Below are 288358 nucleotides of genomic sequence, written 5' to 3' on the forward strand. Positions count from 1 at the left end.
TGAGGCCCCAAAGAGGGGAAGTAACGTGCTCAAGGTTAGGCAGTAAATTAGGGACAGGCCTTAAGGCTCTTCTCAAAGAACTGGGCAAGCACTTTTAAATGGTCACAGACACTTTCCATATCATATTGCCATGTTTACAGAGGGGAACATTGAAGCACAGAGAAGTTAAGTAACTTGCCCAGGGTTACCCAGGAAGTGTTTGGCAGAGCTGGCCTTGAATCCAGGTCTTCTGACTGGAAATCTAGTGTTCTTCTAACTTCACCATGCTCTCTCCAATGTGCTTAACAGAAAATCAATAAATAAATATTCCAGAACATTCCAAAGAGATGTTGGGGGAGACAAAAAATTAATATCCTCCATGATTACTTTTTTTTTCCTTGTTACTAAAGGCAGTCAATAGGCAATAAACTCAATAGAAGGAAAATTCTCTTTCTGGGAAGACAGGATATTAAGTCTTTGAAAAGAGCTTCCACACAGTCAAATACTGGTGCAGTTTATTTGAGTGCTTTCCCTTGAAAGAAAATCCCCTCCGATGACTGGGAGCTCCTACAGAATGGGGCTTTAATAACCAGAGAAATCCGTGTCTTGCAGTAGACTCTGCAGTCAATTTATAGTCTTTCCTGCTTTCCACCAAATTTCTCTTCGTGGTAATATTTTTGTCATTTTAATTTTAGACATGGGTGAGGAAGTAGGAGAGGACTTTTTTTTCACTGAAGTCTAACATATATATCACGAGAATCATATGTGGTCTTACCTACTTGCTTCTCTCACTCAGGGTATAAGAGATGGCTTTAAAAAGAAAAGATTGGGCAGGGTGTGAACCTCCTCTCCAATCCTAATGGCCACCTTCCTCATTGGGAATTGCCCTCTGCTTCCTTAAGCATGGGGTCCAAGAAAAAGGCAGGTTTGGGAATCCAATAGACCTGAGTTTAGGTCCCAGCTCTGTCCCTTACAAACTATGGGATCATGGCCAAGTTCCTTAACTTCTTTGAGGTTACAGAGACCTTAGGCATCCTTGTAATACAGATGAGGAACTGAGGCTTGATGAGGTGTGTAGGTCCACGCCCAAGATCCAAACCCGCAGACCCCAGGCTGCTGAAGCACAGCGCGTGAACTTAACCACTACGCCACCAGGCCGGCCCCCAATCCCGCTGGTTTTGACCTCAGATTTTATTATCCAGCTTCATCACCCTCTTGAGCTTGTTTTGAAAATCAAATCTTCCCTCTATGGGCAAGATATGCCACGACTGAAGAATTTCAAAAGATTAATGCGATGTACTTTAAAGGAAATGTCACAATTTCCAAGATTTCCAAGAACGACTGAATGACTTCAATGACATCTTCATGATGGCCCCCAAAAGGCTCTGGTCCCAAGTCGTGCCTCTAACTGGCCGCATGGCTTTGGGAACATTGTACCGCCTTTCTGTTCTGCTTCCTCTCTTGTAAAATGGTGAGATTGGACTAGATGATGTTTTAAGTCCCTTTCCATTTTGAGTCTACCGGGCTTTTTTTTTTTTTTTTTTTTTTTTTTGTGAGGAGGTCAGCCCTGTGCTAACATCTGCCAATCCTCCTCTTTTTTTGCTGAGGAAGACGGCCATGGGCTAACATCCGTGCCCATCTTCCTCCACTTTATATGGGACGCCGCCACAGCATGGCTTGCCAAGCAGTGCGTCGGTGCGCGCCCGGGATCCGAACCAGCGAACCCCAGGCCGCCGCAGCGGAGCGTGTGCACTTAACCGCTTGCGCCACCGGGCCGGCCCCCTACCGGGCATTTTGAAGAGGGTAACTGTTATTTGGTTGTCTAAGCTCAAGTTTGCTTATCAAAAAGTGAACTACCTTGCCTTCTAGTCATGCCTGATATATGTGAGTGGGCAAAAGTGCTGGTGGGTCCTCGTTTGGAAATAAATGTAACAACTTTACCAGCCCACCCATTTTTCATATTAGATTACTGCCTCATTTCCTCCTTTCAACCTAGGAGATACACAGTGTGCCAAAGATCGGAATGTACCATCTCCTTCCAACCAACATGTTCAGGGGCCTTGAACTACTTCCTTCCAGGACCTGGGCTCACTTCTCTTGATTTCTCCAATGTTATGCTAGCACTGTGAGTATCTTTCCCTAAATTCTGTCACTACAAAGGATGCCCCTTTGGAAAGCTCCTCCCCGACTTTTCCTCTACTGCTTCCCCAATGGGTTAGGCTGGAAAATTACCTTTTCTTCATCATTTGTAGGGAATTGTGAAGAAACTCAGGCCACAAGGAAAGCCTGTCACTGACCTGCACTCTTCTCCCCAGCAAGTTGGTGGGGGTCCCAGTGTTCAATCCTGGAGAAACAGCACCCCCCCACCACCTACTTCTAATGACCTGGTGATTAGATTTGAAAAGCTCAGTGGTTTACAAATCTGCTTCAGTTCACCTCCTTCTCTTCTCTTGATGAAGGACCAAATGACTCTGCCAGAAATTAATCCAAAAAGCAGGAACGCACAGCAGTGGTTTCAAGCATGGCCTCTGGAATGTGGGAGTTGGCTGCTCCCTGTTAGCTGTGTGGCCAAAGGAAGGTTGCCTTTTCTCTCTATCTCAGTTTCTCTAGCTGTAAAATGGGAATAACAGTAACGCTCAACTCATGGAGTTATCTGGAGGAGTAAAGGAGATGACACATGTTAAGGGCCAGCGCCCTTGAGTAAGTCCTCAGTATGTGTTAGCCATAGTCATTACCTCATAAGCAGTATTCAATACATGTCATGGCAAAAATGAATTGAAGACATGACTTAGATTTGTTTAAGCCTATCAAATCAATATTCATTCTACATACACTACAGAGTTTATCATCCTGCTGGCAAGGGCCCTCTCCAAGAGACTATGGGAAGGAGCTTAACAAGATCATAGGAAATGGAGAGCTCAGATTTGGGCTTTTTTGGTTACTCTGTTGTCTTTCAACAGAAGCAGGTTCTGTGAAGTGCCTGTCCACCCAAACACCTTCCTCCTCCCCCATCCACTTTTATTTTGGAAAACAAATAATACAATAACACAAATCCTACCACCACCTGCCCTTTCTGATTCCAGCCTTGCCTATTAGACTGTAACCTCCTGAGGGCAGAATTATTGTTTCTTTGATTGCATACTTCATCCAGTATGGAACCACGGGTACACTTGGATTTTTAACAAGGAAGCAGTGCAAACACCCCAAGGCTGGGGGTGGCCTCCTTACTTCTCAGAGATTTTGCAGAGCCCAAGCTGTTCAGAAAAGCAAAACACGTTGCCCACATTCAGGGATCTGCCATCCCTGCCAGTTCATGATTAATCAACAAGGAAGAAGGTTCCTTTAAGGAAAAGAAAAGAAATAGAGACTGGAAGGAAGAAAGCAGGGAGAGCTGTGGATCTGGGCTAGAGAGCTTGCTTAACACTTTCTCCCAGCCCTGCAGCCCTCTGTGACTCTTGGTCTCAGTATAATTATGCTAAATAATTATATTTATTATATAAATACATATATTTATATAATATAGCTAGCAACTGTCCCTGCAAGATGCAGCTGGATATCTTAGTGTCTGGCTAATAAATATGTGGCAAAGAGAAGAAATTACAGCTGGTAATGACTTCTGAATATTGAGGCACCCCTGGAACAACCTTTTCCAGCCTTCCTACAACTCTACTTCCTATCCCTAGACAAATGGAACAGAGAACACCCCACATGTCACCATTCCCCCAGCACAAGACATCCCTCACCCCAGGCTGGTGGACTGGAGCCTCTTAGCAAGGCCAAGGTAAACACACACATGCAGACTTGGGGGAGGAGGGGCGGAGTCTGCAGTCCACACCTGCCTCACCCAGAGCTTCTCTGCAAACCCCCTGGTCTTGTGAGCCGAATCCTAAAGGTTAAGAATAATCACAACAGGCAGCCTATCATTGCCTCGCGGTCTGGCTGAGAGGTTTACAACTGAAACTCATGGCAGAGGGAGAAATTGGCTCAATCACTTGGAGTAACGGTACATGGAGAGCCAGTTGGGCATGACTGCTATTTAACTCAAGGAAACCAGGCTGCTGCGCTTAATGTACGTACACACTAATAAACGCGTCATGCTATGAGGCGAAAATTAACGCCACCCCCTGCACTCCCCACCTTGCTCCCCATTTGCCTGTTTGCCTCATCCCAACCAAACAAATGGGACAAGACTGGGAGAATAGGGCATCAAACAGATGCTCACAGCTACAATGATGTCAATAATCCCAGGTCACCCTTCACTCTTTTAAAGAGATTTAAAATTTATTTATCACAAGATCTTACCCCAAATATTTATAATAAGTCATTTTGTAGGAGGAGGGTGGAAAGAAAGAGTACCTGACATCATCGCTAATAATAGCTGACATTTTCAGATCTTTGACTGTGGGCCAAGCATTCCTTGTGTACCTTCCTAGCAACTCCAGTGAGGTGGGTACCATTACTGTCCCCAGTTTACAAGGGAGGACAGTGCAACTCAGGGAGTTTAAGAAATTGATCCAAGATCACCCAGGACCTAGGAGGTAGGAGGGGGTATTTGAACACAGACCCATGTGAGTAAATCAGAGCCCAAGCTCTCAGCTTTTTGCTACACTGGGTATTTACAAGACAAAGGAGAAAGTGGAGGATGGGATCATTGGCTTGATGGTGTTCTCAACAGTCCTGCTTTTATTCCTTAAGGTCTTGGATGGGTCCACATTATGATGCCTTCCTATCTGCCCTTCCCGAGTAGTCATCCTGCTTTCCCGCCACAAACAAGAACTCACCTTTTACCATATGCCACGTACTGCAGATACAGAGGTAAGACCCACAATCATCCTTGTCTCATAGAACTCACAGTGTCGTGGAAGAGGCAGCTGAAGAAAAATATGTTCATAGGAAAAAGGGTGAACTACAAACTGTCAAGATATTTCCTAGTTTTCCCCTTGGCTCTGCCCATACAGGATGCTCTGTTCTCCAGATGGACCTGCCCTGTGTGTAACCTAATTGTCAAGAGGACCTGGGGGCAGCCCCTAGTCTCAGGCCAGAATCTCAGCTTGGGTGCTGTGGCCCTGCTGCTTCTGACAAACGAAATAAGATGTGTTAATTAAGGTAATGCTAGCTAATATAATAAACAAACTCCAAAATATATAATAGCTAAAGACTAGGGTAGCCAGATTTAGCCAAAAAAGACACCAATTTAAATTTGAATTTCAGATAATTTTTTTAGTATAACTATGTTCTGTGCAATAGTTGGGACATACTTATACTAAAAATGTATTCATTAATTATCTGAAATTCAAATTTAACTGGTGTCTTTTTTTGCTAGATCTCTGCATTGTATTTGGCAACCCTACTCAAGACATCGAAGGTTTATTTCTTATTTGTATATAAAGTCCACAGTGGGTGTTTTTGGTTGGCAGGCAGCTCCCCTCCAAGCTGTGATTCAGGGATCCAGGCTCTTTCCCTCCTGGCTCCGCCATACTCATCACTCAACTTCCAAGGTTTCTATATACTCATGGGGTCAAGTCACAGAAAGGGAAAGAGCATGGAGGATTCCATGTGGGAGTTCTTATGGGCCAGTCTGGTAGTGGCACAACGGACTTCTGCTCACAATCCATTTGTTGTCCAGAACTCAATCACATGGCCTGTACCTAACAGCAAGGTAAGCTGAAAAATGTAACCCAGTGTGTGCTCAGGAAGACATTTAGAGAACAGCTAGCCAGTCTCTGCCACACCTGGTAACAGCAGAGCTAACTGTCAGTACTTGTGGCTAATGCATGTCTCATATGCTAGTTCTGGATTCAGTCAGTAGTCCTACACCCTCTGGTGTCCCTAGCAGGAGATCAGATGCTCTCCTATAGCCCTGGCTGGTTAACTAATAGCTATTTGGGATTGGGAGTACAAGGCCATTGCAGGAATAATGAGTAGTGTTATTCAAATCAATTCATTTCACTTCAATGCAATCTAATAAATATTTATTAATGCCCCTAGGATAGCGAGAAAAGCTTGGTTCTAGGCCCCTGACAGAGACATAAACTGAAATAGAACCCACTTATACTCTCAAGGAGCTGTATACAATTAAACTCAACAGCTATCCTCAACCCTTATCTATATTTCATTGATTTTCCAAGGGTTAGTAAAAAACCCATAGCTACAAAGAATTCTGCCCTAAATGTTGAGATACAGAATGGTCCCTCCTCTCGCGAATTCCTAAAACACTTGGTGTTCATGCGTGTACGTATTCAATTAGTTCATTCACTAACCTGTCTGAGAACTACTCTTCTTGACAGTGTGCTAGGCTCTGAGGGTTGGGAATGGGAATACTGAGTTGAACAAGACAGAGACCTTGCCTTCCAGAAATTCACAATGGAGGGGGTGGTCAGAATGCACATAACTCAGTCAGATACAAGGCAGATAGTGGTAAATACTATGATAAATGTTCACACAGTGCTAAGGGACTTATGGATGAGGGAGAAATTAATTCCAGCTGGAGGGTGAGGTGAAGATTACTTGAAAGATCCAACAATGACTTCCCAAAGAGACAAATGAACTTGCCCTAGCAAGGGAGGCTGAGTCTGGCTCAGAGCCCACAATAGCCTTCGCCCATGGGGCATCCCCCAGACTGCCCCCGACTCAGCCCTAATGGGGAAAAGGCAGCGAGCTTTTCTCAAGGGAGAACTCCAAGGGAGTCTCGCATTTTATCTTAAAAATTCATACAGATTTTGAATTCCACTCCACAGGAGATCAATGTTTGTTTTGCTATAATAATTTTAATATAATTGGCTTAAATTACCTGCCATTTTATCATTTCATCTCGTGGCTTGTGCGTCCCTGACATACCACTTCTATTTGAAGGGTACCTTCTCCAGAAATTCAGCTTCTGAGAGTGAGTATATAAAAGGAAGTTCAGTCTCACTCATCTTATCACTTGTCTTTTCTGCTTGTCAGGATAAACGAAATATTCTGCTTTAAGGACTCTGAGTCCAGTCTTATGCTTTGTGAACAACAACCCAACAACCATGGATGAGGCCATATTAAATGAACAGAGTAGTTTTCATCCACTTCTCTCACGTCAGGGGAGAAATGTATAGAGTAATGCAACCTGAATATGAGTGGTATGTCTGGACCATGGGGCTTCTGGTGGCACCTTCAAGAAGCGTGCCCCTCCACCTGCATACCCTTCCAGGTTTTGTACATAACTATAGCGTTCCTATTGTAAAACAGCTGCCGTGGATTGAAGTCCATAACATTAAACACCTCCCAAGTTAAACAGTTGGCTATTTAAAGTTAAATAGCATAAGAAAATGTTACATATTTCCCCTCTTCCTGGCCTCCCCACAATAAAACACCGAAGTGTTAAAAAAGTCCCTGTTTGTGATGAGGACTTGGGGGTTAATTTTCAGCATGGTGCCTGGGGATTTAGCTGTGGGACTCCCATTATAAGTAATGGGAGTCCTGCTGCCTCATTCTACGCACACTACATGGAAACCGCACCCCTCGACCGCTACAAAATTTTAGTTTTGAAATTGAGGCCGTCTTTCTCAGAGCAAAGCAGATTTCCAGAAATACCAGAAACTACTCACTCATCTTATCCGGGCCTGGGGATATGTGTGTTTGTGCTGGCCCGGGGCCTGTGTGTTTGTGCTGATGTGTATCTAAAAGAGAGAGAATGCCTTTCTCTTAAGTACAGATGCCCCTTTCAAAGACAACAACATTAAAACATTATGCCCAATAGCTGACAGCGATAGTCGCTATGTCTCACCCCAAAGCTTTGTTAGGATCCCCATAAAACCTGGCACATGGTTGGTGACACCCACTGAAACACTGTGCTTTTTCCATAATAACCTGAGCCCTGCTGCCTGTCATTAAGGGACCTCTCTTATTAAGCATCTCTTTTTTAAATGGCTGCCATCATCTGGTCCCAGTGTACATTAAATCCCATTATAATTATAAACACACTTCCCCATAACATCCACTGCAGATTTCATCCACACTGCCTACCCCCTCAGGGCATCTTTGCACTAATAACAACTCAGATTTGCTATCTGAGTTGACAACATTAGGTCCCAACACCATTTGCAATATGCTGGGGGGAGAGAGAGAGAAGGAAAAGCTTTTCTCTTCCTCAATCACGAAGATCTTGGGGTCACAGTGACCCAAGGCCTCAGGGGCTGAAAGAAATAACTCTTCCTCTTCTTCATTTGAAAAGTCACTCTCTCTCTCCAGATGAGAGGAAGGGCATACTTAGTACCTGGAAGAGAAGCCCAAGTTTGTAAACACCACTAACCAGATCTCTACAGGGAAAAAGGATGGCAATTACTAATCAAAGAAGGCACTTTCTTTCTTGGTTTTCTGACCTTCAACTAATTAGAGCCAACATGTCACCTGATTATTTCCCCATCTGTTTTTTGGAGGGGACATCTAAGGAAGTGACATGAAAGAATTAAACTAAAAAAAAAAAACAAAAACACTATCAACATATGCATTGAGGGCAAATTCTACTCTGCTTAATTTTTTACATCATCTGTATTTATCTAGTAAATATCTACAATGATGACCTTGACACATTGTAAGATCCTTTGCCTCCAGAAAAGGACAGAATAGGCTTGCTGTGTCTTCCCCCTAAGAGTCCCCAGTGGGGTAAAGATCTGAGAGTACATGTCACAGCCTGGTGCATCCTCCAGTGGCAACCTGGAGTTCTCAATTGTGGAAGAGACAACTTTTTTCCAACTGGGGGGCTTCGCTGCCTGCATCACACCCTGAAAATGCTTCATTCCCCACTTATCACAAAGTAGCTTGGAGAAATGCAAAGTAGCTTCTTCTCCCCAAAAGCTAGGAGTCCTTGATTTATTTATCATGACAGGAAAGTTTACTTTTAAATTTTAAAACTATTTTCCTACTGAGGAATTGGAACAAAATGAGTTGCGACATTCCATTAACAATTGGAATACTCAAAACACCACTGTCACCTTCTTCCTAGGCACCTGTTTAGTCGAAGTTTTATTGTAACTCAAAACTCCCTCCTCAACTTTTGCCTGAGATATTGAGGGAGGAGGAGAAGTGCAGAGATGGTGGGGGATCTAGGTCTATTTACCTGGTGGCCTGATTCAGCCGAGAACTGTTTGGTGGCTGGATGCTGCATAGACCTTGGCCTCAGTGGAGAAAGAGGAGAAGGAAAATTAAAAGCCCTGTTTCCCTTTTCTATCTCACTAGAGACTGTATAATCTAGAAGTTAAGATCATGAGCTTTGCAGTCGGAGTGGTCTGATTTAAAGTCTCAGCTCTGATACTGAATAGCTCTACAGCCTTGGGGAAGGCACTTAACCTCTCTGAGCCTCAAGTTTCTCATCTGCAGAAATGGGGAAAATACTACTACCTGCATTAATAGGATTGTTATGAGGATTAAATAAAACAATATAGGTAATGTGTTAAGATTCATAGACAGTGCTCAGAATGAGTTGTTATTCCCACTGTCTCATTCCCATAAGATCACTTAGACCTGATCTACTCTCCTCTTCTACAAACTGAGCTCTGAAAGGCTGCTACCAGTGGGAGGTATGTTAGTAAAGGAGGAGACGAAGGCATAAGAAGATTTAACAATGGAATTCCATCCAAAGGTCAACTCATCTTTTTCCCTGTCTCCAGCATGACATCCTAGCAAGACTGAGGTCCCTTCTATTTTTAGGACCTATCAGAACTAATGTCCCAGCTTCCCTTACCACATCCTTCAAGAAAAAAAGTAAAAAAAAAAAAATTACTACAAATACATGAACATGAGAGAGAGAGAGAGAGAGAGAGAGAGAGAGAGAGAGAGAGAGAGAGATTTCTATTGTAATTTTCCATCCTGCTTGTTTTTAGGTGCTGCCATATGCAATCTCTGAACTGGGATTCTCCTCAGCCTTCTGGGGACCCAAGGACATAGCTCTGGCTATAAATGATGCCAGTTGTGGGGGGGGCAGCTGCTGCTGCTTTATCTGTGCCCAATAATCCTTATAACACTGCTGTGCGGCCAGCCTTTAGCGCTAAGTGGAAATGCTGGGAGCCCAATGCTGGCACTCAGCCCACAGCTCGCCTGCCTTCCTCCTTTTTGTTACCTTCTCCACCTCTTAAATTCAGGCATTAATCTCTCTTTAACACTTACTAACGAGGACTGGGCTTTTTAATGGGCAGAGTTTATGAAGCAAGGGAGATTTTCACGTACAGCGAATATGGCATGGGGTGGGGGTGTCCAGGGCCATGGAGGGATTGTTCTTTCTCTCCCATTGTTTCCAGGGAGTTTCTCTTTCTCTGATTTGAGGATGAATGGAGATTAGGATCGAGGGTTAATCTGGGTCTCTTCTGCTCCTGCACTCAGGAGGGGCCGGTAGGTGGAGTGGACAGCGAGGAGGCAGCAATCTTCAGCAGGCACCATTGAGGCAGAAGCTCAACAAGTTTACTGACTCTTCTTTTTCCCTTGTGAGGCATTAGGAGGGTCTTTTCTTACATCCCTTCCCTCTCGTTCTCCTTGCAGACCATTTATTTCTTAACTTTCTTTACATTCTTTTCCTCTTACAGATTGCAAAGACCTTAGCTAGGAAAACAATCTATAATAGGGATTGCTCTTCATTGTTAATCAAAATGAACACCCAGGGACTGGGCTTTTCTAGCAGCGGTTAGCTGTTGCTGTATTCGCTGCTATCAGAGGGTAACTGGCCCCTTTCCTTCACTTCCCAGCGCGCTTCTCTGCCCATCGTCTTCTTTCCCCTTACTCCTGAAGGTCTGAGCACTTTCCCTGTCAGTAGGAGACAGGAGCGACGCTTGCTGGGATGGAACTGCCCCTGTAGCAGCTTTTGTAACTCCACCGTCTGGCCTTCCGCGGCCGGAAGCGGATTTTTGCCTCTGGTTGGCTTCTGCCACCTTCCATGACCCTTCAGTTCTCGGGGCCTGACTCTCGGTCTGGCACAGTGCCAGAGGCACGCATCGGAATGTGACTGTACGTGAGTCGGGCGGAAAACCTTTGGCCCACTCGCGTCTCAGGGACAGAGTGTGGGGACTCAGAACTCTGTGCTTGAAGCCTCGCGCTGCTGAGATTGTATGACCTCCGGGGCTGACTGGCCTGAGACCCAGGGAGGGCGCTCTCCACCACCACCCTCACCCCAACGCTCCTGGACCTTAGTCAGCTGCCATGGCCTGTACTCAGAGGAGCGCTTCCCACCTCTTGTCCCCTACCTTCGCCAAGCTCCAGGGAAAGGGGGGAGAAAGGGACTCTCCATCACCTGAAGAGGGGCAGACTTCTGGTTGCTCTTACCCGGGTTTAGTGATCTCAACTCCACCCTCTAAAGTGGAGCGGCCAGCTGAGAGGACGAAGCACTTTTGTGGGACCTGGAGCTTCTTCAGGCTTTCACTCGCCCCCTGAAGACTTTGCGCTGAGCAGGGCGCAGTTCTCAGGAAATGTTTCCAGCCAGGTTCCCTGGGGGTCAAAGTCCAGGGGATGCTCAAGACTGGGAGGGAGTAAAGTTTCTCTCAGGCTTCGACCTCGGCCTCCAGGGATCCCGACAGCTAAAATTGGGTGTCTCCCCTCGACGATAGATCCCCGCGGAGCCTCTGGCACCTGGCTCACCAGGGCCCGCGAGCTCTGCGCCTGGAGACTTCTCGCAATCCGGCTGCTCAACGCCCAGAGGCGCAGAAGGCCTGGGCTTGGGCTGGGAAAGTGACCTTCTAAAACCGACGTCGGGGTACAGGGGATGTAGCCCCGAGCCCGGAGAAAAAGTGAAAGGCGAGAAAACACGCACTGAATCGGGGCAAACATTTGAAGCCGGGGACCAAACTCCGCGCCTGGAGCAGCAGGAGAAAACAAACCCCGTGTCCAGGGGAAATTAAAAACCAAGGGGTTGAAGGTGGGGGCTGCTTCTCGCCCCTCACCTCCATTGCCCCCACTAAGGGTTCCAAGCCCCTGGAACTCCTCTCCACGAGCTCCTTCTTTCCTCTCCGCTTGGCCGGTAAGCGGCGGCCGCCGGCGCCCCAGCAGCAGCTAGATGTCAGGCGAAGCCCGGAGCGCGGCGCGCGGGGAAGGGAGGGGAGGGGAAAGGAGGGGGGAGTGGGGCGGGGAGCGCGCGCGGGCTTGGCCAGTGCGGGGGGTGGGCGGGCTGAGCCCAGGGACGGCGCGGGAGGGGGGAGGGAAGGGGGGCAGCTGTGGGCAGGGAGCCGGGCTCGGCCGCCAGCACTAAAGATGGAGAGGCGCCGGGGCCTCGCAGGGGAGGGGGCTTGGCGTTGACGTGGGACGCGGCGGAGGCGCCGCAGCCGGTGGTGATTTGCTAACCTCACAGCAGAGAGGAGTTGAGGGCCATGAGAGCGGGTACTGCGAACTGCCGGGCGATGCCGCCGCTGCCGCCTTGATACCGAGAGCAACAGTTCCCCAGCAACACCCCTCCCCGACGCAGGCACACACCCCTCAAGAGGCACGCACACCCACCCTACAGCGCCTGGCTCGGCAGCGGTGAGTGGGGGGTCGGGGAGGGGCGCACCGCTCAGCAGTAGCCTTGCGCCAGGGCGCCCCAGGACTGGAGAGGTCTTGGGGGCGCGCTCGCTTCGGCCACTCGGCCGCTGGGCTTGTGTCTTATTTTATTCGGCTTGCTCCCTTCTTGCTGCTGCAGCCGTCGCCGCCGCCAGTTGGGGGGGGGTCGGCTAGAAGGGGGAGCCCCGGCTGTCAGCCTAGGCGAGCTGCCTCCCCAACCCTTCCGCTCCAGGGCACGGTCGGGGTGAGAGGTAGGGGGCAGAGCGGTCTACAGGGGCTGAGGGCGCGAGCGGAGGATTGGGGATCCGGAGGCTTTGTACCACCAGGGGCCGACAGTGGAGCCGGGGGCCGGTGGGTGCTCATATGTATGCGGACCGGTGCGCGGGCGCGAGATAGGGTTGTGGTTTATTTGTGTGTTTATTCGCCGGTCGGCTGGGAAGCTAGAATCGGAGGATCCGAGGAGTGGATCTGGAGGCGAAGGAGAGCAGGACTGGGACTCACTTGGGTTTTGTTTCTCTTTGAAAAACGTGGTGGGCCCTTTTTTCTTGATTGGACTTGATCCCCCCGTTTTGGGGGGGAGGGGCAGCCGTGGCGTAGCTCCGGAGGGTCTCCAGGGCTCCGGGCCCTCCTCGGCTCTCGGCGGAACCGGCCGTGGCGCCGGAGCTCGCTGTGCGCTCCCGACCGCTCTCGGTGGGTGCCCCGGCTCTGCACCTGATGCGTTCGGGATGCCTTTCCCATCCTGGCGCTCCGGCAGCTCGCTCGCACAGCCCCTCGAACACTCCCGCACGCGCTCGAAATGCGCACGATCTCTCTGGCCCGCGGACCCACCAGAACGCACAGACGCGCTCGGCACCGACTCACTCGCCCGCTCCCTGAGACGTTCGCAACGTGCCTGGGCCAGGCACGCCGGCTGCTGGCGCCGGAGGCCGGGGACCCTGCCCGTCACTCCCGGGGGTCACGGCCCTGGGTCGAAGAGGAAAGGCCGGCAGATCTTTTCTCGCCTTTCCTCCCACAACTCGCTGTCGGGCTTTTGTGCTTCCCCTTCGCCGCGGGGCGGGTCCGCCTCCTCGCGGCTCTCGCCAGGAGTCCAGCCAGCTCGGACTCTCGCTTTCCGCCCGGGTCTCTTTCGTTTTCCCTCTTCCCTAGCCCGGCTCCCTTTCTTTCTGCGGTCTGGCTCCCCGGGAAAAGTTGCTTCCCTAAGTTTGCTGAAGTCGTCTCCAAGTCTCTGTGGGGGTGGCTGGGAACTGGGGGTGTGTGAGAGCGCGATCGATCCCTGGAGCTCGAGCGGGTTAGCCCCGGCTTTCCCCCGCGGCGCCGGGCTGGGCGCCGCAGCCAGCGCCGGCCGGATCGTGGGCGCCGAGCCGCGGGTCGGGGGGACCGCTGACCGAGGGCACCCTGATTTCCCTCAGGACCCGAGGAGCTTGCTTTTGGGAAGGAATTGGGGTAGCCCAGCTTCCATTCTTTCGATTGCTCTCTTCTAGTTCTCCGAAACCCCGAAGTCTTCGGGAAGGCGCACGGTGGCGAGGCGCCGATGAATGGCTCTCCCATCCTTGACGGCCTCAGTCCCCACCCCAGGGTGGGCAGCAAAAGTGTCTCGATTAGCCGTCCTGTTAACCCTTTCTGCGTGGGATTTGTGGCTGTGGAGCCAATAGGGCTCCTTTTGGGGGCGGAGGCAAGCAGTGTTTCAGGAGTGAGGGAGAACCCTTGCTCTGCTTTGCTCCCAGTTCGTTTCACTGCAGTATTGGCCACAGCAGGGCAGAGGCTGGGGGTGACCTGGGCCTGGAGGTCTTTGTAACACTCTTTAAACCGAGTTTGGGCCTGCCAGAGCCCTGTTGTTGATCCCAAACAGCGCTTTGGGGAGAGGCCTTTGTCTCCCAGCCCTGTCCTCCCTTCATACTGGTTGTAACTAACACTGCAGATGCTGGTGCCAGTATCACTTCTAGCGCCTCAAAGCCGTGTCCAGCATCAATTGCTGCTCCTGGTCACAGGACTTGCCCACTCCTGGGAGCCTGTGGGACGCACTTGGAATTCATGTGCCCAGCATGTGCTCTCCTGGATGTAGGGGTGCATATTTCCTATGATCTCTTTCCGTAGATCTTTCATGACCTATTCTCCTACTTTTATAGATTCTCCCGTCCACTGGGCACTTGTGGGCAGGGGTAAGTGTGGCATCTTATATAAGTGTGCACATGTGTTAACTCTCGCTCCCTCTCTGGCTGGTGTGTGCACACACATGCACACACACAGTCCAGACTTTGGATTACATATAGTACAATAACTTGAGGCACCTATGGGTAGAAGTGAGCCAAGCCAGTGTGTGGGTTATGTGTGTGTGTTCCTGTTAGAGCCTAAGGAGGGAGTCAGGGCATGGGTCTGCCAGTCTTTTGCAGTCCTGAGAAGAGTGGAAGGACAGAGGCCCACGAAAGCACCATAGGTTTCTGTGGGCCAGGACTGTGGGCTGCTTGCCCCAGCTAGGCTTGACTTTGCTCCTGGGGCTACCACTGTGAGGCAGGATTTAGAAGAACTTTGTTTTGAAGATGAGGTTTGCTGCACAGGGGTTGAAAGTGAAATTGACCAAAGGAAGGGGTTAAATTCTTATTCATTTCAAGTAAGTGCTGGGCACCTCCTCATAATGAATGTTAGCCTTGCATAGGAGCCCCCTACTCTCAGACTTAAAGATAGCCCAGGACTCACAAGGCTCCACTGTAATTTTCATTTCACTTCATCTAATAGACATCATAGAGCAGTGAGTTAGGCATATGCTGTAGTAGAACCTTCTCTTGACTCTCATCATCTCTGGGCTTGTAAAGTCAGACATGTAAAATTCTAGGAAGAAGCCCCTCCTCTCCATTAAAATCTCCGAGGCTCTCTTGCTGGGGGATTGCTGTGTTGTGTTGTTTGAATTCTTACTTTTAAGGACAGTAACTAATCTACCTTTTGTGCTCTCATCTCTTTTGCCTCTGCCTGCCTTCTCCCGTCTAGCCCTCTCCATTGGCCCAGGAAACTCTCACTGCCCCACCACGCAGAGCCAGGAAGGAAAGAAAGCCTCATGCCTAAGCCGCGGGGAGCATTATGGATCTGACAAAGATGGGCATGATCCAGCTGCAGAACCCCAGCCACCCCACGGGGCTCCTGTGCAAGGCCAACCAGATGCGGCTGGCCGGGACGCTGTGTGATGTGGTCATCATGGTGGACAGCCAGGAGTTCCACGCCCACCGGACTGTGCTGGCCTGCACCAGCAAGATGTTTGAGATCCTCTTCCACCGCAATAGCCAGCACTATACTCTGGACTTCCTCTCGCCAAAGACCTTCCAGCAGATTCTGGAGTATGCATACACAGCCACGCTGCAAGCCAAGGCAGAAGACCTGGATGACCTGCTATATGCGGCCGAGATCTTGGAGATCGAGTACCTGGAGGAGCAGTGCCTGAAGATCCTGGAGACCATCCAGGCCTCAGATGATAATGACACGGAGGCCACTATGGCAGACGGTGGGGCCGAAGAGGAAGAGGACCGCAAGGCTCGGTACCTTAAGAACATCTTCATCTCGAAGCATTCCAGCGAGGAGAGTGGGTATGCCAGTGTGGCTGCACAGAGCCTCCCTGGGCCCCTGGTGGACCAGAGCCCTTCGGTCTCCACGTCATTTGGTCTTTCAGCCATGAGTCCCACCAAGGCTGCAGTGGACAGTTTGATGACCATAGGACAGTCTCTGCTGCAGGGAACTCTTCAGCCACCTGCAGGGCCTGAGGAGCCGACACTGGCTGGGGGTGGGAGGCCCCCTGCAGTGGCTGAGGTAAAGACGGAGATGATGCAGGTGGATGAGGTACCTGGCCAGGATAGCCCTGGGGCAGCCGAGTCCAGCATCTCAGGCGGGATGGGAGACAAGCTGGAGGAAAGGGGCAAAGAGGGGCCCGGGACCCCGACTCGGAGCAGCGTCATCACCAGTGCTAGGGAGCTGCACTACGGGCGTGAGGAGAGCGCTGAGCAGCTGCCGCCGCCAGCGGAGGCTGGCCAGGGCCCCCCGGGCCGAGCGGAGCACACTGCGCCTCCAGCTGAGAAACATCTGGGCATCTACTCCATGTTGCCCAACCATAAGGCTGACGCCGTGTTGAGCATGCCATCGTCGGTGACCTCTGGCCTCCACGTGCAGCCTGCCCTGGCCGTCTCCATGGACTTCAGCACCTATGGGGGTCTGCTACCCCAGGGCTTCATCCAGAGGGAGCTGTTCAGCAAGCTGGGTGAGCTGGCTGTGGGCATGAAGTCAGAGAGCCGGACCATCGGGGAGCAGTGCAGCGTGTGTGGGGTGGAGCTTCCTGACAACGAGGCTGTGGAGCAGCACAGGTAGGCCCCTCTCCAGTCCCGCACCCCACACCCCAACACCCCGACACCCTGCCTGCATTCCCAGCTACTCCTGAGTCCCGGGGCCTGGCTCCCCTGTCCTCCCTCCTATTGGTAAAAAACCACTTCTTTCGAAGTCCTGGGGGGCCACACTTTTCAAGTGTGGTGAGGGGCCTAGGGTCGTTCCAAGCATTGGGGAACTCATGGGCCCAGCTCCTTATTAGGCTCTTTCCTCTCTTTTTGCCTTTGGGCTCCCGTTGGCTTCTCTGCTCTTGGGTCTGCTCTCCTTTGCTGGAGTGACTGATAAAGTGGAGGGAGGGAGAAGAGAAAGTGACATTGAAAAGGAAGGTCTCCCATGGCCTGGATCTGGCCACATTGCTGGGTTGCAGGTACCCGGGTTCCCATGCGGTAGTTTCTGCCAAGGTAGGCTTGTCTGCAGCTCTGGAGGGTGGGACGGCCTGGGTGTTCCTCAGGCCACAAGAGCAGCTGCAGGTTCCGAATGTCATTCCTGGTGAACTTTCGTTGCCGGGAACGTTGCTTTCTCTCCCTTCTTGTTCTCTGTCCCTGCAAACATATGTGGAGGGAGTTGATTTAAATTCAAGGGGGAAGGATGGGTATGAGAGTCTTGGTTTTGCAGCCTGCAGAGCCTTATTCTTATCCCATCTCTGCTCACATTGAATTAAATGCCACTTCGGCCTGGCATTGGCTTCCCTCTGGCTTCTGTTTCCTTTTCTGTGAAATAACCATTCACTGAGTTCTTATGGTGTGCCTGGTTCAATACTAAGTGCTTTATGTGGAGTCACATTTTTGTAACCACAGCCCTCTGAGGTAGGTTCTTCTTTTACATAGGAAGATACTAAGACCTTTTCCCAGGGTCACATAGATAGTAAGAGGCAGAGCTGTGTTCAAATTCAGGTCTTAACCCCCTTGCACGTTGCTGCCTCTTGGAGTCATTCAGTCCTGAAGAGGATCGTGTCTACAGAACAGAGGGTTTTGAACATTGCTCATTAGAAGTAGAGTAAATACGGAGGGAATCAGTAGCGGGTATGGTGTTCACCTGTATCTGTTGTAACAATATGCCCATCATTTCACCCTCCGGTCTCTGGGTGTCAATAAGTGCAGTTTCTGTTGTCATTCATGATAACATTTCCCTGCACGCCCTCTGGCCTGCTGTTTTGCTGATCTTGGGTGGATTCTCTCGTCTCCCTCCACCCCATCCCTCTGTTGCTCATTCAGGTACAGGAAGGGATGTGAGGGAGACAGGGTGGGGGTGGAGGAGAAGGGGGAGGCGGATCTGATTACCACACGCTGAGCCGGAACCTGCTCCAGCACTGCTTAATCGGTGACAATTGGTGGCTCTGAGACTTACCTTGTGGAAAGTGCCACTGAGCTAAATGTAGCCGGTTTTTTTTTCCGGTGGGTGCGAAAAATAACCGCCACTGAGGTGTGTCTTGTTGATGCTTCTACCGCTCAGACATAGACCAGGGTTGTGTTTGTTTTCGCTCAAACTTTCCTAAAGAGGAAACCCCCCCATCAAACCAGATAGATTGACCATCTCCGGATGTGAATTATTTCAGTTACGTGCTATTAGAAATGGGGTATGGTGGAGAGTAACTTTTTTTTGAGGTATAATTGACATGTAACATTATATTAGTTTCGGGTGTACAACATAGTGATTCGACATTTGTATATATTGCAAAACAATCACCACAGTAAGTCTAGTTAACATCTGTCACCATACATAGTTATAGATTTTTTCTTCTTTTGATGAGAACTTTTAAGGTCTACTGTCTTAGCAACTTTCAAATATACAGTACAGTATTATTAACTATAGTCAGTGTGCTGTACATTACATCCCCAGGACTTATTTATTTTATAACTAGAAATTTGAATCTTTTGACCCCCTTCACCTATGTGGCCTACCTCCCACCCCCTGGAAAGTACATTTTTTTTGACTCCTGTTGGATCATTTTTGCTTCTCTTGACCTGAGAGGGCTACAAAAGAGATCACTCTCCCAGGAGTTCCAAGTTCCTGTTCTGCGGGACCCTCGCTTCTCTGGGGAGAGATGGAGGGCTGGCTGTGTTATACCCCACAGAGCCTGGGCGGTGGAACTAGCCATATCTAGCCGTGAGAGCTTGGGAAAGTCATGTAATCATTCTGAGCCTTGTTTTACTCTCTTTAAAGTGGAGGTGGTCAGCAGGGTGTGGGGCTGAATTAACGAAGTAACATTCAGAAATCCCTAGAGCTGTGCCTGGCACATAGTAATGATGAAGATGAAGAAGTGGCCCTACAATCCCCCATCTTGCTTAGGTCTCGTCTCTGCATCACCTTCTCAGCTCTGAGTTCTAGCGGGTAGTGTCCAAGGCACTGCCTTCTGCCGGGGTTGTGTTGGCTGTGAGGTGGTGCAGAGAATGACCCTGTCCTTGTGAGCTTGTGATGGTGGGGTGCTGGAATCCTTGGCATCACACTCTGGGCTGCTGACATGGAGAATGTGCTTTTGACTGACGGTGGAAAGTAAGCTGCTGCAGCCCAGGAAAGTGGAACCTAGGGCAGCGCCTTGTGTGGAAAGCTGTGGGCGTTTAAAGAAATCGAGGAGGGGAGAAAGTGTCCCTCGCTCTGACTGGCAGCCCCTTGGCTTCTGATCAGATGCGCTTGGGGAGGCTTTTTCCTCTCTGCTTCTCCCTCAAAGCTCCAGGATTAAGTGCGACTTCCCTGTTTCCAACTGTTTTCTGTTCCTCCCCCCACATCACAACTACCAGTACAAACAAAAAGGCAAGACAAAACAATCAGAGTGGGAGATTTGGATGTCAAGAGGCTGTGGAATTGGCTGTAAATACAACGGTGATGAACATGATGAAATAACAGGCTACAGGTTTTATTTTATTGTTAAGCCAGTAGGCGAGAGTGTTGGTCAGGGTTAAGCACCCAGCAGTTATTGTTGCTTTCCTTTCTGGGGGGCAGAAGGGCATGGAGAGGAAGGAAGGGGAGAGTGCTGGGAAGTGATGCAGGAGGGAGAGTTTGTGAAGGAATCCCATCAGTAGGTTTCCTCATGGCTTGGTCTCCAGCTAGTGAGAGGGGAGCCTATTGGCATGACAGACAGAAAGAATGAAACTTAGTGAAGTTGTGCTCCCCACGGTGCATGGCGAGATATAAAAGCAATGTCACATATAGTCATGGATTGATGGAAAGACTGCACAAAGACACTACTTGGGTAAATCAAATGGGGCTTCCTTACCTAAAGGATCCAGAAAGAAGTGAGGATAGTCAGAAGACTTGATAGATCAGCAGCATTCTCCAGGCAGATGCAGGAGCAAGCTCTGGACCCCCAAACCTTCCCCAGTGAGCCCACATTACAGAGGACAGTGTATGAGGGAGGGAGGCTCACATCAGGATTCTGGAAGATTGGACTCTCCTCTAGGCTCAGTGTCTTGTCTTGCTCTCTTTGAAAAGCTGAAGCTGTCCTGCGTGTAGCCTTGTCTGGATCTGATCTAGGGGCCGGCTTAACTGGTCTAGATGCAGCTTCTCGTTCTCAGAGTTATGTACATATGTGGTAGGGTTACAGGGGCAGTATGGTTGACTTGAGTGTCAGCACAGTCCTCATTTATAGCCCTTAGTCTCCCCAGGCCTGTACAACCTGGGCTTCATATGTTTCTGAATTTAGTGCTGCAGAATCAGAGTGCCGTCTGGTTTCCCAGGAGCCTCTGGATCTTCTACAGACCAGCCCTTAGACCAGCTACAGTGTGGATCCTCCACACACACAGTAGGAACTCTTGCCTGGTGCTTGAAGGGATGCTCAGGAACCACAAGTAACAGCCTCGGCCAGTTCCCTGCACTCGTGTGTGCAGCCCTTCTCCGTGGCTTCTTGAGGCCAGCTCTAGGGTGCATGAGCCACATAGCTGAGATGTTAGAGTTCTGCCTGGCCCTTTGCCTTGGTCTCGCAGGGGGCCAGCAGCTCTGTTTTCAGTGGCTGACCATGTAGAGGGCTAGTAGCAGTTGATCTTGTTTTAGGTCACTTTGGGGACTTTAGAACTTGCTCATAACTCTTGGTGCCCATTCATTATTCTGCTGGCTTTAGGCACCCATTTGTTCTGTTTGGAAAGAGTGCACTGTGCAATGATGATAGCATCAACAATAATATGAATGATGCCTTTTATCAGTTGTACCACTTTTTCCTTTGCACAGCACCTTTTTCCTATGACTTTATCTCTCTTAACCTCACAGCCTCCCCCAAGAGGGTTCAAGTCCATCATCCTGTATCTGTGATTATGAAGTCTGAAAAGCTCTGAAAGCTGAAAGGTTTTGTGTAAGTTTGCAGCAAACTCATTTAGTGGCAAAACCTGATCTGAACTGATGTGACGCTATATTTATCCCACCTGTTTTGAATATTCATATATTTTGCTGCAAAAATATTAATGTGTTTGATTACAGAGTGCTTCGCTAGACTCCTCTGGGACTGGTAAAGACGCTAGGCCCCATGGTACCTTTCTAAAATCTGAACAATTAGGATTTTGGAAGCACCCAACAGTTTTGGGTAAGGGATTGTGGGCCATCATCAGCCACAACTTTGAGATGAGGAGAATGAGCTTTGGAGGGAATAAGTGACACGCCCAAGGTCACAGAGCTATAAATGGCCAGAGCCAGGAGTTCAGCTCACGTTCTGATTCACAGTGCTGGGTGCCCTGCACCAAGCCATATAAGAACATCAGCACTGCATTTCTGGGTCGGATCCATCTGACCGAGTCTTTGGGTGCCAGCACCATCCCTCAGATACCACCATGGGAGGCTACAGCTATCTTCCTTGACGTCAATCCTAAAGGTCAGGTGCAGCCCAGCTTCTCTTAGTAGCTATTTATGGCAGCTCTGTCATTCACAGATTTGCTCAAATCCTTTCCGAAACCATTTCTATTTCCAGGAAGTATCCTTTTGGGGGTGATGAATGACTTAAGTTTATAACCTGGGCTCCTGGAAATCTAGTCTTTCGAGAGGTCATTGGTTGTGATGATAGGAAGATGGCAGAAGGCTTGGTGGCGTTGTGTCCAGCTCTTGCGGAGGCCGGGCCTCTAGACTCAGCTCTGCGCTTTTTTAGCTCTGCCACCTTTCACATCCCGAGCTTTAATTTCTTCATTTGTAAAACTAGGCGCTTGGATGAGCTGTTTCCGGATTGTTGAGCTCTTTAAAAAGTTCTTTTTTTACCCCTTATGCTCTCACTTCTGTCTTCATGAAGTCCTTTTGGTTAATTGAATTTTGCTCTGTTTTAGAATCTGGATTGGCAGTCAGCCAGCTAAAATAGGGGATCAGTTAGATTAGCTTCTGTCTGCTGTGATTTCGTTTTTAAATACTTCAACCTGCTTAGGGTTCCTGAGTCATCTGGGCTCTATACTGAACTCTTGGAAATTTTGAAGATGATTTCTTTTCTTTTATTTCCAAGGAGGAAAGTTGCCCGTTCTTTGGTCTCAGTGAGAAGTCCCATTTTAATCTGTCCCTGTTGGATGGAGCTGCTCATTGCTGGAGGGAGGGCGAAAAGCTATAGATCAGCAACACTTTTTCCTCCTGCTTGTTCTAGGAAAACTATTTATGAATCTTTAAAATAGTGATTATCCTGAACTGTTAAAATCAAACTCCATTCACAGCTCTTTGATTTCTTGCTAATTCAGGAGAAAAGCATTTCCAATCTCTTTGTTTTTTTGTTAATTAATGACTTTGAAACAAGTCTAACTTAAAGCCCACATGTGAGACTTGAGAGTCTTGCTAAATGAATACAGGTGTGCCTCAGCTTGTCCGTTGGAGGGTTCCTGAATTTTCCACGATAACTAAGGTTTTTCTTAGTCAAGTTCTATTTCGGTGCTGTTAAGTGAAAGCCCTTACTCAGCAGCAGTTATTTTGGTAGAAAGAAAAGTTTACTATGGCATCCTCACTGCCCCACCTCCAACCCCACGTTTTACACATAGAAAATGTGCATTTTCAGCAAATTAGACTATCTGGGTCAGAATCCTGATTTCACTACTGACCAGCTGTGTGACTGTGGTTACGTTACTTAACCTCTCTGTGCCTGTTTGCTCATTTGTAAATGGGAAAAGTAACAGTACCTACTCACTGGGTTGTTACAAGGATTAATCAGTAAATATTTGTCAAGTGCAAGGAATGGTGGCTCACAGTAAGTGCTCCATCCGTGTCTGCTATTGTATTTTTATTGCCGTTGTTGTAGTGAAGCGGGTCACCTGGCAGTGCAGGGTAAAAAATGTGTTTGTGTTGGTCGGGGTCCTGCTTTCCCCACAGGCATTGGTTCATACAGCGTGGTAAACACTGCTGCCTTGGGCGCCGCATGTTTGGGGCTGATACTCAGTAAGCATCTGCATTGTCCCCCAGACGCTGGTCACTTGTACTGTGGTGGCCAGGGTACTCTTTGTCCCATTGACCTGAGGCCTGATGAGTCATTCCAGTTCTCATTTAAATTTAGCTGGGCAGCACTCCACCATCATTGGTTCCAAATGCCGAGGCGGCTTATCCATGCGGTGTCCTATTGCCTGTGCACGTGGCTGGGTGGGTGATTTCACTGTGGTCGAGGCAGAGGTGAGGAGCACAGACACCCCCTTGCTGAGGGAACTCTAGGCTTGTGGATGCTGGGCGTGCCAGGGCTCCTTCCCTTTCCTGCCCCCAGTGCAGGATGCTTCTAAGAGCGCATTCAGCAAACACGGTTCTGAATGCTTGATCCATGTCAGGTTCTGTGCTAAGTGCATTCGTAGTCAGAATCTCCTCAAACCCTCTAGCCACCCTGTAAGGTGGATGTTGGTTTTGCATTCCCTGGTGGGCAGAGGTTAGTGGGCTTGTCCATGGTAAGACAGTAAAGTGTGGCGCCAGGGTTGGTGCCCCAGTCTTCTGGCTCCGTGTTCACTCTTCTTTCCATAACGTCCTGCTTGGACCTTCAGCCCCTGGTGGCATCAGAAGGGAAGGGAGAATACAGGAAGGAGCGGCTCCGTGTTCCCTGCAGCTCGTGTCCAGGAGGCTTACCTCTTGGCCAGCTCTGGGCTCCTAGCTTCCTCCGGTGGTTTGAGAGGAAGAAAGGAGTGAGGAGCTGCTTACTGGGAACGGTTCAGGTCTTTGGGGGGGCTGGGACCACACAGGTTCAAGGAGTAGCACATTGTACTACATCATCTCTTACCGACACAGAGATCAGCTTCTAGCAATAGAGGCCTTTTATGCTAACTCGAAAAAAACCAGAAAAAGGGAGCGAAAGAGAAACACACTTACAGAAGTAAAAATTCCATGCTGTTAATTTCATGCCAGCATAATCAGAAATTCCCCTTTCTACTGTTTCCCCTTAAAAGCCCCCGTGTCCTTATTATGCTGGCTCAGTCTGGAAAAACTGTGGTCGGGTTTTGCCTACGTGAGGCTTATCTCTGCAGCTGCAAGGAGGGATCCGGTACTTGATCGTCAGCACGGAAACTTCGGCTAGAAACTCGCAAAAATGTGCTTAATTCTAAATTCATAGCTCACTTTCGACTCTGTCCTCAAGACCTGATTTTCTTCAGCAGGAACAGATTGTGTTCAGCTTTGCATTAGGAAAAACCCAAATTCGATAAGAGAAGGAACTTCCTGAAACAGTGGGGCATTCCTGGTGAAGCTGTTAGAAGACTTGGTCACAGAAATGTGGATGAAGAGGAGAAGTTGTGGGCCACTTGGAAGTAGTTTTTGGAGTTCTCGCCTCTTTAGGGCCATTTAGATCCCCCAGAAATAATAAGAGGACACATACACGCAAGCAAACCACCACCACCAGGCATACCAAGAACAAGACATACGCACCACCAGACCATTGTCTTTGTGGGGGACAAGGTGTATAGTGCCCGGGCACAAAGATTGACGTTGGATAGACCTGGGTTTGATGCTAGCGCTGCATTGTGAATTTGGGCAAATGGCTTCACCTGTCTGAACTGTCAGGCCCCTCTCCTGTGAAGTGAGGTTAACCCCGTACCTCTCAATGTGGTTTTCAACATATTCACTGAGGTACCGGGTAACATAAAGCACACAGCAGGGACTCACATGTGAGGCCACCGCCCTGCTTCCCATTTCTCTCATGACCTCAACCTGACAAGGGAGCCTCTCGCTCGCTGAGCCCCCTGCCACCCTCACCCGCGTTGGTCTCTAAGTGGATTAGCTGAGCGTTGTGATCTTAATGCCATTAGGCCTGTTGGCACAACTCTCCTTGCCATAGTGAGAAGCAGATGTGGCCAATCATAATGGCCCTCGGTGATCCATCAGGCCTGGAGTGCTGGGGGAAACATTATGAGTGTTAATTTGGGGGAGTCTTTTATGGTAGCTGGGGGAAATGGGCAGGGATTTTTGGAAATGTATTTATTTAAGCCCTTCAGCAGGTTAGATGGTGCCCGGGTCTACTGTGGCTAACCCCCCTACTCACTCCACCCCTCTCTTTAAATAAGACCCCTCCCCACCCCCGAAGCCCAGGCCTGATTGCTTCCAGAGTTGGAGAGACAACTTAGCAGGGCTCTTGTTTCTTGCCGATGTACCTTATTAGTAGCACCTGGCATCATAACCCACTAATGGGAACCAGCGCTCTCCTCCTGCGTGGCCAGTGACAAGTAGCCTTGTCAGCCGGAGCTCGCCGTGCGAGGAAGTTCCTATTAGCTTTATGGTCAGGAGAACTTGTCCTGTTCAGGAAATGAATGTTGCCGCTAAAGGTCTGTGGCCCTGACCCTGGCGGCATAACCTGTGCGGGCCGGGGAGACCCTGCTCAGGATGCTTGGGATTTCAGCCCCTCTCTGGTTCTTGTCATATGTAAAGAGGGAATCATTGTGGTATGTTGCAGCCTTGAACTTTTGATTTATTCAGTGAGGGCGACTTAACTGTTTCCATGCCTGGATGGCTGTGTAGTGACAGAGCTGAGTGTGTGTGCCTAGATGTGTGCGTGGAGTCTGGGGGCTGAAGGAGGGACCCCCATATGCTCATAGGGGTTGTCTCCGGGAGGGGGGATTTCAAGGGATGATTGTTTGCTTGCTTTTGCGTTCCTGCAATGTCAAAATTTTCTGGAGTTGTTGGCGGTAGAATGGTGGGAAGTTGGGCAGCTGGTGTCTGTAGCTAGCTGAACCTGGATTTGAATTCATCCCGTGCCTCTTAGAAGCTCTGTGGCTCTGGCAAGATACCTAACCACCCGCTTCCTCCTCTGTGAGAGGAAGTTAATAAGATCTACTTCACGGTGTCGCCATGATATTGTTCATAGGACGATGCATATGGTGGAATATATGACCCTGCCCGGGGTCAGGTGTGTGGTATGGTCTCAGGGTATAATGTTTGAAAGGATGTGCGTATTTCTTCTTTTCTCGTCATAAACTTGTTTTAAAAAATTGAAAAGAACGGCATAGCCCCTTTTTTCCGTTTGTATGCGACTAGTTTTTCCTCATCATGGCCTTAGAATCGTTAAAGAAAAGCTACTTGTTTCTTCTTCTTTTTTTTTTTTTGGCCTGCAAGTAATGTTTCTAAATGTGATTCTTGCAGAGAACAGCAGTGTTTGACCTCATTCTTGAGGGAAACTTTTGCCCGACTCTTTTTGAGAAGAGATGTTTGTGAGCTGTCTGGCAAATGGATGCGTTACTTTTGCTGCTGTTGCTGCCGCTGCGGTTTTAAAGGCCCCTGGTGACAGAGGGGTGAACTGCATGTCCCAGCGAAGCATGCGGAGTCTTGCCCCGAAAACATGGGCCTGGGGGAGGAAGAGGGCGGTCTGAGATGATGCCTCCTAAAACATGTCTGTCCTTCTGTCTCAGGCTTTTATGGCATCGTTGACAGTAGTTCAAGGAAAAATAAAGTTCTTTTTTTTTTTTTTTAAAGATTTTATTTATTTATTTTTTTCCCTCCAAAGCCCCAGTAGATTGTTGCATGTCATAGTTGCACATCCTTCTAGTTGCTGTATGTGGGACGCGGCCTCAGCATGGCCAGAGAAGCGGTGCGTCGGCGCGCGCCCGGGATCCGAACCCAGGCCGCCAGCAGCGGAGCGCGCGCACTTAACCGCTAAGCCACGGGGCCGGCCCGGAAAAATAAAGTTCTTATCTGATTGTGGGGTTGGGTGCAAAGAAAAAGGACAGCGAGTTGAGCTGCTGGACCTGGAGGTTTAGAGAATGGGACACTGGCCCATTTCTGGGAACGCACAGTTGCAGGAGGCAAGTTCTCACTTCTTCTCAGCCGTCTCTTCATCCTGTACGTGAAAAACGGCTCCTGTCTCAAATAAAGAGCAGCTCTTGCCCCTCTGGGAGCAGGTGAAAGCTGCTTCGAAGGCGTTCGTCGAGTAGGGACTGGAAATGTTCAAGGCGAAAGCTGAATCGTGACAGTTGTCCCCTAAATGCTCTGCTAAATTAAGGCTCCGCTAAGATTTGCGAGTCTACCTCCCTGCCTACCCGCGCCCCCGTCCCCTTGGCAGAAGGGATAAAGATGCTACCTAAAAACAACGTGAAGTGGCTGCTAAATTGAGTGGCTCTAAAAACATTTTTCTTTCCCTGAAGTTGAGTGTGGAAAACCAGGGCTGGACTCGTGAGGGCTGCAGACCCATTTAGGGCCCATGTGCCTGGCCCCTTTCCTCCATTTCTAGCACAGTGTTTTTCATTGCTACCTCCCCCCCTCCTTTCCCCCTTCATAATTATCCAGTATTTTACTTTTTGTGTCCTGACAGCTACAAGAGGGGTTTTTGTTTTTGAGCTGAGTAGCTGCTAAATATTCCCCAGCAGTCGATTCAGTGGAGTGGGGGTGTGGGGTCGAGGGAATGGGCCAAACCTTGGCATCCCCTGTTGCAAAAGTGAAAAATATTTCTGTTTGCAGTTAATTTTAGTGGCAAGCAGATCATGTTAACTGGATGTAATTGCTTCCAGATATGGCCGAGGGTTTTGTGTGTTGAGATGAAGGGTCTGGTAAGTGCTTACTTCCTGTGTAAATTAGCCTATTCCATTCAGTCTTTCATTCTGGCCAGCCCTGGATTCTGTCATTCTCCCATTTTCTCCCTCCCCAGCCTGCAGCCTGGTGTGAGAAGCAGCTTGCCCTGTCCCTCCAAGTGTAATTCTTTTGTCACTTGGAGCCACTCACCTCTTGATGTGAGTTTGCCCTTAAAATAATGAGAAAGATTTGAAAAGATGCCACCTGGACCTGCTTCTTTCCACGCAAAGGCAGATCTGCAGAGCCCAAGGGCAGGTATCATCTCCTGGTCACGTGGATTGTCTCGGAACCCAGAACTCCTGGTTTTCTGTGGATCTTTTCCCTATTGACCTCTGACCCCCACTCCCACCTTGGAGAATACCTTTTTCTTCCTTTCTGCACAAAGCACGTTCCAGTGGGTCTGAAATCCTAGAAAAATGAAATGACTGCCACAAGGAGGAGAAGCTTGTGGTCACAGAAAGGAGTTATATTAGTCAGACATGAAGCCGCCGCTCTTCTTTGCAAAGCAGGTCAGACCTGCATACCCTCCTGCCCTTCCCTGCAAGAAAAGGAGAGGAAAATCCACCCGGAGAATATTCTCCAAGTTCCTGCGGGTTTGCAAGGTTGGAACCAAGGAAAACTGTTAAGATTGATGTTCTCCTAAATTCCGATTTTGTCCTGTGGCTGGTCCCACATTCTTAGCGCTATTTGCATAAGAGGTTGCTGTTTATCTTCCTGTATCAACTCTGCTGATAACCCCTGTGGTCTGTTTAACAATCTGTGAGGAGTAGATGACTTGATAAATGCCAGTTTTTCCAATATGCAAAGATAAACTGTTGGGGTCAGGGTGAGGGGTACAGTGTGTTAGGAGGGAGGGACCAGGTGGGGAGCCAGGACCCTCTTTCAGATCGGGGTGGAGATGTGTGAAGGCACCTGATAGAAGAAAACAGGTATCTTGTAAAACACAGCAGCTGCATTTATCACACAGTGTATCAGCTTCCTGCCCTCACCTACTTTTCTCCTCCTTCATGTGGACACGCAGAGTCTCTGAGAACGTTGCATTGAGTGGGAAAGCGTGTAGGTAATCTTTGCTTCTTTAGTTCCTATCTTTTCCTCCCTCAACCCTCTCTCACTCCCACCAGTTGTTGGCTGGTAAGTAATTTGTGCTTGCGAAAAATACGTAAATCTGAAATCTTCAATGGGTGAACTTTTCCCACCTGCCCTGAATTTGCTTTTTCAAGCCTAGTGCCCCATTCTGGAAGAGGCGAGGTGAAAACTTCTGACCCCATCACCTAGTCAATAAGCTGTCTGAGAATCAAACAAAAGAGTTTGGACTGGCTGCTAAAGCTAGGAACCCAACTGATAGCTTTGTTTTGATGTCCTTGTAATGTTTGCAGATCATGGAGGGTGCTATTTAGAGCAGGGGGTGTCTCCTGGGATAGACTTACTGGGAAGTTGAAACAGCCAGCACAAAGTCCATGAGATGTTGAAGATACTGAAATGCAGCCCAGGAATTGAGGGGGTGGTTCCTCAAGGAAGAGGCTTTCTGGGAGATGGTGGAGGAGGTGTTTTCTAGGGACAGTGTAGAATAATGAGAAGAACACAGGCTTTAGAGGGAGGTGTCCTGGATGAAAACCCAGGCTCCAGAATTTACTGTGTGCTTTGGACAAGTTACTTAGCCTTTCTGAGCCCCTGTTTCCTTGTTCTGTAAAAAATTATGTGGTTATTTGGATAAAATATGTGTAAAGTGCATAGGACAGTGAAGGTACTTTGTAAACAGGCACTATTAAGCTATAGAGCTAGGCTCTTAGAATCCTGCTGTTTTGGCCCAGGGGAGAAACTGTGAAAGGAACCAGTGAAATCTTTTGTTTTGGGCACTGCTAAATTGATGATAGTACTAACCCTGTACCAGCAGCCGGCAGATGAAATAATAGGTGAATAATGGAAGTCCGCTGTGCATATAAAGGTCTCCATTTATGAAGTGCCACTGCTGTGCTAAAGACACCTACATCGCTAATAAGTGATCACTTAATCCCATGATGTGGCCACGGCCCCAAACATTTTGGAAACCTTCTTTCAGAATTCTTTCCGAAGTTTGTGCCACGTTCTTTTGCCTCGTCCTTTGGGAGGATAGATTCGACTTTTGGAAATGGTCAAAATAATTCCGTGACCAATCTGGTGAATGTAGTGAGTGATGACATTGGGTGACTGTGTCTGACTCTGAGGGTGGATTCTGGAAAGAATGTGTAGAGACAGTTTGTCAGCTCAGCCCCAGGGTGAACGTTGGCCTCACCTCTTAGGTGGGAGGTGGGCAAGGCCAAGGGGCTGGAGATTTCCCGCCACTGTGGCTGGAAGGAATCACTGACACTGATTGCCTGGCCTGGGGCAGACTCCTCCTATTGCTGCAATGTTTCTGCATTTGTGGTTTGGCCTCCTGTGAGTCTGGGGTCCCGAGAGGCACTTTGTTGTTAAAAAAAATGTAGCCCACCACCAGTAGATACAGTTTGGGGTCAGAAAAAATGGATTGAGTTTTGACACACAGACTCTAAGGGAGTAGGTACAGAGGCCTGGGTTTAAATCCTGCCTCTGTCTCTTGGGAAAGCTCTGGAAGGTTAAACGAGCTTGTGTGTTAAAATCCTAGCCCAGCACCTGGCACATCGTCAGTGTATATTGGTCTCCTTTTCTAACAACCTTACTTGTCTGGATCACCTGGAGAGTGGAGGGGGGGGAATGTTTGCCTTCTTCTCCGTGGGAACCACCACCGGGCGGTCAGTCGAGCTCACATTCACCTTGGGATTGTCTGTCGGACCTGGCTCTTTTGTGACCCGGCTGCGCAGAGCCCCAGGGCTCAGTCACTCCGTCTCTCTTTCTGCATTATTTATAGTAAACCATATTAGAACAGAGTGTTAAAGAGGAAGGATGAGTCACCCCATTGAAACCATTGATGACATAAATAAAAGCAAGATGCTTACTATGTGTTTTCACAGTATTTAAGGCCAGGTTGTGCTAATTTGAACGCTCCCAAACTGGATCTGTGAAAGTATACATATGTGGGAAAAAATTCAGGTTTAACTAGAGGGAAGTGATTTATTGAAAATCCATTTCAGTATATCCTTCCTCTCTTTTATTTACTTCAGATCCATATTCAAATCATGGTTGTCATCCTTCCTAATGAGAGGGACTGACTGGCTTATTCACTGGCTCAGGTTTGTTTATTTCTTTTTGGAGGGTTGAGGACCAGTGCAAGGGGAGAAAATCAGCACCTCTGTCGTCATCCCTCTTCTTGCCACCTGTTGAGGAAGGCACTCGTGCTCTCCACCTGCTTTGCAGGTGTGGGTTCTCAAGGTGACCAAGAATATAGAATGTTAGAGCTGGAAGGGCCCAAAAATCGTTTATTTCAGCGTGCTCATTTAGGGCAGAACAAGTGGAGGTCCAGAGAGGCTCTGTGTTTTGCCCAAGGTCACACAGCAAGCTGGTGGCAAAATCAGGACTAGAACCCATGTTTCTTGTTCCCTGCCTGCTTTAATTCCTCCTTCACAGACTTGCCTATGACTACCCAGGTCTGCTCCCCACTCCCACCAAGGGGGAAGTAAGACTAGAATCTGACTGGAGAGCACTTGCACTTTCAAATCTTTGGATATGAGGGATGCTGGGTGGATTGTGGCATGGTGACTTGCCCCTAGGGATACTCATTAACCTCTCTGTTGCTCAGCCTCATTAGGCTAACGTACGCTGACTCCTTTAGATTTACAGGCAATGCATTGTGTTTGGCCTTGTAAGATATAAAGAATTAATAAGACAGAGGAGTCCTTCAGGAGCTTATAATTTGAGCAGAGGAGTTAAAATACTTAAAATGTGTATATTGATAACTATGATAGAAAGTAGAAAATGGAAAGATTATGGTAAATATACAAAAAAGCACAAGGAAATTCAGAGACGAAATGCCTTCCACCTGGAGGGATTCATTTTTCTTTTTTATTTTATTTTATTTTTTTGGTGAGGAAGATTGGCCCTGGGCTAACATCCGTGCCCATCTTCCTCCACTTTATACATGGGATGCGGCCACACCGTGGCCCGATAAGAGGTACATAGGTCTGCACCCAGGATCCGAACCCCTGGGCTGCTGAAGCGGAGCACATGAACTCAACCACCATGCCACCAGGCTGGCCCCTAGAGGGATTCATTTTTAATTAAAAAAAATTGGTGAACACTTACTGTGTGCTGGGCACCGGCTAGGCCCTGGGAATTCAGTGGTGAGCAAGACAGCAGAGCCTTTGCCCATGTGGGCTTTCCTAACGGGGGAGAGAGAGTTAGCTAGCAATCCTATGAAAAACTATAACAGTGCAATTGCAGTAAGTGCCAGGATCTCAGATAAAGTAACTTCCTTTGGCTGGAATGAGGGTGATTGATATGGAGTGGTGGGTTAGGGTCAGATGGAGGTGCCATAAATGCCAGGCCAGAGCAGAGAGGAGGCAGCACGGAGGAGTGGAGAGAGCAGGGGCGGACCTGAGTGCAGACGCTCATGCTGCCGCTTGCAAACTGTATGATCTTGCCCATGCGCCCAAGGCACTGTGAACCATGGTTTCCTCATCCCCTAAGTGGGGTTATTGTGTGGGATAGCGTGTGGGATAGACTGAAGATTTCAGATAATGCATTGAACACATCCTGCACCGTGCCTGGAGCAAGGTAGTTGCTCAATAAATGTAACAATTGTTCGTTTTTGGACTTTATTCTGGGGCATTAGGGAGCCTTGGAAGGCATTTGAGAAGGAGAGTGACTTGATCAGAGCTCTCTGCATTGATCTTGTCCACTCACCATATCCTGCTGCCCCCTGCTCCTCCTCTGCCTTCCAGTCATCTGAAAAGGAGTTTGGAGAGCCATCATCAGCCCTCTTTCTGTGTCTTGTACTTGGCATTCTACCAGGATTTGATGAAATGACGCGCAATGGACCCTTGCCTCCTCTTCTCGTTGGTTGGAGGGCCTGGGAGAGGGAGGTGGACTGGGGAGGAGGGCTTCAGCCATCAGGATCAGAGGAAGTGACACTATGAAGCTGGCCAACCGGACTGTTACCCGTCTCTCTGGCTCTCTTTTAATAGAAACCCAAATGTCTGAGTTCGGGCTAACCGCCCATACCCGCTCTTGCCTCCCTGATAGCTGGCAGAGCGACGGCTATCTCCCTCGGGCCAGTCTCGGCTGTGGTTGTAGCACTACGCAATGTCTGCAAACCGACAGTGGCACGGGGAGATAAGGCCGCGTTGTGTAACGAGGGGCATGGTCTGTTTGCCCGAGTGGCTCCCGGCCCCTGGTTAACTGCTAACCTCAACGGAGCGGCGGGCCCTTGCCTGGAAGGGCCGTTCCAGGGCCCCTCGCTGGTTCCACTGATGCCTTTTTGTGGTTGGATAAAGGAAGCTCATGTAGGCCGCCCACAGCACAGACATGGGCTTGGGCTACGGGTGTTTGGTTGTTTTGTTTTTCTCTTTTCTTTTGTCTTTCTTTAAAAAGAGAAGCTGAAAGGGGGACAGTCTTGCTTGGCACCTATCACCCGTAACCCAAAACAACATAAACAATTCCTCAGCGTAAGTTAAAATCGATGGGCAGTAGAAACGACCTCCTCCCTGCTTGATGCCCACTGGTCCCCAGAGGCCAGCTTTAAGAAATTGCTTTTGGGGATTCTGGGTCTTGAGTAGAAACTCCTGTTCTGGAACCTCAACACCACGCCAGCTTTTCTCACGTCCCAGGGAGCAGAGGCAGTGGATATACGGCACTTCACTTACCTTCTTCCTTCCATCTTCCCCGGATACTCACTATCTGTCAGGATGAATAGGTGAGCCACAGTCCTGGGCCCCTTGTCCTTTTAGGGGCCATGGAACCCAGTACCCTGGCTTCTGGTGTTGCCCTCTGGTGACGGGCCATGGGCTGAAAGGGACTTTTCTGGCCAGCCCCTGTTCTGAGCCTCGCATGTGCTCTGTGCCACCTAGCCTCTCCTTGGACCAGGAGAGCGATGTTACTGTTTGCTGAGCAGCTAATTCCATTTCCAGAAAGTTCTTAATGCCCCCCACTAATTCTGCTCTTTAGAGTCACGGAGACTCTGGACCCCAGCCCTTGAGATATTTGTAAGTTATCTGTGTGTCTTCCCTGTTTAGGCAGTGGTTTCCCCTCTACCATGATTTCACTCCCTCTCACCATTCTCATAGCTCTCTCTTTGTTTTTTTTTTTTTTTTGTGAGGAAGATCAGCCCTGAGCTAACATCCGTGCTGATCCTCCTCTTTTTGCTGAGGAAGGCCGGCTCTGAGCTAACATCTATTGCCAATCCTCCTCCTTTTTCTTCCCCCAAAGCCCCAGTAGATAGTTGTATGTCATAGTTGCACATCCTTCTAGTTGCTGTACGTGGGATGCGGCCTCAGCATGGCCAGAGAAGCGGTGCATCGGTGCGCGCCCAGGATACGAACCCGGGCCGCCAGTAGCGGAGCGCGCGCACTTAACCGCTGAGCCACGGGGCCGGCCCCTCATAGCTCTCTTTTAGATACTTCCAGATTTGCAAATTTTATATCACTGTTGGATCTGATCACATTAGGGTGATTATATACAGTGACATAACCAGGTGAGTTTGACCCATCTGGAGAATAACCAGACTCTCACTTCTGTTGTTTAAGATGTTATACTTCTATTAATATGTCTTCTGAGTGTCTCCCTTTTATTGTTTTCATCATATGCTCTGAGGTTGTTTCCCTTATTCTTGGCTGTCTGATTGCTCCCAGAGATTGTAGTGATTTTCTTGGGGGGGGGGGTGGAGGAAATTGGGGGGTGACAAGAATCAGGAGTTGGATGGGAGATGATCTCTCTTTGAATATTAGCTTTAATGGAGGGACATTTGCAGGCTTGGAGGTTGCTCCATACCTCCTGCAGGGGTCTGGCTCAGGGATGGTCGGAGAGGGAAGGTGGTGATTTAAAAGATTTGGAGGCGGTGGCTTATATTGATTTTAGCTTATCTGACCCTTTAGCTTGAGGATGCTCTTCCCTCAAAGTGTCTAACTAGCTGTAACTTAAAGCAACAGAGAAACGTATATCATCCCTTTCTTTGCATTAATTAGGGCTGGGAAATTCATTATTTGGAAGGATAAAAGCTCCTTAGGAGGGAGGCTTTTGAACTAGTTGAGAGATCTGTGGCCAGACTGTGTGATTCCCAGGGAGCAGGTGTTGGAGGGGGCGTTGATGAGAGGTGAGTGGTGGATAGGAGCGATGCCAGGATCAGGACGGTGAGGCAAGGGAGCATCACCCCAGTGCCCTGTGCAGCCAAGCCCAGATCAGATGCCCTTCTCCAAGGTCGGCCCCGAGTTAGCAATCCCCGGAGCAGGCTTCATCGCCCTGGATCTTCCAGGAATGTTGCTTTCTGGGTTTAAAATACAGTGTTTAGGTTAACTGCTGCTCAGGCATGTGGTCTGGTTAACCAAGGGTTAAATTCTACATTCCCCCTTAGTCATAAAGCTGGTTATGGATCTGCCTACCATGGAGCCATATGCCTTCCTGCCTTGGTAAGTGGAGTCTAGAGGACCTAGCAGAATGCTCAGTGAGTGAGGACTATTGTCCGAATTCCAGAACCCTTCCATAATGATGCTGTTCTGAAGCTGTGGAGGTGTCAGCAAATGAATGGAGTGTGTAGTCGTGACCGCCCTCCCCCGCCCCCCAGAATTCTTCGGAAGTTGTGTTTTGGATGAAACCTCTGATAACGTGTGTTTTTATTTGCTAGTTTATCCTAGAATGGAGGCTGTGGCCCACAGCGAATAGTACATTTTTCATCCTGACCCAGGGCACACACAAACATACCTCAACCCGAAGGTTCAGCAGAACTCTATTTATCTTTACTGTACGCTGCGGACTCTGATATTTTCTCTCTCCTATTTCGTTTAAAAATGTTAAGCAAGACCCGCTAATGGATTTATCACCTGTAGTTTGAAGAACGCCCCAATACAGTGAGGACTGTGCCATTGGTATTCAATTAAAAAATTGTACTGAGCACCTACTGTGTGCTAGGTCGTTGTGAAGTGCTGTAGGATAGTGCAGAGATGTTAATAAATTCCCTTAGGAGCTCACAGTGAAACATAAATGATAGCTATATATGTATATGGCTCTGTGTGTGTCTGTGTATCAGACTGTATGCTCAATTATTATATAGGTGAGCACAGGAGAGAAGTTGAACGATTCTGATTGAAGCTTCAGATGGGCTTCGTGGAAGAGGTGGCATCTGGCTAGTCCTTGGAGGATGGCTAGGCTTTGGACAAGTGGAGATAGGAGCTGTCATTTCTAGCTAGGAGGTGAGCAAAGCTATGGCAGTATATGAGTAGGGGCGGGGGGCTTACACACAGGTGCTGGAGTGGGGGGATGGGTGTGGGATGGGATGGGAGACCAAGCAGGAAAAGTGGATTGGGGCCAGGTCATGGAGCACTTTGAATGCTGTGCCAGCAATTCTGGGCATCTGCAAGGCTGAGTCGGTTGGAAGTTGGATAACTGTAGATTTTAGTAGAAGACAAACCTGGGGGAGGTGAGGCCATGCAGTCGCTCAGAACGCTAAACTCCTCTGTTACCAGCCAACCTTCTCTGAGTATTTGGGGGTAGGGTGGGGGGTGGTGTCAGAGCTTTGCAGGCAGGCTGGTTTGGGTGCTTGTTCTTTTTCTGAAGTTCTTTCCAGCCCCAACTCCTGCTCCCAGTCCACGCCCCACTTTTTGGGGAGAGAACCCCCTGTGGAGCCCCCTGGCCAGCGACACTGAATGGGGACACATTAGACTTGGTGCACACCTGTCCTTTTTCACATTCACGCTCTACCCTTTGCAAACATCACGCAACAGTGCCAACTCAGCCCTGGGCCTCCGAGAAGTCAGGTCACTTCCAGGAGAGCAGATTTGGAATGAAAGTACTTTTGTTTTGGCGTTCATGACTCCTCCCGCGCCCCACCCCCACCCCACCTGGATGGTCCTTCCCTTTCTCCTTGGTCTCCCATCCCATCCAGCTGTCAAGCCCTACTTCACGTCTTCTCTCTGTCTCGGTCCTCTGGCTTCTTCCTCATTTGTCTCCTGCAGCATTTATAGTGCACCATTTGATTATAAGCTCTGCTGCCTTGTTAGTAAACTGTTTGAACTTATGTTTTGTCTCCCTAACCACAACACGGGTTCTGTGAGTATAGCGATCGTGGTTTATCCATCCTCTCTCCCTACACTACCTGAGGCCATGCTGAACATGTAGTAGGTACCTAGTAAATAAGAGCTAACTGAGCATTCACTGTGCACTAAGCACTTCACTTGCGTTAATGCATTTCGTCCGCACAACCACCCATGAGGCAGGTACTATTACAAGGAATCCTTGGGTACTTACAGATTTATTCTCCCCAACTTTGGACGTTAGTACCATTTGCCCCAAGGAGCTCCTCAATCTGTTGCAATCTGCTTTTGTCAGGGTAACTATGTTGACACTTCTTTCAGAGGTCGCTTGTGACCTCCTAGTCCTTCAACACAGTGTCCCCTCCTGGACTCCAGCATTGCTCCCCTGCCCCTCTTCCCTGGTAGTTCCTGAAAGTCTCTCCCTAGAGGCAGTGTGGTCTGGGACACGGAGCTCTGCGGGCTGTGTGTGTGAATCCTGATGTCGCCTCTTTCTGAGCGGCCAACACTTTGGCCCCCATAGTCTGTTTCCTCATCTGCAAAATGCTGGTTGTGTTTCCTCTTCACAGGGACGGTGATGGGTTGTCAGTGTATCATTTGAAGCTGAATGTGACCCTCTCACCCCATAACGTAGGTGTTTTCTAAGAAGATGTCCTTATCATTTCTCGTCTTTCTCTCTAGTCTCTTTCTTGGCAATCTCATGGTTTCCGTGATCACTGCTCTGTGGATGACTTCCAGATCTCTATCTCTAGGTTTTTTTGGTCTTTCTTGTGTTGCACACATTCCCTTCCAGCTGCCTGCTGGGCCCAACACCAGTCCTGCCAGAAACTCGAACTTCGTGTGTGTCCGGCTGAGTTCAACACAGTTCCTCTCGAATCTTCCCCTTCTGTGTCCTCACGTTCTGCCAGAGGCTCTGCTCTCTTCTCCTCCTTTGGCATCCTCTGTGGCTCCTGCCTCTCCTCTGTCTTCTCCATCCGCCATTTGCCTCCCCAGCCCCATTTCCCCACTCTCACTTGATTAGATGGTTATCCCAGTCTCCTAACCAGCCTTCTTGCCATGCCCCCGACCGTGGCTTGTCACCACATCCTCCTGAAGTAGAGCTCTGATCATGTTGCCACCCTGCTCGAAAGCCTGCGGTGGCTCTCTATTATCTATTCTAGAGACTAATCTAGAGAATTCTTAGCTTGGCATTCCAAACCATCGCGGATCCTAGATTCCAGCTACTTTTCTACTCCTCCTCCCTTTCTCAGCATATGCCTTAGGATGTACACCCCTCAAGGGCAGGGACCATCTTTTTCATGTCTGTGTTACAACCTTTTAGCCATCATCCAGCATATGGCGGCTCAGTACGTGTTGCTGTTGAATTGAAGTCCTGTTCTATCCTTCGCTTGCCATATCCATCTCCACTCATCACCACAGGGCTAGAACTTTCAAGCCTCAAGCAGAGATGCTCTCTCCTTCTCAAAGCCTTTTGTAAAGCATTCCTCCCCTTTGCTTCCATTCGGAAATAATGTATCCCTCCTTTGAACTCCCATGCCAAAAGAGGTATAGGTAAAGCTTGATCTTTCATTATCGCTACTTCTGTTCATTTCTTCCCAAGGAACCTTAAGTTTTATGGGTAGGATCTGCGTCCTATTTAGTTACATAGCCATCCCCCTGCACTCCTCCTTCCCCAGAGTCCACGGCAGTGCCATGGACATCATAGGTGTTCCATAAATCTTGTTGGCTTAATGAATTGGAGGTTGTCTGATGGATAACAGTGTTACTGTGAAGCAGAGGTGGGCTGAGCATTCTGAGTCCCTGCAACATGCTGCTCACGGGTGAACCCCCAGGGCAAAGCTGGTAGTAAGGGGGACCAGAAAGCAGACCGAGGCTTGGGTATTGTCAAAGCAGAACCATCTTTGCTTTGGAGCTTTTTCTTTTTCTGCCTTTTTTTTGATCAGTGGCAGATTTGTCCTAATTGGCATCTTTATTACGGCAGGAATAGGCCAGGCAGGAGTGAAGGGCGGGGGCCGTGTGAATGCTGTGTGAAGGGAGGTGGCCAGGGGGCCGCACAGACAAGGCTACATTGTGCAGGTACAGGTATTAATGTTCCATAGTCTGTGTTTACCCACCGGGTGACAACAAGCAGGCTACCTGGGGCCAAGGGCCACGAGCCCAGCAACTGGATCGTCCTTCCCTTTCCTCGCCCTCCAGCATCCCCACCCAGCACCTACCCGATTGGGCCACATCCCTGTGAGAAACAGTCCTTGAGAAGAAGCCGCCAGGGAGAGCTTTGCTGGGAGGGGGCAGGGCTCAAGGGGTGAGCGTTTGCTGGTTGCACGGTCAAGGTTTTCCTGTGGATTAAGGGAATCTGCGAGGAGCAGCTCCTGAGGGCGAGGACATCTTGTTTGCACCTGCTCACTTGGTTAGTGCAGTTACTATACCACTGTATTTATTTGCATGCCATCTCTTCAGCACAATTGAGAGCCTTTGAGGGCAGGGACTGTGGCTTTTTCTTTTCTTTGTCCCAGTGCCCAACCTGGCAGATAGCACAGGGCAATGATCCATGGTTGGGCAGCCCCATGATCCGTGGGTTGAATTATAGATGGCACCTCTGATCCCCAAGATCTGGGGAGGGCATCTGCCCTCTCTATGCTCCTGGAAGATTCCCCTCTCAACTTGGGCTTGGATGGGGGGAGACAGAGGCTGCTGAGTTAGCTGGTGGGGAGGCAGAGGGGATGATGCTGTAACTACAATCCTAAAGGACTCACTGGGGACTCATCCTCTTGCATCCGTGCTTGCCAAAGTGCTCTGTGTTCTCTGCAGGGTTCGTGAACCTGGTACAGGTATGTGCTGGATCTGGAGACGAGAGGGACAGGGAGGCTGGGCTGTTCCTCCCCTTTTCCCTCCTTTAGACTTTGCAGGTAAATCCCAAAGTGTTTGCAGTGTAAAGGTTCAGGGGTTTTATAGGCATCCAGATGGCAGGTGCGGGTCTGTAATTCCGCTTGGGGCCTCCCTGGGGCGGCTGGCCAGGCTCAGGGCAGGAAGTGGCTAATTCTGGGTCACTTGGCTGCTCTTGTTTGCTGCTGAGATTGTTCCCATAATTAAGATCTTAGATCTGGAAGGGACATTAGGAGGTTATCTAGTTCAGCTCACGGCTTTCAGGCAAGAAAAGTAGCATTATTATTCTCATGCCCATTTCATGGACAAGTAACCAAGGCCCAGAGTGACAGGGTGGCTCCTCTAAGTCATTCAGTGTGGCTCCCTATGCTCTTCTCTTCCGTTTCCTGCCAGCACATGGCTGTGCATGTTTGCAGAAGGTATCACCTCACTAGTGAGGTGTATTTTCTGTGGGGTGAGGCCGTTCTTGTCACTTAGGTATCCGAGGCCTGAGAGGGTCAGGAGGAACGTTCTTGCTTTATTCCTTGGGGCCTAATGCAGGGAGGGTGGCAGGAAGACAGGGCGGCCTCTTGAGCTTTTGGGTTTCTCTATGTTGAGGCCTTGCCTGGCTAGCTGTGGGAAGCTCTTGGTGGCTTGGAAAGCAAAGTAGGGACACCTGGCCTAGCCAGAGAGCTCCCGGGCTCCCCTCCGCCAACCCCACATCACAGAAATGCCTGGACTTCCTGGTGGTGAGAAGATAGTTTAGGAGGGCCTCTGTGGCTGAGGCCTTGTCTGGGGGTCGTCTGAGGCCTGGGTAAGAACTTCCCAGTCCGTGGCTTAGGGACCCAGCCTTTTTGTCCCTCAATCCTGGGAAACTCATTTTAAAACTTAAAACATCACTTCATTGTCTTGGATGCTGCTTGGGCCAGCCCTGGGCTGTTTTCGAGAGAGGGTCGAGACTGCTTCTGCTTTCCCGACCACGAGAGTGTGTGTGCCCTGTAGGTGCCCTGCCCTTTTCATAAGATACTAATATCCCAACCAAACTCTCAGATTGTTTCTGCAGATTGTTTCGACAGATTGTTTCTGCAGATGGTATCTTTGTGGGAAATTTAAGAAAAATGTCGATGGCTTTGTTGTTTCTGCTTATTTGTTTTCTCCTCCAAGTTTCCGATTTCGTCCGCCCCCCACCCCTGCCCCGCCCTAAGTTGGTGTTAGTGAAAGTCACAGTGGGTGTCGTGGGGTGGTCAGAGGGCCATCTGTCCTCCTCCCTGGCTGCGGAGAGGACAGGCAGTGGACATTTCATAAAGACCCTTTCATCATATTCTCTTGTCTTTCCCTGCCACCCCTAAGCCCAACTGAACAGCTGATGGACATGAACCTTCAACCCTCAGCCTGTGCTTGCCCACGGCTGTAAGTGCCGGTGCTGAGTGGTTATGGTGGGTGGCTGAGCGGTCCCAGGGGGTTTGGCCTGTGTTTTCTCTACACATGTGAGCGTGGTTGCTACTTCTGCACTGCTCTGTGCCGTTCTTCTTTCCCCCCATCCTATCTTTCCTTCATTTTTTTTTAAAGTAGGTGGCTACTCCTAGTGTTGTATCATTCCTATCTGCTTCTCCAACCTGCTGGGACAGTGTCCTGTGGCTGCAATCAAGGGTGGACTCCAGTCTCTCAGCCCACTCTCCTCCTTGTTTTTGTCCAGTTGGCTGGACAAAGAGAACAAAACCAAATGGCCTCTACTCTCCCTCTCCTAACCCAGTCGAGCAGTGGCCTTCTGAGATGATTTTCCTGCAGCCATTTAAACACATGCTGAAGTGCTTACAAGTCACTGAGACTGACCAGGCCCATATACCCCTCCTCACAGACACCCCCAAACCAACCCGGGCCTCATCCTTTTGTCTTCCTGCCCTGTGATGCCCGCTGGGCGCAGGGTGGTGGGGCCGAGCAGAGCCTCTGAGGCTCTGATGACCAGCAGCTCCGTTACAGTAGAGAAGAAGGAGGTCTGGGGGCTGGAGGGGCAGGTCAGACAGGCCTCTTTTATTTACAGTACTCTCTTTCACGGCCCCAGTGAAACAGGAGCCCCGAGAGGCTCAGTGAAAGGGTACTGTGTTTGTGCATTCAGGCCTTCCAGGACCTGCTACAAAAGGTGGGGGTGCCCAGAGCACTGAACGGGGTTTTTGTCATTGGCCGTTTGGCTTGGGGTGGAAGAGAGGGCGAGAGTGCAGGGCCCGCCGCTGGCATTGTGAGCATGTGCGTGTTTAGACAGCTCTAAGCTGCTCCTTGAAACTAATTTTGTGGTCTGGGGCAGATCCTCTTATTTTGGAGCAAATGATTCCTTTCTCCCTAATGTTTCTCCTGATGGTCCAGTCGTCCTCACATGAGCTATGGTTGGCAGTAAAGAGGAGAGGGGACCCCGCTCTTCTCACCGCAGTCTCCTCTCTCCAAAGAGCAGTTTCATGCACAGCCATCAACTTCTGTGAGATCTTTGATCCTTGTAGCTGCCATTTCCTGATTCCTTTTCTCTCCATGTTATCTCCTTGAACCTTAGTTTGCCCACATCTAAAATGGTGAGAGTGATAGCACCTAGCTAATGTATAGGGTCGTTGTAGGCTTAGGTCAGATAACACGTGGGATTGGCTTACGCAGGGGTCTTTCCTTTCACACTGACCAGTGTGAAAGGACTCTTTATGAGTCCAAAGAGCCAAATTGGGGACCCCACTTTGTAGTGCCCCTAATCTTCCTTACATGCATCCCAGGCTCTTGGGGTTCTTCATACTTGTCACCCTCTGGTCTGCGTTACGTGATAAAAGGAAGAGAAGTTTTCCAGAAGATCATTCAAAGGATTAAAGTTTGAGGTTGTACAATTATGAAAACATATACCACATCACACCCAAAAATTGCCCTTTGAAAGAAGATAAAAAACTACCAGGGCTTGCTCTACGTTGGAGAATTCCGACAAGGCTGACAGTGCATTCTTCATTGACCTGCTCCGAATTCCAGTAGGTGAGTCCAGATGGTGGCATCTGGACTCAAGCATCAAGTGTTTCTGCCTTTGCCCTTTAATTATATCTTTGAGACCATATTTTCAGGACCAAAACTCAGGGCCACAGATTAGCATTGGCATAGACTGGTTAAATTCAAGCCTATCCTGGAGAGCCTTGGGCCATTTGGAAGCCCTGGGTGGTCCGTGCTGTGGGGAAGTGAACAGCTCATGGGTGGGAGTTGCTGTCCCCCAGCTACAGAGGGGCCGGTCTTCCTGTCAGCCTTTTGTTCTCTGGCTCCTCTCTCTTCCTCCCCTGTACTTAGCACCGCTGCTGCTCCCAAGGGGGCAGCCCCCTCTCTTGTCCTTGCGCATCTTCCAGAGAGGCAGCTAATAAACAGTGGAACAAATAGAAGAAAATGGACACCTGGAAGGAGATGAGCAAAGGCACGAAAAATGATGGAGCATTGGCTTGAAATGTAGCATTAGAAAGAGCCTCAGAAAATCCGTTTACCATGTACTCACCCCTCGGGTCATTTCTGCGTCCTGTCCCAGCAGCTGGAAGCAGCCAGAGCCTATAAAATGATTGGAAAGACACAGTGAAGGAAGTTTCCCCTGTTACCCAGCACAGATTTCTCTGCTGCCTAGTTTCGCTGAAGAACTAATCCGTAAGAAAAATATTTCTACCACTTAAACCATCTAGAAAATGGACATGAGTTAAGGAAAGGTATCATACTAGGTCTTTGGGACAATATCTCATACACAAGGATTGGTTCTGGATGGTTCATACATGATCAAGAGACACTTTTTCTTTCTGTGTTTGGAATAGTGATGATGTCATTGGTTCAGACTTTAAGCCCTTCTCTGGTTAAACTCTTCAATACAGGCCCTTAAAAATATTTTCTTTGGACTTTTCAGTAAAACAAAACCAAATTAGTCCACTGATAGTCTGGGATGCTGGTTCATTTTCACATTGGGATATAGAAACAAGCCACTTGGAAAGGTTTACTCTGCTTGTTGGTGAAGGCATGGGCCACCTCGTGGATTGCAATGCTGTGGCTGTTTGGGCACCTAGCTTCTGGGGGTCAATGGGAAACTTGGGCAGAGAGAGCTATTGCTGCTCAGGAAGTTTCTGTGTGGGCTGAAGCATGGCGGCTGGTAGTCCACACGGTGCTTTTGTGTGAATTAGAAAAGGTACCCCTTCTTGTGGGAGGATGTGGCTCCTACCAGCTCCATGGAAGGGGCTCAATTTCAGATCTGCTTGCCCCTCAATCAGGTACACAAGGTCCATGACCCAACGGGGCTTCAGTGGTTGGAGTGGTCCTGAAATGAAAGCTATTGTGGTGAGATGTTTTGAGCCATCAGCTCATGGAGCGTCTGGGGGGGGGGAAGCAAGAGTTTCCAAAGGCCGAGGCCCCCGGGGACCTATTTCACTGATCCTCAGCCAGTCTGTGTGTGCCATGAGCCTGGAGCCAGCCAGGGCACTGCCCCCTCCTGCAGCAGGCTGCAGGCCCCCTGGCTCAACTCCACAGGAGCAGGGGGGGCCTCTCTGCGCATTCTGGCATCCCTAAAGCTGCCAGAAACATCAGACGGGGTTTATGGCATCCTTTTAGCATGACTATTTCTTGTGACCAAGGCCAAGAAAAACAACACGAAGGGGTAAGAGTGGTGAAGAAGGACAACGTACGTGCACACAACTCCGCAATCAGTGTCACTGTAGTCTTTAGAGTTTAACTTGGAAAAGCACAGCATCTTACACAAACAGTTTCTTCGGCATAGATATGGAGCAGGGAGAAGGAGACCTGTTCATAAGGCCGAAATCAGCCCTTTGCAATAAAATCCCATTCTCCCACCCCTTTTCTCTTAGTTTTGCTCACCACGGAGGGGTCTTTTTAACGCCGCTGCTAAGCCTAGGCCTGAGGGGTGAGAGAAACTCTAGGTCCCTTTAGCCTGAGCACACTCAGGCACTATGTTGACAAGACTCTGAAGTGCCTATAGTAAGTAGACCAGGGCCTGAGAATAATTTCCATTTAGCTGATTATTATTCTTACTCCAATAGATTTGAAATCTGTTTAACTTGTTGGAGTCCCATAGCCTTTTAAATGTTTCAACTGTATTCTCTCTGATAGGTTACCTTTTCTCTCCCTGTAGGCTATAATTAGTGTCCTTTACACAAAATTGGCTTAGAATTGGATTTAGAGAAGATAAGAATCAAATTACCAGTATTTATCTTGTAAATTCCAAAAGATCTACTTAAGACGCTGTATTAAAAAAAAGTTTAGAAGAAAAGTTTATTCTATGAAAAAGAAAATTCCTCATGGTCTGAGCATCCCAGGGACATTTTAATATTAAAGCTGCAGACTCACCTTGGAGGAACTTAAAATTGCCTTTTCCCTTGTCTAAGTTTTTATCTTCAGTTGAGCTTCTGAAATATGTTGCCAGGCTTTGGATGGTGGAGAGCTGATGTGGTCTCGGTTTTCATTAAAATTTGGAGGGTTTGGATTATCTATTATTTCTGATTTGGGGTAAGATATAAACCTCTAAATGTGCCTATCTTAAAGACATACATGCAATTTTTATCTTGGCATTTTAAGTTATTAAGCTGTTGGGAGATGGGAGAGCAGATCTCTGTGGTCTCCTGCACATTTACATGTCCTAAAATGTCAGCGTGCTGGTTTTCCGTGCTGCCTAGTACAGTAAGTGCCCAGCAGGTCTAAATAAGGTCAGGTCAAAAAATATGCCTATGTTTTTAACACTGTTGGCTTGTAAAGGTCCAGGCAGTCATGGCGTATTCAGATAGTTCATTAAGATGTTTAGCTGCATTCCCTGTACCCCACAAATCCTTCCTTTTTAAGGCACGCTTCTGGTGTTGAACTCAAAACTCTCGCTCCCATCAAGCGAGGAAGGGAGGGGTCTCGGCAACAGACCCGGCTACACGGCAGGGGTAGCACTTTACGGGCACTTTTGTGACCAGGTATGCACTCTCTGCCTGGCTTTCTGCTTCAGCAACATTGTTGACTTTAGTTTTTCACCCTAATTCTGTCTTTTTTTCTTTTTTGGTTCTGATGAAGGTGTTGGATGCCAAAGCACAAACTATGGATTCCTTTTAAAGCAACAAAAATGTATTTTGTGAGCAATTCCACTTCTGGTATGTACCCCAAAGAATTGAAAGCAGGGACTTAAACAGATATGCACACCCATGTTCATAGCAGCATTATTCACAAGAACAAAAAGGTGAAAACAACCCAAATGTCCATCAACAGATGCATGGATAGGTAAAAATGTGGTAAATACATACAGTGGAATATTATTAAGCCTTAAAAAGGAATGAACTTCTGACACAGACACATGCTACAGCATAGATGAACTTTGAAGAGATTATGCTAATAAAATAAGCCAGACATAAAAGGATAAGTAGCATAGTGTTCCATTTATATGAGGTACCTACCTATGCTTATACGAACCAGATTCATAGAGACAGGACATAGAATAGAGGTTACTAGGGTCTGGGGAGAGGGCAGAATAGGGAATTATTGTTTAATGGGTACATCAATTTGGGATGATGAAAAAGTTCTTTGGATGATGGTGGTGATGGTTGCATAACAGTGTGAATATACTTAATGCCACTGAACTGTGCACTTAACAATGGTTAAAATAGTATATTTTGTTATGTCTATTTTATCACAATAAAAAAAGTATTTTATGTTAATTGCAATACCTGGCATCTGAGACAAAATATCTGTGAAAATACTTAGAACATCATACTGATAAAAACCCTTTGCTAAAATTTTAAAAAACAATTGCTTCTATTTAGTCTTGAGTATCAGTCATCAACCTAGCCTTACCCTCTAACCAACATTATTGTTATTAGCTAGATCAAGTAATTTTTATTAGATGCTGCCTCAGGTGGCATGATTACTTTTTGAGGCCCTGTGTTTTTATGACTCCTATAATTCTAGAAAAGTCTCCCCCTTTTTGGCTTTGAGTCTTTCTCTCGTTGACCTCTTCCCGGAGGGAAGTCAGAGGAAAATCTTCCACTCTGGGTTTTTTTTTTTTTTCCTTAATAATTAAAAAAATGTCTGTGGCTTTACAACACAGGGAGGTTTCAGTGAGGAAGGAAATTCATTCTAGGTTTGCAGAATTTCTGAAAATTGTGGAAGAGGTGTTTATGTTTTTAGACTTGGCACCTATGTGGTCAGGTTTTTCGAGGCTATCTGTGGTGTGCCTTGTCCCCCGCAACTGGTTGCAGACGCAGCCAGAGATGTTGTGAGCTTCCGCACAGAAACTTCTTCAGCTCCTCCTTCCCTTTCTCTTCCTTTGGTTTTTATTTAAATGAAAATTTAAAAGCTCCTAAGGAAATTCAAAGTGAAAATCTATGCCCAGATAAGTTAGCATCTCAAGATGAAAATATATGTTCTGGAAATGGAAGTTTCCTCTATCCCGTGGTGGCATCGGAGCCAGCAGCCTCGTTCTGTGCTTCTGAGGGTTTGATGGCCAGCATCTGAAGGTATGGGCTCACCATATATATAGTACCAGGCGTGTGGGCGCCTTGGCGCTGATCTGAGAAAGCTTAACTTTGGCATTTCTAGGTTTATTTTAAACCTACAACCTTTAACGCCACAGATCTTCTTTCCCACTTAATGTAACCATACATTGATTGCTTTTAATTAGTGTTGGATCTTTTTTGGTGTTTTGCAGCTTGGGATATATAAAAAGTCTGACTTAAATTAAAAAAAAAAAAAAAGCTAACTCCCAAATTTCTCCTGAGTCCTGTAGGAACCAGCACAGGAGCTTTTGAAATCCTAACCTCCCTGTCCTCTTTATTTGTATCTTGAGTCAGGTGGGCTGGGGAGCAAGTTGAAGAGTCCAATTTAACACACGTAATAGATGAAGGTAATTTCCTTGTACTGTTTTGGCAGAAATTAAGCATCTGTATTGAAATAAACAATGGTGAGCTGGATTTTCATCGCGTAAACAGAGTTGATGAAGATCGATAGTGCCAGAGTAATGGGTTCTTGGCTGAGGTGAGAGGGGTGGGGTCCGGCCTTTTCCTTCAACAGTTTGGAAATGCTCGTGGTCATTTGTGGTTTCCAACCCAGAATTCTTCCTATTTGCTTGCACATCGCCACCCCTCACGGGAAGCCTCCATGCCACTGCCAAATTCTCCAGTAAATATTTCAGACATCCTGGGCCCTGCTGTCCTTTCCCTGCAGTAAATTACATATTAAAGTAGCCTGGTAACTGAGCACCGGTTGCTGTGAGATAAGGGCTGGGAAATCAATATGTTTGCCATGTGGCTGCTTGTTTATGACACCTGCCTCTGGAACAGTTGAGCAATGTTCTGTTTGTTAAGGCTGCATTTCAGAAGCTTGTATCCTCCTAAAACAACCGTGGTCTTACTGAGGGAGAGAGAGGTGCTACAACAGATATTGATTTTAGTTTTTCTAAGTGTGGAATCGCTCTTCTAAACAGTGGTCTCACGGCCTATGATTTTTTTTCCTCTTGGGGAGGGGAGATAGAGACTCTGATACTCTGAACATATATATCATATGTCTATTTTATAATGTTTATGATGTGGTCAGTTCAGAGAAGGAGTGCAGCTTCTAGTAAGGAAGTGGAGGTATTGTTTAAATTTATCTCTTCTCCGGGTACCTGGCTCACACTGGTTCCGTTCTCTCCACACTCCTGATCCTCCCTGATGTATGCAACAACAACAAAAAGCAACAAGAGGGCCGACCCCGTGGCTTGGCGGTTGAGTGCGCGCGCTGTGCTGCCGGCGGCCCGGGTTCGGATCCCGGGTGCGCGCCGACGCGCCGCTCCTCTGGCCATGCTGAGGCCGCATCCCACGTGCGGCAGCTGGAAGGATGTGCAGCTATGGCAGACGGCTGTCTGCTGGGGCTTTGGGGGAAAAATAAATAAATAAAATCTTTAAAAAAAAAAAAAAAAGCAACAAGAACACAGCTCTAGCTGCTGGTAAATAAACATTTTAACCTAAGTCTCCAGTGGGGTTTTATTTTAACTAATGGATGATACTATTGTCTTGTGACCCAGCCTTCTGGTGAGTCAATGGGTCTTAGAGCTGTGCAGTGTCAACTCAAGTGAGTAAAAGAGTGTGTGTGTGTGTGTGTGTGTGTGTAAGTGTGTGATGGAGGGCGAGGGGATATGAGGTAGGCAGCTTTGGAGAGAGTGGGGAGATAGCCTGGATGCCTTTGCTTGGCCTTCCGTTTTGGAAAAAACCAGCAATGATACAGCCTCTTTCCTTGCTTTAGGGATTCAGTAGTGTAAAATTTTCAAACACGTTTGGATGTCAGGGTGTAAAACATGTCATGTGTTGGTGTACATGGGGGGGCCAATGGCACACACCCTCCTAGCATTCCTGCACCTTTCAAAGAAGTATTCAGCTGTCTCCACCCTGGTTAGTGTTCCGTGACTTCAAATGGACTTACTTGTAAACAGTCAGTTCTGCTTTGTTTTGCCAAAAAGTGAGTTAAAGGTTTCAAAAGAAACATGAGCTCCCTTACTGAGCACTCCAGAGGCAGCCATAGGTGAACTGCTGCCCTGCATTCGCATTCCCGCGGACTGGGGATATGATCTCTTAATGACACTAATATATTCTGAGACTTGATTTTTATTTGTGTGTTTTTTAACCCAAGTTGTCAGGTTCTCCTTAATCAATAGTGGCAAAATGTTGCTTTCCTTTCGATTTTCCACATGATGGTTAAGTGGCTTATCCAGTCATCTCTCTCTGCTCGTGTTCAGCCCAGGGTGACAGTTAAAATTGGACAGAGGTGGCCTGGAGGAGGACTTGGTGAGTTGAGCTATACCAGTCCAAACCCAGAGAAACTGAAGCTGTGTCTGTGCAGCTGATAGAAAGGCTGGCGATCCAGGGATTCAAGTCAAAAAATTGTTTTCCCCCACTCCCTTATTCCTCATGATAGTTGACTTATTTTGAGGAGGCTAGTACCTATTTGATATTTATTTAATTTGTGCAGTCCTGGCCTGGCTGGATGATAAAAAGGTTTAAACCAAGACTAATTCAGGCAAGTATTTCATCCTGCTTGTCAGGGGAGTCTGGTCATAGAGAAGTGTGTAAATTTGGGGGTGTTAGCAAGCTGGCCTCTTGTCTCTTAAATTTACATAGCCACAGATGGAAAAAAGTGAAACTCGACCCGGACCCTTCTCGTTATTTTAGTTTTCCAGGCAATTTTTAATCATCAGGCAGTACTGAGAACTGGAGCGACTCTGACCTTTCTGACAGACCCTTTTGTGAGATACGGCACATCTAGCTTTATGAAATTATTAACCTTTCATAAGACTGGGATAATTATAAACTATTATGAGTGAAGCCAGACAACGGCTGTTGGATTCCTCACTTTCAAAGATCAGGTATTTACTGCTTTCACAAAACTTAATGCTGGCTTGGGAATCCAGAAAGACCTCTGGAACGGTGGGTGACCTTGGAGTAGTTTTAATGAGGAGATATTCATGTGGGCTAGCATCTCGGGGGTCCAGAGGGACCCTTAAGGCCAGAACATTGCAAGCAGGGTTTTCTTGTTTTTTTGTTCGTGTTTATTTTGGACAGTTACCTCCTGTAAAGGGATTTAGAATATTCGCTCAGTTACAATCCAGCCCTTCCTATATTCTCCAGTTTAGTGTTGACATTCTTTGGGGCTATAGAGGCTATTTTCCTAGACTGACTAATTCATCTATTTAACCATATTTATTTGAAGGGTCAAAGGAAACTTGAGTGACTGAAGAGAGCAACATGATGTAGTGCAGTAGAAAGAGCCCACATTTTGGAGTCAAGATGGACCTAGATTAAGAGCTTGGCCACTTTTTAAATCATGTGTCCTCAGACATGTCACTAATACTTTCTGAGGCTCCTGTAAAATGGATTAAGTGAAAAAACATATATAGATCTCCTTGCTATTATTGTAGTGCCCAATAAAGGTGAGTTGCCTTATCCTCCTTTCTCTTCTTGAGAGCAGAGGACCTTCTTTTATGTCTTTGTATTTTTCATGTCACTGCACACAAGAGAGATACATTCATATATCTGTGGCTCATTTTTGTATATATCATGGTGGGATAAAGGAACTGGTGACACTCCAGATGGGGAGGGGGCAGGCAAGGTTTTATCAGTGGCTTTTAATTTCTTTTCCTTATGAAATTGGGGGCCACTCCAGGGAATAGAAGTCCCTAGTACAGCCCATTTTCCCTTGCCTTTGGCCTCTGCCTCAGAGTCCTCTTTCCTTTGGTTTGGTGGTCTGTGCCCAGCTCTGTGGTGGATCTTGTCTGGCATGTTGGGGTTGGTACTGAACCCATCAGTGATGGCTGGGATGTCCCCCTTCACAGACTTCTGAGTCATGTGCCTCAGCTGCTTTGCCCTGCAGATCTGCTCTCTGTTGCGATTTCTCTTTCCAGGAAAAAAAATCCATAAAAAATGCTTTGGGAAGGCTTTCTTATTGTGGCTGTAAGGCGCTGGTGCGTCATTGGCAGCCAAGTTTGGGTTTGACTCTCCCTGGGATTTGAGGCTGCTCAACTGCTATTCCTAACACGCTTTTGCCTTTTTATGCATAGACTGTCCTGGAGATCCTTGGTGAATTTTTCACTCTGGGGTTTTCAGGAGAAAGGTTTGTCATTCGTCATCACTCTCCTCATCCATCACAGCTGCAGTAAGAGTGGTTAGAGGGAAAAGGTAGAATCAGTTGTTCACATTTTTCTTTCTTCCAGGTAAGTATTTCCCCCCTGTCTTTCTGGAAGTGAACCAATTGGGAAATGCTTGGGCTGGTGTTTCTGGGATGATCTTAGCATACGTAGGAAGAGGGATACTTTTTGCTGATAGCCCTGGGATTGGTCCTGTGTTCCTGAGGTGTGGTTTAGCAAGAGGTGAAGTCATTTAATTATTTATTGGGTGCCTGGAGAATTTTATAGGCAAGAGAGCCTAGGGCACTTCCACAAAAAAAGGCCAATCCTGGAGCTTTTCATGCAGCTCCCTTCTTGGGCTTGAAGCCTTTGATGCTCCCCGACATTCATCATAGCCCCCAGTACCAACTAAGTGTCAGGCAGGGACAGTAGAGTCAGCTAAAGCTCTTTCTTTGCGTGCTCGCATGTTAACTGATCCAATCAAATGTGGGTGCCCTTCCAAACCATTGTGTCTTGTTCCTCTCAGCTGCTGGGAACATTAAAAGATCTTATTTGAAGGCAAACGTTACTGTATCAATGATGCTGAAACTGGAGGTCCGTAGAGTGGCACTTCGTTGCGTTGATAATTATTCCTGCTTTGAGCCAAAACACTGTGATTATTGAGGTTAAAATGTAGGGGCTGAGAGATCCTTGAGGCCATCGAAAGCATTCTCCTGCCTTCATGCCAGGCCCTGTGTTGAAGGAAGGAGGAAGAGTGGACTGTGCATGGAGGAAAATTCAATAGTGACTGGAATTCTGAAGGTAGACCTCTTCACCCCCCAGCCTGAGATCACAGCACAGTTTCACCGGGTGATGGGCACAGAGGGTAGAGACCACACCAGCACTGCGGGTTAGCAGAGCATTCTGCTTAAACACACTTTTTTTTTTTCGTTTCTTTTTTAGTGTGCACCGTCTGCTAAGACTAAAGAGATTTTGGTTGTTGTTTTTTTAACTTTGGGACATAGAAGTCTCTACTAGCGTTTGTGTTTTGGTAACCACATGTAACAGCCGGTGGAATCTTTCTTCTCTCTGCTTTCTCTGAACTTTCCAAAGAGTGGGCCCCTATCTCTCGGGGGATTAACTCCTTGTGGCCCCTGTGTCGTTGGTGCTCCCCCACCCTGGGTCAGCATCTAAAGCTCTGTACACAGGATGTTTTCTCGAGCGCTTATCAGATGGTGTAGGAGATGCGGGGTGGAGATAGAGGTAACGTTTAACCCATCCTGAATTCCTTTCATGAGTTGGGGCCTAAGATCAACTCAGCCTCAGAACAGAGGGAGGGTTTGGCTGGAGCAAACGCTGCTGGGCCTTCTGTCTCAAAGGGAGGTGTGGGCGCCTGTGGTGGGGGGCACAAAGGAACTTCATTTCGGCGGCTTATTTAACACCCCTCCCTGACACCAGTGTGTGGGTTTGGAGCCCGAGGAATCAAAGAGAAATTGAACAAACGATTCTTTCTTGTATATGGGCTGAATAATTGAATTTGTGGGTCATCCACGCCAGTTTGTTCTCTTTTCTCATCCTCGTTCCTTTCTCTCAGACCAGTATTTTGATCATGGTGCCCAGTTTGAGCTCCCTTGCTGAGGGTGAGTACGGAAAGGAGTGGAATCCCAATCGGGCACCTCTGCAGCAACGTGAGCTCTTTTCTGCCCTGTTGCATTTGGATTATGGGGAGGTTTTGATTTTCTGTTTTATCCCAGGTTGGACATGCCTAGAAAACTGGGAACTAACCAGGTTCTACCCCTCAGCCCTACAAGAGTTCCTACTTTGAAGGCAGAAAGGATGAAAGTAGAATAGGGAGTGGTTTAACATCGCTTTGTAAGTAAACAGCAAGCATGTGCTAGCCTGTAGACATGGCCTGCTCGCTGGGGACGGACACAGCTGGTGAAAGACATCAGCCTTGCTTCCGGCACCCAAGATTTAAGCATTTCTTACTCTTTCTGGGCCTGGCCATCTCTACTTTGCAGTTTCTTCCCACCTACCCCTTTTTCCTTAGCAGGAAGGGAAAGGAAAGTACCTTGGAACAGCTGGCAGTCAGCATGGTCCCTAGGAGGCTCTGTATTACCAGGGCGGAGGGTGAGCGGGGACCAGAGAGTGGATTGGTGCTGTTTTGTTGTGGTTTGCATGCATTCTCCAAAACCTTTTTGGGCATGACCGTCAGATTCAGTGAAGGGATGGACCTCCCAGAAGCCAAAAGGTAGGAGATCTTGTGGCCTGGGAATCAGGAGGCCTGGGCCCTGGGAGCCACTCACGGTGGGATTCAGCCCACCTAGCTTCTGAAACAGAGAACATCATTCTAGCTTCGGCATCATGTTTGCACTGGAAAACCGTTCTGTTGAATGGACGTTGACTAATTCATGCTTTTCTTCTTGCTGACACCAAAGAGAAAGGTAGTGCCTCTTATCATCAGGATATTCTTGTAGGGGCACCAGAGTAATCTCAACTACTTTGAGTAAGAGGATTAAGTCCGTTTGGGCATCAGAAGGGGAATTTGTCATTACTGTTTCGCCTGAGATCGACGTTGGTTATCACATTGGCCACCATGTTTGCCTTTTCCTGACCCGTTTTGCCAGGTGAGCTGGCAGCTTTCCTCATAGCCATCCACCCACCTGGGGAAGACACATTTGTAAAAAATTAGACCAGTTGGTGTTTTGGCATCTGCTAGATGGACGTAGCAGTACATTTAGGAAGTTCCTCCTTATAACTCATCTTAGTTTCTCCTTATAATCTGAATATACTTCTCTGATTTTTTTTCAGTTTTATTGAGAAATAATTGACATACATCACTGTATAAGCTTAAGGGGTACAGCATGATGGGTTGATTTACATATATTGTGAAATGATTACCACAATAGGTTCAGCTAACATCCATCTTCTTGTATAGATACAATAAAAAGAAAGCAAAGAAAAAAAGGGAAAAAAAATTTCTCCTTGTGATGAGAACTCTTAGGATTAACTCTTGTAACAACTGTCCTGTATGTCAGACAGCAGTGTTAGCTGTAGTCATCGTGGTGTGCATTACATCCCTCGTACTTACTTATCTTATAACTGGAAGTTTGGACCTTTTGACCCCCTTCCTCCTGTTTCTGTGATTTTTGCAACAAGCCTGTGAGCTGAGGCTGGCTGGACAGCCCAAAACTCTGAATTAAATCTCTTGGGTGATACCCTGGGTGTGGCTGTTTTTTTGGTGGAGGTGACAAAAAAGAGGTGGGGGATCTATTTAGGTTTCATGGGAGGCAGAGATCTGCCTCTCTCTGGGTTTCCTCGTTTGTTTATAAACTGTGCTTAAATGAGGTTTTTTCCTCCTCTCGCCATTCTCTCCTTCTCTTCTTATCCTAACAGTCTCACAGGTAAACTTAGAAGGAAGACAAATACTTCTCAAACTGTCACTGAGGGTGCCATAAAAGAGACATTTGGACAGTGGGGCTGGGAGATCCTTGTCTTTGCTCCATGTTAATACAAAGGGATTGGGGTAGCCCAGATCACCAGGGGAAGGCGGTTTTTCTTCATTTAGCTTTTAATTGCTTTCTTTCACTTTTATGTATAAAAGATTGTCCATTTAATTAACTCAAGAATGCAATTTCAAAAACACTAATGCTTTACACATGATGGCTTTTAAAATAAAAGTAGCATTCTAATATTGCATAATGTTTTCCTATCTCCTCAGTCTCCCCCTCTTCCACCCACCACCCACCACCCTCCAGTCTGTATTAACCTTTAACAGTGGAGGTTGTTAGGAGGAAAATGCTGGTCTTGATGGCGTGTCTGCCTCCACTTTCCACCAAGCGGGCGCTCTCAACAGCGATCCGGCGGCCGCTCCCTTCTGAAGTGTTCTGTCGCTTCTGTGAAGTGAAGGCAGCTCCTTCATGCTGCCTTGGCCCGATTCATGGCTGTTTTTATCCTCGTTGGGGTTCACGGGGCCCTACTCCTGTTATTGCCTTAAAAAATTATGATGGATTGTATGGGAAAATGAAAAAGAAAATAATACTTAACTTTGGTTTCCTTTGGACATTTCATTCGAAGAAGTATCAATTGGCTCAAGGGTTGATTTCACCGTCTTCTCTTTTCTGACTGAAAAGAAATCTAGCTCTTTCTCATTCCTTCTTATTTCCTTACGACTACCAACAATGTTGTGAATCCCCCCATGTCTTTGGTTCTGTCTGCTTTTTTGCTGGTGGTTCCTCAGATCCTTCACACCAGCTCTCATTGCCCAGTCCCCACTAGGTGAGTTTTTGAAAGCACAGTCATTTTGCCCAGTTTGATCTTCACCAGTTGGGCTTGGGAGGGCAGGAGTACCCATCCACGTGCCCCTGAGAAAGACAACCTGTGGCCGGTACAGCCATCCCAGCCATGAGGTGGAAGGGATCCTGGCCATCACTTTGATTTTGTAGATGAGGTGAGGGAATGGAGCCCCAGATGGGTCAGTGACTTGTCCATGGTCTCGCTGCCAACGAGGGTGGTAGCCTTAATGAGATCTGCTTGCCTGTGCTTTTGATGCCTTCTTGGATTTTCTCCAAGGTGCTGAAAGGGACCTCGGGAATCATGAGGCTCACACACCTGCCTTGAAGCCTGCTTGTGTGTGTGTCCCTCATATTTTGGTTCTGATGATGTCTGGAGAAGAGTTTATAGACCTTGTAACGTGCACTATAAGACACTGCATTTAGATCTAATTCAACTCTCTCAGATTAACCCTATTTTCATGCTCTGGGCCCCTGGCGATGAAACGCTTGGTCGTTTAGTGAACAAATCCCGTGAGTCTGCCGAGGGTTTCTCTGTGAAGCTGTGCAGGTCACTTTTCAAAGGGACCCTCTCTCCCGTGGTGTCTCTCCTCCAAAGAACGTTATTTTTGAGCCTATCAAAGCGATTGCAGTACTAAAAATTTCCACTCTGGAAGAACAATGTATATTTATTAGAGGTGACTAAAAGATGGTTTCTTTCCCTGTGATTGCGCGTGTAACACCAACTTTTTCTCAACTGTGCAATGTGGATATATACGTACGCATCTTGAGAGAACTGGATACTCTTCATTCCATAATATATTGGTAAAAATGTCCTTGGAGATAGATTGTTTTCAAAGAGGAACAGAGCTAGATGGAGGGGCCTGGCGCTTGGAGACAGCGTGCAGCACAACACTTTTTCTGTTTTCTGTCCTATTTGGGGAGAGAGGTTTTCAAATTAACCTGCAGTGAATAGAGAAGATAGTGGGAGATTTGGGACTAGATTTTTTTGTCTGGCTTCTTTGTAATGGGGTCCCTTTTCCACCTCCCACCTTTATTATTATTATTATTATTATTGGTTTGTACTTAGGAAGCATTCATTATAGAAGACGAAGCTGGGAGGGTTTGAGCGCTGCTTGTGCAAGGAGAAGCTGATGGGGACCATACGGCTTTATCATTCATTAATTCCATGTTCATTCATTGAGCTATTTAAACTTCCGTGTGTAAGACAACAGCCCCAGATGGTCTTTCGGTGCCAGCTTTAGCTCTGAGACCCCAGGCCCAACAAAAGAGGGCACAGACAGCAGCTGAGTGTACAAAATATTTGCAGCCATTAGTAAGCAGCTCCTGAGTCTTGTGGCTCAGGAGCTAGAACACCTATCATCTCCAGCATCTTAGGCATCTTTTTTCTTGTCTTTTCCCCTTTTTTAAAAAAGCCCAGTGTGAATCAGTGAGCCAGTTTCTATTATTGCAGAAGCAGTCACAGTATCTGATTTTTAGAGTGGAATTGATGTCCACGTGCTCATTCCCTGGTCTCCTCAGTCGTAGCTGTCTGCCTTCTTGTTTTGGAAAGAGTTCTCTTTAACATCATGGTGAAACTTTGACCTCACCTGCCTCCCTCCTTCCCTCTCACCCTCGCCTGCTCCACTCAACTCTCTAAAAGACACCTCAGCTATTAGGAATTTGCCAGTAGGGGTTGATGAGGGGAGATGGTGGTAGTAGCTGATTTCTTCCTTAGGCATGGGGGAGGTGGCTCTGTGGGTTGACCACCTACGGTGTGGCAGGCTCTGAGCTCAGCGTTGGTACACATTACCTCACTCAGTCCCCACGACAGGCCTTTGGCATCCTGCTGTTACAGATGAGAAACCTCATTTGTGCACATAAGAAGTTAAAAGAGGTTAGATATTTACCCGTGCCTTTAAGTTGGGTAACTGAAATCAAACCCAGGTCTGTCTAATTGCTAACCTATGCTCTTAATGCCTTCTTGGATTTTCTCTGCGGATATTGGGATAGGCTGGCTTCAGTGTTGATGGTTAGACAAGGGCACCCAGCCAGTTCACCACACTACGGTTATGCCTACCTCCTGTGTTTGCTTCTTCAGTGGGTCTGTCCTGTGTTGGGGCTGGGGATGGGGCATATGTGTCATCCTAACCCGTGACAGGCTTAATTGCACTGAGTCCTGGTGCCGTACCAGAGGAGGCTTTGTGGGGAGTCAGGCAGAGGAAGGGAAGAGGATGGGGCACGTCCCCATCACTGAGATGTCTATTTTTTCCTCTAGTGGAGCTCCCTTTGGCCTTTCAGTAGCTCTCCATTTGAATGTGGCAGTTGTCTAAGGAACTTTGTCTCAGTGTGGACCGACCTTCTGGAAGGTTCTGGTACCCCAGAAATAATAGCTGGTCTGCAGTGAGTGAGATTGGTTCTTTGTGTCTTGAGGTGGGACATCTTTGGTTAGACTAAAAATGTCTACAGCTTCCCTTGGCATCCCAGACCTTTGAAGCTAGGCCCTGTCCCCCATGTATTGTGCCACTTACTCTTGGAGAGACTGGAGGTGAATGCAGTTCCCAAGGCCGGGGTTGGGAGCACAGAGAGGCCCAGATGTTTTGCATAGTTTTTTCCATTGCCCCATCAGGAATGTGCTCCCTCAGGACGGGTTATGGCCTGGAAGTGAGCCTAATGTAAACATCCTTGCCACGGCCAGTCCCCTAATCGAATAGAAATGGTTGGGGATAAGCGGGCTTGGAGGTGGGGGAAGGGAGGAAAGGGCAGGAGGGGAGAGGAGAGATTTAGCTGAATTCAGACAAGGGGCTCTTCTCCAGTGGGTTCCCAGGTAGATGCAGGGCAGGAACTGGCTTCTGGAGTTGGTGTAGGGTAGACCCTGCTGGTTCTCTTAGGCAGTGTGGTATGTGGAGGGAAAGCCTGGAATTCATGCTTCTGTTGAACAGCTGAGCAGAGCGTGAGGGAAACTGAAGTGTGTGAGAAGAGCCAGGACTGGGGGAAGGAGTGGATGGGCGCCACTGGAGGACTTCTGGAGGGAGCCTACTAATTCAAGTATTTTAAAGACCTTCAACATCATATTCAAAATTGTACTAGTTTGAAACGCTCTATTTTGAGGTCACTAGACTCCCAGAGAAGGAGTATGAAGAATGGGGAGAATTATGTGTGTATGTGTACGTGCTTAGGCTCTTGGTGGGGACCCTCAGTGTCAGAGAGAGGCTGACCCTCTTCACTGTGCCCTCTTCCCCTTTTCCTCTCCCTTTGAGGGGCTCAGGCTTTCTGGGGGATTCTGGGTACTTCAGCCAGAGCCCAAGGGAGAAGATTGGGCATAAGGCGGTCTTCTGAGCAACCCAGACCCCACAAAGCAGTAACCTGGGGTCCCCGAGGACGGTTACATGTTACTGATCTGACCTGGATAGGTTTCTCTTTTGTAGGAGTGTCTAGGTGCACTCTAGGCAAAGCCACAGCAACCATTCTTGCTGGCTAGTGAAATTTTAGGGCTTTTGTGTGAGGCTGGTTTAAAAGAGTTGGCCGAGATGCCAAGACTGGTGTGTTGGTACAGATTCTAGGAATAAGGGTCAGGCATCAGGGGAGACCACAGGACCAGGGAGGTGGTAGAAGCCTTTCTATTCTGACAACTGGGAATCGTGGTGCTTGAGGTGCGCCAAGGAGAGGGAGGATATAAACTATTTAGTTTGCCTTCAGGGTGCAGGATCTAATCTAAACATGATTAAGCTGATTTGATTTTATAGATTGGAATTTCTAAGTGATAGAAACTGATGAGGTTAATGTGAAATATTTACTTAATAAAAAGCCTCATTACGTGATGCTGAAGGGTAGAGGAAAAAAAGATTCTTGGTAACGCGTCTGATCTTTTGGAAATGAAGTTAGGTTAAAGTTTTCTTGGTAAAAACTGAATTCTGTGATCTTGTTTTTACACATGCTGTGCTTAAATATTAACACCAATTGAGCAAATTGCCTTTTAACTGCCTTTATTTGCTTTCATTAACAGTATAATTTAAAAGCTCAATAATTTGCATGGAACCTGTTGTGCCTGTTGGGGGGGGGCAACTATTCATAAATTAATTAATCGTGAGACCATTATCGTTAAGGAAGGTCATGAAACACGAGCATGGTTTCCAAAAAGCAGTGACACGTTTTTGCTGTTTCTTGGGGACTTGATGTACTTTTAGCTTTGAGATCTGGGTTTGTGTGTGTGTGTGTGTGTGTGTGTGTGTTATAACTTGGCTGGATCAAGAAAAATTTTAATGACTGGACATGTTTTAGGTTAAGTTGAATGAACCTCATTACACTGTCGTTTCCAGAGAGCTGAAGGCAATACCACTGGTATTTAAGCACTAGTTTCAAAATTAAAACCAACCTATATAATTGGCTGTGCTCCTTAAATTGTTTATCTCTTCCCCTCTGAACACCCCCTCTCTTTCTCTCGCTCTCTTTCACTTCCACCAACAGGCGGAGAGAGAAACTGGCCAGTGCCGCTAACCACAAGACTGTTCTTCCAGTGGGTAACATTAACTGCATTGTCCTTTCATGAAATTACTCTCAATATGTGAAAAGTTTCCAGAATGGTTTCAGTGAAATCAGTTGCTTCTTTCTGGACAGATGGTTTTGTGGTTTTGAACTTCAGCCAAGGCAAACATTCCGAATGAGATGCAGAGACCACTGTGTCCTATGATGGGCTGAAAATTCCTTCGGGAGTTATTTTACACAAGCTCTTCTGACACCTCTGTTTTGACAGCCCTTCAACCTTTTCTTCTCCTTCCGTCTCCCTCTCCTGGTGCTATTGGTTTGTTGTGGGTGGTTTTCCTAATTAATTTAATCTGTAGTCTAGTTTTTCAGGGTCCACAGATGCCAGAATGTTGAATTTATTTATCTCTGGTGTTTTTATTGGCTACTGTTGAGACACATTTTTCCTCTTCCCTTTTCACCCTCTCTGCTCTTTTTTGAGACTTCCAGACCACTTCAGTAAAGAAAGAATTTCTCGTGAGTACTTGTCAGATGTGTTTTCTTGTGTGTCTGTGTGTGGGAAATATATGTTTTAAATAATATAATACATATTTTTAAAAGGTCATATACAAAACCCAAAGTATATAGAGGAAAGGATGGATAAACTTGACTACATCAAAAATTGAAAACATTTTGCTTGTTTTTCTATTGGGTTTTTGTCTTTTCCTTACAGGTTTGTTGGTTCTCTTTCTACATAAATCAGAACTCTTAATCACGTATCTGTTGAATGCATAGCAGATATTTTTCCCAGTCTATCATTTGTCCTACAATGCTGATTATGGTTCCCTTTATTGTATAACATTTTTATAATGTATTTAATTTTAAAATGTCACAATGATGTCTGCAGAATGGATAGTATACAGCCTTTACTGGTTGTGTTTTAGAATTTGGGTTTGGGAAGACTATTCAGATATTGAGAGAGAGAGAGAGAGAGGAAGGAGGGAGGAAGAGAAGAGAGAACCCATGATGTTAAAAAGTTGATTTTTTTTTTCCTGTAAAGAAATCCACTGTCTTCTGAGGACACCTTCTCTCTAAGGGGAATATGGTTCTGATGCTTTTAGCGTGTACTTGCAGCACAAAGATTTCCCTATTCTGAAGAGAGTCATCCTAAGAGTTGTCTGTCCACAGAAGGCAGCCTCATCGTGTCCTTTCTTCTAGTCCTACCCAGTCTTTAAGACCTAGTTGAAATGAATGCCGTAAAAGCCATCTCTATTTCCATACACTTCATTTTTACCTTCAAAGTACCTACTGTTTTCTTATTTATGGCAGAAATATTTCTGCATATCCAACCTTCGTTTTGAGAATTTCGCTTGAGAGCAAAGCAAAACTCATCTTTGAATTCTGCACTGTCTTTAGCATCAGTGTACAATAATGATTTATGAATAAGTAATTTACCAAACAGATCAACTCTCATCTATTCCTCTTTCCTATACACCCTTCTTAGACTGGTCCATTCTTCAAAAGAGGTGTTTGGGGCCTGGAAATCCAACATTGCATGCATTTTGCATAAATAAAGTTGAGGTATTGACTTGGAAGCTGCTTGGAGTTTTGGGAAGAAGAAAGGGGAGAGAACCAGGGAAGAAGGAATTCCAGAGCAGCTAGCATTGCTCTCAGGATCTTCCCAATCTAAAACCCATCTCCTCATGACCTTTTCCCAGAGGTGAGTTTGTGGCAGCTTAGTCAATGGATATTTTTGAGTACGTGGCAAGCGTTTTGCTTTGCATGAGATGATGTAGGACAAATAGAAATAAGTCATCATCTTTGCCCTTGTGAAGTATCCCATACTTTGGGATTTGTTCAGGAAAAGCGGTTAAAAAAATGCAGTTATTCTGTAGAAGACCTTTCCGTGTTATCCCTTGTTCTATTTTTAAAGTGCCTTGCAGCTTTTTTTTTCTTTCTTTTGTCAGGAAGATCAGCCCTGAGCTAACATCTGCCAATCCTCCTCTTTTTGCTGAGGAAGACTGGCCCTGAGCTAACATCTATTGCCAATCCTCCTCCTCCTATTTTTTTTCTTTTCCCTTTTTCTCCCCAAAGCCCCCTGGATAGTTGTACGTCATAGTTGCACATCCTTCTAGTTGCTGTATGTGGGATGCGGCCTCAGCATGGCCAGACAAGCGGTGCGTCGGTGCGCGCCCGGGATCCGAACCCGGGCCACCAGTAGCGGAGCGCGCTCTTAACAGATAAGCCACGGGGCCGGCCCCCCTTGCTCTATTTTGATTGCTCATCCTCTCATTTCCTCTTCCTAAATGAAGCTGGTTGGGACTGTCTTCTTCAAAACCAACCCTATTGAGGTCATTGGGGCGGCCATGAGTTAGCTTTCTAGTCATGCAGTTAAGTCTTCAACCGAGTCCTGGCATTCATTCTTTCATTTGTGTATTCATTTAGTTAGTCACGCAACAAAAAGTTGTTTAATAATTATTAGCTAGATTAGTCAAATTTTAAGTACATGAGGCGACTAAGTTCCTACTCTTTTTCTAATAGAAAGCTGATTTATTGTTCGTGGAAGTAATGGATGGTAGGGATAAAATTATGACCAAAATACTCATCCAATGGGCTGTCTTATAACCTCCAGGTGATTCAGTAGAACTAGTTCTGTCTCTCTGATATGTTTTCACGAAATAAGTAGACATACTGGAGTTCTTTTCTTAAAGGTCTAGAATAACCGGATATTCTAATTGGAGATGCTTTCTGGAGAATGTGTCCCTGACACTTGGCACAATGTCTCACAACGTAGGGGACCAATAAGTGTTTGTTGAAAAACAGAATAATGGATGAAGACTCAAGGTAGAAAATTGATGAGAAGTTACTTTGGGATAAGGGGGGACGGGAGAGAAATCTGTCTGGGGAGGGATGCACAGGAGGCTTCAGCATATATGGGTGATATCATTCTTTCAACCTTTTGAATGTCTGAAATATTTTCAAAATTTCTTACTATTCTCTCACCTGATTGATCTGCATCTTTGCTGCTGAGTTCAGCCTTAGTGCTATAGAGGGAGCATATTTAGGCTGTAGTGTTGGTAAAAATAAGTTTGCTTCAGTTCTTATCAGTGTAAGGAACATACAGGAACAGAACATACGTTACTTTTCAACGCACAGGACGGAAGTCAGGGTGGAAGTTAAGGTGTTCCCTGGAATGTTCCAATCCTGAGCTTATTTTCATAGAAAGTCCTATAGATCATTCCACATTGACAGGATGCAGGGGCACAGAAATAAAGACCTCAGGAGCATAGGTTGCTTCCTCCCTCCCTCTCCCCCATCCCTTCTTACCTTCCTCCTTCTTTCCGTCTTTTGTTAAGAGAGAGGTAGGAGAGGGTTGTCTAAGGATGGACTATTGCTGCAGACCTGTAGACCCTTTAATTTCTCTACCTCACCTGAGGAGCTGAAGCTTGTGTTACTGTCTCTGGGAACGAACTTCTAGAGAAAGGAACCACTGCTTTTATATGCGGATGTCACCAGACTGGGGAGAGCCTGTGTCCTCCAGCACAATTTAAAGTGTTTGGGGTCTGTCGCCTCTCTGGAGGTCAAAGGTGAGACAGACTTTTTGTTGGTGTTGTTTTCCTCCCCCCTCTTTTTTTTTTTTTTTTACTCCCTTTCCTTGTTATCTCAACTTCCAAACATCAGCTTTGATGTCTATTGTTGGGACTTCAAGAGGACTCTTAGCACATCGGCAGGTGTTGGTTTTAGTGAGCAGGCGAGAGTCCCACATTCTTCTAGGGCGAGGAGTGGGTCCCACACATTCCTTCCCGTGTGCTCCCCCTAGAGCGCCCCAGGCTGCACTCATTCCAGTGCGAGCAGGAGACCTCATGCGGCCACTGCCCGGCAGGCCCTCTCCCGATGGGGTGGTGGGTGTGCACCAGAACTTTCTCCCCTTCTTGTTAAAGCTGTCTGGAGGGATCTGTCTTCTTTCAGAGCGGCTGAGGCGAGGTTGTCTAACAGCCACGTATTAAGGTTTCATTAATCAAAGACACTTCCACTGCCCCTTTACAGAAACACAACTGCTTTGGCTGTCCTTTGCTGACAGCCCGCTAATTTGTCTTTCCTGGAGGAAGGGAGGGGAGAAGGACCGAGAGGCAGGTGGGTGTCAGCCTGCCCTGCGGAAGGGATCACCACTCCGGCCCCTAGTGTGCTTACGTGCGTTCACGGTGTTGGCTTTCACATTTCTGTTCAGAGCGGTGGGCTGCAGGCCGCATCCCCTCCCCACTCTGTCCACTCAGCAGAAGATCAGAACTATAGGAAATAGACACTGGAGATGAGTTTCCATGGTCTTCTTTTTTTATTTGCCAAGAAAATTTCACTTCCAACTGCCAGCCCCAATATTTGCTAAAATTGGGGGCAGAAAGTGCTAGAAGAAAGAAGTAAGAGTATGGATGTGTGTGTTTAATGGACGTTCTAGGTGAAGTGAGGGGTGATGGGGACGTTAACACCTGGGAGCCACTGACCTGAAATGGTACAGTCTTCCTTTTCAGCTTTGCTGAACTTCTCATTCTAAGGTTGGAATCTGACCTTCTGTAACCCTCAGCTCAGAAGATGGATTTTTGGGCATTTGGTGATTGAGCATTGTGTGTGTGTGTGTTTTAAAGCTAGGTCTCTACTGGGGAGTAGCTTTGAACTCACTTTATACAATTCATCAAATATTTAGTGAATACCTATTAGATGTGTTTGGCTCTGTTGGAGAAGTAATGGTGAGGCATAATCCTTTTCCTAGTTTTAATTTGGGTTAGAACTAGTACACAAATGGCTGTAATCAAAGATAGAATAAAACATGTTCCTTAAGACAATTAGAAAATCCATTGGAAGCCCCAAGAGGGGCATGGTCATGTCTGACTTATTCATACAACAAGTGTTTATTGAGTCCTACGATATACCAGACAGTGGGGACATAGAAATCCAAAGACATGGTCCTTGTCCCCAAGAATCTTATAAGCTAGTAGGGGGAGGCAAATACATAAGCACAACAGTACATTATAGTGTAATAAAGTAGTAATAAAATGAAGAACAAGAGATAGAGGGAATGGAGGCGAAGCAGTGACTGGCTGTGCTTTAGGAGGGGATGCAGGTAAGACTTTGCTGAGAAGGTGACATCTGAGCAGGGTTTTGAAAGACAGAGGACAATCACTGATTAGGCGAGAGGGAAAGGCATTCCAAGTAGAAGAAACAGCATGTGCAAAGGCCCAGGGGAGGGAAGGAGCAGAGGACTGCAGGCCATTTGGTTTCACTGGAGCTTGAGATGTGTGAAGAGGTAGGTAGAAGTGCTGGTCGGAGGAGATGTGGAGCCTATTATGAAGGTCTTGCTTGCTCAGCAAAGAGACCTAAACTTTATTCTGTAAGTTTGGGTCAAGGTGTTGAAATTTTTTAGTTAGGGGAGTGAAATAGCAGGAAATACATTTTAGAAAGAGCACTCGAGTGTGGCCTTGAAGATGGATATATGGGAGTTAGCTTAGGAACCTGTTGAGTCATCTGGATGAGAGCTAATGCAGGCTGAATGGTGGCAGCAGCAAAGGAAGTGGAGAGGGAAGGTAGATTGCAGGGGTAAAATGGATAGGTCTTGTTTGGGCAGGAGGATTATGAGGAGGGAGTTGAGAGAGACTCCTGAGTTATGGCTTGGATAACTGGTGTGTGGTGGGAATATGAAAGAAGTTCTAGGTGGAAAAATAATTAAGTTTATGTTTTTGACATGCTGTTTGAGGAGATCTTGGAAAAACTGTGTAGAGGTAGTCTGTGTATTTGTAATGGGTCTTGAAGGAAAGATATTTTGACAAGACGTTGTCTGTATACTAATTCAGCTCATTGACTTTTGATGATATTTTAGAGTGTATAAGGATCAGAACTATCTTAATTCCAGGGCAGGAAACAGTTTTTCTGGAGTCCCCTGAATAATGAGAAGTATTTTCATCATAGACCTTTATTCGTGTATGCGCTGACATCTGGAGAGCTGAGATAGATATTTTCCTTAGGTCTGGATGCCCGAGCCATGAGCTCTTCCCTCGCTCCTAATTAATCCTTTGTAGTTAGTGACTGATGAAATCATGACTCTATGAACTTTTAATCCTTGGCTGTATAGACACAACTGACTTTATCACAGGACCCCAGGTGTGTGTCTGAAATTAGTGTGTTGAATCTATTGCATATTTGATTACTTTATAAAATCCACAGGATCTGGAGAAAAGAGGCTAGAGTTTTGGGGAGGATTTTTTTTTTGATAGTCTTGACCAGTTTTCAGATGTAGATCGTGGCATCTTAGAACTTGGAGAGCACACAGTATCTTACCTGAGGAAACTGAGGCCCGAGAGTCAAAGTGACAGGAAGCTTGGCCTCCTGCTTCATACTCCATTTCTTCTCTCTCCCGCCTAGGAGAGCAGATAGAAGAGAATTAGCTAGAGTGAGGGGTTAGGAAGAGAATAATGCCACTAATGAAAGGAGGATGGGACGTATGTTTATGATGAGACAGAGAGTTCCAGCTTTTATAGTTTTACTTATCTCAAAGTAACCAACTCTGGATTGGAGCAGCAAAGAATAGGGGACGCACAAATCGCTCAGACAGCATCATTTCAGGGTGACTTTTGTGATGAAGAATTCAGGCGGTGTGTATGTGAGTGAGTGAGTATGTATGTGTATGTGTGTGTGTGAGAGTGTGTGAATGAGTGTGCATGTATGTGTGTACAGGTTCACTCTCCACCCCTGCCTTCCCCTTTGGTAACCCTGGACTTGCCTGTTGGACTTGCCTGTAGGAAATACCCTGGACTTGCCTGTAGGATTTCCTAGGACGGATTCCTGCGTGGGACCCGCTAATCCAGCATCCACTACTGTTCCAAATGACACTCAAGTCCCTCTCCCCGTGAAGCTAGAAAGAGATAACTTTGACGGGTGCTGTGTTTGTGTGAGGGGTGTGAGACCACAGAAGGTTTTGAGTTGGACAGCGTGGTGGAGGACTTCTGTCTGGTCTTACCTGGAGAGACAGAAAACTTCTGTGTGGATCTTTGCAGTGATGAGGGTGTGAGTCCTAACAACCTCCAGAGCAGCAGCTCTGCTCTGGTGAGCACCTCTGTGATGTCGGTCCTTGTGTTAGGTGCTTTAAAAGCCAGGTTTTATTTAATCCTCTCGACAGGCTTGAGGTAAGTGTCATTAAATCAGAGTACAGATAATAAATTGAAGCTCAGAGTGGTTAAATGCCTTGCCCAGCGTCACACAGCTAGGAAGGGGTGGAGCTGGGATCTTGACTCTGACACGCCATCTTTCCCCGCTGCCATGGCAGGCTGCTAGTGAGGAAAGCTCTTGTCACTGGGGGTTGTTTACTCCGGACTGAGAAGCACCTCTCTTTAGAGAAGGGATTTCTTGGAAGAAAGACTGCAGAGTCTTCTCTAACGATTACAAGAAGGGCAGAGTCCTGTGGACGCAGTTAGAGGGTCTTGTCTGGAGAGAAAAGAGCTAGGCAGCCTCTTGGAACCTATCCAGGAGGGAAGTCTCTAAGAAGAGAGGTGGGGCACTACGTACAGCCACTGAGAGGTGGTTGCCTGAGGCCAGCAAGAGTCTTTCTCTGCTTTCCCAGGGAGCAGAGAGGCAGTTGGAGCCACCCCCAGACCCCTCAGGCCTCTGTTTCCCAGATTCTCTCAGGACTCCAGAGGCAGAGCCAGCAGTTCCTAAAGAACAGGGACAAGGTACAGGACAGCAGGCTGGGAGCAGGTGATGAAGATGCTCTCCCCTTCCACCGGCCTTCATTTTGGCTCCCTACAGGTTCATTCCTCATGAACTTCCTTCTCCTCTGCGGTTTCATACTGTCTCCATTTTTTCAGTCTATTCTCTATCTCCTTCTTTAACACTGAATTCTCTTTGTATGTATAAGTTGCTGTCCTCTGAAATGGAAGAAAGTTTCTCTTCTAATTTGTCCCATTTTCGTTGTCTTGGTGCCCACTCCATATTCACCCCTGGAAAGCGCTGAGTTTGAGTTCCTCCACATGCTGTCTCTGCACCTCTTTGGATGCTTTATTTATTCAACTCGATCACAAGCTCTGAAGGGTGGCAGTGTCACAGTAGGAACTAAGTCAAGGCCTTCCCTGGGACCCGAGGGCCTTTGTCAGAGTCTGTAGATGATGATGGTAGTGGTTGGTCTGGAGTTGGGGTAAAGTGCTGGGGGTTGAACAAGAAAGATAAAAAGGGAAGGGCCAGCGTGGACCCTGGGGTCCCTGTCTCCGCATCAGACTTCAGCTCTAGATCTTCTGCTCGTCCTTCAGGACTCTTCTTTCCCTCTCCTGGGAACCCATGTAACCTTATCCTCTCCAAGATGGCACCTCCTTTGACACGGTCTTGTCAGGGAGCCAATCTCCATAGTTTAAAGTTAGGAAAAAATACTGGAGGGCCAATCAGGAATGCCCAGTTGCAGTTCCTGTGTCCTGTGAAATCCTGCCTGACCCATGTTCAGAGTAACCTTAAGGTTGTACAGAATCTTAGGTACTCAGAATGTCTTTGAGATTCTGCTTTCCTGGTGAAGAAGCTCTTCTGTTGATGTGCTGGGAAATGTTTAAGAAGAAATTCTCCAGGATGAAAAATCACCTGATTGGTAGCGTTTGCTGATTTCCATGGTGTAAATACTCCCACCATGGCTGATTTCAAGCTGTCAACGTGAAGTCATTGAAGGCAGAGTTGGGAAGAGACGCAAGCAGTGGTGCGAGCTGGCTCTGGAACACCACGGCTTCCGAACGCGAGCATTGACATAACCCTAGTCAGGCTCCAGAATGGAAGTCTAATCCTGGGTTGGGCTGCCGGTAAGATGAGGAGATTATTTCCTCACCAAATCAAAACATGGAATCCATGGCTCTGTTCTTGGTCTTTGCTATTCCCACGTCTGGTTCTTGATTCTGGCTAGCACAACAGATATTTAGTAAAAATACTGTGTACGTTGCTGCCATTAGTTGAATACTTATGTGCATTATCTCATTTAATCATTACAATAATCCCATGAAAGAGGGAATATTATTTATCTCCCTTTTACAGATGAGGAAACTGAGTCACAGAATGGCTAAGTAACTGGCTCAAGGTTGCATAGCCCCTAAGTGCTAGAGCTAGAATTTGAAACCAGAACTGTCTAATCCTGGATCCCAAACCTCACTCACTATATTATACTGCCAGTTTTATAGCATTTCACGGACGTCTTCAAATTTTGACTCTACTCCCAAGGGAGGATCCTCCAGCACAACCTTAGCTTCTGTTGGCAGCTTTTCAATTATGACTGTCAAGATAGATTCTTGGAGACGTGAGGTGTCATGACCCCATCTTCGGTCAGTTTGGTTGCAAGGTGCTGGCTGTCCTCTAAGACACTGAGCCTCAAGCCCACCCCTTTCACCAAGGGCTGAGATGGCTGCATTCTTCATAGACACTAGATTCGCCTGTTCCAAAAATGGTGATTTCTATAGCAACCATTTATTCTAGCAGATGTGTGCCTGGTATGGTTGGCAGAGGCTGGGATCAGAAATGGAAACGGCCTTTTTTTCTCCACTTGCTGAATGCACACCCTGTAGGTGAGGCCCAGAAGGGGGAAAACATGGCATCCTTCGAATCTGTACAAAATCTATGGCGCAGCAAAGAGGTAGTTGTTGTTGAAGACTGATTTTTATCTGGAGCTTGAGTTGGGCTGTATTCAGTTTCTGGTTCTTTAAGGAGTGTTTTTTGGCAGATGTACCTGTGGGTTTCAATTCAGTAGATGTTTGTCACTGGTTTCTGTAGAATGTGGACATTTACCATGGGGGGGGCGGGTAGGGCGGTTATATAAACATGGAGAGGACCCCACATTGGCTCTTAAAGATCTCAAAGTCTATGTTCATGTATGTTAGTTATGTTATGTTAGGGCTCTTTTGGTTGTAGGTAAAAAAAACCAATTTGTGCCAGCTTAAGCTAATCAAGAGGATTTGTGGTCCTAATACAGGAGTGTTTCATGGAGCCCAAGAGCAGGGATACAACCGCACCTTTGAAAGGCAAGTGAACTGAACTGAGACCCAGCTGTCAGAAACGTGGGCGGTATTCTCTTTCTCATCCTCATTTCAGTCTGTGCATCATTTCATTTTCATCTCTCTGCAGACAGAAGTGAGTCCAAAAATGATGACCCCAGGACTCCCAGGTTTGCATGTGACAAGACCTGATTGAACTTTCCCTGTCTGAATCCCAAATTCTAGAGAGGGAATCTGTCCAATGCTGCTTGTGTAGGTGTCTCCCGTTGGCCACTCACTCACTGAAGGCTTGGTGGTGAGGGTCCTTGTCTTAGTCTGCTCAGGCTGCCATAGAAAAATACCACAGACTGGGTGGCTGCAACAGCAGAATTTATTTTCTCACAGTTCTGGAGGCTAGAAAGTCCAAGATCAAGGCACACCTTCTTGCTGTGTCCTCACGTGGCAAAGAGTGAGAGAGAGAGCAAGCAAGCATGTGTGAACACAAGAGAATGAGCGCTCTCTGGTGTCTCTTCTTTTTTTTTTTTGGTGAGGAAGATTGGCCCTAAGCTAACATCCATTGCCAGTCTTCCTCTTTTTGCTGAGGAAGATTAGGCCTGAGCTAACATCTGTGCCCATCTTCCTCTATCTTGTTTGTGGGACGCTGCCACAGCATGGCCTGATGAGCGGTGTGTAGGTCTGTGCCTGGGAACCGAACCTGCAAACCCCGGGCTGCCGAAGTGGAGCACGTGAACTTAACCACTACGCAACCAGGCCGGCCCCTCTGCTGTCTCTTCTTCTAAGGACACTAATCCTATTGGATCAGGGACCCACCCTTATGACCTAATTTAATCTTAATTACCTCCTTATGAGTCCTGTCTCTAAATACAGTCAAATTTGGGGTAGGGCTTCAACGTATGAATTTTTGGGGGGACACAGTTCAGTCCATAGCAGTTGTGTAGTGTAGCATGACTTCTGGGATCCACCCTTAGGCCTTGTGCATTGGAAGGGGGTTTATCAGGCCCCCCAGAAGGAGACCACTATAGATGGGAAAGCTGGACACAATGTCAAGACAATGCTGCATGCCAGATTAGAAACTGAACCTCACTGTCAGTGCACTGCATTTGGGGTGAATGGCTCTACTGTGTATATATATGCATGCATGTATGTGTGTGTGTGTGAATATATATGGATATACGTATATATATATATATGTGAGACTAGAGAAGACTTGTCGGAGAAGGAATGAAAGAATGTTTGAGGATGGCCTTGGGTCCCCTGTTGGCTGTTAACACCCTGTAATGAGCTGCTCTCCATTTTGGTTTACACAGAGTTTGAAATTAAGTATAAATTCCCATTTCTCATGCTCATGGGTTCTCTGTCCTTCTGAGGAACTGTCAAGAAAGAGCTGGATTTACAGTTTGTGGTCTCTTAGTTCTACATTCCAGAGGAATTAAGCCTCTCTTATTGACAATGGCCTTAAAATAGGGTTTTTAATAAAATAAAAAGAGGCAATATGGGGCCATGCACTCCTGTCACCTATGGCTAGATGAATATATGGGCACTAGGCCGGTGCAGGGAGCCTTTTGTGGTGTATGCTCCCGAGCCAGTGGGATAGAGGCTGCTACAGAGACCAGATGATGAATATATTTTTAAACTTGGAACCCATGAACCACTTATTATTTCTGAATTAGGAATCAAAACATATGAATAATCTCAACAGGGTTTCAGCAGATGTATTCTGCTTTTAAGGTCACTTTTCTTTGGGGAGATGGTTGGGTGTGATGGGGAGAAAGTCCAGCTTGATTCTCTCTGTGGCTCTTAGGACATCCATGTCATGTTTGCTCAATTTACCAGTCACCATGTTATGTGCGGCACATCGCCGCAGGGTCAGGGTAACTCATGGAAGCAAACAGCCTTCTTTATTTTTTAATACATCAGTGTCACCAGTGCTTACAGCAGAGGCTGTGAGAAGATGGGCTCTGGGTGGCCGTGTTCATGGCTGTGATGACTGAAAAGGCAAAAGCCTGCAACAGAGTTCTCAGGTTTACCCCAAATGCTTCTCCCACCCTCTCCTGTCTCTCAGCATCGCTCCCTTCGTCTCTTCCCCCAACCGTCTACCAAACAAGGTCCGGAACTGAGGTGTTCTGGAATTCCACCCTTGCTAAGCTCAGGGATTAGGGCCGGTCATTTGGAAACAGGACGGTGGGAGAGGAAAAAATACCCAAACATTAACCCCTTGGGCCCATAGCACTGAGAGGCCTCACCATTTTGACCACTGGCAAATCAGCATCTCTTGGCCACATCCCTGAAACCTGAGCTTCACGCACCAGAAGGAGACAGTTAAGCCAAGCCAGGCTGATGAAAATCTCCCTGTCCTTAATGACTCTGCTGGGCACACCTGTTCCAGCCTCTCAGTCGCTCTCAGTCAGTCAGACACAGGTATTGAATGACCACCAAATGCAGAGTGTGGCTGGAGGGGGCTGTGGAAGAGAAGCCGTCATGAGCAAGAGAGAGGCAGTCTCCTGTCCTCAGGGAGCTTGCACTGTGACTGGGGGGCATGTTCATCTACGTGCTCACCCAGCGCTAAGGGCACAGGCCAAGGGGAGGGGGCAGGGGGGCACTGACCGTTACTGACTCTCTTCTCTGTGCCAGGCACAGATCCTAGACCCTCTGCCTTCCCCATCTACCTGTTTTCCTTTAAACTTTTGGAGTTAAAAAAAAAAAAACAAAACAGCAGTAACATACTCATTTTAAGAAATGAAGCAATACAAAGATATACAGAGAGTTAATATCCCTCATCTCCCCTGCATTTCAACCCTCCTCTAAGGCAACTAGTATGTGTTTTATTTTTATGAAATAATTTCAGACTTAGGGAAAAGTTTCGAGAATAATACAGAGAACTCCCATATCGCCTTTACCAATTGGGTGTTTACCAGTTTTTAACATTTTGCTGGGTTTCTCTCCTGACCTAATGTAACCACAGGGCAGCCTTTGCAGTAGGAGGTAGGTGGTATTGTTCTTTCCCATTTTAGACGAGGAAGCAGTGGCCCAAAGTTGTTGAGCAATGCGCCCAAGGTCACATAACTATCAAATGGCACGGCCAGGGTTCCCACAAGATTCTGCCATGATGTCACTTGTATTTTGATTTTTGTCTTTCCTCCTAGGACTTCTAGTAGAACTCACAGAAACAGAGAGTAGAAAAGTGGTCGCCACGGGCTGGCAGGTGGGGAAAATAGGGAGAGGTTGGTAAAAGGGTACAGACTTTCAGCTGTAAGGTGAATAAAATCTGAGGATTTAACGTAAAACATGGTGACTGTAGTTGATAACACTGTATTATATAATTGAAATTTGCTAAGAGAGTAGAATTTAAATGTTCTCACAAAGAAAAGATCAATATATGAGGTGATGGATGTGTTAACTAGCTAGGAGGAATCATTTCACAATGTATATCAAATCATCACGATGTACACTTTATATCTTACAATTTTATTGGTCAATTATACCTCAATAAAGCTGAAAAAAATAAAATAGCAAAAAAAAAAAAAAAAGAACTAAGCCACCTGCATAGTTGGACACTGGGATCTTTGAAATACTGGGAGACCGTGAATACATAATTGATATTTAATAAATATTGGTTGATTAAAAAAAAGATTGCAGAAGGCTCATCCATTTCCTTCGTAAGGAGGCGATGTTGACAGGAAAGTAGACGATGTAAGTCCTCCTGCCATTGTCCTCCCCAGACCAGTGACCTCCCCCTCCCCATTTTGGTTTTCCCTGGGGTGCAGGTGGGCTGGCAGCGGGGTGGGGGTCCACAGTGCCGCTGGTTGCAGGAGTGGCACCTTGCTTCAGACCGTTTTTGCTTTGGACAGCTAGATGAGCTCTTTTAGGGTCACACCCAACCCCCACGAAGGAAATTCACTTCACAAATGCATCTGTTTTTCCACGAAGAGGCCACAGAGAGAACAGAAAGAGCAAAGCGGCCCTTCTCACGGAGAGACGAAACTACCACTGCCTTTCCGCCGGGTCTGGGTTTTGCGCACTCAAACCCTCGGGACTGACATGTCGTCCTTTGTAAAAGGAGAGGACTGAGTGTATTGGTGTCGAGTCCTCAGTTATACCCCCAGCCTCCCACCCCTGCCAAATGTGTGCGCCTGGATGGGAAGGTTGGAACAAGCTGCGCCCAAAGCTTCTGCCATTTTAAGGATGTTTCTGGCTCTGACCCTTTTGCCTCTGTGATCTCTCATTGGAATCCATCCCTTTTGCCCAGGCATGGATCATGCTTTTATCTCATGCCAGCTCTGCCCCAGCTGGTCTTCAGATGAGGTGATCTGCTGCTCTGTGTTGAAATATCTAGAAGGGAGCCACTAAATAGGAGCCTCATGATCTCCTTCTCCCTGTTTTTTTTATCTATGCAGAGTTTTCCTGGCAGCTGTGCCCTTTGTCCTCGTTCCTCCCTCTGGGGACATGTCAGATTGTTGGGGTGGTAGTGGACTGGGGTGTAACATAGGTCTGGGCCAGCCTACTTAACTGGTGCTGTGGGGATGGTCCCAGGAAATCTGACCACAAAGAGGCTGGGCTGACGTGGTCTAGGACAGAGAAGGTGGTGAGGCCCCTCATGTCCAATTTGAGGGAGCTGAGTATTATTGTTGAAGGTGGCGTTGACCTTATCTTCATCAAGCGCGGGGTTGGGGACCTGGGCTGTAGTGACAGCTGTGGGATGAGAGCTGGGGCAGCGGTCAGACATCACTGCCTCTTGAGGGAGGTTCTGAAAGCTTATTCCCTGGAGACTTTCACAAACTGGAGTGAGGCCCTGTGTATGTCCTTGGCTGAGGCCAGAGGCCCAGATCATATGACCGTGGTAGGAGGGCCACTTCTGGCCTGAGGACCCAGTGGGCTCCTGTACCTGTGAGGGGCCACCCTGCTCTCTCCACCTCCCAATCCACAGCAGAGTCTCTGCTCCACAAAATTATTTTGAGACCAGCTGTGGTGTTCCCTGATTGTTCCGGGTGCAATAGCCTCATCTCCCTGAGCAGACACAAGCATCCTGAAGGCCAGGGCCTGTCCTTTCTTCTTCCAGTTAAGCAGAAATAGAGAATGCTGGCTCCTGGACCCCACCCTGGGGCGCTGGGCTAGCGCCCTCTGGCTCCTGAACCAGGGTTGCACTACATTTTCTTACCTGCTCCCCTCCCTGCACTCCCTGCCAAGGAATTCAGCCCACTCCCTTGGGTCACACAGGCTGGTGACAGCAGTGTCTCCCCAGGGTCAGATCCTATCTCAGAATGAAGGCAAGTGTGTGTGTGTGTGTGTGTGTGTGTGTGATGTGTGTGTATTTTAAAAGCCCTTCATATGTGATATGCCCTCCTGAGGCAGCTCCTATCATGAGAATCCCGACCCTAGATGGTTCTTCTCTTCTACTGCAGCCCGTAGATCAAGGGGTTCCCATGGTGACCTGCTGACCTACCTGCATTCAAACCCCACGGGACGCGTATTAAAATCTCTCTGCTCACGGGGATGGGCTGGACTCAGAATCCCTGGAGTGGGAGCAGAAAGCTGTATTAAATACTGCAGGCTCCTCAGATCATTCTACTGTGCTCTGAAGTTAGAGAGCAACTGTAATGGTCTGAGCGCCCCCCCCCCCCCCCCCCCCGCTCTCCCACCTCCATTAAACACACACACAAACACACAGAGTTAAATGGCCGCTTCTGCTGAGAATGCTCTGCCTTCTGGGTGTCTGTAGATGGGTGGGAAGTCGTGCCTGAGTATGGAATCAGATGGGCTCTCAACTGGCCTCATGTCAGGGGTTAGAGGAAGGAAGGATCGGAAGGGGGGTCCCTGACTGGGCTTCTTGGGGGCCTGCTGGGGAGGCAGAAGGGCTTAGGGAGGGGCCTACTCCATTGCTATGGAAGCCTGAAGCTGCCACCCACGTGGCCAGCCCGTGGCCATGCAGATCTCTGACTCTTATCAGATGTCACATGTGCCCTCTGGGCAGTCCTGAAGCGGGGCTTTGGGGGGGGGTCATGTGATTAATTTTGTGCCCTAGGGAATGCAGCTCAGCACGTGTCTTAGGATGGAGCTGCAGAATCTTGGTGCTGTCTCCTCGAAAGGCTGCAGACTGGGCACTGAGAGTAGGGAAGTCATCCCTCCATCCCCAGCCTCCCAACTGCATCACCCAGCTATGTGAGGCAAGTTAATAAAGATCCAGTGGGAAGGGTAAGGCTGAGAGTCAGGCGTGCCCAGAGCTAAGCTTTTCTTGCTTAGTTTTGATAGGACTTTGGGACATTTCTTTCCTTCTCTGGGAGCTCAGTCTCCCCTCCCCTTGTTCCCATCCCATCTGGCCTCTGGCTTTAGTGCAGTGTCCACGGCTACACCGAGGAGTGAGAAACCACTAGAGCTGTGTGGCTTCCTTAGGAAGGCCTGGAGGGATCCCGAGGTATTGGTGATTTGGAGGGCTGATACCCCTGAGTGACGCAGCATCAACTCACCTGCATACCTGCCCTGCGCCAGCATGAACACCCCGAAGCACCTCTTTGGGGGAACCTTCCTAGGCCGAGGCAGAGTAGTCAGCAACTTAGCCTGCTCTTTCTTTATCGGTGGGCAACCCAGATGCCTGCCAAGCAGACCCCCAGAGCTTCTGCAGAGGCCACGTGGAAGGTGGCTGAGCCCCAGTCCTGGAGAAGGGGGGATACCATCCACATGGGCACGGTGGGTCGGGCTGAAGATCTCAGCCTCTGGTATCAGATAGTATGGGTTTGAATCCTGACTAACACGTTCTAGCTGTAGAGTCTTGGACAAATTACTTAAACATCTGACCCTTAGGTTTCTTACCTGCAAAATGGGGGATTAAAGGAGCAACTAGCTCCTAGGGTGTGTTGGGAGGGCTTGGTGAGGTGAAGCCAATAAAACCCTATTAGCATCAGCACTGAATGAGCATTAGCAGCAGTTGTGATCCTGGGTGTGTTCTGAAGATACTCGTGATCTTGTCAAGTGAAGCTCGGCCCTCACAGACAAGCAGCATCTGGTTTGGAGTTCTGACCAGTGGAACTCTGGGCTGGTTTAGAAGGGGTCTAAGTTAGTGCAGCCAGTTTGCCTTCCCCAGAAGTGGGCATGCTTCTGTCCTCTGCCCCCTGATATGCCTCGTCTCCTACCCAAGCTCCCTTCATTGGCACTAGAGCAGTCAAGGGGAGGCTGACACCCAACACCGGGGACAAATAGAATCTGCAGGCACCTTGAGCCCTGGAGCAAGAAGGGAAGTGGGGAATGAACAGCACCAGGCCCGGCGTGGAGGCAGTGTGGACGAGGAGGCGAGGGCCGGGTCCCAGTGTGCATCCAGGTGCCAAGAATCTGTGCAGCAGCCTTTATTTTTAGCCTTGGGTCCGGGTGGGAGGTGGCGTGCTGCAGCCCAGGGCCCGTTCGGACCAGGTACATACAGTTCACACTCTTCAGGAGTATGAACTCCAGGAGCTACTTCTCTCTCCTTTTCTTCACTTTGAAAAGAGTCAGCAAAATCCTTATTTCCATAAGCATTTTTCTGGCTGTAAAAAGCTGAATCCCAAACCTGTTATTATAGCTGTTCATGCTATTTTAATCTGCTCTGTTTAGAGGTAAGAGGGTAGCAATGACTCTGCAATTACTGAGTACATTTGATCCACGGCACAGCTACGGGAGCCGGCGGAGAGCCCTCTGAGTGGGATGGTGCCGTGTGTGGCAAATCACTTTCAAATTTACTAAAAATATGCCCCTTTGCAGCCATGCAGATATCATCATTTTCCTCCCTGAGGCTTGTTGAAATTCCCGTTTGCTTCCTGCCATACGCTCGCTCCCAGCACGTGTCCCTGGGCCCTCCTGCCTGTTCCCTTTCATTCTTTGTCTTGGTCCTGTCTTGGCCAGATTCTGTCTGGTCTCTCTCACCCTCCGCCCCACCTCACCCCTTTTTTCTTCCTCCCTCTTCATTTCCTGCTCGAAAATATTTTCTGTTCTACTGACCAGCAGGCTAGTGAAACCATTTTTCATTTGCCATGGTCGGAGGAAAAATAGTTAGAATTCTGAATCTACCAACTATTTCACATTTAAACAAGCTGGCAAGCTGGACTGACGCTGAGCCTCCTACATACAGTAATTGTTGCATCCCCAGGCTCCCTTCTCTATCTCTGTTCCTATTTCATTCACTTTTCTATTTGCAGCCAGCACAGAATACGGGCTTCTCCCCCTCCCTCCCTCCTGCAGCCCGCCTTCTATCCATGACCTTGGCTTCCCTGAGCGCTGCACTGTAAATGAAATGTGGCGTGGCCACGTGTATCTTGATAAAATATATCAGTGGATGAATTGATTTTCATATTGATTTCCTTGGATGAGCAAGGTGTGTATAGAAATCAAGTGTCTCTTACTGATGGTCCTAGAGAGAGGCAGGATGCCTAGGGAAGAACAGGCTTTGTTTTTCTTTCACGTAGGGAAAGTTTCTGCTTGTTAGCTTGGGAGAGAGGCCTCTTTGCTTTGTCGGCTCACCCTCTTTGTGGGAGGAAAGAGCAAATGTCACAAGGGCCTGGACTGACCCCAGAGAGGGCTGTGCCATCCCAGGGACTGCCTGGGTCTTTGAGGAGAGCATGCATCTGGATGTCCCCAGCTACTTTGTCATTAGAGCTGAAAAACTCTCAAGCCTTATTGGAGGCCATGTGCACCCAGAGCGTGGAGGGTCTTGGATGGGGAGATGTATTTGCATGTGATCTTCATAGCCTCCCCCTGGCCACTTTCCACTGTCATGTGTCAGGTTAGTTGAGATGTGGCACTTATGAATCCAGGACTGATGCTGTGGCTCAAGGGAGCCTCGGGGCTCTGCTTGACCAGGTATGATTCATATGTGTCCCCATCAGTGCATGGGCGGGTATCGGTATGTGTGCTTGCAAGGACACGCATATAAAGATCTGTGTGAGCTTGTGTGTGGGTTGGGTGTGACTACAGGTAGACGACAGTCTCCAGGCTTGCAGTGGCTTTTATTAGTGAACTCTGGGCACGAAAGGACAGTATCCAGTGAGGTGATCAAAACTTCATTTTCTCTCCTCTGCAATTGCTTTCCCAATTCCCTCTCCCAATTGCTCCGAAATAAAATAGATGCTTTCAGCCCTCTATTCGATCCAAGAAGTGAGCTGATAGTTAAATCTTTTTATGAGGCTAAATAAGCATAGCTCAGAGTGGTGCTGTGCGTGTGTGGACGCTCATGTAATAAAGCACAGGTAACCGGGATATTTGGGGCTGAAGCTATGGTAATTCATTACATTTTCTGGCTAACTGAGGCTTAACTGGAAAATCCTTTTGGTTATCAGCTTTGCGGAAACGCTTTGCAAAACAGAATAGTATATTTTCCTGCTTTTGTAAGAACCGGGTAGTGAAGTAATTAAATCCTTTGACATTTTGTGATCTTGCAGCTCATGAGGGCTGGTATTCTGGCTCTCACTTCTGATTGCACAGGCCATATGAAAGGTGTAGGACTGGCTTGAATTAGTGTTTACCCTAAGAAGGTGGTTCTCAACCCGGGACAGTTTTGTCCCCCGGGCATATTTGGCAATGTCTGGAGACATTTTCGGTTGTCACAACTGAGGGAGGTTGTTACTGGTATATAGTGGGTAGAGGCCACAGATGCATCTAAACTCTGTACCATAAACAGGGCAGGTCCCCTCCCCACCCCCGCATTTAGACAATTATTTGGTCTAAGATGTCATTAGTGCTGAGACTGAGAAACCCTGAACTAGGACATATCTTAAAAAATTTTTACTAAATTCTTGCACACAAAATATTTTGTTTTCACTGGTCTGGTTTTTCATAAGAGTCGGGTGCTGGAAGTGTTCTGAATAATTGAAGCTTCTAATTCATTGACATTTATTGTTCCACAGAACAAATAGGGAAGACTGCCAGTTTGCAGATAGGCAGGCCTGTCCCGAGGTGGCCCGCCAGTGAATGCCTAGATTCATTGAATCATTTAGGACCATTAAAAACCATTAGGGCCACACTAACTTTAAATTGAACAAAGCAGAATAAATTATCCCGGAGGGGGCCAGAGTTTACCCTTTTCTCTTTCTCTTTTGTCTTTGTAACTCAAACTAAATTCTCAGAGACTTCCCGCAGAACTTTCTGATGATACAAGGTTTATTCTACTTATTGCAGGTCAGAGACAGTCTAGCATTGACACACTTAAAAGTGCTTCCAGAATATGTAGACGTGTTCATTGGTTTTGAGTGGCCCTAAGTGAGCCTTTGGCAGAATCCATCTGGTTTTGGAGTGATGTGTGTACCCAAGGGCAAATGGGAAGATTTTGCATATTCTGCATCTTCGACTGTCTGAAGACATCGTTGGACGTCAATGAATTTACATACTAAAAAAGTCTTTTAAGCAGAATCTAACTGGGTTTGGGGCAGTTATGAAGACTGAAGGGCCTCCTTTCTTAGAGTAAAGGAAAAGCTTTTACTGTGAACTTAATCTCAACTGAAACTTCAGTGCCAAATGTTCTGGAACTATTACGCATCATTTTATTAACCTACACCCTTTCTGTCGAAAAAGAATCTAATTAAATGAAGTGTCTGCATCTGTGTGTCTAGTGAATGCAGGTGAGTAGTTAGCGTTCAACGCTTGGTTTCATGTGCAAATTACCAACCCATGGTAACCTCTGGCAGGGGTTCGTTATTTCATGTAAACTAAAAAGGGAAAAACTGCCCCTGCAAGACTGACTGGTATTCCACATCAGTAAAAGAGGGCGGAGTCCTGCAGCCAAAGCATGGTTCATCTCTCAAGCTGTGTTTCGGAGTTTGCCTTACAGTGTGTATCAGTAGAGGCAGGAGCAGAGAAGGAAGACTGGAGGTGGAGGCAGATGGCCGAGGCTCTTGGCTCAGTTCTGCTGCCTCCTAGCTGTGTGACCTTGGACAAGTTGCTTAACCTCCCTTAGTTTCATGGGGACAACAGCACCCACCCTGCCCCCTGTGCAGGCTTGTTTTCAGGATCAAGGGCTGGGAGAGCACTCTGCAAATTGCAAAGAGCTGAGTAGATATCAAGCACTGCGGACATTGTTCCATTGTTAAGCAAGAATGGTACCATTTTTAAACCAGGTTTTGAGGACATCCCAAGCATCGTTTGGTAGAGGAGAGGAGCGGAGCTTCTCTGCATGCGCTCCTTTAAGAACTGATCACAGATCCCTCCATCTGCTGTTTTCTAGCTGAAATGCTAAATGGAGTTGTGGGTGTACCTGGGGTCTTTCTCCTTACGGTATAGGTTCTGAGGGGAGCTAGATGTGTCTCCCCTTCTTTCTCTTAGATGGAAGTGTCTTTATAGCCTAGTATAAATACAATCAGAAGGTTCCTATAAAACTCTGTTATTACTGCAGTACAAAGTTGGAAATGCTTGAGGTTTCGGCTTCTTGGCTCTTCTATGCGGCAATGAATATTTTATGGGAAAGGAAATACTTCGTGTCTGACTCTTTTTATAGTGCAGCTACTCACAGGGCTGGTAACCTTCCAGATCTCTCCAAAATCAAAATTGTTGCCTGTCCATCTCTACTCCTTTCTTCACAAAATCCATTGGTGCCGTGCCTTGCTGAGTTGTCCGTGTTCTCTTGGTGAATGAATCCATTTACAAAATATGTGGGGTACAGTTTCCAGTCCTAATTAATGCCCTAAACCAGAGGAGTTGGCTGCTTACCAGGTGCACCCCACCCCTTCTGGCACCTTGTGGTGCTGGTCAGCCCGGGAGAGGCGTGCTGGCAGAATGCCCTCTGGGTTCTCCACTTGGAGGTCTCCATCTGCATTTTCTACCATGCCTTCTTTGCTGAGTGCCCGGTAGCCACTGGAGGACATGGCCCAATCTCTCCAAAGTCTACTCTGATCTTGGAATTAAAAAAGCAGTAGGTGAGTCTGAGGTCCAGCAGAGCCCAAAGGGGCTTCTGTGTTTCGAGGCTTGAGCTTCGGGCTGCAGGCCTTACCCAGAACACCATCAGGGTTGATGAGATTTCCTTCTCAGCCTCACTTACTGTGGTCCTTTCGGTGACCCCACATGTAGGGTAGGAAAATGGGGCCTTAGCGGTCTTGGCCCTGGCTTGCAGGTCCAGGACTTTAAGTAGAGGAAATGGGTCTCCTGGCAGGTCAGCATCCATGGAAATTGCTCCTCTGGCAGCCTGAGACCATCGTGACACAGGTGTTCAGCTGGATTGGCCCAGTGGTCCTCAGAAACCTGTTCTGACTACAGCAGTATCAGAGACCAGGTTTACGGCCCCATTACCATGTCAAAGAACACCCTGCCTCAGGTAACCATCCCACGTGGCTCTCCTCAGAGGCTCCCACATACTGGCAAAATACTTAGGTCTCCTGTGGATGTGGACTAAGTGGCCTGGGTCTTTTACTAGTGCCCAGAGAGCCCCAGTGTGGAGATGGTGGCGAGCGTGAAGTGTAGCTTCTGAGACGCCCAGGAGCAAAGCTGGCTGTGCCTCAACACGGGCCTGAGACAGTTTTCTCTTAGCAAGGGTGGACCTGTGAAATGTGCCTCATGTAATCTGAATGTGGGTTCCACCCTTCGTTTAGTGGGACTCGGGAGCTCGAGGGTTTCACCGTATTTCCCTTCTGCTCTGCCCCTGGTGTTTGTCTTGGCGCCAAGGTCGGTATAGGGAAAAAGTCATTTGCAAGCCTCTGGCGGCTTTGGTTTGATCTCCCAACTCTGGTTGCGTTACCGCCAAACAGAGCCGCATTTCCTCACTGCAGCTTTGTACTGTCTTCCTCTGTCCTTTTTTCCCTCCTCCTTTCCTACTTTTTGGTCTTCAAACTCAGTGGTAGCGTGAGGCAGGGCGGGAGTAGAGGGCTTTTGGTCTTGTAGGCTTACAGGCTCAGTCATCTCTTCAGTCTGAAGGTGAGGAAAGGGTTATTTATTATTTTTCGTAAATGGAAGTGGGATCAGCTGATGGCTCGCTGCAGCAATGGAACACAGCATTTTATGCCTGGGATCAACTACGCAGAGTATTGAATACAGTTGACATTTAGGGTTCCTGTGACCACCAAGTTGCTGGGCGGAGTACAGTAAAGCTCGAAGAATTGAAAATCCTCAGGTGTCCTGAAAACTCTATTGTTGGTCCTTACTCATATTTTAACTAGCCCTCTCCATCAGTGAAGTAAACAATGAGAATGGATAAAAGAAAGGGAACCAGAAAGAGAAGAAATAGGAACAGCTTTTATTAAGTACCTATTGTATGAAAGACACTGCCATGTGCTTTTCAATAAATACCTTTCAGGTTAATTCCAAAGCTAACATTCAGTAATTCCCACGTTCTAGGACCTGGATAATCCATAGATCAGATTACTGGTCCTACAATGAGATAAGCCACCAGTACTGAGTGTCTCATTTGGTGTCTACAGTTGTGCCAGATTCCATGGGAGATTCAAGGATGTATATGCTATAGTTCCTTCTCTCAAGGGTTGAAACGACACACTGTATACACATGTGCATGTACACACACGTATGCACACACAGAGGTAGATACAGCTAGTGGATTCTGCCAGTGTGAGCTATACATGCCAGTGCTCCTGAAATTCACAGGGCTCTGTGACTTGGGGTATCAGGAAGGTGCCATGAGACACTCTACCTCTTTAGCACAGGCTTGTGGGCTGCCATGATAGAAAGTGTGGGCAGCCTCAGGGCATCAGGCAGAAGGTCAGGACAGAAAAACCTGCTCCTAAAGATGCACGGTTTAGTGAGTATGGTAGGCAGAATAGTGGCCCCCCTAAAGATGTCCACGTCCTAATCTCTGGAACCTGTATTAAGTTAAATGGCAAAGGGGAATTAAGATTGCTAATCAGGTGACTTTAAAATGGAGAGATTATCCTGGATTATCCAGGTGGGTCCAGTGTGATCATTGTAGTCACAGAGGTCTTTAAATGTGGAAGAGGCAGGCAAGAGAGTTGAGTGCCGTGAATTCACTTTGTGGGTGCGGAATCTCATGGTGGGGCTCTGGCTAAATAAGGGAAGAGAGTTGCTTGGAATTCAGTTGAAATCCTTCTGTCTTGGGGGACAGGGTAGACTTGGACCCTGGAGAGAGTGATGTCTGGGGTCCCGATGTCATTCCCCACCTTCTCGTGCTCAGGCCCTCCTTTTAACTTGTCTTCCTTGTGTGAACAACCTGGGTGAAGTTTTAAAAATAAGTAGATTTTCCCAGGAAGGGCTAAAAATAGCATTAGCCTTCAGGTACTGTCTTGGCGTTTCGTGAAGGTTATTTACCATGTTTGGAGGGTAAGGGTGCTCTGTGCAGGGCCACCCAAGAGCAGCTGTGGAAATGGGGTCTTGCTCCCATAAGGGGAGGGGCTTATAAGCTTATAGATCACAGATCTGTCCATAGACTGTCAGAGTCCGAAGGAACATCCTCATTTTACAGATGGGGAAACTGAGACCTAGAGAGCTCATGTGGTCTATGGAAGATCTTGCAAGTTCGTGACCATCTGAGAGCTTGTCCCCCTGCTGGAATGTTCTAAGGCTCTTGCCTTCTAGTATTGTCAGTTTGGGAGCTTTGGGTGAATTGTGGTGGGAGTTACAGAGATCAGCTTTCCAGTGTTCCCTGCAAGATATGAATGAAACTAATCATCAGGCAGAATGTTGCCTGCCAATGGGTTTGGTTTGGGAGATGTTACTTCCCATCATGGAACTTGAAAATAATGTCTACTGAGAATGACTTTGTCTTGGGCATTTCAGTTTTATTTTTAAGATTCAAGTATAGACTTCACTGAAGGGCATCAGCCCCCTTGAAGGTCATGTTATGCTTTGTCTGGGGTTTATGACTTAGCTCTTTTTGCTGGGTGACATGTCTTGTACTCTCTTATTGTCTGATTCTCCTACCCCCAGATCTCCACAATTGCTCCTTGTTTTGTGTGGCATTTCCTATCTGGAAGTCTTTAAAAATATTCTAGGTGATCTGTCTATAGTGCTTGAGTACATTTATTCCTGGATGCGTAGAAGGCCCAAGGACCTCCCAGGCTCTTGAAGCCCTCTGATTCTTAGTAGGTTAAACTATTATGGAAACAGACACTGCATCTGTGTCTTCTCTTATTTCTTGCATGCAAGGGTGACCTTTGGGGTACATTGTTCAGGAGACCAACTATTATCTACCATTTGAAGTCTGCTGGTCTCGTCTCTCTACCAAGAGAGAAACTAAACCTCATTGTCATGATTAAGGTCATAGCCAATAGCCAGTTAAAGAGCCACTGCTCCCTACTCACACTGCTTCCCCCTCCTCAGCTCTCCTGTGGTCTCTAAGATGCAGGTGTCTTGGGAAAGAAAAGGAATAGAGAGTAAATGAGAAAGAAGAAAAGGCTGCTGTGGTGCTCTCTCTCTCTCAGCCTCACTGGAGAAGGAACTTGGCCACACACTCATTGGGTGTACTAAAGTGATGCGATGTGGATGTTCAGGTGGCAATTAAGTATTTATATCACTAGATCCGAGGATTTCCAGGCCATGACACTTCCAAATCCTTCCAACTCGCTTGTAGAGAGAGGCCTGGAGGCTTCCAGCAAGACAATTAGTGTGTGAATTAGATTATGTCTTCTGGAAGGGAGATGAAGTTCCCTGCGCACTCTATTACAGTTTATTTCATTAAGGTTGACCGTGTTCTTCTCTTTGGGCAGAGAGAATAAGGATGGATTCCATGGAGAAAGCAATGGAGCACTACTCCACTGGAGGTAGGAAGCTTTCTGAGACCCTGAGGGAGTCTCCTTCCTCCTCCTGTGAATGCTGCAGAGTTGGAGGAAGGTCCTGCCCGGCTGCTCTGAGCACATCACCCTATTCTGGTGATGAATGTAGCGAGCCCCATGCTCTGCATTGGTGAAAGGTGGAGAGGGGACCGCTCAGCGGAGCGTTGCTCTCCAGGCTGGCTCATAAAGAAAGCAGTGAGCGAGGAGTGGGCTTTGGGGTGCTTGGGGAGGAGGCTGTCAGGGACCAGGATGAAAGGGTGCCTGGGAGCTGTTGATAGGCCCACCCACCTGTCCTTCATTCCCAAGCTGGAAAGAAAAGCAGGTGGCATGGGACGGCAGGAGGTGACTCTTAGGGCTGTTACGGGGTTTAAGGTTTTTAACCCTGGGGGCTGCCATTTTAGAGAAAAACAGGCCATGTGACTGAAGAGTGGATAAGATTAGTATTTCCAGCTTGATACAGACTTAGAATGTCGCAGCAGAGCCAGGAGAAGGTGGAAGGGCTGCAGGAGGGATGCATGGGGGCTTAGAGTGGGCTCTGGTGTTCCCAGACGGCAGTAACCCTTAGATGGAGAAGGGGCGTTTTTCTGCTTTGTTTCTTGGAGCCTACGTTCAAAACTCTTAGCCGTCTTCATCTAGCGTTTAGCCTTGCATCTCCCCTTGTCATGTGTTGTTAGCTGGCCCTGGTTCTTAATCTTTTACATGCATGTCTTGTGTTCCCCACGAAGTTTTAAGGTCCTTGAGGGTACCGCCTGTGCCTTGCATTTTTTTGAACCTTTCCACAGTGGCTAACCTCATGCTTTGCATTTAGTAGGCAATAAATATTTGTCAAGTTTGAGTGAATGGAACTGCCACTCCCTGTTCCCTTCCTGGTAGGGAGCTACTCATATCTCCTTGTCTCATTCCTCGCCTGGCCCCCAGCCCAGTTTTCTGTGTCAAAAAGAGGCTGACGCCAGCCCCTTCCTCCTCCAGAGGTGATTCTGTGAGGATTTATAAGATGAAAATCCTGGGATGCAAATAGACGTGTAGGATCGGAGGGTCCCTGGAACGTGGAGACCGTGCTCCTGCTGCTGCTGCCACTTTGCTTGGTGGATTTCCCATTGCTCATTGGTCAAGTGGCTCCTCAGTCCTGAGGGGGCAAAGGGGGGCTGCCTGTAACTCCTTGGCGTCTGACAACGCCCATTTGCCTCCAGTTGTTATTTTTATCAGACTTCCTTCCTTCCTGCTCCTCTCCATGGCTCCTTCGTTCGCCACCTCTGCCAGTTTGTTCAGTGTGATTGTTTCAGCTTTATTTGGAAAGTGGAAGCCTCATTTTACTATAATAGTTCCTTAATGATTTTCTAAATGAAACTTGCGTACTTCATCTGCTCCCCACTTTTCAGATATCAAACAAATATCTCTAAGAGGTTTCTTTTTTTTTTTTTTTTTTCCTTTTTTTCTCAGAGACCAACAGTTTGCTCAGCCAGATGGTAAGAGATGGGATGTGTGGTGGGTATGTGCCCGCTCCTCACATGTGTGTAGTAGCGGATTCTTAGAGAGGGTGTCTGTTTCTGTCTAGCATTTTCTTGCCTTGTTGGCATCCAGCTATGGAGCAAGACAGAGCACCCTGGCAAGTGACCAAACACAGAGCGGGCAGCAGGAAGGCCCCGTCGCCCCAATATTCCTGTGAGGAATGCACTCATCTGTGAATGGGAGGCTGTGGAGGAGGTCGGAGAGCAGGTACCTGGCCGGTCTCCAAGGCCAGATGTTCTTTAGTGCCATAAGTCATGATAGGATGGGTAGGCATTGAGGGCTTCTAGAGCATGTCAGACCTCTGCTTTTGAACCACCATAATCCTCGTGGCTCCCCTCCCCCCTCTGTCACGGACCTGCAATGGCTTCCTCTGTGCCTGCTTTTCAATTCCACCTTCTCCTCCATTAGCATTCTGGACTACACTCATTTCACACGACGCTACAATACTCACAGCTCCAGCTCACCTGTCTCTGGGTTGGCCACCCCTTGCTCAGGAATGATGCTGTTCTAGTGCCTGCTTTGCTCTCATCTGAAGTACCTTCTGTTATTCTCTGCCTGCTACATCCTTGGTGTCTTCTGAGCCCAGCCTCAAGCCCACTTCCACTGGAGGCGTCTGGGGTTTTGATTCCCACTGACTGGGGGTGTGGCGACTGTAGTCAGGACCTGACATTTGAACACATGACTAAGAACTGCTTTATGTATTGTCTTCTCTCTTCAACTAGATGGTAAGCTTTAGGGGGCAGGACGTTGTCTTATGCTTTTGTTGTATCTTTCACTATGCCCAGTAAATACCTAGTTGATTATCAACCTGTCTAGGCTCGTGAGGGAGAAAGGGGACCTGGATATTCCTGCTGCCCCGACCATGTTGAGTTGGTAACCAGCTCAAGATGACTAAGAGGAACAGGTAACACAAAGTAGCTCCTCCGCTGCACGTTTTTGTTGCCATCTGCGTTCTGATAGTTGATGATGGCCTGTTTAATTGGATGGATATTGCTGCCAGGTAGCAAACAGAAGCAGCAGGTCTTCTGAGTTCCCTGCCATGGTAACTTGTACTTCACGGAGCCAGGCACCTGTGTAGGCAATAGATAGAGATAGGTGCTTTGTTCCATACTCTCTTCTTGTGCATTCTTGGGGAACAGAAGGATCGTACAGATGCATGGCAGGGATATTGTGTTGGCATTTTGTTCTGGAAGGCTGACCTAATCACTGTCTTTGGAAATGTCCTCATTCTCAGTACAGAATTTGGGCACTTCTCTCTATCCCTCTCCTTCTATGGTCCCTGCCCACGCTGAGCCCTCTACTCCCAGCCAGTTCCATTGTTCCACGGAGGGTTTTGGTGGCTGCTCAATGATTGCAGAGCTGAGACTGAAGTCAGCCTCTGTCTTAGGCCTCTGCATAATCCAGCTCAGTCTAGATCTGTGTAAGTTTATCCCCACCCCCTTCTCCATCTGACCACTCTGGATAAGCCTGGCCGATCTCCCAAAGGCTTGTCCAGCGTGGCTTGCTCATTCCTAATGGCAAGTCTTGGCTCATGTGATCCCCCCATCACATGGAGTTCTCTCCCTTATCCGAGGCCTTGCCATTCTTAATATTTCCTAACATAGGTAGATATAGCCGTTCAGAGCTTAAAAAGCCCCTGAAAGAACCAGCTCAGTCTCACCATATCCTCAAGCCATCTCTAGTCACTCATTTTGGCACACCACCACCACATCCTCCTTTCAGGATTCTTTCTGAATCTTTCTCACCAGCGAGGTTATGAACTGGTCAGGAGACAAGGGTCTATCTTTCTTATTCTCCAGCCTTATGCTAGCTAATGTTTATTTAACACGTTATGTTCTCAACACTGTGCTAAATCTTTTTACATGCACAATCTCATTTTTGTACCCACTGAGGTAACAATATTATTATCCCACTTGACAGATGAGAAAACTGAGGCTTAGAAAACCCCAACGTCTTAAAGCTAGTAAGTTGTATACCTGGAATTTGCAATCGGGGTTGGTGTCTGAGTTCTTAAACTTTTTCCTCTACTAACTCAGTTTGTATCAGGCTCTGCTACTTACAAGCTTTAGGACCTTGGGCAAGTTGTCTACTTCCTTGTGCCTCAGTCTCCTCCTCAGCAAAACAAATAAAAATACCTGCCTCATAGGGTTGTTCTGAGGATTGGATGAGATAATGCATGAAAATGCACAGAATAGAGCCTGGCACACAGTAAGTGCTCATGTGTCTTGTACACAATTGTTCTTCTAGTTCTTCTTCATTATCGACATCATTTTAATATTGTTTGCATTACTATTATCACCTCTCATGTCTCTGGCATCATCTTAGCACCTAAGACAATGTTAGGCACATGGCTCGTGCTCAGGAAAAGCTTAATTAATGAACGAGAAGGCACTTGGGCTTTCAGAGGTGACTCGGTGACAAATACTTGAGATGATGATGTCTTTGTGGCAGATGCTGATTATGAGGTTGTCTTTGCCAGTGTACAGTCTTGGCAGGTGCTTGCAGTGGTGGTGGTGGTGGTTGGGGGGTAAGGCATTGTAGGGTGTGATGGACGCTGCAGTCGAGAACCTTCCTGTAGCCTAAAAACTTTTTTTCCTTCCCGCCCCCTTCCCCAGTAGCTCTAAGCCCTGCCAAGTCTGTGCACAAGCCTTGAAATGACAAAGTACCCTTTAGTTAATTGCACAACGGATTGCCTAGAGTTAAAAGTTCTGATTTATATGACTATAGCTCTAACTGCTCAATAACACAGGCCTGTAATCTACTTTCATTTCAAACAGAACGGTGATTTATAGGGCAGCATGCCGCTTTAGCTCAGAAATGAGGTGTTCAACATATGCTCTGTTGACATAAATTTGGAATTTATCGCTGTTGTCAAAACTGCCTGTTGGACAAAGGTGGGTATTAAGGCAATAAATGGCTCCGAATAGTTTTCTGTCACATTTCCTAACCATTGTATTCAGTCTATTTGAGGCAAAAAATATATACTTAAAAGTAATCAAATGTCCAAAATCCATGCATCTTGTTTTGAATGGTGAGAAGGGAGGATGCAGGGAGGATGGAGGGACCCGAGGTCTTGAGGAGGGGCGGGGATGAGTTGGGGGTATTGTCAAAGAGAAAGCTTTTCATGAAGTTATGGCCCATTTTAAAAAGATTCCACTTTGCTTCCTCTCCCCCATCCCCATTAGGAGGTGGGCTTTCCTTTCTCATTTACAAAGAAGGGGAGGAAAATGAAAGCTCATTAAATAAAAATAGTAAAGGACATTTTTATGTGTGGGCTTAAAGCCAGCAATGTCAGGGAGGAGTTAGTGAGTGGGGCTGTGAAGGAGGCAGAGCAGGATTTTGTTTATGGGGAAATAAAGCCACCGGCCAGCCTCGCTTTCTTTGCTGCCTTGATGAGCTTGGGCTTCCTTCCACCTTCCCTCTGCAGGCCCGGGGCCTCCTGCAGGCCGCATAGACTGCCTGATGAGGGTGAGGAACAGTTGGTTCCCCGGCTCCATGCAATATGCTGCAATATCCAGGTCCTTACTTTTGGTACCCACAGTATGGTCAAGACGTACCACCCACCCACTTACCCAAAACATGTCTTGGGCACCCACTGATGCCATGCTCTCTGCTAGGCTTGAGAATACAGAGAAATGAGGTCAAGCTCTGTCTTCAGGTAGTTTTCCATCCAGTTGGAGAGACAGACAAGCAAGCAGATGCAGCCCCAGTGCCATCAGTGCAACAATGGACGTGTCCGCAGAAGATGGGGGTAAAATGGAGCACCCACTTTGGGAGTGGAAGGACCAGGGGAGCCCCCTAGGAATAATATTAGCTCTCTGCCTGGTGAAATGTCCCTTTGTGGGTATTAGGTCTCTGCAGAGAGAATACAGAAAAAAAATACACTACTGATAGGCTTTTTTCTTTTTTAAAGTGTGCCATGTTGTGGTCAGGTGATCACCGATGTGTGTGTCAGTGTGGGTTGTCTGTGTCATGTATTATAAGAGCGAGGCCAGAGTCCCTATGCCTTGAGGCTGCCCCTCCATTCTCATGTGCATCAGCTCCACGCCGTGGACTGGTCTTTGCATCCCCTGAGCGCAGGGGCACCAGGCAGGTAGCACGGAGGATTTAGCGAATGCGGTCAGAGTCAAGGTGAAGGATCTCTGTCTTTTCTCCATACTCTGTTTTAAGATAAGATAGCTTGCGGTCTGTTGTCGCTAAGTATGTGTCTCTGTGAGATGGAAAGTACTACATGCATATCCAGAGGGCCGCTGTGCCTTGGCTGTCACTGGGCCCGGAGTCGTCGGTATTATGCATTTCCTGCACACGAGGCTCTGCTCGGCAGGCTCACAAGTTAGGAGCCAGAGGAGCACGCAAGCCGCCTGGTACTTCTCTCCGTGAAAATGGGGCCCAGCAGGGGAAGAGAATGCGTATTTGTTGCTTTACATATTTAATGCGTATTTGTTATTTTATTTTTCCTTTTATCTCCATGCCCACACGCTTGGAGCGTCTCAGCGTTCATAAATGTGCACACACACACAGAGACACACACACCTACTACCTCCCTTTCTCTCACCCGTGTGCATGCCATACACACATGCACGTGTACACACACCCACGCAGGCTGGTGCACACCGGGCACGGACACCAGTTGTCAGCCTCCTCTGTGTGGCTCACCCTCCTTTTGCCACCAACTCCTGTCCTTTTCACACAAAGCTCCCCATTGGGAAAACTCATAATTTTTACACCACACAGTCTTGACTGGCCATTGCTGGAATTACTGTCTCTTTGAAGTGCTTTCTACTGGGGCATTTACAGGCCGTTTTAATTACCTGCAGCTTGCGAGGGGCCGTGCTCTGTCCCAGCCTTTGTTTGTTTGTTCTTTGCAAGGAGTCTGTGCAGAAAGGAATACGGCTGCCGCCTCTTACGAAGAAAGAAAAGGGGGAAAAAAGAAGTTGGGGAACCCTTCTCAGAGCTTCTCCCCACAGCATGCTCCGCACTCCCTTCCCCTCCAGCGAGCTCAGGGAGAGAAGCAGCCCTTGCCCCTGGCTCGCCCATGTTCTCAGCAGGTTCCAGCTCTGTGGGTCCCTCTCCTAGAGCTTGCCTGGGATATTTTTGTTTGTGTGTGTGTTTTGGTTTTAAATATTATTAAGTATATTTTCAAACTTCTTGTCACAGACAGCAGGGCTGTCAAATAAAGCTCCTCTCATTGCTGACCAAATCAGAGTCAGCTGCAGGTGAGCTGGGATCCTGCTCATATTTTTTTCACCTAAATCTGTTTAAGGAGTGTGGGTTATTAAATTATTGAGTCTGGACAGTGGGTGGAGGGTGGGGGTTGAAATCACGTGTGGAGGTAGGACCCACTTTGAGCTGTCTGGATTTTACTTTCCTTGTCTTTATTTTTCATTTGATTCTCTCTCTAGAATGAACTAAATATAAATAGCCTTCTTTGGGGTTTTTCTTAAACACGAGTGTGGCATGTCATATCTGCAGATTAAGATGCTAGCTTACCAGAGGAGCCTTGGAAATTTATCCCCTTCTCTGCGAGCTCCTACAGCAGAAGGAATCTTCATTCATTTTTTCATTTAGTCCAAAAATGTACTGAGAAATCAGAAACCTCATACATTGCTGATGGGCATGTAAAATGGTACAGCTGCCTTGGAAAACAGTCTGGCAGTTCCTCCAAAGGTTAAACATAGAGTTACCATTGACCTAGCAATGCCACTCCTAGGCATATACGCAGGAGAAGTGAAAGCATTTGTCCACAGAAAAAGTTGTATACAAATGTTCATAGCAGTGTATTCATAGTAGCCAAAAGGTGTAAACAACCAGATGTCCAATGACTGATGAATGGATAAATTAAATGTGGTATATCTGTACAAGGGAATATTATTCCACAAAAAAAAGAAATGAATTACTGATAGATGCTACAACATGGATGAATCTTGAAAACATGCTCAGTGAAAGCAGCCAGACACAAAAGGCCACATATTGTATAATTGCATTTATATGAAATGTTCAGAATAGGCAAATCCATAGAGGAAGATAGGTTAGTGGTTGCCAGAGACTGGGGGATGAGGGGAATGGGGAGTGACTGCTGATAGGTATGGGGTTTCTGTTTGTGGTGATGCAATATTCTGGCATTAGATAGTGGTGATGGTTGCACAGCTTTGTGAATATGCTAAAGACCACCAAATGGTATACTTTAAAGGGTGAATTTTATAGTATGTGGATAATATCTCAATAATGGTACTTAAAAAAAAAAGTGTTGAAGGCCTACTCTGTACCAGGCTCTGTGCCAGACTCTCAGAACACAGCAGATGGTTTCTGCCTTCATGTAGCTTACAGTCTGGGAGAGGTAAAGAATACCAGTAAAAAACCCAATATAGACCTATAAATTGTGTTACGTGCTATAAAGGCAATCACTAAAGTGCAATAATGGAGAATAGTGATGTGGAACCTACCTAGATGACTGAGGTTCAAAAGCAGCCTTACTTTCCCAGAGCCTGGCACAGAGTAGGTGTTTAACAGATACAGAGTACTTAGCAGTCGAGGACGAGGCAGTGTGCCTTCCCTGAGGTCCTTCCTGTTGGAAGCTATAAAGTCCCTCGAGACCCAGCCTGTCTGTGGACTCTGGGTGCCATCATTCTGCTTACCTGTTCTGTTAGCGGCTCCTGTGTTCTTGTCTCTCCCTGAGTAGGGTCGGGTGAATCCTGGACATGCTCTCTGTGTATCCTGTCTTGCTGGTGGTTTTCCTGTAGGGGGAGGCTCTGGGAGGACATTATGGGGGGGCAGATGGTCTCTCCTCAGCTAGGTAAATGTGAATATGGATCCTGATGTGAGAAATCTGGAGACTTCCACCTGCTTACCTGGGAAACTAAGTCACTTAGCCTCAGATTCCTTATCCACAAAATGGGTACAGCACTCTCTTCCCAAGCACAGGGTACTTGAGATGTACCTTAGCAAGCCTTTCAGTCAGATGTGATAAATGAATGCTTTAGCATTATTATTATAAAACCTCAGTTGACTACATTTTGGTTTTTTTGCATTTTTCCGGAAGAAGGGAAAAAAGCACCAGCAACAAAGTGGATATCTATTTGGTTTTTGCCTTTTCCTTCATTAACATGACAATAGCTTTCACAATGTGATTCCGTGTCCGTACAGGTTAATCTGCCCCACCTCTTATCTGTGTTCATCACTGATGTTTAGCATGATGGCTCTATAGCTCCGAATCCTCATAGAAAAGTAATTTAATTTGCAGTGTACTAAAGCAGAAAGAATGAGGCAATATACATTACGAAGATTTTCAGAAGCATTTAATTCCAGAGGAACTTTTTTCTTAGGCTCTTAATAAACCTCATCTGTTTTCAACAGTCTTGGAGGATCCGGGGCTGATCTGTGGGATATGAAGGTGGCAGCTTCCTGGCTAAAGTGAGACCATATAAAAATGAGCCTAGATAACCAGGAGATGACGTTTCTTCCACACACTCAGGCAAAACAGCGAGATAAAGGAGGAATCTGTAGCTTTTTGAAAACTTTTCCCAGAAATTGGCTATTTGTGCTGGTTGAAAGCCTCATATGGGAATGAGAGAGAAAAAGCAAAACCCCTGCTCATCCATAACCATAGTTCAATTCCCTTATAGGGCCTTTTAGGATCTGGAGAGAATATTTTGGATTTATTTTTGTTTCCCTTGGGCTGACATCATCAAGCATGCATCATGGTGCCCTGTTTTGGATTTGGAAAAAGCTGTAAGAAGCTATAAATCTTAAGGCATTTTACTGTTTTTTTCCTCTTCCCTTTTTTAAAAGCACAACTTTTCTGGTTTTGTTAAAGAAAAAAAAAAGGAAAGAAAAAGAAAGAAAACTACAAAAGTGTGTATTGATCCCCTTCACTCAGATCTTAACTGCCCAGGCTGTAATACCTTGCTTACATCTGCCAGGTTTTTGTGCAGTTTTGCAACATCTCCTTAATCCAGTGAGCATAAATAGAACATTTCAATCATATTTGGCTACCAGGAACTTTGCAGATAAGCACGCTAAGACCTTGTTGAAAGGGACTCTATGAGATTGTGTGCGATAAGATCATCCTATAGCCTGACGCACAAATGAAAAACTTTTGTTCTTGGTGAAATTTGTTGATAGAGATATTTCAAATAAATGACTTTGGAGAACTCGGTCTTTTAAAACAAAGGGCCAGTTACGTAACAGCCAGAAGCCCAGGCCTCCTGGTGCTCAGCAGCCGTGAGGATCCGTCTTTGAGCAGTTGCTGTGGGGAGATTAGCATGCCCTTTGTCATTTCTGACATCATATTTTAACACTCAGGCAGCCTTATCTGAAAGCACTGTACTTGGTGTGGTTATGGCCGTGGGGAATGCCATTGTCCTGCCTCGTATTTTCAAGGCTCAGGACAGCTCCTTCCACTCTTCGGTCAGCTCCAGGTTGGCCTTGATCCCAGGCCAAGGCAGGATGCATGGCTTTCTTTCTAAGAACCCCATGGAGGCCTTCTCTTTTGGACAATAGGGACAACTGTTCTTGTTCTTGATTTTTGTGTGTGTGTGTGTGTGTCTGTGTGTGTAGAGGGGGTGGGTTTTTTTACCTCTCTGTTTTTCTCTTCAAATTCCCTTTCATGTTTGTTTGTTCATTCATTCAACAAAAATGCACTGAGTCCCTCCTATGTTCTGGGCTCGATGACAGAGGTTGAGGGGATGAAACTGGTATGGATCCTTCATGAAGGAGGTTATAGTCCAACTAGCAGGACCCTGTCAGCCCCACAGCCTTTCAGTGTCATAAACCTGATTGGAAAGGACCTAAGAAATCATCTAACTCAACTTTTGTATTGTTGCCAAGGTGTGAAGTGAAATCAAGAAGAGCGTAAGTGGTTTGATCAAGGTCATTTGATAGTTCCTGGCAGAGCTGGAGTGAGCACCAGATCTCCTGCCCCTAGTCCAGTATTTCAGTCAATATACCACACTTATAATCTAGGTTCTTAAGAAAATGTGCCTTCTTTGACATTCTCTCCTCTTGCCTTTAAAAGGCTTTGATACAACCAAATGGCCACCATCTTCCATAGCTCCACTGGTCTGGATTCCCAGCTTGCTATATGCCCCCCACCACTCCCCCACCCCCATCCTGTAGCACGGAAGGTGTTAACTAGCACTCTGTTAGTTCTTGGTTGTTTTTTTTAATCTGTTTGAAATCTTTGCCTTTTATTGGTATATTTACTTTATGGCATACATAAAGAGCCATATTAAAAAATAAATTGTGTTGTAAAAGCGTTCGGTAATGTTTATTAATATTGACTAGTCAGGGAGCAACGAACTCTATTGCTAGAAGGATAATTTGTGGTAATACCAGCTAAGCATTCACGGCTTGTCAAATTACTGTCTAATCTCAACATTAAGAAAAATGCGGGTAAAAGGATAATTTCTCTTATGCCTTGAGAAAATGAAAGTGACCCATTCCCTAGCCAAGGGTAGAACTCTCCCTTCTTTTTCTCCCTGGGGGTACCAGGCCTCCTTTCTGATTCCACACAGTCCCAGGGCTGGATTTCAGTGGTCAGGTATCCCTTTGTCTTAGGGTGGTTGGGAGTGCTTCACTAGAAATTAGCTTCTCATGTGTCTGCTTTGGCTGCCTGCATCTGTGCTGAGGGCCTTGGATGTGGAAATAGAGACATGGTTCCTGTCCTCCAGGGGCTTATAGTTTCGAAGAACTTATGAATGGCTTAGTCCTGAATCACGGACTTGATATTTTGAGAAAGTACATAAGGAGAAGGACACGGGTGCAACTAATGGACTAGACTGGAATATGTCCCTACTGGTAGCATTAAGAGACATTCCTTGGGAAGATATAATGTCACCCTTAGAAGGTAAGGAACATTCCTTGAGCATCCCAGACGTTCTGTTAATGACATGCTCCGGAGGCCTCTAGTAGAACAGGCTCTGTGCAGAGTATTCCTTCCCCACAAAAGACACGTGGAGAAGGTACAGGAGATTGGACTGCAGATGGAAACACCTGCAATCTCCATGGAAGTTGCTTTTGGGAGTAAATCCCTGATAGCCTAATAACTTTTCATTCATTCCTTCCTCTTAAAAGTAGAGCCCGGAATGCTGTTGACTGTTTGGCCTTCCTCTTGTCATTTGAATTAAAGGTAAATGGACATTGAAGATACGTTTTGAATTTAAGAGTCTGGTGGAAAAAGAGTAAACCCACGGCTGAAGTAGATAGAGTTATCTCTCTCTCTCAGTTCTGTTTCTGCTTGGAGGGGTGAGCAAGGCCAGAGTGAGGTTCTCTTACTACTTGGTTTGGGAGTCATTTGTTTCTTTTGAGACTGAGAACATTGGCAGAACCCCGTGAAGGGACCTGCCTCACACCATGCCCACCTGGGAGACACGGCAGCAAGTCAACGCCAGTTGGCCAGGTCCTGCTCAAGAGAGGAGCAGGAGGTTTGCATGGTGGCTGGGTTCTGTAGAGAGATTGTGATAGCAGGATTTGTCCAGGATCGTAACACAAGTTAATGGCTGAGTCAGGGTGAGGATCTAGGTCTTCTGGCTGCTCGCCTGGCATTTTTCCATGTACCCTGCTACCTCTGTAATAAAGGGCAAAGGTGCATTACCTCTCATGCCACACCAATCCATTTGGCCAAGAAAGCTACTTGCAACAATTGCCAGGCACATCCACTGGCATCTAGAAAAAAGGCAGTGAGGTTACCCAGAAAGCATTCATCATGGTGAGAGACTTGATCTGGAACCTACAGGGAGAAGAGATGAGAATCCAGGGGCGGAGTTGGGGATGCTTATCCTGGTGGTGGCTGCTGAAACCTGAAGACTGGTCACTCCAGAGTCCTTTTGAAAAACAAATCAGAATGGGTGTTTTTCTTCCTGTTCCTCCTGACAGCCGCCTCTTGAGAGGTGGACACCCCTGGAAGCTAAGAAATCGCTAGTGAAGAGAGGATGAAAAGGAATAACACCGAAACTGATACGCTGCCATCCACCAGACCTGACCATGAATGTGTGCAAGAGGTTCATTTGCTGAACCACTTGTGAATAGAGCTTTTGCCACTCCATGGACCATCTCTTAGAAAAGCAAACATCTGTCACGCCCCGGCAAGTGACAGGAATACTCAGTTATCGTGTGTGTGTGAGTGCAAACACACTCATATGCCTGGGTATCTATTTAAAAACTGCTTTGCCCAGAATGCTGTTGGGACATGTCCCAGTGCCCAGCATTGTGAAATATATTTAGAGTTAAGAATGTTCAGTTAAAATGTTCTGTACTGTTACTATTTCTCAATTGGGATGGATCAGCCGTGCCCAGGAGTAAGATTACATGGGGGTAGGGTGCACTACAGTGTCATGGATGAGGGTGTGTGAGCGTGTGTGTGTGTGTGTGTGTGTGTGTGTGATTGAGAAATCATTTGTTGTCTTTGGCAAGGGGGTAGAGGAAAAGCGAGCAAACAAAACTGTGATTGAGAAAGAGTTCTGTGAAGAGGACTGGGCGTGATCGCTATCGGAGGCTGCACGCACTGGGCACTGTCTGCTGTCTTCAGGCCACTCTGGCCCCTAGACTGTGGCACTGAGGAGGCTCATCTGGGGTCCCGCATGGTTTTGGCACACTGCTGGCCAGGTTCTCATTACGGGATTTGGAAGGTGGTGGCAGTGGGTGGCTGGGTTTAGCTGTCATGATCTGGGCACTGAGGCCCAGATCCGGGTCCTGCTGGCCTGAGGGTGTAATACTCCCTCTCCCCACCTGTGGTTGTGTCAGTATCAGTACCAGCAGCTCTCCAGCCTTTGACTGTGGTCTTAACACGTCAACATTCTGATTGCAATGGGTTGTTGGCTCTAAGGGGGCCTTGAATGCTCTCCTGCCTGTCCCACCACCCTCAGCTCTTGCCTCTGGCTGCCATTGCCTGCCCTGTTATACCTCAGGGCCCAGGCCCCTGCGGACGTGGCAGGCAAAGCACAGAAATGGGGGTGGAGGTGGATCCTGGGAACAGGGTCTGAGAACAGGAGTGTGGGTGGGAGGAAAGTCAGTGTTCCGGGCCAGATGGCCCACACGCCAGCCGGCAGCTCAGAGCCTCGGCCAGGCTACACATAGACCCTCTTCCCAGTGCCTACCTCCCCACTAGCCCGCCTGCTTCCCTGCATCTTATCGGCTCCATTGCTGGCTCCTGCCTTAGCAGCGAGGTCTGGTGGGAAAGGCCCATGGTAGGAGTCGGCATTGGAGCACTGTTACAGGCTGGGCCTGTGACCAGTTGTTCCTGGGGCCTCTGTCTTCCTGGGGTGATCATACATGCCAGGCCCTCCTTACAGAGCTGCAGTGATGGGAAAATGAGATAAACATGCATGAAACCAGTTTGGAAAGTCAAAAACGATGACTACCACCTTACATTCACAGAATGATGTTATCTGGTTTCTTGAAACCTTTCTTTCTGTCAGGGCTCAACCCCTGGCAAAAAATAGAGGAAGACAGTTCAAAAGCTGGGCCTTAGCTGGAAGGCTTTGCATGTTGGGGAGTGACTGCAGTTCTAAGGACCTCTGGATGCCCCAAGAGGAGCATCTTGTATCCATAAAGGCATCAAATCATTAATAAGCTTATTCAGAGCCCACTCTGTGCCAGGCACTGCAGCGGGAGTGGGGATACGAGAGAGAAAAGGTACAGATGCAGCCCCCCTAAGTTTAAAGGTCTCGCAGAGGAGCCAGGCACCTGCACAATTGCAGTGCAGTGAGGGCAGTGCTGTGACCAAGGTAAGCAAAGGCCCGGTGGCCTCCCAGTGTGGTCTGTGATAGTTTGACCGTGAGCATTATGTCTGTCTGACTGTTCTGGCGCTGAAATTGGATCTGACTTTTTTTCTTGGTCTACGTGCCAGTGAGTAAAGCAATAGGAAGTGCCCTGTTCTTCTGGCCCTTGGACAAGCCCAGGAATAGATGCTTCCTTGGCAGTGGTCCGTGGGAAAAGGGGGCTCTCTAGGCTGTCTGAGGATCCAGGGATATGTCTCCATCAGTGCCCATCTCCAGCTCCCATTCCCTCCATCTCCCTTCCTCTTGTTCATCTGCCGGAGGGATGACTGCACAGCCCCAGGTAGGGGTGGGCCTGCCTTCTGTCCAGCCAGAGCAGCAACCTATCTTTTCCTTTCCCCTACAGGAAGCTGCACAGTGGGATGAAGACGTACGGGTGTGAGCTCTGCGGAAAGCGGTTCCTGGATAGTTTGCGACTGAGAATGCACTTACTGGCTCATTCAGGTAGGCAAGGATGCCCCAACTGGCCCCTTGGAGCACAGGCAGCCACCTCCTGCCCGCCTGCCCCCCGACTCAGAGCACAGTGTCCCCACTGTCAGCCGGGATCTTGGTCCAGCTTGTCCCGTGGATGCTCCCTCCAGTTTCATGGAGCAGAAAGTCCATCCTGATGGTCTGACCCTCTGGATGAACCCAACCTCATGCTCTCTTAGGTTTCCCAGGGCATTGTTAGCACCCAGGGCCCTGTGTGGTCTACCTTCCAAAGTAGACTGTGGTTTCATTAGCAAAACAGTTGTGGAATTAGGTTCTCGCTGTCTAATGAATCCGACTATTGGGTTCACATTATACAGGAGCCTTTAATTAAATAGATATGGAAAGGTTGGGACACAAAGCTAGTTAGAGCGTGCTGTCTTTTGCAAGTAAATTTTATTCAGTTCAAGTGGGGTCGACTATGTGGCTGCTGGTATTTTTGCTCATGTTTGGGTAAAGCTACTCTGCCCCACAAGGTGTGGAAAGGAGAGAGGCACCTGACATCCAGTGTGCCTGGTGTTCTTGGTGGAGCGAAGGATATAGCAGGTCTGATGCTGCTGCTTTGAACCTGGCTTCGGTTGTAAAGGCCTCCACGCTTCCCTGCCAGGGCCAGTGCTCTATTCCCTCTGATTCCCTTGCCTTTCAACCTTGGAGTCACGTTGTGGGGGAGAGGAGAGGGCTAGTTTCTTATTTGGTCTTACTCTCCCCTCTTATCATCAGCTGTCAGCGTCTGCTGGTTCCTTCCCCATATTGCCTCCAGCATCTGGCCTTCCGGGCAGTTTAGCATTTGTGAAATGAGCCTGGGCTTTGGGGCTGGGCAGATGAAGGTTCAGATCTTGTCTGTGATATGTGCTAACTGTGTGACCTGGGGCGGATTTGCCTTCTGAACCCCAGTTTCTGCATCTGTAAAGTATAGGTGTTGCTAACTTCTATCATTTTTTTTTTTTTTTTTTTTTTTTAGTATTAGGTGACAGAATATATGTTAAAGGCATCTGTAGTCCACTTCCTGGGATACAGTTGATGTTTAATAAATGTCAGTTGCTTCTGCTTCCACCTTCCTCCCTTTTCCACAGTTCTGAAGCTACCATTCTGCGGCACGGTTCCATCACCGTACTCCAGAGCTTCCAGTCTGGCTGGCTGTTTGCAGTCTCTCCCTGCTTCCTCCCTCACCTGTACAGTTGTGTAAATGCTATTTGGTAGCTTTTTACGCTTCAGCTCACCACGGCTTTGCTGCAGAGCCCGTGCAACTCCACAGTACGTTGGATGCTGTCTCTCTGGCCTTCATGGCCCTTCCTAAGGTGCCCTAACTTCTTGCTTCCCTTTCTTCCCTCTTCCAGATCCAGGGTTGGGCCATGCTAGGTGGCTGTCTATCTCAGCATGCCCACTCTGTCCCCCTGTCTTTGTGTGTGCCATTCCTCCTTCGGGTGGGGCTTCCCCACCCGACACCTGGCTCCACTGAACCATCCTCGTCCCGCCCACCTGTCCCACCTTGGCCTGGAGTCCTGAGTCCAGGCGTTCCTGCGTTCAGCGTCTGCTTGATACTCATGTCTCTTTTTGTTCTCTTTTTATAACTTGCACCTTGTGTCTTCTTGCTCCTTTTAGCTTTATATGCTGTGGGGTTTCGTGAGCTGTCTGCCAACCAGGTGCCCCCCACCACCAAATGCAGAGTTCTGGTCTTCTGTTTCATTTGCTTCCCGCTCCAGGCCCCCTTGTGGTCTCTAACTATGTGATGTTGGACACTTCTGTGCGGGTAACACACTTTTCAGCCTATGGTTAAAGCTTCCTCCCTGCTCTGTAACTGGCCCAATAAGCATCCCCACTTCTTACTTTTTCCTCCCGTCCAGTGGACTTGTCTACTTGTTGGTTTGCTTTATGTGCTTTCTGAGCCCTGTGGTTTTGTTCACCCTGTTCCCTCTGCTCAGAAGAACCCTTCCCAGTCTTCCCAGATCTTCAAGGTCCCTTCCACAATGCCATCCTCTACTTTCCCCACCTCCAGCCGGAAGCAATCAGGCCTTCTTCTGGGTGTCCATATTTCTTTATCTGAAGTATCTTTGGGCACAATCTTTCTTCTTTATGTTATAGTTATTTATGAACTTGCCTTATGTCCCCTACTTGGGAGCCAGTGTTAGGAATTTCGGCACCTACCTCCTGACCATGTGACGTTGGGCAAGAAATATGAATCTTCTGAGCCTCCGTATCCTCAGCTGTAAGATGAGAGTACCTCTCCCTGCCTCAGAGAAGTGCAGAGGCTCACATCAGACACTTAGCACCATGCCTGACAGGTGATAGGCTCTTGGGGAATGTAATTTCCTTTCCCTCTGTTCCTCTGATGTAAGCTACCTGGGGACAGGGCCTGTCTCCAGTATGTGCGGCACATTGGAGCCTATAGATAGTGGTTGAATGAATGAGTACAGCCTGGGAGGCCTAAGGGCAGCTCAGGGAACGTCCAGTCTCTCTCTGCTCTCTCCTGCACTTGAAGCTGTTCAGACTGCGTGCCAGGGGTGCATGGAGCAGGGCAGCCAGGAGCCCTCTGGCCCGTATTGTCCAAGTGTGAATTAGCTGCTGTTTCTGCTGTGAAACACACTTCAGCAGTGTTGGTGGGGCCAGTGGGAGAGGCAGAAAGGGGAGAAGCTGCTTACACACTTTCAGGTGGGCCTGGAGCCCCCACTTCAGATAAGATGAGAGACTCTGCATCACCCCTCTGGAGCCAGCACTTCCCTGGGGACGTGCACTCCCTTCCTGACTGAGATGCTACTTCAAGGTTCCATGGTCTCAAAAGGCTGCCCCAGAAGCTTTGGGAGCTGAGTCCTGTTTTCCTCTCTGTGCCTGAAGTCTGATTGTGCAAATGATTTGTCTCTCTGAAATTCACTTGCCAATGCCCTTGTAAAGGAGGATTTGGTGATGGGTCGTAATATGCTTTAATTCACCCTTACAGATAGCTCATAGCCTGCTTCGACTCTGACATTTCTAGTCTCTGTTTTTTCTTTCTGTCGTCCAATATACCTCTCACTCCTAAGCTGGGATGTCTTGAAATTAAAATTGCAACAAGGGCTTAGTGAGGCTTGACCACTTCCTGAATTGTTTGCCCCTGCCCTGGTTAAACAGTGAAGGCTCCGGGGCCTCTGAGAGCCTTGGCCTTGTCAGGGAGTTGGGGTTGGAGGGCTAGGCTGGTGGTGCCAGCTCATCTCTCAGATTCCAGTGGCAGAAGTCAGGTTTTACATGTTCTGACTCCTCCCCAAGTTACATGATAACAGAATGTGTGATGTTTTAGAGGAGGCGTTTAATTAGATAACATGAGGTTTTCTTGCTGCTCTGTTTTGAAGGCTCCGTGCAGGGAGCCAACACCAAGAATGGCCCCTAAGGATCTGTAGTGCAGACCCACTTTACAGAAGATCACCAATGGTTGGAGCAGCAGTGCAGAGCCTAGAAGAACAATAGTTGCTCCAAAACCCTGGGGACCATTTTTTAAAACGGAACAGGCCGTGGAGAAGTGAGTCTGGGATCTGGGTCAGGGTCACAGTGCTCCTGGCTTCCCCTGAATGTTGTTGCTGCCCTTGCACAGGCACATTCCTGCTGTTTTCTCCTGCTCAGCGGAGCTCAACGGTGCTCAGACGCTCAGTTCCTCGCTGGCTCCCTCTGCGTGCTAGCTGCCCCCACCCCCTCTTGGCGAGCGTGGCCCGTGTTTGTTATTGTAGTTCTGGCGCTGGGCCAGGCCTGGCTGGGAGCCAGCCTTGTGGGTACAGTGTGTACAGTGAGTGCTGAGCCAAGTTGTCATCATACACGATTAATTTTTTTTCTAATCTGGTAGGGATGGGGTGAAGGAGGAGGCAAGAAAAGAGTTTCTCTGATTCTTGAGAACAGGCTGCACTGAATTCTGCAGAGATGTCATTGATGAAAGGATGCAACACTCGCTCTTGTTTTCCTTCTCTCTTTTTTTCTTTTTCCTCCTTTCTCATCTTCCTCTCTCCTCTGCATGTCCCTATCTTAGGAAATCAGCCTGAGATCGACAATGTGAGGTCTTATTTTCAGTGACTAGAATACTAAATTTACACTCCTAAATCAGTTTTCGTTGTGTTGAAATTGACAATTTGTTTAATTAGAAGTTTGCCCTGTAGGAGGCCCTTCTTAGAGACAGTTCTTTCTTTTTCTCTCTCTCTTTTTTTTCTTTTTTAAGGCCCTAAATGGTAGTAGTGAATGTTCAGTTTAATTGAAGTTTTTGTTTCGATTTGAATGCGTTAACTAATCAAGTGTTTATGAGATATACCTGATGATAACAATACGTTTAAATTAACAAACAATAACCTAACTCATTAACTAATGAGATTGATCTGGCCAGGCCCTGCATTCTCAGAGGTGGTTTTGTGATCAGGAGGGTTTGTGTGTTGGGAAAGAGGCTCAGGGTGAGAAGAGTGACCATCGATACTTTGCAAAGCTGTTCCTTCTGGAGCGTGCATCTTGTGGTGGAGGATGGTGGCAGTGAGCAGGGGAGGAATCCCAGCCCCTCTGCAGCCCAGGATCACTCTGCAGTCTCCCTCTCCACCCTTTGCTGCTCCATCCCTTGTGGGGATCGGGCCCTGAAGCATCTACAGACTGGACCTCTGTGCTGTGTGCTTTGCTACTCCTTGTTCTCACTTAAGAGGTGATTCCTAGCTCTGGGATGTCCACGCAGAGACCACAGACTCGGGCAGTGACTCAGTTGGTTCTGTGATTTGCTAGTATAAGGTTTCCCATTAGGTAGTATTTCCCACAGCTTGGCTTAACATACTGGTGGATTAGAAGTGAGCACACCCAGAACTGTTTGCCCCTATTTTTGACTTGGCTGCATCCTATTTAGAGGTTTGCATGTTTCTGTGGCCTGCTGCCACTCTGGGAGTGTCATTCATTTTTGGAGCCAGCAGATGTTTCCTGAGCGCTAATTACATGGTGGGCTCTGTGCACTTAACGCTGGAGAGTGCCACAGCATCCCTGTCCTCAAGGAGCTCCAGTCTAGTCGGAGAGACGTTTGACTGTCAAGTAATGATAAAAGAAGGCAGTGTGTGCAAAGTGCCAAGAACGAGTTCTAGGAGGAATTCAAAGGAGGAGGGTGTTCCTTCTAGAGGATGGTAGAACTTAAATGGAGGGTGAGAATGAATTCCGAAAGGAACCTGGTGGGGAGGAAGCCCAAACCACCTGTGGTGATGTGCAGTTGGGGGGGTGGGGGGAGAGGGCAGGGTTTAGAAGGGAGGGACGGGGCAAGACTGTGGAGGGCCTTGAGTAGCAAAATGATTTGCATTTTACCTACAGCACTGAAAAGCCACTGAAAGATTGAATGAGGGAGTGACACTTTTTTTCTCTGGAATAGAAAGGCCTGTTGGGTTGTTTGATGTACACTAGGTTGAAATATAGGATTTATAAGACCCCGTGGAGAAATGGCAATTGTGATGATCTTGGGGCGTGGCTGGAGTGTAGAGAGGCCTGTGCCTCTCACACGGGTTAGGGGCACTCAGCCTTTCTTTGGGAGTCAGGTCCTGCCAGGGGGACCGTCCCCTGCACTCACTCCCCCTTGCCCTTCCCCGGGCACTGTGAGCCACGGCTATTGAGAAACCTCCCCTGACAGCAGACTCCTCCCCAGAGTTAGAGCCACCAGGGGAGAATATGGTCTCTGACTGGTAGATCTTCTGATTCCGGCAGCAGCATGGGGTGGCCAGAGCATATCGTCTGGGGCCTGGGTGATCTGTCTGGCAGGGAAACGGGCTGGAGAGGTTGGGGCCAGAAACCAGACTGGTTCTCTTGTGCTTTCCCCTGTCCTGATCGGATGGAAGGAAAAAAAATTATGAGATGTCCAAGATCTGTGGATTGTGCTTGTTCCTTTTTTTTTTTTTTTCTTTTTGAAACACTTAGTTTGGGGTTCAGGGTCCCACTTCCCAAAGACAGAGGAGGTGGGGGCAGCGAGGTAGCTGGAAAATTCCTTGTGATTGCGAGGTAAGGGTATGAGCTGGTCCCCACGCTGATGATGGGAGAGGCGTCTTTGGATTCAAAGATGGCTTCTAGGACGTGCAGCTTCCATCTCTTTGATCTCTTCCCAGATTAGGTGTCTGCTAAGAGCGGGAGATTGGGGCTTATCCAGGCAGGTCTGAACCCATGGTCAGTTGATTCCCTGCCTGCCCGCTCCCCAGTGAATGTCAACGCTCCCCTCTTCTGGTTAGCTTTCTGCCATCACGGCAAAACCAGGAGATAACCGAGAAGAAACTGCTCAGCCCTTTAACTCTCTCTGCATGCCTTTGGAGGTGGGCACCATCGAGGGTTTGGCTTAATAGCACAGCACAGGGAAGATCAGACGTGAGTGGCTCCAAGGCCCACCACCTTCCCTTTGGTCCGTGAGGGCGATGGGGGTCCGTGCAGAAAGAGGAAGGAGCCAAGAGAAGCCACTTTGCCCGGCTTTCTTGAACATGCTTCTGCCTCTCTCCCTCCCTACTCTGAATTTGGCCTGCTTCCCGAACTTTTTCCCAGAGTGGTGTCGTCACTGGCCTGCGGCAGGTCTGGATGTTCTGCCAGCATTCCAGAGAGTTTATGATCGCTCGCAGATGTGCCTCCAAGAACACACTGTACCCAAAGCAGAAATTAATGCAGGCTTGACTGCTGTCCAAGCCCATACACGGGAGAGAGGAAAAAGAAAACAAAAACTGTTTAATGCTGTTTATAAATTATACACTGGCTGATGAAAAATACATTTCTTCCCCCCTGCTCCCCCCTTCCTCATGGCCCCTCCACCCCCGCCCCTTCTCGTTTTCTGCCTCAAGAGCCTAAACTGAGACCAGAAGAATATGGTTTTGCTTTTTAGCTCCTGTTTTGGCTGGGATCCGAAACCTTGCTGCTGATTCACAGCCAGAGTATTTTTCCCCTTTACCTGATGAAATATACTGATTTTTCCAGCCCAGATGGGGTGTTTTGGGTTTTGTTGTCTGGGTTTTGTTGTTTTTTTTTTTTAACTTTTTTTGGCCAGGGATTTTGTTGACTATAAGTGACGGGTCCTGGGATGGCGCTGGGTGCGATGCTGGCCCCAGGGCACATAAAACCTTACCTCTGTCCACCGCAGTGCTGCTGGGTCCCCCGGCCCCGGAGACTTCACGTCAGGCCAGCTGAACAGAGAAAGTTCGGAAAGTTCACGGCAGGTCATTGTATTAAACAGTGTTTTCTTCACTTCTCTCCCGCCCCTTCACCTACAGCCCCTGTGTGAAGAGGGGGTTCGCATACCCTCCCCCCAAATACACGTCTCTACCTCCATATGGTGCCTTAGCAGGGGTTTGGGAAGTTTGTCACATCTACCCCTCTGGATCCCAGCCTCCCCCCCACACTCAAGTCCCCCATCCCAATTTATTCTATAAATTCGTTTCCACATTATGTCTATCCATTTACATGGCTTTTGTGTTTTTTAATACTGCTAATGTTTATCATTTGCCCAACAGGCTCGACAGATTTTGCTTCCTGTAGAGCATCGAGGCTTCAGAGCCCCCTGGTTGCTAAGTAGCAGTCTCCCTGTACTGTAATGGGCTGATTTTGTATTCCGTTCAGTGCTGTATCTTATTTTTGTATGCAAGACAAAGTGTTTTGATGGAGGACGATTGCGGCAGTGTCTGGAGGCTGTTTGGAGTTTTATGGGCTGTACAGTACACTGTGTGCTCTCCGAACAGAACACAGGCTGTTGAATTTTGGATTGGATTTGTCATTTTTCCCCCCTCAGAGAGGAGGCTGTCAGATAGAACATTACTTTAAGGGTGGAGGGAAGAAAGTGGAAATTATGTAATAACCTTCTTGCTCTCTCTGTCTTTCTCTCTCTCTGTCTGTCTCTCTCTGATTTTTCTATCCCAAAATAGGGTGCTTTCTCCCCCACACGCCCCCTTTCCTACCACCATATGATTTTGTCGAGCTGGATGATGACGTTCCTATCAGGAAACGAATGGCCCTAGAGAGATGGATGCCGGGACATCCTGTCTGTCTGCTGTTTATTCTCATTCTCTCCCTTCCTCTCCCTTGCTCCTTCCATCTTTCGTAAGTTCTGGGCTGCTTTGCTGGCCCTTGCTTTTGTCTGAGGATGAATGGATAGTGGGGCTGTAGGGCAGGATGTTGTGTGGGATCCACCCAAAGGCAATTTTCTTATTTCCAGGGCCTTTTCACCTCCTTTTTGTGCCCCAGACATGCACCCTGTCAGATTCTTAGGTGGTCCTCTGTTGTTTCTTTCTCCCCTTGGTCCTCATGCCCTAGTCCTCTAACCAGGCTGTGCCCGGGTCCCAGGATCCAGGGCGGTGCCCGAGGGACCAGATTCCCCCACATCCACGTGCCACACTGTTGTGGACTGTCGTTTTCGGTGCTGTCTTCTGAGTTTGCTGTGCTGGCGGGAGTTGATTTCCAGCTTTGCTCTTCTCCTCTCCTTCCATTTTTTCCCAGTGTCCTTTCATCTGCGTCTGTCTCTTTGTCCCTGTACTTGTGTCTGTGTTGGCCTCAGCCTCTTCTTGATGCTCCTGTGTGTTTTCTATCTTCCTGTCTTTGTCTCCATCCGTCTTGGTTGGTCTTCTCTCTCTCTCCCACCCCTCAAAGTTTCTTAGCTTGGAAGTTGGGTGGTGGTTGGGATGGGGAACAAAATGTCAGGCTGGCCCAGAAGGCCTGGGGAGGACTCTGAGCGAGTGCCCCGAGAGTGCTCCCAGTACCTGGAACCTTGTGTGCTCCTGTCCCTTGCCACTCGAGGACCAGAGTGGGGCTTCTCTTGCTTGGCTTCTGTTTTTCCCAGGTTGCTGGATGTTTTCTTAAGTTGAGCTGAGCATGGGCAAGTGGGAGAGCACGGTTAGGGGTTGCAAGGTCCTTACTGGACTTGCCTGCTAAAAAGCACGTCTTCCCGGCACTGTGTTGCAGAGGTCTGTACCATGCACCTGAGTGCAGAGCCCACCCAGCACCTTGTGTTTTGTGCTCCCTCACATAGCCATGGCCTGGCAGAGTGCCTGGCACATAGAAGGCTTTTTGATAAGTTTTTGTTGAATAAGTGAATAATACCCTATTACTAAATTGTTTGTATTTCTGGGGCAGATCTGGGTTTGGTGGGGCCTGAGACTTACACAATTTTGAGTGCAGTCTTTCAGAAAAAGATTATGAATATCAAGTGTTACAGCCCCTCCCAGGGAATGGGCCAGTGCAAGGGAGGGGCCCGAAGCTTCAACTTGATTAGCTTCAGGGAGAACAGGCCTCTGTGAACCACTGGGAGGAGCTGCTGGTTGAGGGCCCCACAGTTGGAGCAACTGAGTGGGGAGATTCAAAGATAAGGATAGGATGGTGACATCTGCTCAGCTCTGGGGACCCTCAGAGAGTGGGGCAGCCATGTCCATGGGGCTCAGATCTGCATTCTACAACGGTTGGGACAAATCATGCCACTTTTGGTAAACTGCCGCTGGTCACTGTGGACCTGGAATACTCTTTTTATTTCATACTCTTTTTCTCAACAAGGCCGGTTGGTAAGGATAGACCCTAAGTTCCATCTCACCCAGAGCCACCAAGTGGATCGAAACACATGGTAGCATCCTGACCTCCAGACCGACTGCCAGTGACTTAGTGAAATGACATGACATCCACCCCCTTGCTGGGTGCTCCATCGGCCTGGGCCTATGGCTTTGGTTCTCCTCTTCCTGGGGCAGAGCACTGGTCCTCTCATGGGGAGTGTGTGTGTCTTGGAGAGGAACCATGAGAGTGAGGGATCCTGGAGGTGATGGGAAGTGTATGTAGACGTCTAAGGGTCTGTTCTGTGGAGCTTCCAGACTCATCCTTAATTAGAGTCAGTGGAGGAGTTAGGATTGGACAATTCTTTTGGAAGGACGCTACTTACTCCTTGGAAGGTGTGGAAAAGCTGCAGTTATGTTCCCAGAGATGAGAGGCAGCTGTGTGTGTGCGTGTATGTGTTTGTGTGTGAGAAAAAAGAGATCGAGGAGAAGCATTTACATGAAATACTCAAAATTGTTCCATTGCTGTAATGGCCCCGCACAGACCATTACCTTGCAGATTTAAAAACTAAATGAGCTCATCATATCTAGTGACTTCCACCGACATTCATGCTTGATTGCAAAGCCTGCCTTACCTCTGAATTTCAACTTCGTTGTTTGTTATTAATTCTCGGATGTTGATGGTGCGTCTCCCCTCTTGGATTGAACCTTGAACACGTTGATTTTGTATGATGGACGGGAATGTTCCTCAGCAGGACCCCACTGATGGTTCGGTTTAAAAATAGCCCCCTGACCTCTAGGGCAGAGTCTGGAGTTTCCGAGGAATCCAGTGGGCTGAGGCGGGCCAGGGGTTGACTTTGGAGGGGGCTGAGGTTTTGCATTTTGTAATTTAAGAATTTGAGTTTCCTATGAATGATTCTGCGTTCCGGGCGATACTCTGCATTTTCATAACTGTCTCTTCCACTCTGGGGAAAGGAAGGGAGGGAAGAAATAACAGCAGCAGCATTCTGTGGGCAAAGGAAGAAAACAAGAGATTGGGGCAGAGAACAGGCTAAATTTAAAATTGTAATTGGCTGACTTCCACTGGCTTGCGGGTGTTTTAATGACTCATAATAACTTCATTTAAAACCAGCTGAGCAGAAAATAGATTGGAGAGGAGCCTCGGGCCATTATGGATTTGTTTTTTTTGACAAGCTCGGTTTTCAGCAGCCAGGAAGGCTCTCAGAGAGGGCTTGGCTATGTTCTCTCTCTCTCTCTCTCTGAGGGTTGGTGGTCTGCCCGGGAGAGATTGTATAGAAACCTGGGCTGCTTTTTTTTTTTTTTCACTCCCCCCCTCTTTTTTAACTGATTAAAAATAGATGCCTTGAGGTATTATTTTAGCATCAGTAGGATTTTTTTTTTACTTTTGATGTGGTAAATGGAACATAAATAAAATTGTTTTTGAAATTACTGAATTAATTAGGTAGTAAAGCAACTACAATACATAAACTGCCGGCTGCCCTGATCCATATTTGGGGGGCGTTCCCCCTTTTCTTCCAGTCACCTCCTCCTCTCCCCCACCAGCCCCGCCCTCCACCCACTGTGGACCCTCCCTTTGAATGGCAAGGTTCTTTTATCATCCTGGCCACAGCTAAATGATTTTTTAAAAGATCTGTAGGATTTTGACAGGATTGGTTCTGTCCAGCTCCCCAGTGGGCTCGAGGAAGCACGAGTTTTGGGAATTGCCAGAAAAGGCTCTAACCTGCCTCAGTCGTTTTAAATAGATCCTGCCTGTCTCCTGTGCTAGGAACGGTGCCAGCCCGGCGAGTGTTCCTTTCTCTCTTCTCTTTTTAAAGTCAGCTGGCTCAGCCATAGGATGCGTCTGTCTGGGCAGGACAAGGGGCCGCCCCCCATCTGATTGCTCATGGCCATTTATCTGCCCCCTCTTATGGCATCTGTCACCTTCTTTGTATCATAGCTATTTATTTGCTTGTCCTTTTTCGCCTACTAGACTCGAAGCTTCTTCAGAACATGTGATTTATTTCCACATCCCCCGTACTACCTAGCAGAGTAACCTACATGGTGGTTATAACTCAGTGGTTTTCTGAATAAACTAATGGGTGAGTGGGTGAGTGTGTGGCTAGGCGCTTGGGAGGACCTAGCGCCAAAGCACTCCCCTGCTTCCCTCCAGGCCCGGGAGTCAGCGGTCTGGAGCAGGAGACAAGGAATGGAGGAAGGACCTTATCGGTACTGTGCTCTGTTGCATCCCCACAGCCTAACACATAGCAGGCTCTCAGAAAATATCTGTAGAATAAATGAATGGCTCAGGATGGACAGTAGAGATCAGGGAAGGAGAGAAAGGCACATACATTTATTGGATACCTACTGTGTTCCAGGCACGGTGCTTGGTGCTCTGCGTGTCTGAACTCAATCTTACGTTGACCTTGGAAGGTGGATATGTTGATTCCATTTTGCAGGTGAGGACACTAAGGCTTAACGAGGTGAAGTAACTTGCATAAGGTGAGACAGCCAGGACGTGGCAAAGCTGGATTCGTGGCCAGGACTCTCTGCCCCGACGCTCTTGCTTTTCTGCTGTACCTGGCCCAGATGCTTGCTTTTCTGTGTGTAGAGATAACCGATGTCTCAGAAACTGCAGAGCTGAGACAGGGAGAGCAGGGCAGGCCCTGTCCCCAGGGGTCCTGGGCGTGGGGTGGGTGACCCAGTAATTGGCTGCTGTTCAGGGCTTTGCACGTGGGCCACCAGGAACAGGTGTGTCGCTCATTGGCCTCTTGCTGGAGCCACATGTACCTGCCATTGTGGCCATTACTTTTTCCCGTCGCCTTGTAGGGCTGGGGTAGAGTGGTTCCAGAGCATTGCTGGGGGGTCTGTGGATGAGTATGTGGCTCTCCCAGCCGGATGAGAGCTTGACTGTGTTATTCTCCCTACTCTCCACCACGTCCCACACAAAGAGAACGGGCAGGACCAGAATGCTGCCTGTGGTCCCTCCTGCGTGGTGACCCAGCTGGGTGCTGTGCTCCTGGGGGGAGGCCCTCTGTGATGCTGAGTCAGGAGTGAAGGGGGCAGCTGACCAGTGCTGTGTCCCAGAAACATGGGAGCTGTGGCTACTTGGGTTGTCACTAGCTCCTTAGATGTCCAGTGCCTTGGAGTGTGACACATCAGGAAGATTGCGGCTGCCCTGACCTTTCAGATTCTGTCCAGTGAGGCTGGGCCACTTGGCATGAGGCTGGTTATGTCTATTCTCCAGCCACCTCATCTTCCCCAGGCACGCGCTGAGGATGCTGGAAGCCTTCTCTGGGGACCGAAACATCAACCAAATGGGAACCAGATGGTGATGGCTGGGCAGCAGAGTAACCTCGGTGACTATTCTGGGTCACTACATGTGGCCTCTTTTGAGGAGAAATTGTTCATGAATGAATTCATCAGTTAGCAATTATGAGCTGAGGGCCAGTGGAGTGCAGAGCCAGGCAGGATGGACAGAGGGGCTGCAGCCAGGGTCCTTACCTGCAAGGGGCTGTAGGTCTGGCTGAGAGGATGGCGTGAGCCCCTGGGAAGGGAAAGTTGCATGCAAGGCTGAGTGCACTCACTGTCTCCACAAGGGCGGAAGGGTAAGTGTGGGAGAGTTTACAGGGGGGTGAAACTCCTAAGGACCAGGGTCACGAGGAACGGCTTCAGTGATGGGCTCTTTCCTGCTGGAATGTCCAGATGGAGCTTCATGGCGGGAAATAGACTTGCTTTTCTGGAGAAGAGGAAGCAAGAACCTCTGTGAGCTGGAGCCAGCCAGGAAGGCGTCTCTTCCCTCTTCTTTCTTTCCGTCTGCGCACAGCAGCCTTGAAGAGGCCTAGAGCCCAGTTTCTCCTACTTGAGAATCCTCAGAGCTCTGAGGATGTTATGACCCTCCTCGGCCTGCAGGTTGAGAAACACTGCATTAAAAATTAAAAGCTGCCAACTGCGGGGGTCCCTCCGTTTTGAGATGTCCACAAAAACAAATGCAAGTGTGAAAGTGGGGTTTAAAATTGGACGCAGATTAGAGTATTGCATATTTCTCATATAAGACTTGATGAACCCCAAAATATATCTTGAGTGTCCAGGGATCGATGAAGCCCTGGTTGAGAACACATAGCTTAGAGGGCTGTGCCTTGGTGAGGCTAAAGACAGACTTGGCTGTCCTGGAGGGAAATGGAGGAACGAGGGAGTCTGTCTTAGGCTGAGGCACCCAGGGCCGCAGCCCACCTTCTCAGACCACACAGGTGAAGCCCCTGTGTATGCCTTCCGTGAAGGTGGAGGTGGCTCTGCCCATAGGTGGGAAGTCAGTGGGAGAGAGGGGTGGTGCTTCTGTAGTGAGCTCTTGGTTGGACCCTCTCCAGGATTCAACCTGACCGAGACATCTTTTCTAGACTTTTCTCCATTAGTTAACATGCTCCCTCCTCCTTCCCCTCAACCATCCCATTTTGTTTGGAATTCTTTCACTTGGAAAAGAAAAACTAAAAGCAAGTTCTAAACTTTTCATTAGGTAGTTGGGATGAGAAGTCTTCTGGGGTAGTTGCATTAAACCTCAGCAGCTCTCTCACTGACTATTACAAGCTAATTGAGCACCGGGAGCTCTTTGGCGGCGGCAATGAGCATTTTGCTGGAGTAATTATGCAAGGCCATAGTCGTTTTCAGTAACAAGGTAACTCCAGGTAAGGAGAGAAACCCTTGAAACTTTGGATTTGCTGGAGTCTTCATTAACATGAGCCCAGGACAGACAACGGCCCAGAGACCGGATCTTTTGGGAGGCTGCTATCCATCAGGGATTTCTGCCTGAACAGCCCAGATCTCTTGGTCCGTGTGTTGGGGCCTGAGGGGAACAGCTCGGCACATCTGGGAGAGCCCTGCTGGGTTTGCATTGCTGGTGATTTGGGTCCAGAGTCACGTGCTGTGGACTATAGGATGAAGAAGGACAGTTGCAGGCTTTGGAAGCCTGGGGACAGCTGACCAGGGAGCAGGGAGACTCACAGGCCAGCATCTTCATTACTGACCTGTGCACTGAGATCAGGGCCTGACTGCAAGTAAGAAGGCCCAAATTGTACCTGCTGTCATTTTTGGGTCTGTCTGTCCTGGGTGGGTGAGGTGTGGGCCTGAATAAATGGGACCAGTGCAGCAGCACCTGGGGGTCTTTTGTATCCCATAAGATTCTTTATGGTGAAACTTGCTTAGACATATGGCCCTCCTCCCACACCCCACCGCAGCCAGAATCGTAATCGGGAGGTAGGAGCCTGAGCCTGCCATCCACGGGTCCTAGGCTAGATGGGCTGGGTAAGCATCTCTCAGTGCCTTTTGGCTGGGGCCCTGGGCTTTGCCAAGCCGAATATGTCCTCTGGGTGGCCCTGCCCAGCCTCTGGCCTGCCACCCATCAGCATTGAATCATGCCCCTCAGAGGACAGCATGTCACTTTGCTTCCAGATATAGCCCCCGGCCCTCCGGCGGGGGGAGAGGAAGAGTCATTGTCACCAGGGTACTCCATCTTTCTGACACCACATGCCCCACATGGCTTTCTTCCTCACTTGTCAGCCGTGCACAGCCTAGAATTCTATTCTGGAGCAGACATAGAGCTGTTTAAAAAAACATTTGTGACCCTTTGATTTTTTTCCTATTCTCCATTTCCCACTTTAGTTTTCAGGACTCTACCTTCAGTCTTTGGCCTGGACTGTCTGCTTTCTCCATCTCACAGTTATAAAAGTTTGTCACAGTCAGAGGCTGGCTGCATCGAGGCAGGAATGTGGTGTTTGGTTAAATTGTAAAATTAGCTAGGAAAGTTAATGAGGCATCTCGCCTCTGCCTTCCGAAGAGCAGGAAGTTTATGAAGGTGCTTCGAGTACCTTGCCTAAGAAGGAAAGAAAGGGAGAAAGGCCAGGAATGTGGAAGAGCCTCATCCAGGTGAGTTTGCAGACCTAGGACCCGGCTGTGGCCTGCTTAGCTGGAAGGGACCTGAGGGGTCATCCCCTGAGAGCTTCTGCTTTGGGACAGACTCCATCAACCATTTATGTCCAAGGACATCCCAAAACTGCACACAACTGGCTACGGTTAGCCATTCTAGCGCCAAATTCCTTTTTTGTCTTGTGCAAGGCTGAAGAGACGAAGACCAAACACTTCGTCTTAGGAGGCACCCACAGCAGAAAGGAGAAGACCAAAGGCAACAATTATAATGGCAGCTAACATTTACTGAGGGCCAGCCGGGGCTAGGTTCTGTGCCAGACGCTCGACTCCATGATCTCATTTAATCCTCACAAGACCCCTATGAGGTTGGTACTACTATAATGTCCATTTTACAGGTGAGGAAACTGAGTTTACTTGCCCAAGATCAGCCGGCGAGTAAGAGGCAGGGTTGGGCTATAAACCCAGGTCTGAAGTCCCTGGTCTTTACCTCTGGGGCAAAGTTGTTTCCACTCCTTTTCCAGGCTGCCCATTTCTCCCAGCCCAGAGTTCACATGGCACAGATTGCACGCTTGCAAATGCTCACCCTAAAGCTTTAGAAGTCACGGTCTCAAAGGTGCGTGCAGAAGAGCTGCCAACAGTCTATTTTCTGCACACACCAAATTCTCAGGTCCTCTAATTACACCAAACAAATTTTCCTGTTTTCAAGCAGCAATTCGATGTCATTTTAGTCATCAGATGCACTTTGATAATGGTACAGGCTTAACATGGAAAATAGCTAGCCCACCCGGACCTTTGGCATGAGATCCGCCAGAAAAGGCGAGTTGTTATTTTTTGGGGGGTGGGATAGTTCATATTAAGAATGGGCGTTAAGTGTGATGGGCAATATTTCTGTTTTGAAAAGCGTGGAGCCTTAAGGCTTCTGAATTTTGAGCCTGAAAATGTCCGTGCTGTATTTGTAATGTAACACCTCAATTATGGTGCAGGGGGTGAGCAAGACAGACTCGGAAACCTGCACGGTTCTTTAGATCCACAGCCTGAGCCACAATTAAGGTTTCAGAAACACCAAAGGCAAGCCAATGAGTGTCATTTTTAACCAGTTTGAACATTTTACTACTTCCGAACATCAGAAGCACCCGGGCTGGAGAGCCTGCTTCTCGTCCTCAATAAAGTGATTAAGCTGAATGGGTGTTGGGGAGTATTATTAGGCTGAGAAGGGCTAAAAATAGAAATGCTCTGTTTTCTGAAAGCCACAGCAGGCCTGGAGAGACGGGCAGCCTTGAGGTGCCACTGAGAGGCTGAGCACGGGTTGGGAGAGTGGCAGTTGCTGGGCCCCGGGTCTGAGATGAGGTCGTGGGTGTTGTGACAGGCAAGCTAGGTGGCCGGGCTCTTTCCCAGCTGTCATGGAGAACAGAATAACAGGGGAAGCTGTGGATTGCTTTCTTCTGCCTTGGTGTGGAGAAACCCCCGTGTATGTGTATTAAGAAACTAAGATAACTGACAACACTGGAGTCTAGGATGGACACCTCGGCCTAAAATTTACATATGCAGCCCCCAAATAATTGGATTTACCTGCTGTTCTTGGAGGGAAGGGGTCCAATTTGGGCAGTGAGTAAGGGCAAGTTATAAGGGGCACATGCAGAGAGAGATGGGGAAGGGAAGAGACCCTCAGAGCCAAGAGTAGGCATCTACTTTGTAAAGCCCTGATAACTAGGAGGCTCGGGGAGGTGGAATAAGGGACTTTTGGTTAACTGAAGGCCAACTGAGAAAACTTTGTCTATTTCAGTCTTTGTAGTTTACTGTCGTTCGTCAATGTAAGAGTCCGTTTTCTACTTTAAGTGACAACGATTGATTGTTTTTTATGATAGAATGTCTTGATGCTTAGAAGTCAAAGGAAAATGCCCAGGAAGGGTGTCAATCATGGAGAGAGGTTCCTAATTGGGGTTTTATTGTCAGTCAGTCTTGAAGATCGGTTGTACATTTTCTTGTAAAGCCCTACACATTTTCATGTCCTTGAACTCGTTCCTCTCCATAACAGCTTTAGGTGGCAGGGAGGGGCTCAGAGCATGACGTCCATTATACAGATGGAGAAACTGAGCCCAAGTAAATCAGGATTATAGAATACAGCAAAGTCCACAGCAGAGCCTGATCTAGACCCTGGTGCTCCTGGCTCCCAGTCCAGACTCTCTTTGATGGACAGTGGTGTTACTTTCCTGGACCAAGAGGTGAGGGTTGTCTTAACAGGAAAAGTGCTCAGAGAAGAGGGTATGAACTGAGGAGAGTGGCCTCAGAACTTGTGGGAAAGATCCCCTAACTCCAGGGAGTGAGCTGGAGTGTGCAGAATAGCAGAGGACTCAAGCACACTGCCTTTGGGACCTTTTTCTGCTCCCCTTAATATGAACTTCTTACTCGTGAACCTTTTATGTAATCAAAGGCCCTCCTAGTTCGGTGGGCTTCCCTTGCTGCCACCCTGATTGAGTTAGTTTCTCTTTCTTTGACACTTACTAGCTATAAGACTTGGAACAAGTGAGCTAAACTTTTCGAAGTTCAATTTTCACATCTGTACAATGGGGATAATCTTAGAATTAATGGGAGAATTAAATGGTATATGGCACGTATGTATGGTACTTAGTTCATAATAAATGTTCAATAAATGTTAGTTGTTGATATTATTATTACCATCAATGCGGAGCAGCATTACTGCTCCTCATTGCAGGGCAGCCCTTGCAGGACCCCTAGGATCCTGGGAAGAGAAGAGTTAGGGTGCAGTTTCCAAGCACCAGTTACCGTTGGTAGGCACCTTCAGGTGCATCATCTCATTTAAACCTCCTACCAACCTTGTGGCTCATTTCTGAGTGAATGGTGCCCCCTGGAGTTGTGCAACTACAAAGTCCCACTTGTAGGATAGGACAGATGTATCATATCTCTTTAGCAGGTGAGGAAATCGAGGCTCAGAGAGGTTAGACTGCTGGTGCTCTTGATATAGCAGGTGGGTACCTGAGCTGAAGTCTCGGATCTGTCGACATCAAAGCCAGGGATTGGCTTGGACAGTGAGGCTCCTCTGCTGACTGAATCCTGCCTCTTCTGTGCAGTCTGGCCTGGGTGTCTGGGAGGGCTGTGGTAGGGCTTCCTCATGGAGCTCCCAGAAGAGAAGCTTCCATCTGCAAGGGAGCCAAGGGAAGGGTCAACAGACACTTGTATGCAGAACCCTGCCCACTGGTTTGTGCAGCGGTTATCACACTTGTGACAGCATTTGAAGCCCTCTGAAATGCTTTGTTTCTTGTCACTTATTGAAATGTGATGACCTAAGAGTATTTTAACTTAAAAACAAAGTACACACACACGCACACAAAGTTGCAAGTGCAACTGGGGAGAGATGCTAGGAGTAGGGAGAGAATGGGGGATTCTGAGAAGAGAGAGGAGGTGGGAATTATCACTGTGGGGATCCCAAAGAGACCCCAATGTTGTGAGAGGGCTTGGCATACTTCAGCGGGAAAAGAGGGAGGAAGGATCCTGCTAGGACAAAGGGAGGGAGGACCAGAATGCAATTAGGGCTGGGGAAGTCTCCCCTCCCTTCCCTCTGAAAATACCTCAAGTGAAAATTTAATTGGAGGGAGTGTCAGGGGATGTTGGGGGACCAGGTTAGTGGCAGACGTCACTTGAGATTTTGTGGGTAGGCAGGGTTTAGATTCTGGCCATCACCCGAGAGCGGCTTGGCTGTGCTTTTCTCCATTGTGCAGGCAATACTCATGAATCTTATGCTGGGGAGGTGTGTGGGGCGGGGACCGCCCTACCAGATTTCGGGTGAAGGTCTGTGATGGAGGACTCTGGAGGTGCTTCAGTAGAATGGAGCAAGGTAATTGAGGTTGAGAGGAGGGGGCCAAAGGCTCAGGTAACAAACAGCTTTGAGGCTGCTAGATGCCAGCAGAAGCCCCTCTTTGTGTTCTGAAGATCCCACCTGATAATCCTTTTTATTGAGCAGTTACTGCATTTATTCTCAGTTACTGAGAATCCTCAGGTGGGACCAGGGAGGAAGCTGATTGTTGGTATCTAAGGGTTGAGGGGTTAGCCCATAAAATCATGGCGGAAATCCCTACTGGAGTATCTCTGGCCTTTTTGCCTAGCCTCTTAAAAATGCCAAGACTGCTGGGCTACCTCTTTCAAACAAAACAAAGCTGTGAACACCTGAAAGCTTCAGTGTTCCCTGGAACTCAGGGGTCAAGCCTCGGCCTCGGCCTCATTGGCTGAGCCCGACTCTGTCTGGCTAATGATTCTCTCGGCGTCTGCACTCCCTGTTGTGCCTTGCCCACCTGATGGAGCAAGGTATTCCTCTTGAGAAGGAGTTCCCCTGGCTGAAGCAGGGAACACAGCCCCAGCTTGCTTGGTCCAGCCAGCACCTTTCCATCACCAAGGGATGTAAGCATTTGAGCTCCCTATTACAGCCACGTTTAGCTTTCTTTGCCATATGCTTCCAGCTTCTTCTCACATAACACCTGTTCATCTTTTCTTCTCCTAACAGAGAAGAAGACTAGAGATGTCCCAATTTAAAACTTGTCATTTATAGATGGAGAGATGAAGTGACTCACCCAAGGCCACGCAACTCGGGCAGGACAGTGAGGACTCTGCATCCATTTCTCTTTGCGGTCCTTCAGGAAGGCTTGGGTGCTCCTTGCCAGCAGACCCCTCCTTGAGCCAGTTATCCACCTGCCTCATCTAGTGGTGGCCCCTTCTCTCATCGCGAACAACTGAGTACCATGCATACAAGAGCCCCAGAGAATGCAGTGTCGCACCTCTCTCGGCCACTTATTCACTGGGGATTACCCAAAGGAACGGTGGGGCTGGAGTTCCTGAAGCCTCAGGCCAGAGGCTGGCCTCCTGGAGCTCAACTTGATGGAGAGAAATTGGTCTATACTCATAATAACTATTTGGGCACCTACCGTGTGCCAGGTACTTCATATAGGTTCTTGTTCAAACTATCTTGAGAGGATTAATAACCCCATTTTAAGGAGGGAGGTGACGCTGCAAAGTTGATGCCAGGACCATACTGCCAATGAGTGGAAGCACCCCAAAGCTACGTCTGGCCACTAGCTGCTGTAGAACTCTACCTTGGGGACATCTCCGAGTTGTCACGGTGTGTCTGGAAGTCTAGTCCATCACATCAGGGGTTGACATTCCCTTCCCATGGTAAGAGAGGGTTTTGTGCTACTGCATCGATTACCACCATTTCTTGATTACCAGTCATGGAAGTTGCTGGGGGAAGAAATAGGTTAAAGGCAGTGTTGAGTTAAACCCCCAAATCAGTACTCTCAGACTTCAGGAAGATTTGTATGTTGTTGTTGTTTTCACTGCAACAAATTTCCGTTCCTACTTGTATTTTATTTAAAATAATTCACCTTACATAGGTTTGCACTCATCTCAGCAGGAGGATGATAATGCCGTCAAAACTTGGCCATGAGTGACGGGAGTCGACAGGAGAGGGGGCATTTCTTTGCTCTTCTCCCAGGGAAAGGTAATCGGCCCTCTCTTGACTGTACATTCTTGGTTATAGGGATTTCTTGGGGTGCACATTCGCTAGTATCATCTGCCTTTCCTTTATCTTCCACTTCCTTCCTTCCCACTCTCCTGACAACTTGTCCAGAGTGGGTGTCTTTCCTTCCTTCTTTTTCTGTTTGTGTTTTGGCAGGGGTGTAAGAATATTTTAAATGTTATAGTGTTGATTGCATGCATTTGATGTCTGTGTGGGTCCCAGACATTGACACTGGGGGAAAAAGTAACGGTAATAATGACGATGTTGTTGTTAATGACAACTAGCGTTTATTGAGCAGTTACTGCATGCCAGGCATGGTGTTAAAGATTTTACATATGCTATTTAAGTTAGTCTTTACTCAGCCCTGTGAAATAGATACTCTGTGCCCAATTTTACAGGTGAAGAAACAGGCCCAGAGAAGATAATTAACTTGCCCAGGGTGGTAGCTAGAAATGGTAGGACCCAGGACTTGAACCCAGGTTTGTTTGATTCCAGAGCGAGGGTTCTTCACTTCTCTGCTGTGCAGCTATGTATTGAGCGTATGTGTTTGTACTGGCCATGGGCTGTGTTTCTAAGCCTATTGGGTTACCTACTTGTGCTAAAAGTGGTGACAAAGGAGCTTTCCAAGACTCTCTGGGCTGAGAATTGAGTTGCAGGGATAAGGGACAAGGTGGACCTCTGTTTTCTCTATCAGACATGAGAGCAGGACCACAGAATCTCAATGAAGGCCAAGGGCACCAGGGTGCCACAGAACCTCCTGGTAGGATGACGTTCATTAGGTGCCTAGGAAATGTTCTCTTAGACTAGAGACGCTTCAGCATTTCCTTTTGACCCATTCCAAGGTCTCATCTTCTACAGAGTGGACATTTAGCCACCTGTGAGGTATCTGGCCACCTACCAAGTCATTGATGGGAAATTGACTTCTAGAGATCTGAAACCCTACCGCCTGCAATCGTGTCATTCCTCTATCTCTGTGCCCAGCCTCGGACGCTTTCCTGGTGGCTTTCTCAATCCTACCTTTGACTGGGGCCCCGTATCATTAGTTCATTCACCCTTCCGTCCTGCAGTGAGACCAGGTCCCGAGGACCTTTCTCCCACTTCGTTGTTAGGTAGAACTACCCTTGAACCATATCCTGCGCCAATCGATAGAGCTGGTGGTTTTCCATTCTGCCCACATCTGCCCACTTGCCTTCCCTTTTCCCTCTCCTCTGACTCTGTGTACCTTTCAGAGATGCTGGTTCTGTATCACATTTTGTTTTGTTGATAAAAGAGAAAGAGCGAGAGAGAGCTGGAGAGAGAGCACGCCTTCCAGCTCCTCTTGGGGAGTACACATCTCCTTGAGTGAAAGAACACGCAGTGCTGGCCTCTGGAATTGGCAGCCAGTGTACTGTTCTCTGTCTGATAAGAGGTACTGTAAATAAAACTGTACACCATGGTCCGTTGTAAAATGCCCCGCGTCTGTACTCATTGTTCTGACAGCTTATGCTTTTTTTGGGTCTGCTGTTTTGGTACACTCTGTACTTCCTTATGTAAGCAGGCATGCATATCTCATCAGAACATTCAAGATGTTTATTTTAAAATCTCAAGGAATTAAAAGAAAAAGGACACTGCTCAACATTAGTTGCTGGCAAACGTTAGGTGTTTTTTCAGTGGTTCCTTTTTTTTTTTTTCTTTCCCCTTCTCATTAGCATGGGGGTTGGAGAGCTTTTGGAGAGGGAGGATTTTAAATGTTTTTTCTTCTCTCATTGGCTTCTGCCTTTATTTATTTCAGAGAGACACCAGCTCACATCTGATTGCATTCAGCATCTTCTACTCCCTTCTTAGATGCTTGGGACCCCCAGCCCCATTTCTGGTCAGGAAGGCCAGTGGGGAGCAAGGCTCTATACTTTGCCAAGTGGGAGAGGCCAGAGGTGGTGGGGGGAGGGAGCTGCGGGAGCCTGACGCACTTCTGCCTTTCAGCTCTGTTGTCATTGGAATGCTGGGCATTTATAGAAAGCTTTATGGTTTTGAAAGTGCTTTCCTGGGGTGTCCCTCCTTTGATTCCTGTGAGTTGGGGTGATCCTTAGCACAGAGTGAAGGCAGCTCCCACACAAGGAGGCCTCAGACCAGCTCCAGCTCCCTGTGGGCTGTGGCCGCTGCCTCCTTTCTTTTCACCCAAGCTCAACCTGCTTTGAAGCATCCTCCTTCCTCTAGCCCCTATCTAACCTGCTGGAAGTCAGGGAGAAAGGGGAGAAGTAAGGGTCTGGAAAATTCAGAATCGTCTGGCAGCTCCTGCTCCTCCAGTGTAGCACTTAAGGCATGCTTGAACCCTCATCTGCAGCAGCCTTGGGAGACTGGCAGGGGCAAGGATGTCTGTCTGCCTGTCTCTTTAACACTGACTCTCAGATAAATTCAGTACCTGGACTGGAAGTGGCAATCACTCAGCAGATCTCTGCTAGCCAGTCAAGGGTCTACCCTGGCCATCGGAGGCCTTCTTGGACAGGAGGCTCCTGTGTATGCTGGAGGGAGGGGCTGCTTGTTTGCTGCGGGGTGTGAGTCCGGGGTGGCTGGGCGGGGAGCAGAGGGCTGATGAAAGGGAGATCTTGCTCCAGAGGAAGCAGACAGACCCACTTCCTAACATTTCCTTTCTTCTCCCCGGAACTGCCTGAGTTCCAGCCAGAGAACATGTCCTTGAGTTTTGAAAAAGGGGCAGTAGAGAACCCAGAGTGGGTGGAATAAGGACTCTGCCACCCCCTAGGGGACAGCCTGGCAGTGCTCTGAATGGCCACTGCCCCCTTCTCAAGCCGGTTCTGCACCCGGGAACCTGCCTGAAGGTTTCTTTGTTTATCAGGTGTTTAGTGAGCACAAACTGCACGTCAGGTATGGAGCAGGGCTTGGGGGAGACAGCAGGGAACAAGACAGATGCTAGCCCTGCTCGCACAGAGCTTACAGTCGGCTGGGGAGGACGGAAAAGAGCCCGGCAGCACAGGACATGTGAGTGGGGCTCCTGGGGCTCATCCGGGAGGATTTAAGAGCTGGATGTGAATAGCTGCCAATACTGACATGTTGGTCCTATGACAGATGATCCTGCTCCCCTCAACAAGACAATCACTCACCTTCAAATTAGAGGGACAAGGGTTGTGTGTGTGCTTATAATGAAATATGTCTTTACAGATGTGAGACTCACTTTACACAAGATAAATGGCCCCCAAATCACTGTGCACTGAATTTCAGTAAAATCAAGCATACTTTGCACAAAGGAGTTCTTTAAAGGAATTTTCATCTGACTGGTGATGCTGATGGTTACTACTTACTGGGTCTGTGTATCTGCACCCCAGGTATAGGTATAGGAGCACTTTACCCACCTTGTCACAGCCCTCTGAGGGACTTCCGCTCATTCCCATTTTACAGATAAGGCGACAGACTCACTGAGATTAGGCAGCTTGCTGAGAGTCAGGATCGTGACTAGCTTGGCTGGGATTTGAACTCCGATCTGTCTGACCTGAATCTCTACTGCCTCCCAAGGTCTAAATATCATTAGTGAGCTCTTCTATCCACAGAGCGCTTGGTGATGAACAGAGTTTTGTATTCATTAATATCCATTGTCTCCTTGGAGCCTCATAACAGCCTCAAGTGAGGGGGACAGACGTGGTTTCCCCATTTTACAGACTGGGAAACAGGTTCATCGAGGTGTGATGTACACAGCAGTGAGTGGCCTAGGACCCAGATCCCTCCACTCCGGATCTCACTGTTCTGTCCCTTGGTCCACTCAGATCTGTAATTGCTAGGGAGGAGAGCGGGGGACTAGCCCACTTTATCTTCTGGCTCTTCTGCCTCTTGGCTACTTAATTTCTCTCCCTGCGATCTGTCCCCTTACTTGACCCCATCTTTCCCTCTCCCCTCACTGACTCCATTCCAACCAGCTGGCCTCCCTGCTCTTCCTTTGCCTGGACTGGGCATCCCCATACAGTGATGTGGCTTCTCCCTCACCATCTTCAATTCTCCCCTCTGATGTCAGCTCGTCAGGGAGGTCTTCCCTGACCACCCCATATAAAATAGCAGCCCCTGGCCCTCTCTATCCCTCTTCACTTAATTTATTTCTCTTTTTATCACTTAGCATCACCTATGTTATATTTATTGTCACTCGCCAAATAGTGACATTTCGGTCAACAATGGACTGCATATATGATGTACCCATAAAATAAGTACCATATAGCCTAGATGTGTAGTAGGCTGAACCATCTAGGTGTGTGTAACTACACTCCATGATGTTCACACAATGATGAAATAGCCTAACGACGCATTTCTCAGAACATATCCCCGTCGTTAAGCGACACACAGCTGTACTTGATTTCTGAAGACATGCCCTCCCCTCTAGAATGTAAGCTTCCTGAGGGCAGAAATTTTTTGTCTCTTTTGTTCATTTACGGTAATCCATCTCTTGGTGTATACTTAACGGACATCCAAAAAACATCCCCCGTTTGCAGGAAGGCTATGACAAGGCATGGCCATCCCTGAGCTGTGCCCTGGCATTCTCCCCACTCCAAGATGAGCCCCAGGAAATTTGGTAGGGGGTAAATGCTGCCGATATGTCCATATGCACCCATTGTGTTCAACTGGCATGACCTCCCTCCTTCCCCATCACTTCCTCGCACTGATGCTTTATAAATGTATCAGCGGCTGAATGATGTCACCATAATGCATTTTGGGAATAGCCATGTGGTTTGTACACACTTGAATTGCTTTGAATGCAAACCTGACATCATACTGAAGGCAGCAGCGAACAGCATATGCACAGTAAACAGGCAGGGACTATCTTATTGATTAACAGATGAGGCCTCTATTATCGATCAAAGCCTGGCGAGGAAATTTATCACTTTTAATTTCAGGGCTGCCAAATATTTCTGCCTCTGAGCCAGCCATTACAGAGACAATTTAAAGGCACATGCCTCCTTGGGAGAGGGGGTTTCTGCCTCTCTCTGCTTGGCTCTTGTGTCCTGGAACTGCCTGGCTTTGCTGTTGGGCTCACCCTGGGGAGTTGGGGGGAGTCTGGCCTGGGGGTGGGAGGGGTGGAGCAGTCATGGGGCTTCATGAATGGGGGATGGTGGTGGGAGCCAACATTTGTGGTATCCGTGTGTAATGAGGGTTCTGACCCAGAGTCACTGAGGACAGGGGGCTTTCACACACTCAGCTCAGTTTCGTGACTTTAGGAAGGCAAGGGTGGAGAGGGGAGGACTTTGAGGGCAACCAGAGGTGGTCAGACTTGGCCCAGCCAGCAGCCTTGACTAGATCATGTGTGCTAATCTGTTTTTATCTTCATCTGAACTCGTCTGATGGCACACATCCGGCCTGCATTTCCTCCCTGCCCTCCTTCCTTTCTCTCTGCTGCTCAGTCATTAAAGCAGACGCTATTACAGCCGCACGGGTGGCTGTTTTCTAAGAACCCTCCATACCACATCCCTTTGAAGCTGCAGCACGGGAGGGCTCCTCACCGGTCGCAGGGCTCCGGCACGATGGGGACTGCGAGCCCACAGGGCGCCCTCCGCTTTCCCATCCCTGCTCCCCTCCTCCGGCCTCCCCTTCCCCTTTCTTCTTTAGGGAGCCGTGAGAACTGACAGAACCAAAGAAATGCAATTAAAATCAGATCCCTTACAGATGCGCAGAAAATCATTGCTGGCTAATGATTTGCGACTGGGGGCAGTTTCTCTTTGTGGGGGCTATGGCTCCAGCCACCCCAGTCTTTCCACCCTGGCCTGCTCTGCTCTTTGGGGCACTTGCTGCATCTCCAGTATAAAGGGATGAAAAGTGGTCCTGGCTGCCACCCCACACATTGTGACCACTTGCCCGTCAAGCTTCTGGGCTCTCTCTTGGAAGCTCTGTAAGCCGAGTACAAGTCCTTGGCCTGAGGACGCCCTGCAGCTTGAAGGGATACCCAGAGGTGATCATGGTATCCTCCCTGCCTCTAGGCAAATTCAACTCCAGCCACCTAAGACAAAAGACAATGTTTACTTTTAAAGCTCTTAAGGAAAAGTGACCTCATATCTTTCCTGGGGCACTTTATCACTCGTTTATTCAGTCAGTCAACTAACATTTATTGAGCACCTAGTAGAGGGTATATCCTGCTGGTCATTAGGAATCTAGACCAGGTCAGTGCCCTCACAGGACCTGACTCTAGGATCATGATACCCTTCATTGTCAGGAATTATGTATAGGTGTTTAAGTCTATACCAGTACAATTTGTATTCTAGTTCTGTTCCTTAAGTATATGCTATTACTCCAAGGCAGAGGTTTTAAAACTTTAAAAAAAGTAGTGGAACATTTTTCCAAATAGAATTTTGGATTTTCAAAACTGATTATAAAAGCAATACATTAGATTTTCATTTTTTTGATTTGGAGGAAGGAAGCCCAGACCCCCCCTTATCCCTGAAGCATCTTTGCAGATGGAACCCTAGGGAGGCTGAAGGCACAGGGATTAAGAGCAGAGGCTCTGAAGGCAGACTGCCTGGGTTTGAATCCACCTCTACTATTACCTACTGTGTGACATTGGCCAAGCCACTTAACCTCTGTGAGCTTCAGTTTCCTCATCTGCTAAATGGGGGTAATAATAGTATGTACTTTTAAAAGTACATACTTTTGGGATCAAATGAAATGATATATCTTATTAAACACTTAGTATCATGCCTGGCATAAAGCCTCAGGAAATCTGAGAAGGTTTAAAAATGGTACTAGACTGTTTTCTACTACAAATGTGTGTAAGAAGTAGTTCTGCCTCTTGGGAGACTAATACAAAACTAAAACACAGGCACACTTAAAGAAGTGCTAAGATGAGGAGAAAGGAACAGAGGAGTGGGACCTGGCATTGCTCGAGCACAGAGACTCAGGGGGGTCGAGTGCTGCCCAGTGAGGGCTAGTAAAGACAACTCCCTGTGGAGATGGAGGGCTAACTGGGTCAGGTTATGGAAGACCTTGAAGCCAAAATTCAGAATCAGTGCAAATTGTGAGCCACTGTATCTTCTTGAGCACGGAAGTGAGGAATCAAGTGGCCTTCAGGGAACCTGCATCTGTTGGGTGGATCAGAGTGTGGCCGGTGGTGTGGCATCCATCCTTGAGAGTTCCTTCCAGAGTTCAAGGCACAATCCAACAAGGGCCTGGATGGTGGCAGTGATGATCGACATGCAGTGGAAGAGATGTATCTAGAAGACATTTTGAAGGAAAACCACCAAGGCTTGTGACAGGTGCCCCCTGGATGAGATAACATATTAGAGCCTTGAAGACTGTTAGCGAATGGTAAAAAGTCCCGTTTCTCTTGACATTGTCTCTTTGAGCCTGGTAAATAATGGTTCTAAAAACGTTTATCAAATTGAATTGCACTGAATTGATTTTGTTTATTCCACAAATATGTACAGTAATAGGTTCCCACTGTGTGTCAGGCAGATGCAACTGTGCGTGAGATGACATGCTCCCTCCCTTGGGGAGCTTATAGTGTGGCAGAAGATAGAGACGGGTCCACAGGCGTTTGGAAGAGAGCAAAGTGAGGCTGTGACGTGGAACATACAGGGTGCTATGGGAGCATAAAGAAGGGCTACCTCACCCAGACACGGGGGCCAGAGTATTGAAGCTGATGCATACGTGATGAATAGGGGCTAGTATACTCTGGGGCTGGGAAGAGGGGCAAGAATGTCAGAGACAGAGGAGGTGTAGAAAGATGCACAGAGACCTTGTGATGAGGAAGAACATGGCTCCTGCAGGGAATCAGAGCAGCTGAGAAGGGCTGGAGACTAGGGAGCAAGAGTGTGTAGTGAGAGACGAAGCAGGAAAGATAAGCACGTCGAGAAGTGCTTTGTGAGTCATGGTAAGGAGTTTGGACTTTATCCTGTACACACATCTAGGTATTTTAAATGGTCATATGCAGGGGTAGACAGCAAGTTTAGTTTTGGACACGTTGAGTTAGTTTATCCAAGGAGAGGTATGTCAGCAATTCCTACTTTCCCATAAAGTATAATCTAGGTAACAGGGCATGTTTCCCCTCATGGTCTTGTTTACTCCTTTCCATCTGTCGCCTGGAGCCAGCCCCCGAGGATCCCCCTTCTGCTGGGGGCATCTGATCTGGACACCATCTCTGTTTGTCTTGGTTGTTCTGATTTTGTTCTCTCATCTCTCTGGGGGAGCCCTAGATGGGGCATTTGGAGCTCAGCTGGGTGGATGGTCACATCTTGGAGGAGGGGCTGGGCTGGCTGCTGGGGCCATGGATTATTCCCGACTTGGGATCTTCACAGGTGTCTGACGCCTCCCTCAGTGTCCACTTGCAGGATTTTGGCCCAGGACCCCGCTCCTAAGGGCATTTCACTCTGATGGTAACTGCCTGCCCTTTCTTCTGCAGCCGGTGCCAAAGCCTTTGTCTGTGATCAGTGCGGTGCCCAGTTTTCGAAGGAGGATGCCCTGGAGACACACAGGCAGACACATACAGGTGAGTTGACTTGGATTCCCGTGCTCCGGGTCCTCCACAATGTGACAGCGTGTGGAGACGAGGTATCCTGGCGGCACCCTCTTTCAGCAAACGTGACATCCAGTCATTTCCTGGGGGAGCTGTGAGTAGGGATGGCTTGTGCCACGGCCAGCAACTCCTGCTTGTGAGGCTGGCTGGGCAGGAGTTTACAAGGGTGACTTTGCACCGTAAGAACAGCTGCCCTGGATTACGCCAAGATCTCTGTCTCTAACGGGCCACCAAGATCCCGTCTTCACAGAGACTTCTTGTACGCTCTTGTCAAGGCCTTAGAAAGTCCGTGATGTTATCTAAGCATCCCCTTCCTTTGGTGAATGAACAGTTAGGAAACTCGCACACCCCATCTGACTAACTCTGAAACCCTCGTGTGGCCACAGTGGGCTGGTCCCCACTCCGTGAGAGTCGAATCCTTGTCTAAAAGAAAGCAATCTGTACACAGGGTGCGTTTGAACAATGTTAACTGACAACGATATCGCTTTATTTGATTTCAAAGCATTGGTCTCACAGCATCAGCATCATCTCATCATTGTAATCAACATCGTCATCACTGGTGTAGCCCACACTTATCAAACGCTCACAGTGTGCCAGGCTCTGTTCTCAGTGCTTTACCTGATCTCACCTGGCTGGTCTTTCAGTAACTCTGAAAGGTAGGAGGCTACACCCATGTCATAGGTGAGGAAACTGAGGCCCAAAGGAGGGAAGGTGACTGGCTGAGGTGAATGGGGGGATGGGAGCGACAAGGTTTAGACTGCCTGGGTATCCTCTTGCTCTTTGTGAGACCATGGATAAGTCGCCTAAACTCTTAATTTGGGTTTCCTCGTCTGTTAGAAAGGTGGAGTATTAATAGTGCTAACCTCATAGCATAGGGTTGTTGGGGGATTAAAAAAGATATTTCATTTGAAGTGCTTTGTGGAGTGTTTGGCTCATAGTTAAGTGTTCAGTGAGTGGTAGTAAGTGTATTTAAAATTTAATAAATATTTATTGATTTCCCACAACGTGCCCAGCCCTGTTGGGGCATTTAAGTCACAATAACGTGGCAACAGACAGCATTCCTGCCCTTTGTGGACTGAGATTCTCATGGGAGACAGTATAGCCAAATATATATAATGTATATGTATCTATGATATATGTAAAGTATGTATAATACAATGTCGGGTTATAATAAGTGCTAGTAAGAAAAAGTAAAGCACGATAAGGAGTAGAGAGCAATGGGGAGAATGTGGTATTTTAGATCAAATGGTCAGAGAAGACCTCGCTGAGGTGACATCTGAGCAGAGTCCTAAAGTGAGGGAGTGAGACACTCAAAGCTTTCAGGAAGAAGGTCTAGGCAGAGGGAACAAGCTCTTACAGAAGCCCTGAGGCTGGGTTGAACTTGACAAGTTCAAGGAACAGCGTGAAGAGCAGTGTGCTGGGGGGCAGGGAGTAAGGTGCAGAGAGTGGGAGATGAGGTCTGACATAAGGAATTTAGATTTTATTCTGTATGTGCTAAGGGTCCATTGGAGGGGGATAAAACATTTGCAAATCATACATCTGATAAAAGACTTAGAAAATATAAAGGACTCTTATGACTCAATCATAAAAATACAAATAACCAAAATTAAAAAGGGGCAAAGGATCTGAATAGACATTTCTTCAAAAATAGACAGTCAATGAGCACGTGAAAAGATGCTTGACACCATTAGCCGTCAGGGAAATACAAATCAAAATCACAATGAGATAGTCCTTCACACTCATTAGGATGTGGCTATAATAAAAAATAGTAAGAAGGGTTGTCGAGGATGTGGAGAAATCAGAACCCTCATACACTGCTGGTGGGACTGTAAGATGGTGCAGCCACTTTGGAAAAGAGTCTGGAAGTTCCTCAAAAGGTTAAACATAGAGTTACCATATGGCACAACAGTTCCCCTCCTGGGTATCTACCAAGAGAAATGAAAACATACACCTATACAAAAACTTGCACATGAATGTTCATAGCAGAATTATTTATAATAACCAAAAAGTGGCGATAACCTAATGTCCACTCACTGATCAATGGATAAACAAAATGAAGTTTATGCATACAATGGAATATTGTTTGACTATGAAAAGGAATGAAGTACTGATATGTTGTACAACATAGATGGACCTTAAAAACATTATGCTGAGTGAAAGAAGCCAGTCACAAAAGGCCACATGTTGTATGATTCCATTTATATGAAACATCCAGAATAGGCAAATCTGTAGAGACAGAAAGTAAATTAGTAGCTACCACAGGTGGTTGAGTTGGGGGGAAGTGGGGAGTGACTGCTAAATGGGTATAGGGATTCTTTTTGGGGTGACGAAAATATTCGAAAATTGATTGTGGTGGTAGTTACATAACTCTGAATATATTAAAAACTATTGAACTGTACAGTTTAAATGCATTAATTGTATGTTGTATGGTGTATGAATTATATCTCAGTAAAGCTGCATACACACACACACGCACTCCCCGTGCCACACTCCCCGCCACACACATGCGCTCGTGCGCACACATTCATAGAGAAGGGGAAAAAAATAGTCCATTGGAGGGTTTTGAATGGGAAAATGACACGACTTGATTTATGTGTTTAAAAGATCATTTTGGCTCCTATGTTGAGAATTGACCGTGACTGTTTCAGTTAGTAAGTGCTGTGTAATGAACCACTCCAGCAGTAGATTAAAGCAACAGAGTGTTAGTATCTCTGACAGGTCTGTGGGTTGACTGGTCTCTGCTGGGCGGTTTTCACTCAGGGTCTCTCATTGGTGGCGATCAGGTAATGTCTGGGTCTGGAGTTGTCTGCAGACTTGGCTGGGCTGGATGTCCAAGATGGCTTCCTCACGAACATATCTGACCCTCAGTGCTCCTCCCCGGGGCATCTCTCTACAGCAGAGTAGCCTGGACTTCTTACATGACAGCTCAGGGCTCCATGAGTCCAGAAGCAGAAGCTGCCAGCCTCTTCAAAGCTAGGCTGGAAACATGCACCATCGCTTCTGCCATATTTTATTGGTCAGAGCCGTCCCAGGTCAGCCCTAGATTCAAGGGGTGGAAGACTAGACTCTCCTTCTCAAGGGGGAGTGACAAACACATACAGGGAGAGAGGAATGGATGGCAGCCATCTGTGGAGACGAGCTACCCAGCTCCTATGGGGGCCTAGAGTGGAAGAAGGAAGTCCAGTCAGTGACTTTTTGAATGATTGTCATCAGTAGTTCCTTGTCCTTCCACCTCACAAAGTCTGCTTCTCCTGAGTGAAAAGCACACCTTCTAGCACTGGTGTCATCGGCTTTGGACTGCTGCTGCCCTGGCCTGTGGCAGTGGGAGAAGAGCTTTCTAGGTAAGCTGTCATTCCAGTCAGCATTTCCTTGGCTCAGTTATAAAGAAGGTGATTTGGCTAGATGATTTTGCCCAGGGTTCCAGAGCTGGTAATCTTGAAAGCCAGGGGAGGACCCCAGTCTGGTCCCAGCCAGTTTCTTATTGCTAGACCACATGTAACCGAGAATCCCACTCGGAGGATTCCAACTCGGGGCTGAGGAGACTGGGCTGTGAGCCAGCTTTGCCAAGCAGCTTAAGTCTGTCCATCCAGATTAAATGTACAGCAGCAGGGAGCCAGCTGCCCCCTCAGCCAGGGCCAGCGGAAGAGGCTGAGTCCCTGAGGGGTGAGCAGACGGGGAGATTGTTCACAAGCAGACCCCACATGCTTATTGAGCACCTTCTGTGTGCCTGACACCCATGGGGAATATAGTAGTGATCACCACAGACATGCTCCCTGTCCCTTTTTTTTTTAAACAGCTTCATTGAGATATAATTCATATACCATACAATTTACCTGTTTAAAGTATACAATTCAATGGTTTTTGGTATATTACGCTACTAATTTTTATTAAAATTTAATTTATTAAAATTAAAATAATATATTTTATTTATAATAAAATTAAAATATATATAACAAAATTTGCCATTTTAACCATTTTTAAGTGTACAATTCAGTGGTATTAATGACATTCCAGCCTGTTTTTAGAGTCTAGGTATTGATTCAGCTTTGAAAATCAGGAAGCATCTTAGGACCAATGCCTTTCTAGGATTTATGAAGTCAGTAGAAACTTGAAAGTGGTCGCCACTTTCCAGAAAAGGAGATTTGTTGCAAGTATGATTGGAAAGAGTCTGGAGTTTGAGTCAGAAGCCTAGGATGGGTTTCTAACTCCGCTGTCTCCTAGGTGAATAAGCTTGATTTGTTACTCGTCCTTTCTGTCCTTCAAGTCTCCCCACCTACAAAAAGCATATGGTGCCAGTCCTTCCTATAGCAGCCGTGGGGCCCAGCCATTCAGCCTTACTTTTGCGTTATCTCCAGGTTGAGTAAAGGGAGCTCTTGAAAGGGGAGAGGAATGGAGAAAATGAATCCGAATTAGGGATGAGAGAGCAAGGCGGATGCTTTGAGAAAGGCTCCCTCCCCACCTGGGTGTGAGCTACGGGCAAACTCCCTCAGTGGTGAGGGGCATTTGGCCACTTCCTAGTGCAGGGCAGGCTGGGCTCAGTGAGGACAGATGCAGTAGCGCCTTATCCTCAGTGTAGGCTTGGCACCGGGATGGCTCTTCCTGACACGTGGCAGAGCTCCTTTATCTCTTATTGTGCTGTTTCCTGCAGAACCCAGATAGATCCTCACACTCCTTTAATAATATTGAAATCTTGAAATAACTTGAAATCTAGTTGTCATCTCCATTCTAAGAAAGGGGGCCCATGAGGAAGGGAGAGGCCTAATTATAAAGAATGCTGAAAGTAATGGGGCTCAAATTACGGGACTGGGAAAAGCCAGCAGGGCACCACGTATGGTTGGAGAGCCAACAGGAGAGCAGGGGGGGAGAGCTCTGAAAAGGAAAAGGAATGGAAACTGTGGGAGAGTAGAGTAATGGTAATGCCACCTTATATTTCTGACTGCCTTAGTTTATAAAACACTTTCCTCTATTATACTCATTTAACAGATGAGAAAGTAAGGCCTAGAAGCCACCCACTAGGAAGTGGAGAGCGGGAAGTTGACCCATCGTTGCTACCACTCCCCGGCTTCCTACACACACACTGACTTCCTGTAGTCCGTGGGTATATGGCTGAATGTTTAGGGAGAGCCTGTCAGAGATGATTTAGCTCATGGCCCTGTCCTGAGCAGGGCTTTTTTGGATCCCTGTGACCCATTTTTAACTAAGAATCCTCAATGCCCTGATGCCCATGTCCCCCTCCTGAGATAGGATACAACTTGGCTGAAACAGATTGGGTTGGGGTGTTCCGTGTGCAAGGCCACCACGTGGGGAATTCACAGAGCTAGCATGTGGAGTTGCCTCAGGTGGGTGGTGTGTGGTCTTACAGGTATCCTTGCTGCTGAAAAATGAATTTAGTAGAAAGTATTTCCAATTCCAGTTTAGCTGAACGAATGTCATCTTCACGTCTCACCCTTTTGACCCCACTTCAACCTGGATTTCCATCCTGGTATGTGTGACCCCTCCTTGTCCCCTGCCTCCAAGATCTTGGTGGGCTCCCGCTGGTGCTCTGGGAGGCCACATTCTGGTTGGGCTGGGCTCAGGCTTTGTTGTCACACTTGAGTTCTCTGTTTCGGCACAGCAAAGATTTCGAGGAGATAAACAGAGAGCACTTGACACCTTTTATATTATGACAAATACATATTGCAAAACACTGCTGCTTCCAAAATGTTTGGGTTGCAGAGCAGTGAGGAATTAACAGCTCTGCAGCTCCCTGAGACGCTTGTGCTTCATTTACACATCAGAATCTTTTTTACACTGTTCAGTAAAATAAAAAGTGAGAAAACACACGTACACTCATGTACACACTCACATGCACGCTGGGCGCACCACTTGGGTTCTATATCAGGAATGTCTTAAATTAGTAAGTAGTTCTTTAAGTCCAGATAAACTGATAAATACCATTAATGGCTTAATTTATACTCTGGGTTTGAAATTTGACACATGGACACTATCTTGGCTCGGGAAACACAAGTGGTTTTGTGCCAGAGGTTTTAATGACCGATCAGTAATATAAATTGCTGCATCACTGAACAGAAATAGCTTCTCCATGTCATTTGATCTGGAAACTTCTCCGGCCAGGCAGCAGTTAATAAATTTAAAAATAATTACCCTCTTTATTCAAAGTCAAACTAATTAGGAGTGGGTTTTACAAATCATAATGTTGTTCAAGCCACTGTACATCCCCATTTGGGACTTGAACGGGCCTGGGGGCAACAGACAGGATCCGATGGCGTTCATTAGAGGGCAGGGGAGATACCGAGGCTGCTGAGCTGAAGGCGAGGGGTTTGGGACAGTCTTCATCCTGCCCTGTGGGGGAAGGAGGAGGTCTCAGTGAGGAGGCCTTGGGGGTGAGCTGTAGGAACCTTCAACTCTTTTAATCCATATGTGGGGAACTCAGAGCAGCTGCCTACCTATGATCTGAGCCTGGAGGAGATGGGGCCATTGCTGGTGTTTGTGGGCCAGGCCAGAGAGACTATGAGAGCCCAAGGAACAGGAAAGGCAGGTCCAGATAAATTGGCACATGGCTACTTGGGGAGGATGGACCTGCCCAAAGGCAGGGGAGTGGATAGGGTGATCTCTCAAGGGCTCTACTCACTAGGCAAGTTTGGGCCCTGATGGGTGGCTCAGGTTTGTCTTGCAGGCTTCAGGGAAGAGGGACCTGTGGAGAGTGAAGTGAGAATGTGAAGTTCAGGGTATTCAGTGCATAGTGACACCCAGAACTTGGGATGTTGTGTCACACTGCCTGGATTCAAATGCTAGCCCCATCACTTCTAAGTTTTATGATCTTGGGCAGATTGCTTAACTTCTCTAAGCCTCAGTTTCCTCCTTCGTAACATAAGGGTAATGATGGCATCTATCATTGTGGCGCCATTGTGATGGGTGTTGTGAGGATTTAATTGGATAATCCACGTAAAGCACTCAGCACAGGCTTTGCAGAGAGTAAACTCTTAGTAAGTGGTGGTGGTGGTGGTGACTATCTTTGCATCATCAGGATCTTCATCAGAGGCCTTGGAGGGCACCCATTCCCCCACTGGGTAGGTGAGAGGGGAAGTGTCAGGTTGATGGTAATGGTGGTGGAGGAATAGGAGTGGTGTGCAGCTGCTTTGCTAAGGTGGAGGTGGGATCTTCCAGGATCCCTGACTTGTCCTTTGGCCAAGAGGCTGTTTCCAGTGTGCCCACTGAGCTAACAGCCACTGGAGCCCTCTGAGTGCAGTTGGGAGAGGTGAGGGCAGAATGAATTCCACGTGTTGAACAATATCACAGAGCAGATTTGGTGGATCGTATTTAAGGCCCTGTTGCCTGGAATGCCCAAAGCTGCCCAGGGGGACCACCCCCTACCAATATCTAAACAGATGACATATAAACCTAGGCCAGACAAGCTGCAGAGCTGGGATAGGCACTAAGCAGACGTTCCACCCCCCAGGAGCACCAGGAACATGCCCTGCCACATCTTAGAGGGGACCTCGTTGGTTGGTGCCCTTGAAGGCTCAGGAATCTTGAATCTCCTGCTGGTGTCCTGGGCCATGTCTTTACCATCAGGAACCTCAGTATTCTGCATCTCCTGTCTTCCTCAAGTAAGACCTTCTATGTCATCCCACCTACGCCCACCTAGTGCCCTGGAAAAGAAAAGAGGAAAAGAGGCCAGACACAAGATGGCTGAAGTCATTCCTAGCTTTAGGTGTTGTAGGGCTAGGAATCTTGCGGGAAGCCTCAGAGGCCCAGGATACTAGGTTGAACTAGATCTCTAGACTTGCCCTGAAGCAACTCAGCTTCCTCCTCCAGTCCCCAACCTGCCCCAGCAGGTCTGCCAGGTTAGTGACTTGGGTCTGCTGCAGATCAGAGTAGCCTATGCAGCTGGTTCATCCCATCATTCCTTCATTCACTTATTCTCTGAGTTTTATAGTACCTACTGTGCGCCAGGGGCTTTGTGGACCCACTACCTAATGGTGAACAAAACTTGGTCCCTGCCTTCCTGAAGGTTACAATGTTGTGAAGAAAATGAACAAATAGGGTGAACTTGCCTTGGGTGCAGATAGTATAATATTATACTATATTGGGTATTATATATCCAATAGCTATACTCTATTGGATACTTTGGAATTATAATTTTACTAAGCCCTCACTACAGTCCTAAAACATAAATATTTTCCTCCCTATTCTTTGCTGGAGAAAAGTAAGACCTGGAAAGGTTAAGGAAGACCAGTCCAGGGTTGAGCTAGAACATGTGCCTTGGGCTCCTGCACCCAGAGCCCATGTTTTAACACTGCTTTCCCTCCCCATGGGGGCCTGGCATCAAACCCAAATTGCAGACCAGGAGGTCAGCTCTGCCTGTTCAACAGCCTGGAAACCAGGGCTCAGAAGCCCATATTTGAGAAAGGGGGTCAGTTAAGAACAAATAAACCAAACTAGAATTAGGACCCACGAGGTCTTGTTTCCAGTCCAAGGTTCTCTCCACTCTGACTACAAAATAAGGACTTTCTTTTACTGGCCTAGAAAAAGTTGCTAGTTTCCACATTCCTGTGTTACACAGGAAGCCACTCAAGCAGATGCAAATGTTGAGATGCTGGTTCTCATCCTCTCTGTGTTGGCTGCAAGAGGGTCCTGTGGTCCAGAAACAGTGAACACACCTGGTGGCCAAGGGCAGTTGTGCTGCTGGCTCTGCTCTCCTCTGATAGCAGGGAGCAGGCGCTGGAGGGAGCCCCGCCCCACAGTGCTCCCCCTTTCAGTGTGAAGGAGGCTAGCAGGCACCTTGACAGAGCTTTGGAAGGAGGAAGCAGCAAGGACACTGAACACCTCCTTTGAAGGTGCAGAGCTGCACCCCACCTTGGTGTTGTTGGCTATCTGCTTACACTGGCCCCGCTCTCACTCCTGATACATGAGTGATGCTTGGAGAAAGCTTCAGGGACAGTCTCTGGCTCTGAACTTCAGAGTAGAAAATGAAGTCCTTGTTTGGAGGACTTTCTGTGGTGGTGAGCATGGGAGGGGCGGCAGGAGTCGCAGGCGGGACAGAGGATTTAAAAGGGTGAGCAGCAACATTCCTTCCCTCAGGGTGGCTGCCAGCCTCGCCCCTCTCCTGCCCCGGGCCTGGCACAAGGGGCGGTGCTGGGCGCTGAGGAGCCGCGTCAGGGTGGCTGGCCCCTGTCCGACAGCAGTAGGAAAACCAGCAACTGTTCTGGCTCCTCCTCCCAAGGGCAGCCTCCGGGTGCCTGGCCCCAGAGGAGGGGCGAAGGGAGAAGGGCCAGATGACGAGAAACAACTTAATCTACCTAAAACTTGACATGAGAAAAAAGGCAGAGCAAGCCTCAAACCCCTGCCCAAGCTGGAGGGCATAGGAGAGGACAGGGCAGGGGGTCATCGGATGGACACGTGGACGCCATGCAGGGTGGTGTGACCTCCCCATTGAAAACATAATAGCATTCGACTTTTATAAATATCAGGGGTGATTTGTATAGCATTTCACATGGTGTGCCAAGGAACTGAACACGAGAAAGCTCGAGCTCGGAACGGCTGCGGAACGTCATAGGCACCTCAGGAGGGAGAGTCATGTGCTGCCGTCTGTACAGTCGGCGCACCAGCATAGACTTACTCTTGACCTCATTTCATGCTGTTACTATACAGGCATGTTTGATGCCTAATATAGAGCTTTATTTTCCAAGCATAGGCTCTCGGCTTGGTTGGAGCTGCCTGCTGTGGAGTAGGGAAGGACAACTCAGCTGTCACCTGCTGCCCCAGACAAGCCATCCTTCTCTGTTCGTCACCCTAGTGGCTCCTGGGCCCCTCTGGCCACCTTCAGGAGGGACCCCCAATGCTTTTTTTGTTAGCTCAGGATTCACCCTGAGCTAACGTCTGTTGCCAATCTTCCTTTTTTTTTTCCTCCCCAAAGCCCCAGTGCATAGTTGCATATTCTGGTTGTAAGTCCTTGTTCTTCTGTGTGAGCCATTGCCACAGCATGGCTACTGACAGGCGAGTGGTGTGGTTCTATGACTGGGAACCGAACCTGGGCCGCTGAAGTGGTGAGAGCACCAAACTTTAACCACTAGGCCATTAGAGCTGGCTCCCCCATGCTTTTTTTAAATTAATAAACTTTATGTTTTAGAGCAATTTTAGGTTTACAACAAAATTGAGTGAAAAGTACAGAGAGTTCCCATATACCCCTGCCCCCACACATGCACGGCCCCCTCCACTGTTACATCCCCCTACATTGTTACAGTGGACACCTACACTGACACATGATCACCCCAAGTCTGTTGTTTACATTATGGTTCACTCTTGGTGTTGTACATTCTGTGGGTTTAGATAAATGTATGATGATATGTATCCACTATTGTTGCATCATGCATAATAGTTTCATTGCCCTAAAAATCCTCTGTGCTCTGCCCATCCGTCACTCCAATACTTGTTATGTGAAGCATCACAGCTTTGGGTAGCGCTTTGAGGGGACTCACGGTGTTTGGCTCCCTTGGGATTGGAGGAGAAAAATTGACCCGAGGCAGATTTGGGTTAAAAAAGGTTGAAGTCATTCACTCAGGAGACATCTTGAGCATCTGCCTTATGCCAGACATTTATGCTGGGCCCTGGGATGGGGATACAGCAGTGAACAGGACTCACATGGTCCCTGCCTTCTCCAGCCTCCCATCACAGAAATGATGAGCATTGTTATCGTCGGGGGGGAGGGGGCAGACTGGATTTTGGAATCAATAATGAATTAGGAGAAAGGAAAACTGAGTTCTTATCCTGGCTCTGTCACAAGCTTGCTTTATGACATGGTACAAATTGCTTTGTTTCTCTGCCTTTTTCAAATGTTGGGTGTGGGAATTGGGCAAGAAAAATTGCTGCTTTGGGGGTTCTGTGGTTCCCAGGACAGCCTAAGATTCTGATCTTGTAGTGACGGTCTACATTTTTCTCAATCTTAGTTTTCACATTTGTAAACTATGATTAATAATATATGGTTGTTGTAAGGACTAAATAAAATAATACATATCAAGCGCTCAGCCCAGCGACTGGAATGGAGAACACGCCTTAAGTGCGGCTGCTCTCGATTATTATTTTTAGATGTCCACACTTTCTGTCCCTCACCAGTAGACAAGTATTTCTTTTAACCTCATTTAGAAGCTTAGTCAATAAAAATTTAAGTGCGTACTGTGTCTGAAGAAGGGATTAAAGATGAAGATCTCTTGCCTTTTAAAAACTGTTCTGGAAATTTGAGGAGAATGATTGAATTTGGTCTGTGGGGACTGTTGTTCAGAACTTGGACTGTGCCTAGCACTGCTGCTCTTTATATTTTGTCTAATATAGCCATCACAGCGTCACTAAGAGGCCACTTTACTGCCTGTGTCGCTGATGAGGAGCCACAGGCTCAGAGAGGCTTAAGTAATATGTCTTGTTCAGCGGAAGGGCTGGGATTCAAGTTTAGGGGCCCCGGTGGTGAGTCTGATGGGAGTTTTGGGGCACCCATCGTCCTGTTGTTCAGAGTGGCTCCCTTTCTTTCAGCATCATCCTTACACCAGAGGCCTGATTACCAGCCTCAGCCCCCAACTCCGGTTCCCACTCGCCTCTCCTCGCTCCCATCCCCGGTTCCGCCGTGTTTATCCTTTCTCCTTCCACTCCGCTCTCCAGCTCCTACCCTTTCCTCTCTGACTGCTCTCCCTCCGCCCTCATGACTCCACTGCTGCCTGACGACAGAAAGGAGTTAATAAAAACCAATGTGTAACTGAAACTTGAAAAGCCATAAATCGCCTTGTTTTTTCTAGGATGTTGGTAGCATTTTGATTTAATAGTTGGACAAACACAAGGGCCTATTTTATTCAGAGTTTACAGGCCTCAAGGCTGTTATTCCTCCAAATTTAATAGCATTGAAATTGCAGGGTTTGCTATAATTTGCCTATCGCTTTCTGCTCCACCATTGATGTTTATTGTCAGCGGGATGGAATCTCAATCCGACTCTCTTAGATAACATGTCTGTTAAACATTTAGATAATTGTACCATCATTAACTTGTCACATTATTTTAGAGATTCAAAACAGAAGCAGGGTAAGTAGAGGTACCAAAGAGAGGTGGAGGTGGGGGAGAGGAAGAAGAGAAAACCTCTCCTGAGTTAAACAACCAGGAGATGAGAGCTGGTTTCACACTCTCGACCTTTCATCAGAGGTGTCTGTGTTAGGGCGGTGTGTGCTGCAGAGCTGTGCCAACCCTGGGACACTGTAGCTGACGCTCAGAAACCCTCAGTATTTTCCTCCTCCCCAGCTTTGGCCTTCATGTACCAAAGATCAATTTTTTAGCTTCCTCTAGGGATGCTTATTGCAAACATTATATGTAATTACAGAGCATTGAGAAGAACCGAAATGTCCAAAGGTAAGGAGTCTGTTAGTTATGATACCTGGCATGGAAAGATATCCACGATAAAAGCCAGATAGAGAAAACAGGTTGTATAGTGTGATCCCATTTAATATGACATACAGAAGCCATCCTGTTGTAAGATTCTATAGGGCTCTATACATAGTTAACAGTGATTATCTTTAGAGAACGGGATTACAGAGCCAAGAGCATTTTGCTTTCTGCTTTATCTATTTCTAAATAATAATTATTATATATATTTTATTTATTATTGTATAATTATTATTATTTACAGGCATGTACCATTTATGTAATTTTAAAAATTAAGGTCACATTATAAATAAGAAAAATATTGGCTTTGAGTCTCATTCTTTCCATGGAGGAGGACTTCTTAAAAGAAAAGGCAACAAGTGTCAGTAATGGGTTTTGAGAGAGATGCGGAACGTTAATATCTCAGCTACACTGGTAGGTGCCTCAGTTTCCCACCATTAGGACAGATCAGTGGAGATGAGGCCAGATGGAGAACTCAGTACCCTGGGAAGAAGGGACCTATGCCAGTGCTCACAGCTCACAGCTGCTGTGCCTGTTCACCGAGGGCCTGACAGAGGAAGTGGGCAGCAAGAGAGATGCTCATTACACCTGAGGCCAGGGATCACTCCTGGAGGGGTGCCCGAGGCCAGGGATAAATAGGAATGAGTCCCCATTCAGCAGAATGGGAGATTCTGGGAGCAGCTAAATGTCAGCAATAGTGGGAGCTTGGCATCCAAAACTGTCCCCCAGAAATTCTTTGTATGTGGTCCCCTGGTCCTGCAGGGGTGGCGGGTGTGACTGTGGTTCTGTCTGTCTGGCTTTGGACAGCATGTTATCTCCTGTGTCCCCAGGGCTGCTCTGTGACTTGGGCAAGAGAACGCACTGTTGTCTCTCACAGCTTGTGCATACCCAGTGACACAGGGTGCAGGGAAAAAATGCACAAGTCAAAAACGAGGGTTGATGTTTCCCTGATTGTCCTGTAAATAATGCAGATATTTGGGGGGTGGGAGGGACAAACAATGTAAATATTTTATAGACTGTAGGCTAAATAATGTATATATTTAGAAAAGCGGCTTAAATATTTCATATGCTGCAGCACGGATTCCTGCTTAGAGGATGAAAGGGGCTGGTGAGGCCGGTGGGGTAAGGATGGGGGTACTGTGGTGCCGGGAGAGCGGCAGAGGAGCTGCAGTAAACGTGTGTGTATGAGTTTGGGGCATAACAAGGAAGGCAACTCACCTACTTGGAACCCTTTTTTAAACCATCCTTTAAATATCCTATACTCTTTTTCTTTTTTTTTTTTAAATGTGGGAGAGAGACAAATGACAACCTAATAACAAGAATTTATTTTTAGGGCCGGCCCTGTGGCTTGGTGGTTAAGTGCGCGCGCTGCGATGCTGGTGGCCCGGGTTCGGATCCCGGGTGCGCATCGAGGCACCGCTTCTCCGTTCATCCTGAGGCCGAGTCCCACATACAGCAACTAGAAGGATGTGCAGCTATGACATACAACTATCCACTGGGGTTTTGGGGGGAAAAAATAAAATAAATAAAATCTTAAAAAAAAAAAAAAAAAGAATTTATTTTTAAAGTAACTTCCAACCCAAGAGAATTGAAAACATACGTCCCCACAAAAACTCATACATGAATGTTCATAGCAGCATTATTCACAATAGTCAAAAAATAGAAACTACCGGAATGTCCATCAACTGATGAACGGATAAACAAAATGTGGGAGGTCTGCACAGTGGAATATTGTTTAGCCATAAAAAGGAATGAAGTACTGATACATGCTACAACATGGATGAATGTTGAAACCAACGTGAAAGAGACACAGAAGGCTGCGTATTGTATGATTCCATTTATGGGAACTGTTCAGAATAGGCAAATCTATAGAAACAAAGCAGATTAGTAGTTGCCAGGGGCTGAGGGGAGTGACAACTAATGGGTATGGCGTTTCTTTTGGGTGATGAAAGTATTCTGGAATTAGTTTTGGTCATGGTTGTGTAATTTTGTGAGTACATTCAAAACCGTTGAATTGTATACTTTAAAAGGGTTTATTTTATGCTTTGTGATTTATATCTCAACTAAAATAAAAAGCAACTTCCAGGTATGTTGTTGGTTTTTATAGACTCAGCTCAGTTTCCTCTACCTGCTGCATCACAGGACTTTCTAGACAGGTAGCAGTTTGCATAATAGTGACCATTTAGACAATGCAAGAGGCTGTGGCACTTTGGGAATCATTCTTTTCACAGAAGGCAGCAGCGAGTAGGGTGGCTCAGAGACTCCTCCTTCCCCTCTTCATTCCTCCATTTTCAGAACTGGGAGGGAAGAAAGAACAAAACAGGGTCAGGACCCTTCAACAGGAGAAGGATGTGAATCTGATGTCCACAAAGTCAGGAGGAGACTGGGGAGTTGCCTTGAGTGTGAATCTCAAGGAGAGAAGCCAGCCCTTATCTTGCCTGGGAGGCAGCACTCTTGCCAAAGGCAGGACAGGGACGGGATGGACCCAGGCAGCCCGTTGTAAGAATCACACGAATAATATGTGCTCAGTGTGTGGAAATTAGAAAATACATGTAAACAAGAGAAATGTGTCTCCTGTAATCCCACCATCTTTTTCTCTTTTCTTTTAAACAAAAATGGGGTGATAATATGCAATGCATGCTGTTTTATAATCTGTTACTTGCATGCTAACAAACCTGTATCTCGATGATCATTTTAATCGTTTCCTAGTATTCTTCCCTACGCCCATTCATTTTTTCTGCAGGCCCTGGTGTGCCTTACTGGTGCGCTGGGACACCCCTTGCCCTCCGTGCTTTGGTGGGAGGACCAGGCCCCACATCCGAAGGACCTTGCAGGGACTGCAGGTGGGAGAAGTGACTAACAGAGATGCCGCACATTATCACCTCTTACCCGTTGCTGCTTCTGTCAACAAGATAAACTGGACCCGCCAGGCACTTTTGCAGCAGCTGTTTACTTGGCCATTCCAGGCAAGCTTGAGATGCTGGGAACATATTCAGTGCTCGCATTCGATCTTCTTAGTAGCTGTTTGCCTTTGGTTTTCTCCAGCCTTGCAAATGGCCACTCGCCCTGGGCAGGATCTGGGCAGGTAATTTACCTCCTCTACTAACTTAACAAACGGCACTGCCGGGGCCTGGGCAGACCAAGGAAACTATATGCATCGATTTATTTGCCAGGTTAAAACCCAGAGTTAAGTAGCAAGTTAAGCATCTCTGTATGTTAAGTGTCCCAGGCCCAACTAGAGAAGATTTCCTGGAGAAGAGCCCAAAACAGGTGTTAGGAAAAAGCCTTTTCTTTTGGAATTTCCTTCTCTGAACGTTAGGAAAAGTTACCTAAGGGAGGGATTCGGGTTTAGGTCAGATGAAATGTTCCCCGCCCCCACCAGGAGCAGATCCATTACAGATTGGAAATGACTTTGTCTCTAAGTGCCTATTGTCAGATGGGATGCACATTCCCCTCAACCAAACAAATATAAAATGCTTCCAGCCTCTGCCTCGGATTTTCTATTACTGTTTCACAGGACTCCAGAGAGTTTTAAGATAGCAATTTGATTAAGCTTATGGGGAAGATCCCATCAGATAACATTCTTTTTCTGCAGGTAGAGATAATGTGTTCAAGTATTAAGTATGTTTTAAAGGTAATTATCTTTTCCATATTCATTTTAGTTACAGGAATTGAAAAGGGGGAGACTTTGCATCTGAAAGCTGCCCCTTGGGCCCCAGAGTGGCTCTGACTTCTCTCCTCTGGGAAACACACTTGAGGTTTTTGACAAATGAATGAGCACTGAGCGTTTTTCTATTTTGAAATGACTTGGGATCCCTGTCTCCAGAGAGGTGGTCCAGAAGGCGAGGTCTTGGCCACTGACCTCCTCAGGCTCCCTAGCTTGAATTCCCTGTTCTGGCATGCTCTGGGCTCCCCATCTTCTGCTCCTGGAGGCCAGGAGGGGGCCTGGCTGCTGCTTAGAAGGACAACTTGCCTCACCCGAGGGTGAGTCGTGGTGCCACATCTCCCAACTTCCAGAAGTAGAACCTGGAATTACCATTTACATATACTACGCCCAATGTTGGAGTGTATTCATATCGGGAGAGGCTAATTCGAGGTCTAGAATTCTAACAATGTAGACTCCTAGACTTCAGAACTGGAGCAAGGGGCATTAGGGAGGGTGATCCTGAGCCTCAGAGAGGTTCATTGATTTGCCCAGGATCACACAGCAAGTTAAGGGTACATTGTGGGCTAGAACCCAAGAGTCCTGGTCTTGGACCACTTCTCCAGTCCCCCAGCATACCTACAATTCTGCCGTCTCCAGAAAATAATCCTCTTCCCGTTTCTTCGAAATCTCCAGAATGGGAAGACTAATGGACGGCCCTCCTTGGCAGTCCATTAGTCAACGTCTGCGCCGAGAGCTTTCAGGGCCCCACAGGGGCCTGGGGAGCCCAGAGCAAGCACAGTGCTGATGCCCTGGAGCCCTCAGCCCTCATTTGCTACCAGTTGTGCTGCTCTAAGTACTCTGTGAATTTTTGCAAAATAGAAAAATCAGGCCCAAATCCTGCCTCCACAGAGCTAACCATTGCTAGGGAGGAAAAAACAGACCTATCTAAAAGATAATTAACGATACGAGGCAATTGAATATGATGTGTGCTGTGAGGGTTTAGGGGTGGTGTTTGTAGTGTCTCGCATCCCTTTGCCTGAAATCCTTTCTCCTGAGGCCAGAAACCCATAATTCCTGCACACGGTGTTTCCCTGTGTTACATCTCCACCTGATCGCCTGAGCACTCGATTAGATGGGCTACAGCTTGTTGGTCTGCAAGCAGCTGACTCTGGGAAAGGACACCAGGTGACAGGTTTATCATTGCAGCCCCCAGGATGGTGGCATGCACCAAGGTGGCAGGGGAGGGGTGGACGCCAAGTGGGTGGATCCAGCCTGGGTTTAGTGCTCCATCTCATGCATTTCATCCTAAGTAAGAATGGCTCTGGCATCTAAAATGCGCACCCGATGTTGCCTCTCCCATGCTGATCCTTCAAAAGATCCTCACTGTCTTACCCCAGCTACATGTTAAAATCATTTGGGGGAGCTTTTACAAAAAAGACCAAGCAAGGGCTCCCACCCCAAATCAATTGAATTGGAATCTCCAGCATGGGGCCCAGACATGGATGTTTTTACAGCTCCCCAGAGATTCACATGTATGGCCAGGGTTGAGAACTTCTGGATGGGATAAGATCAGACTCCAGTGCATGGCCCAGAAAGTGCCTCACGATCAGAGTCTCGGGCCTCATCTCTTGCCATCCCCTACAGTGTGCTCATACTGAGCCATGTACAATTTCCCATCCTCTCCTTGTTGTTTTTCTCCTCCAGGTACACTCATGTATCACTTAGCGATGGAGACACATTTTGAGAAATGCGTCGTTAGGCTATTTCATCATTCTGCAAACATCATAAAGTATACTGAAGGGGAACAAAATTTCCCACCCCAAAATGTGTCTCTTTACCATGAGGATTATTTTAGGCTGACTATTTTTAAGAAACAAAAGACTCGGAAAGTTTTTCTTGTTTCCTCTCCCTTAACTGCCTAAAAGAATTCAGATTAAAAAACCTGTCTCAGGGAGTGAGCTATCACCTTAGCATAACATGAACTAGGTGGTAGACAGGGAGGAACCTAGAAAAGCCTGTTTGTTGGCCTCCCCTCTGTGTTCTTCTGTTTCTGTGTGGCCAAACACTTGTTTTCTGAACTTTTGTTCCTTTTCACTCACCTGTGAATTGCCTTCTTTCCCTTTGAAGTCCCTCCTCTCCCCACCCCCAACATCTTCTTTTTTTTTTTTTTTTTTAATTTTTTGTTTATTGCAGTAACATTGGTTTATAACATTGTAAAAATTTCAGGTGTACATCATTGTACTTCTATTTCTGCATGGACTACATCATGTTCACCACCAAAATACTAATTACAACCCATCACCACACACATGTGCCGAATTATCCCTTTCACCCTCCTCCCTCCCCCCTTCCCCTCTGGTAACCACCAATCCACTCTCTGTCCCTATGTGTTTGTTTATTGTTGTTATTATCTACTACTTAATGAAGGAAATCATACGGTATTTGACCTTCTCCCTCTGACTTATTTCACTTTGCATTATACCCTCAATGTCCATCCATGTTGTCACAAATGGCTGGATTTCATCGTTTCTTATGGCTGAGTAGTATTCCATTGTGTATAGATACCACAGCTTCTTTATCCATTCGTCCTTTGATGGGCACTTAGGTTGCTTCCAAGTCTTGGCTATTGTGAATAACGCTGCAATGAACACAGGGGTGCATGTACCTTTGCAAATTGGTGTTTTCAAGTTCTTTGGATAAATACCCAGCAGTGGAATAGCTGGATCATATGGTAGTTCTATCCTTGATTTTTTGAGGAATCTCCATACTGTTTTCCATAGTGGCTGCACCAGTTTGCACTCCCACCAGCAGTGTATGAGAGTTCCCTTTTCTCCACATCCTCTCCAACACATAGTGTTTCCTGTCTTCCAACATCTTCTTTTGTCTTGAGCTGAGGATGGTATTTAAGGTGAGGGCTTCAGCCATTTTGGTGAGTTATTCGGTTTTCCTGGGTTTCTCCCATTTATACATGTTATTAAGCTTTTGTTTGTTTCTCTCCTATTAATCTGTCTCATCTCAATTTAATTCTTAGACCAGTCAGAAGAACCTAGAAGGGTAGAGGAAAATTTCTTCCTTCCCTAAAGTACTTACAGAAACCTAGATGGTATAGCCTACTACACACCTAGGCTATATGGTGTGTAATCTTATGGGACCACCATCATATATGTGGTCCATTGTTGACTGAAATGTCGCTATGCAATGTGTGGCTATATCTTCCTCTGTCTCCCACATTCTCACGTGTCTTGACTGCCTGACATATTTCTTCTCAGCTCAGTTGTGTCTGTTATATACTGAATGTTTGTGTCTCCCCCACCACTCTGACCACTCCCGATTCGTATGTTAAAGCCCTAACTTCCAATGTGATGGTATTTGGAAGTGGGGCCTTTGGACAGGTTTAGATGAGGTCATGAGGGTGGAGCCCTCATGATAGGATTAGTGTCCTTATAAGAAGAGGAAGAGGCTGGCGTTCTCTCTCTTTCCACCACGTGAGAACACAGCTGGAAGCTGGCCATCTGCAAGCCAGGAAGAGGGCCCTCACCAAGAAGCCAGTCGTGCTGGAACCATGATCTCAGACTTCCAGCCTCCAGAACTGTGAGAAATAAATGTCTGTTGTTTAAGTCACCCATCGTGGTATTTTGTTACAGCATCCTGAGCAAACTAAGACAGTATCCTTCTCTGTCACACGGTTCCCCCAGCTAAGCAGTGGAAAGTGCTTCCTCCTTTTGGTCTTCTGTACCGTGGACGTACCCCACTTGCAGCGCTTGGCCATCTTGCTTCTCCGTGAGTTACAGGTGATGTCTGAACCCTCTTTGGGTCCCTGGGCCCCTGTACTGTGTTAGAACATGTAGTCCCTCAGTAAATATTTGTTGTGTGGTTAATCAAAAGCAGTAAAGGGAGCTTCCTGGTTAGAAGTGGAAAAGGGGAATCGGTTTTTGTCCAAATTCAGATTTTTGCTCTTCACTTGCCAGCTGTATGGCCTTGGACAAGTCACTCAACCTTGGCAAGTGTCAGATTCCTTATCTGAAAAATTAAAACACCATACTTACCCTATATACCTCAGAGGTGGATGTGAGGACGAGAATGACCTTAGAAAGAAGTAGTGTCTTTGTAAGGTGTCAAGTATAATTCAAATTTGAGGTATTGTTATAATTGTGACATCTCTAGACACCTTCAGTGGCTTTGGATTCAGAGTGCCCTGAAGGTACCCCCAGTCTCTGCCCTCTGTACCATCTCCCATCCCAGCCCTTCCAGGCCTTTCTTCCCTTGGCTTCCTCTAATGCACCTGCCGTGCTCTCTCCTGCACATACAGTGCATGTTGTATGAAAGCAAGCCAACTGCTTTTTTAATATATTAATATATCTCGAATTATAGAGAAAATGATGAGGGAAGCAAGCTGGTCCATTTAGTAATTAAGTATTCAGTGTCACATGGTGGACAGAAGTTAGGAGAAGTATCCTAGGATTTTTGACTGAATATGACCTACATGGGTCAATGAGACAGATCCCACATGCAAGCCATTCCAGATCTGTAACCTCTAGTGTGGAGAAAGATTCAGAAGGAAGATTCCCCAGACTCTCATTCCTTCCTCATTCATCAGCTGTGATTTGAGCACCAACTACGGGCATACACGTCAGCATCCAAAGACGGCCTGCCTTGCCTGCCCTCCAGGAGCTCGCAGACAAGAAGAGGGCTGTGATAGAGGAGTGCATGCGAGAAGGGCAGGTGCCTGCCCTGATGGGGGCCGTGGGCAGGAAGACTTGGAGGCAGGAGGAGACGCTCCGACTGAATTTTCTTCTCTCTCTCGTCTCTCCCGTGTTAGGGTAAACACTTTGTGAGGATGGTGAATGATTTGCTCACTGTGTCTCGTAGAATAAACCTTTGTGTGTCTGCATGTGTGTGGAGGCTGTTACTAATCCCCTTCCTTTCTTGGTCTCCTGTTTCTGAGGCTAGTGGTGTCTGGGATTTTCGGAGGGAGGAAGGATATAAAAGGGCAAGACAGGAGACCCTGGTGCCTGGATTCAGAGCCTCTGCATTCCGGAGACCCCCCAGAGGCCCCTCTCCCTGGACCCTTCAGCTCGAGAAAGCCATTGTGCTCCGTCCTGGCCTCTGACCCCGAGGCTCTGGGAAGCAGCAGGTTGTTGACACTTGGACAATCATTTCTTGCAAGGCGACTGCCTCCCTCGGGAGCTCCCCTCTCTGCCTTGGGGTGGTGACTGTTCCCCCAACTAGGAAGGGGGGGCAGCGAAGGAGGAGGGAAATTGGCTCTCAGTTGGAGTGGGAGGCAAGGAGGGGGCTCCTCAATTTCAGGCCCCCCCGGCAGCTTCCGAGTGGTCTCCACAGCTCACTCCTGTCTCACCTGCCCGTTCAGAAGCACCCTCTCCCCGGGGTTAAGCTTCGGGAAAATGGGTTCAGGAGACACGTTTCTGGCCCAGAATTCCTTCTGGCCTTCTTGTGGGTCTCGTGTTTGTCGAGGATCCCCGTATGTCTTCATGGAGGATGCCTCTGTGTCTCCTACAGGCACAGGAACAGAGAATATTTCTAGTCCCGGCGCTGCTACTGATTAGGAGTCAGACTTTGGGCAAATCACTTGTCCTTTTAGAAGTTCAATTTCCATGGGCCGGCCCCGTGGCTTAGCGGTTGGGTGCACGCGCTCCGCTGCTGTCAGCCCGGGTTCGATCCCGGGCGCACACCGACGCACTGCTTCTCCTCCTTTGCTGAGGCCACGTCCCACATACGGCAACTAGAAGGTTGTGCAGCTATGACCTACAACTATCTGCTGGGGCTTTGGGGGAAAAAATAAATAAATAAAAGTAAAAAAAAAAATTAAAAGAAAAAAAAAAGTTCAATTTCCTGATTGGTAGAATGGGGTCAAAAACCCCCACTTACCTAATGGGGCTGCTCTGAAGCTCAAATGACACAATATGTATGCAAGCACTTTAGCCTCTCTGAAGCAAGTGTACGGTTTGGTCCTGATGGCTTCTCTATAGCCCACACTGGCATTGTGTGTGTGATTCTTACAGTTTCTGAGTGTGGAGTTCCCGAGCATTTCCACCTCCCTTCTTTCTAGGGCATTTCAGGAAGCATTATTCAGGAGGGGATGGGGTGGGACAGAGGGACTCTTAAATTTTTTAAGTGCCACTTTGCATTCCTTTCTCCTCAGTCTTAATAATAAATAACTCTAACTGCGCAGCCAGGAGCTGGGATGTTCTGTCCAAACGAAGGCAAGAATGTGTCTCCAACAGCCAGGTGTCACCATTCCGTGGGCTTGCCCAGTACCATTTCTCCAGCAATGAGAAAAGCCCTCTTGCTAAGCTACAGAAAAGTCTCCCTTGTGCTTTAATTCTGAAAGAAGCGGATTAGTGTGGCCATATTTAACCTTTGACGCTGACACAAAAGCATTATCAAAATTAGTTACCAAGAGGCTCTGTCTTCCTCTCCCCACTGCCACGTCCCTGTTTGCAGGGGCTGGTTTAGGATCTTGGTATACTTCTTCAGAGCAAGAGCAAAGGTTCAGAAGACCACTAGTGCCTTAAGGAGACATTCGGGCCTGGTGCTCGCTGCCAGAGCTCTCGGGGTCTAAAGTGGATAAAGGGCAAAGATGAAATCTTGCACTACAGTGGGGGGTCAGAATTTATAGGCTGGATTTAAAATCCTTTTCCCCTGACACCAGCCTAGTTCTTGGTTATCTTGGACATTTGACTCTATTCAGATGATATATTGATTTTTAGACCCATATTCATCAGAACTTTCTTTAATGCTCCTTCTACCCGCCTGTTATGTGACCTAAAAGTACTATTTGATCCGAAGGATTGATTTCCAACATCTTCTCCTTCCAGGCAGAAATCCACAGACTTGGGGGACGGAGTGGGGCTGTATCTAGACCTGAGTCATTTCTCTGGCTCTCAGTCCCATCCTCCCTGTCATTTAGTCATTGTGACCTTGGGCAGATTATTTGAACTCTGAGCCCCAGCTTCCTCTTCTGTAAAGTGGGCATAGCAGTAACAGTGGCTACCTCCTGGAGTTATTTTTGAGGATAGATAACAGGATACACATGAAGTGCTGAGACTGGTGTAATGCACTTACTAAGTGTTTAGCAACTATTAGGTGCCATTATCACTCTTGTTGTCATTATCATCCATATCATCATTACTGATTCTTCATCACTTCTCCAGGTCCTGGCTGGCTCCTGCCCCACACACCCATCCCTACCAGTCCCCCCACTGGGGTTTTATTGGTGACCTGCTCCATTCCTTGTTCCTTCTCTTTTCTAGCTTTCTTTGCCATCATTTTCAGAGTCCCATCTTGGATTGGGGGGGTATGCGGGGGGAGGATTGGCTTCATTTCGTACCAGAAGTCCAACTTGCAGTGGAGGACTGGGAGGGAAAAGCGCTTTATAAGCTCGCGATGAAAGCTGTAAAACGAGATGGTCAAGGATCTGGCCAGGCCTGGTTCAGGATTATGGCCGGCCCCTGGAATGCAGAGGGGGCCTCTCTTGAGAAGCCAGTGTCTATTTACAGTGCATCTCTCATAAACCCCAACGCCGGGGCGAGGGCAGGGGGACTCGCCCTCCTGGCATGTGATTGATTATCTGGTATTTATGCCATTGAGGACTTGTCAGCGGTTCGGGGTCAAAGGGTCATCTCATGTGTCTTGCCGCAGTCCACCTCCTTTTGTACAGTGCGGACCGGGTGAGCTGTGCACAAAACAGCTTTTTCTTTTCCTTGGGAAAAGGGGGAGGATGTGGGGGTAGTGTCAATGAAATTTTTTTTCAACCTTTTCTGAATAGTGTCCTTTTAATTCCAAAGAACTTTTAATTAAAAGTAGCAGGAAAATTCATCTCGAGAAGGTTTAACTTACCTTAACAGATACTTTTGTGTCCCAAGAAGCTGGGAGTGACTTTCAGAAAAAGAAAGTAAGTGAGGATCTTTGTCGTGTCTCCCCCCCTCCCCAGACATCCTCACAGTTCCCTGGAGTTCCCTCCCTCCCACTCGCTGACTGAGTGTGGACCCTGCTTGGGAAAGCAGGAAGGAAAGAGGTCGTCCTTTGACTGTAATATAACCATAAACATTTAGAAAGGGATTTCGGTCCTTCTGGTCCAGCTTTATCTTCTTACGACGGATGGAGAAACGGAGCCTCGGCAGGTGAGCAGACTCAACCAGGGTCACACAGCCGGTCGGCTGCAGAGTTAGGCGCTGGGATCTGCTCTCCTGACCCTCCTTCTGGTGCTCATTTTAGCACACTGAATTGCTTCCTGAAGTTCAGGATGCCAAGTGAAGATAAACGTGATGTTCCTGTTGTTTTTAAGTCCTGGATATTTGAGACTTGGGAACCACTCCTGAGGGACCACCCAGCTCCTTCCCCCTTCCTCTGAGCACTCAGTCTGCACTCACACGACCCAGAGGAACTGCTCTGTGCCCCTTCCTCAAAATCTGCAGAGAGAGAGGCTCCAAGTCCTCTGCTTGGTAGAAAATACCAGCACCCCTCCCCCAAATCCTTGTCACTGCACAGTCTGGATGTCCTTCTGAACAGTTAACTCAGTTTCCTCCTGCTGCAGCTCCGCAGTGGCCCAAGTGGAAGCCGTCTCTGTCCACCTGTGTGCCAACAGGGGACCTCCTGCAGCTGGGACAGGTGGGGACACCTCATTCTGCGGGGCTGCTCCACTGTGGCCTCGCTCCTGCAGGAGAGCCTTTACCCTCCAAAACCTCACCCAGGCTCCTTGCCTGGTGATGCCCCAGGATGGGGAAGTGAGACGCTGATGGACGCTCTGCCAGGGCTCTCAGCTCAGCAAACAATGGTGAAAACCCAGGCAGGGAAATTATTTGCCTAGAGTTAGTTGTTTGTGGGAGTCACATGAAACTCATGTTCCCCATATTCCTGCTTTTGTCCTTCCCACCCCCACCCCCACTTTAAAAAAATGCAATACGAAGAATTGTTTTCTAAAGAGTAGCTTTAGAAATCCTAATTCCGTTCTATTCCCTCCATTCCCATTCAAGTTAAATTAGTGAATGCTGATTTAGGCTGTTGGGACACCACTGTAAGGAAGATACTAAAATTGTGTAAGATCTGGTTCTTGCTCATAAGCAGGGAAACCAGTATTTGCTGAATTCTTAGGGAATTTTCTGGGTGCCATGCACTGTGCTAGTGCTTTGTTTAGATCATGTTACTTAGTCCTTATATCCACTTGTCAAGGTGAACATTCTTATTTCCAGATGAGGAAGACATGAACAGCTTTCCCTGGGGTATATGTATGATAACCATTATAGCTAATATTTATTGAACGTTTGTTTTTTTGCTAATGGTACTAAACATTTTAACCCCATGATCTCCTTGAATCCACATAAAATCCCTGTAAGGCAGGTATTGTTATTATCCTGGTTTTACAGAGGATGACATAGGCACAGAGGAGTTAGGTAACTTGCCTGAGGTCACACAGCAGGAATAAGTGGCCAGGCTGGATCTGAGCCACAGTGAGTGACTGCGGAGTTCACACTTCCACTACATTACCATGCTGCCTCTTTAGGTTTCAGAGCTGGGCTGGAACCCACAGCGTCCTGATGCCGGTGCTTATGTTATTATCTTTTCCACTATCCTAACATAAATTTGCTGGGAGACACTATATATAGACATATATAAATCAACCAGAGACCAGCAAAAGGTCACTGTGTAATCAGATGCCAGCCCGGGTGGTGCATGGAGAGGAATTTAGAGGAGGAACATGTTAACAAGGACAGTACTCTCATCACTGGACTCCCATAGTGAGGGCGCAGGGCCTTACTCATCCCTCCATCCCCAGGACCTACCCCAGGGCCTGGTACACAGGAGATGTTCCATAAACACGGATTAAATTACGAGGAAAGATTTAGTGGCGAGGTGGGGTTAAAATGAATTTCAGTTTTAGGAAAATGATGTTGATAACCATCTCCCTTTTATTGCGTGCTGACCAGGTGCCAGGTACTCAGCCAAGTATATTATTTATGCTGTACTGAACCGTCACAACTGCCCTATGGCTATTATTATCCCCAGAGTAAACTGAGGCTGAAGAGAGGTTCTGTATCCTGCCCAAGTTTTCAAAACCTTTTTTTTCCCCTGACTTCAAAATCCATTTCCTTTCCCAAAGCAGAGGAGAAGGCATGAGTGAAGGGAAGGAGTAGAAGTGAGCCAGGCCTGCAGAGAGACCTGGAATGCCGGGGGAGGAGCGCGTCCTCTTTTTTCCGCTCTTGGTCGGGAATTGCCTCTCTGATATAAGGATTTCTGGATCTATGAAGTTAACTGTGTCCAGTTAATTGAATTTATAATTCAGCACCAAAATGCTGAAAAGAGTTGTCTTTTATGTCCCTTAATGAGTGCTATAAAAACAAGTGGTGAATCTAATTTTATGAATGATCCTTTATGACTTACCTGATAACTAGTCGTTGTTCAACACAAAGGACTCGTAACTCAGTCTGGACCGTCGCTGGCTGCCTGCAGTAAAAGAACGTGTTTTAAAGTTGCCATCTTGCTCCTCTTGAGTGGCCCCTGGATTCACGTGCTCCTTTCTCTGCTGTCTCGTCTGGCAGAGGATGAGGCTCAGGCTCCTCATTCTGGGTGATAGTGGAGAAGCGTCACCTGACTTGCCAGCCCAGGATGACCAAGAACTCACCTCTCAGAATTGGCTCTTACCAAGAAGGGGAATGCAAAAACATGGCTACTCATTCCAGGCTCTCTCTGATGGAAGATATTGATTCTACCTAGATGTGGTCAGCTGAGCCAGAGAAGAGAAGAGAAACATAAGGAAAGATGTACAAGGGATGTAAGGAAGAATTCCTTTTATCTTTACCCTACAACAAGAGGCAATGAGCTTTAAAAAAAAAAGAAGAGAGAAGCTTAGGTTAGATGCTGTTAAGAATTTCCTGAGTTGACAGGGTGTTCCTAAGAGAGACTGAGGAATCTCTGTCTCTAGAGCTGCTTCTCCTGAATGTGTGCACATACGTGTACCCTTAGCTTTTGACAGTTTTTCATCATTTTTTATTTTTTAGATGTTGAATTTGAATGATTTTGTGGTTACAAATCTTAGAAGTAATAGATGTTGGCCATAAAATTCAACCATCTTCCATGAATACGATTTAAGAAATGTTGGCTACTCTCATCTGGGAAGTCAAAGGCAGGGGGCTGGACTCAGTGGCCAGGGCTCTGTCCATGGTGCCAACCCAGAAAGGAAGGGCTTTTGGCAGAGGGAAGCCCTTGAACAGAGCGGCATGGTGGGGGTATGGGAGCTTCGAGGAAGGAAGGCCAAAATAAGGCTGTAGTTTCCATTTATTGTCTCCTTTTCCACTTTATCTCGGGTAAGAACATGTCCTGCAGCCCTGAGCGAACCTTTCCGTGGGGCTGCTGAGCTGTGAAGAGAACAGTCACGGACACACCACCCTCTCCTCCCAGTGCCCCCTCTCCCTAATACACACTGCACCTGGAAAGGCTCCTGCTTTGGTATATTGGGTGGGTGGGGACAAATGCAAAGTCCCCGATCTGGGTGCTGATTACTTCCCAGCAGAGCTGGGGGTGGGCTGGGACATTTGTCGCCCATGATTTGAGCCTTGCTTCAGCTGGCCTTGTGCCTGGACTGGTTGGTGGACCTTCCTCTCCCTCATCCCACCTTCACCAGGCTGATGAATTGTTGTTCGAGTCAATAGAGGCTCTGACTTGGCTGTTATCTTTGGTCGGAAGGAGGCTGGGTGACAAGGACAGGGAGAAGGACTGCAGCTCCAGCCTGGCATTTGGAGACTGATGAACTTTTGCAGGGGAATGCCCACCCAGCTGGTCTGGAAAAACCTGCTGGGCCCCAGAGAAACTTGACAAAACTTGGTGCTATCAGCCTAAAAACATCTACCCTGAAGGCAGCCTGTAGCACACACACACGTTCCCTTGGCTTATGAAGGGCTGAGAGGGAGGGCACGTGGGAGCCCAGAGGAAGGGTACACAGTAGATACCCAGGGGACAGATAAGGCTTCCTGGAGAAGAAGGCACCATAAGGTTTTAAAGAAGAAGTGGAAATCAGCCAAGATGAAGGGAGAGCTAGGCAGAAGAAACAGACCTGTGTGTGTTTGGAAACGGTGGTGCTATGGCTTAAGTATCATGTCTGAGACAAATGTGGCAGATGAGGTTGGAGGGGTGGGCAGGCCCAGACCACAGAGCTCTTGTTAGGCCGTCCAAGGAGCCTCCATTATATCCAGAGGTGATGAGGAGTCCTAGGAAGCCTTTAAAAGGAAGTTACGAGATCAGATCAATTTCTGATAGGCCACTTTGGTGGTGGTGTTTGGGTCAGATTTGAGGGAGATGAGCCGTGTTGAGGAGCCTTTCGTAGGAATCCTGGTGAGGGACGCTGGCCGCTTGGACGAGGCAGTGTCTTCCTGGAATGAGAAGGAAGTGCACGTATGGGAAGTACTTAGGAAATAAAAACTTAGCCAGATTGGGATGTGTGGGGATGGAGGACAAGAGGCCTCCGGGATGACCCCAGCATCTAGCTTGGGTGACAGAGTAGATGTTAGTGCTAACAACTGAGACAGAGATCCAGGAAGGGGAGTGGATTTGGGAACAGAAGATGTGGGTTTCAGGTTTGGCCACGTTGAGTATTAGGTGCCTGTGGACCATCCAGGGGGCGCTTGGATTTGTGGATTTTGTGCTCAGAAGAGATCTCCAGGCTGGAGGTGTGATTATGAGCCTGAGAGTAGTCACTGACACCATGAGAGTAGAATTTTCCTGGGAAAGATAATGGAGGCGGGAAGCATAGTGGGTAGAACACTGTGGGAGCAAAAGGCTCTGTTCAGCAGAGGAGGGCCTCAGCCCCAGTCGGCTCCTCAGTCTTCACAGGCCTCGTGTGCAGAGGGCTTCTCGCTGGAGGAACCTCAAAGCCTGGCCTGGTGCAGGGATTCCCACAGACAGATGGGGGATCTGCAGGGTGAGGAGGTGCTCTACCGTCTCAGCTCCTGACATTCTCGACACCCCGGGATCTCCTTTGACCAGTGCCGTGGCCTGGGGTGGGAGAGAAGAGGCTGACAGGCTGGAGGAATGATCTCAGAACTGCTGGCTCCTTAAGGGCTTACAGGTCTACCCTCCTGCTTCCAGGGGAGTGGATGGTCAGTCCTCCATGCGGTTCTGGAAAAGTTCTTAGAGAAGGACCTGCCCCTCTGCACAGACCTTCCTGGAAGTCTGGCCCAGGTAAACCCTTCGTGCTGGTCCTGTTGCCCCACAAACCATCCCTTTGCACATGTGTCTCTTTTCTGAGGTTTATTATGCTTGATTCTGTCTCATTTTCTGCAGGGAATATAAGCACCCTGATTCCTTCAAAGAAAGCGGAGAATAGGGCTCCGGGCCCTGTTACATTTGGGTTTTACTTTCCCTAAAACCCCTTCTTCTGCTTTCCCTCTCCCACACTGATCCCTAAGTGAACACTTCATCTGGGACGTGTGTTCCACTCTCCCTCTACGCCCTCCTCCAGTGGCTTGGCATTCTGGGACCAGCTGCCGGAATGACTGACATAAAGCCAATCTATAAATAAAGTCTTTTTCTTTTCTCATAAAGACTTTGTGGTTGAGTTTGCCTTCAAGGTCAAGATCAGACCTTTCTAAATAAACACATATCAAAGGATCATTAGCAAAGCAGCACTGTTAAATTGAGATATTAACTTCTGTCAACTGCTTGTTTCTTTTTTGTTCTGTAACTCATGACTGCAGTAGGGTTTTATTATTTTGTCCTTAGGCAGTAGCATCTGGCTTCTGTAGAGACTGTAAAAATTAAAAAGCCACACAAATCATTGCAAGAGAAAAGCAGTAAATTCAATGATAAGAATTTAAAATTAAAATGTTTCAGTGCTTTTATATTCTGCAAAACATGAAATGAATGAATTTGCTGCCTGTTGCCATAAACCTAACCTAGCTAATTGTCTGCCTGAGTTTTTTCCTGTCTCCTTCACTCATCACCATCAATTCTGTCTTGGCACGACGTGAGACATAAAGTGAAAGCCGTGTGTGTGTGTGTTTAGTGGGGTTGGGGCTGAGTGGCAGATGCATTGAGACCCACCTCATTTGAATGGAGGGGACAACAACGGGGTGCGTCTGGTAGGAGCCAGGGTGGGGAAGGGAGGTTGAAGATCAGCACATCCCCATGGATCAGAATTCTCTTTTTTCTTTGCTCTTTCTAGTTAAGCACTAAAAACAAAACAACAACAACAAAAACCCACAGGTCACAAACAAACAGCAACTTGTAGCATCCAGGTGAAATTCTGAAAAGGAATTTCCTGAGCAGGTGTCTGATGCTAGATTAAGGGTCTGAGCAGGTGCTGGTTCCTTCCCATCCCAGAGAAACCCAGGCCTTTGGGTAGAGTGCTGGGGAGTGGGATGAAGCAGCGTTTTAAACTCTTTGCTCCAGCCAGAAGGTTCAGGGTTTCTATGTTGGGGTCATTCGTGCTTACTGCAAAATCGAATTGTGATGTTGGATCTAGCTATGTGCTAGGCCATAAGGGAGATAAAAGTGGAAGATGGTTTTTCTTCTTTGCTTTAGAGAAACTGTAGCTTGAATAAAAAATAGATATGATGTTCCAAATAAAAAATAGATACGATGCTCCCTATGTTAAACAGCTAGAAGACAATTTAAGGCAGATGTGAATAAGGATGTGATGGTGGTGTACTGGCCATACACAGAAGTACTAGAGAGTGTATAGGGTCAGAGTGGAGTGAGGCTAGTGCAAGGAGAGCGTTTAGGACATGCATTGCCTTGAGCTAATTCCAGTCCATCTAGCTTGGGGCCTGGAAGTCCTGGGAAGCCTGGGGTTAGCATTGTCTGGGGGAGTTTATCCCCATGTCCAAACAGGGCAGTGGGGGCCAGGAGTGGTGGGGGGCTGCAGGTCCCTTTTCAGGCAGCCTGTCCCAGTTTGACTGCGCGACCCACAGGCATGAGGGCAGAGCTCTTTGTCCCTGACGAACTTCTCCATCCCAGGGAGAGGTGAGAAAAGAGAGCCGGTCCTTGGCCTCCGTCAAAGGGAATGAAGGAAAGTGTGAAGATTAGGGGACAGAGGGGTCGAGTTAAGAGGGTATGACTAATACAGCCGGTCATTCAGATAGGAGAGCACATTGTTCTCTACACCCAGATGGTCCTTGGAATAAATCAGCTCAGGCAGAAGCAGACTTCCAGTACAAGGAAGTTTGGGCAACTGCTTGCCTGCTCTTCTATAATGACATAAACCAGGCCCTGGCCCTGAATAGCAGCCATTCATGTCTCCACTGTGGGTGTTGGAATGGGGCATGTGTGTGCATGCACATGCATGGGTGGGTGTGTGTGTGTGTGTGTGTGTGTAAATGTGTCATTTTATAGCCTCTTGAAGAGTGTATGAGTTTATGTTGTGAAGCGTGGGCATAGGGACACTTAACTTGGAGCCTGACCCCTTCTCAACTTGAGAATTCCGACCTTGAGAGTGTTATAAGTAGTCATTTGTTTAAGTCTGTCTCCGTTGGTGGACGGCAAACTCCCCCAGGGCAGGGACTGTGTCTGTCTGATTCCTCAGCATGTCCCCAGGCCCATAGAGCACAGTGGCGGGTTCATACAAGGTGCCTAATAAATATAAATGGGAGGGAAGCTCTAACAACATTCTTATTTTTCTCTATTGCCTCATGGTAACCACCCATTAATTAATTAAACTAATAATTAGTGCATAAGTAAATCAGTCAATCAATAATACAGCTATTCCTCATGTGGTTCCCATCTGGGGGCAGTAATGAGGACTGAATGAGATTGGGTGGGGATACCCACCAGAGCAGTCACTTAGAAAGTTTTCGGTTGTGTAGGACTTTCTCTTGTAAACCTTTTCCGGGTAGATGTCTTCCCTAGTGTCCCCGGTTGAAGATTTGCAGGCATACATAGGACATAGAATGTATGTAAGCATCACAATGCTTTGTGGAAGCTTTTATACACACGCAACAGAAGAATCAACCAACTCCCCTTTCTTGCCCTATAGTCTCCATCCAAAGGCTGCACCGTTTCCTTTTCCCTTACAGAATCCATTCAGACTCCTTAGGAGTGAGGGGAGGGAATAACCAAGCAGCAAAATCATTGAGTAGATAAGAATAATCAAACAGATACTCCCTGGAGAGTCTTCTTTCTATGAAGATGTTAATTAATATGAATGCTCTGTCCTCACATTCAGAGGCAGCTTTTCTGTGCAGACTGTACAGGACTGCCCATCCAGCTTTGAGTAAATTTTATCCTCGAGGTCTTCATCCTTTGGAGAAGGAGCTTCTTTGAGGGGAGTCAAGCCAGATCCTGCCTGTTCAGAGATCAAAGAATTGCTTTGTCTAAAATTAAGTGCATATTAAACAAATGACAGTGGAGGAAGCAAAAGACACCTCAGGCCCGGATGCAGCTGAGTCAGGAAATGAGGCAGGGACTCCACATGTGTCCCCTTTCACCAGCCACCCTCCTCCCAGGCCATCCTGCTTTTCTACCACCCTCACTGCGTGTCAGAAGACCCCAAGCTCACAAGCTGCCGGAGTGTCATAGTTGGCAGATTCGAGGGTTGTTTCTCTCCCATCCGTATCTGAGGCCTGTACAGTCCTCATGGCCATTTCTTGAGTGCTTTATTCTGCAGGCCCCTCCATGAAGAGGTGGCCTCTAGCATTCTCTGACTGTGCTGGGATTACTAGGAAACTACAGTCCCCTCTCAATGGGCCATTGCTTCAGAAAAACAACTACAACTCAGTGACAGAGGAGGAGGAAGGAAAGGGGAAGGAGAGGGAAGTGTTTGGAGAATGGAGGAGCCAAGGAGAATAAGGAATTATAAGTGCAAGGGGAGACTCATGTCATGAAAAGTGGCCGTGACCACAAGATGTCCATCCAGGGTTGTCTCTGATGTTCCCTGCATGGAAAACCCTCCTGAAACAAGACAGTCCTGGGTGAGGGTGGTGGGCAACCATCCTTGATGTAGACATCTTTGGAAGGATAGGATCTTTCTTTCTTGCCTTTTCACTGATCCTGGAGGCTTTGAAAACTCCACAGTGCTTCTGTCTGGGCTTAAATGGAAACGTTTTGAAGATTCCTCACTCCTTTCAATGACTTTTGCCCAAATCCTCCAAACCTACAATTACTGTAACCTGAATGAACAGAAAGTGTCATCAATGTTTTCTGATTATCCATGGCCCCTTGTCCTAGCCCAAAAAATCACAGCTCTCCACCCCCCAAAAAAAGTTAGGAAAGAGGCATGAAGATGATTGAGTAAACATTGCTTATCTCTCTCATTTTTAAGAGTTCTCAGAACTTGAGAGGTGGGGAATCAGGAAGGAGGAGTGAGCACAGTGTCTGGACAAGGAAGGGACCTGAATGGATACAGGCTGGGCCAGGGCACCTTTACCTGGGAGCTAGTAAATCCTGGGGTGACCTGTGTTGTCACATTTGCTTACAAGGATGCCTGGCACTGCATTCACCACTGACCAGTCATCCCTAGAGCCACAAGAACCAAGGTCTTTGACCAGGGTTGAGAGCAACAGTGGACTGAAATCTGATAAAACCCTGTTCAACTCTTTAAGAAAAATCAATCTTTATTTTCCTAGCAGGATGGTATTGGAGGTCACAATTTATGTGCATGTTAGTGACACGGCTTTTGACATTTCCATTAGCAGCTCTGTTTTAGGGGTTTTCCATCTGCTGTAGAAATCGAATCTCAGAATAGTATATTATACGTAATCACCATCTGAAAAGGGATGAAAACCCACAAAGAGTGTGATTTTGAGGAGCCCCTGCACACTGGGGCTAGCCTGTGTGCAGCTCAAAGCAGGCCTTGCAGGGAGAGCTGAGGGCCTACTATGGTCTTAGAGGAGAAAGAGGTAGGAAGTGTGCACCAGGGGCATCTGCATAAGCCTTGGGTCCGTGTTCTGCCAGTGGCCAGGAGGAGGTGCCGGGTTTGACTTTAGGTCCCAAACTGTGGTGCTTGTTGGCTGCCAGCTCACAGCTTGGGCCATCGAGTAATATCTTGTAACTCCATTCTGCAGCCCTCCCATTAAAAGACTTGGATCCTCCATTAATGTGAATGACTCTCCGTGTTGAAGAGATGTCTGGATAGTTCTGCACTGAGTACCACGTGAATGAGTCCTTCCAGGTTGGGAGGAGAAACCAAGCTCAGAAGAGCCCATGCTCTGATTCTAAAGCATGTGGATACGAGTGCACACCTAACAGTCATACCTGTTAAAGATATAGGAACACACAGGCCGGAAGCCTGCGACTCACAGGGAATCTGGGCTGGTGGTGGGGTGGCTGCAGCGGGTAAGGAGGCATGTTTACTTGAAGTTGGTAAGTCTGATATGAATGGCTTGGGCTCTATAAATCATAACTTGCTAAGGACTGTGGCCCAAGACCGTAGAGGTATTAGGTGGTTAAACTTCTATGTAGTCATTTGTTTATTTATCCATTCAGTAAATATTTATTGAACACCCATTATGTACCTACTAGTATATTAGGCTCTGGGAATACAGTGGTAAGCAAAACCAAATCCCTGTCCTCAGGGGGCTCATGCCTTATAAGGAGACAGATAAGTAAGTAAGCAAGTCATGTAGAGGACACATATTGTTATATTGGAGACATAAGATGTTATAAGAGCACATGTGAAGGCCTCCCAACTTGCATGGGGAATTGGGGAGGCCTCCCAGAGATGATGTCCTCTAAGTTGTCATCTGAAGGGTGAGAAGAAGCTATTAAGTGAAGAAGATGGGGGTAGTGGGGAGAAAGGGAAGAAGGGCAGGCTGAGGTCAACATGGGTAAATGTCCAGAGTTGGGCGAGAATAAGACAAGTTCATGGAACTGAAAATGGGAGTGGGGAAGAGGGCCAAGACCTAAGGTTGGAGAGGTAAATGGGCATTAAATGTGAAGGGACCCTGAAAACGACTTTAAGTAGTTCTGCCTTCTTCCTGAGGGCAACAGGGAGTCATTAAGGGGTCTTAGTCAGGAGAGTGACATCAGATTATGTTTTAGAAAATGACTTTGACTACACGAGGAGAAGCAGGACTTTCTTGTTGCTCTTGTTAAGATAATGTTTTGATATTACAATAGTAAGGCGTGTGTGACCTCCAAGGGGGAGATATCCAGGAGGCATTAGGATGTACGGGTATGTCTGGAATTCAGAAGAGAGACTCGCTGGACTTTTGGAGTCATCAGCATATAAACGATCCTTGAAGCCCTGGAAGTGGGCGAGCTTACAAACAAGAGTGTATAGAAAGAGAATAGAGCTTAGAAAGGATGCAGAGGAACCCCAACATATTATGCTCCTCCAGAACAATCACAACCTACAATGGAGACTGAAAAGTAGTCGCTGGAAGAAATAGGAGGGACACCAGGAGAGTGTGGTGTCATGGAAGCTAAAGGAAAAGGTTTCAAAAAGGAGAAGTAGTCATCAGTCTTAAAGCTGCTGAGAAGTCCCCTAAGAGGAAGACTAGAAAATCTCCATTGGATTTAGTGACATATGGGGATTATTGGTTATCAGAGGGGAACAGTTGTGGTCTTAGTGGAATGATGGGAGCAGGCATGCGATCATGGTGGGTTGAGGAGTTAATGAGCGCTCGGAAAGTAGAATCAGTGTGTGTAGGCAGCTCTAGGAGTGGAGAAGGGGGATGAGTTAGACTGATCCAAGGTCAGGGTTTGGCAGGGTGAGTCCCATGGAAGGATAATGGGCAAGAGAGTTCGGGAATTGGCAAGGAGGCAGCTGGTAGTTGAACCGTGGGCCTCAAAGTGTGGACTGAATGGAGAAAGAAAGAAGGAAGCACATGCTCAGGAGATATTTGGAAATCAAAGAATGGTTCTGGTGAGGGTAACTGGATGGGAGAACTTGAAGGGAAGGAGGTTTAAATTTAACACTTCAAAGGAATAGCTCTTATTGGTGATGAAAGCCCCAGAGTGTTCTCTATAAGCACCTCCTGGAGGGGGCCTGTTCAGTTCGTGGTACCTAACTTAAAACACCAAGTCCACTCATTTACCTACCTATCTCCCCACGGCCCTCACCCAGTCTACTGGATCGCTATTCTAAACAGCGACCATTTCTCAATTCTCTACCATCTGGCACTGAGGTAGACACTTCTCATATGTTATCTCTAATCCTCCCAGGAACCTTACATGGTGAGTATTATGACTCTAATACAGATGAAGAAACCAAGACCCAGAGATATTAGGAAATTTGCATATGATTACATATCTGGTAAATAAATGGCAGAGCCAGGATTTGAACCCAGGTTTCGTCTGACTTCCAGATCCAGACTTTTTGCTCTACGCTTTTAGAGTGTAAGCTTCTTGGGGGCAATAAGTGTCTTCTTAGCATTTGAGCCTTGGTATCTGAAGCCTACGCAGAATTGGAACTCTAGAAATGCAGGTGCGTGAGTGAGTGAGTAAATGTAAATGCGTGAATGGTGCTAAAAGCGACTCTCCAATACTGTCTCCCAGGGAAATAAAAGTGCTACCAGCCAAAGAGAGGAATGGAGATGATTGGAAGGGGAAGGGGAATAACAAGGTAGGAAGACTTGGCAATCAAGTGACACCAGTGTGGGATAGATAAAAGAGAGGTGTCTCTTCTGGCCACTGATTCTGCCTGGGGTGCTGGACACCTGGCCGTGGCATGAGAGATCAGCCATAAGGTTTCCCATCTGCTCTGGGGCCAACCTCAGGCTCCAGTCCTGTCGGGGAGTGGCCCAGAAACTCTAGAAGAGGAACTGAAAGGGGAGGTACCTGGGGAACAGGACCTACATGGGAGGAAAGAAGAACCCCAAACCGCTAAGTGACATTTAACTTTGCATTTCCGTTTTAGAATCTGAGGCTGGGGTTTCTCCACAGACCTTCCTTCAGAATGTCAAGGGGTGTGTGTGTTCGTGCATGTGCGTGTGCATGTGCGTGTGAGGGTGTGAGAGGGGAGGACCGGCTTGCCCATCAGTTGTCTGAGGAGCACGCACACCACCTAACACAGCCTGGAGGCCCAGGCACATGTCTGCCACATGCTCCTTCTCCTTTCCCTGGGCTAGATTCAGTGAGTCAGGAACGCAGCCTGCTTGGAAGGAGGGTAGTTCCAGATTTGGGGGAAGTGGCATCAGCTGGTGGACAATGTGTTTTGTTTTGTTTTTTTTCTTGACTATAATCAAATTCCTCTGCCACCCTCCCTGAATAGCAAAGAAGACAATCTCCTCCTCCTTCTAGGCTTTAAAAGCCACGCATCCACCTGACATCACGTAAAAGCCTCTTCCTCAGGCCTCTGTGGCTCCCTCACATCACTTGTCTGTTCAGCAAGTCTTCAGATTCACTGTCCTCCCTCTCACCATCATCACCAGCCCATTTCCTCTCTGGGTGGCAGGGCATGAGGCCTAGTGGTCCAGGGCAGGGCCATCCCTGAGGCCAAGGGAAAGCCCTGGGGCCCCAGGGCAGTGGCCGTCATCCTCAGTATTCCACATCAGACAAGCTCCTGGCATAGCCTGTTCCCCACCTTTCCGCACACACCACCCAGTGTCTACTTCCCAGGGCTACACACTGTGGGGCAAAGATGTGGGCAGTAGATAGAGGAGCATGGTGAGCAGATGGAGCCCTTTGGGACTGGAGGAGCTTTAAAGGATCACAGAGCCTATCCTCTTCATATCACAGATAAGACTGAGGTCCAGAGAGGAAATTCATTTGTTTAAACATTTATGCACCCATTCGTCCTTCCCTCCATCCAATAAATATTCATCAAACACCTGGCAGGTCCAAGAGATGCAGGAGTGTATAAGAGAAATCAGGTCTCTGCTCTCAGGCGGCTTTTCTTCTGATGGGGAGAGGGAGACAGAACCTTGAACTTGAAGCCACTCGCCCAAGGCTAGTTGGTGTCAGAGCTGAGAAGGGAGCCAGGACCTCCTGCCGCGTCTTTTCCAGGACCCATACACGATAGCTCCCCGCCGCCTGGGAGCCTGAGCATTCCGTTCTGGTCTACACTGCAGATGGAGAAGTTTAGAAGGAATGAGATTGGATTTTAGTCTCGATACTTCTGGGCAGCTGAGCGGTTGTAGAGGTACAAGTAAATTTGACCGATCTAGACTAAGGATTCTTTTTTTTATATTTTGGTAAAATATACATAAAACAGAATTTACCATTTTAACCATTTTTAAGTGTACAGTTCAGTGGCATTAAAGACAGATATCAAAATACTTTTTAAAAAACCATTTGTAATCTAGTAGATGTGTGATTCTTTGTTATCAGGCTTAAGCAGTGGTTGAGTATCTACCGCATTTTTGCAGGAGTGGTTTGCATAAACATTTCGAGATAATTGCCACACTTCTAATGTGGTGTGAAAATGTCTCCACTGTCTATCAGTGACCAAGTCACAGGGACAGCTAATACGACGGGTTTGTTGCTTTCATTCCCCATTGAAGGAACTGCTAAATTTCAGTTAGAGGTTGGTGACAATAAAGATGTCACTTTTTTCCTCTCCAAGCTCACCAGCCTCCTGAGTTCTATCCCTGGACTGCTGGGGGTTTCGTGGACTTCAGGTTAAGAAGTCCTGCCAAGACAGAATTAGCCCCACCTTTTCTACCCTTCTAGAAGGGCAGTGCATGGGGCCAGGCGTGTGCTGATGGACATGGTGACAGAATCCCTCCCTGTGCCTGGGCCTTTGAAGGAGAGAAGGCAGGAGCATCACAGGAACCCAGCCAATGGGGGAAAGGTGCCCCCATTCTCCCCAAGCCGCCAGCCTGCTGTCTGAGGTGGGCGGGGCCCGTGCCCCCTGGAAGTGTGCCTTCTGGCAGCTTCCCTGCCCCCCTTCCACCCCCTTGTCCAAAGGCTCAATGCAGAAGGGAGCCAGCCATATGGTCCTTTGTGGACACATTTGCCCTAGTACAGTATCTTCCCGGTGTGAATGCAGGGCCTGGCTCCCCAGTGTCAGCTGTCCCTCCGCTCCCCCACCACCCCATCCCCCACAGCCAGCCCAGAGAGTGGCAGGTTGTGGGGGGCAAGCTCCCGGAGTAGGGGAGCCCTGCAGAATCGGGGTGACTGAGGAGTTTTTCAGTAACACCCACACACACACTCACACAGAAAACTGTTGAAGTGAAGTCAAATGTCTCAAAGTCAGATCCCTTTTTAGTATGAATTTGCTGTGTCTCATTCTGAGCACTAATTCCAATTTAATTGCAAGTGGCCTGAAGCCTCTTCAATAGGAGTAACAAATGGTTTGATTTTGTAAACTTCATCAGACTGCATTTTAAATGCGACACAGTAGCCCAACTCGAATGCCAATGAGGCACTGGAGTAGCTCTCTGTTTACTAATTATCCGTTTTTACTCCAAGCCACGCTGGCTGGCTTGTCTGATTAAATCGGATTTGTGGGATAGAGAACAGCTAGCAGAGTTTTCTCTATAGTAAACGAGATTGAAACTATGGGCCGCCTGGCTGCACACTGTAAATTATATTTCCTTTTAAAGGGGACGTGTCTCTTTTATTTCTGTGTCGTCCCTCCTGCATATTAAACTTGACGGAACAAAAGTGTCCCCGGCTGCTTCTAAATCCAGCCTCTTGCCCTCCACCTGGTAGCCAGCTCACTTCGGTTGCTTTCCATCTTTCTCTCTGAAGCGCTGGAAACGAAATTGGTAGCTACATCCCGTGTGCCCACCGCCCCCTCCCTCCCCCGCCTTTCTTTCGTAATCCTTTCTTTTCTCGCCTTTATCCTGGGGTGAGTTTTCATTATTCCATTATTCTAAAAGGTACCTGTGATGATGTGAGTTCTTAGAATCCATTTTGAGTTGGCTAAAAGAGAGTTCTAGCAATAAAATTGACTGAGTTGCAACACGGACTGGCCTTTCAGAAAGACTTGAGTATTGGTGGCATCGGGCTGGGCGGGCAGGGGTTGGGCATGAGTTGGCAGTGACAGTGTGGACATGAAGAAAGAGTCAATTTCTGAAAAATTAAATTTATTCTTTTAGTCCACCCTGGAATGAATCCTTTCCTCTGACCAGAGTGAAATTCAGATCACCTGGTTTCTACCTGTGGCCCAGCAGAGAAGGCTGTGGCGCAGGTACTGGAGGGGTGAACATTGGTGGACTGGTGCCCACAGGTGAAGCCCAGGTTGGGAGCACTGATGTCCTCCCCCCACTCCCTGGGGTCTGAGGTGTGGCCTAGAGGTCCTGCGCTCTCTCAGTTGTTTATTCCTCTCTAGGAAAGCCACCTCCACCCATCATCCTTCCTGCACCATACACACACACTATGATACATAAAACAAATGTAAGGCAGCCTTGCATAAGGTGTAATCAGGCTGTACTTAAACTCTGCTGTTGCTGAGACTTTAACTCCATGAGCTTGACCTGCCCTGCCCTCCCTCTTGGTATCTATCCTTGTGCTGGGAGCTTTTTATATTTTAATTTGTTTCTGAATGTCCTGCAAAATTAACGGTGTGCGCATGTTTCCCTTCTTGGCCATTGTGTGCGGTACAGTTTGGGAAGGCTGGCAGTGCCTCCGATAGCCCGGTTACCGTGGGAATGAATGGCCGCGGCACTCTCAGACTCGCAGCCCCCCTTTTAATTGTTGACAGTAAAAAGCATTTAAATGCTGCTTAATTTGTAATCATCTTCTGGGGGGGAAAGGAGAGGACCCATTAAAATGTCAGTAAAATGAATACGTTCTCCCTTTTTTTTGGTTTGGTTTTGTTTATTTATGTAGGGTAGTTTTTCTTTTCATTACCCAATGTTTGTCAGGTATTTAAATGGCTCTGAAACAATCAGTATTGCATTTTATTTTGAATTTCTGGCTCCCCCAACCTTACTCCCCTCCCTGCCCCATTCTGTCTCTCTGAGTCTTTGTCTTGCCTCTGTCTGTCTGTCTCCCCTTTCTGTCCCTTCTCTTCTCTCTGGACCTCCTCCTGCCTCCACCTCACCATCTCTGGAATACGTTGGGGTTTACAGGACATTTTAAATAAGACCGCAGCTGAGTTGGGTTTTTTTTCCTCCAAAGATGCCTCTTCTGGGCCTCGCTTCCTCCCCTGGGGCCTCAGGATGACTCTGGAGATGCCTGGAACTGGAGTGACTCTCTACAGAAAATGTCTTGTACACTTGAGCAATACAAGAGATGAAAGAGACCGGCAATAACTTATTGTCCAAATAAGGAAATGGGGTGTCATCTTCGGGAGACTCTCCAGGCCCTCCCAGGAAGCTCTAGACACGCTGCTCAGAATTTAAGTGCCTACTATGCATTGGGCATTGTGCTGAGGAATGAGACCACTGGATTCAGAGGGTCTGGTTCTCTGACTGACCGTCTGTGCGGGGTCGTTCGGTTGTCTTTCTGTCACCCTGGCACTGGGGGCGTGGGAGTGCCCACCCCACTTCTCCCTCCCCTACCCCATCAGCCAGGTCCTCCCCCAGCACAGGGATATATGCAGGTACCCTCAGACCTAGTGACCTTCTGGGTGTATGGCCAGTTCTGGGAGGTACTAGCAGGTAACTGGTGATCCCTTGAGAGCAAGGACCTAGCAGGTTCTCTCAAGTCTTGCTTTCCCCATCTTCCTAAACATCTCTGTCCCACAGGGCTGCTTCAGAGGGTTCAGAGTGATAGACCTGGACTGGCCCCTAGCAAATGCTCAGTCAAGATCAGGTCTTTTCTCTGCCTCGCCTGTGACTGTCCCTCTGTGGTTCCCAGTGAAGCCTCGAGATTCTGTTTAACTAAAAGAAGGCTGTCAAGGCTGACTTGGAAGGAGAAATGACTGAAATACATCTCAATAGGAGAAGGTCCCTTTCAGTCTTACAGCACCGTCTTCAATAGGCCTGGGATCATTGGCTGTTAGAGTAGGGGGAAAACCCTTTAAGGATCATTTACTTCCACCTCATTTTTCCGATGAGGAAACTGAGGTCCAGAGGGGTCTAGTCACCTACCCGAGAGTGCACAGTGAGTTGGTCATAGCCAGGACTTGAGGACATGCCTTCCAGCTGAAGACTCCAGTGCTTCCACTCTTCCAACCCCTCTTCATGTGGGAGTCTCCAGTGAAAGTCACAGGAAAGGGTAGGGCAAGAGGACAAGGGCGGGAGGATTCCCCTGGCCTGTCCTTTCCCATGCCATCTTGACTTCCCACCACACACTTCAGGGGTTCTTTTCCCGGAAGCCTCCAGGACCAGACGAGTAAGAAACGGAGGGACCTTAGCTTCTTACACTCCAGCTCTCAACGCAGCCTTGCAGAGAGCTACAGGCCTCCCGCAGGGCCACAGGCAGAGGGCACAGAGGTGAATACACGCCAGGGAGGATGGACTGAGGAAGGAACTTATTGCAGCTCTGTGTTTATTCGCTACCCACCTACCCCCAAATGAGCGAAGTAAGGAGCTCTTTGGCTTTGGAAACCCAAAGGGTAGACAAGGACCTGTCTCTCTCCTTTGACCTTTCTTCCCACAGAACAAGCAGTGTAGAGAAACTGAGGAAGGCATCTCTTCTCTGCATCTTGGGAGGAAAAGCTGGGCACACGGGTCCCTCAAGGCAGCATGATGCCCGCCTGCCCCACCCCCCTGTCCACCTTCTCCCAGACTGGTCCCATCTCAAAGGCCAAAATGGGCAGTACCTGAGAGAAGCTTCCAGTCCTCAGGCCCTGCAGGGCTGGGCTAGGTTACAGGACTCTGGGCCGCCCCTCTCCTCTCACGACTGTTGAAATGGGTCCAATTTTTCAATCGTGGGCCAATTAGTTTCACAAATGGGGGCCCCCGTGGTGCCAGGGCACATTTGTTCCAGGCCTGCGCACTGGCCGAGCCCCATTGTCCTGCCTTGCACCCCCGTGTGGGCCCATTGTCCTCACCCCCAGCGGGTGCTGCTTACGGCTGATTTATACGGGCAGGCGTCCTGCGGGCTCCAGGCTGCACTGCCACAGCTGGCGGAGGTGCTTAAGGCCTCGGACCCCGTGACCTTTGCCCCAGTCCTGCTGTCATTTTGAAAGTTACAGACTAGAGGGCTGCATACCTCTCCGGATTTACTTCCCACCCCAACCCCCCCCCCACCACCACTACACACATACACACTGACTGCCTTTCCTTCTTTCTCCCATTGCTCTTGTGGTGGACGTTTGGAGTCATTCTGGAATGTCTGGAAGGGTCCAGGAACTGGACTATGAAGGGACTGCCAGTGGGAGGTACCAGGAGAGGCAACTAGTCGCTTCTGATTGGAGGAGGCTGCTTCTTCCCCTCGTGTGGCGTTTAATCCTCAGATTCTTGAGTTCCACATCCGATGCAGGGGCAGGAGGATTGAGAGTGTGTCCCCGTCGGTGTGGCACTGCCAGGGATCCAGGACTTGGTTTGGCATCTGGCAATTGTGTTTGCCCTTGGCACCTTTTCACCCTAGAAAGGGCGGCCCAGCATGAGGTAGATCGAACAGGGAGGCGGTCATGTAACAGGCAGCAAAGCGCAGATCTAGCCCCATTTTAAGTCGTTGACTATCTCTTGCAAACCAAACTCCATGTTCATCCTCCTTGTTACCTCTTTTCCTTTCTTTTCCACCCCTTTTCTTGTCCGCCTCCCCCAGGTGCTCCCCCTCTTCGGCTCGTTTGTTGGAGTGATTGACGAAATTAGTAAATCCATGCATGTTACTTTTATTGTGCAGGTCTCAATAAATCCCCCGTGTCTGGGGTGCACCTTAATGAGCTAGTGAGCTGACAAATTTGTTTACTGTAGCTGGAGGTGCCGCGTAATGAAATGCACTTGTGTCTGCAGCTCACTGCTAAACAAATACATGATTTTCTGGGAGCCAGCATTGCTAGCCGCTGCTGCCTGAGGATGCGGCCACATTCCCCAAGAGACCAAGAGGGTTTTTGTGTGTGTCTGTGTGTGCGTGCCTGCACGTGTGTGTGCTTTGAGACATGTAATCACTCACCCATCCATGGCTTAGTTTTTTTTTCTCTCTTATTTATTCTTTTTTTTGCCCCCAAAGCCCCAGTAGATAGTTGTATGTCATAGTTGCACATCCTTCTAGTTGCTGTATGTGGGACGCGGCCTCAGCATGACCGGAGAAGCGGTGCGTCGGTGTGCGCCCGGGATCCAAACCCGGGCCGCCAGCAGCGGAGCACGCGCACTTAACCGCTACATGGCTTAGTTTTAAAACAAATTTGATTCAGCTGCTCCAGCTCCTCCCCCTGGTTATTGGTTATTTGATTGTTCATTGAGAACTCTGCATCCTGGACTAATAATATGAAACCATAACAGTCGCCCTTTCCCTTGTGGAAAAGGAAGGTTATATAGATGTATATGTGTCTTCCAAGATTCTAATCAGATAAGAAAGAAAGGAAAAAGGGATAGGGAGGGCTGGATAAGGAGACTGGAATTGACAAGGCTGAAATTGACAAGTAGGCTAGGTGCTAAGGTTTTTAGCCTCTGGCTTGGTTTAGGAAGATGTCACTAAGTGGATGATTAAAGGTGCCCAGCAGTAGGTGACTCTGTATTCAGGAGACAAGCACCCATGCACAGGCTTGCAGCTAATTTGGTTGGAGGCAAGACTTCCAAGATGTTTTCCCGGCCTTCTCTACTTCTGGGAGAGAGGCCATAGGCAGTAAACAGTCGGACTTTCTCCGACTTAATAGCGGCTGTCGTTCCCAGGGGTCAGTGGGCTGACACTTTCCTCGACTGGGCAGACTGAGCGCTCATTGCACACATAGCTAGCCTTCTGTGGAAGGGTGGGAGTTCAGGAGCTCATCCCAAGTGATCCTGCAACTTATGCCCAAGAGGAAAACTCGAGAGGGAGCTCTTGGCTCTTTCTCCAGTGGATCCCTTAAAAAGGAGCAAAGCCTTAAATGAGGGCACAGGGGGAGTCAAAAGGGAGGCACCCCTGCAGATGTCATGGGCTGAGTTTTGTTTCCTTCCTGTCTGCTCCCCATCCTTCCCTCCCACACCTCTAGTATCTCTATCCTTTGAGAGACACGCAGAGCCTTCCTGCCTTTGGTGTGAGTCAGCCTTGGACTGCTGGTCTCTGTCTTTTTCTCTTGATGGTGGATCTACCATCTTCTTTAGCAGTGACCTGGGGGTGGGGGAGAGAAAGACGGGGAAGGAGAAAAGGTGGCGGTTTCAGTGATGGTTTTGGTGTGTGGTTACAGGGCTGCCCATGGCTGGAGACGGCATCTTGGAAAATAGTAATCCTGGGGGTCAGAGGAAGGAGAACGTGTCTGAAGGATTTGGGGGTGGGAGTGAGGAGTGGGAGACGGTTCCAGCTTAAATGAAGATTTTTACACCCCCTAAATTTGATATTTTCTTGTTCGGAGAATAAGCTGCTGGGGGTGCCAGGGGAAACAGCTTTTCCTTTGTTGCGTGAGGTTGGGTGGGGTTAGACACGAGAAGCCGATCCGTGGTCCATGTGCGTGTACACACACGCAGGCGTGCACACACTCCGCACACGCACATGTGGCAGTCACAGCCGGCTTACCAAAAAAAGCCAGAGTATATTTAGACCCCTCTGCTCTTTTGATTAAGAAACTGCTTATAGCTGGAGATAATAAGAGCCTTGCTCCAAGAAGGTGTAGCACCTAAACATCTTCTCCAGCTGCGTACCCCTCTGATCCTGTTCCTTCCTTTCTATTAAAGAGCTAATTGGTATGGAAATGGCACAGGTGTAAACATGAGGGTTTTTGTGTCTCATAATTTCAGACCCAGTCATCACCTGGGTGAATGTCACCCCTCCTGCCTCCTGTTCCACCCTGGCCTTGGCTTTCTCCCATTTTTTTGGCTAAAATTAAACTTGTTTTAAATTTGGAGTCTGTGAGTCGTCCATGCCCTGCACAGGACTGGCTGTGCTGCCCTTGGGGGTGGGGGTGGGGGTGGTGTGGATCACTATCTCCAGAGATAGAATTGATGCAAATGGGGGCCCAAATATTTGCATGGACCCTGCCCACATTACCCAGAACCAGGCTTTTCATTCAGCCTTGTCACACCCATTCCCTCTTCTAGTTCAGATTTCCTTTAGGCAGATACCCTTGGAGTCCAGCCTAAGCCTGAGCCCCATTCATTCTCGAGGAGAGCAGAGGAGGTGCTGATTCTTTGACCCGATAAATTATTTCCCTGGGCTAAGGCTAATTTATGTATCTGATTTACACTGAAATTTACAGATTGATAGAACACAATACATTTGTAAGATTTACGTACTCAAAAACATTTGTCAGTTGCCTCATAACACCACTGTGAACTTGGTATTGGAAACGGCAGGTTAGTTATGAATGCCATTTCCTTGAGGAAGAAATGAGGCCAAGGGCAGCGGCTACCTGGCCCAGGGCCACAAAGCCAGGAACGGCTGCACTTCTGGGGAACTGGGGTCTTCTGACTGTTTCACTGTGTGACATGGTGAAACTGGTCCTTCTATGGTCTGGGTCTTTGTTTCTGAGCAATAGAGTTCAGACATGGAACAAGAACTGAGGAGTCCTCTCCAGCCCATTAGACAGACATGAGCAGCCCCAAAGAGCTCAGCTGTCTGGGGGTCACTTGGTGTTGTTAATTTCCAAGGAGAGCCTTGATGGAAACTCTCAGTAAGGGCTTCATTGGGTCTGAGCGTTCCCCAGTTCTACCCATCTGTCTGTACCATGACTCCCCCTGCCCTGTGTCCACCGTCTGCCCTTCGTGACTATCCTACAACTCCTAATTTACTCTTTAATGCACTGTGCAGTTATTGAGTGCCTGCTCGCTGCAGGACCCTGTGCTCCGTGTTGGGGGATGTAAAGATGAAGAGAATAGTTCCTGCTTTGAAGAGCTTACAATCTAGTAGGCAGAGTTGAATGACAAAAATAAAGGCAACAAGGGGTTTTACGTGCTATCATCGTGAGGGCTCAGAGGAAGATGTTGTTCTTGGCCCCGAGTCCTAAATGATGTAACTCATCCAAGATGCCTTCTCCAGGGTCGGCTTCCTAGAAGAAGCAGCCCAGAGTCGATGAAACAACTCAGGCTGGTGTATTGTGCAGGACTGCATGATCTGCATCCAGGGTGTTCAGTGCAGGAGGATGCCCAGCTGAGGGGCAGATGGAGGCTGGATCCAGCCCTCTTTGCTTGCCAGAGCTGTGCTCCCAGGCAAGGATCTGCGTCTGCCCAGAGGAAGAGGCATCATTTTCTAATTCAGACAAAGGCATCATCTTGGCTTGCATTGGCTCTGCCACAACTTTTTAGTTATAAAGCTTTTTCACATGGGTATCTCATTTGATCCTCTCAACAACCACAGACAAGGTGGCAAAGAATGAGCAAACTCTGGTCCAGAAGTTCAGTGACTTGCTCAGGATCACCAGGCAAGGAAGTGGCAGAGCCAGGACCCCTGTGCTTCTTTTGTCTCCCTTGTGTCATGCTGACCACATGATTTCTGAAGGTCTTTTGCAACCAGTGGAGGCTCCTCCCCTCGCCCCAGTGGTATCAGGCACAAGGTCTCCCCATAGCAGAGGAAGGAGCAGCAGGTAACTCAGGAGCTCATGGATTGAAGGGAGCAGAGTGTTCTAGCTGCCAGGCCCTCTTGTCCTGCCACACATCTCGCTGCAGCTAATGAATTGCTAATACAATTTTCTAGATAATTTTATTTCCATAGTCCCACATTTTAATGTGTTTCCAAAAGCTAGCATTTATTTGCTTAATCTCCCAGTGTAATAGAATCTGCCCTGACTCATCATACATGCGAACAATCAGCTAGGCAGAAACTACAGCAAATTGTTTAATAACTCAAATCTAGCCTCTAGATTTTTAACTTGCATGCACCAATAGCTTTCCTTGTGTCTCATCTGCTTCTCCCCCCACCCTTTCCTTTTTTCTTTTTAAATATTTTTCCATCCTCCCAGCTGTTGGTCTCCAAACAGAAGAATGAGGAGAGTGGATGTGGGGCCTCTGAGCCCCGTTCTCTTCTCCTATGAGCCTTGGCCAGTGTATTGGGGGCCAGAGAGAGCCCCTGCACTTTGTGGGATGTCCCAGGAAGGGGAGAGAGACCATTGTAAGGACGTTGTAGCATTTTCTTTCCACGTAGTGACCGTATAACTTTAAACCTGTCACCAAGGTGAGGAGCTGGCTGTCTGGGACTTCAGGTGCACTGCACTTCCCGACTTGAGCCCAGGCCCCAGGTCCTATCGTATCACCTTCCTGGATTTCATTTCTCCGCTCCTTCTCCTGTCCTCACAACTCCTACCCAGTCTGTCCCCACCCTCCTCCAGTGGTAGCACAAAAGCAGTCAGCTCTCTCCCTGTTTCCAGCCACTTGCCACTGCCGTCAGTCCTCATGCTGCCTCCAGGGGCATTGCTGTCACATATAGGTTGCATCCTGCCAGCACCCCCTTATCCTTTCATGGTACAAATTGCCTGTAGAATGAAGTCTAATCTCTCCCACCTACGAAACAGCCCTCTGTGATTTGACCCCCAGAACCTTCCCTGCTCATCTCCATCCTCAGGGCCTGTTCTCTAGCCTCACCTGCTCTGAAATGGGCTTGTGATTCCTTGGCCTGCCTCCTGTGCCCCACTTCCTGGTCCTCAGCTTCTCAATATTCTTCATTTCTCAAAGCCTAACTCAGAATCTTCTCTAAAGCCTTCTTGGAGTCACCCTGTCTCATCATATGACTGGTCATTGACTTGTCTGAGTCCTCAGCCAGTTTGGGACCCTGTATCTCTGGTTGATCTCAGCATCCCCCTTGTCACCTAGCACAGTGCCTCCACTTGGTAATGCTCGCTGGGTCGGCTGAGTGGACATGAAGTGGGTTCAGGCCATCCTGAAGAGTAGCGACAGCACAGGGGGGCAGCACTGAGGACCTTGGGAAGACCAAGGGGCAGAGTGCTGTAGGACTGTCAGTTGGCCCTGCCGGTGGGATTGCCCTTGGAGGTCCTTTGGCCTGGCCTTTTAGGCTCGGCTGTCCTACTGGGAATGTTGTTCATGTTCCTTCTGACCTACGCTTCTTCCATGCTGGGGGTTTCAGGGGATGCATAAGGAGAAACCTGGGCTCTTCAAGGGCATGGCTTGCCCAGGAAGCCTGTTCCGTCTTACCGATTTAAGGCAGCTGTTTGACATCTGGCTTTTAGGGACAGAGTGGGTGGTGCTGGGGGACCTCAGGATGAAGCAGCCAGGGAAGCCATGTCACAGAATGTGTTGTAGACGGACTCCACTCCTGGGCAATGGTGACCTGTCTGGGCTGGAATTTGATGACTCACTGTTAACCCTTGGTCTGCCTCTGCCTAGAGCCCCCTCAATCAAGTGGAGCCAAGCACCCCACTACCTCCCAGACATCTTGCTGGCTCCCAGCGGGGTTGGAAGGATTCAGAGAGCTATACCCATGACTCTGCTTCCAGCCCACTCCTCCTGGCCCGGGTTCTCTAGCTGTTGCTGGAGGAGGCCCGCAATGCACTGGGGCTCCTGAACCAGCCACGTTGGAGGTGGCTTGCTGGTGTCGTTATCTGCCTCTTCCAGGAGAAGCCCAGACAGACAGGTGGCAGACCCAGAGCTAGACATGGGCCCAGCCCTGTGGTTTCTGAGATCAGACAAACCCAGGCTTTTTCAAATCCCAACTCTGCCTCTTTCTCACTGTGTGACCTGAGGCAAGGTATTTCCTCGCTTGGTTTTCCCGTTTGTAGAAAGGGGATGAGAATGGCTGCCTTGCGGGGTTGCCAGTTTCGAATGAGATGACAACACAGATAAGCACCTAGAGCAAGGCCTGTGTTAGTTTCCTTCCCTTCTGCTCTTTGGGGCCAGGAGCAAACCCATGCCCTAGCTTGTATCCAGTCTCCCCTGCTCAGCATGCCCAGACCTGGCCTCAGCAACGACTGCTGGCAGGATGGAGCCTGACTGCAGGGACCTAGGCACCAGAGTGTCTGCAGTGGAGGCTGTGAGGAGTGGAGGAGAAGGGGGCAGTGAGAGGTCTTGCCTTCCCACTAGTCCATCCCAAACACAGCCATGAATGGGACTGAGGCGTGAGCATAGATCTCCCACTTGCCATCTCCACTGATGGACCAGGGAGGCAGCAAGGCTCTTTATGCTGTCCTTCTCTTCACCTCACTTTCCACCAGGAGCTCCCTGATTCCACACTGAGCAGCCCACGACTCCCAGAAGCCAAAGCTCTGCCCCTCCCTCCACTCTGGGCTGGGTGGACAGACGCTAGACCTGCCCACCTTTCCTGCTTGTGTCCCTCATACAGGAGAAGGGAGTGCAGGGCTGAGCACAGATGCCTAGATGCCAGAAGAGAGAGGCGAGCAGATGGGCTTCCCGGGGGAGCTGATGTACTTAGGGAAATGGAATCCAAAATGGTGGGCAGTGAGCCACCAGTTAGGACTCTGATGGGGGGACCTTCCTCATGTGGTGCTGTACCCAGACAGGCCATGGCTCCAGAACAGCATCAGGAAGGGGGATGATAACAAACAGAAAATGGCAGCCTATCTTTGTAGGGTACCATGGGCTACCTGCCTGTGCTTCTGATCAGCACAGGGAATGACTGGACAGAATTAAATGGAAATCTCATGTCACTCATTAGCTTCAAGTCCTTTGACAATTGCCCATTGGTCTTGGAATAAAGCCTAAAGCTCTTAACATGGTTTTCAAGACCCCGCATGACCTGGCCCCTGTCTACTCCGTTGGCCTTCCCTTCCACTCCTCCCTGCTCACCAGCTGTGCTGTTCTTCTGTCTGATCCACCGACTCAGCACACTTCTTTCCAGCCCAGAGTGTTCACAGATACTGTTCCGTCTTCCCCCACTGGCCCAGTGTGCTGGGTAATGTCTATCATGAGAGCAGGGACTTTGTATAGTTTTACATGGTTACATCCCCAGTGCCAAAAAGACAGTCTACTTGTAGAAGGTACTAAAATAACGTTCGTTGAATGAATGGACACTTAAGATGTGTGCTTTCATGAATGGAGAAGTGGTTAAAAGAACAGGGTTTGTAGCTGGCATCAGGAAAGGATTCAAATCCAGGCTGTCTGGGCTTGAATACCGGCTCTTCTGCTTATGAACTCTATGGAGCTTTGGACAAGTTATTCAGTCCTTCTGTGCCTCATTTTCCTTATCTGAAAGCTGAGGATGGAGAGGTACCCTTTGGAGATGTGATTTTAAATTAGTCACATTTGCACAATGGCTGGCACATGTTATCTTCATTATTGTGACTCCTCACAGAGGCCACCCTGACTTACCCGCTCCTGCCCCAGACTTCAGAAAGTCCCTCTGATATGTGCCATCAGGGTACCCTGCCTTTGACACGGCACTCCACACCATTGCAGACTCACACTTGCTGCTGCGACAGATTTGCTTAATGTCTCTCTTTCTCCTTCTAGACTTTAGGCTCCATGAGGGCAGGAAGTAAGTTGGTTTTGTCCACCATGGAGCCATATACTAGGTGCTCCATCAACACTGCATGGCCTGGGCCGCTCCTGGGTTTGCCCCCAGCATGGAGGCTTGGGGGCACTAGTCCCGACGCTGGCTCTGCCTGGATGGGTAAAGATGGGCCTGTGTTCCACCCTCCTGAGGCTCTCCCGCTCCTGTCTCCTGCAGGCACTGACATGGCAGTCTTCTGTCTGCTGTGCGGCAAGCGTTTCCAGGCGCAGAGCGCGCTGCAGCAGCACATGGAGGTCCACGCGGGCGTGCGCAGCTACATCTGCAGCGAGTGCAACCGCACCTTCCCCAGCCACACGGCCCTCAAGCGCCACCTGCGCTCACACACAGGTACGACATCCAGGTGATGGGCGGATCAGGTCTCTGCAAACCCACGTCTGGACTTACCTCCAAAAACAGGCAGTGGAAGTACCTGGTGTATCAGCTGTCAGCCCTTCTTTGCTCAAGAGTTGGGCATGAAGGGGTTTCCATAGTGCAGGTGAATGTTGACAGGGCTCCTCCCAGTCCCATTTTGTGGACCGTTGCTTCTCATCTCTCTGTGATTGACAGAGAGTGCTCATTAAAAATGCAGACTCTTCTCCCACCCTCAGAAAATTTGACTCAGTGAGTCTGGGATGGAATCCAAGACTCAACGTTATTAATAAATATTCCCAAGGGATTCTGATGCAGGTGGACCCCCAAATGCATTTTGATAAAAACCAACCTGCAAGGTCTCTAACTTGTTTTTCTAACGCCCAGTGCCTCCCACTGCCCCTATAATGTACACACAGTCCTGAAGTCAGCTTCGGGCTCTTAAAGGAATGTTGCAGAAGTGGTCCTACTTGCTCCACAATAGCAGAAGCAAATTTTCTATACTTGGGCCTTAACCTTACTAAGGGGAGACAATGAGGGTCTTTAAACCAATGAGTCATGAAATATCCCTGCTTGGCCAGTTCTAGATGATGGAAGAAGAGAGGGATTATGAGTCATGGGGGCTAGGCCAGGTGCCCAGGTACTGGCAGTCCCTGCCACCATCTTTTAGGTTTGGGGCGTGGGATGCCTGGTCCCTGAGGTCCAGGGGGCATTTGCTTCCTTGCAGCAGCCCCTGATCCTCTAGCAAGAGAACAGATGACTGAAATTCTTTCCTTTCTCTAAGGCAAAATGGGGTCTTTGCTGACTGTCCATGGAAAAGGAATGCCCATTTCTGAGTCTGCATGTGTCTCTGCTTGTATGTGTTCTGTCCTGGGTTTGGGGTGAGAGTGGGCAAGAGGGTAGGGCCAGGGAGACAGACAGGCAGACTCTCTATCTGGGTTTGTAACAGGGTGTATCCTCATGTCTGTTGGAGAGGGTATAAAAAACTCTGTGTGCCTCAAGACAGGAATGGCAGGACCCTTTCTGTCCTCATTCTTGAGTCTTGTCACAGGTCTGGAATTAAGTCCGCAGGCCAGGCTTTTCATGAATAGCAGACTCTGCTGAATAAGGGAGGGGGCTTTATTTATCACAGACTGAGTGGGCCTGTCCTGCCAGCAGTCGGCATCCTCACCAAGGAGCCTACTAGGCTCTCACTTCTGGATGCCATTCTATTCAGAGGAGCATACTGCCTTAGCACCACCAGATTTGCTTACGACTATTTAGATTTGCTGGCATAGGGCAAGGGGAGGTCTCAGATGGTAGGGCCCTACAAGAAAGGCTAAGGAGGAAGGGATGCCAACAAGGACTTTCTCTATAATGACTATATACGCATCCCTGCAGGTATATGCACCATCCTGTCCACACCTCCCCACTGGGTCCCCAAGTTCAGCCTTATCAAAGATGGCCAATTACCTTTCAGCCATTTCTGAGCATGTTGCTGGGTCACATCAGTCGGCTTCATGTGACTTAAGTGATCCCAGTCCTGCTGAGTCCACCCAGGATATGCCCTGCTGTGCCCGTGCCACCTTCTGAGAGCTCAGATATCAAAATGTCACGTGCCCCTGTGTCCATCATGGCTCAGATCCATGGCGAGGGGCTATTTCCAGACATAATTTGGGAGAAGTGCTTGCTTAATCTAGGAAACGAGGAGCATGTGCGCTGCCCGTGCACACACACACACAAACACCCATCGAGTTTCCCACCAGTGGGGCTCTGTGCACACCAGCTGTACCCAGGGCGAGCACACCCCCCACACAATGCCTCATCAATATTCCGTTGTTCTTGGCCCATTTGCTGCTGGGGCTGGGTGTTTAGCATCGGCAGCTGTGTTTGGTGGGTTAGTCCAGCCACGCTGTTGGCATTGATGGATCCCTGATTCACACGGCCCATCATACAATAAACTCTCAGCTGTGCTGAAGGGAGGGGACCGAGGAGCTGATGGGGTGGGGCTGGGGTGGGGAGGGCGACACTGGGCCTGGGCGGTGCCAGGGAAGCCACCAGGTAAGGACAGACCTCCAGGGTCACAGGTGCACTGGGCAGGCCAGAGGGGGCTCTAATTAGTCTCGTTTGTCCTGCACTTAATGTCAAGCTCATTAAAGAGGCTACAGAGTTAATCAACATACCACAAATTGGATTTTGAGTTCAGCCGCCAGTTTTGTGCGCATTATGGCAACACTGACACAATTAACACTCAGGGTGAGGATTTTAGGCCAGGTATTTGCCATGCGTCAGAATCTGTGTGTGTGCGTGTGTTGACGTCTTTCTTTTTTTCTTCTAAGTTCTTTTTATTCGCTTCCCTGGGCTGACTCGGTAGATTTCCTATTTAAACTCATTTAACATGTGATCCACTTCATAATTAAATTCATAAAACTCTGATCAAACAAACCTCTCTGCCTTAACCCTTTGTTTTTTAAACTCTCAGGGCCCCCCCTCCGGAGAAGAAGGGCACAGACGGTGGCCCCCCCCCACCCCGTCGCAGCCGGGTGGCTGCCGATGTACGTTTTAATTACTGGCTCTGGCTGAAGTCTCACGTGGCCCTTGCTTTATTTATTTATTTATGCCTTAATGAGGATACTGAATCCTTGATTAAAGTTGTAATCGTTGCCGATTCGGTAAGGAGGGGGAGTTGGATGTCAGACGGGGCTGTGTGCGCAAACGTCTACACAGAGAGAGTGGCATGCGGGCCCAGGCACTTACAGACTGACCCTCTCTGTGTTAGATACACAACTAATTAGGACCAGGGTCTGCATGGGCCTCTACTCCCCTTGGGTTGGGTGGGGCTGGTGGCTGGAGACCCGCCCTGGCAGCGAGAGGATGGGCAGGTGCTGAGAACCCCAGGACTCGCTCCATCCCCAGATCTGCATGGGAGGGACTTGCTGGCGGTGCTTCTGAGCCCTGGCAGTGCCCCATAGATTGGTGAGAACTGGTGTCATGGGATGGCTCTGCTCTTCGAGCTTCTCCTGTCCAGCTCCTTGAGGGAAGTGCTGCACCCACCCCTCTACACCCTCAGAGCTTCTTGCAAATCTTCTACCCACGAGACAGCCCGCCAGTGAGCAGACCCCAGCATCCACTCCCCACAGAGCCTTAAAAACCCTTCAGAGCCATCAGAAGAGATGAGAATTTATGTGGGTACAGGGGCCTGCCTTCGAGAGGGGGGAGGTTTGGTTAGCGGCCGGCGGAGGGGAGAGAGAGCAGAGTAAAATATCATTTTAAAGAGGAAGTGAACGCACAGGCATGCGAGTCTATAACGAGAAGGACAATTTATGCCCAGGCACGAGCGCAGTTTGACATGGGGATAATGAAAAAACGTAGGTCATTGTGGATGACTTAAACCTTCAGCAGCTGAAGAAAATGTATGAAATGCAGAGGACATTACACGGTTGGCAGCCCCGCACATCTGCAGAGGGACAAGTGAAATACAGTGGGCCATTCTTTACCATAAACTGTGGTTGTTGGAGATGCAGCCCAGAGAAATTGTAATTACAGTGACAAGACGAATCAGTGATATTTAAATATTCATGAACAAAGTCTGGGGTGATCAATCTATCTTTATTGTCTGTGCCTTCATTCCTGTAATAAATAAGTGGCTGAAGTCTTCACCTTTCATCCCTCTAAGCCCCCACTTTGGGTACAAAGTGAAAGATGGTTAATCCCCACACCCCAACCTCTCGCCCTCCAGGGGACTTAAGAGTGGAATGCACAAAAAGGAGGCTGATGGGCATAGATTCCAAGCCAAGGAAAGTCAGTTCTCCCCCAGTTTCATAAACTCTGCATTTCCCGAGTGATGCTCTGGGTCGTCCCTCTGCCACATACTGAGGCTACGAGCATGAACAAGGCTCCATGCTTACCCTGGAGGTGCTTCCATTCTACAAGCATGGTGGCCGTGACAGGAGGTAGGGCACAGCCTGTCAGTTAGCAATCTGATAATTCTCCAGTGTCCAGACTCTGGAACCAGACCGGAGTCTGAATCCTGACTCAGCTACTTACTATTTGACCATGGGGACCATGTAAAAGCATCTCATTTTTCTCATCTGTAAAATGAGAATGATAGTATCTTTCTTATAAGGTTTTTGTGACGATGACGTGATATGATCCTGTGAAGTTCTTGGCACAGTAGTAAGCATGCAACAAGTGTGGGCCATTTAAATTAGAAAGTGCCGTAAAAATTATACTACTACTACTAAAAGAACGAAATGCTGGACATTTCTTCTCTTTGGGGACAGAGAAGAAAGTGTGACTCATTTTATCTGGGAGACTAAAGGGAAGCTTCAAAATAGCGGTGACATATGAGCTGGGCCTAGAAGGATGACTAGGAGTTCACCGGAGAGAGAGCAGGAGAGGAGAAAGAGAATCAAGCAGACAGAACAGCTACGTAAAACTGGGGAGGAGGGAAAGAGCAGAAGGTATTTGGGGGACAATGAGAAGTTCTCCAAATTGGAGGGATTTTTTTATTGACATATGATATTGTATTAGTTTTAGGTGTACAATATAATGATTTGATATATGTATATATTGCAAAATGATTGCCACAGTAAGTTTAGATAACATCTGTCACCTCACATAGTTACAAATTTTTTTCTTGTGATGAGCACTTTTAAGATCTGATCTCTTAGCAACTTTCAAATATATAATACAGTATTGCTAACTATAGTCACCATGCTGTACATTACATCCCCAGGACTTAGCTTATAACTGGAAATTTGTACCTGTTGGCCCCCTTCACCCATTTTACCCACCCCCTACCCCCCACCTCTGGCAACCACCAATCTGTCTCCGTATCTGTATAAGTTCAGTGTTTTTTAGATTCCACATATCAGTGAGATCATATGGTATTTGTCTTTCTCTGACTTACTTCATTAGCATAATGCCCTCAGGATCCATCCATGTTGTCACAAATGGCAAGATTTCCTTCGTTTTTATGAATGAATAATATTCCATATTGTGTGTGTATGTGTATGTGTGTGTGTATATATATATCATATTTTCTTTATCCATTCATCCATCAGTGGACGCTTAGGTTGTTTCCATGTCTTGGCTATTGTAAATAATGCTTCACTGAACATGAGGGATGGTGCGTATATCTTTGGAGGGATTTTTTCTGAGGGTAGAGGAGTCAGGCTGGAGTGGCTTTTGCCCCTGACCTAGAGGAAGGGAAGAGAAGATAGCATGGGAAGCTGGGGGGCAAGGTCTCAAAGTCCCCAGGTCTGTTCTACCCTCGTGGGCGCCTGCTTTCTGGGGACTGTTATTCATCTATAAACCAAATGGGCTCTCTTTTCCCTAGACTGCCCCTTGACCCATGGATGACCGCTGGGCCACAGGAAAGTATGGACGTATGGGCACACATTTGCTCCCTATTTATGCTCTGGGGGCCGGCAGAGGCTGGGGGTCCTTAAGTCATCTTTGGAGGTGTTGAATGCAGCAGTCTCATCCTCCTGGTGCATTGAACATGCCCTACTGTCCCCTAAAGATGGGGCAGGGGGAGGCAAGGACCTGATCCAGCCCCTTGTCCCCACAGGCGACCATCCATATGAGTGTGAGTTCTGTGGCAGCTGCTTCCGGGATGAGAGCACACTCAAGAGCCACAAACGCATCCACACGGGCGAGAAACCCTACGAGTGCAATGGCTGCGGCAAGAAGTTCAGCCTCAAGCACCAGCTGGAGACGCACTATAGGGTGCACACAGGTACTGAGGGCCAGTGAAGGTGCCTGGGCTGGCTCTGGGCCCTGGGTGGGAGTGGGGGACAGATGGTTCCCCAGAGAAGCCCAGGTGAAGATAGTCCAAGGCTGCACTACAGAGTAGGACAGCTTCTGCTAAGGGTTAGTTTGGTGGCCTGAGAGCCACTGCCCCTTCTCCAGACTGAGGCAGACATTGCTCATTGATCACAGCACACTTTCCATGAGCCCAGACTAGCACTCCAGGCGGGCATACCAATAGATCACAGATGATGTGCAAGGTGACAGCTGTTGGTGAATCCCAAATTAGGGTCAAGTTGGCCCAATTAGCTGAAAGTGAGGGTTGGGGTGGTTTTATGTTACTTGAGGGTTAGAGTAAGAGTTAGGGGCATTGAGTTAGGTTATGATGAAGGTTGGGAAATTGTAAGTTAGAGTTAGGTTCTGCAATTAGAGGAGCAGATGGATTTAATAAGCCCTCTACGTGTATGGTGTTTCACCGTTTCAAAGGGCCTTCACGTTCCTTTTTTCGTAAAAGAAATGTGAGCTACTGTTTTACCTGGGATCTGAGGACAGTGGTCCTGATGTCCAGAATTGCCAGAGTTGGGGGCAGTGGAATGCTGGAGCTGGCCCGCACCTGCTTGTGAAAGCCAGTTTTGCACGTCTTTTCCCAGCTCCAAGTTCAGTGATATCGCCTTGGTTGCTTAAAATCAGTGGGAGTATTCACAACGTGGACATCGGCAAATGCCACAAACCAGGGCTTTTTGGAGAGCCAGTTGTTACACATTTAACACCAGTACACTGCTGGTTGGGGGGAAGGTAGACATTCAGAAAGACTTCCTCTGAGGATAAGAGGTAGTGGAGGGTAGTGGAATCTGGCAAACTAGGAAGCCTCCTCTAATCAAGGGAGACAGCTGTCCTGCGCAGAGGAAGGGAGAGGTGACCTCAGGCAGGTCCTGCTGGCCTAGGGGAGAGCATGCTCCCGTGGGAGGGGAGAGAGAGAGGATCAGTGAGAGAGGGTGTGTGTTGTGATAGCTCTGCTCTCTTGCCTCAAGCATGGGCCACAAGGAGAGGATGGGGTGCTCATTGCTGACAACTGGAGAGACCTAGAGGATTCCCCAGAGCCCTGGGGCTTCTTAGCCCCTTGTTGGGGATGTGACCTGGCAGGCGGATCATTAAATGCATTGGCAGTGACTATTCTAAATAGCCAGTCAATAGTTAGATCACTTTGGTTGTTCATTACTTCATTATTTGCTGGGGCCTCTGCATGGAGGAGTATCGATAGCGAGATGGCTAGCCAGTTAATTACTGTATTGAAACAAGGTTCCCTCACATCCTCTGCTCAGCTCCAGGGGGCTGTAACCTCCCAGAGGGGAGGTCGGCTAGCAGTGAGGGTATGGCCATGCACTCCCAGGTTCTCTGTCCCTCCCCCATTCTAGCCCCAGAGTGGAAGGCAGGGTCCAGCAGAGGTTCTTAGAGCCTTAGAGGACTGGACATGCCCAGATGCAGATGTTTGAAGGAGAGGTCCCCTTAGTTTCACTCCACCCCTACTCCCTACCATCTGTAGCCCTGAAAGGACTCCATCCACTTGCTCCCCTAGAAGGAACTGTGTGCTGAAGAGCCATCCCCTGAGAGCATCCCCTCCCACGGGAGCATGCTCTCCCCTAGGCCAGCAGGACCTGCCTGAGGTCACCTCTCCCTTCCTCTGCGCAGGACAGCTGTCTCCCTTGATTAGAGGAGGCTTCCTAGTTTGCCAGATTCCACTACCTCTTATCCTCAGAGGAAGTCTTTCTGAATGTCTACCTTCCCCCCAACCAGCAGCATCCATTTAGGGCCCTCACTGCCCCTTTTCTAGACCTCCATTTCCTTTCTTAAGGAAGGGAAGAGTCTGTGTCTTTGGGAGAGTTAAGAAGAGGAAGGCAAGGAGCTGGAGCTATGCTGAATGGTATCATAGCCACGAGCTACATGTGGCTGTTTAAGTTAGTTACAGTGAAGTAAAACTAAAAATGTAGTGCCCGGTCACACCAGCCACATTTCATCTGTAATTAGTGGCTACCATATTGGTAGCATCCATCATCATGGAAAGTTCTAGTGGAAAGTGCTAAACTATTCAACAAGCCTGAGGGAGGCAGGAGGGCCCAGAGCATCCCTGTGGAGGCCCTCACGGCCCCTCCCCGTGTCCTGGCTTTCTCCTGCCCTTCCCTCACAGGTGAGAAGCCCTTTGAGTGTAAGCTGTGCCACCAGCGCTCCCGGGACTACTCGGCCATGATCAAGCACCTGAGAACGCACAATGGCGCCTCGCCCTACCAGTGCACCATCTGCACGGAATACTGCCCCAGCCTGTCCTCCATGCAGAAGCACATGAAGGGCCACAAGCCCGAGGAGATCCCGCCCGACTGGAGGATAGAGAAGACTTACCTCTACCTCTGCTACGTGTGAGGCGAGGCCCGCTGCAGTGGCGGAGGAGCGGGGAGCGAGAGAAGAAGAGTGAGGGAGGGTGAGGTCAAGGAAGGACTGTGCAAAAAAAAAAGAAAAGAAAAAAGAAAGAAAAAAAAGAGGAGAAAAAGGAAACCTGAGAGCTGTCTGGCTTTGGATTCTCTCTGGGGCTCCGGGTGCCCTGGATGCCTGGCCACTGCCCCTTCCCCGGGGGTCTCCAACCCACCTCTCCTGGCTGGAGGTTGGCCTGGTTTTCTTGGGTGGGGGTGGTGGGGGTTTTGCTCAGCTCAGATATTGGCATATTTTTCTCTTCCCTTCATCCAGACCCCCCTTTTTGTCCAGAAATGGAGGCTAGGGAGGGGGTGAGGGGTCCTCTGGTCAGAGCCAAACAGTCTCTGCCTGCTCTCACTGACTCCTCAGAAGATGGGGGCTGGGTGGGGAGGGAGAAAGGGGGGCCTGCCGATGGTGTGGGTGGGTGGGTCACTGGTTGACGCTCAAAATGGCAGCTTTAGTTTGGTGGGGGCAGAGTGGTGTGTGGGGGGCTCTCCTTCCCTTCCACTACTCGGTTCTTCTGTTGCTTTCCTCCGCTCTGCTGCATCTGGATGGCCCCTCGTGGTCTTCAGGAGCCTCATAACTCTTGCCCCCTCCCCTAGCTCCTTGCTCCCTGCCTCCTCTTGACTCCTGCCCCCTAAGTCCAGGGGCGCCCAGCCCCTCATGGATCAGCGGCCTCTGCCACCTCCTCCAGCTCCCTAGTGGGGAAGCTGATTCCAGAGCCCCCTCTCCCACCCCTAGCTTTCTGAGAACCTGAGACAAAATAAATGGAAGCCCCCCCCCCCCCCGTCAGGCCCTGTCGTGAGTGAGATCCTGCTGAGCTGCTTTTGCTTCCAAAGTGGAAAAACGTAACAGCTACGTACATACAATCCCACCAAACTAACAAACACAACCCCTAACGCCCCCTGTCGCAGCCCTTGGAGAAAGGATCCATGAAAGGGCTCATTGTCCAAGGGAAGGATGGGGATGTCCTTCTCCAGATGTGCCCCACACCTGGACGAGGGGACACCCTGCCCCAGGGTCGGGGTAGCTGCCAGAGGAGGGAGTTGTTGAGTTGTCCTGGGGACCCTTTGAACATAGGGGCCCAGGGGCCCCCAAACCTGGTGAGCTCAGCGGGAAAAGCCAGGTGCAGAGAGCTGCAGAGAATTCCCGGCTCCCAGGGCCCCCCAGACCACAGGGGGAGGAGGAGGAGTGGAAAACGCTTTGGCCTTCTGTTCTGTTTTGCTTCTTTTCTGTGTCCCCTGTTCCCCTGTTAGCACATTGTACTTGAATTACCTCAGTTTTTTGTGACCTCATGAGCTTTTTTAACCCCTGTATCTCTTTTTTGGTTGGGGGTTGGAGGAATGGGGAGGGTGTTCTTTTCTGTTTCTTGTGTAAATTAATAGTTGGTTTAATAGACTTCAGCTGGCCCAGGCCCTCCCATCCCCTAGCGCCTAGCCTCCAGCTGGAAGGAGCTGTCCAGAAGGAGCTGAGTACTCAGGATCTGAACGTGAGAGCCGGGGGTCAGCAGAAGGTGGGTGGAGGGGTGGTGTATTGGGGACACTCTGGAGTCACCATTGGCTCTGCCCTGGGCATGAATCATCCGTGCCCAGCATCGATTTAGCCTAGAATGCTCTGGAGAAGATCCCACCTTTCTTAGAATTTGCTGGGTCATTTGGGCCTGGGGGACCTGTATTATTCAGATCCTTGCAACTGTGTGGTCCCACCTCTGTGTGCATGATCATTGCCAAAACTGGTCTATTTTCACGGCTGGCGTGGGGATGAGCCAGCCTGTGTTGTGTTGCTTTGGGGTGGGGGTATTGTTTTTCCGAAAGCTACCTCTTATGTTTGTCCAGTTGTTCTTCTGTTCCCTTCACGCCTCCCGTTCTGCTGCGCTGCGCCCCCCTCCTTCTCCCCAGCCTCCCCGCCCCGGATTTTGGAAAGCACATTTGCAATATTTGTGTTCACTTTGGGATGGGCCCTCTGTTTCATCTCATGCTTTATTTGTTAAGAGTTGTGTTTTTTTTTCTTTCCTTTCTCTCTCTGAGAAAGTTGTGGCTGCGTTTGTATTTTAGGTTTTAAAAAGTGGTTTAGGGAAGCGGTTTGGGGAGAAGGGTTGTGAGGAATATAGGGAAGCCGGAGGGATGGGTGCTGCTGTGACCACCCCCCTGTCCCTCGGCCCCACCCCTCCGGCCCTCCCCTGCAATCTCGCCCACCACATCTGAAGGCCTTAAAAATTGTGTGTTGGGGGGATATGAGCTGGGGGGACTGTGTCACTAGACTGTTGATTGGGGATGATAAGGTAGAGAGGATGCTATTTTGCAACTATAATAATGACTTAGTGCTTTGGAAAGGAAAAAAAATGTTAAACTTGAATATGTGACTAGAGCAGTTGTGTTTATAATGTGAAAAGAGTGAAGTTGTTGGGGGAGGAGCAGTCTGTAAGAAATCATTATGCACTATTGCTTCCTCCCCCAATCTGGGAAGAAGGGGAGACTGGCTGGCCCTCAGGGGATCTGTAAATCCCAGAAAACAGTATTGTAACAGCAAGATGTCATTCAACTTTGGTGGGGAAGGAAAGAAAATCCAGCTATTCCATAGACCTAGCTGACACCTCTTGTTCTCCCCCACCCTCTCCCGCAGCCTGGGTCTCCTCCCCTATTCATCAAAGCTGAGAGGGTTGAGCTAATATTTACAAATTGTAATATTTTTGTAATGTTTGTTAGTTGACCTTCGTCAGTTCTACAGAAACTTGCCCTTTTCTTTTGTAATGTGAATAGGAAAAAAAAAAGATAAAAAAAAAATCCACCACCACCAACAAAATATCCCTTTGTACATGTGTGTGCGTGCGTGCGTGTGCTTTTTGTGTGTGGTTGTGTGTTAAGTCACGCAGTATTGTTGTGATCTGGTGTTGCAGCACTGGATGGTACTCAATCAGCACCCGCCCGCCCCCACCATCCCTAGTAGGAGGGGATGCTCCTAGGGAGGTAGAGAGAGCCGGTCAGGGCACGCGCTCTGAAGGATACGTACGGGATAGGGAGAGGTCTGTCGTTTTTGCTCTCCCCTCCTCCCCCATGAAGCCCCAGACACCCTCAACAGAGTCCAACATGCCTCTTTCCCAGCTTCTGACTCACAAAGATGGAAGAAGTCTGGCCTTGCCAAGGCCTTCTTGACAGGACCTGATGAGGGTCCGAAGTTATCTGGAGGCTTTAGATGTGTCTGGATAAAGGGGGCTGGGGAGACTAGGCGGGTGGAGGTTGCTGTCTCCCCAGCTGAGATCTGAATGTTTTCACTTGCCTCTTCTTTCTGCCATCTAGCCCCTTGGCCACCCCGCTGCCTTTAGCTGTGGTACTGCTGACAACCTTACTCGCTGCTGCCTTATCCAGCAGAGCAGAGCTTCTCCAGCCTGGAACGTCCAAGTTGGTTAATAGTCCTTTCCTATGTTCAGCTCCTACAGGCGTGTCCCTTAATGCTTTTGGTGACACTTCCCCCCTCACTCATGTGCTCTTTCCCTGTTCACTCCTTCACTCATTCAAAGCATTAAAATCCTATGTGTATATAGGATAGACAAATATATAGAGAGAGATATATATAGCAAGAGAGAGATATAAAATAGTAAATATCATTGCTGCTTTGGGCTGCTTTGGAGGAGGCCACGGATATGGGGAAGGTAGATCTGGGGTGCGGGGGTGGGTTGGGAGGCTGGGGGACCCAGTGATTCAGTACAATCCAGGGATGCAACGCGGGCTTGTTTAATCTTTGTGCCTGAACGGTTTTTCCATGTTTAGAAAAAAAAAAAAAAACTGCTGCAATTTTTCACAAGTGTATGGTACCCTTCTGGATGCTGTTGGTGCAGCCGGCTGCAGGGGTGTCAAGGCCCCAGAGGGAGAGGGCCATCGGCTTACCGCAGTGGGGGCGGCCTTTGGACTCTGTCCAGGAGGGGTGGTGGGGGGAGATTTGTGACCAGTTCCCTGCAAGCCCAACAAGAGTGGAAGCTGGGGGTACTGGACAGAAGACAGAAAAGGAGAAAAAGATCAAACTCTGTTTGTTCACTTTTCCTAGGCCTCTGTTGTCTCTTTTTTCCTCTCCCATCTTGTCTCCTCCTTCCTGGAGCTTCATGGCGGCACTTACCTGGATATTTCAGTAGGAGGAAAAAAAGCCAGACTAACCCAACACGGTGGGACTGATAGGTGGAGGAAAAAGGCAGAGCCGGCCAGGAGCGGGGTGCAAGACAACGCAGGGAGCTGGGGCAGGGGAGAAGAGTGGGGAGAGAAGGGTGCAGGCCTGCGGGCCTGTTTGCCAGCAGCCCTGCCTCCCTGAGTCCTCGGCGTCTCGCTTTGCAGACAGGGTACCAGCCTCCTGGTGTGTGTCATAGAATTTGTTCACATAGTATTATGCATGATCTTTGTAAGGTTAAGAAGCCGTGGTGGTGCACCATGACATCCGACCCATATATATAAAGATAAATATATATATATATGTATGTAAATTATAGCACTGAGGGCTCTGCCGCCCTGCTGGACCAAGCGAAACTAAGCCTTTTGGTTTGGGTATTATGTTTTGTTTTGTTATTTGTTTGTTTTTGTGGCTTGTCTTCTGTCGTGACAGCACAAGTGCCAGTCCGATTGTTCTGTATTACAGAATGGTGTTTTTAATTAATTGATGTTCTAGTTCATGTCTACCTCAGCACCTCCTCTTAGCCTAATTTTAGGAGGTTGCCCGATTTTGTTTCTTCAATTTACCGGTTACTTTTTTGTACAAATCAATCTCTCTTTCCTTCTCCCTCCCGCCCCCCGTCTCTCTTCCCTGCCCTCCCCTCGCCTTTCTGGTTGTTCCATTCTCTCTCTCTCCCTCCTTCCTCCTGCCCCTGACCCAGCACCCGACCCCCACGCTGTGCTCTCCCATCCTGTCTGTTCTAGTCCAGAAGCAGTTCACTCAAAGTTGTGCGTCCTGATTGCAGCTTTCCGCATCGGCCTCCGTTTCGTGTAGATTGATGCGTTTCTTTGTAATTTCAGTGTTTCTGACAAGATTTAAAAAGAAAAAAAAGAAAACATGAATTTACTGCTGCAGGTTTTTTTTCTCTCTCCATGTGTCACTAAGTGAAGTTTGTGCCTTCTATAGCAAAGAGAATATTTTTTACATCCTACTAACAGTAGATTTTTTTGTAGTGAACATTTTTTGTATTTTTATTTATAAGTCTCATAAGAAAAATAGCAATGTTCAGTTGTATACCTTGAATCTGCAGTTAGAAGAGAATAAAGTTAATTCAGTTGTCTCTGGCTCGACATGTCCCCCCTTTTTTTTAACGTGTTTTGTCTTTTCTGCCTCTTGTTGGGTGGGAAAGACCAGAGAGGAACTAAGATTGCTGTCTGGGGATAGGGGAAGAGAAAGCTCTGGATTATACACATTCGGCCTTATATATGTGGCACTTTTATGTCATACTTACAAGGCACATACCCACTCCATAACATACTTTTCAGCTTAAAAAATAGCACTAAATACACTACTATCATTTGATCCTTGGTACAATGTACAAAGTAGGCAGTTGCTCATTCACTCCTTCAACATAGGCGATTCGTCCAGTCACGTGCACCAGTTACTGTTGAAGGCCTTGGGAATGGGCGGGAACAGAACAGACAAGCCCCTGCCCCCAGGGAGCTGACCTTCTAGTGAGTTGGAGTCCGTTTGCTTATGTTATAATTTGCCCAGGACACACAGCTGGTGAGTGGCAGAGTCAGAACTTGCATCCAGATCTGATACCAAATCCGGTTCATTTTTCCCAGGACTCCAGAGGCAGGGGTCTCTAGTCTGGTCTTTATTATAGAGACATTTTCAACTTTTCCTAGCAGCTAAGCAAGCTTCATAAATTTCTCAAAAAGAAGCTGCCACCCAATTAAAGACCCCTGGGTCTGTGGCAGCCACGCCCCGTGGAGAAAGCAGATTGGAGCAGGTGGCCGTGTGCAGGGAGGGAACTGACCGGAGGTGGGGGCAAACCCAGCATCACCACTAGCAGAATAAAGCATTTCCACAAAACTCCAGGAGTACAGCTCCCTCCCGCCTCCTCTCCCTGTCTCTGAGCCAGTGCTTCTTATCTAGGCCTTTCTTCTGTCCTCTGACTGGGGGTTGGACGTAGCCCTGGTCATCTGTAGCTGTAAAACCAATTCCACCCAATCCTAGGCACTCTGGTTCAGCACCTCTTCCCCAGGCCACCCTACACGCTCAGCTCCAACCAAAATAACCCGTCTCCTCACCAGGACACAGCAGTGATTGCTACAGTGCCCCATCCAAGGTGTGACACCAATGCCAAGCCTCAGGGGCTGCCTGTCCCCCAGCGTTGTTGGGAGGCACTGGGAGCATTGCTCTGCGTAATACCCTCCCAGCCTGCAGCCTGCGTGGAAGGCCTGATTCATTGGCTAACCAGCCTGCTCGTGTCGTGGATCAGAAGAGTGGCCTTCCAGCCCCGGCGCTCCTGGCCTGGGGTCTGTGTGGCCCTGGGGTTGTGGGTCTGAGAACTACCTGGAGCTCTGCTTACCTCCCTGACGACCTTCCCAGGAAGAGGAAGGGACAACAGGGCGCTCTCCCAGCCCCTCTGCGAGCTGGCGGCTCTGTCTGCGCTTTCTTCTCTGCTGCCTTTCTCTCCGCTCTGCTCTGCTCTGGCATTTTTTCCTTCCCCTCATCTCGCATTTTTCCTCTCACCCAATTCTCCTTCTCCCTCGCCACTCCTCTCCCCTTCTGTCTCTCTCATTATTTCTCCTGGGGTTTCTTTTTGCCTTTGTGTGTCTGTCCCACAGTCTTTTTCCTCCCCCCTTATTTCTCATCTTGGAAAACAATCCTTTGCCAAAAACATATGTGGTTTGATTTTTGAGCCTCTGCCCCCATTCCTCCAAGCTCTCCGTCCCTCCCTTTCTTCTCTGGGTCCTGCTCAGTCCCCAGGCCTCACCCCCCCACATGCTCTCCCTCCCCCAACAGGCCTCCCGCCCCTCCCCCACGCTCCCTCTCCCCTCCAGCCTCAGCTTTCCCTTGACAGATGGGAGGGCAGTGAGCACTCCCTCTTTAAAACAACATTTAATCGCTGTTTTCTGTTCTTGGACATCAAAGCTGGGGCTTAGGCGCTGCGCTGGGGTCGCGGTGGCGCGGGCTCTGGGGGAGAGGAGGTGAGTGAATAGGGGCTGGGCTGAATGGGCTTTGTGTGGCCGCTGGGGTCTGCCTGCTTTACATGCTCTTTGACCCAGATATGATCTCATGGAGAGAAAGGGGCCCCGGCCGGGCCAGCCTGAGAACGCTCCATGGCCTGACTCAGACCCCCTCCCTCCCTCCCTGGGGCAGGCGGCCGGCGCCCACCCCCTGCCCGCCCCCTGCCAGCCCAGGCCGCAGCTGCCCTCTGCCCCAGCCCTGCAGCAGTGGGCAACCTCCGCCAGGACAGGGCTGGCCACGAGGGCGCTCTGCTGGGGTCAGAAGAGGGGCCAGGCAGCCGAGGGAGGGGCTACATTCCTCCTGAATGAGTCTCCAAGGATATTAGGTGGGAGCTCCCTACACACACACACACAATATCCCTTCCTGGCCAAGGCTGCTCGGGTTCAGGTGGCCACTTGGTCACATCCTAGCAGCCTTAACAGCTCTCCTTCCAGCCGCTCTGTGGGGCTCCTCTCCTGCCAAAGGTGGGAGAGCAGAGGACCAGAGCCAGCAGAGACTTGCTAACGACTCCAGCAAGTTGTGGCAGGTGAGATGAGAGAGATGTGGAGCTAAGTCCAAGGCCACGGCCTTCTCCATCCAGCTCAACGTTGCCCAGCGCCCCCACCTGGCTGTATGGGGAGCCCCGCGTTGCCCCCACCAGGAAGGGGAGAGGGCTGGGGGGTACGGACCCCAGGTGCTCTGCCTCCCTCTGTTCCATCCTCTGCTTTGCTTTGTGGCAGCCAGAGGGATTTTCCCAAAAATGCAAATAGCATCGTGTCACCGCTTTGATTAAAGTCTCTGGTGGCTCCTCATTACTCTTAGGATGAAATTCAAATTCCTTAACAAGGCTTACAAGACCCTCAGTGATAGAGGCCCTGTGCTCGCCCCCCAGCCTCGTCTCGGGATCTCCCCCACATCCCTTGGCCACCCCCTACTCTATGCTCCAGACAACTGGACCACCGATGGTTTCTGGAAGACACCGAGCCCTGTCCCCCTGTGGGCCTTTGCACATGGGGACTGCACCAACACACACACTCATCTCCCGTCTGCCTGGCTATCTCAACTTCTCGTTATTCAGGTCTCAGCTCAAACCTTACCTCTCTCAGGAAACCTTCCCCGGCCAGTGAGGCTGAATTTGGTGTCCTCCTGTGCAGAGCCTCTGTGGTTCCATCTGCTGTAGTGCACCGTAACCCCACTTTCTTAACTGTCACCATTAACCCAACTGTAAGTTCCTTAAGGGCAGGAATTGTGTGTTGTGTATCTTTGTATTCCCAGAGCCTGACACACGGTAGATATCCAGTAAATCTTTGTTGAATAAACGGATGAATGAAAGAAGGGAGAAGGAGGGAAGGAGAGAGGCAGTTAGCATCCGTGGCTGAGGTTATAGTGGCCAGGGACAGGTGAAACCAGATTAGTAGGTGCCCATCATGTGCCCGCCTAGGCACCTCCACGTGCATGCACGTCACAGGCTGCATCAAGGCCTCAGCAGAGGCGCTCCTGCTCCGCCTCACATGTGCCTGTATCAGCTCACAGAGACACCTGTACTGTGTGTGCTGTGTGCAAAGGGAGGAGCAGCCAGCACAGGACAGTGGCACATCAAAGGCAGGGAACTGCCTGGGCATCGCTAGGTCTGTGTGTGTGTGTCTGTGTGTGTGTATGCACATGCGTGTGAAGACACCTGGTCCCTGGCCAAGATGGGGGCCATCCCCCAGCTCTCTCTGCGGTTCTGGGCCTAGCCACCAGCCCCACTCCCAGCCCCTGCCTCTCGTGGGCTGGCGGGAGGGCAGGCTCCTCTCTGGGCTGTGTTTGCTGCTCTCTGGGGGGTGCCTCAGTGAAAGTGAACTCACTCATTTAAACCTGACTCTGCAGCCCTGCCGCCCCCCGCAGCGCTAATTACCCTGTAGTTCTAAGCTGATTGCTGTACACTAAGCTGAAGCCCTCCTTTATTTATTTACTGACTACATTAATAGCAAAGCCGCTGCTTTCAGTCGCTCCTAACTGTACGCTGACTGGCTGCACCCTCTTCCTCTGCATCTCCCTAGGAAGGTGGGGTGCAGAGATACAGCCTGGCACCAAGCCCCCAAATCTGCTACCCTCACAGAATCCCTGGGACCAGACGACAATGAGAAAATCACTGCCTTCATCCATACACACTCTCAGACCCAAGGCAGGGGGCTCCTTCTCTGATTCTGACTCTTCAATAGAGTGGGGAGCACACAGCACACCCCAGCTCACCCGCCAGAGGGGTCTTCTAGTTCAGGACACTCGGAAGCTTCCCTTCAGCTTTCACAACTCCTGTGGGGTGCCGAGCACTGGCCGCATTTTACAGATGGGTAAACTGAGACTGTAACTCTACAGCTGTGGGTGGTGAGAGTGGGACTTGAAGCCACGACTTCTCTATTCCAACAGCTCTGTCTTTCCTCTCCGCCATGCTGCCTGTCAAGGAGATGTCCTCCCCTCTCCTGGCCCCCACCCACCCAGGCCTGACAATTTCCTTTTAGTTGTATATTCTCATAGCTCCCACTCTTTGCCATGAGGAAGGAAGTCCTGTGTTGAATCAAAACCTCTATCTCCCAGTTTTTTCTGCCTCATTCACATGCTCGCCCAGAATTTGCTGGAAATCCAGGTACTGGAGCCTTTCCTTCATTCTCTGTAGCTTCTCCCAGGGCAAATCTAAGTCAAATCTTAGCCACACCCCACCTCCTTCCACCACTCACACCTGGGCAGGTCTGGGGTGTGGATGCCAGCTGCGGGCTTCCGTGGGATAGTGTCCTGGCTGTTCTCCCATTCCTGGGCACAGTAGAGCCCATAACCATGCTGGCTGGTGCTGCCTGCTTCTCCGAGTGCCCTCAAGTCCCATGAGGCCAAGCTGGGCCTGGCTTTGGGGCATGGCAGCATTCTGAAGACCAGATGGGCACCATCAGGGTGCAGTATATGGACCCATGGAATCAAGCACCCAGGCTCTATTCTGATTAGAAATAGCATGGTAGCTGCAGTGCCAACCTAAGAAAGGGGGGCAGCCGTGATCTGGCAGAAAGAACCTGGGATTCAGAGTCAAGAGGACCTGGGTCTGAGGCCAGCTCTGCCATTCACTGTGTGACTGATTGCAACTCGAAACTACTCTGAGTTTCCATGTCCTCAACTGTAAAAGGAGGTACAGGAGTGCCTGCCCCTTCTACCCTCAGGACAATCGTCAACTGAAGTAAGGCAGGTGAATCAGCTTTCTAAACACCACAGTGCTATAAAAATGAATGTTATAAATGATTCGTGGGCTCAGGGCTGGCCTAGGAGGGGAGCTGGTGGCCTAGACAGTCATTTCCAGGGTAGGGGCCCCCATAGCCAGGACACAGGAGCCTGGGGGTCTGGAGTGGATGGGTCCTCTGCAGGCATCACCGGGATTCTGTCGCCACCTAGTGGGCACTGGCTTCCACTGCTCAGGGGGTCTGGAAAATGACTGGGAAAGCATGTCCCCTTGTAAGAGGCTTTGGTTCCCTTGGGTGGCCTGCTATACCAGGTCGGGCTGTGTAAGGAAAGAATGTGGCCCAGATTTACGCCAGAGAAGAAACGCCTTAAACTACTTGGGAGAGAGTTTAATTGGACTTTCCAGAAGTTCTTCTGAGTCACTATTTCTATCCTGACCCTTTTTCTCCCACCTTTTCCCCCACTGACCAACTGGCCATGTCAAATCCAACACCTCCCATCCCTAACAGGCTGGTGTGGAAGCTGCTGTCAGCCAGCCCAAACCCCGGGGATCCGTGGGCCTCATCTTACACTGAGTGAAGATCACCCTCAGATCACAATCCAGCTCCCCTAAAGCTTTGTTACTGGGAGATAAGCAGGCAGGCCAAGGAAGGGTTGCGCAAGGAGCTCCAAGTGCCCCAGGCCTGGCTCACTGAGAGCCTGAGAGGTGACAGCAGGAGGCTGAGGACAATGGGACAAACTCTCACTTCCTGAGAACCTTCAGGGAGCCTGGAAAAGCCATCATGGTAAGTTGCTGAAGTCAGCTCCTGACTCTAAAGAAAACCGCCCTTCTAATGCAGCAAGTGAGCCTGTGTCATCCCCCAAACCCTCCACAGCCCCGCTCTGGCTGGTTAACACCTGAATTCTCAAGTTCACACCTGAGCTCTCTGGGAGACAGCAGACTATCCAATTCCCTTGGACATTTGTGTCTACAGATGATTTGATTGGAGGTAATCTTAGGCTGGATCATTTTGTCTCTCTCCTTGCCTCTTGGCCCCTCCAGCCATCTCAGATGAACGCAACCAAAGGGTTTGGAAGACCTCTCCCAACACTGAACTTCTAAGATTCTATGACTCTTGCCAGCTGTAAAGATCCTCAGGGCAAAGGATACCTCTGCCTCCATATCACCTGTTAGCACTTCTTTAAAAAGCGGCATTTCACATGGAGTTTCTCCCTCCACCTAGATCAGCATGGTCTTCAGCTTAGAGTGAGCTTCTAGTGACACCAGGTGGTGAGAAAGGGGAAACGCATGCATGATGGTGGGTCTGACGGGTAGAATAAGGAAACTGCTTTCCCTAATAAATCCCTGTTTGGGAAGGGAGGGAGTCACAAAATGGCGGGCAGGGATGGGGGGAGGGAGGCTGGAATTCACAAGTTTGACTTGACTGATTCCCACCTTTTTTTCAGAAATCTCTTGCCAATTAGCATTCCTCCTTGACGCCCTATCCCAACCACTGGTACTTGACCTTTCCCTTAATTCCCAGAGCACAGCTGAGACCAGGCTGAAACATTAAAATTAGATTCTCCGAAGTCTCAAGGACACCAAAAGAAAATAAGCACCAAGAACAGCATAGTATTAGCCCAGCTCTCTGCCTGCCTGCTTTCAGGAGACAGGGGCCATCTTTAATCCCTACCACCAAGAAGTCCAACAAAGTGAGGGCCAGAGTAACATGTCTAAGGGATTACGTGTCCGTCCTCATATCAAAGGTCACTCCCCTTCTTGGGCTCTGGGTCTCATCCTCTCTGTCTTTCCAAGTTCTTTGCTCTTCACTTTTCTCTCTGCTGTATCCGTTTCTCCCTCTCAACCAGATTATTACCATCAGCATACAAATATCTCCCATTTGAATAAACCTTTCCCTGACCCCATGTCTCCCTTTGGTTACCATCCAAATCCTCCTTGTCTGAACAGCAAAATTCTAGAGATAGCTGTGTGTAGACACTGTCTTCTTCATTTTTGTTATGAAAGCTTCTGATCTAAGTTTTATCTTTCTTACTTCCTTAAAATTATCTTGCCATGCTCATCAGGGGCTCCATTTTCCAACATACAATGGCCACTTTGTTGTCTTCATCTTACTTATCTCTCCGCAGCTTTCTACATAACTGGCTCCTTTTGGAAACACTCTCCTGGTTTTTCTCTACCCCACAAGCTGCTGCTTCTCAGGCTCATTGGCTACGTCCTTCTTCTTCCTCTGCTGGAACTTGCATATTATGTTAGACTAGCTCTGAATGCTTCCTTGACCCTCTCACCTTGTCTATCTACTCCCCCCACTGGCGTCTCATCTACTTCTGTCGCTTTTCGTATGTTCTCATGACTCCCAAATTTTAGTTTAGGAGTCTTGAATTTTCCATTGAGTTTCAGACTCAAATGCTTAGTTGACACATACATTTCAATGTCTAACAGGCATGTCACACTTAACATGCTCTCATCAGAAGCTTTGTCTGCATATATGTATGCCTGTCTCTTCCATTGGGTACAGTATTATTAATTTTTTTCATCCTCAAATCCAAGCTTCCTTATCAACTTCTTGTTAGCTATCTTGGGGCCATCTGAAAGAGTCAGCTTGGATGGGAAAGGCAACCCTCTTAATTTGATGTTTGCCACACGACTGAATCCCTTTGTAAGAGAATTTTTAATAATGAGCCTTTATTGCTTGAAGCTTTTTCCAGTCTTATTTGCTGTAATTTAGGGCATTGAAGTAGTCAGCTTACCCATATCCAAGGAAACACAAATTTCTGGATTCCTTCTGTTTTCTTTCATTTCTTCTTGAAAACTTGTCATTTTTTTCCTGAACTCATCTCTTAATAATAATATCTTGCTACAAACACTGGAGAACAACCAACATACGCTAACATTCTGGTTCTGTCCCCACAGTTTCTCTTACAGCTATAGGGAGTATATACTTGGTCTGCCTTTCAAGTTATTGCAGGCAAGAGTTTTCCTACATATATTATTCCTGCCTACCTTGGGGCTCTGTTTTTCTAGCCGAGCACTGCTTGCTGCCAGCAAATGTCCTAAATAACCTGACCACTGTCTACTTCTCTGACTCATCTCCTCCACTTTCCTTCTACCACTGTACCCGGCCTCACTGCCTTCCATCTTCCCCTAGATAGGACAGGTCTTTGTATATGCTGTTCCCTCTGCCAAGAGTCTCTGCCCCCTAAATCTTTTCCTGGCTGCCTCCTTCACACATAATTCAGGTCTTAGCTCAAATATTGTCTCTTAGTGGGGTCTTCCCTGACCATCCCATCTAAAGGTTTTTTTCCATAGCATTTACCACCATCTGATATTTTCTTCATTTGTTTACTTGTCATGGTCCATGTCCCATTCCCCCTGCAGGTAGCTTCTGTGAGAGCCAGGATCCTGTTGGCCTCATCTGCCACTGTATCCTTGGTGTTTAGAATGGTACTTCCCACACAATTGGTATGACAACAAATGCCAATACTTATATAATGCCATGTGCCAGACACAATTTTAGTTCTTTGTTGAAAACTTTTTTTTAATGAAACATTTCAAATATACACAAAGATACACAAAAGTAGACTAATATGATGATCCCTCATAAAACCCACCACTCAGATTCAACATTATCAAGCTTTTGCCGCGCTTGCCTCCTCTATCCTTCTTTCTTTTTCTTTCATTTTTCTTTCCTTTGTTTCTGCTGAAATATGTTAAAGAAAATCCCAGGCATCATTTCACTTCCCCCCGACATACTTCAATGTATGCATTTTTAAAACAGATTTTTCTTATATAACTTCAATGGCATTCATACGCTTTCAAAAATTAGCAACGATTCCTTAGTATCATCACTCAGTTCTTATTCAGATTTTCCTGATTGCCTCAGAAATAACTTTTTAAAGTTGATCTGTTTGAATTAGGAGCCAAACTAGGTCCACACACTGCATCTATTTGTTATTTTCATTAAATCTCCTCCTGCCCTGGGCTGTTGACTTGTTGAAGAAAGGGGTGATTATTATTAAGTATTCAGTTGTGAGACAATGAGGGCTCCAAATGGGACTGGGTAGCAGGGATGAAAAAGAGGCAATGGTCTGAAGAGACCGTGTGGAGTAGAGTCGTCTGGTCGACCTGCTGTAGCTCAGTGAGTGGTGACACCACTGACTCTCTGAGGCATCAGGAGCTCCGAGAGCAACAGTGGCCTTGCTCCCTCTTACAGGGTCTCTGGTGTGACAGCTGAGAGCAACCCTCAGATCAGCTAATCGTAGCTATTGTTTTAGTCCCTTGCCCAGCCTCCTCCAGCTGGGCAGAACATCTGTACAATCCTCCCACTTCTTCACAAAAATTCCCTCTTTATCTTGCTTCCTCTGAAGCTGTTAGGAGAAGGTCCATCCCTATGCACTGTACTTACCACGGTTCCCAGACCAGCTGTGCACCAAAACTCATAGAGTTTTGTTCTGCTCCTTAAAAATATGCTGAAGTATCTGGTTTCCTACCCCAGACCTTCTGAATCAGAACCTGTGGGCATGGTACCTGGGAATCTATATTTTTAGACCACTTTCTAGATGATGTAGCCAATTCACAGACCCTCATCAGAAACCTTGTAGAATACACCAATAGAGTGAGTCTTAAGATAAAATTGGTTAAGCAATTTCTGCCAGCAGAGTTACAATTCCTTTGGGGTCAGCCGTCTTCCACCTTTTTTGTTTGTGCACCCTTTTCATTAAGAGTTTGAACATGTACCCCAATATTTGTGTCTTTATTTATGCATTATACACATGTACCACTGTACTACCATATTAAGTGTAAAACACACTGAAATAAAATTTTTTAAAAGATTTAACAAGTAACTAAAAATAGAAGTTCTAATATTTGCTTCTTGCAGCCCAGTGGTTTTTCTTGGACTCCCATCTGTGGACTACTCCTCTGGGGTATGTTCAGCCTGTCCTTTGCCCAAGGCTTCCCAAGGGAGTCCAGTGTGAAGAGCTTCCAGATACCATGAAAGCTCCTTTCTCCTATAACATTCTTTACCATAACCTCTAATCCTGCTTGGAGAGAAGTTTGTCTGGTTCACTTGGGTTGAATTTTTTGTCTGCAATGTGACAAGAGGAACCTTCCCAGATTAGTTGCTGCGCAAGCAAACACGTTACGTCAGCAGTCCCAGTTTAGTTTGGGCCCAAGTCTTCCCTTCTTTCCGTGGCCCTCTTGGATCTCTGACGGCTTGGGAGGCAAAAATTTCCTAACGGATGTATTTAAGGCTGCAGAGGGAGAAAAGGTGATTGAAGGCCTAGAGGAAGCAGAAGGAAAATTGAGATAAGGAAGCCTAGAACTTGCCATTTCTAGGGTTCTTCTTTCCTTCCTATAGATCTGAGTTGCCATCGGGTATCATTTTCCTTTAGCCTGAAAAGCTTCAGAGGATGTATTTCTTGTAGTGCAGGTGTATTGGTAACAAATTCTCTCAGTTTTCCTTTATCTGAAAATATCTTCATTTCCTCCTCTTTTTGAAGGGTATTTTTGCTCAATATGGAATTCTGGGTTGACAGTTATTTTGTTTGTTTAGAGCTCTAAGGATGTCATCCTTTATCTCCTGGCCTCCACTGTTCCTGATGGGAACACAGCCGTTATTTGTGTCCCTATTCTCCTGTATGTAACATGTCATTTTTTCTGGATGATTTCCGTTTTCAGAAGTTTAACTATGATGTGCCTTGGTGTGATTTTTCTTTGCTTGGGGGTTTGCTGAGTTTCTTGGATCTGTAGGTTGACGTTTTTCACCAAATTTGGGGAAGTTTTGACCTTTTTTCTTCATATATGTGTTTCTACCCCGTTCTCTCCCTCCTTTCCTTCCGGGATTCTAATCACATATATGTTCAACAGCTTTGCGTTTTCCCACAGGTTACTGAGGCTCTGTTCATTTTGTTTCAATCTTTTTTCTCTCCCTCTTCTTCAGATTGGGCAATTTTTATGGCTCTGTCTTCAAGTTCATGGACTCTTATTTCTCCCATCACCAATCTGATGTTAAAACCACCCAGTGAATTCTTCACTTCAGATCTTGTATTTTCAGTCTAGAATTTCCTTAAAAAAAAAAGCGTTCCATTTCTCTGCTGAGATTCCCTGTTTGCTGCTCATTAAGACTATATTTTTCTTTAATTCCTTGAACACATTTATTATAACTGCTTTAAAGTCCTGGTCTGCTAATTTCAACATCTAGATCACTTCAGAGTCTGTTTCCATTGATTCCTTTTATTTTCATGGGTAACATTTTTCTGCTTCTTGGCATATCTAGCAATTTTTTATTATAGGCTAGTTATTGTGGGTGATCTATCAGGGAGTCTGGATTATGTTGTTTTCCTTTATAGAGTGTTGTTTTTTGTTTTGGCAGCAAATTAATTTATCAGGAGCTTTCCTTGCCCCTGTCAAGGCTTGGTTTGAGGCTTTGTTAGGGTGACTCTAAAGCGGCCTTTATTCTAGGGCGTGATCCTTCTTCCCAAAGCATAACTTCTCTGGTGTCTCAGCTGAGTGCTGAGACAATACATGCTGCAACAAGATCTCTCCACTCTGGCTGGGGCCATGACCCCCAGCACCATGTGACCTCTAGTATTTCCATTCTGCTCTCAACTCCATAGCAGGCAGTCTCTTACAAAGTCTCAACCTGTGCGCGTGCAGCCCACTTCTTGACCAAAACCCAACAGGGAACCTGTTATAGGTTAAATTGTGTTCTCCCCGAAAGATACATTGACGTCCTAACCCCCAATATTTCAGAATGTGACCTTTATTTGGAAATAAGGTCTTTACCTAGATAATTAAATTAAAATGAGGTCATTAAGGTGGGTCCTAATCCAATATAACTGGTGTCCTTATAAAAAGGGAAAACTGCAAACAGAAACACGTACACAGAGAGAAAGCCATGTGAAGATGAAGGGAGAGATCAAGGTGTTGAGTCTACAAGCCAAGGAATGTCAAAGATTGACAGCAGACTCAGACGGCAGGCGAGAGGCCTGGAACAGATTCTCCCTCACAGCTCTCAGAAGAAACCGACCCTGCTGACACCTTGATTTCAGACTTCAGGCCTCCACAATTGTCAGAGAACAAATTTCTGTTGTTTAAGCCACCCAGTTTGTGGTACTTTGCCACAGCAGGTCTGGCAAATGAGTACATGCCCACACAGACTTTTGGGGCCCCCTCTACATGACTCCCTCTTCCCTGGCAGCCAGCCCTACAAGTTCCATTTGCTTTAGAGCTCCAAACTCTGATCTCTGCTTCCTGGGCTCAGCAGGACTGCTGGACTCTTCTTGGGTTCCATCTTCCTGTGCTGTGTCAGGATGTTGTCCCCAGGCAGACAGCTGGTGACTGCTGGGCTCACTTTATGAGTTTTCCTTCTCTCAGGGATTGCAGCTGTGCACTGCCTGTGGTCCAGTGCCTTGAAACAGTTGTGTCATGCATTTTGTCCAGTTTTGTAGTTGTCAATGGTGAAAGGCAATTCCAGTGTTTGTTACTCTGTTATGGCAAGAGGTGAAGTTTCTGTTCTAAATTCTTTATTTGAATGAACTCATTTAATCCTCTCAACAACTCTGTGATGGAGGTTATTATCCTCACGTGTTCCAGATAAAAAACCAAGGCAAAACAATATTAAATAACTTGTCCAAGGATATATCTTATAAACGGTGGAGCTAGATTTTGAATCTAGGCAGTTCAGCTGCAGAGTCTATGTTCTTAGACATTAACCTATTATCTTCCATAATAGGTGCTCAATGAATGCATTTTGAATAAATGAGGAGATGGTGGTCTCTTCTACCTTTGTTGCCATTTACCTTCTGATCCACCTGCCCAGGAAAATCCCAACATTACATCAATCCAATATCTTTACTCTCTTGCACCCAGACTTTTAGCACGCTGGAGAAAATCATACTTCTGGGCAGACTGAACTCCTACCAAGTTATCTGGGCCTTTGACAATACCTAATGATTCTGTGTTCCCCTAGTCTTTGGCTTCCATCTGCTGTGGGTTCTCGCCTCAAATCTCAAGCCCCTCTACCTCCCTATTCATTATTTTCAGGAAAAACACAATTTCGAGCTGTGAACTCTCAGTTTCCTACTCATTTGTATAAATTCGACTTGTATTGTCACTCATTCTGGCCTTTTCCTCTACTGCCAAAATATTTAGTGTTTCTGTATCTAAGGCTCATCTGCTTGTAGCTGCCTCCTGATGTCTTTCCTCCCTTTCACAGCCAAGCTGTGGAGGTGCTGGTTACATTCTCTGTCTGCACTGCCTCCTCTCTCTCACCTCCAGCTCATGTCACCACTCCAGTCTGGCTTCTGTACTCATACTTCATTCATTTGTTAATGCTGGCCTTTATTTTTATTAATTTAAACCTTAGGCTTTCTTTAAATATATGTTATTCTTTGTTAACGTCTTGATTTGGATGATTAATTCATTATTTTTTCTGTTTATTAATATAAGTATTTAAGATCATAAATCTTCCTCTATGTTATTTTTATCTTATAGATTCCTATCTGTAGGATTTTTTTCTATATATTTTTTTATTTTGTTTTGGTTTCCTCATTGATCCAGAAGTGTTTAAGAGAAAAATTTTAAAATTTCTGTGTGGTAGGGTCTCTTGTTTTCTGGTTTTGTAATTAATATCTATTTTATTGCATTTTGATCAGAGTGTTATTTCATATTATTTCTACTTTAGAGAAATTTTATAATTTCTCTGTGGTTTTATACACAGTCAATTTTTGAATGTTCCATGATGGCTTTAAAAAAAGGTATACCTTCTGTTTTTAGATTACAGAATATAATATATAAATTGACCACATTTGTATTATTACTTACATTTTTATTTCTTCTCTATCCTTATTTGTTTAGGAAACTGTGAACATAGGAAACCTGTGCCCCTCCCCTGAATATGGGGTAGGAAGTATCGAGACCTCAGACTTGTCCTTATGCTCAACTTGGTGCTGGAGCAGAAGAAATGTTACTGGGGTTGTTTTGCAGCCAAGAGTATCCTGAGGAGTGGGAGAGTGATTTTCCTGGCTCCTGAGTGGGGGATGGAAATAGGGCAAAGGGAGAGATACAGGCATGGAGGTTGGGTAAAGGGGATGTTGCAACCCTTGTTAATCAGTGATCTGGGACTAGATTATACAATGTCACCTCAGTAGGTGCCAGCAGCATGAACAAATGCCAGCCCCCATGCCTGGCACCAAGTAAGCTCCCAACCCCTACCCGGGTGAAGGAAGACTCTAGGTGACTGAGATTTAATGTCTACCACCCACTTGAATGGGACTCCAATAAGAACTTCAGTTCAGCTGTGGAAAAAGTATTTTTGTACACTCAGCCCACATCATCTGTAGCTCCAGCTCAGACCTCTCTGTGAGTTCTACACTTGTATCTGGGTTAGATTAGATTTTTTCAGCCTCAAGCAGAGCATGCTCAAAACTACCCCATTTCTTCTCATCTTCTCCTCACCTCTCAAGTCAAACCTGTTCTTCTTGTCTTCCCTGTTTTACTCAATATTATCAACAGCCATTCAAATATTATCAACCCATACCATTATCAACCAGGGTATTGTGTTGGGGAGTATCTTCAGAAAACACTGAAGATTAAAAACCAACTAAGGCATCTCCATCCTATTATCATTCATATATACTGGGGGTTCACAGGGGATCTAGTTTAAAAATTAGGCATGCTTTTTTTTTTTCTTTTTTCTTTTTTCTAAAGATTTTATTTATTTATTTTTCCCCCCAAAGCCCTAGTAGATAGTTGTATGTCACAGTTGCACATCCATCTAGTTGCTGTATGTGGGACGCGGCCTCAGCGTGGCCGGAGAAGCAGTGTGTCGGTGCCCGCCCGGGATGCGAACCCGGGCCGCCAGCAGCGGAGCGCGTGCACTTAACCGCTAAGCCACGGGGCCGGCCCCAGGCATGCTTTTTAAATAGTTTAAAAAACCACTGTAGAAAAGGATGCAATATAGTGGAGCAGAAGAGACTAGAAACACTTCCATACAAGCCAAAGCCACTGAAAACCCGAGGGCCAGGGTAGGGGTAGAGGGTGGTGTCTGTTGCTGAAGGAGGGACCTGGAGAGGCGGACGGGAGGAGGCGAGTGTGACAGAGGTGAATGGCCAAAGGGAGAAGGGTTCAGGAAACGTCCTTCATTGGCTGTCTTGTCTTCATCCGAGTGTTTGAGGGCAGGGGGAGTGACTAAGCCTGAGCTTTATCAGGAAGGGCCAGGGTCCAGGGCTCCTTCCTGGACAAAGCTCACTGCTCTCCATGGCTCTTCAGGAATCCATGGTGCCCAATGTCTATCAGGTGAATTTTGAACCCACAGCCTCCCTGGACTACTTCAAGTTTGGCCAGAATCCCGCGGGTGATGAACGCCTCCATTTCCTGCTAAAACACTATAACGCCACTTTTAAATCAGGTGCTGATCTCTTTCAACCCTGGGGGAGGTTGGGTGGCCATGCAAGTCTTAAATCAGATGCTGGTCTTTTTCAACCGTGGGGCAGGTTTTGGGTGGGGATGGGGGAGGGTGGCCAGATAATTGACAAGAACTTTGGGCCATCAGAGTGTGTGGAACTGCCTTATAGGAAGATTTTACATATACTTGATGCATGGTAAAATGGTGGGATGCCCTCAAAGTTTCTGAGGTCTCTGAGGTCAAGATTTTCTCCTCCTACAAAGTCTAAGAGCTGTGGTCTTTTTTTTTTTTCTTTTGTGAGGAGCTCAGCCCTGTGCTAACATCTGCCAATCCTCCTCTTTTTTTGCTGAGGAAGACTGGCCCTGGGCTGACATCTGTGCCCATCTTCCTCCACTCTATATGGGACGCTGCCACAGCGTGGCTTGCCAAGCAGTGCGTCGGTGCGCTCCCGGGATCCAAACCGGTGAATTCCGGGCCACCGCAGCAGAGCGCGCTCACCCAACCGCTTGCGCCACCGGGCCGGGCCCAGAGCTGTGGTCTTTGACAGTCCTGAGCAGGCCCGTCTTCTCCCTGTCACTGACAAAAGAAGCTACATGGGCATCACGAAGTGTAGGAAGCTTGCTCCAAAGTCAGGGTGGCCTTCACTCTTCTGCCTGATTAGCACTGTGGTCTGCGAAAACATCTTGGGTGAGTGGCTCTCAGATTTGCCCCTGGGGAAGAATGGGCTAGGCAGGCTGGACCCTTAAATCAAATAATGGGTATCTTTTCATGATTTACATGAGAAGAAAACATAGCTGCACAGCTAGAATTTTCCCAGTTAAAGACTTTGTGCCATAAAATTTTCTTAAACTCGGTGCCTGCCTCAATTCATCTGTGACCATACCCTATGGATAAAGCAAATGACAGGGAACAAACAGAAGGTAGCAGCAGCACCCAGGAGCAAATGAGCAGGCTAAGTCAGTAGGTAGTTAGGACCCCTGGGTCCAGCTAATTTTCTCTCCTTGCTGCTTTGATGTTTATCTTGAAAGCCCTTTGCCACCTTATCTTTTGTGTCAACCCAGTCTCTCCCTGGCTGGAGAGAAGGCAGGATACGGAGGAGAGACCTGGGGCTCCGTGAGCAAGACCTATATTCTCCTTTTAGTCCCCACACTTGCAAGCAAGTTTCTGGGAATACAGTTGGTGCTCCATAAATGTTTGCTGATTGATCTTTGGAATGTTATAGATGGTCTCAGGGGGAGCACAGGGCCCTTCAGCGAAGAGGCAAACCAGTGTCCTCAGAAACATGACCAGATTTCTTCTGTGAACACTTATTTACAGGGTGACTTGGCAGTTGAAATGACAAAGCTGATTCTCTACTAATTGTGCCCCCCACCGCCCCCAAACAAACTCTCCTGCTCCTCACTCTCCCCTCCTACCAAAACTATCCATGCTCAGTGCTGGGGACTGTGCTACGTGGTGCCCAAGGCTGTCAGTGCAGGCAAGATTCCTAATCCTGGAGTTTACATTCCCAAATGGTCAACTCCTTGCAGCCTCTCCAAATAGGGTACAGAGAGGGGAGCCTTTGGGGCAGGGTGGACCTCAGAGCCATGCTTTGGTACTGACGATTTAGAATGTTCCTGTTCTAAAGCAGGTAGGCTGAAAGGAAAACTCCTGATTGACATTGGCTCTGGGCCCACCATCTATCAGCTCCTCTCTGCCTGCGAGTCTTTTAAGGAGATCATTACCACCGACTACCTGACTACGTGGACAAGAACTGCCTGGAGCTGGAGAAGTGGCTGAAGAAGATGCCTGGGGCGTTTGATTGGTCTCCGGTGGTGAAATAGGTGTGTGAGCTTGAGGGGAACAGGTAAGGGGTTTGTTGCTTATTTTTGGATCTCCATGATACCAGGAGCTTCACTTAGCTCTCTGAATCAAGAATTTTCCATAGGGCTCACATAGAAAGGGCAAGGCAGATGGAGACTAAGAAGCAAGGAAGTCAGTGGGGCCCCAAGAAGAAAGGAGGAAGAGTGAGATATGAGTCCTATAAAGACCAAAAGAGGGAACAGAAATAGATGGCTGGAGACAAACCTGGAGCCAAAAAGAAACTGTCATGAAAGCCTACCCAGAATGCCAAGGTATGAGGCCAAGCAGCTGTAGAAAGCCAGGCAGCTGCCAGCTGGTTGTTTATGGCAGGCACCCATTCTGATTGGCCAGGGCCCGTGTTGTTCCAATTCCAACCTCCAGGTGGCTCCAAGCTCGTGGAATTTTTCTGTGGATCACATGACATGGGGGATAGAATTAAGACCAATCCTGCACACAGGTGGAACAGAATTTATTTACCTTGTGTAATTTTAGGGCACCAGGAAGGGCCACCTCCACTCCCAAAATATGACCCTCCTTAGGTAAGGTAGTCAAAATTGTACATTGGATTCTTATTCCTTTTGCTTAAGACTATGACTTTTTTAAAATACAGAACTGGAAAGAGTAAACCTTTTAATTGCTAGCCCTTATTCATACCTCAACGTGAGTGAGCCCCACATCCTGAGAACAGGTACATGTGAGAAGAGAATGTGTGAGGCAATGAGGAGGTTGAGCGAAGTGGCTGAGAGACCTGGGGAGAAAGGTAATGGAGCGACAGGAGGTCCCCAACCAAGTCTACCAAGCTCACTTTGCAGTTCTGCTCAGCTGATTCCAGGCAGACTTTCCATTTCTTGTTGCATTTGCCTGAGTTGTGCTAAGCATGGACCTAGCGGAAAGAGAACAGGCTAACTGCCCGGAGTACACTGAGGGAGAGGGCCTGCAGGTGGAAGGAGCATTGACCACAGGGTCAGCAAGTCCTAGACTTCACTTTGTCAACAGCTGGCTTCATGACCCCGTCTCCCTCTGGGACTCAGTTTCTTCGTCTGTAAAACTGGTGACCTGATATTCTGGGAGTCTGTGTGAATGGCAGGGAATCTCCAGGAGTTATGCATGCATCTCACACGATGAGCATGACCCAGCTGGCCACTCTTTCCTCTTCCCTCCACTCTAGAGACAAGTGGGCTGAGAAGGAGGAGCGGCTAGGGAGAGCTGTCCGCCAGGTTCTCAAGTGTGACATTCTCAAAGAACGGCCCCTGGAACCTGCAGTCCTGCCCTGGCCAACTGCCTCATTTCCTCTCTGTGCCTTGAGGCTGCCTGCCCCACCCTGGGGGCCTGCCGGGAAATCCTACGCCACCTCAGGACCCTGCTCTGGCCAGGGGCCATCTGGTGCTGAGCGGGGACTAGGACCACTTTCTACATGGTGGGGGACAAGAGGTTCTCCACACTGCCCCTAGAGGAGAAATTCCTGCTTGAGGCCCTGCAGGAGACTGGCTTCACCACTGACAAGCTGGAGAAGGCTCAGCAGGCCGCTGAGGGCTTAGATGACCTCTCAGACTACATGGGGATGTTCTTCCTCGTGGCCCAGAGAAGAGACTGATGCGGCAGACCAGGAAGGAGCTGGGAGCGTGCAGGGGCGAACTTCCAACTGTCATTCTGCCACCTCATTTGCTTCCCTCTTTATTTAGCCAGTTTTATTTAGAACTCTTACCAGCAAATGCTTTTAGAGTCCTATTGTACATGATTGCCAGGTAAATAAGGACGTTTATCTCAAACAGAGAGGTTTATTATTATCAACTCTACTGATGGCCAGGGTTGGGGAAAAGCATTGGACCAGAGAAGTAAAGCTATGCCTCCCCTAGTTTTGAGGGCTCTTCAGGGTTGCATAGGGTTAAGAGGGTGGAGTCCCTCACAGTCTCCTGTTTTAGGTAATTTGGGACTGCATAGCTTCTGAGCTCATTCACCACCTGTGTCTTCGTCCCTACTATGGCTGCAGCCCCACCCCAGGAGAGGAAAAGACCACAAGTTGGCAGAACACATGGATTTTGATACTTGGCTCTCTGGCTTACTTGCTCTTGTCACTTCAGGTGGATCACTAATATCTCAGAGCCTCAGGTTGCCCATCTCTGAAATGGAAATAATAACACCCCTCCCCAGGGTTATTGTGAGACCCCAAAGATATAACGTAAATGCACTTGGTAAAGAATTACATGAGCACTGTGTGTGTATAGGTTTTGGCTGACCCCATATACGTGTATCATAAGCAGTTCTAAAACGAGCTGGAGAAGTTGTTTTCCCTCTTTGTCCGGTGGAACCCACCTACTCCAGTTCGGGACAGGGATGGGGCACTTGGGAAACACTTTTTGAAGGAAGTAGCAGCAGATCAGAGAGATCTAAAAGGTGACCAAGAGTAAGCCAGCTGGAGGAAGGGGAGTGAAGAGCAAAAAGTCCTGGGAGCTTGTGCCGAGACCCAGAGGGAAATAACATACTGTGTTTGGTGAACTTCAAGAAAAACTGAAGACACTTGGTACAAAGCTTAGGGCCCTGTCCCTCGAGGGCGCTGTTAACACACTGGGCACCTGGCCTGGTAGAACAGGCCAGGCTTCGAGTGGGCAGAGAAGTGCCAAAGCAGTGACAGTTGATAGGGGGCGGGAGGCGGGCAAGCAAGTAATTTACTCATTCAACAAATATTTGTAGAGTGCCTAAGTAGAGCTAGGCACTGGGCTACATGTCAGCACCTTTGCCCCGGTCTGGGCCTCACACTAAACATGGTTGCAACATCCAAGGGCTTGATCACATTCTACCCCATGAGTATATCTGTGTGCATTTTTGTGTGTATATGTGCATGTGTGTGTGTGTGTGTGTGTGTCTGTGTGTGTGTGCACGCACACACACTGACGATGGTAGTTGAGGGTGGGTCACCCTATCCATGGTGGCACCACATGAGTGATAGGTGAGCCTGACTCCCGAAGGCTGGGTTCACATCAGGAGTTAGCTACCAGCAGAACATTACAGTAGGTGGACCCAGAGGCTGAGTGCTAATGCCCTGTCCAAGGAGAGCTCCAAGCATACATTGGAGTGTGTGGCCAGAAAGCTGGGCTGGGCCGGGAAAGCAGAAGGCAAAGAGCAAGGTGGCCAGGCACATGGGAGGGTGTCCAGGGCAGGTGCTCTCAGCAGGACTCAGCTGCCCAATGCTCCACCTCACTGCGTGAAGTGTGGATGTGCCCCCTGGGGTAGGTTCATCTGGGGTCCTGATGTTAGTTACATAGGCATTCACATCAGGGAGCTATTAGCTCCTGTACATGATACTCAAGTTACCACATATGCTTTATGGGCCTACTATGAGTAAGCATTGTGTTTGGCTTCATGGGAGATAAAGAGATACCAATACGTGCAAGACGTGGCTAGTGACCGGAAAGGGTTTACAATTCACTGAAATAACAAGCAACACACTTTTTTGTGTGTGTGTGAGGAAGATCAGCCCTGAGTTAACATCCGATGCCAATCCTCCTCTTTTTTGCTGAGGAAGATTGGCCCTGGGCTAACATCCCTGCCCATCTTCCTCTACTTTATATGGGGTGCCACCACAGCATGGCTTGACAAGCGGTGCGTTGGTGCGCGCAGAGGATCCGAACCTGCAAACCCCAGGCCGCCGAAGCGGAGTGCACGCACCCAACCGCTGCACCACTGGGCCGGCCCCAACAAGCAACACACTTTTGTTAAGCACCCATTGAGTAGGCATGGGACTCTACTGCAAGGCAGAATTTGGTTGGGAGAGGGACGACAAAGCGAAGCACAGAAGAGGGAGGGATTAGTTCAAGGAAGCTTTCATGGGGGAAGTGGCAGCCAAGATGAGTTATAGAGGAGGCTGATGGTTGGAAAGGCATTCCTGCTGGAGGAAATGATACATGGCCTTACGAAGATGCTGGGTGAATGATGTGATGTTTCCTTTGCCTAGAGGGTGGTCTCCCTATGGGAGAGCAGAGGGAGACAAGGCTAGGGAGGGAGCTTGGGGCATTGGGCTCTGTGAGCCTCTCCAGGGCTAATCAGAGTTCATCAGTCAATATTTATTTAGCATCTGCCATCTGCCAGGCACTGAGAATGTGAGAATAAATATGACGTAATTCTTGACCTTGCTGAGCTCATAGACAGTCATGACAACAGTGTTACAGGAGGTGAGGGCACACAGAAGAAATTTCCTAATTTAGGGGAGATAAGGGAGGCGTCCCAAAGAGGTAATGTTTAAAGTGAGCCTTAAACTAACAGTAAGTCTCAGGTTTCCAGCCAGACAGTGAGGTGAAAGGGTGGGTGGGCTGGAGTGTTGAAGGCATTTCAGGTGGAAGGAGCCACGTGGCCCAGGTGGGAGCCAGGGGTCGACATCGCCATGTGCGGGATCCTCGATCAGGAAGCATGCACTAAGTGGCTACTGTGTGCTAGGCCCTGTTCTGTATTCTGGGGATACAGTGAACGAGTCCAACAAGGCCCTGCCCTCCTTCTTCTTGGGAGGGGAAAGGAAGGCAGACAATAAAAGAGAAGATAAAAAGAAAGTGTGAGAAGCCCTAAGAAGGATATAAACAGGGTAATACTGTGGAGAGTAACAGGGTCAGAGCGGGTGGGAGGAGCCTGGGATGGGCAGACCTAGACTGGACCCATCACAGCGAACGGTGTGAGAGCAGGGGCACCTGGGGTAGGGGTGCCAAGCCCAACATTCTCCCTCTGTTTATAACAGAGCTCTCCAAAATAGGAGCGAGAATGCCTCTGGAGGCAGAATCTACGGGCAGACAGGACCTGCTCTCTTGCCTGTTCCGTATCCTGTCTGCGGGCCTCCCATGAAGACGCCCCCTTTAAAATTTTCAAGCCCTTCCCTTTTGCCCTCCAGAGGAGGATCCCAGACACTCAGACCCCCAGTGGAAGTAACAGGCAGTGAGTGGGGTGGGTGGCACACTGCTGGAGGACAAGGCGGGTCGTTCTCCCGAATGTGAGTCTCTGTGTAGGGGTGTGCCCTTCAGAAGAAGGCTCAAGGACAGATCCCTGAAGGCTCTCTGAGGACCAGTCCTAGAGCCTGTTTAGATTGTTTCCCTTGTCCTTAACTATCTGGACACAAGGGGGCAGTCGAACCTTGAGTTTGGCAGTCTGCAGGGCCAATGGGGTGGGAGGACACTTCCCTCAACCTTGCTTGTCAATGGCCCGCTCATTTGCCTGCTGCCTGTTTCCCTGTTCAACTTGACCCCTGAATGGGGCAACCAGGAAGAGGAGGGCCTCTGCCAGCACAGAGCACCCTGGTTTTCATTGACCTTCACTCAACCGTATATAATATACACTACCCCGCTCCACAATGGAAGCCAAGGCCCAGGAAAGCTAACATCCATCTGCCTGCTCCAGGGCCCTGCTGGAGAGTAGCCCATAAGTAGCCTGGATGAGAGACCAAGGGAGAGGCCCCCCAGCTGTCCTCTAGAGGAGAATTCTTCTGGGCCCTCTCTGCTATAGTGAAAACCTCCTCAAAGCCTGTGAAGCTAGGGCAGCAGGGCCAAGTGCAGTGCATGGGGCATAGTAAGCCCATCAGACCCATTCAACAGCTATTAAGTCCAATGTGTGTGTTTGGTCCCACACTAGTGCTAAGAGTACAAAGGTGAATTGGATTCAGGCTCTTCCCAGAAGTTCACAATCAGGTAGGCAAACAGCCATTGCAATATAATGTGGTAAGTTCAGTGAGAGAGAGATGTGCCAGGCATTGGGGAGCACAGAAGAGGTGCATTAACCTAGACTTGGGGGTGGGGTGGAGGGAGGTCAGAGAAGGCTTCCCGGAAGTAACGCCCAAGTTGAATCTTAAGGGTAAGAAGGTTTAGCCACACAAAGGTAGAGAGGGCTTTTCAGGCAAAGGGACAATGTGAAGAAGATATGGAAGTCAAAAAACTAGGTGGAGGAAGATTAAAAGAAGTTCCAGTGTGTCTGAGAAAGTTCCAACTTAACACCCTTTAATGTTGGAACCATCTTAATAGGCATACACTCTGTGATCTGGTTTTTGCCTACCTCTCCAGTCAGTTGAAAGGGCTTCCTGAACAGCTTTGTACATTTCCACAAGAGCTTTGGAGAACTGACTTTTTCCAGGCTAGGGCCTACAGGATTAGGGGAAATTGGAGGCTGGAAGGGAGACTTAGAGGCTGGGAAATTAGTTTCTCGGTGGGCCTTTTCTATGGGACCTTCTACTTCCCTGTGCCTTAACAAGTGACTCTCTTGCCAATTGGGGACTGATGGGGAAACTGACAAAGGAAGTAATGACAGAGCACATTCAAGAGGAATCCAGAGATTAAGATTGTAAACAAATAGCAAACACAATTTCATAAACAAAAACCATAAGGCTAAATGTTGATTAACTGGGTTACATAAGAATTAGATTCCTGATTGATGAAAGACCCTGTAGCCAAAGTGATCAATCAGCCAGATTGGAAGAAATATTTGCAATGGATAAAACCAACAGGGAACCAACACCTAGAATATACAAAGAATATACAAATCAACAACAGGAAGACATCCAAAGAATAAAAGGAGCGTGGATATGATTAGGAAATTTATAGAAGAGGAAACCCCAAAAGTTACAAACATTTTGTGGCAGAGATTGTCTAACTGTTCACCAATCTCCACGTCTTCTCTTCTTTGGCACCCAGCTAGACTAAGTTTCTGAGACCCCTTGCCTCAGGCCATGTGGCTGAGTTCCGCCCAAGGAATGAATGGATCAGTGTATAGCACTACTTAGACAGACCCTCCCATGCCATTCTCCAAGGCCTCTCTCTTCCCTCCCTGCTGGCTGGATACAGAGAATCCAGTGGAGGACTCTAGGCCCTAGGAGAAGACAGAGCTACACCATAGACGTCTGACCACCTGGAGCAGTAGCCCTGCTCCGACCTCCACCACACTGGACTGTGATGTGAACAAAAAATAAGCATTTATTTCGCTAAGCCACTGAGATTTGGGGTTTGTTATATCACTTAGCTTACCTCACTGATACGCACGTTTAGATGTGCTCAAACCAATGAGAGAGAAACAAAATTTAAAAAAGTGTACAACTTTGCTTATTCTCATTAGACTGGCAAAAATTGATAAAGTAGATCATTACAAGAATTGTGGTAGGGGTTGGAGGAGTGTGTGTGTGTGTGTGTGTGTGTGTGTGTGTGTGTCAGTCTGTGGTGACGTAGGAACTCCCATGCACTGCTGGTGGGGATGTACACGGATGTAGTCTTGCTAGGGCAATCTGGTGGTTCTTACTAACATTAAACATGTAGATATCTTATGACTCAGCAGTTCTACTCCTGGGAATATACCCCATGGGAATCCTCACACAGGTCTACACAGAGGAGACATGGATATTTACAGAAACATTGTGTTGGGGAGTTAGAGGCAATCTGGGTTTCTATCACTGGGGGAGCAGATAAGTAAATGAGGGGATGCAGGTCATGGAGAACTATGCAGTGGCAAGAAGTAATGGACCACATGTACACATAGCAACGTGAATGGGCCTTAAAAGCATAGTGAAAAATGATGTGAATGAAAATATGTGCATATAAAACAATAGTACATATTTTACAAGAATACACATGAAGAAAAGAATATGTATTAAACACCATAGAAAGGTTGCCTAGAGAGAGACTGAAAGTGGAAAATAGGAGGGGAAAAAGAAAATAGAATTGAATGAACTGCCACTATACAGATTCTTAGTTGATTTTAAAAGCTTCTGACGAGACTTGAAGACTGACAGTCACAGCGTTTTACTTCTGAGGCTTAGTTTCCGTTACAGATTCTGATTTCCATGAGACTGTTACATCCATCCTGAATTTTTTAAAAAGCCCATATTCAGGGGCCAGCCCAGTGGCATAGTGGTTAAGTTCGAGCATTCCGCTTCGGCGGCCCAGGGTCTACAGGTCTGGATCCTGGGTGTGGACCTACCCACCACTCATCAAGCCATGCTGAGGTGGCGTCCCGCATAGACAAACTGGAAGGACCTACAGCTAGGATATACAACTACGTACTGGGGGTTTGGGGAGAAAAAAGAAAAAGAGGAAGATTGGCAACAGATGTTAGTTCAGGGCCAATTTTCCTCAAAAAGAAAAAAAAAAGCCCACTTTCAGCCTTTACGGCTCTTTTTCCAATTTCATAAACATTCTCTTTTAATTGCCTGACCTCATGCTTTTTCAAAAACTAAACAAAACAAAACAGTGAAAAGGGAACAGAATTAGAAGATCCAATCTTAGTCCAAATAGCTTTTACTCAGAACATAAAACGATTTGCTTTTTACATATGTAATAAACAGAGGGAGAATATGCTTGTATTTGCTTGGCATTATTAGTGATAGAATGGGTGTTCTAAACATATATTATACCATTACAGTAATTAGTATAAAGCAAGAAAAAACCGGTGGAACAGAGAAGCTAGCCCTAAATCAGATCTTAGTAAGCATTGTAAGCAAGCATGTAACTAAGGAACATCACACCAAGGAGGAAAGGAAACAAAGCAAAATAATCCAAATGGCACAGAAGCCACTCAAGTTCTCAGCTTTTGTCAAGTAGGTGTTGTGGAAGCTCCTCCCTGATTTTCGGCCTCACTGAGATTTGGCATTACGTCTTCTGGGGGCACGCTGATCTCCAGCAAGCTGGCCACCTGCCACAGCAAAGCTGCTGGACCTGGCTCTGCCAATGGCCCAAATGCCATCTCCCGGCAGTCCACAAACCATGCACTGGGAGTGGGCAGGGCTGGACACCTCTTGGCTGGATCATGGAATTGGCCCGGGTTGAGGCACAGGCTACTGTCTTCTCCAAGTAGCCGTCAACTGCCCCCACTCCCAAGGACCCTTTTCTCCCATTACTCTTCTTCCTTTAGGCATACAGTTCATCTCAGGCCCTCCCTCTCCTTCCTCTCACTGACATCCTTCCCAGAGCTTTCTGCAACCTGGGCAACAGATTCAGTGGCAAGTTTAAAGTGTGGATACTTGTGAGTATTGATCACCAGATAACCAGATGGTTAGAGTTTCTGGATGAATCAGTATCTGTGTGGCTGGGGTTTTCAACCCAAAGCTCCGTGCGAGTCTACATCGTTAGAACCATAGGAAACGCAGCTGTTTGTGCGCCGCAGGGCCTCTTTTCTGATCTGATGGAACAGCCTGCTTTCTGCCCCACAGGTAGCCAGGACTCTTAACAAAACAGGGAAGCTGCGAGGTTGTGGACTCCAAGACAGGGCTCCCCACCTCCCTGCAATTAAGGCTAGGATTAATCATCCCTGGACTCACCATACATATTCATTAAAATCTAAAGCAGGCCATGTGAGACCACATCAAATTTGATGAGTTATCATTTTGCTTGTAATTTTGTTTATTTATTATTAATTACCAAGTACATGAAGGCTCTCAAATTGCTGGTTCCTCTGACTCCAGGAGTTGCTTAATTTGGCTCTGCCTTAGATTCTGACCTGGGGGCTCACACCTGGCCTCGGGTCTGGTTTGAGCAGAGAACCAGGAGGAGGCTCAGTAGATGTGCTTCTCCGCAGCATAAACGAATACCCAGCCCCACTGCGGCAGGAAGAGGCGATGGGAGTAGGCTCCTAATTGCTGTGCTATACCTGGGCCTACATTTCTTTCTTGAAGATAAGCAGAAGCCATGTATGTAAAAGGAGAGATCACTGCCTCCTGGAGTGTGAATCGTCTCTGGAGCATCCCAGGCTTCTGAGCTAAAGGAGGCCTTGATGTCTGAAGCACAGAAGGACTTCTTCCAGGATTGGAAAGAGAAGCTTGGAGGGAAAACTTGAGCAACAGTTTCTGTCATGTTCCCCGCCATCCTTGACCCGTTTTTTTTTGAGATAGTCATTTTTCCTTTAGTGCCCTTTAGTGATTTAACCCCATTGGATAAAACTGAGTGAAAAGAGATGTGCTGGAGACTGCCTCACAGAGGAAATGGGAAAACCTATGTGATCAAGTGCCCTTGATCTCATAATCTGTGCTTGTTTCAAAAGTGACTCTGCATCTAGACATGCAGGATTTTTTTTTGTGTGTGTGAGGAAGCTCAGCCCTGACCTAACATCCGTGCTAATCCTCCTCTTTTCTTTTTTTTTTTTTTGCTGAGGAAGACCGGCTCTGAGCTAACATCTATTGCCAATCCTCCTCCTTTTTTTTTCCCCCAAACCCCCAGTAGATAGTTGTATGTCATAGTTGCACATCCTTCTAGTTGCTGTATGTGGGACGTGGCCTCAGCATGGCTGGAGAAGCGGTGCATCGGTGCGCGCCCGGGATCTGAACCCAGGCCACCAGTAGTGGAGTGCGCGCGCTTAACCGCTAAGCCACGGGGCCGGCCCCAGGATTTCTTTTAAATCATGAGATATGTCATACATATAGAAACGTTCATGAAGCATTTACATACAGTATAAAGATTAATATAAAATGAACTCCAGGTAACCACCCCAAGTTAGGAAATAGAACCGTGCAGGATCTTAGCAGCACCCCTTCTCCCGCCTGAGCACAACCCCCTCCTTCCCTCCAGAGGCAACCACTATCCTGACGTCTACAGAAACCATTTCATTGTTTTTCTTTTCTTCACAGTTTACCATTCATTTACACATCACTAAATAATACTGTTTACTTTTGGCTGTTTTGAACTTTATATAAATGGAATAAAAATGTAAGCCTTCTTTATACCTTGTTTCTTTCACTCTACGTCATTTGGAGACTAATCCATGTTGATGCTTATAGCTGTAATGGGTTCGTTTTCATTGTTGGATACTCCAATTTATTCATTTATTCTACTGTTGCTGGACATTTAGGTTGTTGCTAGTCAGGGGCTATTTCAAACAATGCTGCTAAGAATATTCATGTGTACGTACCAGGTTTTCTCTAGGTATGCCCCTGGGAGTGCAATTGCTGGGCATAGGGTGTGCACAAACTCAACTCTAGTGAATGCAGCCTGTCTTCCAGAATGGTGCACCAATTTATGTGCCCACTATAAATACATGAGAATATCTGTGATCAAGATCACTGGTGCTGGTCAGATGTTATTTTTGCCAATTCGATGGCTGCCTAATGGTATCTCATTGTGGTGTAACTTGCATTTCAGTGATGAGATTAAGCATCTTCTCATAGGTTTATTGACCACTTGGATTTCATTCTTATAAAGGGTCTGTTCAAGTCTTCTGCATTGTTCTTTATTTTCATTTTGATTCGCAGAAGTTCTTTCTACATTCTGGATCCTAGTCCTTTGTCAGTTTTATGTTTTGTAGTATCTTGTCTTGCCTTTTCACTCTCAGTGTGTCTTTGGCTGAAAACACGTTCTTAATTGTAATATACTCAAATTTACAAATCTTTCATTTACAATGAATAGTTTTTGTATCTGGTTTAAGAACTCCTTCTCTACCCCTAACGTCATGAAGATATTCTTCTATACTACCTTCTAAATCTTTAGAGTTTTCCCCTTCACGTACTGTTTTCTAATCCATCTGAATTGATTTTTGTGTATAGTATGAAGAGAGATTCTAATTCCATTTTCTCCCCTGTGGATACTCAGTTATCCCAACACTATTTGTTGAAAAGTCTATCTTTTTCTCCACTGATCCGGGATATCACCTCTGTCATATATCAAATGTTTGTAAAGGTGTGGGTCTGTTTATGGGCTCTCTACTCTGTTCCATTGGCCTATTTGTCAATCCTTGTACCAATACCACACAGTCTTAATTACTATAGATTTATAATAAGTATTATACATGGTAGAGCAAGTCCTCCTACCTTATTTTTCTTCTTCAAGAGTAGCTACTCTTGGCCCTTGGCACTGTCATATAAATTTTAGTGCTGGCTTGTCAAGTTCCAACAAAAACCTATTGAGATTTTAATTGGGACTTTACTGAGTCTATAAATCAATTTGGAAGGAAATGACATCTTTACAACGTTGAGTTGTCCAATCCATGAGGTGGTATATTTCTCCATTTATTTAGGTCTTCTTTAATGTCTTTCAATAAAATTTTATAATTTTCTCCATTACTGTCTTGTACATATTTTGTTGGATTTATTCCTAGGTACTTCACATTTTTTAATGCCATTGTGAATGAAGTCTGTTTTAAATTTTATTTTATAACTGTTGCTGATTAGAAAGTGAGGGGGAGCAGAATATGCCACCCCAAAATGTGTCACTTTGGCATGTGGATTGTTTTGAGCTGAGGCAATTAAGACTCAGCAGACTCAGGAAATGCTTTTACCTCTCCCTTAACTGACTAAAAGAATTTAGATAGGGGGCCTGTACCAGGCCCTATGGCCAGGAAGAGAGATAATACCAGAGATAACTTTTTATATCAGAAAGACTTACCTGCATGGCATGACAAACATTTGTTTACCAAACAATTGCTCTTCTCATCTTCCTGTGAATTGTCTTCCTCCTCTTTGAAGCCCCAGAACCTTACCCCTTCTCCTTAACTCAGGAGGGTATATAAGCCTCAATTGTCCAACTACCTTTGAGTCTCATGTCTTTGCAGGACTCCTGTACGTACGTACATAATTAAATTTGTTTTTCTCCTGTTAATCTGTCTTATATGAATTTAATTATTAGAACAGCCAAAGAACCTAGAAGGGAAGAAAAGAAAATTTTTCCACCCCTACAAAATGAATTTAATTTTTTATATTGATTTTTGTATCCAGGAACTTTGCTAAACTCTTATATTAATTCTACCAGTTTACTTGTGGATTATTTTTCACTTTCTGTATATATCATCACTATATTACCTGCTTATAGTAATAGTTTTATCTTTTTCCTTTCCAATCCTTTTACCTTTAATTTATTTTTCTTACCTACTGTGCTGTCCGAGACTCCTAGCAGAATGCTGAATAAAACTGGTAATCGTTAGCATTCTTGTCTCTGTCCTCAAGTGGAAGGGAAAGCTTTTAAATGTGTCATCATTAAGTATGATGTTTGTTGAAGTTTTTGTAGATAATCCTTATCATGTTAAGGAAGTTCCATTCTATTCCCAGTTTGTCAAGAGTTGTTTTTATTGGGAATGGATGTTGAATTTGAGCTTTTTTTCTCTCTACATCTATTGAACATTTCAGAGGACATTTCTCTTTTAATATGTAAATATGATTATTTACATTAATTGATTTTTGAATGTTAAATCACCTTTTATTCCTGGGATAAACCCACCTTAGTCATAGTGTAACTACTAAAAGAATAGGCTCTTGAGTTAAACCTGTTTAGGTCTGAAACGTGGCAATACCACTATTTAGCAGTTTGACCTGGGCCAGTTATTTAAACTCTCTTGCCTCAGTCTCCTTATATGGCTGAAATGGGGATAATAATAGTACCTAACTCCCAGAACTATTGTAAGGTTTAGTAATATGTCCAAAATGCCTAGAACATAGTAAGTACCCGTTAAGTCTTTGCTACCTTATTGACTAGACAATAATTACTTCAGGGTTTTTGTACTTGTGTTTGTGAGTGATTTTAGCTTGTAATTTTTCTTTCTTATAAATAAATTTAGTATTACGGTTTTACTAGACATAAAATTATATCGAGAGGTATTTTCGCATTTTCTATTCTTTGAAGGAGATTGTGTAGGAGTAGAATTATTGATTCCTTGCATATATGCTAGAACTCACTTGTGAAGCCATCTGCCCTGAAGGTTTTGTGTGGGCACAATTTTCAATTTAAATTCTTTGATGGTTATAGATCTATTTAGGTTTTGTATGTGTTGTATATTTATGTAGGAACTTCTAAATCTAAATTTTAAATATATTGGCATAAAGTTATTCATAATATCTTATTATCTTTTAAATGTCTGCAGCATCTGCCATGAGATGCGCTCTTCCATTCTTGACATTGAGAACATATATGTGCCTGTGTATGGTGATGGATTGTAATTAGTATTTAAGTGGTGAACATGATGTAATCTACACAAAAATAGAAATATAATGACGTACACTGGAAACTTATACAATGTTATAAACCAACATTACCGCAATAACAAAAAAAAAATAAAATAAAGAAAATATATATGTGCCTTCTCTCATTTTTTCCTTGATCATTCTAACGAGAAATTTTTTAACTGTATTAGTCTTTTCAGAGAGCCAACTTTTGGGCCTTGCTAATCTTCCCTAATTGTATCTTAACTTCTAAATTCATTAGTTTCTGCTCTGTATTATTTTTTTTATTTCTACTTATGTCTGTTTTACTGTTCTTTTCCTAACTTTATAAGCTCATTAGTTTTCAGTTTTTCTTCTTTTCTAGTACACGTATTTGAGGAATAGAGTTCCCTTTAAATACTGTGTTAGCTTCAATCTGCAAATTTTGATATGTACTATTTTTGATATCACTCAGTTCAAAATATTTTATAATTTCCATTATGATTTTTTCTTTGACCCATGAGTTATTTATGGGTTACTTATTGGTTTCTTAATTTCTAAACAGATAAGGGTGTTCTACTTATCTTTCTATTTTTGACTTTTAACTTAAATACATTGGTCAAAGAATACACTCCATTACCATTTCAGTCTTTTGAAATATGTTGAGGCTTGCTTTATGGGCTAGCGCATGGTAATTTTTAATGGCCTCCGTATTCTTGAAATGAATGTGTAGGCGTTGGATGCAATATTTTATATATGTCCATTAAGTCAAGTTGATTAATCCCGCTGTTCAGGTGTTATGTATTATTATGTGTTTTTGTCTGTTTTTAACTCTCTGTAAATGACCTTATTTTATGCTTTGTATTTGTCCTGACAGGTCTATGTTTCTTTTTCTCTCATTTCTTGCCTTCTTCTGAATTGATATTTTTTTGTCATTCCATTTCCCCTCCTCTACTAATTTGGAAGCTAATGCAGTTTGATTATATGATTTTTGTGGTGTCTAAAATTGGAGTGTAGGTATTTTACTTAGGATCCCATGAAGCACCAATGAGGGAATAGGAAAGTGAGACAGAGAAAGAAAGGAAGGCAATGAAGCCTACATTAATGAGCCAGTTACTGCTGTGGGCAGCTGGGGCTCAGGCCTGCTGGGGACCTCTGGGAGAGTAAGTAGAACATGTTTCAGCATTCCTATCCCAGGAGCAAGGAAGCTGGTGTATTCATTTAGCAACTTTGAGCTGTCATTGGGTGAGGGCCTGAGGACTGCTGCATTAACTAACTCCCTGGCTTTTCTGGCCTGCTCTCTCTGGAGGCTGAACACACTCTTGCGGCCAGAGAAAGCTCTCAGGTAGAGTCTCAGGTGCTTACAGTGGAAAAATGTTGACATGTTCAGACATGATAAGTGCCAAGGGAATATGGGCAGGGCACCATCATCTGCTTAGAATTACAACATGCATAGTTAACTTATCAAAGTCTAAAGATAATCAATACTTTTACCCCTCCTGGACAAGACAAAGGTCTAGATCACTTCAACTCCATGTATTCATCCTCCCCTGAAATTTATAGGTTATTGTTATTTTGTATTTAATTCCATCTTGCTTAATTTTAACCACATATGACATTATTATTATTATTATTATGTGTGTGTGAGGAAGATCAACCCTGAGCTAACATCCATGCCAATCCTCCTCTTTTTGCTGAGGAAGACTGGCCCTGGGCTAACATCTGTGGCCATCTTCCTCCACTTTATACAGGACGCCGCCACAGCATGGCCTGACAAGCGGTGCATCGGTGCACACCCGAGATCTGAACCCGAGCTACCAGCAGCGGAGCACATGCGCTTAACCACTATGCCACAGGGCCAGCCCGACATTATTTTTCATATGTCCATTAGAATTACCCACAAATTAGCCTCCTTGCTTGTTCTTCATTCTTTCTTGTATCTCAGACCTTCCTTATGGGTGCACATTCCTTCTGTCTGAAATATGTCATTTAGGATTTCCATTAGAGAGGACCTATTAGTGGCAAAAGAAAGACTTTTTCTGGTTATAGAATTCTAAGTTGACAAGTACTTTGTTTTAGCCCATTGACAATATTCTTCTGTCTTCTGGCTTCTTTTGTTGCCGTGCAAAGTCAGCTCTCAGTGTAACTCTCACTCTTTGAAGGTAATCTGTGTTTTTCTCTGGGCGTTTCAACATCTTCTCATAGTATTTGGTGTGCTGCAGTTTTATCAACAAAATATCTAGGAGTGGATTGCTTTTTACATATCTTGCTTGGGAGTTACTGGACTTCTAAGTGTAGTCCTTCATAGAGCTGTTAGAAGGATTAAATGAGTTAATGTTTGTAAAGCACATAGAAAAGTGCCTGCACAGAATAAGTGCTCAATAAATATTACCTATTATTGATCCTGTGTATTGATATCTGTGCCAGTTATTAATTCGTTACTTCACAGCTCCAACTGCCCTTCTGTATTTTAGGATGTGAGAGCTGGATTCTGCAAATGCAATTCTCCTTTGCCAGCTGCCTCCATGTTAGGTTCTGCCATTGGGGGATGCTGGAGGGACAGCAGGGCTTGAGGAGGAGAAAGAGACTTGCTACTTACTGGGGTTTTTTTCCCCTGAGGTCTGGTTGTGGGCTTGTGATCCTGAGAGCAGTCTCTAGCAAGGATAGTCTTCACTGAGCTAGTGGCTCAGTGCATGGCTAATTCCTGCAGTGGCATTTCCTGGGTTCTGGAGGTGGCCAGAATTCCTGCAGCAGCTGTGATTTCTCATCAGAGCTGTGACTCTCAGTTCTATGGCTCTGTACTCTAAGTTTCTAAGTTTTTTCCTGGTTCTCTTGTTCTATCAAGCCCAGCAACTTTCTGCATTTGCCACCTTCAAGTTCTCTTTTACCCTCTTAGTAGTTAACTATTTTTTTTACCTACTTAATAATCTCTATATTAAATTTTATATTACATTTTTCCAGTTCAAATTACTGGTTTGGTTTCTATCTCTTCATTAGACTCTAACTGATATAGTATCTTTCATTAGTACTGGAATCTCTTTACATATTACTCTGATCCATTCTATCTCTCCTCTCCATCAGGAACTCTGATTTGACATATGTTTGACCTTTTCACTCCATACTTTATGTCTCTTAACTTTCTCTTCCATATTTTCCATTTCTCTTTCTTTCTCTGCTACATTTTGGGGCATTTCTTTTAGCCTATCTTTCAATCTCAAATCCTCTCTTCAATTATGTCTAATGTTATGTTAAACTTCTCTACTGCTATTTATAAAATATAAAATATGACATATCTATGTCTATATATCAGCATTTTTAGTGGTTTTCAGGAAGAGGGTATGTCTTGAGAGCTAGTCAGGCATGTTACTGGAAACTGATATGTCAATATGTAAAATCTTTTTTCTAAAAAATTTAAGCAATGTTTATACTTAGGGTTTGTATGGTATGCTCTAGCAACAGAGTTGATCTAGCAGCCTCTGGAGTCTAGAGTACAGTATTTTTGGAAAAAGTGCCCTACAACCTTGATCTTTTGTGTACTAAGTATTGCAGAACTATTTTCCCATAAGGTCATGACCTGAGGTAATGAATCAAATGGTTTATTAGCAAACCACGTGGGAAGGGCAGCTGCCAGTGGACCAAACTTCCAAGATATATGGGAATGGCATGCTTTCTTTCCTTTTTTCCTTTCTCTTTCCTTCCCTCCCTTTAACTCTCTCTTCTCCTCCTCCTTCCTTTTCTGCCTCTTTCCTTCTTGCTCTTTGTTCCTTCCAGAGGCTATTGATTTTGGAATTATGTCTTCACTACATTTTGTCCACATGAGAGCATTGCCTTTTCATGCCCATGCCCAAGACTTTATAAACTTTTTTCCTCCACTGAAGCTTGTTAGAATCACCATGGAATACAGTTCCAGTGGGAAAGCCACTGGAGTAGCTGCTGTGCACTTCAATACCCATGAGGATGCTGTTGCAGCTATGCTCAAAGATTGGTCCCATGTTCACCATAGATACGTTAATTTTTTTCTGAATTCATGTCCAAAAGGAAAATAAGACTTCCAGGGACTCCAGATAATAAGGATGAAGCAAGAAGCATTTCATTTATACATCTTTCTTGGACATGGGATATAAAGTTCCAGATTTTTAGCAGCAACTGCTAGAGAAAGGATTTGGGGATTTGGGGTTAATTGCTTCCAAGAAAAATTCCATAGACGACTGTTTAGAAAGAAAAAGGAAAAATTCAATTTGGGATTATGAAATAAACCACAAATTTAAATTTTTATTTAAACTGCCCAGGATCGGATTTAAAAATCTGTTTTTTATTTTATATGATTAAACAGTTTGTTTTCGTAGAGGATATGTTACCCCCCAAAAAGAAAAAAGCTTTTCTTTCCAGAAAAGCTTCCAGAGGCTGTTGATTTTGGAACTACATCTTCACTACATGTATGTATGTACAGTCATACATTCATAATTATAACAAGCATTCATGTAAGAGGGGGTAGATGGCCATTATGAGGGAGCAGATTCACTATCTGTAGTGAAATCTGATTCTGACTATAAATCTTGGCGGCTTCTGAACGGCTAGGAAAAAATTAATGATGGGACAAGAGGTACTACAGTATCAAGGCCATACGTAAGCTATATAACCACTATTTATAAAGTTCCCTGTTAAATTGACCCATGAGTGGGAATGGGGTACGTTTCCCAAGTTAAGGATTTAATGTAAGCGAAGCTATGATTTAAATTTCTCAATATCTTGAACAGAGAACATTGAACAGAACAAATACTACTGAAAGGAACCAAAATATGTCACCCCAAAATATGTCACGTTGGCATATTGATTATTTTGAATTAAAGACACTTAAGAAACAGTAGGTACAAGAAGGACACTCTGACCCTCTTTTTCTTCCTGAAAACAGGAAATAAATCTCTCATATGGAAGGTACCCTCCCTGCACCAGGAGAAAGGAAAACATTCTTATCACCAGAGACAAGGAACTTGGGGCTGAGAAATCTGTACAAACAAACCTTGTTAAACCAACCCTTATCTTCTTAGTTACCACTTCACCATTTACTCTCCTAGCCCAAACCCCTGTCTTGTCAATTCTTCACAAATTTATTGTTTCTTTGTCTAAAAGGCACAAAAGCTTCCTGCTCTGGTCACATCTTTGGGTCTTCATTCTGTTGTGAAAGCGGCTCTTGTATATGTGAAAAAATTAACAAAATTTATGGTCTTTTCTCCTGTTGGTTTGTCTTATATCAGTTTAATTCTTAGGCCCAGCCAGAGACCCTAAGAGGGTAGAGGAGAACCTTTTCCTCCCCTATACTATTATCCCCATTTTACCCCACAACTGAGGCTTAAGAATCACAAAAGTTAGTTTTTCTAACTGCCATTTTCATACAAATTGTTCGTGGCAAATCAGGATGGCAATTTGTGACTTTTGACCTTGAGTTTTGGATACTTCCGGCTGTCCTGCATTACGGGGGCAGTCAGGAGAAGCAGGAAGGATCATTAGTGCAGCAGCAGTGCTTCGGAACCACTCACAAAGACACCTTGTTTTGATTCTACGTCCTTCAAGTCTGTGATTTGACTTTTGAAGATCCAGCATTTGCAATAATCAGACAATTTTTCTGTCCCATCTAAGTTCCTGCAATAAGCAGCCTTAATACCACACAAATCTCCTTTATTCCCCCGCCACCATTTACCAGGAAGGGTCAATGACTGACCCAGCCTGGACTGGGCAGATTTTCTCTATGAGGAATCTGGATTTGGACCTTGCAGACCTAGTCAGCCGGCTGTGAGGAGATGAGTTAGAAGGTTCTGTAAGTTCAGGTGCAGAAGTCACCATTTGGAATGGCCAGAAGGGAGCCATGTGTAGTGGATAAGCAAAAGAGGAAGCCAGTTTGCAGAGAATAGAGGTCTCTAGGCCTCCAAAGAGAGGCAAAAAGAAAGACAGAGAGAGAGAAATTAGCTGCCTAATGATTTTTCACTTCATGAGACCCAGTGAGATACCCTGCAATTTGTTTCCATTATATTCTCCTATTAACATTCCCTTTTCACTTGAGCTTCTTTGAGTGAGTTTCTTTGCTTTATAACCAAATGGGCCCTTGCTAGGTCAACACCCATGGAATACTACCGCAATTGCATTTGGCACAATATGATAATAGTCAACTAATCAACCAGCGTTTTGAACACCTACTAGGAAGACCACCCCATGACATGCAGTAAGAGATATTAAGAGGACTGAGCCATGGTCCTTGATCTAAAGGAACTGATGGTTTAGTGTATCATACATGTAAAATTTAGTTTGGGAAGTAAAACTGACTCAGACAAGATCAGGAACAAATACATGAAACCACAAAATCAAGTGCTTGGCCAGGTGCACTGATCCTAAGGGCAATATGAGTGCAGAGAAGGGAATTTAAAGAAGAAGTAGAGGGCTTAAAGCTCACTCTAAAAGAACCATCAGGATTTGGATTGACTGAAAGGAGTGGGGAGGCTTGGGGAAGAGGTACTTGCCAGATGCTGAGAAATGGCAGTGGTGGGTGAAGCTGCAGACGTATAGAGAGGGGATGGAAGGGTGTGCAGAGCATGAGGAGGAGGTTATAGGATTGTGGCTGGCCTAGACACTGGAGAAAGCTTCATCCAGGTTTTTATAATTGTTCTTTTACCCTCTTTCCAGACTTCATCTGATATTCCTTCTGAACACATTTTCTCTCCTATTTTTCCTCTTTTCTTTTCTTTTTAACATATTTAAACTTAAAGTATTCTTTGTGACTCTCTTTTCTGGAAGAATCACTGCGAGGAGAAGAATGATGTGGTTGTGGGGAAATGACTCATCTCTCTGAACTTAGGTGTTCTTCTATGAGTTAAATAATTTCCCTGACGAGCCTAAGTGATTCCTTCTGTCTATAATCCCTTGTGGCTGAACCTCACCCCTTGGCCAACCACTACATACAGCTCATGGTCTACCTCTTCCCACTCTCTACTTCTCCTAGGCTCCCTTCCCCAGGAATTTCATCACTTCCCAGAATAGCCACAACATTTTTGGTATACTTCTCAGTTAGTGTTTAACCAAATATCTGTTTCTAAGGGATGGGCTAAACCAGTGGAGGAAAAATTGATAGACTGAGACTCAGGAAGTCAGCTTCTACAGGGTGACTCCCTGGTTTCTGGAGGAGAGGGAAGGAGGGCAGTGGACTGGTGGCACAGGCGTGAGACACAATGGAATCTGGCTTCACCTCCAAGGACACTTATCTGAGCCATTTTAACCCTCGGGATTACCTGGAAAAATATTACAACTTTGGGTCCAGTCACTCTGCAGAAAACAAGATTCTTAGGCATCTTCTGAAAAATCTTTTCAAGATATTCTGCCTAGGTAAGTTGGTCTGTTGTCTGTGTGTCTCCCCCCCAAAATGAGAGTCATGTAGTTAGAATCTCAGGGCATGACTGGGTTTTGTGTACAGTCATTGTTATTTGACAGCCCTTTCGTCATCACCTATTTATTTAACTAGGATAAAAACTAACATTGGTATAGATATTCTACAGTTTACAAAGTGCTTTTATATCCATTATCTGATTTGGTCATGCAAAATGGAAACCAGAGGATGAGAGCTCTGTCCTTGATTCTGTATGAATTTGCTAGGTGACCAGAGCCAGCCACTTAACCATGATGGACCACTTAAGAAACAGAGATTCTAATACTTATTCTGTTCCTAACTGAAAGGAATGCTGTGAATATTCGTGGGGGAAAAAACCTCCCAGCATATGAAGAACTGGGTGCTTTTTTGGCTTCTATATAAACTCAATTAAAAAAAATTTAACTTTCCCCAAAAGTATTCCTTAATGGTTTTGTGGAAAGTAATAGAAGACACTGTAACTAAATTGGAGTTGGGAAGGCCTATAAGGGGAGCGCTCATGCCCTATCACACATCAATTACACCAGCAGGAAGAGACAGAGGCTTGCATCTCGGGCAGGAAGTAAAACTACTTTACTACTGAAAGGAGACTTCCTTCCCTACCCAGCAACAGCCCAGCCAATAAGAAACGCCGCAGCTCAGCCAAGGAGAAGCCATTGCTGCCCTGAACTGTTACTTTCCCCTAATGGACTTGCATTTAGAACAGCCCCTCCCTATTCCCCCTTTTTCTCTATAAGACCAGCTCCCCTCTTTTCTTTTCTGGATTTGCCTATGATTTGCCATAGCATGCATGTCCAAACTGCAATTCTTTTGGCTGTTTCCAAATAAACTCATTTTGAGACTTTTCAAGTTAACAGTTTTTACATTTTCTGTGTAGCAATTTTTCTGGATCAGGGGTCTGTACGCCAGATAGAGATCTTTTTTCTTTTTCCTAGACCTAAAAATATGCCAGCAACATGCCTCCACCCTAGATTGAGGAATAGAAAATGAAAAGATGATTTTAAAAATGACTTTGAGGGAAGATGAGTGAATAGAGAGAGAGTCTGTCTTTGGGGCTTTCCTTGGGGCTTTCCATCACAATCCCGGCAAAGACAATGCAAATCAGCTCTGTCCACTGCCATGTAACATCTGATCCCCCCTTCTTCCTTCCCTCCTCTAAACCAGATGGCCTGAAGGGAGACCTCCTGATTGACATCGGCTCCGGCCCCACCATCTATCAGCTCCTCTCTGCTTGTGAATCCTTCAAGGAGATCATTGCTACTGACTACACTGACCAGAACCTGCAAGAGCTGGAGAAGTGGCTGAAGAAGGAGCCAGGGGCCTTCGACTGGTCCCCAGTTGTGACCTACGTGTGTGAGCTGGAAGGGAACAGGTAGAGAAACTGGGGTCTGCTTCCTGGCTTTTTGAGGGTACCTAAACGACAGTTTGTTTTCTGAACCAAGATTTATCCTTAGAGTCCAAGTTGCAAGGCAAAGGAAACAGAAAGAGAGAGACCAAACAGAAATCCAAATGGAGAATGAGAGAGCTAGAGAGAGAGAGAACAAGATAGAGAAGCGTGTGTGTGTGTGTGTGTGTGTGCGCGCGTGTGTGTGCATGCGCACCATAACAGCAGAAGACAAAAAGAGAGTTGAAGAGATGGACGCTGAGCCAGAGGAATGGACACAACACCTTTCCAGGCCTGTGGGTGGGTACAGCATGCAGGTCAGGCACATAGGACCTCATTTTAGGACAGCTTCAACTAAGGTGAAACCGGCTCCTCCCCAGCAGCTTCTGGGTGTCAGGGCTTGCTGCCCCGGTGCCGTTCCGTTGCTAGCCATCCAAGTGCAGAGGACTCTGCTGTGAGGGTGGCTAATGCTGACTCCACCAGATACAACAAGAAGCTGACTAGGGTTTTAACTGAGATTATCAGCATAAAGGAATTATTTGAAAAGAATTTGTTACTCACCATCCATAAAAATAGAGCTTATATACTCACAACTAATGATCAAAATCTTACACTACTCTATCTACAAGTAAATTTATGCAGATGAATCTTGTTTAAATTATTAATTTCTCCCCACATGAGAAATTGGCAGTAGCCTGCTGGCTCAAGGTGACTAACTCTGCATTTCATTTTGTCCTTCTCTTGTCCTGATGTGTCTCCATCTTTTGCCGATTGTCATCCAATGGCTCAGCTCGGGCCCTCTCGCCTGCCCAGCTGACCATCGGCTCCTGGAGCATCACAGTCTGCTGCTATGTATATTGCTAAGACCCCACAGACTCCTTTACACACTCATAAAAAGACCACTTTACTACTTCTCCTAGGATCCTGCTGGCCCTGTCTGCTACTTCTTATATGCTCTGTTATAATTACCTTTCTTTTTTTCCTGCTCTTATGGGTTTTTTTTTGTTTTTATTTTGTACATTTTCTCTTTTCCCATGCTCCTTTACCCACAATTTACTTTTCACATAAACTCTCTCTCTCCCTTCCCCAGTTCACTTTTCCCTAGATTTCCCCCTTATGCTCATATACTGCAGACATTGTGTGTTGCACAACATCCTCTGTCTTTCCTTTTCTTGTCTTGTCACTTACAATGGAAAAGCATTTATGTTTTTCATTAACATATCCCATGATTTGGTCAGGAAAGGGCTCTGATTTCCTGGCAAGACAATCTCCCCCAAGAAACAAGTGCTAATACTTTCTGGCTCATGGTTAAAGGAACTAGCATTTGTTCATTCATTCAAGAAACTTAAATTGAGCACCTATGTGCTCAGTACTAGCTACTGGGAAAGAACAGTGAACAAAACAGAGGAGGTCCCTTGCCACCTAGAGCTCACATCATAGGAGGCAAGTATGGACCAGATCATTTAGGGCCTCCAGGCCAACTTAAAGATTGTGGACTTTAAGTGTAAGAAGAAGGCATTAGAGGTATAACTGGGCAAGTGATGTGACCCAATTTGCATTTACAAAGATCTCTCTGGCTTGGTGTGCAGAATGGGTTGGAGCAGTTTGGAAGAGAATGAGAGAGGCAGAAAGGAGACCATTTAAATCCGGGTAAGAGATGATGGTAGTTTTGACTAGGTGATGTAGAGAGGTAGATGAATTTTTGAGATGGAATGGACAAGAGTCAGTAATGACTGGTTATGGGGAATGAGGAGAGGGAAGTGTCAAGGACGACTTGAACTCTGAACTTGAACAACACGAGGATTGAGATAGTATTCCTGAATCTCAGGGATAAATATAAAATCTTATGGTCTTAACATGTCCCTAAGGAGTATGCTTGCCTCCACACTCTTCTTGGAGTGAAGGTCAATTCATTTTTCTATACTTATACTTATATTTGATTCTCATCTATTTATCAACTTTTGTTTACTCCTGAGTCAGTTTCCCTTCTGAAACTAACCCTAAAGTCTGCTTCTATTTCTTTAACCCTCCTATTTTCTTTTAATGGTCTGCTGACTTCAAGGTTACTAGGAGTATTCTAAACTTTATGTTCATTTTTTTTACATATTGTTGCTACACTGTCTTACTGGAAGAAAATGTGGGTTGTTAAATGTAAGTTATCAAGGTGACTCATTGGTGGTGCAATTCTTTATAATATGAATAAACTAGGAGTTTTATATTTTGTTCCCAATTAACCTTTTTGCTTTCATGCAGTCACCAAATTTCCACTGTGTTTATGCTGGTCTTTCATCTCTTTAACCAAGGATAGTAGGTCTTAAAATCAGATAGTATAAGTCCTCCAACTTTGTTCTTTTTCATGATTATTTTGGCAAATTTAGTGCTCTTAATTTTAGGATAAACTTGTCAATTTCTTCAAAAAAATCCTGCTGAGACTTTGATTGTGATTTCTTTGAATATACAAATCAACTGAGGAGAATGGATACATTGAATCTGCAGTCCATGAGAATAGTTTATCTCTCCATTTATTTAGGACTTTAGTTAGTTTCTCTTAGCAATGTTTTGTAGTTCTCGTATTTTACATATATTTTGTTAAATTTTTCGTTTGTTTCATGTTTTTTAATGCTATTGCTAATTGTATTCTTAAATTTCATTTTTATCTCATGTTATTAATTTTATTTTTATTTCATTTGCTAGTATATAGAAACACAATGGATTTTTGTGTATTGACCTTGTGTCCTGTGATCTTGCTGACTTCTCTAATTCATTTTAGTAGTTTTTTTTGTAGATTCCATGTGGTTTTCTATGTCTACTCTTGTATCATCTGCAAATAAAGATAGTTTTACTTCTTCTATTCCAACTTTATGCCTTTTATTTATTTTTCTGGCCTTATGACACTGGCCAGGACTTCCAAAAACAATGTTGAATAGAAATGATGAGAGCAGGCCGGCCCCATGGCTTAGCGGTTAAGTGCGTGCGCTCCGCTACTGGTGGCCCGGGTTCGGAACCCTGGGCGCGCACCGACGTACCGCTTCTCTGGCCATGCTGAGGCTGCGTCCCACATACAGCAACTAGAAGGATGTGCAGCTATGACATACGACTATCTACTGGGGCTTTGCGGGGGAAAAAAAAAAAAAAAGAAATGATGAGAGCATACATTTGTGCCTATTTCCATATGTTAGGAAAAAATGTTCAATGATTCATCATTAAGAATTATATTAGCTGCAGGTTTTTCATAGGTATTCTTTATCAGACTAAGTTCCCTTGTATTCTTAGTTTCTTGAGAGTTTTTAATCAAATGTTGAATTTTGTGAAATAATTTTTTGCATTTTTTTGCAGTCATCTGATTTTTCTCCTTTATTCTGAAAATGTGAATTACATTGGATAATTTTGAATGTTTAAATCAAACTGGTATAACCCCCTTTGTCATGAAGTATCATCCTTTTTGTGTATCTCTGGGATGGGATTTGCTAATATTTTGTAAAGTATTTTTGCATCTATATTTATGAGGGATATCGAGCTATAGCTCAAAAATTATAATTATATTTTCTTGTAATATGCTTGGCAGATTTAGATATCATCATGATGCTAGATTCATATAACAAGTTGAGAGTATCTCTTCCTCCTTTATCTTTTGAAAGAGTTTGTATTATTACTTTTATTTCTTTCTTAAATGATTGATGGAATTCACCAGTGAAGCTATCTGAAGCTGAAGGTTTTTTCATGTGTGTGGAGTTTTTTTATTAAGAATAGTATTCCTTTATTGGCTATTTGAATTTTCCACTTCTTTTTTTTTTTTTAATTTTTTTAATTTTATTTTTCCCCCCAAAGCCCCAGTAGATAGTTGTATGTCATAGATGCACATCCTTCTAGTTGCTGTACGTGGGACGCAGCCTCAGCATGGCCGGAGAAGCGGTGCGTTGGTGCGCACCCGGGATCCAAACCTGGGCTGCCAGCAGCCGAGCGCACGCACTTAACTGCTAAGCCACGGGGCTGGCCCTTCCACTTCTTTTTATGTCTGTTTTGATAAGTACTATTTTTCAAGGAATTTGTCCTTTTCATCTTGGTTGTCAACTTTGTTGACATAAAGTTTTTTTACAAGATTCCTTTATTACCTTTTTAATGTCTATATGATCTTTAGTTATCTTTCTTCTTTCATTCTTGAAATTAGTGATTTGTCTTTTTTTAAAATCTTGATCAATGTTGCTAGAGATTTATAAATTTTATTAATTTTTTCAAAGAACCACCTTTTCGCCTTGCTAATTTTCTCGATTATCTGTCCGTTTTGTATTGTACTAATTTCTGCTCTCATTTATCTTATTTTCTTTCTTCCACTTACTTTAGTTTTCATCTATGCTCTTCTTTTTCTAGCTTCTTAAGATGGAAGCTTAGATCATTGATTTCACACATTCCTTTCTTCTAATGTAGGTATTTAAAGCTATAAATTTTCTCCAGCATTCTTTAGCTGCATCTCATGATTTTTTATATGTCATATTTTTATTATTATCCAATTCAGCATATTTTCTAATTTCCTTTGTGATTTCTTCTTTGACCATGAATTATTAGAATTGTGTTGCTTAATTTCCAAAAATCTGGGAATTTTCTAGATATCTTAATGTTTTTGGTTTCTAAATAAGTTTTCTTGTAGTCAGAGATTTATTTTATCAGCATATGGTCTATCTTGGTGAACAATCTATGTGCTTTCTACATTGAAAAGAATATATATTGTCCAGTGGTGGATTTAGTTTCTATAAATATCAATTAAGTCAGGTAGATTGATAACATCATTCAAATTTTCTACATGATTTTTTGTTTATCAAATACTGAGAGAAGGTGTTAAAATCTCAAACTATGATTGTGGATTTATCTCTTGCTCTCCATTATTTTGTCAACATTTGCTTCATGCATTTTGAAGCTTTGTTATTAGCTGTATACATTTTTAGAATTGTTATGTCTTCTTGATGAATTGACCATTTTATCATTATGAAATATATCCCTTTACCTCCAGTAATACACTTTGTCTTGAAGTATACTTTGATATTAAAGTGGCCACACCAGCCTTCTCATGCTTGGTGTTTGCCTGGAGTGGTAGGTAGCCTCTAAGATGGCCCCCAATAATCCTCACCTCAAGTCTTCACACTCTTGTTTAATTCTCCCCCCTTGAGTGTCCAGTGGATTTAGTGACTCTATTCTAACAAATACAGTGCAGCAGAGTGATGGGACATCAAGGCTGAGATTAGGTTACAAAAAGACTACAGCTTCCCTGTTGGGTGCTCTGTCTCCCTGTCACTCACTTGTCCTGAGGAGTGAGCTTAGAAGCAAATTTCCTCCAAGTTGGGCCTTCAGATAAGACTGAAGAGATAGTCAACACTGCAGATTCATGAGAGACCTTGCACCAGAGGTACTCAGCTAATCTGTGCCCCAATATCTGACCCACAGAAACTGTGAGATAAATGTTTGTCATTTTAAGTTGCTAAGTTTGGGAGTAATTTGTTATGCAGCAATAGATAATTAATATACATGATATATCTTTTTCTACCTTTTTGTTTTCAACCAGTCTGTGTTTTTATACTTAAAATGTTTTTCTTGCAAATAGCGTGTAGTCTTTCTTTTCGATCCAATGTGACAATTTCTGCCTTTTAACTGAATTGTTTAGTCCATTTACATTTAATGTAATTACTGATACTGTATGGTTGAGTCTAAATCTACTATCTTGGTATATATTTTCTATTTGTCCCATCTGTTTTTTGTTCATTTGTGCCTTTGTTCACGCTTCTCCTTGGTGAATGGAATAATTTTCAATATTCCATTTAATATAAGTATACACATTTTTAGTATTCCTTTTTATCTCCTCTGTTGACTTTTATGTCCTCTATTGACCTTTATTGTGTTTTGTGTGATTCTGTGTGTGTGTGTGCATGTGATTTTTCTAGAAATTACATTATGTATTTTTAACATATTTATTACGTCATGAACAATGTAAGATATTACAACAGTGTAATTCCTTTAACCCACTCTCCTGCCCCTTATGCACTTGTTGTCACATATTTTACTCTCTATATACTATAACACTACAATACACTGTTATTATTTTTGCTTTAAGTAGTCAGTAGTGCTTTTATTTATTTATTTGTGTTTTATTGTTTTAATTATGGTTAAAAAACATTAAAAAATTTACTATCTTGACTGTTTTTAAGTGTATAGTTCAGTAGGTTTAAGTATATTTACAAAGTCAATTTTATTTTAAACATATTAAAGTCTTTTTATAGTTACCCCTATATCTATCCTGTCTAGTATTCTTCATTCCTTCCTGCAGATCTAGGCTTCTATCTGGCATCATTTCCCTTCACCTGAATAATTTCTTTTAGTGTTTCTTATAATGCAAGTCTGCTGGAGACAAATTCTCTCAGCTTATCAATATCAGGTAAAAGTCAGTAATTTTTTTCTTCCTTATAATATGATGAATTTAACAATGTTTGAGACCCAAACATTTGGACATTTGCTTTTGGTTTGTAATCATATTTGCAATTATGTAGACATTTTATTTTATGTTCATTTTATATGATTTTTTCTAGTTGTTGAGTTTTTAATTCTGATTTATCTCTTAGTCAACTGAATAGGTTTTCAAATAATTTTTTCAAGAAGAACACATAAGTGACATATTTTCTAAGCCTATGCATATTGGGAATGTATTTTTGTTGCCCTCACACATAAGAAACATCATAAAATTGTTTAACCTTGCCTAAATATTGCTCCATTTTTTTCCCTGGCATTTAGTAAGAAGTTGAGAGGGGCTACTTTCATAGGCCATTTTAACCTGTAAACCCCTTCTTTATGCTGGTATAGTCTTCACACTGAAGATATTTTCTTCAAAATGAAAGCAATTTCAAACGTCTCCTTTCTATGGCATATGTGATTCCACAGAATGAAATTGGTATTAACCGGAAAAAAAAAAAAACTGTAGCTATGAAAATTTGGACAATATCCAAAATTATTAAATAAATAAGGAATTTCCCAGGATTTATAGAATTTCAGGGAAAGCTTATAAAAAAGTTCTTAGTCATTGTCAAACAACACACCTTTCAGAAGTCCAAATCATGTGTCAAGAAGGCCTTTAGACCTTTGTTCTCAATTTCCCTAGCCATCAACAGCCTTCCCATCTCATTCAGAAATGAACCCTTAAAATCTAGCAGGATCCTAAAAGCATTTCTTATCTCGTGCCAGAATCATCAGCTTGTAGCAATTGGCTCTTGAGACACTGTTCCTTCCCAATCTCTGTTAGATTAAGGAATTGTATTTTTGGCCATAAAATTCTGCATTCTTGCCCTTATCCTCGTGCTAGATCCTGTGGCTTCAACTATTTTGAGAATGATAGTGATCCCATTCAACTTATGTCTTTCTTGCATCTTCAAGTACCTCTATCAACCCACAGCCTATTTCCCCTGAGATTATTTCTTCTTTATCTGAAGCTATTTCTTGTGCTGACTGCTGCCAAAGACAATTTGATCTGTCTCCTGTTCCTCTGCCCTTGGAGTGTGGCTCATACATTTAGATACAACGCATTTTTACACTATCCGAAAAGTTGTGAGACACTGGTACCAAAAATTCTGGCCTCCCACTCTTCATTTATCAAGTCGGAAAGTCAAATACTAAGATATAACTAACTACTCAAGCATGAACCAAGGAAAATGAGCTTTTACCTTAAGAAATCCTAGAAATAGCATTAATTAACCTCTGGCTCCCGGGACTTGGAACAGATTGCCTTGTGGTCCCCAGACAAGCAGCTTCCACATCACCTGGGAGCTTGTTAGGAATGCAGACTCTTGGGCCCCACTCCCTGCCAACAGAATCTGCATTTTGACAAGCTCTGCAGGGTAGTGTATGCATTTTACAGTTTGAGAAGCACTGGTGTCTAGAAGAGAGGTTCTTCCCAATAGGACTCACTGGTGGATGGGACTGAGTTAGAAGTGTGCTCTGCAATTATTCTCCTCAGCCCTCAGGGCAGCCAGGAGGGGTCTGGGGAGACTGGAGTCCCTCCTGGTTGTCTCTGCAGAGAGCAGCTCCTCCTCCACTTACCTCAGTGTAGCCAACAGGAGAAAGCTTGAACACCTGTAGAGGCGGCCGTTCTCTGAAGTGAATACAATGATTCGCTCTATACAACGATTTTCAATCTATTTAGAAGGTGTATGTCTAGTGCCCAAAATAGACACATCTGTGCCAAATTTGTTCCATGAACTAGTGAATTGCCTCTATCACAAAGCATCTCTGTATTTTCATGTCTTGTGAAAGATTGATACTACTTCTCAAAGTGAGGATCCTGATGGTCATGATGATTGTTTCAGCGAAGCCTAGGAAAAGTTTCTGCCTTTTATAAGGATGCTTTTCTCTTAAGTAGGTGCTCACAGTGCAGTATCTCTCAGGGAAAATTAACAGGGCAGGTTGAGAAACCTTCAACTAGCCATTACCTTCAAATCATAAACATTTCTACTCGAATGTCTCAAAGCATCTCAAACTCAATGTACCCAAACATACCTATGGTCTTCCCCACATCTGCTCCATTTCTGGTCTTCTAATCTCCTTGAATGGCACCATGATATAATTAATTGGACAAGCTAGAAGCCTGGAAGCCAACCTTGTCGTCTCTCTCTCTCAGTCATGTTCTGTGGCCAGCACCAAATTCTGTCCACTTTACTTCCTGAGTTCCTCTTGAACCAGCATCTTTCTTCCAATATTTTCCATCATCCTGGTCCCAGCTACCATCCTCTGCCTCCTAAACGGCCTCCCACCTCTACTCTTATCCCAATATGATCAATTCAAAATGTAAATCTGGTCCCTCAGATTTACTTAGCACCCCTTCCTTAGCACCCCTTAATGACTGCCCATGGCTTTTAGGATAAAGAGCAAAATTCTTGACATGGTCCACAAGGTCCTGCCTTGTCTGGCACTAGTTGACCCCATTTGCCTCGCTTTCCGCTATGCTCTGCTTTGTTTTCTGAGATCCAGCCACATTGGCAGTCTCCTCTCCACGTTTCCTGCCACCTTAGGGCCTTTGCACTTGCCATTTCCTCTTATGGAATATCCTCTTCCCCTCCCTACTTTCTTTGGCCTAGTTAACTCTTACTTACTTATCGTCTATATCTCTGCTTCCTGACTCCTTTTTGGAGGAGCTTTTCTTGATACTGTAGACCAAGTCAAGCTCCCAACATTCCTCCATTAGTGCCATGTTCCTCTCCTTCCTAGCACTCATCACAGCTTTTATTTTTCATTGTTGTGGATAATCATTGGTTAATTCTTTCTCCCCCACCACACTGTAATCTCCATGAGGATAGGGCCTGTGTCTTGTTTGTTCCACCTGTGTCCTCATTGCCCAGCACTCTTCCTGGCACGTAATAGAGGTTCAAAAAATATTTGTAAAATAAATGCATGCATTTTGCTTTCCAGACTCTCCCTCCTAGAATGTCTTTCTCCTGTGGCCTGTACCAAAGGTTGACCAATGATTCTTCCTTGCTCTTACAATTCTTACATTGACATCCAAGCTTATTTAGCTTTTTATTTCCTTTACACATGTTGATGGCTCTCCCTCAGGAGGGCCTGCTGGAACCTCTGCGGATGGGGCTTGGGGGAGGTGAGTGTAATCACAAAAAGCGTGTGCAGAGAATTCTGATTCACCACCTGCCTTGCAGAGACAGGGCAGGAGGAACGTACTCTAAGTCTCGGGATAATCACCTGGGGTACGAGAAGACATCTTACAAAGCGTTCTTCCCAGGAGTCCTACTCTTTATCCTTTCCTTCCTCCCCTCCCTCCCCAGCTGCCTCAGGCTCTTACAGATAGCCTATTTACAGAGGAAATCACTGCCTTTTTTGGCATATTGATTCATTTGAAAAAGTGGATCTTTAGAACTAGAGAAATGGCCACTGTGCTGTTAGCTTTCTGTAAAACTGCATAATGTTTTTCTGGTGTGTGTTTATTACCTACCCCTTGAGCTAAACATGAGGCTGAGTGGTAATTGCCTGTGTCTCCAAGCGAGTCCATTTCCCTGCAGGTGTACTTCCAGGCCCCAAGGAGCCCTGAGGTGTAATCTTTACGCAGCTGCCTTGGCAACTGAGTTCACCAATGTTGGGGGCACGTCCAAGGACACGCAGGTATCCTCCACAGTGGGTGTTTCCAACAAATTTCCCTCTCAAATTGGCACATTCTCTGAGAGCTTTCCAGACATCACAGTGTGACTCACAGTTTGGGAACAATTTCCATCATCATCTGGCTGGCAAGTACTCGTTCTGTGGTAACTTGTGTCTTTAAAATAGCTTAATACACAACAGGGCACAGAGGTCCAACCCGCTTCTGACGTAATCCCTTAAATACGCACTTCCACAATGTTCCCGGTATAGAGGATCATCCTGAAACACATTCGGTTAACCCTGTGTTGTCACTTCTTTAGCTTTTTGGATACACTTAAGTTCTTCATATGTGTAGATAGGTTATTTCAAATTTTTCTATTCTAGAATAATTTACCTATCTGTAATGTTGAATTATTATTTTCTTATTCTTAAAATGTTCTGTCAAATCATCCACATTCTCTCAGGCTGGGTGACAGCTTTGTAAATGATTTTCCCACTTTTGGAATGACTAACCTTCCCAGTTTGCCCAGGACCAAGGGGGGTTCCCAGGATGTGGGATTTTTATTGCTAAAACCAGAAAAGTCCAAGATGAATCAGTACAAATTGGTCATCCTTTCTACCCTTGATAGGGGAGCAAGTAGGCCCAATCAAAGATAATTGTCATTCCCTATATACCAGTATATACCAGTTTATTGGTTGGTAGGAATTCCCTGAAACCAGTATCTTCTCTCTCTCTCTCCTTTTAATAGAACAGCTTTACTGAGATAAAATGCACATTACATACAATTCACTCATTAAAAGTATGCAATTAATAGTTCTTAGTACATTCACAGAATTGTGCAATCCTCACCACAATTTTAGAACACTTCGTATTTCCCAAAAGAAGGCCTGTACCCATTAGCAGTCACTCCCATTTACCCTAATCCTCTCAATCCCCGGCAACCACTGGTCTGCTTTTGGTCTCTCTAGATTTGCCTTTTCTAGACATTTCATATAAATGAAATCATACAATGTGTGGCCTTTTGTTTCTGGCTTCTTTCACTTAGCATAATGTTTCCAAGGTTCTTCCATGTTGTAGCATGTATCAGTTGTTCTTTCCTTTTTATTACTGAATAATATTCTATTGTATGAATATACCACATTTTATTTATCTATTCATAAGTTGATGTACATTTGGGTTGTTTCCATATTTTGGCTATTATGAATAATGCTGCTATAAACACTCATGTACAAGTTTTTGTGTGGACATATGTTTTCATTTCTCTTGGGTATATATCTATGTGCGGAATTCCTGGGTCATACGGTAACTCTATGTTGAACCTTTTGAGGAACTTCCAGACTGTTTTCCAAAGTAGCTGGACCATTCTACAGTTTCACCAGCAGTGTGTGTAGGTTCCAGTTTCTCTACATCCTTGACAACACTTGTCATTATCTTTATTTTTTTTTATTAATATTTTTATTATCTCCATCCTAGGAAAAGTGAAGTGGTATCTCACGGTTTGATTTGCATTTCTCTTACGGGCAATGATGTTGAGCATCTTTTCATATGCTTGTTGCTAAGCTTCTTAAATGAAAAATTATAACAAAAATATAGGATGTTTGTAAATAACTGATTATATGCACTAGGCTTAAGATTTTAACTAAATATTTAAATAGGATGCCCACCACTAACTGCTATTATCTCAAATCATTCTACCTGGAGGTAAATCTCCAAGTTTTATTTAAACTATTGACTTTTCTTCATGACCAGAATGGTCCCAGTGTAAGTCACTTGCTCTGATGTTGGGCCATCCTCTGCTGTCTCCATCAAGCCTTGTTGCCCAAGTGGCCATCTTCTCCTGGAGCCAATGGACTGGGCATTCCCTGATTGTAAGATTGGATTTGCACCCTGGTGCCTTGTTGATTAACTTCCTCAAAGGGCTGGATCCCCAATCCTCACTCCTATTATTTGAGCTCTGTGGCCTTCTGGACACTTTACACACTTGTTGTTTCTTCCCTTTCTCTTACCTCTCTGACTCTTTGCTACTTCTTTCTCCCTTGTCTGTTTCTCCCATTTCTCTTATGCACTCTATGTGTTTATTTAATTTTGTTCATTTGTTAGTTTGTTCCTTCATCCCTCCACTAATTCTGAAAGGACCCGAGGCACTTTATTCCACCTCTTGCCCTTGCCTTCTCTTCTCCTTTCATTAAGTGATTTTCTCCCAAGAAACCCCATTGATTTGGCAGAAAAGGAAAGGATTCCTAGCAAGGCTACCAAGAATGTGATCTCCATCAGAAAACATACTGTCTATCTGCAATATTTTTTGGAGCCTGAGAATGGAAACCATAGTTTTCTTCTCTCTAGACGGGCCTTGGCCACATCTGTGTGATCAGGATCAACAGTTCCTATAAATGTCTCCAGATGACCCACTCTCCCTCAATGATCAGCAGCTACTGCAAAGACACTGTTTCAGCATTTTAAGCCCATTATTACCTGATATGTATGGGTCAAATAGCCAATACCTTGCAGTTTGGCAGAGGGGACAAGAGTAATAATAATAACAACAATAATAATAATTATAATAATAATAAAAATGAGCCAGGCATTATTCTAAGCAGTGGAAGAATAATAATTTCGTAGGGCAGTCCATTGTAGAAGAAGGCAGCTAAGTATTTTTATCATCATTTCCATGTTCTTTACTTTATAAAGATATTTTACCCAGCAGAAGGTAATGTGGTCACATGCAGATGCCAAAATGATCCCTCATTTCTTCTTTCTTTGCTGTTACAACAGGGATGGCCCTAAGGATCTAACATTTTGGGACAACATTGCCATTTTCAGCCCTTACCAAGGAGATCTGGGGTCCCCACGAGTAGGGTAGCAAGCAGTGTTTGTTGGTTTGTGTGTTTCAGAGTCAAGGGGCCGGAGAAGGAGGAGAAGTTGAGGCGGGCAGTCAAGCAGGTCCTGAGGTGCGACGTGACTCAGAGCCGGCCGCTGGGTGCCGTTTCCCTGCCCCTGGCCGACTGTCTGCTCAGCACACTGTGCCTGGATGCCGCCTGCCCTGACCTCCCTGCCTTCTGCACAGCCCTCAAGAACCTTGGCAGCCTGCTAAAGCCGGGGGGCTTCCTGGTGATCGTGGACGCCCTGAAGAGCAGCTACTACATGATTGGCGAGCAGAGGTTCTCCAGCCTTTGCCTGGGCCGGGAGGCGGTAGAGGCTGCCGTGATAGAGGCTGGCTATACCATCGAACAGTTTGAGGAGATCTCTCAAAGTTATTCTTCCACCATGGCCGACAACGAGGGACTTTTCCTCCTCGTGGGGCAGAAGCCGAGCAGATCTGTATGACACTTTGTGATTGCAATTAAAGCAATTCCTTTGACTTACCCAGTTGACTTCAGTCCTTGGTTCTAACTGCCACGGTCATTGTGCTGAGAAGAGGCTAATGGCTGGGGCCTGATGGTTCATCTAGGGCGGGGCTGGAGCGGTCAGTCAGCTAGGAACAATATGTTGGCCACCCACTCTGTTCTCCCCACGTGTGCTGGTGCTACAAGGACCAAAAAATAAGGAACTGGCACATCCAGTCTTTATTGACTGTGATTACCAAAGACGACCCCATTTTCCTTAAACATCCCGGTTTTGATGGCTCTAGCCCACACATGCCTATAGAAAAGTGTCTGCAGTTATTCACCATTTGTTTCCTCCGGGGCCTGCTGCCTCCTTCTCTCCCAGGAATAGGTTTCTCTTGTTTGGCTCTTGTCTTCTCCCCACAGAGGCTAACACATGACAGCCTGTGCTGCTGCTGGGGCTGCCCTGGGCACAGCTGTCCTCTGCTAGGGTCCACTGGTGCCACCACCACCTCCAGGGTCAGAGAATAGCTGTCCCCTTTGCTCCTGGGTCCCAAGTATGGGAAGGCCCTCCTCTTACTTCCCTCAACACATCTGAGCCAAGGCTGCGACTTCTACCTGAAGAGAAGTTTCGGCGATAGCAAGAGAGATAACAGGCACTATCTTACTGCTATTAGAAACTCTTAGGCACTATTTTAGCTGCTATTACAAATGGATGTCTTCAGAGCCCATGTCCTTAGAGGGTCCTGAAAGGTAGCCTGTTTGCATAGCTCTTATCCAAGCATCTACTTGAAGTTAGCTTACTTCCCCATGGCATGTCTACCCTCTTTGGTTTCTAGGCCCCATCACCATGATGCTCTAAAGCAAAGGCTGACAAACTATGGCCCACGAGCCAAATCCAGCCTGCTGCCTCTTTCATAAAGTTTTATTGGAACACTGCCACAGCCATTCATTTATGTATTGTCTATGGCTGTTTTCACACTACAATGGCAGAGTTGAGTAATTGCAACAGCAACCACGTGTATGGCCTGCAAAGCCTAAAATACCTGTCACTGGATCTTTAACAGAAAAAGTTTGCTGACCCCTACCCTAGAGAAAGAAGGAGTTCCCTCTTCACCCTCGTCCGAGGCCCATCTCTCCACTCTGTGTTTCTTTTGTTTTTGCTGAGGAAGACTGGCCCTGAGCTAACATCCATGCCAATCCTCCTCTTTTTGTTGAGGAAGACTGGCCCTGAGCTGAGATCCATGCCGATCTTCCTCCACTTTATGTGGGACGCCGCCATAGCATGGCCCGACAAGTGGTGCATCAGTGCGCGCCCGGGATTCGAACCCCGGCCACCAGCAGCAGAGTGCCCGCGCTTAACCGCTACGCCACGGGGCCGGCCCCCACCACTCTTCATTTCTCATTGCAAGATTCCCCTTCCTAGGATACTGACAGTGGACATTTCCACCTCCCATAAGGAGAGTCCTTCCTCCCCACTCCCCGCACTCGCGTTAACAATCACATCAGAGCACAGAGTCCAACATCAGTCTGTTTTTGATTACTTGGTTGTGTAGGACAATAGTGTCATAACACAGTAGTGGGCCATTTTCAGGACTCTTTCAATTGTTCAACCTCATGGGACACACACAACACAGTATTCTAACCTGATTACAATTTCTAGAGATTCCATCCTGAAGGACACTAACAGGCCAGTCCAGGCTGGATGGAGAAAGCCAGTTCCTGGCTTCCCTCCAGCAGGTGGGGACGAATCGCCTGCACATCCTTTCCGTAAACAACTGCTCTGAGACGAGCACACGAAACTCCCCGGGAGCCAGCTCCAAAGTCACCCAGGCCACAAAGAAGTGACCATGCCCATGGAGACCAGGCTCTCTCAAATATGTGCCATCTACCTCCCACCCCAGAATAAGGGTCACAGCTTCTCCTAAAACGTCTGCATTTGCTTACCTCCCAAACAATGGCCCTTGCTTATGTTTGCATAACAGTAAACAACAACACAAGCTTTCCTTTAAAACAGGATTTCCTGGTTTAAATTTCTTTGAAAAACAAGCAATCTCTTTTTAAAACAGTCATTAAAATGATAGGTTTTCTCCTTTCACTTATGAAAGTTTTGGGGGCAAAAGTCTGAGACCAGACTGGCCACAATAGCTTTGTAAGGCACAGTCCCTAAGCAGACCTAGTCTTCTGTGATTTTACCTTGATGATGACATTTCTCATATTGTAACATAACTGTTTATTTTTCTGTTTCCCCATTGAACTGTGAGCCTCTTGGGATTATATTTGTTCCCCAACACTTTGGTCTAGACTGGGGACAGAGCAGTGAATGGCAGAGGTAAGAATCCTGTTCTGAGGAGTTTACGGTCTAGAAGAGGAAGTGGGGGGATAGGCAGATAAGGAAACAAATCAATAAATAAGATACTTTCTCATAGCTATAAGAGCTGTGAAGGAAATATAAGAGGATAATGGAATGGAGGCTGTCTGAGCGACAGAATATCTCAAAGTGGTTTAAACAGTAGGGGTTTATTAATCTCACCAATAAGAAATTCAGAGGGGCACTTCTGGGAGGGAATGGTGGCTCAAGAGCATCATTGATCATCCAGGTTACCTCCATCTTTCTCTTCTGCCTTTGCCAGGGAGTGGGATTTTCAAGAGAGGACATCTTTTTCAGAAGACCCCTGCAGCCTTCTTATATCTTATTGACCAGAACTGAGTAACATGCCCACCTCTACACCAATTACAGACAAAATGGAAAAGACACAGGGTACACTCCTTAAGATTTATTAAATGAATGAATAAATTCTTAGATGATGACAAAAAGAAAAAAGAAAACTCACTGTCTTCAATGAATGAGCCTGCATCTCTGTTCATCCTAGAAATCCAATTTTTTTTTCCCCCAGCTACAAAGATCATCCCATTTTCAAATTCTGGCTCTGCCACTTACTAGCTGTTTCCCCTTGGGGAAGTTACATAACATCTCTGTGCCTCAGTTTCCTCATCTGTAAAATGAGATGAAAATAGAATTTTTTTGTCAAGAGAATAAAAATGAATTGCTACCTATAAAGGACCTAGAATATAATGCTTGGCACTTGATAAACACACAATATCTATTTATTGTTAGCTATAATCATTATTATCATAATCTTCATCTTTTTTGTTTTATGTTTGCTGAGGGAGAGTCTCCCTGAGCTAACATCTGTGCCAATCTTCCTCTATTTTGTATGTAGGTCGCTGCCACAGCATGGCCGCTGACGAGTGGTGTAGGTCCGTGCCTGGAAACCGAACCCAAGCCACCAAAGCAGAGTGCACCGAACTTAACCACCAGGCCATGAGGCCAATCCCCCTAATCTTCATCTTTGATATTAGTTGCCATAGCAGCTGAGAAAGATGTCTTGATCCCTAAGTAAAAGAGAGAATTTCAGTTCTGGGCTGCAGGCACCTAGGCTGTTTACTGGCATTGCCTTCCAGAGGGGCTGTGATAATACTCAGTTTCTACACCACAAGCCACCAATTCCTTTCTCATTTAAGAAATATTAAGCAAACATTTATTCAGCACCCTCCTTGTATCTTTCCTGCCACAGGTACCAAGAATGCAAAGGAAACCCCAGGGCAGCTGGCTCAAGGGTCCTCATCTTTGCAGTCATAGTAATACTCAAGTGCTTCCAGGTTCTTCCAAAGGAGTACTGCAGCCTGCAGCAGCAGTCCCCACCCAGAATCCACCCTGTTCAGCCTCTCCTGCTCAGGCTGTGCTGCTGCTTGTCCATATCCCCAGCCTCTGCCAATGCTGGGGAAGGGATGACATGTCTGTCTTGAGAAAGACACTGCCCATGCCCAGGGTTCTGCCTCGGATGCCCCAGAGCCACGCTGGTTTCCTCCCAGAGAAGTGGGGAACGCTTTCCATCTATTCCAGGGGTCAGCAAACTTTCTTGCAAAGGGCCAGATAGTAAATATTTTCAGCTTTGCGGGTCATACGGTCTTGATTTCGACTACTCAAGTCTGCAGTTATAGTGAAAGCAGCCATACACGATATGCAAATTAATGGGCTCAAACTCAAACTCAGTTCAAGGGCCGAAAGGGGAAATGGCAGAATGTTGTTCCCTCCATGCTCCATTTGTGCTTCATCACGCTTCCCTGCTGTGTCCCCCAATCAGAGCTCCTTCCTCCTCCCCCAGTTTGAAGGCATTCAATAGACACAGACAGAAATGGGAAGGGAGGAGGGCAGATGAAGTGAACCACACCAATATTTTTCAAACCACAAGTTGCCTTTCATTAGTGTATCATAAAATCAATTTAGTGCATCACAATAAACATTTGGAAAAATAATAGAGGATAAACTAGAAAACAAAATCCCGGCTAGTAGCACTTCATATAGTATTATTTTGTGAAGTTTTTTTCAGTTTTCTAAAACAATATATATGCACACATATATATATAAAACCATATATATTTGTTACTGGATCATGATGTAAAATGTATTTATTACTGTAGGTTGTGATCAAAAAAGTTTGAAAGCCACTGGATGTACCTTTGGCTTCTGGGGCACACTTTTGAGAGGCAACATTTTTCTTTTATACAGAGATGAAAGGCATGGCCCTTAAAGAACTCCACGTCACTGGGGGAAATTGACATGAAAACAGTTAAAATTCTACATGATAAGGGCTCTGAGATGAGTAAGCACAGGGTGCTTTGGAGCGGGGATGTCAAGAAGGTGGCATTTGCTCTGGATCTTGCAGGCTGAGTAGGGGTGTGTTTGGTGGACGGACAGGGAAGGAAAGGGCAATCTGAGGAACATCGTGTACAAAGGCACGAAATGCCTCCTCCTCCTATCATGCTCCTCTCAGGTTTGTTCTCCAAGTGAAGCTGGGACCTAAGCAAACATTTGGCTGCTGGTCTTTCGTTTGCTTTCCCTGAAATCAAACAGACCAACCAAGTCATTAGCAAACACTGACTAGGGGTCACTCTGGTACTAACTTATAAATCTCTTTGACGGCTGACCCAGCGCAGGTTTTTTTCAGTCCACTTTCTGGAGAAGTGTTCAACAGTCTCACCCTCAGCAAACTTTTATGATGCAGGAAGATGCACGTCTGTGTGTAATGTTCCGGGCAATGACAGGGCGGCAGAAAGCGATTAAAAAGTTTGTTCACCCACTTGGTGGCGTGCAGCCCGAGCAGCCCAGCATTCGTAATTCCCATCGTCTGGCTGTCAAGAGTAATGAGAGGAGACGTCCGTGATATGACTTACTAGGCTGATCTTTAAAAGCTATGACTGCCCCCTCTAATTTTAGCCTCAGCCAACACTGAGAATAGGAGGTGACCATTAAATCTTATGGAGGCTAGGAGGAGATGGGAAAGGCTCAGAACTAAGGGACAGAAAAGATGTGTGAATCTTAGCTTATCACATGATTGCCATGAAAGCGTCCCTCTGCCTTTCTCAGGCTCAGGGCTCTCCTGTAAAATAGGAGTAATAATCTTTTCTCAGGACCAGTGAGATCAAGTGAGATATCTGCGAAGGTGTGTTGTAACCTTTTAAGTGATACAAAGCTATTAGATAACTTTGATATTATTAACCTCCTCTAGGACAGCCACTAAGCCACATATTGCTATGTTCATTAAGATTCCCTTCATGAACGGAGTGAGTATGGCCTTGAAAAACTCTTTAAAAAGCTCCTCAAAAGCTCTTACGCATGTCATGGAGAGGCTCCAGCCATGACTAGGGAAACCTGTCTTGTGTATGCTTTATATCTAAGTCAGCACCATAGGCACCTTGAATCCAGAGTCTCCTTCATAGCTCTTCATTCATTCCGTAGATATTCGTTGTGCCCCTGTTATGTGCTAGGGGGTTGAGGGGGCTGAGAATGCTATGCTGAAGGTGACACAGCCTCTGGCCTCCTGGGACTAACATCCCTGTGAAGGAGACCAGAAAGTAATGCACTCTTATAGAACCTGGGGATAAGTTCTAAATTTTTTGGTTCTCAAGTCAGCCAGTTAGGAACATTTCACCCTTTCTGACAGAGCTCACAGAAATGAGACAAACCAGGCCTTTCTTATGGCTGTACCTTCCCGTTTATAGACCAGCTTTGCTCAAAAAAAAAAACAAAAAACAAAAAAAAGATAAGATGTTTAAGGAAGATTGTCACAAAGAAAAACACCATGGTGAGCAGAATCACTGAAGCCTTCTACTACATATTTTCTAACGGAAGAGTGATTTAACCTTTGGGAGTCCGCCATTCTCTCTTCTCCCTAGTGGACAACAGTTTTGCACTGAATGGAAACGCTTTCCTTGGCCCTCTGATTGCCAGCAGAGGGCACACGTGCTTCTTCTTGGAGCCGTCCATTCCTGAATTTGCCCATTTATACAGCAAGGAATTTAAATTGAATTAAACCTTTCCAAACAAGAATCCTCTCCGCAGTATTTCCTTTTGTACACTCCCCTTATGAGGCTGCTAGGGAAAGAGGAAGGGGAATTCAGCTTATTTTTCTTTAATAAAAAATATGTATAATTATTTTTATAGATTCATACATAAAAATTTTCCCCTTTAGGTCTATACACAAAATGCAAATTTAAATAAACCATACAGAGGCTCTTGGCTAGATTTACATAAGAAATGTTAAATACTAGATTATGCAGTTAACTCACCATCACCTTCTATTTCCTGCTTATTCAAAGAAGGAAAAAGAAGTTTTTGTGCTGTTTCAAAACCCAGTTTTTTAATATTTAAAAAATGAAGAAGTCTTTTTATGGTTGCTGGCCAAACTATGATGCTTAAAACTTTAATTTTTACTTTGATAATGTCTGAGGAATTGAGGGGGAAAGTTGGGGTTGAATTTCAAACAACAAACAATTACGAGTTAATATGGCCTTTGTTCTGACTTCAGTGTTGAAAACCAAGAAATGCTATCTTCCCTGGTAGGTTATCGTCTCTCTCCATTTCAGAGGAAAGCTTTTGAACATTTACACAGAATCGGAGGTAAGGAGCGGTAAACAGTAGTTAGGTTGCTCTTCAGAAAGATCATTAACAGCAGGAACAACTCCCTTTGAAGCTACCACCCAAGTGACTGGCATTGCCCTTGAGATCAGGGACTAAGCACTCCGGGGGCCACAGGAGGAAGACGATGCTTCTAGGAGGAGGGTAAGCTGTTAGTTTATTATCCCCTTTCTTCTCAAGGGTCAATTTCTGCCCCTTCTCACAGCCCTGTCATATTGGTTAAACATTATGAAAATTCCAGTTATTTGATGTGACCCTTATCTTCATGGAATTTATAATCTTATTGTGAGTTAAGATTTACAAAATTAAAAGGAGGAAACCTCCTATTTTATAGGTGAAGAAATTGAGACTGTGATGAGGGCAAAGAACTTCACCTTTCCAGCCTCAGTCTCTACTCTAAGAGGAGAGGGGGAATTAGATCCCTATGAGGGCCGACATTTTACAATTTCTGAATTAGAGAACAATGCTTGTTAAAATAGAATTCTAACATGTGTACCACCTAAATTAACCTTATTCTTTAAGATTCAAGTGAAATTGGCTCAAACTCCTATTCTTCACACAAACCATGATGCCTCTCGTCTTTCAGGGAATTTCGGGGGGCAGTGACTTGTCTTTCTTCAGGGGACCCCTGGGTCTGAACTCCTGTGGCACTGAGTTCCAGTTTGCGAATCATCTCATTCAAGCATATGCTGATCCTTTTCTGTATCACATGACCCTTGACCAGACTCATCCTGATCCCTTCATCCTCTGAAATTCCACTGGCCCTAACATATATGAGCAGCAGATTTTACGGAAGCTTCAAGAGAGTGGAAGGGGTTCATGCTGTAGGACCGCAGCAACTTAAAATACTCAGCACCCCTCCTCTTAACCTAATGAGGAATTTCTCAGCAACTCACTTTCTCCAACTGCCCTTCACCATGTTGTTCTGCTGTCTCCCCTCCCTTCTCTGGTCTCCAGCCCTCTCCTCACTGGCTGCTTGCCTTCCCTCCCAAATACCTACACCCATCTCTTCATTTCACTTGCTTTCTTTAGGTCTAGACCACACTTCTCTCAAGCTTTCAAGGTGTTTTCCTTAAAAAGAATTTTGGTGCCTGTACTTAGAATTAGCAAATTCACCCCTTTCTTAATCAGATGCTTGGACTCTGAGCTTCCTAGCACTCAAAGCAAAAAGGGGAAGGATCAGTTACAGAGTTCATTGTGCTTATAATTTCAAAACAAACCAGCTGTTGTTCAGCATAAGCACGACTCTTCCTGGCCCCAAAAACTCTCCTGCAGTTCATGATAATGGAGGCATAGTGTAGGTATCTCTCTCACCCACTTGCGTCACTGTGGGGCACTTGGCTAAGCTTCATTAGTGATTGTAGCTTGACTTTTTTTAAATTTTAAATCCTGTAGAAGAGCATTATTAATTCCTGTACACTAAACACATTTATTGAGTGCCAGGAATGGTTCTAAGCGCTGGATAGAGAGGAATGTAAGACAGACATGGTCCTTGAGCTCCTGGAACTTATAGTCAAGGAGGGCACAGACAAGCAGGGGTCAGCTCTATTATGTAATGTGGTGTAGTTGGTAAAACACAGGAGAGCCTAGACTAGACTTGAAGGGTTGGCAAAGTCTTCCTGGAGGAAGTGATGCCTAAGATGAGGCTTAAAGGGGAAATAAGACTTATCTGAGCAAAAAGGAAGGAAATAAGTTGTGGGCAAAGAGAAGAGCATGTACAAAATGCCCAGAGGTGAGAGGGACAATGCACAGGATTAGTGTGTAGTAGATGCTTGAGTGCCCCATCCAGGTCCCCTTCTTGGGGTCAACACACCCAGCCCCTAGCAGCTACGAGTGTAGGCTGCTAAGGGCTCACGGCTGCCCCTTCTCAGGAGAATTGCTCTTAGCTGACAGGAGGCCGCTCATCTGGAAGTTACAGGCCACTGCCCCCCCCCCCCATTCCCACCCCCACACCCAGGGGCGGCCCACAGCCACTGACTGATACAGGGGTTCAAAAGGCTGGTCCTTTTGCAGAAAGAGAGAGATACCCGTTAATGCAGTTTATCCCCCAGCACCTTCCCCTTGTGGATCAGGCCAAGGCCAGATTTCACCTGAGAACATCCTCCTCCCTTCATAACCAGTTGCCCTGAAGAGCACCCCACCAATAAACGACATGTTCCCAGACCCCTGACTTGGAATCAGCTTCTATGGAACCTGAGTTAAGACAGTCACAGAAGCAAAATTGTTGAGATTGAAACCTCCATATGCACTTGGTTCAAATTTGAGCCCCATCCATTGGCAAGTTAAGGCTTTACTTGCTTTAACATAAAGATGTAAGTTACTACAATTTTCAATAAAAATTATGTGATTTAGCCACTTGGAGTTCTAATTATTGGGATCACAGTTAATAAAACTTAGCCTGGACCTAAATTTGTCAGGACACCAAGACTCAGCAAATCATGACATTTGGGTAAAACATCTCTGAGCCTTGGTCTCTTTGAAAAGTGGGAATGATAATCCATACTCCGTCTGCTTTGTCAGGGTGCAGCTAGAATAAAATGCACCACATTAAAGAGTATCTAATGTCCTTTGATCTTCTAGGATATGAGAACAGGAATGCCCTGGATCACAACCACCAATATTCCAAGTTCTGGCAATGCACACTCCTCCCATCCAGTGGAAAGAGTCCGCTTTCTGGTTATGACTCAATGAGTCTGATTAGTGCGATTAGTCTCTTATCAGTCTGATTAGTGTGAATCAGTGACCACAGCACCCATGGATGCAACGACAAATTAAGTTTCTGAACCTACAAGATCAGACACTGATTTGAGACATTGACACTCTCTGAGGCTAACCTGAAATAGTCTCATGTTTTCCTCCCTCCCTTTATGCCTTAGAGACAGGGCAAATGACCTACCATAGTGGAGCTAGGTATGCTAGCTGCAAAAGAGCTGGACCTTGAAGGGTGAGTAGAAAGAACTCCAGCAAGACCCACTGGGAAGCAAAGAAGCAGAACACCTCTCCACCAATGCATTGTGCTTTTTCTTTTCTTGCTCCCAGGCAATAAGCATAATCCATGAATTAAAGATAATTAGTGTCCTTCCAGATAATGCAACAGTAATTATAGACATTTAAGTGCACTTAGTGCATTGGAGAAGAATGAATTGTTTCACAGTTCACAGAGGGTCCTGCTGACTGGAGGACAAACTCAGCACCCTCAGTAACTTGATAATCATTGGAAGTGGATGGGGCTTAAGGAAAACTGGATCCCAGGAGACCACAGTGGAGTCCCCATAGTGGATAATGGAAACATTCAACCTTCAACGTAATGGAAAACCCCACCAACTCATAGATGAGGTGAGCTGCATGCCAAAGTCCCCTGGTGAACCTGTTCTTTCCCTGTCGTTGGGCTCACAGGCAGCTACTGAGTGCCAGGCACTAGATATGAGGAATATGAACAGTAAATCAGATAGACGTGGTCCCTCCCTCTCCGAGCTTATGGTCTATTTGGCAAGGATAGAACATAAATCAGGCAAAACATTACAGTGTGAAGTGTCACATGGGAACGTGCATGGGTATGATTTCCTGGAGAAAGTGACTCTTAATCTGAGACCTAGAGGATGAAAAGAGTAAGCAAAGCATATGTTGCAGGCAGAGGATTGGGGGGAGGGGGCCATATTCCAGGCAAAACGCAGCAAAGACCTGAGACGAGAGAAAGCGCGGCTCATTGGAGAGCTAAAAGAGGTTCCGTGTGGCCGGTGTGCAGGGTTTAAGTGAGGAGGTGGTGGGAGAGGGACTAGAGAGAAATAGGCCCAGTCAGAAAGACTGAGGGTGTTTGCACTTAATCCTAAACACAGGGAGAGACTCTTGAAGGTGTTAAGTAAGGGAATAACAAAACCTGGCCTTGAGAAACGTCGAGACTTCTGTTACCCTCCAATATTTCCAGGGAAGGAAATACCTTAGCTTCTCTGGGTTGTTTAGTCCACTGTGTAACTGAAAGAAAATGTTTAGTATTACCTCAGCCTATTGCTCTCTGGCCACCTTGGGTCACTCCATACTCCTGCGTAAGAGGTCTTTGATGACTCTCCATGGCTCGTGGATTAACTCCAGACCCCTTAGCCTGGCATTCAGGGCCTTTCTCAATGGTCCCTCCTAACCATCCTCCACCCCCTCAGCCCTCACCCATGCGTGCCTGACACTTAGGATGTGCTCAGTAGATATTTGTTAAATGAAAGGCTGATGGATTGCCCGTGGACTTCTGTGTCAGTAGTTCACCAACATGTCTCCAGGCCTTCGTGCTTTGCGTGTGTTGACCCACCCCCCTCCATCACACTAGCCTCTGACCCACCGGGAAGCTCTCCCTTTTCCTTCATCATCAGCCCAGAAGTCCCTCCTCAGAGAAGCCCCTTCCCTTGGCAGAGCTGACAGAGCCTCCTCTGGGTTCTCTGGGCTCTTTGTACAGACAGTTGATTCTTGTTATCCCCAGGACAGTAGTTACATTTTATAAAGTCTTCGGGAACACTGACTTTGCAAATACTGAACCATTGCTCCCAGGGTAAATACAGGGTTAGTTTCCTGCCAGCCTCAGGTCATGACATCTTCATCAACCAATCAATACATAAGCTTGTTTCTATTTAAAGACAGCTTATTTAATATCTATTGTTGATTCGTTAACATTGAGCTCACAGCCAACAGCGCTGTAACTCACTCCTGAACGGAGCTTATGTAACACATGAATTTCCCTCTAAGGCACATCACAGCCTTCTTGCGCTTAAGAACAGTAGACAGCACTTCAGCACCATGCCTTGGGGCCATTTTAAACAGCGAAATCACCAACAAAAAGCACAAAAATGCGAAAAACGTAGCACTAAATAGACCATGAAAAGGACACATTTACAGGAGGATTGCTAAAACAAGAAGGCAGTGTGGCCTTGTTCATCCCCAGCTAAGAATGTGCATGTCAGGCAACTCAAATTTTTCACTGCTCTGTGCATGTTTGGGAATGATCACAAAAGCACTGCAAGTACTGATTTGGGGGTTACAAATACATTTTAGTGAGTAGGCAAATCCACAAATATGGAATCCATGAATAATGAGAAGCAACTGTATTTTTATTATGGCATTTATCATTCTGAACTGAAGTTTGTGATTCTTTTGGGTTCCTGGACCCAATTCCAATGTGTATGTGTGTGAGGGTGGAGGGCTCTCCCACATCAATAACGAGCACTGCTCTGGACACCAGCTGGATAGTCTACAATTCAACTCAATTCTGATACTACTGACTCAGAGATAATGTCAGATTCCATAGGTTGAGGGCTCAGTCCCACAAGACTGCCCCCCACCTCCACCCCGACCCCACTTCCAAGTCCAGGCTGTTACCTGTGCTTCTGACTGACTCGCTACAAACTGGAGGTTCCAACAACCTCCTCCAACTCAGGATGCCAATCGCAAGTCCAGGTTGTTACTTGTACTTGTGACCAACTGGCTATAAATCAGAGGTTCCCACGACCTCCTTCTCAGGTTGGATTAATTTGCTAGAGCAGCTCATAGAATGCAGAGAAACATTTTACTTACTAGATTACTGGTTTATTATAAAAGGATATAACTCAGGAACAGCCAGATGGAAGAGATGCATACGGCAAGGCACGGAAAAAGGGCGCAGAGCTTCCATGCCTTCTCCAGGAGCGCCACTCTCCCAGCACCTCCGCGTGTTCACCAATCTGGAAGCTCTCCTGACTCTGTCCTTTAGGGTTTTTATGGAGCCTTCATTACACAGGCATGATTAATTAAATCATTGGCCATTGGCAATCAAACTCAATCTCCAGCCTCTCTCCCCTCCCTGCAGCGGGGTGCTGAAAGTTCCAACCCTCTAATCACACAGTTGGTTCTCCAGCTCCATATCCTTAGGTTACCTAAGGGCTTTACAAAAGTCACCTCACTAACATAACAAAAGACATCTTTATCACTCTTATTGCAGGAAATTCCAAGGGTTTTAGGAACTGTGAGCCTGGAACCTTGGACAAAGGCCAAATATATATGAGAAATATATTTTGAATGACCAAATATATGTTTCTTAGAAGTCACAATATCCCAGTAATTTATGTATCTGTTTCTTCCACTAGGGTCAAGTGACTACACTGTGAGCTTTTTGAGGAGTTAGCATCCCATAAGAAACAATGACGACAACTCACATGGAGATCCTACTGATAGGTTTTCCATATGCACTTTCTCATTCAGTTCTCACAAGAATTCTCTGAATTATGTATTATTATTCCACTTTACAGATGGGGAAACCAAGGTTAGTGATGATAGTAATACTTGCTTATAGTCACAGAGCAAGTAGCGGAGGCAGGATTTGCACACAGGCTCTCTGACTCAGGAGCCCACATGCTTAATTGCTGGGCTATCCTGCCTATGAATTTAAGCCCTTGTGGAGAAATGTCTGGAAAGGAAATACAAGATCTCGGCTTAATTGGCTGGTCAACCTCTGAGAGTGGCCGTAAACCCAACTGGAGGGAGGGGAAGGAGGAGCGGCTCTAGGAGGAAGCAGAGCTGATGCAGGAGCTCTTCTGGGTAGTCCCCTGGAAGACTGAATTCACACATTGGTTTGAGAAGGCAAGTGGTCCAGGCTATTATTGTCTGGAAGGAAGGGCTTTCTGCTTATGGGTGAAACAAGAAATGTCTGTCCTTAGCTATGGCAAGTGAATTGTTCACATTGGATCTATTTGCCTGAAGGCAGTGCCATAGTTCCTGCAGGGGTCTTGGTAGAGACTCAGCAGCACTAGCATGACAAGGCTGGTACCAAGACAGCAAAGTGTGGGGCCCCCTGGAGACATGACCTTGGGGTATGAGGGTCTTTCAGATAGCAGCCTGACACCTGGTTATGTCAGAAGTGATAAGAATGTGCTTCAACCACCCAGGATCCGGAAGGCCATGTGTAGCATGAGAGAAGCCCCTGTAGGGAAGACACCTCACTCCCCCATATTCTCTGGGGTCAGAGTGGGTACTCAGACCAGGCCAGAGCTCAACTGTTGAGTCATCTGCCATTATCTGGCTGACAGTGTGCCCAGCCTGCTGACCCTTGGGGACATGGCTCAGGGAATGAACGAGTATGAAAAGAAACATCACCTCAGGTACAGGGACATCCATAATGCCTCTGGCCAGAGAGGAGCTCCTTCTCTCTCTGAGACTCAAAGCCCTGTTTGTGGCCCAGATATTCTGATTCTGAACATAACTGCACTCTGTTCTCCAAAAACTCTGTCGCCATTCACATCACGAGCTGCTCATAATCCTCATTTGAGTCCTTCCAGTGGTCACAGGAGACTGGGGAACCAGCTTGGAATGTCTGCGGCTGGAAGGGGACTCTGGAATGTCTCCAGTGAGAGCAATTTCCATACTTCAGAGCAAGTTGTCAGACCTTTCCGGGAGCAGAAAGGCCAAGATCTCTAGAGAAGGGCCTGCTGCTCGCTGCCTTTGCACAAATTCTCTTTCTGCCAGAGGGAGTGCGTGGCATTTGTCTCAATCCCGCCACGTAAAACAAAAAAAGAACCCACTCCACATGGTTTTTCCCTCATGGCCCATCTGCCTGGTGTTGCTCTGATGATTTCATCTTGGGGAAGAACCAACCTCCTCCCCAACCCCCTGCATTTCTAACTGACCCTTTCCGAGGACCATTGCTCCCCTCCCTCTCTCATTCTGAGGAGGCATCTGAGGAGAGTGACAGTCTTAGTACAGCCCCAGCACTCACTGTACGTAACATTTTCACCTTTAACAGATTCCCCCTTGACCGTAATTTATGTTATTCAGGTCTAATCTAATTTCTCCAAGGCCTCGGCCTATGGACTTGTGATCATTTGTACAACGAGAATGGATCTAGTCAAAACGACGAAGTGGATGAAATTTGTCTCCATTAACCCCACATCACCCAGCTCTCTTCCTTCTCTCGATGCTTCCTGCTCTTGACCCTAGCTGACCGCACCTTCTCTTTCTCTCACAGCAACAGGTTCCTTTTTACCGTTATGGGTACTGTACCCTTGGGACTTTCACTATTAGGAAACAGCGTATGAATATGTAACCCACATAAAACTCGGGGCTAGCCTCCACCAATATTACTTTAAAATGGAAAAAAAAAAAATCTGACTCTGAATGTATGGAAAAGTAACACAGGTCTTTTGTGAGGTGTCCTGAGACAGCAGTGTATTATGTTGTACAACAGAGAAAGACTTTTCTTCCTAAGAATTCCTAAATATTCTCTTTTTGAATCTCCTTCTGCAGTCCTATGCCTCACAACAGCAGATTTTCCCCTCTCTCTTCCTTTCTCTCCCCAAAACTTTTCTGCCCCAAGCACCTGGCTGTCACTCAGTCTCATGGCCCAGCCATCCCACTATTACCCCCTTTTCCTGCCTCCTTCCCTCTGTAGCCCCATACTCGGCCCCATTTTCTGGGCTTCTTCAGTTTTGCATTTTCACACTTTTTCCCGCTTGTCATGATAAAAGCCTGGTAGTAGAGCAGCAGAAAGAAAAGTTCTGATGTAGTAAGGAAGGCAAATTGTCACAAATAAGAGGAATGGATCACAGCAATGGTGTTACCTGGTGAAGATGCTTCTTCTCTTGTGTGTTGGGGAGAGGTATGCAAAATGTTTTGCCCCAGTCAAAATCCATGGCTCCTTAGAGCTGTGCTGGTATTTCAGACAGGCGAGTGGAGCAGGGATTTCTTTTTAGGAAAATCTTTCAGCATTCTTAGAATCATCTAGCGAGCATGTTGCTTCTAAGTTTTCAAGCTATTTTGCGAATGTGTTAGTTCAGAATCTGGCTCCTGACTACTGCTCCTGTATTACCGATGGCTGCTTGCCCACAAGTTTCCTCCACTCTAATCTTACTTGATTGCTTGCATCCTTTTTAATGTATCATGACATTTTACATCAGAATGCCCTTAATCCCTCCTTTATCTATATTATGCCCTCTGTGTTAATTGCCAGCTACTTCTCTGATTTCTCACTAGATTGTAAACTCCCAATTCCTAACAAGGAATCTGACAGATAATGGGTTCTTAAAAATATTTCTTGTATGAATGAATGAAAGAATTAATGAATAAATGAATGAAGAGTTATGAAAAGATTATAATGTATTTCTAAGCTTTCATCAAAACATTTTTTAAATCATTATTCTGAAAACTACTACTGCAAATAAACCAGTACACTGAATGACTTTTCTTCAGTCTAAGGACTTATGACGTTCTTTAATTCTGGAAAATTCTCAGTTTATCATCTCTTGTAATATTTTCTCTCATTTTCACTATTCTTGCCACTTGGAACACCAGTTTTACATATGTTGGAGCTTCTCAGTCTATCCTCTATAACCTCACTTTCATTTCTGCATGTATTTTTCTTGTTTTATTGCATTCAGAGTGATTTACTACATATTAAGCATAGGCTAGGCTACGCTGCACAACGAAGACACTCAGCAAGCCGAACAAAGGTTTATTTCTTGCCTATGTCACAATTTGAGGCAGATTGGGGGCTCTATGGACAGGTCTCCTCCAAGACATGACTTTCATCTTGTGATGCTGCCATCATCATCACATGGGCTCTGTGATCTCCAAAGAAGGAAACAATCATCCAGGCTGTTTTGTGGCCGGGCCTAAAAGTGACACACCTTCCAATCACATGGCCCTGATCTTACTGCAAGGACATCAAGGAAATATGGTTTCCTTATGTGCCCAGGAAGAGGAAAGTATCTAGCCAGTCTCAACCACATTTACTTGGTTCTTTTTTTCCGGTATACTGATTCTTTTTTACCTTATCTACTCTACTATTAATCAAGTCTGTGAAGTTTTTTTCTCAATTTTTTATTTTAAATAATTTTTGGTTCATTTTCATGTATGCATTTTCCAATTTAATAACCAATTGTTATTTTAAGTATGCCATTTCTTCATTTATCTCTTTGAGGATTCTAAAAAACTTGTTTAAACACCTTGGCTAGTTGCACCATTATATCTATTTCCTTAGATGTGATTTGTCCCATTTGTTGTGTCTGCCAACCAGCTCCCATTGTCATGGATGTCATTATGTGCTTTGTAGTTTTTGTATGAAAGCTGATCGTGCATGGGAATTTTTTCCCATGCTTGCTTCTCCCTATTAAATATTTCATTGTTGGGGCCGGCCCAGTAGTGTAGAGGTTGAGTTTGCGTGCTCCGCTTTGGTGGCCCAAGGGTTCGCAGGTTCAGATCCTGGGTGCAGACCTTACACACCACTTATCAAGCCATGCTGTGGCAGGTGTCCCACATATAAAGTAGAGGAAGATGGGCATGGATGTTAGCTCAAGCCTAATCTTCCTCATCAAAAAATTAAAAAACAAAAAAATAATAATTTCATTGTTAGCTCAGCCTGGTCCTCTGAGGTGCTCAGCTCTGACCTGGGTCTTCATATAAAGATTTGGGCATTTTGATCCATTATGTATAGTAGATCCACTTGATCAAATATTTGGTCTGTTATAGCACTATTTTTGGATGCCACACATAGGCATAACTCCTGTTTTTATACAAAAATCCCTACTTCCTATCACTCCAAAAAGAGAGGTTCTAAAATTTTAGTTGGAGCTATCTTAGTCTCAGTTCACTGGTGGATACCTTTGGCTTGGTGCCACTCTTCAGGCAGAGGGCTGGATTCTGATTCCCATCCACTTCCAGGATGCTATTGGGCACTTTTTTTTTTTGTCTGCTAAGGAAGATTAGCCCCGAGCTAATATCTGTTGCCAATCTTCCTAGTTTTTTTTTTTTGCTTGGGGAAGATTAGCCCTGAGCTAACATCTGTGCCAATCTTCCTCTACTTTTTATGTGGGTTGCTGTCATGGCATGGCTGACAAGTGGTGTAGGTCTGCACCCAGGATCCGAAACCACAAACCCAGGCCACCAAAGCGGAATGCACGAACTTAACCACTGTGCCATGGGTCCGGCCCCTCTTGGGCACTTTTCTCACTGAATGATTTCTCACCTGGCCTCCACATCTTCTAGCTGTCCCTGTCTTGGCTTGTACTGCATGGCTTAAGTTCCCACCTACTTTTGGTAAAGCCTCCCCCATCTTTCTTTTTATTTTTTTTTGTAAGAAAGATCAGCCCTGAGCTAACATCCATGCTAATCCCCCTCTTTTTGCTGAGGAAGACCAGCTCTTAGCTAACATCTATTGCCAATCCTCCTCCTTTTTTTCCCCAAAGCCCCAGTAGATAGTAGTATGTCATAGTTGCACCTCCTTCTAGTTGCTGTATGTGGGACGCGGCCTCAGCATGGCCAGAAAAGTGGTGGATCGGTGCGCGCCCGGGATCCAAACTCAGGCGGCCAGTAGTGGAGCATGCGCACTTAACTGCTAAGCCACGGGGCCAGCCCTCCCCCTATCTTTTCAAACAGAATTAACTGTGCCCTCTTCTGTGTTATCCAGCACACATTCTATCATGGTTCTTTGTGTATAGCTGTGTCTTCTTAAGTAGACTGTAAGCACTTTGAAGGTGAACATTATGCTGTATTTTTCTTGCTGCCCCAGTGCCTAGCACAACAGCTGCAGATTAGCAGTACTCAATATTGGTGAAATTGAATTTGAGATGTTTTAGGGTCTCTTGAGAAATTCAATTTTTATTGTAGCCCAGAAATGAGTCTCCAGTGATATAACATGATGCTTGTGGAAGATAATTTACAGACATAACCGAAAGGCATGTATTTGGACTCTGTAAATGATGTTCTGATCTGCTTGTTTTGTGTGCTAACTTGCGCAAGGGCTTTTATTTACTCTCATTTTGTTCCTTTGAAGATATAATTGCTTCTTGGTTCCATATTTCTATTGCTCATTACACTGTTCCATACCATTTCATTCTGAAAATAAAACAAAATAGGATATTTAAAATTAATGATGTGGGGCACAGCTTTTTTTCTTTCCCTCTACCTCTAGGCAGAATTAGCAAATGGCTTGAACACCAGCCATTCTTTTTATAGGAAGCATCTGGGTTTCATTAGAGTAAGAAAAATCACTGATTACAAGGGGAGAGGCCTCAGACCTCCTCTACAAAAGATCACTGGGATATTTATCTACTCCTACTACCTCCTTCCCAAACCTGGCAGGCTTGTGATGGCTACGTCTGTTTCAAAGCAAGTTGAAGAGTCATCCTCATTAGTTTTAGAATTTGGAGATTCCAGTATAAGGCTTTCCTCACTGGCTTCATTCTTAAAGATTCATGAAGTGAGCAGTTTCTCGGATGACACAAGATACTATATGGCAGAGCTCTGGATCTTTTGCAACTCTCCCTGTCCTTAAAGAAACTATAGGACCAGTGGGGTCTAGTGGTCATGTTTTCTAGCATGTGATGGTAGTTGAAGGTTTGTTCTTCCCCCACAAGTACTATAACTGGGTTAAAATGGAATTTGCAGAGACACACAATGGAGCCACCATAGTAGGGGATGGAATACTCAGTGGGAGGTGTTACAAAGTAGTAATAATGAAGAGAGAAGTCAAGATGGTGGTGTAAGCAGACTCTGAACTCACCTCCTCCCACAGACACAACCAATTTACAACTACACGTGGAAAAATTACCCCTGAGACAGAACTGAAAACTGGATAAGAGGAACTCCTGCAACAAAGGACAATCCTAATTGAGGTGGAAGAGGCAGAAACTCACTTCTGGAGAGGAAAAACACCACCTTCACAAGCCACCAGCCTCATGGCCGCTGGGGAGCAGCCCAAAGGTATGCAGCCCTCCCTGGAGGAGCGGGGCCCTGAACCGCGGAGCACTCCCGCTGTGGGCATTTTGTGGACCCAGCACAATCGAGATGAGTGGCATAATATCTGACTTTGCTTGCTACTAAAATGTTGGGGAGTACCCCCAGAAAAGCTGGTTCACAAAGAAATTAAAACCAGCTCATAAAGGGCCCATGTGCAAACTCACCCATTTCAGAAAGCAACCTAAAATCACCAGAAAGAAAGGTGCACGGTGCTTTGGTGAAAAGAGACTCACCTGATAGGCCCTGAGTGCAACTCAGTGAGAGGTGAGACCTCTCCTGAGAGGTCTGGGACTGGGACATTGGCGGTGGCCATTGTTGTGGCCTGGTGTGGGTGTGCTGACACAGACGCAAGTGGAGTTCTCCCTGGGGCCTGCTAGCCCAGGGTCTGCCCCACCCACTAGAGCACCGATTTAATCCAGCTCAACCAGGGCAGGCAGCCCACCCTAGAGACTGGCCCCACCCAACAACAAGCCCACAGGCAACTTGTGGGCCTGCATAGATTGGTGACTGGATTCTCTGCAGCCTGGCAACTGAGCTGACTTCAGTGGGGCAGGGTGTGCACAAGAAGCAGGTGGAGAGTGTGGAGCGGTGGTGGAGTGTGTGGGGCTCCCGCCGTGGAGAGACTGGGTCTACTTCAAGAGGTTGGGGCGCGCACACAGGGCAGGACTGTGTTGACTGTGTGTGTGGACCTGTGGGTGGCAGGGCTTGTCAGCTGCAGAAGACTTGTGCTTCTCAAAGACCCACATAGGGGGTTTGCCCCACCTTCTAAAGCCTGAAACAATTGGGTGTTCCCATGCCCGAGGTCAGCCCCACCCAGCTGCAATCCTCAGAGAACTGACGAGAGACCTAAAGGCTGGAGGCTTACAGCAATTGTAAGCCCCTGAGCCTAACAACCTGCCATGCTAGGGGCCTACTCACTTAAAAGAAATACTGCAACACAAATGTGGTATTAGAACTTGCAGCCAACTGTGCTGGGGCTCCCCACACCTGATAAAGAGGCTGAAGGGCCCACAACAACTACAAGTAGCTGAGCATTACAACAGCTGGCCAGGAGTATAACTCGGCCTCCCTGGGCGCCTACAGGGAGAGCAAACAGGCCACAACAGAAGGACACACGTAGCCCACATAGGGGTCACCCCTGGAATATTGAGAACTGAGGGAAGCACACTGCAGGCCTCCTAAGGCATCACTTATATAAGGTCATCTATCCAAGAGCAGGAGATGTAGCTGACCTACCTAATACATAGATACAAACACAGGGAAAGAGGCAAAATGAGGAGGCAAAGGAATACATTCCATGTAAAGGAACAGGACAAAACCCCAAAAAAGGAACTAAATGAAAGAGAAATGAGCAACCTACCTGACAGAGAGTTCAAACTAAGAGTGTTAAGGATACTCACTGATCTGGGGAGAAGAATAGATAAACTCAGTGAGAATGTCAACAAAGAAATGGAAGATATAAAAAAGAACCAATCAGAAATGAAGAATACAATACTGGAAATGAAAAATTCACTAGAGGGACTCAAAAGCAAAGTAGAGGATACAGAAGAACGGGTCTGCGAGCTGGACAAAAGACTAGAAGAAGTTACCCAACCTGAACAGGTAAAAGAGAAAAGAAGTAAAAAGAGTGAGGACAGTCTAAGGGACCTCTGGGACAACAACAAGCACACTAACATCCGTGTTATAGGTGTCCCAGAAGGAGAACAGCGAGACAAAGGGGCAGAGAATCTATTTCAAGAAATAATAGATGAAAACTTCCCTAACCTAAAGAAGAAAACAGACATCTAGGTACAGGAATCACAGAGAGCCCCAAACAAGATAAACCCAAAGAGGCCCACACCAAGACACACCATAATCAAAATGTCCAGAATTAAAGGTAAAGAGAGAATCCTAAAAGCCGCAAGAGAAAGACAAGTTATATACAAAGGAAACCCCATAAGGCTATCAGCTGACTTCTCAGCAGAAACCTTACAGGCTAGAAGAGAGTGGCACAATATATTTAAAGTGCTAAAAGGAAAAAACTTACAGCCAAGAATACTCTACCCAGCAAGGTCATCATTCAAAATGGAAGGAGAGATCAAAAATTTCCCAGACAAGCACAAATTAAAGGAGTTTGTCACCAAGAAGCCAGTGCTACAAGAAATGTTAAAGGGACTGATTTAAGGGGAAAAGAGAAGATCACAAATAGGAAAAAGTTTTGATTGTAAGTTTATATACCAGGCCTTTTATTTATCTTATTTCATCTGGATGTGTGTTGGAGGAATGTTATTAAAGCTCTTTCTGTTTTCTTAAGCTTGCTTCTCTCTTCCTGCCCAACTGACTGATATGGGAAAATCTGACTTCCTGCTCTGCCATCACCTTGTCCTTGGAAAACTCTAGCTGGATTTGGGGAAACCGGAATAGGCTCCCTATACTCATATGCTTATGCATTACAGTACATGTTCATTATAAATCTGCAATTACTGAAAACGCAACTCAAATTGGCTCAAACATTAAAGGAAATCGATCGGTTCACATGTCTGAAAAGCCCAGAAATAACAGACTTCGGTCAAGGCTTAATCCAGCAACTCTGTTGGCACTGAAGACCCAGTAGCTTGTCATTTCTCCTCTTTGTCTTCCACAGCATGTATTTCCCTGAGTGGCCACAAGATGGCTGCAAGTAGCTTTGAGGGCTAAGGACCTCCTCGTTCACATCCAAAAGAAAGAAAATGTCCCTCAGGTAGTTTCTAAGGATAAGCGAAAGTGTTTTCCCCAGAATCTTCCAGAAAAATGTGTCTTCGCCTTTGATCGACCCTAATTTGGTCGTATGTCCATCCCTGAGGCAGTCATGGTGATTGTGGAGTGGTGGGCCCTACTGTTTGCCTTAAGTCAGTCAAGGCTCATCCTTGGAATTGAGTGTCAAGTCAGCTTCCCTTCAAGCGCATGAGCGGTGCGAGGGAGGGATGGACACCTAAATGGAAATCAGGCTACTGAGTCAGAGGGACCAGATGGCATGTGCTCCAAAATGGCATATTTCCTCAGAAAAGTAGTGTCTTCACTTTCCCTTCTCTCATCTTGGAGTGGAAAGAATTGAGGGCTCAGTCAGGACAGGGATGAGGCCCCAGGAAAGGAAGCATGGAGTAGGCCAGCCTCTAGTCTAGCCCTGGCGTTGAAGAAACAAAAAGTCGCACCTGTGTCCTCCCAGCTCACCTGATGAGAGACCAGGTTTGACAGCAAGGCCCTCCCTGGTAACAGAGAGGGTGCATCAGCCAGAATTCCTTGTCTGTGCATGCTTTGGGAATCACATCGAGTAGCAGCAGTAGGAAGCTGATAAGCAGGTGGTTTTACAGGAGTTGGAGGTTCAGGATGCTGGCCATCTTCTCGCTTTTAGCACCGCCAGCTATGAAAGAGGTATCAGCAGACCAATATTAATGCTCACCAGCTTTGTGATAATAACTAGACCATTGAACTTTTCTGTTCCTTCATTTCATTATCTGTAAAATAGGGATAATAGGATTACAACAACCTCCTTGCTTATTTTGTATTGAAGAAAGAGGGAATGTTTGTTCCTTGTCCCATGTTTTAGTCTTGGCCCATGAAAGTGGGAACTTCCAACACCACTTCCACCCCTCTTGACTCGCTTCTTCCTCCTTACTAGCTCCTTCTGCAGATTTGGTTGGTCAACCATCTATCATTCATCGAGTTGCACTAGAGAGTGGGGTTATGTATGAAAGTGCTAAAAGTCAATACTCATACTTGGCACAGCCCCATGCATCTTCTTCCTTTCCCATTGCTCTAAGTAGGACAGGCAGGATCTGTCTTGGCATGCCCAAACTTCCTTCCCCATCACTTCTTGTAGAGAATTTGGTAAACAGATCTGGTCAACTCTCTAGCCGCAGGTACCTCTGAGAGTGCAGCTCTTAAATTTGGCTGAGTTTGGAGAGAGGAGCCCCTACTTTGACTTGGGCACACCACTCCCAATTCAGCTTTTACTAGACCTTTGCATTAGAATATTGAGTTCTCATCCTGCCAACTTTAATAACTAGTACTCTTTCCCAGTTTGCTTTTGACTTTTTTTTTAAATTTTTTTATTTATTTTATTTTTTTCCCCAAAGCCCCAGTAGATAGTTGTATGTCATAGCTGCACATCCTTCTAGTTGCTGTATGTGGGACGCGGCCTCAGCATGGCCAGACAAGCGGTGCGACGGTGCGTTCCCAGGATCCGAACCCGGGCCACCAGCAGCGGAGCGCGCGCACTTAACCGCTAAGCCACGGGGCCGGCCCAGCTATTGACTTTTGTATATGGGCTCCTTTGGTAGGAACCTAGGTAACGACTTGGAGATGAGGGGGGAGGGAGGACGGAAGGTAGAAATCGATACCAAGGCCTATCCTATTCCCCTAATAGCCTGCTGAACTGTGGAGATGAAATGAAATTTTATACGAGAAAGTATCTGAGAAGCTAAAACTGAGCACAAACGTACGGTAGTACTAGCCCTCTGATTGATAGTGTAAAGAGTGATGCTGTCTCCTGGGAACTGGCCCTATACAGATGTCAGTTCCGTAAGGAACGTTCCCACTCTGAACAACGGCACCTTGATTGTTAGATTGATATCGAATAGAAGTGTGTAATGGCATAAGATGTAGGCACTGCTCAGAAGTTGACTGATGTTCCCAACGTGGAGGAACAATTAGTAGTAGATCCTCTCTTCTTCCTCCTCTACAAGAAAACATATCTTCTTGCTAAGTTTATTTCCTTACAATGTGCTTTGAATTTCAGGGTCTCCTGGGACTTTGGTCTCTCTACACACGGCTCTTCCATCTTGAAATGTATCTTAACTCTGCCTTTCCCTTGAGCTATAGCTCACTCTTCTTCTTTTCACTTCCCTGTACTATCCACCCACATATTCTTTAGCGTCAGAATGATTTCATGCCCGTGGCTGTACTAAGTTGCTTTCAATGGCATCATCAATGATGTCATAATCATTGCATTCAAAGTCAAAGGTCTTTTCTTAGTTCCCACCCTCCTTGATGTCCCTGTCATTGTTGTTCACCATTTCTTTCAAAATTATTTAATATTTCAATAGCTTTTTTAAAAATTCTTTTTTATATTGTGAAATTTTTGTTGTACATTATTGTTTATCAGTCACTATATAAGTGCATCCCTCCACACCTTGTGCCCACTCCCCAACCCCCTAGCCCCTGGTAACCACCAAACAGTTCTATCTGTGAGTGTGTTGGTTTATCTTCCACATATGAGTGGAATCATGCACTGTTTGTCTTTCTCTTTCTGGCTTATTTCACTTAACATAATACCCTCCAAGTCCATCCATGTTGTTGCAAATGGGACGATTTTGTCTTTTTTTATGGCTGAGTAGTATTCCATGGTATATATATACCACATCTTCTTTATCCATTCATCAGTCGAGGGACACTTGGGTTGCTTCCATGTCTTGGCTATAGTGAATAATGCTGCGATGAACATAGGGGTGCCTAAGCCTCTTTGGATTGTTGATTTCAGGTTCGTTGGGTAGATACCTAGTAGTGGGATAGCTGGATCATAAGGTATTTCTATTTTTAATTTTTTGAGGAATATCTGTACGTTTTCCACAGAGGCTGCACCAGTTTGAATTCCCACCAGCAGTGGATTAGGGTTCCCATTTCTCCACAGCCTCTCCAGCATTTGTTGCTTTTCGTCTTGGTGATTATAGCCATTCTAACAGGTGTAAGGTGATATCTTAGTGTGGTTTTGATTGCATTTCCCTGATGACTAGTGATGTTGAGCATCTTTTCATGTGCCTATTGGCCATCTGTATACCTTCTTTGGAAAAGTGTCTGTTCATTTCCTCTGCCCATTTTTTGATTGGGTTTTTTTTTTTTTTTTTTGTTATTCAGTTGTCTGAGTTCTTTATATATTATGGAGATTAATCCCTTGTCAGATATACGGTTTGCAAATATTTTTTCCCAGCTGGTGGGTTCCCTATTCGTTTTGATCCTGGTTTCATTTGCCTTGTAGAATCTCTTTAATCTGATGAAGTCCCACTTGTTTATTTTTTCTTTTGTTTCCCTTGTCTGAGTAGGCATGGAATTCAAGAATTTCCCTTTATGGCTGATGGCGAGTAGTGTACTACCTATATTTTCCTCCAGGAGTTTTATAGTTTCAGGTCTCACCTTCAGGTCTTTGATCCATTTTGAGTTAATTTTTGTGTATGGTGAGAGAAGGTGGTCTACTTTCATTCTTTTGCAAGTGGCTGTCCAGTTTTCCCAGCACCATTTATTGAAGAGACTTTCCTTTCTCCACTGTAGGCCCTCAGCTCCTTTGTCAAAGATTAGCTGCCCATATATGTGAGGTTTTATTTCTAGACTTTCAATTCTGTTCCATTGATCTGTGTGTTTGTTTTTGTACCAGTACCATGCTGTTTTAACTACTATCACTTTGCAGTATGTTTTGAAGTCAGGGATTGTGAAGCCTCCAGCCTTGTTCTTCTTTTTCAGGATTGCTTTAGCTACATGTGGTCTTTTGTTGCCCCATATGAATGCTAGTATTCTTTGTTCTATTTCTGTGAAGAATGTCCTTGGGATTCTGATTGGGATTACATTGAATCTGTAGATTGCTTTAGGTAGTATGGACATTTTAACTATGTTTATTCTTCCAATCCAAGTGCATGGAATATTTTTCCATTTCTCTATGTCATCATTGATTTTGCTCAGTAATGTCTTATAGTTTTCATTGTATAGGTCTTTCACTTCCTTGGTTAAATCTACTCCTAGATATTTTATTCTTTTTGTTGCAATTGTAAATGGGATTGTCTTCTTGAATTCTCTTTCTGTTAGTTCATTGTTGGTATATAGAAATGCAACTGATTTCTGTAAGTTGATTTTGTACCCTGCCACTTGGCTGTAGTTGTTGATTATTTTCTAATAGTTTTCCAATGGATTCTTCAGGGTTTTCTATATATAAGATGATGTCATCTGCAAACAGCGAGAGTTTCACATCTTCGTTGCCTATTTGGATTCCTTTTGTTCCTTTTTCTTGCCTAATTGCTCTGGCCAGAACCTCCAGTACTGTGTTGAATAAGAGTGGTAAGAGTGGGCACCCTTGTCTTGTCCCTTTTTTCAGAGGGATGGCTTTCAGTTTTTTCCCATTGACTATGATGTTGGCTGTGGGATTGTCATATACGGCCTTTATTATGTTAAGGTACTTTCCTTCTATACCCATTTTGTTGAGAGTTTTTATCATAAATGGATGTTGGATCTTGTCAAAAGCCTTTTCTGCATCTATTGAGATGATCATATGGTTTTTATTCCTCGTTTTGTTAATATGGTGTATCACATTGATTGATTTGCACATGTTGAACCATCCCTGTGTCCCTGGTGTAAATCCCACTTGATCATGGTGTATGATCTTTTTAATGTATTGCTGTATTTGGTTTGCCAATATTTTGTTGAGGATTTTTGCATCTATGTTCATCAGGGATATTGGTCTATAGTTTTCCTTCTTAGTATTGTCTTTGCCTGGCTTTGGTATCAGGGTGATGTTGGACTTGTAGAATGTGTTGGGAAGTGTTCCATCTTCCTCTATTTTTTGGAGCAGTTTGAGAAGGATAGGTATTAAGTCTTCTTTGAATGTTTAGTAAAATTTTCCAGAGAAGCCATCTGGTCCTGGACTTTTAGTTTTGGGGAGGTTTTTGATTACTGTTTCAATCTCTTTAGTTGTGATTGGTCTATTCAGGTTCTCTATTTCTTCTTGATTCAGTTTTGGGAGATTGTATGAGTCTAGGAATTTATCCATTTCTTCTAGATTGTCCATTTGTTGGAATATAGTTTTTCATAGTATTTTCTTATAATCTTTTGTATTTCTGTGGTATCTGTTATAATTTCTCCTTTTTCATTTCTAATTTTATTTATTTGAGCCTTCTCTCTTTTTTTCTTGGTGAGTCTGGCTAAGGGTTTGTCAATTTTGTTTATCTTCTCAAAGAACCATCTCTTTGTTTCATTGATCCTTTCTACTGTTTTTTTAATTTCAATTTCATTTATTTCTGCTCTGATTTTTATTATTTCCCTCCTTCTGCTGACTTTAGGCATTGTTTGTTCTTCTTTTTCTAATTCTCTTAGGTGTAGTTTGAGGTTGCTTATTTGGGCTTTTTCTTGTTTGTTAAGGTGGGCCTGTATTGCTATGAGTTTCCCTCTCAGGACCACTTTTGCTGCATCCCATATGAGTTGGTACAGTGTATTTTCATTTTCATTTGTCTCAAGATATGCTTTGATTTCTCCTTTAATTTCATCAATGATCTGTAGGTGGCTTAGGAGCATGTTGTAGAGTCTCCACAGCTTTGTCACATTCCCAGTTTTTTCCTTGTAGTTGATTTCTAACTTCATGGCATTATGGTTTGAAAAGATGCTTGTTATTATTTCAATCTTCTTAAATTTATATAAGCATGCCTTGTTTCCCATCATATGGTCTATTCTTGAGAATGTTCCATGTGCGCTTGAGAAGAATGTGTAATCTGCTGTGTTTGGATGGAGTGCTCTGTATATGTCTATTAAGTCCATCTCATCTAGTTTTTCATTTAGGTCCATTGTTCCCTTATTTATTTTCTGTCTGGATGATCTGTCCATTGATGAGAGTGAGGTGTTAAGATCCCCTACTATTATTGTGTTGCTGTTAATATCTCCTTTTAGGTTTGTTAATAGTTGCTTTATGTACCTTGGTCCTCCGGTATTGGGTGCATATATATTTAAAAGTGATGTGTCTTCTTGGTGGAGTGTCCCTTTATTCATTATATAATGCCCTTCTTTGTCTCTCGTTACCTGTTTTATCTTGAAGTCAACTTTGTCTGATATAAGTATGGCAACACCTGCTTTCTTTTGTTTGCCATTAGCTTGGAGTATTTTCTTCCATCCTTTCACTCTGAGCCTGTGTTGGTCTTCAGAGCTGAGATGTGTTTTCTGGAGGCAGCATATTGTTGGGTCTTGTTTTTTAATCCATCCCACCACTCTATGTCTTTTGATTGGAAAGTTCAGTCCATTTACATTTAGGGTAATTATTTATATACGGGGGCTTGTTGTTATTTTATCGCTCTTTTTCCAGTTCTTTTGCATTTATTTTGTTTCTCATCCCATGTGTTTCAGACTACCAGTGCAGTTTGGTAGTTCTGTATGGGGGTTCTCTTAGTTTTCTCTTTCTTTATCGTGTGTGATTCTGTTCTGATTATTTGGTTAGTGGTTACCATGAGGTTTGTATAAAAAATCTCGTGGATGTGATAGTCCATTTTTTGATGGCCTCTTATTCCCTTAGACTAAGTTGATTCGATCCCTTTCCTCTTCCTCTTCTTTGTTATTGTTGTCACATCTTATTCCTTCTTGTTGTGAGTTAGTGTTTAACATGATGAGGTTATATTTATGCTTGGTGCTTACCTTCCCTTGATCTTTTGTTTTATAATTAAGTGTTTGCTAATCTATTTTGATAGAGGACTGCAATTTTTCTGGTTTCGTCAACCTATTTTCCTCCTCGTTCAAAACTTTGAATCCCCTTTCTGTTTTTTTCCTCAGGGATGAAGGCCTTCTTGAGCACTTCTTGTAGTGGGGGTCTTGTGGCAATGAACTCCCTTAGCTTTTGTTTATCTGGGATAGTCATTATTTCTCCATCATATCTGAAGGATATTTTTGCTGGATAGAGTATTCTTGGCTGAAAGTTTTTGTCCTTTAGAATTTTGAATATATCGTTCCACTCTCTCCTAGCCTATAAAGTTTCTGTCGAGAAATCGGCTGAGAGCGTGATAGGAAATCCTTTGTATGTTATTTTTTTTGTCTAGCTGCTCTTAATATTTTTTCTTTGTCATTGACTTTTGCCAGCTTTACTACCATGTGCCTTGGAGAGGGTCTTTTTGTGTTGATATATTTAGGAGATCTATTTATTTCATTCACTGGTATTTCCAGCTCCTTCCCAAGGTTTGGGAAGTTCTCAGATACTACTTCTTTGAACAAGTTCTCTGCTCCTTTTTCCCTCTCTTTTTCCTCTGGAATACCTATAATCCTTGTGTTGGATTTCCTAATTGAGTTGGATATTTCTTGGAGAGTTTCTTCATTTCTTTTTAGTTTTAGTTCTCTTTCCTCCTCCATCAGGAGCACTTCTGCATTGCTGTCCTCAATGTGGCTAATTCTTTCCTGCATATTGTCAGCTCTGGTGCTTAAGGCTTCCAGATTTGTCTTTATCTCCTCTATTGTGTTTTTCATCGCTAAGATTTCTGATTGGTTATTTTTAATACTTTCAATCTCCTTTGTGAAGAGACTCCTGATTTCACTGAATTGTCTGTCTGTGTTTTCTGGTTTTCATTAAGCTTTTTTACGATGGCTATTTTGAATTCTCTGTCGTTAAGTTTATACATTTCTGTGCTTTCCGGGTTGACTTCTGGGTGCTTGTCATTTTCCTTTTGGTCTGGAGATTTATTATATTTTTGCATGGTGCCTGTTGGTGTTGGCTTACCTTTCCTCATAGTGAAAATATACGGTCGCAGTTTCCTCTTGCTGCCACTGGGTGGGGGTCAAGGACTATGTATTCTGGCCCACCTCAATCTGAGGACACTCTCGTTGGCCCCTGGCTGATCTGAAGCGTGGCTGAGTGGAGGCTACTGGGGGGGAAATGTGGAAACAGCCGGAGCTGGAGCACAGCTAGACCAAAGCAGCTGAGACTCGAGTGTGGGTGGGTTGAATCAGCTGTAGCTGAAGTGCTGCTGGGCCAAAGAAGCTGGAACTGGAGTGCGCTGGGCCAAAGAAGGAAGAGCTGGAGCGCCACTGGGCCAAAGAAGCTGGAACTGGAGTGCACTGGGCCGAAGAAGTTGGAACTGGCGTGCGCTGGGCCAAAGAAGCTGGAACTGGAGCATCGCTGGGCCAAAGAAGCTGGAACTGGAGTGCAGTGGGCCGAAGTTGCTGGCACCAAGTCAGCTGGAGCCTGCGCACAGGCCAAGCCAAAGCAGCTGGAGCCAGGGGGAGGGGGCAGTCAAGCTGAAGGAGCTGTGGGCGGGGCATGTTCCAGCTGAAAGAGTTGGGGCCGTGGCACGGTGGAGTCGGGGAAGCTGGGGCCATGGCTTGGTCCTGCTAGAGCAGCTGGGGCTGTGGCATGGTGGGGACTAAGCTGCCACTGCCTCTGGTGTGGGGGTGCAGGCTCGCCCCACTGCAGGTTGGGCTGGGTGCCTGGGGGCTGCTGCCTCTGGGGAGGGGGCTGAGCTGAAGTGCTGCTGTGCTGAAGCACCAGTCAGGCGGGCCGGGTGGGGGACGGGTGCTTACTTTTGCCTGCCCGATCTCGGAGGTTTCTCACCTCGCTGTCACTCTGCTCTCCTAAGGGGCTAGTTTGTTGAAACTACCCTTGCAACAGTTCTGCTCCCTCCATAGGGGGATCCCCTCATGCTGCGAGGGGTCTTGGAGAGCGTCATTTTTCATGCGGCAAGCCACCCCTCCCCCTCCTCTGAGAGCCGCATGGTCTCAGTCTCTGGGTCGCAGTCCTTGGGGAAGGAAGGGAGCTCCTCTTACCTCCTTCCACTTACTCTGGAGATTCCAGCACCTCAGTCCTTGGGTGTACGGCTGCCTGGGTGCCTCAGATGTCCCCTGTGTTGTGTGAATAGCTTCTGTTGGAATATGAATGTCCTTTTTGTTGTGTCTTAGAGGGGGAGAGTTCAATGGGAGAAGTTCACTCCTCCATGATGCTGACATCCTCAATAGCTTATCTTTTAAAGCACATCTACAATTTCACCATAATGCAACTACATAGATATCTTTTTGATCTCTTCTAGTCTTTAGCCATATTTATAGGTTTTTTTCTTTAACAGAATTGGAAGCAATGTACAAAGAATTCCTTGTTCTTTCATTTAATATTATTTATAGACACATCATTCAAGAGTAGAGTTGAAGAAGGCCTACAGATAGGGCATAGTCCCTATATTTTACAGATAAGAAAACTAAGGTTTGTTGGACATGCCTGATGGAAAGCAGTAGCCAGGACAACCCATACCCAAATCCCAGTCAGCCCTCCACTTTGGCAATAGGAGCTACAGAAGGATTTCTCCAGATATGGAGAAGGCACCTGAGGTGTTGGTTGAAAATGAAATTTCTGGGACCCTACCACATCACTGATTCAGACTCTCCAGCGATGGCACATATGCATTTGCAAATTTAGCAAATATCTAGGTGATTCGTAAGCCTATTAAAATTTGAGAATAACTGTTTTGGAGAGCTTAAATCAGAGAAGACACACAGACAAATGTTCAGCATTACCAACTAGAGCTTCTGAGCTGGGATAAACCACCACAGACTTTGCCAAGTCTAGAATCCGAATGAACAGCCAGATCCTTGTCTAAGCAGAAAGTATCTTCAGGCCTGTCCTACCACAACCAAACCAGTAGAAAGAGATATATTTGTTGATGTGACTTTTTATAAGTAAAGCACACGGTTTCTGGGTTTTGAGCTATAGGAGAGAAGAGGGAAGGAAGAAATAGCCTAGGAAAGGTTCAACTAGCTGTTACCACCATCTGAGAAACAAGTAACTCAGTGCAGTTGCATTAAAAATCACTATTCCTCCTGACAAATATGCCCTGTACCTAGCAGGGTGTAAAAGTGGCACGCCTACTACAATCACTCCCATCGATGGCTCCCTCTGCCCGTGATTTTTATTAGAGCTTTCTTTGGGTGTATGGCATATGTGTGTGCGGTTGGGGGAGGGTACAGATGTTGTAGAGAGAGGTGGGAGAAGGGGTGGCAGTAACCTTTGAGCACTCCTAGACATTAGACGGGTGTTTTATGAACTGCTGGTTGTGATATATTAGTGGGTTTGAAATCAATTTAGTGACTAGCATTTTTAAATGGAGTGGAAAGGAATGAAATGGAGAATAGAACAGAATAGAATAGACCACTGTGTGTTACCAACAGTAAGGGCGAGTGTGTGCATGTGTATTTATAGTGAATCAGAAGGTAAAATTTTTTCACCCCAGTAGTGGTCAAAACATTTGAAAACTCCTGGGTTAGAGGAAAACTACATTGTTAGAAAACTAACAAAGTTTAGAAAGTTTGAATCTTTAGCCAAAGTCACTTAATTTCAGGCCTCTTAACTCCAAACCCAGTGCTTTTTCCGCTAACATTTCAGTGAAGCATGTAATTCCCTCTGTGTGCAGTCTTTGTGAGTTTTGTTTCTAATGAATGAATACTAGGTTAATATAACATTATTTGTTTGACTATTTCCCTACTGTTGAGTATTTTGGTAATTTCATCCTTTAGCTATTATAAATAATTCTGCTATAAATATTTTCATAATTATAGGTTTGTTCTTCTTATGAATAACTTATATGGAATACATTTTCTAGTATGATCATTTTTATGGCTCTTACTCAAAAAAAACAACGAATTTACACTTCCACCAGCAACCATTTCCCACCAGTCTCGCTGGTACTTTATTTTATCATTTATCCTTATACTTGTTTATCTGATATGCGTTAAATGGCCCCTTATAATTGTTTTCATTTGGATTTCTTTAATTACTTTTGAGGTTTAATGTTCCAAATGTTGGTTTATGTTGGCTTTCCTGGTGTATGAACTGCCTGCGTGTGTCCCGGACTATGTCTCCACTGGGAATCTAGTTTGAATGACTCAATATATTTTAGACATTAAACTTTAAATATGCAGCCATATTTATAGCAAACATTTTTATTATTCTGTTATATCTCTTTTTGTCTTGGTTTTGTGGAATTTCATTATTTCACGGTTTTACATTTTTATGTGATTCTACCCATCATTATTTTTTACTTTGAATTTCTTCCATGTTTTAAATCATAAAAAGAAATAATTTCCTTAGAGTTAGAAAAAGCATTCTATTTCATTTTTTTTACAATGTGGTTAATTCTGATATACATGCACAAAATGAAAAATCTCTCACTTTTGTGGAATATAAGGGTGTAAGTCAAGAACAGAATTGTTAAAAGCTTTTTTGCTATTCTTCTAAGTCAGTTGTTCTCAACGTGTGGTCCCAGACCAGCAACATCACATCACCCAGAAATTTGTTAGAAATGTAAATTCTCAGGGTCCATTGCACACCTACTGAATCAGAAACTTTGGGGGTGGGCCCCCCTGGTAATCTATGTTTTAATAAACCCTCCAGGTGATTCTGATGCATGCTCAAGTTTGAGAATCACTATTCTAAATCAATCCTAAGGCATTTTTACTTGAGTACAAACTCAGCCACAATTACGCTCGCTTCTAACTTTTAATTAATTGGTAGTGGAAATCATCCGCCTTTAGTAGGCAATTTCCTTGGAGCTGGCAAAGGATCATTTGGTTTATCAAAATGCAGTTAGTTATCTAACTACAGTGTCCTCTCCACCCCCCACCCGTTATCAGTGTAGCTAATTATATGCCCAGCCTTCAATTTGAAGCTCGTAACCACCCTCCACTCAACACCCCCCCCCTACTACTTTATACTCTTTAAGGTTTGCATGAAACTATTCTTCCAGTTACCCTCCTGGGTTATTAGCTTTGAGATATTATGTGTATATTTATCTTTGCTTATGGAGAATTTCTCAGCTACGCTTTCTGATTATTTCCTGCTCTCCTGGGTCTATGCCTAGTGGCTTCATTGCTGATCTTTTTCCTTCTCTCAAGGTCAATTTTGAAGCAAACTTCAATAATAAGTACAAGATTGGAAAAGAATAACCTTTTCAAGATATCAGAGGAAAATCTCAGAAATTTTCAGGAAAAAATAGGAAATATCAATATTGCTAAATGGAAAGCCATTAGCTGTACAGGAGGACTTTCAAAGGGCAGGATGCTGATGGTGTCACAGGAAGTGATCCAGGTTGTGGTCCTAGGTCTAGGAATCCAAAGTGGATTTTATCAGTTTATCCAGAGTTGATCAGGCTCCCAAGAAGCTGACCAATAAGGGTGAGCATCAAACCGCCAACACTATTTGGGACATTCTTCTAGGACCCTCTGTTCTCTGATCTATTTCATCTCTAGTTATCCCCATCAATGAAAGCTCGCCTTATCTAGTAAACCATTCCTGCTATGCCTGGCCTAAGCAGATGCTACTCTCCATAACTCAGCTGGCCTCTACAATCTGAGATGGATGCAATGGAATAGGAATTATATTCCTACCAGAGCCAGTACCAGCTCCACCACCCTATGCAATGGAGAGGGCTTTACCCAAAGAGTGATTCTGGGAATCAGCAATTACCTTAAGAATGTCCCATAGTGCATCATGAGCATTGACTGGGAGAGCCCTGGGATGTCCCCAAACTGCCTTGTGGGCAGAGGGGGTTTGGGAATGTTTGACCAGACTTGGATCTGTAGGTGGAACAAGTTCACTCATATTCCATGCCTCTAGCAACCAATGAAGTTAAGTCGTAGACGTCCCAATGGTTTTCACAGCAATGGTCCAAGCTTCTCATCACCTTTTCCCAACTTACTGATACTATTCTAATCCCCTCAAAGATAATGGCTCAGAGTCCACCCTGGACTTCCCATTCTAGACCTCCTCAGGCAGAATCTCATTCTAATATGGTCCCTTGGGATGCAACCAACACAAGAAGAAGCCTCAGGTGCCTTCCCCAGAGAGTTCCAGGGGATTGCAGGTATTTATCACCCGTATCAGTTCTAGAGCCACAGCTACATGGAAGCATTAAAAGGCTTAGGTGTTCCGCAGTTGCTGCACCTGAAAAGCAGGGCACAGTGGAGAAAGGCAAGTCTGTGGGCAGGTGGCCATCTTTACTGGATAATTAGCAGAAGTCAGGACCGAGCCACTACACTCACAAGTTCTGCTTTTCACATCATTTGTGGAAGCTTCAGGGTAATCTTAATTCGCAAAACACTTTTAAGATAATTTAGAACAATTTCCTATCCTCCTCCTACAACAACAAATCATAAATATATGTAGCCAGGACCTACGCTTTAGAGGGAAAGTGAAGAAACAGGTTATTTCATGTTTGAGATGTAGCAACCCCCTGTCAATGGGTTACTTGGGACTTCTGGCCTTCATCTGGTCTGAGGGCCCCGCATAGGAGAACTCAGTTAACTCGTCACCCCGCATCTCACTCAGGGATGGGTCCAGGTAACTGGAGCGACCGATTTTGGGCTGCTGACCCAGCCGCTGTCTTGGAAAATGTCTCCTATGGGGTATAGTTCTGATACTGATACAGAAGGTTCTGAGATGTGAACAAGTTCAGAACCCTGAACATGATAGCTCCCTTCTTAACTGGCACCACAGGCAGGCCTTCTCTGGCCCTCCCCTCAAAATGAGAGATTTAGGCATTCATATGATGTTTCTGATATACCACAGAATGTCAACTTACTAACTTACAGTGGTGGCTACACTTTTCTAATGACCGGAAGTGACTTCTTTCCAAGGAACCCACTTATAGTACTGAGTACCTAGACACCCATATCAATGGTCAAACGTCTGCTCAGTGGGCAAATAATCAGAGTTTACAGCTTGGATGGTCTTGAGGGATTTCCTTCAAGCCATGAAAGCCTCCTGAAGCCATCCCTATTCTGCAGAAAGAAGAGTGATGGGAAAATCTGGTTCCCACCAGGTGTGGACACTGCCTCTCCTTTGGAATGTACAGGATAAACACTAACATGTTCTTACTATTTAGTTGCCTTCCTTATAAAAGCTAACTACATTATTCCAATAATGATAGAACAATGCCAATAATGATGAAATATTAATTAATTGGATTAACGATGCTTATATTATTAACAGTTTTGTTCCATTTATATTCATTTATCTTTTCATTTAACAGGAATTTATTGAGCTGCTTCTATGTATCAGGTGCTATTCTAAGCACTGCTGATGTGGTTGCGGAAAAGATAAGAAAGATTCCTTCACTCATGGCACTTATATCTTGCCTTTTATATTTCCCAGGGTGCATGCTGTTTGCTTTAATTAGATCTAGGTTTTTGCCAGGATATCACAGAATGATGTTAGATATCATTTTTTGAGGGTGACTATCTCAAGTTTGAGGTCTCCTATACATGGACCACACTTGTGGAAAAGAAATATAGTTTCCTTTGATAATGGCCACTAACATCTGGCATTAATGTAGCATTTTCTAGTTAAACAAACATTTTACTTTGGCAGCAAACTGCAATCAATAAACAAGAGATTATCATCAACATATAAACAAATGTGGCAGAATTCATGAGCAGGCTGGGTTTTTCGTTATTGTTTTGTCTTGTTTTTCAGTGACATGTAGGAAGCACAGTACTTAATTTCAAGGGAATATTCTGAGTTTTTAAATGCAGTTTGACAGTGTTTGGAAATTCTTCCCTGAAAATGCTTACTTTTGAAATAACCATATATCTCACATGATATGTGTATTCATGAGCACAAAAAAAAAAAAAGAAAAGAAAATAGTGATTCCATAATTTCATGCAAGACCCAGTAAGAGTTTTCCTTCAGCACCTGAGTGTTACTCACATTTGTTAACACATGCGTTCCATTTGTAATGATATCATACCTGCGTCAAGCTTGTGATGGCCACTGTTAGTTCCCTACCCAACAGCATTCCCTTCATTCTTCCCTGCTAGCAGGATCATTATTTTCTTTGGATGATTCCTTCTGAACCCAGACGATAAATGTGATTAGTCTATGATCTCATCCTCCTTGCCAGTGATTGGTTTAGGCTTGGATATTTGATGTAATCTGGCCAATGAGAGATGAGGAGAAACATGCGTAGGGGCTTCTGGGAGGGGTTTTCTCTTTCATCAAAAGAGATGGACAAGGAGAAACCAATTTCTTTCCTCCCTTTGAATATTATGGGATGAGAGTGGGATGCTTGAAGTTTCCATCTTGCAGCCATGAGGGGAAAGACCTGAGGACAAAAAATAAAACCATATGGAGGATGGCAGAGCATAAAAATGGAAAGAACTTGTGTCATTGTGGTGTCCTTTGGCCACTTTATTAGCCATCTTGGAATCACTTTGAACTTACTAGAGATAATAAATCCCTTATAATTTAAGCCAGCCATCTCCAAAACGGAAGGAAGAAAATAATAGAACATAGATTTCTATTTATGTTTTACCACACACATTTTAAAAAACATATTTAAAATACATGTTGAAATCAGTAACTTTACTCAGTCCATCATGTGTCAGATGGCTGTGTCTCCAGATGGACCCTGGAGACAGGAGTGGGAGTTCTAGACAGCAGAATGGTACTTTCCCTTTACTTTTTGCTTGCTTTCAGCATATTGTGACATATTACAATTTACACATGCCCCGTGAAGTGGATTCAAGAATTATATTGTCCTGGGCCGGCCCCGTGGCTTGGTGGTTAAGTGAGCGTGCTCCACTGCTGGCGACCCGGGTTCGGATCCCGGGCGCGCACCGACACGCTGCTTCTCCGGCCATGCTGAGGCCGTGTCCCACATACAGCAACTAGAAGGATGTGCAGCTATGACATACAACTATCTACTGGGGCTTTGGGGGGAAAAAATAAATAAATAAAATCTTTAAAAAAAAAAAAAAAAAGAATTATATTGTCCTAAATAATAAACTTTTTACAAAGCTTTGGGAAAGTATTTTTAAAATTGATCTTTGAAAATGTTTTAATTGTTATGTATTTTGTTGATAAAAATTGTCAGTGTGTCATCACGCATAAGAACATAAAGTTATAAAGTTATCCAACTTCTTAAGAATTCTTTAATGGAGCATTTCAATGGGTTTTGAACCCATTTGTTAAAAATAAAAACTAAAATTCCAATTAGTTTTCAAGAACGATGGTTTTCATTAAGGAAGTCGGTAAAATATTGCCCAGTTTTGCAATTTGGGCATAGGACTGAAATAGGGTGTCATGCTTTAGAAAGCACAACCAGTTATGAACTTCTATGAACATTTGTAAGGGATCTTTTCATACACTACTAGCCACAAAAATCTAGTATGAAAACAAACAACTTAAAATTAGACATCAAAATTGAGTTTTTCACAAATTTCAAAATCATATTTTTCAAGTTTCCAAAATAATAAAGCTGGATGCTCCTGCTAAAAATACTAGTAAAAAATATAGTAATTATTTTTAAAGATTAATGATTTTCTTTTTTACTTATATTATTAAAAATTCTATTTTTGTGTAGATTTATAAAATATACAGAATATGTTGGTACAGGTAATGTGTATATTTTATATATAAATAAATACACATTTGTTTTATAAATTGTTGACTACCTTCTCAAACATTCTTTACTGTTAGGCATGGACAATCAAAAAATATATAAAACCACCAGTTTAACCTATTTTTAATGGAGTCCTCTGTTACTTGCAGCTAAAATATACTCATATACTGCTTTACTTAGAAATGGCTTTCACATACACTTTTTTTAAATTAATAGACTATTTTTGAGAGTAGTTTTAAGATTACACAAAATTGAACAGAAAGTATAGAGAGTTCCCATCTACTCCTTCACGTCTCCCCACCCCACACAGTTTTCCTGTTATGACATCTTGCGTTCCGGTGGTACATTTGTCACAATTGATGAGCCAATATTGATACATTATTATTAACTAAAGTCCAACGTTTACATTAAGGTTCACTCTTTGTGTTGTACATTCTGTGGATTTTGACAAATGTATAACATGTATCCACCATTATAGTATTATACAATGCCCTAAAAATCCCCTGTGTTCTGCCTATTCATCCCTCTCTCCCTCCTAATCTCTGGCAACCACTGCTCTTTGTACTGTCTCCATAGTTTTGCCTTTTCCAGAATGTCATATAGTTGGAATCATAAAGTATATAGCCTTTTCAGATTGGCTTCTTTCACTTAGCAATATGCGTTTAAGTCTCTCCATGTCTTTTTGTGACTTGATAGCTCATTTCTTTTTAGCACATTTCTTTTCATCACTGAATAATATTCTACTGTCTGGATGTACTAGTTTGTTTATCCACCCACCTATTGGAAGACATCTTGGTTGCTTCTAAGTTTTGGCAATTACAAATAAAGCTACTATAAACATTTGTGGGCAGGTTTTTGTGTGGACGTATGTTTTCAATTCCTTTGGGTAAATACCAAGGAACGTGATTGCTGTATAATATGTTAAGAGTATGTTTAGTTTGGTAAGAAACTGTGAAACTGTCTTCCAAAGTGGCTGTATCATTTTGCATTCCCACCAGCAATGAATGAGAGTTCCTGTTGCTTACACAACATCGCCAGCAATTGGTGGTGTCAGTGTTTTGGATTTCAGCCATTGTAATAGATGTGT

At 46.4% G+C, this 288358-nt stretch overlaps 2 protein-coding genes and 1 pseudogene across 2 annotated transcripts; all 3 read left to right on the forward strand.

Annotated features, from left to right (window-relative positions):
• The first annotated feature begins 12142 nt into the window (after positions 1 to 12142).
• Positions 12143 to 189828, forward strand: ZBTB16 (zinc finger and BTB domain containing 16). The gene is made up of 7 exons (XM_004427308.3): positions 12143 to 12450; positions 15451 to 16808; positions 100360 to 100457; positions 129742 to 129828; positions 181352 to 181522; positions 187098 to 187265; positions 189462 to 189828. The coding sequence occupies exons 2-7, from the start codon at positions 15541 to 15543 to the stop codon at positions 189689 to 189691; spliced, it is 2022 nt and encodes a 673-aa protein (XP_004427365.1). The 5' UTR covers positions 12143 to 12450; positions 15451 to 15540; the 3' UTR covers positions 189692 to 189828.
• Positions 189829 to 210174: 20346 nt separating this feature from the next.
• LOC101388068 (nicotinamide N-methyltransferase-like) lies at positions 210175 to 214776 on the forward strand (annotated as a pseudogene).
• Positions 214777 to 233375: 18599 nt separating this feature from the next.
• NNMT (nicotinamide N-methyltransferase) lies at positions 233376 to 248425 on the forward strand. The gene is made up of 3 exons (XM_004427307.2): positions 233376 to 233560; positions 234765 to 234972; positions 247993 to 248425. The coding sequence occupies exons 1-3, from the start codon at positions 233407 to 233409 to the stop codon at positions 248423 to 248425; spliced, it is 795 nt and encodes a 264-aa protein (XP_004427364.1). The 5' UTR covers positions 233376 to 233406.
• The last annotated feature ends 39933 nt before the right edge of the window (positions 248426 to 288358 follow it).

The sequence above is a fragment of the Ceratotherium simum genome, chromosome 7, assembly GCF_057802395.1.
Source record: "Ceratotherium simum simum isolate JZ-2026a chromosome 7, ASM5780239v1, whole genome shotgun sequence".
NCBI classification, from domain to species: domain Eukaryota; kingdom Metazoa; phylum Chordata; class Mammalia; order Perissodactyla; family Rhinocerotidae; genus Ceratotherium; species Ceratotherium simum.

Bases quoted from the DNA above. Each gene is read 5' to 3' on its own strand.
- ZBTB16 (XM_004427308.3), top strand. From the start codon at position 15,541: ATGGATCTGACAAAGATGGGCATGATCCAGCTGCAGAACCCCAGCCAC. The intron at 100,458-129,741 runs GTAGGCAAGGAT...TTTCTTCTGCAG, and splicing joins GCACTTACTGGCTCATTCAG to CCGGTGCCAAAGCCTTTGTC. The intron at 187,266-189,461 runs GTACTGAGGGCC...CTTCCCTCACAG, and splicing joins GCACTATAGGGTGCACACAG to GTGAGAAGCCCTTTGAGTGT.
- NNMT (XM_004427307.2), top strand. From the start codon at position 233,407: ATGGAATCTGGCTTCACCTCCAAGGACACTTATCTGAGCCATTTTAAC. The intron at 233,561-234,764 runs GTAAGTTGGTCT...CCTCTAAACCAG, and splicing joins TTTCAAGATATTCTGCCTAG to ATGGCCTGAAGGGAGACCTC. The intron at 234,973-247,992 runs GTAGAGAAACTG...TGTGTGTTTCAG, and splicing joins TGTGAGCTGGAAGGGAACAG to AGTCAAGGGGCCGGAGAAGG.